This window comes from Amblyomma mixtum, chromosome 3, assembly GCF_055824585.1.
Source record: "Amblyomma mixtum isolate Tamu chromosome 3, ASM5582458v1, whole genome shotgun sequence".
NCBI classification, from domain to species: Eukaryota; Metazoa; Arthropoda; class Arachnida; order Ixodida; family Ixodidae; genus Amblyomma; species Amblyomma mixtum.
In genome coordinates this window covers 141,799,676-142,052,386 of record NC_143014.1, presented here as the reverse complement: position 1 = coordinate 142,052,386, position 252,711 = coordinate 141,799,676, and the positions used below count along the sequence as shown (strand labels likewise).

The window sequence follows — 252,711 nt, the reverse complement described above, 5'->3', positions numbered from 1 at the left end:
CGCGTTTTAGCTCGGCTACGTAGCGCTCGGCTTGTCCGTTTGTCGCTGGGTGGTAGGGGGCCGATGTAACTGATGAGATCCCGTTGCCGCGATAAAACTTGAGGATCTCCGCAGACACAAACGGTGTTCCATTGTCCGACACTACCTTGCGCGGCAGGCCGAACGTTGCAAATAGTGATCGGAGGTTGTCAATGACTGCTGCCGAAGTCGTCTGTCCCATTTGCCTTATCTCAAGCCACTTTGTGTAGGCATCTACGACCACAAGGAAAGTGCAGCCCTCAATTGGTCCTGCAAAATCAATGTGCAGTGTGTGCCATGGTGTGTCTGGCTTTTCCCATTCTGGGACAGGAGCTTTCGGCGGGGCGCTCCGGCTGCTCTGGCAAGGCTTGCATTCTCGCACCACTGTTTCGATGTCGTTGTCAATGCCAGGCCACCACATGTAGCTTCTGGCACACTTTTTCATTGCAACGATGCCCCGATGTCCGGCGTGGATGAGAGACATAGCTTGTGCGCGTAGTTCTCTCGGCATCACAACTCGGGACCCAAATATGATGCAGCCGCGATGGGTGCTCAACTCTGTAGCTCGCCTGCGGTAAGCGTCGAAGTTGTCCCCTTTGAGTTTATGCACGTTGCCTTGTTGAACAGCTGTGTAAACTAGCCGGAGAGCTGCGCACTTCTGCGTAGATGCTGCAACTGTGCCTGCTGTAAGCGGAGGTTCTGGCAGTGCTTCGAACATCAGAACGTCTCCTGGTGGAAATGGTTCGTCAACAGTTGCGTCTAGTGGCAGACGGCTTAGCGCATCGGCGTTTTGATGTTTACTCCCATTGCGGTAGACCAGAGCGTAGTCGTACGCTGAGAGTTTGATGCACCAACGTGTCATTCGCGGAGACAAAGTTGGTGGCATAGGCCTTTGTGGTCCCAGAATGCCCAATAGCGGTCGGTGATCGGTTATAAAGGTCACCTTCCGGCCGGCAATGTACTGGTGAAAATGTGTCGCCGCGTAGACGATGGCTAGCCCTTCTTTGTCAAGTTGCGCGTAGTTGCGTTCTGCTTGCGACAACGTACGTGAGGCGAAGGCGATGGGAGCTTCCCTTCCTTGCTCGTCAGTTTGCGATAGAACCGCGCCGACTCCGTACGGTGATGCGTCGCAAGCCAAAAGCAGAGGCTTCCTTTCGTCGTAGTGGCGGAGGACTGTACATCTTCGAATCAGGTCTTTCAGGGCATCGAATGACTGCTGATGGCGTGGCGACCATGTCCATGTCACATCTTTCCGAAGGAGTTGGTATAAGTCGTTGGCCACGGTAGCTCTTTGTTCCAAGAACCGGTCGTAGAACGTCAAGAGTCCGAGAAAAGCCTGTAGCTCCTGCTTGTTTGTTGGAGCTCGTGCTTCTGTGATCGCTCGCACTTTGTCCTCGGTAGGGTGAATGCCTTCCGCATCAATTCGGTGTCCCAGAAATTGCACCTCTGGCACCGCAAAACAGCACTTCGATTTGCTTATGCACAAATTAGCGTTTGCTAGCCTTTCGAGAACGAGCTCTAGGCGCACTGCATGCTCTTCAGTGGAAGTGCCACTGATGATGACATCGTCAAGGTAGACACAAACTCCTGGGATGCCCTGAAGCACTGTCTCCATGAATTTTTGAAATATGGCCGGGGCTGCAGCTACGCCAAAAGGCAGTCGCTTGACTTTGTACAAGCCTTTCAGTGTGTTAATTGCCAATAATTCAGCAGTTGACTCGCTCACCTTCAGCTGCTGATACGCCTGGGTGAGGTCCAATGTGCTGAAGACTCTTGCGCCACGTAGTACACTGAATACTTCTTCAGGTGTCGGTAGCGGGTAAGAGGACGCTTTAGTCGCAAGATTGACGGTGCTCCGGTAGTCTCCGCAGAGGCGTATGGTTCCGTTCTTCTTGCGAACTACGACAAGTGGTGTGGCCCATTCTGAATGCTGCGTCGGCTCGATGACACCTTGCTGCTCCAGTTTGTCCAACTCTTTTTCAACTGAATCTCGGAGAGCAAACGGCACCGGCCTGGCCTTCAGAAATTTGGGTTGCGCGTTGTCCAACAACTCCAGTGTGACCGGGGGCCCTTCGTTTCCTGGAATCTCTTCCGAGAATACTCTTTCGTATTTCTCTTGCAGTTGCTCAACCATGTTCTGGCTCGGCGTCTGGTGTATGCCGCATATCATCACGCCTAGTGGAGAAAACCAGTTTCTCCCTAGAAGGCTTGATCCTGTGCCCTTCACAACAAGCAGAGGTAGCGTATGTGTCTGGCCGTTGTAGTTAACCTGCACGTTGGCAGAGCCCAATAGTGGCAGATTCTGTCCTGACCACGTTCGCAGGTGCGTGTCGTCTTGTTGCAGGGCGGGTGCGTCAGATGGCCATGAAGTTCGGAACGTGTCCTCACTGATCAGAGTACAGGCTGCGCCGGAGTCCACCTCGAACTTAATCAGCTGGTGATGTACGCTTACTTCTGTAAAAATCTTCGGTCGCGTGCCGAGATTCATGGTGTTCAGGTCGTACAACACAGATGGTGTTGCTGATGTTGTTCCATGGAGATCAGATAGCGGCGTATTCTCTGAGGCGTTGACGCTGTGATTAGGCTGGGAAGGTGACTTTATCTTGGCAAGTCTCCGTTTCGTAATGCATGCTCTTTCGATATGCCCTCGCTTGTGGCAAAAATTACACGTGGCTGACTGGAATCGACATCCCTGGGGGTTGTGTTGGTCGTCACACCGCCAGCAGCGTTGTGCCTTTTTGACCGATTTAACAACAACAGAAGGCTTGCGCACCTGGTTGCTTGTCTGGTGTACCGGCTCGGTGTTCCGGCGAATCCCTCTCTGCTGGTGACCGGCGCTCTCCGCTCGAACGGCGATGTCGTAAGCTTTGCTGAATGTGAGGTCCTTCTCAGCGAACAGGCGCTGCTGCAGTGACTCGTCACTCAGTCCGCACACAAATCTGTCGCGTAACATCACGTCCAAGGGAAGCATGGTGGTGTTAGCAGAAGAAGCTGCGTCTCCCTCCTGCCCGGTAGCTGTTGTCGACAGCGTTCCAAAATTGCAGTCGGCAGCGAGCTTCTTGAGCGCGGCTACGTAGGCGCTCACAGTTTCTCCTCCCAGTTGATCTCGTCGTTGGAAGCGAGCCCGGCTGTAGACCTCGGATGGCCTTGGGTCGTAGTGCTTTTGCAGCGCTTTTACGATGTCGTCGTAAGACACTGCCGCTGGTGTGCTTGGCTGAATAAGGGCGCAGACAGTATCGTAGGTCTGCTCCCCGCACAGCGTCAGCAGGTTGGCCCTCTTCAAGGCTGGGTCTGTGATGTTGTTAGCTTCAAAGTAGAACTGAAGGCGTCCAACCCACGATGACCACGATGAGCCGTTGAACTCTGGTATCTGATTGGGAAACCCTCGCGTAGCCATGGCTTGTCAATAGCGTTGCGTAGCGCGGGTCGAATCCACTTTCTCGTCGCCACTGTCGTGTCCGGTCGCTGTGTTGAATGCAGCGAAAGACGCACACGGTACTTTAAGACTTCGTTTATTTAAAGCCGATGAGGGTGCGACCAGCGTCGACCGAGGCAGGAGCCGAACTGGCCGCCCGAAGAAAGGAGGGAGCGGAGAAGCGTCCACGGGAGGGAGTGGCTTCCCAAAGCAGGAGGAGGATGCGGGGGCGCACCATGGGGGGGGGGCATCTGGCGACAGCGTGCGACGAAGGGCAAGTGGTCGTTAGGAGGAGGATGCGAGTGGTCGTTAGGAGGAGGATGCGAGTGGTCGTTAGGAGGAGGGTGCGGGGGCGCACACACACAAAAGCAATAAGGGGACACAACAGGGTGTTCACACTTCCTCCTGCCCAGCCGAAGCCCGCACGGCTAGTTTGAACAGCGTCGCGTGAATTGTAGGGCTTCAAAGGGGCAACATGAGTCACTTAACGACGGCCGCTTGCTGTAAGATGCGCTATGCGGTAATTGAGCTCGCTGATTTGGTCAGTGATGACGTAGAATCTATCGTAGTGGCACAGCAGCTGCTTGCACAAAGCTCGTTTCCTGATAGGCCGCCACAGCAGGCCCAAGTCACCAGGACCGTAAGATACGTGACGGCGGTGCGCGTCATAGCGCACTGAGGAGCGATCTTGGGAGGCGAGAACGCCAAGGCGGGCAGAGCGGTGGGATTCTTCGACAAAACGGAGAGCATCGGCTATGGAGAAATCTTCATGAGGATCTGCAGAAAATGGAAGGATATGTTGCCCACGATACAACATATGGGGGCGACCGTAGAGGGAGAAGAATGTACTGAAGCCAGTGGTCCGGTGACGCGCTGTATTGAAAGCGTAGGTGATGAACTGAAGGTCGCTGTCCCAGTTCTTGTGATTTGAATCAGCGTACATTGACAGCAAGTTGGTTATCGCTCGGTTCGTGTGTTCAGCTTGACTGTTCGTTTGAGAATGGTAAGGCGATGAATGGCGAAAGTGTGAAGCGCAGGAAAGGAGTAGCTTCTCCATGACGTCGGCGGTGCACTGGCGACCAGGGTCGCTAATGATAACTTGTGGGAGCGCATGGCGGAGAACTATGGATCGGAGCGTAAAAGAGGACACACATGATACGTGGTAGCTGACGGTAGGGCTGCCGTCTCACAATACCGAGGAAAGTCAACGCAAACCAACGCAAAGGGCCCGAGGAGGTCAACGTCCTTTTACTCAAACGGGGCTCGCGGTGGCGCCGTAGCGTGAAGCTGACCCGACGGAACGCGTGTAGAACACTTATAACGTTGGCAGTGAGTGCAGCCGGCGACGTACCGCTCAGTTTCGGCCCGAATTTTCGGCCAATAGAAGCGTGCTTCGGCGCACATCCCAGATGTCCAGAAGTAGGGTCGTCGTGCATGGTCTGCAAGACGGAGGTGTGTAGACTCTTCGAAACAACCGGGAGGAAGATGTAGTCCGCATAAGATTAGGTTTTCTTTCTCAGCAGACCGTCACGCACAGAAAAGTGGTTTGCATGTGATGGGTCTTGAGCTGCTGTGCTGCACTGAGAGACTGCAGGGTCATTTCTCTTTGAAGTGGTGATGTCGGGAAAAGCCGGTGGCACTGACTTTGTCTTCTGCGTGTTCGGCATAACCTATTCACGGCCGTCACAGTATGTTGCGGTCGGTTCGAATGCCGAGCGCCGTCAGTTGCAATGCACATGGTTTATGCAAGTTACAGATGGCGAAACTTTTTTACATTCAGTACACAGATTGCACGTGACGTCACGGCAACGGGCTCACTGCTGCAGCGGTCATGATTATGAAACGCTTGGCTGCCGCGCGCGCTTCGAGACGCGAATAAAAAGGCGTGTTCCGCGCTGCGGTCGACACCTCTCAGCTTTTTGCGTAGAAATGCCTCCTCTTCTGAGTGCGCAGCCCTTCTAATAGTACTAAGCATAGCAGCTGATAGGACCAGCGCATGTTCGGTGCGAGGAAAATGTTCGGCAGTGCGAGAACGTCGGCCCCTCAAGATGCGTCGGGAACAAAGACATTACAGGGTAACATTGTCTGCTAGTGTTTGACCTCGAATGAAAGCGTGCAACTCTGTAACCGCGAATTTACTTCGCTAGTGCGTGCCTGAACAGTTTGTCAAGAACCTAGCTCGAAGGAGACGCAGGGCTCCTACTTGGTTGGGTCATGGCCAAACTTTTTCTTTACTTTTAAGCTCTTTGATCTCGTTGCACTCCGCCCAGTACTGTGACCACTGCTCGTTGCCCATATCGTCCACGTGTTGGGCGATATGGGCTCCGACTCTCCCGACTTGAGACGGCGACCCGGACCAGGGTCAGAAAATAAATGTTTCTCTTTGAGCTGGTTGAACTCGAGGTGTTAACGTAACACCCCTCGTAAGTGTTGGTCCCTTTTCAGCTTTCTGGACGCTAAAACACGGTTCACAGAAACGTTAATTTCTCCAGTCAGCTGCGGCAGCGGGATAAGGTCAGCACACAGCCGGACCGCTGTCCCTGTCGCGTCGGCACGCAGCTTCCGGGCCCCAGCTCACCTGTTATCGCTCGTCATTTTTCACTGCGCGCTGGCGCCATACGGAATCTTCATGTTTGGCGCTGTACCCAAACAGAAACGACGGGGCCCATTCGGGATTCGTCACCCCGAGTTGTTTTGTAAAAAGACGAAGCGCAAAAAAGGCAGCACATAACGAAGAGAGACGAGACACGCTCCTATAGCGGGTATTACTATAGGCACCCAGAGGTGGTCTCCATTTCAACGTAATCAGGTCACTCAGTGAAGGTTTCCTTTTTCCGCCTTTGTCACGCTGTCGACAGTCGTAATTGCGGATTTACCTGTTATTTAGTGCGCGTCACAGACTCGAAAGCTGCGGTTCTCGCGGTCGAAGTCGGCACGTGTAATGCGCGCCACACGCAAGCTCCGTATCTGTGTTGAGCGTGCCTTCGTTCGCTCGCACTGACACGGCCGCTCGATCGTGGCACTGGTCCTCTATGAACTGCCTTGCAGAAAGAAGTGTGCTCGTAGCAAGTTTCCTTCGGCGGCTATCGCTGCGCTTGGAGAGACCAAATATCGCGCACACAGCCATACCGAAACGTCGCGGCATGCAAGTTGCAGGAGATGGCAGTTCATAAACGTGGCGGAAGCATATCTCAGGATTCCTCTCAATGACGGCAGTGCAAGCTATGTATGTACAGCTGCAGCGGAAAAAGATTCGCGCTGGTGACGGACGAGCAGCTGGGCGGGAAAAAAAGACTTATCTGCGAGCGGTAGCTTTCTGCTGAACCTTCCGCAAGATAGAGGATTGGGGAAGGTATGCCATTCTTGTTCCTGGCGTTTCCGTGAACCGCAGCGCTGAATCGCAGCGTGAACCGCGGTGCCGCGCTGAGAGAGAGCCTGCGGGATCTTCCAATGCTTCGCTGGGCGAAAGCCGCCTGCACCATTGCTTCTGCAGTACAGAAGTTAGGAGCGAAATGCATATATCTCCTCGCCCGTTCCCACGGTCCGACTCAGGCAACGAACGACTCCGCCTGCTGGAACGTTGCTATGCCACTCTGTGCATTATTTCGTCTGCTGAAGAGCTGTGCTGTTGTGATCGGCTCCCGTCCTGCAGGGATGTACTCGGTGTTTGATTGGCCACAGCCCTGAGGGATGGGCTGGGTCGGACGGCATAAGGTGTCCGACGGCATAATGATGGCTCCAAGCTGACGACCGCTGCGGAGGTCCAGGGCGTGTTCCTAATGTGATACTAATCACGACCTCCACCATATATTACGGGGGTTAGCTCAGCAACAGATGCGACTGGCCGCAGTCAGAAGGCACACGAAAACCAAGACACCCCAAGCACTAACTGTATCTCGTCGTCCATTTACCTTTCGTGACGTTCGCGTACAATTCCACACGCCATGATACCACCGGATACTCCCCCTTCTACCTGCTCTTTGGCCTTCTACCGGCAGTTACTCTTGTGACGCCATTGCCCGTGCTGACGCCGTCCCCCAAATCGCTTGAGATATTCTCGACGCTTCTCAGCTCGCTCAAAAAATCTCTGCCTCTCCCGTAACCGAGAGTAGAGTAAGCATGAAATGTTTACGGGCATAACAGCGGCCGCATAATCATGGCGTTGTCGGCAGGGGCGAGGAGTCTTCTGCTGTGGCGTATCACTCGCAAAGCGATCGCTTTCCGCAAGACGCTTCCTACCTCTCCTTTCATCAGGCTCCATTGCTCGGCTTAAGCCGCTGTGACGGTGGCGGCATTGAAATGCAGGACGATGCAGAAGCGTACGCGGACACGACGAGACGCAGGCCTGATAAGAATATATATGCAGCGCGTTCGAATACTACGCGAGCGTGTATACATCTGCCTGCCAAAGGGGGAAACGTCATGAGCTGAAGGCCCAGCGGCCGGTCTTTTACATGCGTGAGTGTGGGACCGCAGCGCCATCCTTGGGGACGGCGCGGAAGCAGTTTTTCCGCCCAAAGGCCTTCTCGCCCTGGAGCTCCCCTCTTGCTCTAAGCGGCCCTCTCTCAAAGCCCCTAGCAGATCACGTATGATAACGAAGTGTATCGTGGCATGCATGTGCTTTTTGCACGCGTTATTATAGAAGTCGCAAATTATAATTCGGCGCATTATCAAATGCACAGCTCGAGTGATATCTCGATGAACATTGAGAAGACATTGGAAGCAGTCATTTGTTTGTAACTCGTTTGGAGAGCTACCGGCGCTTGTAGGCCGGTCCTGTAGGAGGGCTTAAGAGAGTCTCGTTAAATCGCGTACGGTGCCCGGATGCTCTCGTTTCAGCTCCCGGGTGTGTGGAATTCAGTGCCCGGATGTTGGGTCTCGGTCTCGGCGTGACGTCACCACACTGCCGACAACGGGAGCTAAAAGCATTTCATGCCTAAAACATCGTTGCGACCTTCATCACCGTGACGCTATCAAAAGTCGTGTGGCAGCATCCCACCGCTGCCACCAGTTATCATAAGTCGTGGTAGCAGCATCCCACCGCTGCCACCAGTTGTTACGGCGCACAGGCAAGCTCGAACCCGGGCTCCGTTTGGTAGCGTGTTGAGTCGTCGGGCTGAGGAAAGTCAGAAGCTTCGGAGATTGGGAAACGAAAAACAAGCGGGTTTAATTGCGCTTTTAAAAAACTTATTTACATACTGTACAAAAGAGCAAACGGTCAAGAATTAAGTTCATAACGACGAGCGTCTGGATGAGCCTTTTCGGCAAGGCCCGGAGCGTTCGTTCTCACTTAGGGCGCCGGTTATAAGGCTCCGCCCCTTCATCAGGTGGTGGCCAATTCGCCACGACGGCACAGTTCGGCACAGCACAGCAAGCGGAGGCACTCGTTGCAGAGTCCACGTGGGGGAACTGGCGAGGAGGAAACGCAAGTCCGCAGATTTTTCGCACTGTGGTGCAACATACGTGTCTTTCGAACAAACACAGGTGAGGCGCGCTGGCGCCGCGGGCCGCCACTGCGGCTGGCTCTCTCCGTTTCGAGCCGGCTCCTCTCCGACACGGTTAATCCCTTCTTCCCATGTCGTCTGTCCATCGTCGGTCGCTTCTCGTGGAGAACCAAAGGGAAGGTCGTTCGCACCGAGCCGAGCGTGGGAAGAACTCCGCAGGCTACTTCCCAGCTAGTCATCCTTTTTTTGGTGGGGTCATCGTGGAGTCAAACGACCTGTCGAAATTGCCGCTACTGCTGCCGCCACCGTGATCATCGCGAGTCGCAAGCTGAGTCATGACAACGCCCAATACCCTTCCGGCTCCCTCGTGCTCCTCTGGCTCCCTGCGCGCCGTGTTGGCCTGTGTGAGAAGCTACTGTCTCGTTACGTGGCTGCTTACCGCGTCTTGAGGCAACTGAGCAATGTGACCTACGAAATCATACCCCTGCACCCCCACACAGCTCGTGCACGTCGCCCGTCTTAGGCCCTACCATTCGAACCCACCACCTTAGGACGTCCAGGGACTGCTTCCTTCCGCGGGGCGGAGGGGGGTAGTGTAACGGTGCACAGTCGCGAGGCGAAGAGGACGCTGTTTTGACGCTGGGCAGTTGACGACGACGAGGACGCTGCAGTTAGTGCTTGGGGTGACTGTTTTCGCGTGCCTCCTGACTGCGGCCTGTCGCGCCTGCTGCTGAGCTAACCCTGACTTTGCTGAGCAAAGAATAAAAACAAAAAAAAGGTTGCGAGAAAACCAAACGTTCAGAGTGTGGAAAGGCTGATTGAGCGTTTTGCGTTGTCACTATTTATTTATTTATTTCAAAATACTGCAGGCCTATGTGGCCCAGGCAGGAACAAGGACGAAAAGGTGGCGGTAAGGATATTTACTCCAAGTATCGTGATTACGATTGTGTAGAACGAAATCGAATTCACCTGTTCGCCACTTTTTGTTCGCGCATGGCGCCACGGCTGCCTATAGTGTGCACGTCTGACACCAGAGTGTAGTGCTCCTTCGACAGAGCTTTGCTGCTTCGACTTCACCATTTCTGTTGAGGAAGCAAGCAAGGCCGCATGTACTATCGGCAGCAAAAGTTTACGGAACGCGGGTGTGTGGAAAACGATTTATTTCGGCGTAATGGCGAAAGGCAATCTACTGGTGCGTCCGCTGGTCCAGATGAGTGGGTCGCCAGGCGGCGCTATACACGAATTCTTTTTTTTTTTTGTAAACACGCACCCCGTAAACTTTTGCTGCCAAGCGAGCACAAGCAAGACGGGAACAGGTTCATATAGGCATGTTTTTCTGATGCATAAATAGCGAACGCTTTGTTGTCGTTTTTTGGTTTGTCCTGCTCGTTTTTTTTTTTATTAGAGTTTAACGTCCCGAAGCAACTCAGGCTATGAGGGACGCCGTACTGAAGGGCTGGAGAAATTTCGACCACCTGGGGTTTTTTAACGTGCACTGACATCGCACAGCACACGGGCGTCTAGAATTTCGCCTCCATCGAAATTCGGCCGCCGCGGCCGGGATCGAACCCGCGTCTTTCGGGCCAGCAGCCGAGCGCCGCAACCACTGAGCCACCGCGGCGGGGGTTTCTCCTGCTTGTCCCGAAACGGGCGGGTTTCGATCGAAGTGCCGGCGGGAGATCCGACAGCATGGATGCCCCTAACGCTCACGTTAACATGAATATTGCATGTCCAGCAGCTGCGTGCCACTGGACGATATCGGTACCCGCATGCGCAATGACGTCGCTTGCAATCATTATCTTCGTTCTGTCTCTCTTTACTGTCATTGATGAATGCATTAAGACGGCTTGCATACATTAAGAACTGTATCCATTAACGGCGGAGCCCCCGAGAGCAAGCTGTATTTTCAAATTCTCTTGCGATCTACAAGGAATATGTCCTGTACTCATGTGCACACAAATATACGAGTGTATACCGTCAAATACCGCAAAAGGTTTCCCCTCTCAGCCACGGTTCTCTCAGCTAGCTTTCGAGAGTAAACAACGAAAGCCCGAAGTCAGCGATGACGGAGTCGCAGTGACAGATGCCGCTAACAAGCAGCTGAAGGCATACATGCGTGCTTCGCATTCGATGTCTTGCTTTAGCGAAAACAAGACAAGGGTTTCTCCGAAACGAGGCGGCCTGTCCTCTCTCTGCCCGTGAAAACAGCGCAGCAGCGACATGCGTTGCGTGGCGCTGCTTCTGGAGCTCTCGAGCACGTTTCATTCCAGAAGAACCTAGAGCCAGCGACTTCGGTTCAGGTAGTTCAGGTGCGGCGGCTGTAAGGCTACTTTAGGGTGCATATATATATTTGTATGCAGCATGCTTAAAAACTAGTGTTTTGCGAATAGTATAGTTTTCAAAACGGAATTTAACACGAGTATTATAGCTTTGCTACCGAATCTAATGCGCATCGAATATTTTTTACGAGTATTGTCTACTTGTGCGAATACTCGTGCAAAATATTTCATCATGTGGAACAATGAACCGCTAGCGGCGGCGCTGCAGTACAGCGTTGTAAGTTATAACTTATGGCGTATGGAATCGTAGCTATAACGGTCAAAATGCACAACACTAACCTCCACTAAGGGTACGTCAGTGGGTATATTAACTATATGAACCTCATGTCCGTAAGTACAGGAAAACTACGGTTTGCTATCTGTCGTGTCCGGTCGCTGTGTTGAATGCAGCGAAAGACGCACACGGTACTTTAAGACTTCGTTTATTTAAAGCCGATGAGGGTGCGACCAGCGTCGACCGAGGCAGGAGCCGAACTGGCCGCCCGAAGAAAGGAGGGAGCGGAGAAGCGTCCACGGGAGGGAGTGGCTTCCCAAAACAGGAGGAGGATGCGGGGGCGCACCATGGGGGGGCATCTGGCGACAGCGTGCGACGAGGGGCAAGTGGTCGTTAGGAGGAGGATGCGAGTGGTCGTTAGGAGGAGGATGCGGGGGCGCACACACACAAAAGCAATAAGGGGACACAACAGGCACATATCCACTCTGGAGGATCCGCCAAGAATCGGGAGGTAAAGGTTGGTATTCACCTGTACGTAGTAAAGGTATAGTGCCTAGAATATATTCTAGGCACTATAGTAAAGGCAAAAGGAAAGCACACGGGAGAGGAACACCGGGGGAGTCTAAGTCTACCACAAGAAGGGCACGGAGAGGATGAAAAAATAAAAATAAAAAAACAAATAATAATCATAATTATAAATAATAATAATAATTATATATATATATATATATATATATATATATATATATATATATATATATATATATATATATATATATATATATATATATATATATATATATATAAAGGAACAGTGGTGGATGCCAAGGAGGTCCCTATACTTTTACGTCTTTCATCCGCTTCTCAAGACCATGTTGCAGTCTTGCGGAGAAATTTTTGGGTCTGACATTTTGGTTCTCTCCCCAGCGCTTTTTGAGAAGCAAGGCTGGGTTAGCCCAAGAATAGTCGGTCCTATAAGTGTTCTGTTTTTCCGGCATTTTGGCTGCCCCATACCTCGACACTCTGTAATGCTTTTCGAAAAAAAAAATTAGAGAGAGCATTTAAGACTACTTATGTGCTTCGAATACGAAAGCATGCACTTGAGGTGTTCGGGTGTGGCGGTGGCATACTATACTGTAGCACGGTGGACAGTGAAGCTGATCGGTTCGCACCGCCCAAATGAAAGTTCATGAAAACGATACACAAACCCAGCGCGAGATTCCTGGCCGATCCCCCAGCAGAATTGTGGACAGGACGCGGCAAACTCACAACTGAACTTTACTGGATGAAAGATGGCATACGTATATAGTGAACAAAAGCCACGCCCTCATGGAATTCCCTGCCGTCACAGCCTCGCGTCTAGCATCCAGCGCGAGAGACTGACAGTTTAGCGCGCGGGGTGTTGTGCTGCTGTGATATCGTAGTGCTCTTATGAAATGGCCCGAGAATCGGACCTGTTCGCGCTGGCCTGGGTTGGAAACCCACTTCGGAAGAAATTTTGTTTCTGCTTCTTTTCTGAAGATGAAGGCACCGCCGATGACGCCAAGGGGACACACGGGGTTTTCGGTCCATTTCTCGTAGACGGTCGGTCAATGCCAAATTTTCAGACTGGTGAGCCATTTATTAAAAATGCCCCGTCCCTGTACATTCATAACAGATCCGTTCCAAACGAGAAGTAATTTTTTGAAATATGGCTGCTTTGCCCGAAACGCAGATAGGGTGTACGCACATTAAACCTATAGTGTTCATAGATGATAGACACAGCTACTTTTCTCTGCATAAAACGGCCACTAAGCGCTCTATGCTTGTTACCGACCAAGGTTTTTTTCCGCCATTAGAAATGTAATGAAATCGCATGGGTTTCAGAGCTAGTATTTTTACTATTTGCAGTCCCAGTAAAAAAAAAATGGCTGAGGCTTAACTTGGTTAAGCCTGGAGAATGCGAAGCATCATCGTGTCGCGTAATTTGGAGGCACACAACCACAGCGACGGTGCGAGGTGGGCCCCCGTTTCTCCACTGTCGTGACGTCATCGTGCCACGTGATGTGACGTCATGTATCACGTGATTTGGAGGCGCACAACCACAGCGACGGTGCGAGGTGGGCCCCCGTTTCTCTACTGTCATCGTATCACGTGGTGTGACGTCATGTATCACGTGATTTGGAGGCGCATAACCACGGTGAAGGGCTGAAGTGGTAGCTAAAGTAGTATGCTTCGCATAAAAAAAAACCATTGGAACCAATTGGATTTCCAATGGGTTCCAATTGGACGAGTTCAGTTTCCAATTGGATGGTCCAAATGGGCTATCCAATTGGACCATTTGGGTTTCCAATTGGTGAGCCAATTGGTCCGCCCAACTGCACCCAATTTATCCAATGATTGTTTGCATGTTTGACAACAAAGGTAGAACTAATATGGTACTTACAATAAGAGCTATCAGCAGCTTAGCCTAATAAATTGTACTCATCAGCTACACCACCACTGGAGCTGAAATTAAATTAAATATCTGCGCTCAGTGGGCAAGCGCCACCGGCCCCAGCATGAGAGCCTAATAAATTGGGTATATCAGTTGGAGCAGAAGTGTGTTCTCTGGATGTACATACTGAGCTAATGTATGCTACTAGTGCCTGAATGTGCAGTGTTGCTTGTGTGTGATGCATGTGTGTCTGTTGGCTTTGATTTCCATAAAAGCATGTTAATTTCAATTCCGTAGAAAAATGTTGACTGGCACTAGGCAGAGTGTCTCCCTGCAGTCCTCATAAATCAGTTTTCCTTTTGCACATTACAATGTGTTAAGTTGTAGAAATATTCATCCAAGATCCTAGAGCATATTATTCAAACATTTAGCTACCTTTCTCAATGAACGTAACATATTTTGTGAATATTTTCTGGGTCAAATAACTGCCTGGCCTAATGGGTCCAATTGGCTAGTCCAGTTGGATCCAATTGGTCGGGAGCTAAAACACAACTGGAACCAAAAGGGAAATCCAATTGGAAGCAATGGGAATGTCCATTTAGTTCCAACTGGAATGTCCAATTGGTTCCAATGGTTTTTTTTGACTGGGGTGTTTTCCTATATAATTCGAACCTCACCCATTTTTCCTAATGTACCACCCGTGTGTGCTCGATCGGATTCTTATTTCTACAAGCAGCCTTTGGCAAAATCATCTCTGGCTAATTATCCAACATTCGCCTTCCGATTTACGGCTCACTCAGCCCAGCCTAGCTTCTTACTACTGGGCGTGTGAACAGACTTTAAAATATTTCATGCTACACACTGGAACTTTAAAGTCTTCAAATACTCCAAGACACTTAGCCTATCTGGAAAAAAAAAAGGGAGGGTTGGGGAGGGGGGGGGGGCACTATTAAAGGAAAACAACAAAAGCCGACAATATATACATGGTGTCCCAGCTAAATTTAGCGAGGGTTTAAAAATATGCCAAGGCATTCTAGGATGGTCTGACCAAATGCATTTCGTTTACGGGCGAAAGGGCCCGAACGGAGATGGCATGACGTCTTGTACAATTGGCGATTCAGGCCAGAATACTATATCAGGCCCAGTTCCAACGACTGGCGAGGAGGAAGTTGGCAGAGTTAGAAACAATAAATAGGAAAGCAATGCGCACCATCACGACCAGACCAAAATTTAGCCCCATCCCGATTCTCCAGGAATTTGCACTGCTGACTACACTGACAGAACAAAGTTATCAGCTAGTCCGCCGCGGTGGCTAAGTGGTTATGGCGCTCGGCTGCTGACCCCGAAGACGCGATCCTGGCCGTGGCGATGGAATTTCTATGGAGGCAAAATTACAGAGGTCCATGTTCTCAAGAGAGGTCCAGTGGTCGAAATTTCCGAAGTCCTTCACTACAGCGTCCCTCATAGCCTGAGTTGCTTCGGGACGTTAAACCCCATAAACCAAACCAAACCAAAGTTACCAGCTAGAGGCAACAATAAATCTAGAACGAAAATATGCGCCCTCATTAGCACCATGCTTCGCGAAAACTGTAGATATGCTGCTCGCTGTACTTTTGGTAATTCCTGAGCCCTTAAGTAAAGTGTTGGGAGCACCACATTACCTGTCACGTGGCGCTCAAATGACCAGATGTTGACGGTTTACTTGAAGCCCATCAACATCTGTGGGAAAGGTTCCAATAACAGCGTTCGCAGTAAAATATTGGCCAAAAAATAAATGTCTGTAACCACTGCTATGAAGGACCAGTTGCTTCATTAAAGTACATTTCGCGCTAATAAAGGCTAAATGTTCGTCACAGTGGTAGCCGACATAAGCCAAAGAGTCATTAGAGGAACACGACTTCGACGGATAGATTTTATTTCCTAGCGTCTAGGGCCAATTTTGCCAGATTTTATTCAACAGTACCCCGAGTAAATCCTTACTCAGAATTACCTCACCTATTCCAGGCTGCATGCAAAGACTGGGCGAAGATAAGTTTGGTTGCTACTTCACATCTTCATTGCGAGTGCACATGGGTACTACTTCACGGTGCTACCAAAGAAGTGCTATACTCTCACATTTCTTGTCACTGGGAATGGACTGACGACACAGGTTGTGGGAGAGCAACCATGTGAGTGCGCTAAACGCTCTCGGATTGCCTTCTTTTTTAGTGCTTTAACGATACCCTGATACTGTGTCAAGACAGCCAGGACGCGGCACTATTAGTCAACTATGGGACCCTAGAGGGAAATAACGAGCTAAGCAAGATTCTCTGCTATGCGTATGAATTACTGCTCAGGAACACCACCAGTTTTTTTTTTTTATGCTGTGAAACGTGGCTGCGTTGCTGAGTAAATCGCAAATTAAATTCTCCATATACGCCGAACCCAGATGAAGTTTGCGTCATTTTTACAACGTGTTCTTCAGACCTCTCTTGTCAATCAGATGTGCCACTTCCTAACGTGATTTCTTTCCTCATATTTCCAGGCTGCTTGGCCATTGACGGCAAGATAGTGTTTCACAACAAACCATTGAGCTAATCTTGGCCACTGAAGAATTTCCGCCACCAGGAGCACCTGCCCGAATCCGCGAGCGGCGGCGCCAAATGTACTGCAAATTTACGCAGTTTTCTGGCTTACCAGAGCCATAATTTTGGTAAACTTGCGTATTTGCTATACTATGAGGATTCTGTTTTAGTGCCCCTTTAGCGTGCCGAGATATCTCACAACACATGGGCACTTTTTCACTTCACTTCCATCTCCCATGGGACACCCCTATAAACGCCGATATAAATCTCATGATCATAATCAGCAGCCTGACTATTCTCACTGCAGGGCAAAGGCCTCTCCCATGTCTCTACAATTAACCCTGTCCTTTGCCAGCTGGGGCCAACATATCCCCGCAAATTTCATAATCTCCTCCGCCCACCTAACATTCTGCCGCTCCTTGCTGCGCTTTCCTTCTCATGGAATCCACTCCGTTGCCCTTAAGGATCACCGGTTATCCTGCCTTTGCATTACATGCCCTGCCCAAGCCCACTTCTTCCTCTTGATTTCGACTTTGAGGAGCATTCGCCGCGGTGTTCTGTAGTTGTATCCCACTGTAGAGTTCTGATTACACCACCCAGGATAAGCCTTCGAAGGATAAGCAGTCGTGTCAACATTTATCAACCGAAAGACGCCCTTAAATAAAAGCTGAAATGGTTTTTCGAGAATCTGAGTGACTCAGCGAAGCTTCTAGATGAAGCATGCATTGTAGTTATGCCCATTTATAATGGAGACGTAATCTCCGATGAAAACAGCGACGCTGTTCAGGCTCCTCTCCACTGCGTCAGAGATGAGTGGAAAAACATGCGAAGACGTCATGGTTGTCGAAATTTTAAACTTCGGCCGCCTTCGTACACATTAGAGTGGACGCATGCTGCCATGGGTCGTCCAAAGCCGCCAGACAACGCTTCGTGGGATTTACCTTTGGTGGCTTTGGTTTTCTTCCTTTGCTATTCGCTACAAACTTATTGCCATCGTACATCACGTCATCACTGCGTCCCTTCCCTGAGGTGTGCACTGCGGAGGAACAAGAATGCCTACGCAGCTTCATTAAGCGCTTATGCCACCATTTCAAATACTAGCACATAGACTTCCCATTCTTTACCTGCAGGTTTCACACATTCCATCTCTTTAAGCTCGCGGAAGACTAAAACCTGTTCAGTTGCACTTTTAATTGCTGGCACTTCTACACCTCTAATTTTCTCTCCCCACTCACCCCAGCTAACAATAAAGCACGCTTGTCTGACAGAATGCTGACAGCGACTCTTTACTCCATCTCAAGAGCTCCTTCCTGCACTACTAAGGCTGCAATGAGGGCAGAGGCGACGTTCTCATGCTGCAGAATATGGCACCAGCATAATATAGTAGCACATGGGGCAGCGTGATTTAAAGAGCACATGGACAAACGATATATTCCAAATCAGACTAATACATACTCTCTAGATACGTATGGGGTGCCTCGATGTGCAAAAAATTAGCCTTCTTTTTCGAGCAATGGTTCTGCTGCTCCTTGCCCCAGCCTCGGTTTGTTGATAAAAATGGTTCCCTTTCTAATGACTAGAAGGCGCCACTAGGCTGAAGATAAACAGCACATTATCCTACGCTGAGCTGGCCTCTCGCCTTTATGGCGCACCCCCCCCCCCCCCAAGCCCGTTTTGCTTTCTTTACTCTATTTTCATTTATTTCCTTTTTTTTTTCTTTGTGGATGGCTTAAGCACGTGTATACCCACTACCAAAGCTACGTCTCCGGTTGCACATATAAAGCAGCTTAACGACGTGAGTGGCCGTGAGAACAGCACAAGGATGCGGCTAGCTAATCCGCTCTGCCTCTTCATCCAGGTTACGTCATGGGCTCTGTTCAGCGCTGCGCCACCATCGCCATCTATCCGTGACATCAGTAAGCTGTTCTGCCACTGCAACGACACGTTTGATTCCTCATGGCCGCAAGACAGGCACATTTTCATCGCCTTTTTTCTTATCACATGAAAGATCCAGATCAACAGCTACATCACATGCTGCCTATATAAAGAGCTGGCAGGACCCCGGCGCCCTTAGTAGGCGTGAGAACAGCACCAGGATGCGGCTAGCTAATCCGCTCTGCTTCTTCATCCAGGTTAGTCCTATTATTTCCCTGTACGCTAAGAAATCCAATGGCATGTGCCTGTTGCTGTTCCCACGCCCGGGAGTCTTGCTTTCTGTGTTGAGTGAATGGTTTGATATTGCAAATCAACTGCTAGCGTTGTCCGGGGACGTCGAGCTCAACCCTGGGCCTAACACGAAGCACCAGCTGCAGTACTCTCTTCCTGACGTCCAGTCTAAACAGTTGGAAGACATGTATGCAATACTAGAAACTGTGAACACGTGAACTGCGATAATGCAACTGGACCAAAATGATTTTATAAAGTCTGTTGATGAACTTGAGAAGTCCCCGCTGAAATTGGAAGGAAATTTGATCAAAATGAAGAAAAGACTAACGGACGTTGAGCGCAAAACTGTTACCATTGATGTAGTCGAGCAGGAAGTACATTTTCAGCAGTTAGTTGACCAACTTTCAAGAGAAAACGCTCAACTGCGCACACGCCTGTCTGAGCTTGAAGAAAGGCAGCGACGCGATAGCCTTCTATTCTAAGGCATACCTGACACGCAATCAGAGTCCTGGGCTCAGTCAGAAGAAAAACCAGTCAATGTTCTTTCATCTTGCTGGGCAATTCCGTCCTCTCAAATTTTGATTGATAGAGCACACACACACTCGGTGGCTTCGCATCGGAAAAAGGGAGACCAATTATTGTCAAACTTTCAGCTTTCAAGAAAAAGCAGAAAATACTGCTTAAAAGTTCCAAGCTCGAGGATTAAAAATTACGTTTAGCGAAGATTATTCTTTTCCACTCGTCACACTAAAAAAAAAACTGGCCGAATTTGGCAAATCACAGCCGCTAACTTTCAAGCTTTGCTGCAATAAGCTTTTCATGGAAATAAATGTTACACCTGCAATCACTCTGATGATTCCGTTCATGAAATCCCAAACATATTCCCGTTACCGACCGACCGTTCTGAAGATTCTACGAATGATACCCACAGCGCCTCCGTGTCAACGACCGAACCTGCTATCGATTAGCACTGCGCAAGGGGCAGTGGGAAAAGTCCCCGGCCAAAACCCTACTTTCTTTTTTGTTCACAAATATTCGTAGCGTAATATCTGAACGCGATGATCTTTGTTCTGTTATTGATGCTTAGCTGCTGACATCGTATATCTGACTGAAACCTAGCTATCGGCGAAGATAAATAGCTGTGAACTTTTGCATGCTGCCACCGAGCATTGCTATTTTAGCACGACGGGCAAGCACCTTAATAGCTACTCGGCTGGGAGTTTGCTCTCAAACACGGCAAGCGTGCGGCAGGCCGGAAATTCGACGTGGCCGAGAAGTGCGGCAGTTGCGACTGCGGCGTGCCAAAATTCTTGTATGAGACTCCTATCACCAAGGTTTTCGTCGGCCAAAGTCGGGAAGGTTTCCGGCTTGAGATGAAGCTTTCCAAACAGACGTTTAAAGTGAGCATCCCTGAAAACTGTGTGCGGCTGTTCCACGCGATGTCGCTGTACGTGCTATGGGTCTTCAGCAGCTGCGACGGCAGCAGCTCTAGTGAGGACTAGTAGTCAGTTTAGCAAAAACTTTGTTAAAATAAAGATTGGGGGGGGGGGGAGAGGGGGGAGCGTCAGCTTGCAATCGTGTAAATACAGTATTGATCACAGTGCTAAGTTCGGGGTGCACCTATTGTGCGCGAAAATAAAAAAAATCTGATTTTTCGTGACCAAACCGGGGGTGCACCGATTATGCGAGTGCGCCTATTATGCGAGTAAATACGGTACTTATTACAAACAACATCTGCCACAACTTGGACTTTACTCTGCATAAGAACAAACTACAGACAATTTTTATTTTCTTTTGTACTGACATATTCATGGAACAAGTTGCCAAATAGCATTACGTCATCAATATCTTTCCACTTGTATAAAACCACCTTATAAAAAAAGGCTTTCATTTTACTTCAGGACCACAATAACCATCATATTTTAGTACTAGTAACCAATGTGTACTTTCTTTCACCAATGCCAATTATTCACCAAAATTTGTGTTCATTATATGCAAAAGCTGCATTTTTTTATTTCTGTGTGTTTTCTTAGTGTTTTGTATCGCTCGGACACAAAATATCTGGTCTAATCATGGGATCCCTTCCGCAACTCCGCTTAAGTTCTGAGGCCCCACTCGTATGAAAACATACATGTACAGTCAGGCCGGAATGAAACGCGAACACGCATATTTCATACATTTCTACTTTGCAGAGACATATTCCTTTACAACCTATTTATGATTATGCACCTCGGAGGACCCTTTATCCAGACACATGAATCAGGCTAGTTGTACACTACAGCTGAAAGTAGGCATGTAAAATATTTTGTTTTCTTGACATGCTCTGTTCGCGTTTGATTCCGGCCTGACTGTACATATTACTAGCTGTCAATAAATAATTATTGATGACTTATTCATTGAAGCCGCCAGTGGACAAGTTTGCAGTTGCAAGTGTGCACCTATAGCAACCAGCAGCATGAACTTGCCGTCATATGTGAGCAGTGTGACGTTGCAAGTAAAACATGACAACAGCTTGTGAAGCGAAGTTTGCGAACTTAGTCTGCAATGAGGGAGGGACGCCGCTCACGTCTCTTGTATGTATCCTTGGAACGCCCGAACAGTGGGTGGGCTATGGAACTCCACATGAGTTTTCCGCGAGCCATGATGTGCTTTATGCACACGTTTCAGTTTAGAAATGAGCCCATTAATGTTACCACATCCCAATGAGAATGACTGCAGCGAATCCTGGAGCATTTTTTATTTTCCCATTTATTCCAGACTGCAAATACATGTTTTGCACAGGCTGTCAAAGAATGATCTAAAAATTTCGGCACCAAATAAGGAAACCAGTACCGTTGTAAACAAGACTATTAAAAAAAAAAGAAGACTGAAAAATGGTCATTTGCTGCACTGAAATGAAATGACTAGCAATGTGCAGTTTTGTAGTGCAAAGATAATTGCTACGCAAATCATTTGGTTGCAAGCCTTCCACCATGCAATGTGAACAAGTGGAGTGAAAGTGTAGCCATTGGCCCCCTGTGCCAATGTTGTGCAATCCCTTTTCAGTTCCTTAACTCCAAATGCATAGATCTTAAAATCAGCCTTACACTCGTGCATTGTTGTGACCACCCTCTCTGGCAGCTACTTATATAGGCAACTACAGCAGACAAGTTTCTCACGTTTCTGAAATGTCATGCCATTTCTGTCATAGTTTGGTACACTCATTCAAGCTTGCACTCAAAACTGCAAGCAGAAGTGTGCGCGAGTGGAAGCAAGTGTGTACATGAGCACTGAAAAGTGTTAAGGAAATTGGGTGTAACTGTGAACAAGGGCTTGTAACAGTGCATGAGCAGCAATGGCAGTTCACAAAACAGTGAAACAAATGCTGCCACGCCATAGTTGGCTGCCAATCCTACTACTAGTCTAGCTAAAAAAGAAGGCTTTTAATAGCCTGTGCATATTGCTATGCCTGGCACTTTCATTCAGGAATGTAGCTGTCTACATGTTTATGCACTTTTTGAATACAGATAGGTGTTTGTTCACGAGGTCCTTCTGCTCTTTCTGTAACATTCAGAATTCTGTGTTGAATGTACTGCAAGTTGAAATAAAGATGATGATGCTGAAGTCTTCAGCAAGCATTTTGTAAGCTTTATAGAAACTGACTTTGCACTCTGATTACCACTGGTTTGATGCAAACTGCTGGCATGAAAGAACTGATGCTATCTGTACCAGCCACGATGTGCAAATGTGACAACAACCTACCATGAACCAGCCTGTGGTAGAAGCTATGAGGACTCTATCCATGGTTTCCTTCTGGCCATCTGACATTTAAGATATCCTTGAAGAAATTTGCGAAGGGAAGTCTGCCAATGAGTGCAGAGGTGCTGCTTTGATAAGAAGTATTCGTTAATGGCACCCTATAATTTGCCAAGTTGGTATAGGTTTACAATCATGTGAAGGGGGCTGAAGCTCAAAATGGTAATTAGTAATATTGTTTAGCATTCTCAACAAATGTATGCTGAGCAAACGTACTACTAGGACTACCACTACATGCAAGAAATTTCTCATGAAATGCTAATGAAGAACAGCAATGCTTATGTATATAATCACAAAAAGGCATATTCTGTTTTGGTTTATGGGGGTTTAATGTCCCAAAGCTACTACTTAGGCTATGAGGGTCGCCGTAGTGAAGGGCACGGGCACAGTACACAGGCCTCTAGAATTTCACCTCCATCGAAATTCGACCACCGCGTCAACGATTGAACCCATGTCTTTCGGGCCAGCAGCTGAGCGCCATAACCAATGAGCCACTACGGTGGTGCATATCATGTTTTGGTATCACACTTTCTGAGATATACAAAAGAGCAGGTAAAGAGGTTTTTAACATGAAATCACCAATTTTTTTTTTCTGCAACCAGAAAAACTATACAGAGTAAAATAAAAATGCACAAAAACTTGCATTTATGTGCTCAACAAGGGGTCTTATGAAATCTCTGCTTGGGAAATCTTTGATGTGTATCATATTGTGAAGAATGGCAACTAGCACATTAGCAAATTGTCTATGCATATCACTGCATCAAAGAATTTGAGTTCCTTAAGCAAGGTAAATGCAGTACTAAATGTAGGCATACATAATTTGTTTCTTCGTTTCTCAATTTATTTTAAAGGTGCACTAAAGAGGAATCTGAACTCGTGTTTTTACCGCGGGGCATTCGATCTACACATTCCGAGCATTCTTGGAAACTTCGAATTATTGTCCTATGCAGCCAAATTGGATTAAACATCCCGGCTCTCGCCTTTTTTTTAACTCACCGCTGAAAGCAGGGCGACTCAACTAAGGCGTGGAAGTGCCTTTCAGGCAGTCGCTTGGTGCCTTCGCTTTCATTTTTATTTTGTTTTTCAGGCTTCTGTGAATAAATACACCCACTTAGAGATTACACAGATGAAAATTAGGCCCACGGAAATAAAAATACGCGTGGACTCTTTGCTTTTGCCAATCACCACGTATCACTCCGCTGATGGCAGACTGGCAAGCCATCACAGGACTGGCTGAAAGATTGGTTGACTACTCCTACCCATCAGGAGTGAGTTCAAAAAAAAGGCAGGAGCTGGGAGTTTAATCCGATTTAAATTAGGGAGATTGGCCACACAGGACAATAATTCGAAATTTCTAAGAACGCTCGGAACATGTAGATCAAGTTCCCACGGTAAAAAGACGAGTTCAGATTCCTCTTTAGTGCACCTTTAATGTGTTTTGCTCAGGTCTTCCATACATCTTCTCAGATGTCAAACAAAATTTCAGCTACGAGTCATTGCTCCCATGTTTGCTGCCGCTCGATACAATGCTCCTTTATTAATCCGTCTGCTTTTCAGTACGAACCCTAAAAACACTACATGCTGAAAAAAGAATGGTAGATCATAATTAAATAACATACCACTATATTTCTTCATACATATGTATGTCCAGGAAAACTATTGTTCTGTGTACATGACGTGCTGGTAGCAGTCTAACACACCATAGCAGGCATACTGATGCCATCGAGGGCAGCCAAGATGTTTTGTGCAGTCAGAACAGCCATTGCAGTCCTGGTCTCTGTTGCTGCACTTCCAATGTGTGGCAGTATCACTACATTGAGAAAGAAAAAATGACAATCTCACCACAGTGCCAACACACAAGTTACATTGCACATGAATACTATGAATTTGGATGACAGATGCCAGTCATGAGCTTTTATTATAAAATGTACTCAAGGCAGACCACATAGGGCAGCTGATGCAAAAAATATGCATGAGGGAAGTGAAAAACAAATATTACTAGGAGAGAATATTCAATCAGACGATGATCACAAGTTTATGGTTTATGGGGGTTTAATGTCCCAAAGCGACTCAGGCTATGAGGGGTGCCATAGTGAAAGGCTCCGGAAATTTCGACCACCTGGGGTTCTTTAACTTGCACTGACACTGCACAGTACATGGGTCTCTAGCATTTTATCTCCATCGAAACGTGACCCTGCAGCTGGAATCAAACCTGCGCCTTCCAGGTCAGAAGCCGAGCGCCATAACCACTGAGCCATCGCTGCGGCTTAATGATGATTACAAGTGTTTGGCAACAATGTAAGGTGCATATAATTACATTACATGACATAATCATGCTCAGGACCCTGAAGTTAATGATCAATGAATGCACGTGTGGACGACACACAACATGACAATTCTAACACAAGGCCAAGACAGACCACTATGGCCAACAGAAAATTTTTGCCTCAGTATCAAAGCTACACTCTTTTTCCTAGAATTTATTCACCCACAAACTGGTCTCACAGGTCATAAGAGGGGTTCACTCTCTTACAGAAATGGTCCTTAACCATGAACCCTGTGGAATACAGGAAATGATTAAGGACCTGATGGGAAAGAAAGTAGTGGTGGTATTACATATTAAAGTCACAATCACGCAAATCACACTATCAAACATGTCACATGCACATGCACATGGTTCCGTGCGTTGATGGAGCAGCTGCACAAGGCCTCCGCCACTGACAATCCGTCAAAGGTTGAGGCTTCACACATATCTCGGGTTTTTCAGCTTTGCTAGTGAAGTGCTTTTGCACTAAAAAAAGTTATCTGCCACATAACATCTAATAGCTGTCATTCTTTACGTGCTTTCCTGCCCTCATTTCAGCTCAAATGCTGAGTACTCAAGTTGTTTGCAGCAATGAGTACTAATTAAATCTCCTGGACAGCTGACTGCTGTTGTCAAAGATGAACATCTTTCACCCATAAGGAGAAAAAAGTGCTGACAAAGGAAATTATGCTGTCTAGGTCCCTATTCTACACTGTACTGCAACTAATTAAAGTTCACACAAGTCATATGCTCACCGCAGTTTGGCAACTTCAAAAGTGGATGATCTACGGGAAGTGGCTCTGGTGTCATAACATCCAATCCAGCAGACCTGATTTTTCCACTACTCAAGGCTTCATAGAGTGCATCTTGATCTACAACTTGGCCCCTGAAAAAAAGAAAAAAAAAAGAGTTAATGCCAGGAGCCACACAATGAATACAGCATTAATTGAAGACACCTACTCCCTTCATCCCATCTTTCAATCTCTATAATTTAGAAGTTAAAAATGTCAACTTCCAAATCTTGCTTCCGATCATAATTCCAGTCTATTACACAAGAAAACACTACAGCAAGCTTTAAAAAATCATAAAATAAAAATAAAACCACTATGAATACCTGCCTTGCCTATGCTAAATTGTGGTAAACTACAAGTACAGTCACCAAAGTGATGCCTTCTGCAACATTTATAAAAACATATTTAGAAAAATATAACAACATCCCTTCTCTAAACTTAAACACTCATTGACTTTCAACAGCCCTCTAGTTTAAGAGTCAGGGACCTGGAAGAAAAAAAAAAACAATGGGTACTAAAGTTTGCACTAATACGTTTCACACTGTACTCCAAACTATGAAGAGGCTTGTGCTACACTCCACATTAAAGCACGCAACAGGTTTGCTGGGCAACTTTCGTTCAGTGCTTTATTACACACGCAGCATGAACGAACGTCACTTGCAAATGCCTGAAAGCTTATACAAACATGAACAGCGTCAGGACCTTCATAGCGGAGTGGCGAGTCAAATTTTAATGCGATAGTGTTAGGGTTTCGTTCAGTGGCAACCCTGGCGTCGTTGGTGTGTCGAGAAAAGCAGGTGTCCCACCTGCCACTTAGGTCACATGACCCTGAAACTTCATCATGACCTGTCCACTGTGGCAGGTGGCAAGCTGCCCACTGGATTGTGAGCAAACTGGCCAGGTAAAAGTTAAAGGGGCTTTAAAGGGGCTCCCAATAAAGTTGCGGTATGCCTAGGATGCTAAGGGACGCCGCTTCACAAATATCCTCCAGCAAGAATTTTCTTAATGTGTTTTGTGGAAGCTGAGTTATCTCCAGTCAAAATCTGAATTTACGTGTCTTCGCGCCTTTTTCTCTCCTCTCATCACTTTTTGCACTCTGACATATCGGCCCCCCCGCCAGCTGCCAACGAGGAGAGGGGGCGGCCGTGGCCATGGCAGCTGCGTGACGTCAGAAAGAGGCATCACAGCGAACCAATGGCAGCCCTTTGCTGGTGACGTAAAGGGCGCGGCATGAAGCGTTGCACGATGATTCCGGCACGGCAGATCGCCGCGAGGCGCGAATTTTTAAAACTATATTGTAAATGACCGGTTTGCTTTTGAGGTCTAGTAAGTGGCACGAACACTCGGTGGTCTGTACTGTACTCCACATAATGCTAGCGTATTATAGGCAACCTCGAACACCCTTTTCAGGGACCCTTTGAACTAATGGTTGGTCGCGAGAGGTTGATCCGGAAGAGCAACCTGGGTCTAACAAGCGCCACTAGTGGCTGCGTTTTAAAGGGGAACGCGGCTTTCGGAGGTGAAATATTTTTTGCCATAGAGCAATGAAATTTGGCATGCTTATTGGCAAGTGCACTGGATGAATAAATATAAATTTTAACTCATATATCTTCAGTAGTTTTGACATTATAAATTTTTACATGCTTCATTGCTATACCAAACTTGCAGAAAGCTTAGCGTGACAACAAAACATGGTAGGAGCCTAGAGCTGCTCTTATATTTTAGCCAAAAAAATGGTTTGTGCAGCATCATTCTCTAAATATTTTTATCAACCCGAGTTTTTTCTACACAGAGCATTACATCCATGCTTGCATGATGCACTCATTGGTGTCATGTAAGATTACCGACAGAATGAAAAAACAAGAAAGTAATTCAGAAGGAAAGCCACTGCATAGAAAACTTATCAAGGATCACAACGCAACAAACCGCAAGAAAATCCACGAAGCCATTGTCATGCTATGCTTTCTGCAAGCGCAGGGAGGTCAGGTCAAAAAACACTTTGGAGAAAACTGGCATTGCCAAGGGGATCTCAGCAAGTTTTTTGCTACCTACGGTCACAAAAAAACATTTTTTAAGGTCACTCCTGAGCTGCTTTCGGGGTGAATCTTTCAGGATACAATTAGAAAGACCATATGGATACAAAATATGGTGTTTTCTAAAATTCAATTTGTTTTCAACATCTTTGCGATTTAAAAGCAGTGTCTTCCCTTAAACAGCCACCTGCTGTGGCAGTGGCGTACCACTTTACTGCTGCAGCACTGTGCCAAGAGTGGTATGGGGATTCCCCGCAATCTATAAGTGTAAAGCAGAGAATGACCAATTCCGTGTATATGGGCATGCAGGCAGATTCTAGGCGACAGGGAAGGAGCACTTGAGTGGGAAGGTTTGGTTTTGTTTTGTGGGGTTTAACGTCCCAAAGCGACTCAGGCTATGAGGGACGCCGTAGTGGAGGGCTCCGGAAATTTCGACCACCTGGGGTTCTTTAACGTGCACTGACATCGCACAGTACACGGGTTGAGTGGGAAGGATCTCTAATGTTGTCGCACTATACTCTCAAAGGTGGGTTAAGTGTTGTGTGATGGTGAAAGAAAGAACAGTGTGCACGTGTGCAACGCGGCACACAAAAAGGAGCCCAGACAGCTGAAGGGACCCATTAATGCTACCAAGTCACACCCTTTAAGACGGAGCTCAAGTGTCCCCTCCAGTTTTTGGGGAGACATGATGCCACTGTGGCATTGCTGCTCAAAGAGATAAAAAATATAAAATGAACAAAATACAGCAGTGATAGCTTCACATACTCGCAACCGGCCAGAGGCCCTAATGTGGGCTGAAGGAAGCGCTGAGCAGTTTTTTATAAGGGCAGGCAAGTTTTTTTGGGGCGGCGGCCACCACACCTCACTTCCCCTAGGTGCTGTCACTGGTTTCAGTGAACAATGTGCAGTCCAGTTTTATTTCATATCATAAAACAAAAGCATGCAGTGAGCCTTCATGTCTTAAAAAGTGCAAGTCAGAAAAGAAATGACATCATTCAGGATATTTCACCAGCCTGGTCATCTCCCTCTTGGCACACTCATACCTCACTGCTTACTTTTGATGTTGTTGAAGATAATGAACCTTAGGACCAACCCAGCATTATAAAAATTCATCTTGCAGTGTGTAATGCTTTTGCCTTCACACCATATTGATTTCAACGCTCTCATACACAGAAAATCAGAATGTGTAATTTCCATCAGCAACTGGAGAGATACAGGGCATTAAAAAAATGAACTCAATGACCTCACAGTGATCAATACCAAGCAAAGGACAAGGAACTCGGTGGTGCAGATGCAGAATGATTTTAAAGTAAAGATTTTAAAGTTGAAGCAAAAATTCGGTACAACAAAAGGCAGCAGTGAGAAATGAGAAAATAAAGTACCTCTGACTGGACCTCAACACAGCACACAGTGTCAAACTTTTATTTCTGGCATACCTGCTTATGTTGATGAATGTGGCTGTGCTTTTCATCATGGTGAAGGCCTCCTTATTAAACAGTCCTTTTGTCTCAGGTGTGAGGGCACAGCAGGCTATCACAAAGTCCGACAGTTTTAGCAATTCATCCAGCCTTGTAAACTGAGCACCCAATGCTTCAGCTATATCAACAGAACAAAAAAAGAAAAAAAAAAGTTATTCAAAGCATAACGCAATGCAGGAGTTCCTAATTGCAATATGTCTCCCTTGGAAGCAGCTTATGATGTAACATCAAAATTAAGTAAACCTCTGACCTTATCACAGTGACTTGACCAATGTCTCTTTCCCTTACTTTATGTCATATAAAGTGCAAACTCACATAAAACTAATGACATAAACAGCATGAGAGAAAAACTCCTTAAAAAAAAAATACAAACACACTGTGTTAAACGCAGGTCTGCAAGCGAATGAAATTAATAAGATTTCGTGGTCACTTCCAAGCACATTGCATGTTTGGCATGCACCAGAATTAATGAGTCTGAATTTCATAAACTCTACAGTCTGATACAAAATAAAAGCTGCAAATGCCTCTCAGAGGAGACCCTTCAGCCAATAGCGTCGAGCAATTACTATAACCCTTGCACCTGCCAGTGTGACATCCCAGGGGGCAGGCAAAAGCAAGGGGATCAACGATGAATTAAGCAGACTAGCTAAGAGGCCATGACAGTTGGTCGACGCCACTGGCTGGAGGGCCTCCTTTGAGGGGCACCTGCCACTTCATTCTTGAGTTGTATCCAATTATAGTACATTTCAGGCATAGAGTTTCTTACTATTACCTAGAGGGAAAGCTGGCGGCGCTGCACTTCAGCCACCATGGACGCTCAAAGCATCATGGGGCGGTGAGCTACTTGTTGCGGAACAGTCGTAGTTTTTCGGGAACACAGAGTGGCACTACTAAGAAGTTTCATTCCGAAAACGTTGTTTGTGTGTGCGCAGACGACTTTCGCGCGAACGCAGTGTGCAAAAGTCATAGTAGTGAAAACGCTTAGACACACGACGCCAATAAAGGTTTTACTCTTCCGAAATGCCATTAAAAAACTTCTTAAAGTATCTAAGCAACAACATTTTTTTTGAAAACATATTTACTTTTAAAAATGCGCTTGTTAATTACGAAATATTAGTTTTTATAGTGTTCATTACTTGGCCAATAGGAGAGCGAGTCGCCTCTTATTTTGGGCAAACTTTGCACTTAAATGCTTTTCTGCTCGTTTGTAGCAATCACTAGACAAGATATTGAATGTTAGGACGTTTGTAGTTATTGAACAGCTTTATTTTTTTTTTATTTTTTGGCCAAAAGTTGCAGTTCCGCAACAAGTAGCTCACCGCCCCATGATGCTTTGAGCGCCCATGGTGGCTGAAGTGGTCTCGAGGGGTCGCCATGCAAACTCCCATAGGGGGGGTCGCCAGCTTTCCCTCTAGGTAATAGTAAGAAACTCTATGATTTCAGGGGTCTCAAACATGTGGCCTGCAGAGGGCCCTCAAATTTCATCTCTTTGTTCCGAAATCCCGTGCCAGCTTCACCACCAGACTTGTTTTCCAAATGAAATTGGCCAGAAAGGTACGTCCGTAGACAACAGTCATTCTCTGAAGACAGAAAACGAAGCAGGGACCCCTTAACCTACCTTACCTTCAGACAGATGTCAGCCTCCTTCAAGAGTGCACAAGGAGCGAGACGCCCGACAACCCTCCCTCTCTATCTCACTCTCCCCTAAATCGAACAACGAACCACTCCCCATGGCACAGGGACAAAAGCCCGCCTCCTTCAATTTCCTGCAAAGCCTTTGCTGCAGAGCCATAGAAAGCTGTCGCGGAGTGGACAATTTCCACACCAGAGTGGGAATCCCTAGTGTGGAAATCGAAAGCCAGTAAATGATTGTGAGTCATTAACTTTTCGCTTGTACCGAGGTGAAAGTATTGAGAAGGTAATAAAAGGTACGGACGATGCACTTCCCAGTAGCCACCACACAGGTAGTCGGTAAATTCACCCATTACCTGTCCTGTCCGTCTCCGGCAGCACTCTAGCAACAATGCAGTTTTGTTCATTCAGTGAAAGTGCATTCCGAAGACTAGATGGGCAGCTACAGGCAACTAATGAAAGATCTGAAGATGCTGAGGGCACATCTCAGATTGCACACAAAGCATGCCTATGTAAGTAGTCCAGAAGAGCAGCGCAATTTTTTTTTTGGTTGGGGAGGGGGGAGGGGAAGCGGTGCCTGCAGCCCTTGTTAAGTTCTCACCTCCTTACCGAAAAGAAGGACAAAAGAAGCCCACCTACCATTCATTTCTTTCCGTTCAGTCCCAGACCTCCTGACTGCCGGCAACCGTACAAAAGCTTTGTCCTCCCTCAGTCCTGAAACCTCGCTCTTACCTTCACTTACATTTCCCCGTTTTAAGCAGTTTAACAGCAAAATCAGAGCTCGAAATACCAGGACAACCACAGTGAGAAAGGCTACAAGTATGAAGGGCTGCGTGGTTAGCTGGTGGAGATTATCATATAAACGCGTGTAAGGGCCACACTTTTTTTTCCAGATTCAAGGGCCAGTTTTCGGGGTGTGGCCCATACACGCGATGTGCAAAAAAAAAAAATTTTTTTAAGCATTTATTCTACGTTCAATTGTCACTTGCGAAGTATTTCAACTCTGAGCTGGTGCTGTGCTCGGTGCATGCTCATCTCACAGGAAACTGCGCCACGTGCCCACTGTGGCACAGCGGAAAATGCGGAACAATGGTTCCGCATTTTCATCCCATAGTAGAGCAGTTCTTCCAGTTCAAGAAACTCGTACAGCTTGCCTCGGAAAGCGCGCTTTTTGCAACTTATGTTCCTCAATGCATCCTTTTGGTTGCGCCATCATCGGCAAACTTCTCGGCCATGTCAAATTTCATGCCCGCCGTATGCTTGCCGTGTTCGAGAGCTAACTCCCATCGTGCTAAAACCGCAACACTCGGCGGCAGCACGCAAAAGCCCCAATTACAGTGAACTAACATGCTAACACTACACAAAAAGCTGGAGTTGGCGATACTGATGCAGATGTGGACAGCGGAAGGTTGCGGCGGAGGAAAAAATTCATGATGATGATGATGACCCGCGGCCTCGGGCGCCATTTGTGGACGGCACTTGGAAGCTCCTGTGCGCACGCGCAGCCTCCGTGATCAAGCACACCGTTACTCGCAGCCAGAGCTGATCGCGGAGGCCACAGCGCATGCATTTAGAAGGCTATTCCAGCGTGGGTCATGGAAAGTTCGGGTGCAGCCCTTACACGGATATTTAACATTTCATTGGGAAAAATGGGGTGCGGCCCATACATGGGTGTGGCCCTTACACACGTTTATACGCTATCATCTAACAATTTTAGCTATTGAAGACTTCCAGAGCAGTGTTGAGGCACACAGAATGAAGACGAAATTAAGCTGGCCACCACCTTTGCTTGTTTTCTTCAGAGCATTCAGTGAGTACCAATAATTGTAGAGTTAATGCAAGCGTTCCTGCAAAGGCATACAGTTTGGGTTGAGGGGTCGCCCTCTTAGCCAGAGGTACTTGTTGCATGCCTCATAGCCCACTTGCCACTTGGAGACGTTGAAATCCATGTACCATATACTACACACACTTTCTTAAGGAGGGTTCTTCCTGTTTTTCTCACCCTTGGCAGCATTATTTGGGAAGCTGTAGTAAGCACGTCATCGTACCAAACACCACACGGCGATAGACCTAGATCGAACTTGCGGCGAAATTCTAGAGGCCCGTGTGCTGTGCGATGTCAGCGCACGTTAAAGAACCCCAGGTGGTCGAAATTTCCGGAGCCCTTCACTACGGCGTCCCTCATAGCCTAAGTTGCTTCGGGACGTTAAACCCCAATAAACCAAACCAAACTTCTGCCACATCTATTTCAATATTTTCTAAGTCCTTGCGGCTGTAAGAACATATGCTTTTTGTAGTGAAAGTTCAATGTTGGAAAATGTCACTGTCGAAGGCTCCAACAAACTGAAAAAATGAAGGTGAAAAGCGGTGTTTTTAACCTCATTGGGAACAGCCATATTCCTTCACCACTCACAGGACAAGGCAATGTGTTTAATCTGCTGTCGGACCATGTCTGTGCCAAAGGAGCCCAATGTGCGATGCCACTTCATGTCCTGTCACCACGACAAGTATGACGCATTAACTGGAAAGATGCATGATGATAAAGTGGATCAACTGAAGGCGTCACTCAGAAGACAGCAAGAATTTTTCCAAAAGCCTACGAAAACAGCGGAAGAAACAGTGAAATCAAGCTTCATTATTTCCCATCTAATTGCAAAATATGCAAAACCTTTCACCAATGGGTTTTTTGTGAAAAACTGCTTGCTTGAAGCTGCAGGCACTATCTGTCCTAGCAAGAAAAAGGAATTTGAAAAGGTAAGCCTTGCACCCAATACCGTTGCGGAGAGAATTACTGAGATAGGTCACTGTATTGAAAATGCCTTAATGAACCGATGTTGTCTACTTCAACGCGTTTTTTCTCATCACTGACGAAAGCATTGACATTACAGATAACGTCCAGTGTGCCACCTTCATTTGGGACGTAGAAAAAAATCTCAACATGGCAGCAGAACTACTCGACATTGTCCCGATGAAAGACACCACTACAGAAGCGGACACCATTTTGGTGGTTGAAGGAGTTGTTGAATGCACCAGCTTGAAGCAGGAGTGGATGGTGTGTGTGGCAACCGACGGTGCTCTATCAATGGTAGGAAGCAGGAGAGGTCTTGTATGTTTGCGAATGAAGCTTGAAGGGTTTGGAGTCACTGAACAGTTCGTGGTGGTGCACTGCATCTTACACCAAGAAGCACTATGCAGGAAAACATTAAATATGAAATCCGTAATGGGCACTGTGTTCGGAACAGTGAACTTCATTCATTCAAGAGCACTCAACCACTGTCAGTTCACCTCTCTGTTACAAGAAAAAATGCGATCATCAGCAGATCCTATACCATACAACATGCGCTGGTTGAGCTGCAGAAAAGTGAAGAGATTTTTTGACCTGATAGACAAAATCGACAGCTTCTTGGAAGAGAAAAAAATTGCCGAGCTGTCAAATGAGAAGTAACTTCGTTCTGTTGCATTTCTCACATACATATGGGATTACCCGAACATCTTGAACGTAGAACTTTAGAAAAACAAAAAAAAAACAAAAATAAGCGAGGACGTTCGTGCATTTAAGGCTGAATTACAACTCTGGCACCGCCAGATAAAAGCGAATAAGCTAGGCCACTTTCTAACTCTCAAGTCAGTAGGACACACTGCCCAAGAATCTTGTGATGTTTTCACAGATTTGCTTAGGAGTCTCGAGGAAGAATTCAAAATTCGGTTTCAAGACAGCCGCAACCTCTCCAAACAATTCGAAATTTTCTCTGTGCCCTTCGCTGTGCGAGTCGACGATACTGAGCCCAAGTTGCAAATGGAGCTTACTGAACTTCAAGCATCACATTACGACAGCAGTATGAAGACGTAGGTCTTCATACTCGGTGGCACCAAGCGACAAGGATCATTGCCATGTTCGGGAGCACATACCTGTGCAAGAACCTCTTCTCTTTATTGAAAGTGAACAAATCTGCTCTGTGTTCAAGGATGACAGACAACCAGCTCAGAGCCACCATGCAAACAGTCTCCGCACAAGACGTAACGCCTGAAATTGCACCCTTGTCTCTACTAAGCATTGTTTAAACCTCAAGCCAGCAGCATGCTTATAACTGAAGGGTAACTCCAGCAATTCAAAAATAAAACCTCTTGACAAGGCTAATTACCTTCATAGTTTATTTTATTTAACACACTGCAAGACTGATGCTCTTCACACACACACACACACACAAAAAAAAAAAACTGTGATTTACCCCCTCCCCTTCTCTTTATTATTCTCCAGCTTCTGGCCCGCAGGATATGAAATTTTCTGAATGTGTATCTTACACACAGCAATGCAAGTTTGAGACCCCTGGTATATCTGAACACTTACCTAATTTTGTAAAATGTTTAGAGCTCAATGAGTGAAGATGGATGAAAAGAGCTCGTAGGCCTGATTCAAAACGGAGTTCACAATTTAGGAGACCACCTCAGGCCTTGCAATGAATGTCGACACTGAAGCAAGCATGCCCAATAATTGGTATTACAATCTTGTTTACTTACCTGCTGGCTTGTGACCTCTTGAAAAATAAAGGAACTTTGATGCCTTAAATGCCTTTAGCCTTTCAAGAATTCCAAACCCTGAAATCATAATTATGACACTGCAATGACCAAAGTGACACAAGTGTAAGTTTACATCACTGTTCCCTGTTAGTATATCTTACTGTATTTCCTTATCTTTAGGTATGACTGATTTACTGCTCTGCATGTATCAAGACGACAACTTTCAAATGCCCTTCTAAAAGTGCTCGATAAAAAGATTTCCGTTAAGTGTCTGAGTGTTTGTATCTCTCATGGCCCTTGGTTGAAGCAACACAGCATTGTGCACTTGACCCTCGATAATATGAACTCTAAGAGGAGCCTTGTTGATGCAGACAGGACCAAAGCATCAGTGTGAATAAACCGGATGTTTTAATTAAGTCAGTTCAATTAACAATTAACACCATGAAATGGCCCACACGTTTACACAGGTAGCTTCTGGGCACCTTCACAGTTAGCAGAGGACACTTTCTTGGAATATACTGTTCATTAAAATAGTAACAAAAACACAAGAAGTCACGCCCAAAGAGCTAAATAACGTGATGAGCTAAATAACAACTCTTGCTATTAATGTTTTAGTACAGCTTTCATTCAAGAACAAATAAAATGGCAACGAAGGTTTTACCTTGAAGCGTCAGTTGAACACCTACCTGCTGATGCAGGTGGAAAGGGCACGCAAAGGTTTCATAGTGCAGAGGCACCAGCATGCAGTACAGGTGAATCGAGAATAATACTTGTGTCATTATTTTCCTCTGCCATCTACAGTTAATGACAACCCACTTTTCGAAAAATGTGCAGTGATCAAACAAATGATTGATTTGGAATTAATGGTGACATGAGACTTGCCAATATTGCCCATGCCGACAATTCCAACAGTGGATCCCCTGATCTCTGAGCCACACATCCATGTTGGGCTCCATGCTTGCTTGGCCCACTCTCCACTGAAATATTAAGGCAGAAAAAAAAGATTTCTTGAGCAAGGAGTGTGCTGATGTCAGCCAGTCACAAGTGCCGGAATGCTTTTTTGGCTGTGATAAGCAGATGGCTGCTATAGGAGTCAACGCCATATAATGTCTTTTAATTGTTAGGCAAGCCCCTTCTGACGTTGCCTACCTGGTAACAGCAGCCTTAAAAATGCTCACTTGAGGTGTCCCAAAAAACAGACTTGTAAATGAGAGGATACTAAAGCAGAACAGAACAGGGTTGAGCAAATTGCTATTTCATTCTCGATTTCAACACCACAGGGGAAGAAGAATGGCAGGAGGCAGACAAGAAAGGGCATGTCCTGCTCGTTTCCTGTTGTCCTTTGTCCCTGTACTTTTAACGTCAAGATAGGGTACATTTAATGCATTTCAAAGCAAAACACTGAAATAAACTTCTAGCCTGCTCCTCACTGCAAACCTAACATAAAATAAAATAGAGTAAAATAGAGAGTATTCTACACATAGCTTCTGTTTTTTTCCCGCATACAGAACAATTTTCAATTTATAACACAAGTTGGTATGTGTTCATTCTAGAATTACAGCACACCTGTAGAATGGGAACACTAAGAATGAATGTGATTTGTGGCATATTTTAAATGGTGATTCGGAGCGTCCCCTTAATCCCCCAAGGAGCACAATATCCATCGCGGTGCATTCAGGATCTGAATCCAAATCCCCACTGAAACAAAAATCTTTGGTTTTTCATAGAAAACTTGCTCTGGACTGTATGCTATAAGTCAGCGACTCAGTCAGTGCACAGCTTCCGAACCTATGTTGTTAAGGGTGATGATATCTCTTTATGTAACAGCTCTACGATGAAATTTTGTGGCAAGACATCATGCCAACCGCTTAGAGTGCAAAAGCACTTAATAAAGCTTGGCCACAAAGAAACAACTGCTAGCTCAGCCCTCATTTTGGTTACTTGCAAACGACTTGGATGAATACTAAACCATGAAACCAAACTGAATACCATATAATAAATCATATGACTATTATAAAATTCAGGTATAGCAATGAATTTTCGATTAAACTAATGTCTTCAGACAGCGAGCTATGTACTTTTTGTTTCTGTAAAGCTGTACAACAAATCACTAATGAATTAATGAAACCTGAATTAGTATCTAACATTCAGGTGCTATCTTACGCGACTAACTAGCTCATACACAGATATCACATAGCTGTGAAATTTCATGGCCTATATTTCATGCCACAACATTTGAAAACTGCACTCTTGTAACCAGTCCTCAGAATAGTAATGGTAAGACATGGCTGTGTTGCCATGGTTAACAATAGTCTTTCAGCTTCTCCCCCACAACCAATGCCAAATTACAGAATTGAATCTTGCGATGCATCAAATTATCAGCAAATCGGCATTTCTGCATTATACCTTTACTCAGATTATCAGAACTACGAACTTACACCGAGTAGCAGACCACAAAAAATTATTTAAAAAATGGAACACCGACCATTTTTGTTTGTTTGCTCAGTTTAGGAAGAATAAAGTTGCTGAACGTATTATCAAATATTTCTGCTTTCTTTAAAGCACGAATGACTGTGTGCTAAGTGGCCAATTTCTAGTTCACAAACATCATACATGATAGGCATGGCTGTACAAAACAGTAAAACAGAGGTAGCAATTTACTTTCTGCCAGTGTTTCCTCGCAAGCACTTATACGGTACGTATGAAAGAGTGAGTTGAATCAAGAAAATGTTTAGTTAATTACAAGGCAGTGACAGATCAAAGCAAGCAATTTCCAGCTCATGTGATGGACAGGATACGGGCCAGTAGACACTTCGTGACAGCTGCTTTAAATAGGTGTTATAGTATTCCTAGATTGGTATAGGCTTGCACACTTGAGCTGCCAGACTTTGTGAAGAACCAAGCAGGACTTCTTTGGACATACTGACGTCATAAGCCCCAACTACCATCGACAATTTTTTTTAGGACTAATATTTTAGTATTCAAATTAATAAAAAAATATATTTTGCAAATGCAACATCACATGCCACATATATTTATGTTTTCATTTGCTTAAGACAGGTTAAATGTGCTTTTCGACTTTTCAAACATCAAAATAAATAATGCAGAACTCAATTCAGCGACTCCGAATATTCTATAAGAATAACAAAGCCTGGCAGTGCCAGAAGAACGCAACATTGTACAAAGATATGAAGGAATTTCATTGTGAAGTGAAAAGAAAAGCATTAAACAAGAATTCCATAGTATGAGCCAGGAGTGCCATAATTAGGGCACTTTTCTCTTTTTTGATCTTTAATAGCAAGATTAGTCCCTATGTGCTTTCAGGGCATTCCTCAGGTAGTTTTGAGTTAATAAGGTTTAACTAGCTAAAACCTATTAAACCAAGCACACCATAGCAGAAGGCTCTGGTTTAATTTTGACCACCCTGGAGTTCTTTAATGTGCCCACTAATATCTCAGTACAGGAGTGTTTTTTGAATTTCACTTCTATCACAATGCATCCAACGCTGTCAGGATCGGAAACAAACTTTTGCTCACCAGCTGAATGCCACAGACACCTATTAACCCATTAGCGCCCAGCGTACTTTAAAAAGTACAGTTAATTTTTTTATGATGTCAACACGAAAGATTAAATTTTTCTTTTCAACTAGGTCATGCTTTTGTCACCAGGAGATTGGCCGACAGCCCTTAACTAAGAATTCGAGTTTTCTTTTTTCAGTATGTCATCTTTCCATGGTAAAAAATCACGATGTTTGTTTCCCGAGAACTGCACCGGTAGTCGCTCCCTTATATTTTTTTCACGGCCACGTTGATGTACATATCAGGATAGTTTTGAATATAGAGCAGCACAAAAGACGAAAGTAAACAATGGGTGCTTTAAATGTCCCGCACCTTTACTGTTTTTTGCGCTATGACGAATTATATGCTGCTGTACTTTCTATAGTACGCTGGGTCTTCCTGTGTGCACAAGGGATCCTATTTATTCCATGTCGTAGATCTCATACTTTCTTGCAATTCTTTAAAAAAAACACTTTGTCTGCTCAGCAAGGCCTCTGAGACTGCTGTACTTGTCGCTAGCTATCCTGAATATGACGATGGTGTGATTTTCATTGGTTATAGTAAAGTTTTGGTTATAAGAACTGGATGTTCTGCAGAGCAGACGGTTACTGTCATGCATCTCACACCTACTGTGGAAAGTCCTTGAGTACTGAAAAAAATTTTTGCAAGCACGCGTTGTCCTGTCGTTGCCTGAGGGTATTTCAGTACTTTTGACCATTTCATCTTTTTTGGCCATTTTTTTACCAGTCAAGCCATTCTGATAACGCTCCGCCGGTAGGAATTTCGGGCTACAGGAACCGTTCGCCAAAACGGGTTTAGGAAGTGCCCACTCGGCCAAAAGAATGGAACAGAATAGAAGCAGCCAGGAAAAATTGGTTCTTGCTTGAATAGTGTAGGTTACGTGCTTTTATTGTAGAAAGGACTACAGTGTTACCAGCATGGCCTGCACCAATAATAGCATTGAGTCTACATGTTTGCAAAGCAGTGGTGGCCTAGAGCGCACGAAAAACAGGACTTTTGTAAGCCAAACTCCTCCCCTTTTACAAAAGTGGTATGGAAGGTGTCCACCGATCGGATCAAGCCGTCAACTGCTATTACATCGGCACCAGGGAGAAAAAGTGGGAGCGGCTGTTGACACGAAAGCTCCACTTTGCAATTGTGAAGGCCTGAACAATTTACCGAATTGCTAGATACGAGCCCGCTGACTATTTTTACTTTGGTTAAAACTTTACTCGTCATTACCTACGCGTTCACAAACAGCAACCAGAAGTTAGCAGACGCTCTGGCTGAACCGTATATAATGCTTCTTTGAAAAGGAGAATGAATCCTGCGCAAATTAGAATAACTGGGTTGCCAGTATAGCCAGAAAAGATTCATGAGGGCATGTAATATCGCACCCTGTGTACAAATCACATATACAATATCAAAATTCACGCCACCAAGTATAGGAGTGGAGCGCAGTAGCACATGTGCTATGGGGAAGACCTAGTGTACTACAAAAAGTACACCTGCGTAACTTCGGAGCAAATGAAGCAATCGTAACGAAATTCAAGTAATTTGTTTTTCTTTATAAGAGAGCATTATGTGCTAAAAATGAAAGAAATCCCTGAGTTAGATTTTTCTTGGGCCCTAATGGGTTAAGTAAGTATGCTCAGGTGGATGTTAATAATAATTATTCTCGTTTGAAGACTCCTCTGCTTTAGAGAACTGTACTGAATACAATGGACAAACATCATTTCAGCTAGTTGTTGGTGGATTTGGCCTTGCCATGCTCACTGCAAGCTGTCCAGATCAGCTTAGTGGGAACACAAATACCCTGGAAAGGTGGTGGTTGCAGGTTTGACCTTCAGACCAGGCAGATTTTCTCTTCAACCGTAAATACTTGGAACAGTCACACAGCTTTCTTACTGTACATTAAACTCACGCTGAAGTTAAAAGTAATTATTTGCTTGGCTTCAAACGGTAGCTTGCTGTTTTATTCTTTCTTTTAAGCACACTGATTACAGATGCCATTCTCGGCTGTTGTTGAACGCCACTAAAGGATCAAAACAACTACTGTGATACTATTACTCTGACTGTAGCTTGACTGGTCTTTCAAAGAAAAAGCTAATTAAGTGGCTTTTGAATGCCTCATTGTTATAACATGCTTCTAACTCTTGGGCAATCCATTTCTTCAGGTCACAAAAATGAAGAGCAAAACTCACATGGTTGCTACTTTCTATCATAATGTAATTTGCATGGCGCTTTGAATTCTATTTGAAAAAAAAAAATACCCCAGTTAAGTTCATTCTACGCAGCTTTTCACAGCGCAACCTGTGAACTTCAGCAGCCATACATACACTTTAGTAGGACATGCTTGCAGGCTAGTTGGTTCATTTTCGAGGAAGGTTACAAACTGCTCAAAAGGACAAGGACAGGAGGTAAAGAAATGAACACGACACCACGGGTACAAACTGCAAACTGTTTATTCAAGGAAGTGAAAGCACAAAGCTATTTAAGGCAGGAACCCAAGGCAGCAACCACCTGTGCCACTCACACATGTACAGATAAACACAGGAAAGAGAAATCTATAAAAAAGCTACAAAAGAACTGGTAACAGTACTTGAGGCCAGGTGAGTAAGCAAGGAGATCTGAAATTGCAACACAAAGGAAATCTTGCACAAAAAATAAAAAAAAACTATTGAAACAAGGATGTAAAGATGGTATATTGTCTCTTAACAAACACCTGGACTAAAGGCAAAAAGTGACAAAATAAAAACATGTGCTATGGCAACCAAAATGGTAAGATGAATTCCTTGCAAACCATCTCTGAGCTTTTTATTCAGGTCGAAAGACAGATCCGAAAGGTGGTGGTGGTAGCATTTCAGATCATAAAAATGAAAGAGAAATGTGTCAGAACGCCGTCCCTTTTGCTTCTATTTGAATGCAATCGCTCTTCTTGAAGGCCACTTGTAATTTTTTTCAAAACCTTTTTACGTCCTGTTTATTCACCATCTCTGTCTTTACTAGTTCACAAGTTTTAGTCTACAGTTTTAATCTTTTACCTGTTTTTGTTTTTTGCCCATTCTATTGTTACCCTGCCTTCATGCCTGTTTTTGCATTTTCACATGACCTACCACGTTTTATGGCCTCACCTTCACCTTTACTTTGGTTGATTTTTGTTCTACATTCTCCCATCTACATTCTCCCATCTACGTACTCTTCTCGCAATTTATCGCCTCAACGTTTCCTTTACTCTTGCTAATTGTTGTTTTGCATTATACCACTTAGTTTGCCATAGCACATGTTTTTATTTTGTTACTTTTTGCCTTTACTCCAGTTATTTGTTAAGAGACAATATACCATCTTTACATCCTTGTTTTCATAGTTCTTTAGTAATTTGACAAGACCTATTGTGTGGTGCGATTTCAGATTTCCTTGCTGATTCACCTGGTCTCAAGTACTGTTACTAGTTCTTTTGCAGCTGTTTTGTAGATTTCTATCCCTTGTGTTTATCTGTACATGTGCTAGTGACATAGGCAGTCGCTGCCTTGAGTTCCCACCTTATACAGCTTGTGCTTTCGCTTTCTTGAATAAACAGTTGGCAGCGTTCGTTTCTTTACCTCCTGTCCTCGTCCTTCCGCGCAGTTTCTAACCTTCCCCATACATACACTACTGCAAAAAATCGTCTGGTTGCTCAAACAGAAAAAATCTTCGCTTCAAAGTGAAAAGTTACTTTTGCACATTCCTCACTAGAAGCCACGAGCGTACTACTATAAGCAAAAATATCAACAATGATATTTTTTAGTTACACTGAATCTCGCTAAAAAATACTGTGCATAACTATTTGTCTTTTGTTTTACTCTCAACTACGGAGGTTAATGCAATAAGCCAATATCAAAAACCTGCAGGTACTACTCTACAGAAAGAACATCATGAGAATTCACTACCTGCCTATTGCCTGATGAGCCTCGAAAAGACGACGAGCCGTTGCTAACAACAGAGCAATTCCTAGCTCTGCTGTTGCGTCCGTCAGCACATGAGGAGTATTACCCACTGCGACTCGTCTGCAAGAAAACATTTACTACTACATTTTGCTTCAGAAATAACGCACTACAAACAATACCATGGGATGTTACCTTTTTGTGCACTGTGAAATATCTATGTGGTCATAACCAACTGACATAGTGCCAATGACCTTCAATGAGGAGCCTGTGAGAGATGCAGCAAATTAGCGACCAAACCAAAATGAAATGGGAAAACAACAAATCTATCAAAGGACTGCGTTTTACCAGCTGCGTCCAACAACTCCGAGTCGACTTTCTCTGTTACCAAGCAAAAAAGCGCGTCCTTGCCGGCTATCTTTTGCAGGAGAGCTGTTCTGGAAATCGGCTTGTCTTCATTCCACACTTCAACATCACACCTGAAAGATATGAACACTGTCAGAGAATAAACTCAAGATTTCAAGGATCATAAAAAAAACCTCTCTTACTTGTCTGTGAGAAGGTCCAAAGCTTCCTTAGCTACGTCCTGTCGTGTGACCAGCACGGTCGGCCTCCGTGCAGGACCCATAGCTGATATCCCAGCTCGTTGCAGTACAGTGTCAGTTAGAGTCAAAGTATTGAAGGACAACAAGAAACGCCGCGCATTTATCAACGGTTGGCAGCGGTGCCACATTTGACGTCAAAAATGTCTCAAGGAAAGACGATAGCTCTCCATGTCACGAGAAACTGCGCGAGTCTGCAGACGCTCCGATATTTTTTTTCCATGAGTTAAATCTCACCGCCTGCCTCAATATACGCCGCGTTACTTTACACTGCGCGACATAAAATAGTTAAATGTGCTCCATGATGTAGGGCAACACAGCAATTGTACCGTGCTTTTGCACAAAAGAAAGGCAGTAACAAAAACTTAATTCAAGTAATTTTTTTCTCATAAATACATACATAAGCACTTTTAACGTCGCGTGTTTGATGATTATTTGACACCCGTATTACGCGCATGCATACAATCAATGGGATAGTGGTGGGTTTTACAGCATCACTGTCAGCACGGTTAAACGGTAGCACGGCGTAAGGCTAAATGGAGGAAGACGATCCTCATGTCACGTGACTTTTAATGACGTCATTACAAAATGGCGTTTGTTTAGGTACATTTCTGGGTACTTTTTGCTGCAAAATTAGGTAAAAATGGCGTCGCAAAATTTTGAAACGTCCCTAGCCATAGTTTCTAGGTCGCTGGCGTCTCCACGGTTGCCACGGTGACCATCGATCGCCAACGCCACGGTGGTTTGTTGACATTGCTGCGATGGCTGTTTACCGCGCGGTGCATTGACGTGTGGAGTAAGTGCTGCCGTGAAAGTCATCAAAGGTTGGTGCAATGGAACGTCCGGACTTGTACCCCAGTGCCCTAGTGTTGTCTTTATTATGCAAGTTTGCAGTGCGACCTGTTCCAGCCGTGGTATGATATCGGAAGCCCCTAGAGACGTTTTGCAAGGCGGTGCTTCAGTTCTCTTCGGCACCTTTCGGTATTGTATCTCGTGTTTGAACATTGCCTCCTCTAGAAGGAGGCAATGTTAGCGTACTTCAAAGGCTAGCGTACACGCTAGCCTTTGAAAGGACAACACATCTTCCGTCTTAATGTTTAATATGCCTGCAGTACGAAACTCTGCCCGACACCGTAGCGTTGCCCGCGAGAGACTTAATTCACGCAACGCGACGCATCGTGCCACATGAACTATGATCCGTACGCCGCTTTCTTCGCTGATAGGCGTTTAGCAAATGTCGTAGTATGGTCACACCACCGAACCTTTGAATATCTAGAAAGCTGCTTTTCTTTTATCTATTTGGTGAAGTGTTTTTATTCTCATTAAGTAGAACATGTGGTTCTTGGTGTATTTCTTGTAACGTTCAGCATTGGAATAAAGCCAGACAAGGCCGAAACTTGTTTTGCTTGCTCTGTCATTTTTGTAATGGTTTGTGATGAAGTGGGAGGCTTGACTTAGGCTTTCAGCATCCGCGTAGCCAGTGTGGCCCTTGGGTTTGTTTGGAGAGAAACACAGAGAGAAACGTAAACACTCCGGATGATCAGTTTCTTGCACTTTCTGTGTGTTACATTTTCTGAGCTTCAATTTCTAGACGCCATGAATGCATTCCAAATTTCACAGCTGTTTTTTTCCGCTGCAGTAGTTAGTAAAAACACAGACTGATGGGCAAGTTGGTATGACATAATAAGGCAAAAACAGCACACCTGCATAAGGAAGATGCTGCGTCTTGTCTCATCTTCCTTCATCCTTGTGCAGGGTGCACTGTTTTAGCCTTATTAGTAAAAGTATGTTGTACAGGGACGTTGGATGCCATGCGTGCTGTAATGCGCTGCATTAACTTTGTGCTAGCATTTGTAGCTAGAAGGGTTTCTTTTTGACATTAGCATTGTATAAGTGAATATAATTTGTGCGCATACATGAATAGCATGCTGGCTTGGCCTTATGTAGGCCACTGCATGCATCATTACGAAGTGTATGAGGTGTCACATTAATTGCACGCCTGCTTTTACTGCACATTGCCAGTTTTGAGTGGAAAATCTGTTTTGTGTGGAGTCAGCAGTGACTAGGCAAGCGACCTTTAAATGCAAATAAGCTTGCTCCATAGACGGCAGCTCTGTGGGGCAATGGACACACACACAAAAAAAAGAATAGCCATGACCTTTCAATATAAAGTGAAGAAGCAGCATAAACCAAACATCAACACGCCATGCATGTGACATGCTTCTGTGCATACAGTGAAGCGCTTAAAAATGCATGAAATGTAAACATGGCTTGTCTGCTTATATTTGGTTGTTCCTTTTAGAGGGAAGCATTTTGACAAATTTTTTCTGGTTTATGGCAAACGTCTAAAGGAGTGTGGGATTTCAATAAGGAAACATTTACAGTTGGCCACATAAGTTTGAAGTATTCAAATTAGAAGGTCTGAAAAAGCTGTGTGCCTTTTCTTTCTACCTGCATTCTAATTTTCATTCTTCGCTTGCCATGCTGCTGAATGGGTGGGTCTGCTGGTTCCTGAATTACTGTTTTTGTAATGTGCACAGTCAGAACATATGTATATCACGAATATGAGGCAACATATTTAAAAGCACAATGTGAAAAGAGCTTGTGGATACATTTTTGAAGGTTGGCAGCTCAGTTCGCTGATATGTATAGGTGCTTTTTATATTGTCAAGGCCCAGTAGGTATTAAAGGAGTAGAGACAACAAAATTTTAGTTGTTTCTTTCGGTTAGAATGATGCGCAGTACTTTAGAAAGACTAGACAGCTGCATGGATTGCGACAACAAGAGGCAATATATTTATAATTGCATTTTTTCTCTCGCACTCATTTAGCTTAAACAACCGAACGACGACTGTGATGTCAGGGATGTGTTCAGGTCATGTGAGGCATACAAAGACAGCAGTATTATTGCAGTTTTGTTCATTGTTATTTGCATCAACTCATGCACAAACCTGTCTAAGAGTTGGAGTCACATAAAGTGAACAGGCAGCGATTATATCTCTTTTTGCGTGCCTCATGTGACCTGAAAATGTATCTGACTTCAGAGCAGTCATTCGGCTGTTAAAAACCGAAACCAGATGACACAAGAAAAAAAAATTAAATTGTAAATTATTTAGCTGACAAAGTTAAAATCCACATGGTGGCTTGTGTACAGCATTGCCTAGTGCATCAATGTAAAGAGAAATGTGTATCCAAAAATTTGGTTTCTCTACTCCATTAAAGATGTAGCCCATGACATGTTTGTGGCAGACCTTTGAGTTCATCATTCTTTTATGAGAGTTGTGAAACTGGCTCACTAGAGCGTAGCATATCAGGATTCAGTGTGTTACTGGAGTACTCTGACCTCATGGTGATTAAAATAGAAGAAAACTAGTTGAGTCCACAAAGAATGAGGTGCTCCTTTCAGAAGCAGAGCTGCTGTGAAGAATGTTGTATGAAAAGACAACCATCAGCTCTTTGCTACATTTCAGTTTATTATTTTCTTGAAGACCTAGTAACGGGTATTACAGAAATGATGAGAGGTACGTTACAGAAATAATTGGTACCTGCATATTAGCACGATAAGGGGTGACTAATAAAATTTTTGTAGGGGTCTATAGAATTTTGCCTCCGTCGAAATGCGACCGCCACAGCCGGGATCGAACCCACGTCTTTCGGGTCAACAGCCAAGCACCATAACCTCTGAGGCACCGCGGCGGCCAGTGATATTCTATTACTGTTCCTCGGTACGGTGGGTTCACGGTTTTGCGGTAGAAATGTTATTGGTGTATGCCTGTTGTGCATATATTGGCTGAATATTTTTGTTCAAAGTAGTGCTAAATTTGAGTTCTTTTTTCTCTTAGAATCTACAATTCATACTGTGGCAGCTGTTACACTTGTATGGCACCTTGATAAAACTAGCCAAAAATTATAAGCTCAAGTGTGTAGCAAACGAAGAAGGGCATGGGACAATTATAGTAATTTAGATGGAGCGGGGAAGTTGTCTATCGTTAATTTTTAGATTGCAGATATAGTAAAAGTAGAAGATACCTAGGCAACATGTAAGACATAAAGCAGAGACCTGGACTTTTGGTTGCTTATAATGTGGTCAGCCGTCGCCCCGCCGCAATGGCCGAGTGGTTAGGGTGCCCGCTGCTGTTCCCAAGGACGGGTTCGATCCCAGTTGCGGCAGCTGCCTATCAGTGGAGGCGAAATGCTAGGCGCCTGTGTACTGAGTGACATCAGTGCTCGATAAAGAGCCCCATGTGGTCAAAATTAATCCGTAGTGCTGCACTATGGCGTTCCTCATAACCCATGTTGCCTTCGGACGCTAAACCCCATATTCTATACCATACCATAACTTTGACGTGTTCTGTGTGCTTGACCATTTAAGCTGCAGTAATTGCTGAGCACTTGTTGAGTTTTCATGAGCGTTTTAATGTGCAAATGCACAATGTGTGCCGGGGTGCATATTGACAATTACTAATGCATGGCACTCATGCTAAGACTGGCGTGCATGTGAATATTTGTGTCCATCGTGTAAATAAACGGAAGTTGCATAAATAGTGAACTAAATGTAGTGTCAAAATGTCTGTGAAGAAAAAATTCTCATGTTTGCATGTGCTGTTGAGTCATTTTGATTGTAATGGCAAGCGTGGTTACGTTCAAGATTGCAGCAATATCTCGGCACATTATGATTTTGAATGGTAAAATTTTGTCTGTCTTGCATATGTTGCAGTTTCAAGTAAGGTGGACGCACACAGTTTCAACATTGCTGCCAACATGATTTGTGTAAATGGCTTTATTGCACACTGTTGGGAGTAAGGCTTCTAGTCCATCCGAAGTGCTCTGATGAAAAATACCTTTTATAATGGTACTTGTGGTTCTTTCATGTCATTAAAACTAAACTCAAATAATAAATAATGTGAGTTTGAGCTGCATAAGTTAAAGTTATGTGACCGGTTTGTTCATGACAGTACATTTGGTTCGGTTCAATCCGCTACAACGATAGAAGACCATTCTGCTTTGAAACAGCAAATTGACATGCATTCAAGCTTGGGATGAGCAACAAGAGAGAAAGCGTGCATATTGTGACGATGCAATGTTGACCCTTAAGTGCCCCTGTTACGTTTTCAGTTTTCTTGCCTTAATTTTCTTATGGTCGCACTGGGCGACCCGATTTAGAAAACTGCCAAAAAATAGTCGCACGTCCTAGCTTTAGTCAAAACCAAGGAGAAGAAAACATGCATATTTATATTTTTGTTTTATTTTTATGAATCAATTTTATTGGCGTTTCCTTTGAATGAGTGTGTTGATTTTCGTCAACTGCATAAATGACTTTCTTATTTATGTTGCAATTTTTAACGTTTAATGCTTTTTTTCTAGTTTATTGCTGGTTTGGGCTATTTGTATTTACTTTTCTTTGAGGGAACGCGCGATGATGATGATGCTAGCGCTCTTACAGCGCCCCCTATAGTCAGTTAGCAAAGAAGAAAAAAAAACAACATGGCGGTTGTTTACGTACGTTCGAATCGCGGTCGGCGGCTGTTGCGAGTGAAGTATTCGTCGGTGTCTCGTCTTTGTGGCGTGTGTAGTTCTTTAAATTTGCCCCTTTTTTGTTTGTGACCAGTAGACCGCCTATGGAATGCGTGTTTACCTCCCATGCGTCCCTAAAGGTGAGTGAGCAGGACGCAAGCCCGCGCCGTCCAGTACTGGCGTCCCTGATCTGGGTGTTTCCAGCTCGTTCTGGAAAATATCTGTGCATATAACTCTTGTTATAATCATCACGATGCAGTGCGTGGGCTGTGATATGTCGTCGCATTGACTTTCTTGTGATGCAAGGGTTGGAGAACATTGCAGCATGTCGTTTCCAGCCCGCCTTCGATCCTTCAAGACACTGATCTGGACACCGAATGGCGACAGTACCAGTTGACGACTGTTGCGGGTGCGAGGTGGCGTAGATCTGCTAGATCACAGAGAGAAAGAGAGAAGCAATTGCCGGCAGAATAATCGCAAGACTAACCCACCTGTGGCTCGCAACCACCTCAGTGGACTGAAAAATGCTCGGGACAGAGCGAAGCAATAAAGCTGCACGGTGCGAACGCTATAGATACGTTGCTTACGTCTCATGTAGTACCTATCTGAATTAAATGTCCTGGAATGCACTGGCAGTGTGTACTTCTGCTCTTGAGACCGAGTCGTCCTTCATGGCGCAGAAAGAGTGCACTGAACGCATGTGCATACGCTGGGCGGCGCACCTTAAAAATAAAATTGTTTCCATGTTCACTGCATGTTTTCAAAGGCACATGAGTTCTAAGGTAATCCTCTGAGTTCTCGTTCTGCTGGTATAGTCATATTTGGTCTGTGCAATCAATGACTCTGTGCCCACATACTGTCAAAAAGCAAGATTTCTCAGATCTTTGTCAGCCAGAGATGTGCTGGCATGCATAAATTGATATATAGCATCGTAATAGTGTTACACTGAACACTTTATTAAGATGTAATAGCAAGTAATTTCGATGTTTGTGTAAGCCAGTGTATTTGCCTTCATTGAAAAAGATATTCAAGAAAGTGTTCTGGTGTTCGTATGAGGCGGGACAGAACTTGTCTATACAAAGTATGTGGTAGCCAAGTGCTCAGGGCCAAATGTCACCTATCACTGCCTCTCGCTGGGGCAGGTGGCTCTCTGGAATTCTTTACTTCAGCATACTGCAAAACTAAAATATGTGAAGAGCTGCGCTCAAATTTCGCTTTACCGACTGTAGTTATTGGCTGTTGATTTTTTTTTTTTGCACGTGGTTTACTGCTGATACAATAACACACATGGCTCAGTCTGTGCATTGTAATGCGTGCTACTTACTGCATGCAATGCTTCAAAAGCAAGGGTTCGGGCAAGTTGTTTGTTCTAGTTAAGGTTGGTCGCCGAACAGAAAGGGACGACACGGGAACCAGACACACAGCACCGACTGTCGAGATTTCTGTCAGTGCTGTGTGTCCGGTTCTCATGTTCATGCTGTCTTTATTTCTTTGCAATGTGACCAACCTTAGCTTCAAAAGCAGTCTTCGCACTATGTATAGGGAGGGTGCACAGAGAGGGCCTGGTAATAAGCGTGTTCATTTTGTGCTCGTGTCTGTGTACAGCACCTGGTGCTAACTGCTCGCTATACTGCACATTTCAATTTAGGTGCCAAATGTACTTCCTTGTGATGCAGTGTGTGCACACCAGGGAATGATCTCGCATTTTGCATGGTACAGCGAGTACTCTTTTCCTTAACATGTAACAAACTGTAGCTGTCTTTCAAAAATATCATTTTAGTGCATCAGCATCAGAACCCCCCATGTTGGAATAATCCGTCGGTCTGAAGCCTCAGGTGACAGAGTGGAGGGAGTGAAATCCACCTTCACGAAATTGCAGGGAAGAGGGAAGAAGAGAGGGCGGGAGGAGGCGGTTGGCAAGCGGTTGCAAATCTGAGTCGAAGGGTGGAGTGGATGTGTCACTGATGGATGGGATTTCATCGGGTGAGTGGAGTGGGGGTGTCACGTAGTGATTGATGGTACCCATTCCTACAGTCTTACCCTGTCAGTGGCTGCTCGGTCCGGCAGGAACATAATGCTAACTTTGGCTTACGAGGTTTAACGTCCCAAAGCGACTCAGGCTATGAGGGACGCCACAGTGGAGGGATCCAGTAATTTCGACCAACAGTGGCCCTTAACGTGCTCCGACATCGCACAGCATCTGGGCCTGTTGTGTGTCACCATCGGAATACAACTGCCGCAGGCGGGGTCATACCAGCGTCTAATGGAATTTGTTTAATTTTGTCGTTACACTCACAGTAAGATTAGTCTTTCCCAAGTACAAGTTGTATTTAATGTCAGAGTCCAAGGAAGGGCAGCTTTCCAAAGCCACAGCTGGGCTTGTACAGCGTAATTAAGCAGCATTAACATCCTTTAGAATCTATTAACGTGTTTGTACTATGATTACACAATGGACACAGTATTTATCAAGGCAAACAATGGCAGCGTATATATGCCTGCAAATGTTTAAATCAAGAATAGTATCTGCTAGCTTATTAAAAATATATCATTTATAAAATGACCGTCCAACTTCTCAGAAGTACCAAATCTGTGGAGAAATACAAATTGCAGATTGCCAGTATGCCTAGGAAAATACATTTTGACTGTCAAAAAAGGATTAGGAGCACTTTATTATTAACTACGCGAGGATTGTGGAAAGATGGGTCGGGTCACACCCAATAGTGCAAAACATGAACCCTTGGAAAAGATGAGAAGTTGTGGCGCCTATGCACTCATATGCTGTGCATAATGGGCTGCCTTGCATTACCATAACCTGTCCAGGTAGACTGCCACAAGTCAATAAAAATCTCCGATATATACAACCACAGTTTTCAGTTAGGTAGACATTTTATTTGTGACATTCTTAATCTAGCTGGCAGGCTATCAACAGCCCGAGGTGAATGTGACGTGCAGGATGAAACGGGTGCCATATGTGGATACTGGAGTAAATGTGATGTGATGAGCCTTGGGAGCATTCCTCTTCACATGGCGCCAGGCAGTCTTGCGGCCACATAATACAGCTGACAGTGCTTCATTCTGTAACCTGTAATACTGCAGTTACTTGCATCATGGATGCAGTTTCTTGTGGGAAAAAATTAGAATGGTAAGTTTGGTGCATTTATTACATGGTGTAAAACATGGTGTGGTCAGTTGAACTTTCCCCAGATTTTGATGATTGATGTAGGGAAAGCATTTATTATGCAAATGCATCCATTATTTAAGTAAATATGGTGTACAAAAACCTGGAATGGAAACAGAAATCAGCATCTGCAGGATTGAAACAAATTCCTAACAACTTTGGCGCAGCACCATACCCATGACTGCCAAGCCACATTTTAGCCCCTAGCCTTTCACTCTACACTGTCCTTAATCTGTTCATTCCCAATGGGCCAGACATGAGGCCGTATGGCACTCGGGTATCCGTATCTGCCTATATGGACATGCCACGTTGTCTACTACACAGCTTTTTAAACACTTGTAGCAACAGTGTCAGTTTTCTCAGAAGCATGAAACTTTGTTACGATTAGTTTTATGACACACCCAGCACATTAACAGGCATTCTAGCCAAATTATAATTTCGTTGCAGTTGGGCTTTGAAGCATTTTTCATTAATGAGTAAAAAGGAAATGACATTAACTGGGCACTATATGTTTCATCTAAGCTGCCTTCTCGACAAATAGGGGCATTTTAGAATTTCTAGGCAACAAAGTTGGCACAGTGTTCCCATCACACAACAGAAGGCTCATTGCTTGGAAGGCTGGTGGAGAGACACTGTGTAAGAGCCAAGCAAGTTCATTTATGAAGTGCTTTATCATGTGAGGGAAGGCTATTCACGGCTGTTTCTACCATGGCAATATAAGTTCGTGTCACAAATTGCACCAGCAATGTTCTGAAAAATGAGTAATACTGTTTTTCTGTTGCAGCAGTATTCTCTTTGCAAAATAAGATGAATAGTAGTTTTGCGCTGCAGCTTTCAGTGTGCAAGATGACAGCTACGGCTTAGCCTTTTGTCAAGAATACTTTTTCTCATATGCATTGCAGAACTGTGGAACCACATATTGTCAACTGTCCTAAAAGGCAAGGTGTGTTGCTGGGCGAGTTGGTTGGGGTACATCTTGAGAAAAACAGCACTTGCAGACAAAGGAAACGAGAAGGACACACAACTGCGCTGTTTTTTTTGTGTGTGTCCTTGTTCTGGTCCTTTGTCTGCAAGCGCTGTTTTTCTCAAGATGTCCTAAAAGGGCGGTGCACTGTGACAGCACGACGCAACAAAGAGGAATGCAGCATGGAGCGACACTTCATACTAATTTTATTGAAGAGCGCATGCCTCTATGAGTGCATCACATGCAGACAAAATGAAATCAAGCAGGGATGACGAAGAAATAAAATTATAGTGAATGCAAGGCAGGTATGAACAAGAAAATGAGTGCACTAATTTCCCAAAGATGAAAAATGTTTGCCAATTGTCAGAAGTTCTCTGTTGAGCAGTGCCAGAGAGGGCGTACTCACACAAGCAGATTCTGAGTAGGGAATGAGGGGCCTGAAATATCTCAATTTCTTAATTGTCGGGTTTAACATTCGGGAGCGGCACATGGGCTATGAGGGACACCATAATGGAGGTCTCTGGATTAATTTACACCACCTGGGGCCCTTTAATGCACGCTGACTTTGCACAGCACATGGCCATCTTTGTATTTTGCCTCCACTGAAATGTGGCCGCTATGGCCGGATCAAACCCACAGCCTTCGTGTAAGCAGTCTAAGAACGCCAGAGCCACTGAGGCGCCGTGGCGGGATGAGTTCTCCATTCCTAGGAGGAAAGTTTCGGGAAAAAGGAATGACTAGAAAAGAAATACCAGAGGCCTGTAGTGTACCGTCAATGGTGCTGCTTGATATGGGATATGATGGCGCACCTTTCTCATGACCATGTGGGCTTCAAGAAAATTAGCAAATGGCACTCCTCTTCCCTGCTGTGTCTTGAGCTTGCTATGCTAAAGCACTTTGTCAGAATAGCCTGCCAACTAGCTCATAACATAATCCTAATCCCTCACCTCAAATCTGCCATCTTCAGCTGGCAGGGCCTACAAATGCCAGCACAGTCAAATGCTACTTTCTGGCTGCTCTGCATCTGACACAAGTGTAGCTCCATTATAGCAACAGCATGCATGTGCTTGCACATGTGCACATGCGTTGCATGGTCAACACGTACTTGTGTACATGTTGTGGCAAGCCTCGCACTGCTCACAATGAAGCTCACAGCCACTGCACGATTTGCTAGTTCTTTCCACTGTGTGCTTGAAGTTCACCAAACTTTGTGACTTTACATGCCACTGGCCATCTCCCACTCTCTCAGTACTGGACTTAGAAAGCTCAATCCCCACTTTATGCTTCCTAAATAGGGCAGATTTGCGGTGGTCTGCTCCTCCTTTGACACCTGTTGTAAAGTTTTTCGGATGTGAAATTGAAGAGTACTTTGATCCAATCACCCATTTACCTTGCCACCAAAGTGAGAGTACTTCAGTGCCTTGACTCCAAGTGATTATTTGTTGTTAATCCAATGTACTGCCGATAGCAGTAAGCCCACTGACATGCCCTCTTTGCGTATGTTTTCTCAAAATTTCTGACAAAGCCAAAGGCAATTAAGCTGATGCTCTTTGGAGTGGATACCAAGAAGTGCAGGGAGCAACTGTTGAGACTCAGTCTCATCTGTCCACTTCATCAGAGTGTGCAGCATGTCCCTTGTTGTACTCCTGCAGTCCTTGTTTGTGACTGTATTCAGGTGCATGCTCCAGTTGTGTAGCACCTGCCAGCTGCAAAGCAGTCGACTCCTCAAGGGACCCATCACCTGCTCCCATGCACTGCCATAAACAGGGGCATCATCAGACATAAATGCCTGACATGGTATTGTGTTTTTTTCTTTGATGGCCTCAAAAAACCTCACCACAGTGCCCGTGTTCACCCTTTTTGAAATCAAGTAGGCACACGGGATACCAAAGGCATCTTGAGAAATTGTGAGCAGGGTTGTCAGTTGGAGTTAGTACTTATTTATGCCATGGGTGGAGTCAGTGCACAGTTTCGCTGCCCCCAATTCATAAAGGAGCTCTCGTTGTGGGAACGTCATTAATGCTAGCTCAAAGTCACCATCATGACTGTTGGGGTCACCCTTCTTCCTGTAATACAACAGTGGCGACTCATTTTTTGCCCCCATTTCTTCGACCCATAATTCAACACTCTTAAAATCGTCTGGATCTCTCTGCTCTGTTTTTCCAATCCTAAACTTATCTGCAATGTTACGGAGGTCCTTAGTGGTCACAAGTTGCATCCGTGGGCTTGATCCACTTGTACCTGCTCGGATGTTTGTGCACGATGGTTTTTTCTGGCATTCCTTCTGCTCACCGGCCTGAAAATGGTACAGAAAAAAACTGTTAACATCTCTGGTTCATCTGCCTACAGCCATGTAATAAAGTGACAAATACTTCTGGTCGGATTCCTTCGTCTTCCACTTTGTTCCTTTTCGCAGGTGACACACAGTTCATCTTACTTTCATTTCACTTTTGTGGCACTGCAAAGCACACAACAAAATGGTTGTTTCAAAGCCAGATGGACTTTATTTTTATGAGCTTGAGTGTTTAAACTTGCATACTGCAATGCAAAACAGGGAAGTTATATACAGCGTGTTATAAATGCGGAATATAACAGCACTGAAAATGTGGACAAGAAAAGAATAAGGACATGTGCTTCTCATCCTGTCCCATTTCATTCTGCATATTCAAAAAATGCACCGATTCGCCTGACAGCAACCTTTAAAGGAGTAGAGACACCAAATTTTTGAACGCGAACTTTGTTTCTTTGGACTTGTGCACAAGACAATAGTGTGCACGAGTCACAATGTAGAATTCACTTACGCCAGGTGAATAATTTCTAAGTGAATATTTTTCTCATGCTGTTTCAGTTTCAACACCTGAATGACTGCTGCTAAGTCAAGAGACAATTGGAGGGCATGCCAGTCATACATAAACTGAAATATAAATGCTGCTTGTTCATTTTTTTTTTTTTTTTGCGATTTCAACTTTTGTGCAGGCTTGTGTTTTATGTTAGTGGTTTTTGAGGAAAGGAAATGGTGCAGTAACTGCCTCAACCATGCCATGAAGGAAAGAAGGAGTGAAAGAAGCAAGAGAGAAAGGTGCTGTAGTGGAGGGCTCCGTAATAATTTCGACCGCCTGAGGATCTTTGGGCACTGGCACTGCGCAGCACGTGGGCATCTCTTGCCTCCAACGAAACTCAGCTGCCGCAGCCGGGTTCTAACCCGGGTACTCCAGCATAGTAGCTGAACACTCAAACCACAGCCGTTCCTGCGAGCGTTACTGATGAAGTGCCAAAACAGCCAAATAATTCTAATTAATGAAAGTTCACTGCAGACGATCTGTCTTATGAGAAAAAACATGGCCCTTATACAGCCATTAGACTGGTGGCGTTGCTTTGATCAGCAACAAAATGCCTACGCTTTTGACAGGCAGCCAAAAAAAAGAGGCTAGCATCAAGTGCAACTGTCAGTCATTCAAGACACGTTTCATGGAGCTCAAGCCGACTTCTTACGGATGAAGTTCAACGTCAGCCAATTGAGCGACAGACCTAGGATAGTCAATGAAACCAGCAGAAAAACAAAAGAACAGACATTGGAGTAGTTCAGTGCTAGACGACATTCCTAATTATGTTCAGTTTGAAAGACTGGACCCCTTCCACAAAGCATCTCTAAACTAAACGGCATGAAGTTCGTACAGACTGTGCTGTGCATGCAATGTGCCATGGATCAATTGTTTTTCACCCTTCGATGCGACCAAGTAGGCTCAAGTGAATTGCACTACAGTCAAATACAACTTGAGAACGAAGTGGCAGATGGCCCTTAAAGAAGACCCCCCCAGTCAATGGCGTCAGCTGATTTTCATCAGTTAACCCAATTAAAGCCATAACTAATCCCCTTTCATCTGCCACCCTCCTGCAGTGCTACCCCCTAGGATTAACCATGACATCATGAGAATCGGTCGACGCCATTGGATGGCAGGCTTCCTTTGAGGGGCATTGGCCATTGGGTTCTTAAGCTGTGCCCTACTATAACTTCTTCCGCCCCCTCGTTTTGTGGGACATGCCTTCTCCCACTTTACAATAGGCATTTTCGTGTTGTCCCACCTCTTTTGTGCCATAGATGCATCGCAGAAGAATAAAAATCATTGAAATGATCACTCGAGTTAATGAGCAATATCTTCCCCCTAAAATACATTTCTATTGCACTTTCGTCTCCCATTTATGAAAGGTTGGTGGAGTGTAGCTTCTAAACGTTTTCACATTCCGGTACAGTCAACACAGCATGCACAAATGCTTTGTACAAGAGGAGTGGCTAACCTGCAAGCCCTCTGGCATCATCCTGGGACAGCCTTTGGTGGCAGGCCTCATTGAAGTGTCCGTAGTGTTTCTTTTGAAACACTACATATACCTTGCCCTCTTTCTCCATGACCTCTAGAGTAGCAAAGCAGTGTTTGCCAATTTTGGAGCTTCCTTGCCCCTTTTCCTGCCTTTGGCGCTGTTCTATAGGAAGCTCTTCGTACAAGCCGGAATGGTGGCAGCGCAGGTAGCGTTTAAAAACCCTTGGTGCACATTCCTTCTTTCCTGTAGAAGCTATAAAATGGCAGCAAGTTTTGCTTTCTTCTCCGTCTTTCCAGGCGCAAAATCCTGAAACAGAAAGATTGTAAACATAAGTAAGCACTCCACATAGTATTAGTTAATTATTAGTGTGAAAGCACAATTCCGAACGGTAAACCCCGAGCAAGATCCTGCGATGTGTATGTGGGTTTGTGCCAAGAGCATAGCAACGGCGACATAGCAACCACAGCCTCACAGCAGCATTGCAACATAGTTATGACACGATGCCAACATATGATGTTAAGTCCATGACCACTCATGACTAAAAAGAAATTTTTAAAAATTGAGGCGTGAACAAAGGTGGGCTCCATTTTGATAAAAACGTGTACACAATGATAGCACATGAATAACGGCATAAGGCATCCTTAGAAAGCCAACAGTAAAGTAACAAGACAAGGCAATGTTCATGAAATTCTGCTTTTGCACGTTTATAAAATTTCGGCAAAACTTCTCTGTCAATTTTTTGTGTATCACACTATTTTCATTTTTTGAAAAGCAAGGCCAAATTAAAGTTTGTACTTTTTACATACACTAATGAAAAATGCATGTGCTATGGAGTGGGCACATATGCAGTACTCTCGCACTACTACTGGCGCTCTGCCTCTGCCAAGTGCGCATGACAATCACAGATTTAGCTTCACATTTTTAGCCTTTTGCCTGCAGTGCAGAACTGCATTTCCCAGCTTTTTTATTGTTAAAAATTTATCAGTCATTCGCTTACTGTTTTTTCCTGCTATAGCGCATGGGGAACAATTTTTGGAGAAAATTATTAAGTTCAGGTTAAGTTATTACACGGACTGTTACATGGAAGTATTTCAATTTTACTACACCCTGCAAAAACTCATTCCTGCACAGCAACCTTTTACATGGCCCTGTCCTTTGACCACAAATTCAGGTCAGCGCTGTTGACTTCTAAAGGCAGAACAATGCTGGGCATTCTTCCTACACACTTCTGCATGTTGCGATTGCCATGGCTCCAGCGCTGCTAAGCCAGTGCATGCCGCGACAATGTTGTGTGTCCTGTCGAGACATTGCAGATGCCTGCAACAAAGCATAAGCAAGGCCTGTAGCAGCGAGTCTGCTGCAAGGACCAGTTTTTTTCCTGCAGTGGCCACTTTAAATATGAAAGAGAGTGCACTGCTTGTCACTTTGCTTATGGAAGAGCTAGGACACCAAAAAAAAATTCTGCAGACACACATAAGACTGCTTACCAGCGAGAATGCCAAAGCATTAAAGTGCACAGTCATGCTATGTTGCAGAATGACGAGTCATGAGTGCAAGGCATGACTACGCAACTTTGTACAAACTCTGCACACCTTATGTTACTAGTAAAGTGCTGAGTCATGCTACACTTCAGAATGATTAGGAGTCAAAACTATGACTACCTAAACTTTGTACAAACTATACACCTTACATTACAAATAAGTGCAAAATGACTATGACAAGTCATGGCTTTCAAAGGTTATAGTACGTTACGTTTCACATTTCACTCGAATGCCCGCAAAGGCTACCTCTGCAGATCTGTCGCACTAGACCAAGCCCATTGAAATCTTCATGGTTCCTTTAAAAACGTGCATGTCATCGCTAAGTTTTCGTGCACAAAACCACATGCAAGTTTCCCCAGGTGAGTGTAAGCCCGTAAATAAAAAAAAAGAACGCGCTTTGTGTTTACAAACTTAAAATGCGCGCACTCGAAAAGTCAATAAACTGCAACTTTTCAATCGGTAATCTAAGCGCGCGACTGCATCCCGCTTTGGCCCTTTATTGCTTTAATCACAAAGTGCGTGCATGCAGACTTCGTTTCTTACCTTTATTAGAGTCGAAGACTAGATTCTCCACCTCTTCCTCGAAGTCGTGGTGCCGTCGCAGGTCACGAAGGGCGACAAAATGCTTCGGACGTAAGTCGCACAAGAACGGCCGTGCCTTACTACATGTTGTTGTTGTGACTGGGAGAAGGATGCATGGGCCTGCCTACTGGCTGGAGCCGAGCCACCACCGCTGCCGCGTGCAGATAGAGGAGAGATCAGAGGAAAGAGAAAAAGAAAAGATGCGTCGCAGCAACAACCGCGTCCTTCCCCATGAATATCCTTGATGGGTGTTTTTAAATTACTAGTATTGAAGAACGCCTTGTCGCAAACCGCTGAAGCAACGCCATCGCAACGCCATGCTCAAGGCAAAAAAATAAAAAAAAAACAAGCGAGCAAGAAATGCACCTTGGGATACCTTGGGATATTGAGCAAGGATTTTCAAGAAGAGTTGAGATTTTCCCTGTCGGTTGAAGCGCAGTGTTCCCCAAAAGTCCCCACAGAGTGACGTAGAGTAGAGCAGTGACGTCTGTTCTCGGTTGGCCAATCGCAACGAGGATCACCTTCCTCTGAATACGCCCTCCGGGTAGCACGGTGGTCGGAAGCTTTAGCAGGAAGCTCCGGTACTCCGGAAGCTGACGCTAAACCACTCGTCAAAACAAACGCCGTGTTTAGGAGGCTGTGTGTCGCTCGCCAGTTGTGTGCGGAACCCTTTCTGTTGTCAATCGAATATGAGATTCAGGCCTTTCTGGTTGCTGCACTGAGCTGCTCATCATGAACAAGTCATCGTTCTATCAGGCGATGTCGTCTGAACTGGCTTCCGAAAGGTAAATGCTGGCTCCTCACTGTCAAACTGCATGACGGCTTGCTGTTGCGAGTGCATGCTGCTCGTAGATTTAGTCTGAAAGGTGAACTTGATTTCTTTTTTCACAGCACCATGCTGGAGTTCAAGCTTCAAAAAATTGACCTGGGGAGGTCTCAGCATAGCTTGACGGAGCGACCTCCGTACAGAAACCAACATCATACTCAGAAGGCGTTCGAGACCATGAATATATTAAGGAAGTAAGTGAAATTGAATCCAGTTTTCCTGTTGCAGCCCCATTTCCCTTCTTTCTTAGTATTCGCGCGTAACAGCTCACATAAACTGACTTATTCAAAACTACTCACTCGATCGACCTAAAATACAAGCAGTAATCTGAAGCATCCGCGGGCACAGTGCTTTGATTTTGTCTTCTTGTTCAGTAAAGTTCCTGCCAACCGTTGGAATTGTCCGCGTTAATCGCGTCTGGCTACGAAAACAAAGCAGTGAGGTCTTTTAATGAAGCGAATAGCAACTCGCGCGTACCACGCTGCAGTGAAAACAAAATTAAACGTGAAGAATGTTGCAAGGGCAAGGTTTTCAATTTAAGATCTGAAATAGGTCTCAGCTCACCTGAAAGTGTGACCTGCACATGTCAAACTTGGTGTGTGTTTCAGTGAAGACATTGGTAACCTTTTCACTGAACTTAGGTTAGGTTGTACTGAATGCTGTGTTACTCATAGGGTGGTGTATAAATACTTTGCCTGGTGAAACTGCTTGCTCATTTTGTCTGAGATCTCTCACGGAGCCGGCATTTTGTTTGCAGGTTTTTTTAACATCACATTGAGGTGCTGCTTGTCTTTTTGATCTGAAATAAACATATGTAGTACATTGTGTGCAGTGATTCCAGGCCAGGTATGAATTTTACAGCAGAGGGAACACTGGCACTATCTCACTGTGAAAGGGTTTCTTGTAGTGGCATCATCTGTCACTTTGCAGGAGAAGAAAACCCTTCAAGCGACAAGTGGTGGCTATGTTCCCTTTCCTGCAAAATTGTGCTTCTTGTGAGGCATTACTGCAAACAAAACGTGCTTAGATTTATTTTGGGAAGAGCAGACAAGTACTGCCCCCAAACATAGCATTAAATACAACGCCTTGGCAGGTGCCACCTCTGTGAAATGGGAACATAGGTGCACACAGATGGCGGGGCAAAGGGGGCAGTGGTTCCCCTGAAAGGCGGGGGGGAAGGGGGCACACATTTTATCTTTATGTCCCAAAGACACAAACAAGTGCTACCATGAACTTTGACCCCCCTCTTATGGAGAAGCCTGTGTACGTTATGAATTCGAACGTAAGCAAGGTAGTGTTTTAACTTGGAGAGGCATTTTTTCCCATGTCCGTTTCCCGAGTTATGCAACATTCATTATGTATCTGGAGTTTCATTATGCCTCTCCAACCATGTGTTAGGAATTTTAACATAGTGGGCACTGGGAATTATGACTGCATGCAAGGCAGAGAAACGACAGGGTGTATTGCTGTCCAGTGTAAAGCCCTGCAGGTCCCATTATATGATCTGAGATACTCCAGGTTTAAAAAGAGCCAGGGTGGGGACAATTTTCAGAAGTGGAAACAGTTGAGTCAAGTTTACAAGGTTTTTTCCTACTGCTGCTGGTAATTTTCAGGGAAGCTTTTCTTGAACTGAAGTTTTAGGTTGGAGGAGCAATTTTGACAAGTGTTGTCTCTGCTTCAGCTAACAGCCCACGTGGAAGTATAGCCGTGGCAGATACTCCAGCTGACATCCTGGACTGAGGATGTCTTACTCAAATGAAGCTTATTTGTTCTCTTCCTCTCTCTGCTCATTATCTGTCTTTTCTTGTTAATCTGATCTTTCCTTCATGCCTTTCCATTCCACACTGTTCCCAGGCAAAATCTGCTGTGCGACGTAACTCTTGTGGCTGGTGCTACTGAAGTGTCTGCCCACAAGACGGTGCTGGCATCATGTAGCCCCTACTTCTATGCTATGTTTACGGGCTTCACTGAGAGTCGAGCCAACAAAATCACTCTTCAAGGTCTTGATGGGGCTGCGCTTGCTCTTCTTATTGATTATGTCTACTCTGCTGAGATACAGGTGTCCGAAGAGAATGTGCAGGTGAGACTTTTCTGCCAGCTGCAGTTGAACTCTGGTAATGTGTGTTCATTTTTGATTAGTTTGTGTCAGGCCTGAATAACTCCTGACATTGGCCTGTGATAAATACTCAAAAAGTTTACGTCTGTGCCATCATATGATACTGTCTAGCTTTTCTTATCAGTTTCCATTATGGTTTATTGATCATGAATGTGGTGCAGCTGCTGTTTTGTGAGTGTTATATTGAACTTTGTGATGCATTAAGCACTTAGTCATCATGCCTAAAGTAATGTACAGTGTTAGGAATGCTGCACCAATGGACTGATTTCATAAATGGGAAATTGTACCAGCTCTGCATGTGAACACATTCCAATGGGAGTTGGCCTATGCCTAGTAGCAGAGGTTCTGCTTGATACAGGGGACGTGATGCCCATGGTCATTTTCTTTCTTTGATGAAAAGAATGATAGGGATGGCTGACTGAATCCATTCCAACCTTACTTTCACTCACTTTTCCACCTGCTGTTGGTGTATGCATTTCATATTTTTGCGCCAGCGGTATGGCCATTACCATAGCCAATGTTATCTCATTCCTACACTCTGTATAATATATGTACCCATATAAACAGTCAGGGTTGGGGCAGTTTTCAGAAAATGGCAACTATTGAGTGAAGTTTGCAATGGCCATGGGACCCATAGGAGTGCATTCTAAAGGGACATAATCCAACAGCTTTCATATACATGGCACTCTTCCTGTTATGATGCATGCCACACCTGGTGTGCTTTTGGGGCATGTCGTGGTCTCGCTTTTGCCTTCCATCATTGCTGGTGGTCCCCCCATTCTGGTTTCACTTGTGGCATCTTGCTGTTCAACAGTATAAATTCATGTTTGCCTCATTTTGCGAAGTCAGGCTACTGCGACAAAACATGAAAAAGCTACTCCAAATTCATACTTTTCGTGCCATGAACCCCTCTTCAAAATGCTTGTGGGTTATTCCCACAGCTGAATATATGGAAATTAATTGAAAAAGTGTTGTTTAACATAGAATTTACTCCAGAACACAACACCTCCAGAGATCAATTGTTTGTTTTTTACCATTGAATATGCTGGCTGCCTAACGTTCATGCTACTGTAGGCAATGGCAAGTATTTAATTTTCATATTTCCAAGCAAGCAAGAGTAGACATCACAGCTGTTTTCGTGGCATTCAGTGACACACTGTAATAAAGCAAACAAAGAAGAAACAAGCAGAGCTGATTTGTGTGAACTGTTCATGTTAGTATCTGCTACTTCACAATGAAGTGATAAGTTTCATTCAGTTGCATGTATTACCAAAAGCTATGTAGGTAAAATGGGTCATCGTCCAAGCGATGGGTTATGTGTGTATAACCTTTTGAGGACCACTTAGCAGGGCTTCGTCTCTTGAGGCAGCTACTCATGACTATTGCATACATGGGGTGTAATAAAAGGTACTGTGCATGACATATGCAGACCAAAACATGGTTTACATTCAGTACATCTTATAATTTTTGTGGTATTCAGACAGTATGCCAATGCAATTGGTGTTCGTTCAGTGCTTCCAGCTCTTGCTCTTTGCTTTTGTTCACTTTGCACTGTGTTTCTTTCAGTGATCATTGCGTGATCAAGGATTACCTTGTAGCACAATTTAATGCCATCCCACAGTGAAAATAAGTTTATGCTGAAGGTTTTAATTGGAAAGAACAGCTTCCCTAGTTCACGTTTATGCAGTTTAATTTGTGTCCCTGAAGTTAGCTCATAGGATTGACTTCTTTTATATGCAGTGAGCATGGATTTTTTTTTTTCTGTTTGTAATGGTAGCCTGGGAAAACGTATGCATCTCTGCATGCGCCTGTTTTGGTAATCTGTGGAAGTATGTGTGAAACTTCATTTCACTTTGAAGTTCCCTTGCACTGTATGCATGTTCGTCTGCTCTGTTCACAGGACTCATCTAAGCGTGTTGTTAGATTTTGGTGGAAATTAAAAGATGTGGCCTTATATTAAAGGAATCAGACATGTGGATCCTGACAAAACAAAGATTTGTAATTTTTACTTGGAATTGAAGATCACATAAAAGAAGCTGAAGAACCGTTGTGCAGTGCAACTTTTGTACTATTGGTGTATACCATAGCCCAGTAAAATATGACCTACGTGTTGCTAAATTCTTTTGCATTTTCTTCATTTTAATGTTTTCATTATATTTTAATGTGGTTTACACTCACTTCAATGTGTCTGTGGATGTAAAAAAGAAAAGCAGAGCTCTCTTCGTACTGCTGAGTTGAAGCGCTTTAAGTTGTTACCAGATGGTGCTTTTCATTTGTTGATGTCTGCAGCGCTTTTCGTTGTGGCGTTTGCAATGTGCTGCAACAGGGTTGCATGCTGGAATGTCAGTTCATGCTGCGCTATGCTGGAACTGTCTGATCACTGTCTGGCCGCTGGGTGTATCAGTTTTTGGTTCCTCACTTTAGCCACCATGCAATTGCTGTCGCACTCACTGACCATGGTTTCCATCTTTGGGATACATAAAAGTGCACACATCCACCGAGCAAAGAATGATTTGTAAATATCTTCCAGGAGATCTCTTACTAATCCATTGCAGAATTGGGTACCTTTGACACTAACATTTCGCTGAGGCAAAAAAATTAAAGGTTCTTAAAGTTGACTTATCCGTTTCTATAATTGTGTGGAAGGTTGGGAGATTAACATGATAAAATTAAAGTGTGAGTGATAGATGTGACAAAACATTTTTCTTCGGCAGACGCTGCTACCTGCGGCCAATCTGCTACAGCTGAGTGACGTCCAAGAAGCGTGCTGTGAGTTTCTCCAGGCTCAGCTTCACCCCTCCAACTGCCTTGGCATACGAGCTTTTGCTGACCTCCATGGCTGCCTTGACCTGCTGTCACACTGCGATACTTACATTGAGCAGCACTTTGTGTAAGATATGAAAATATCTGTTGAAAACATGCAGATTGTCTTAACATCCTGGTATGTAAAATAACTGCTTACAGTATACCACTCGGTCATTGTTCTCTAGTTAGGCATATCATTTTGGTTTAGCAAGCAAGCATCATGAGGTTTTAATGGTCCAGGTACTTTTTGGGACATTAATTGAAAAACTATGCAAGGTACATGCGTTGTTACAAGCGTTGCATTGTGTAAAAATGTCGCCAAAACGTGAAAAAGTCACAACATACCTCTCTCCTTAGAGCAGTAAGTTTTTGGTAGAAACACCTATTTCAAAGAACATAAAATAGTGCATAATAATAAGACAAGGTAATGGTTACAGAGCAGCTTCAATGCAAAATGCAGCACAAAACAAATGGTAATTCAACACAAATGGGGTGCACAAGAAATTTCAGTGTATCTGTATAAAGGAGCATAGACCTAAGACTAAAGGCGTGTGAAAGCATCAGAGTCTGAACGAAATCTGCTAAGTTTAAAAAGAAGTGGCGGCGATACTACAGTTAAGTAGGGAGTTCAGCTGTGTGACTGCTTGTGTAATATGCTGCTTGGTAGATCCTACCTTGTATTAAAAACTGTTCTGTGTGAACTTTATTGTAGCAGCAAGTCACACATGAAGATCCGCAACTTGGGTTCCTGAAGTAATGTAGACATTGCCACTAAAATGGCTGAGTTCGTGCTCTAAACAGCTGGGGATCTTTGAATGTACACCTGTAGGCATGCTTAAAGGAAATGAGGCTGTTGTAGCAATGGAGACCTTTCTTGACAGCTGGTGTGAGGAGTAACAATATGAAGCACATCACGTGCTAGCAGAACTTGCCAAGTGCCCTGGGGCCCCTAAGTATTTAAAATCATGCGTAGAGCTGACTGGGTTGTAACTACAGTATGCTTGTATTTATCGCCATGAATGGGTTATCATCATCAGCCTGACCGCACCCACTGTAGGGCAAAGCCCTCTTCCATATCTCTCCAGTCAATCCTGTCCTGTGCTAGCTGTGGCCCCCTATCCCCACTAACTTCTTATTCTCATCCGGCCTTCTAATTTTCTGCCTCCACCTGCTACGCTTCCCTTCTCTTGGAATCTAGTCCGTTACCCTTAAACCCCATAAACCAACCACCTTAAGCACCATTGGTTATCTTGCCTTTGCATTTCATGCCCTGCCCAAACCCGTTTCTCCTCTTCATTTCGGCTTGGATGTCATTGACCCACGATTGTCACCTGACCCACTCTGCCCACTACCTGGTTTGGTTTATTGGGGTTTAACGTCCCGTACCAACTCAGGCTATGAGGGACGCCGTGAAGGGCTCCGGAAATTTCGACCACCTGGGGTTCTTTAACGTGCGCTGACATCGCACAGCACACGGGCCTCTAGAATTTCGCCTTCATCGAAATTTGGCTGCCGCGGCTGGGATTGAACCCGCATCTTTCGGGTCAGCAGCTGAGCGCCGTAACCACTGAGCCACTGCGGCGGGGCTCTGCCCACTACCTGTCTCTTAAAGTTGCACCTATCACTTTTCTTTCCATAGCTCGCTGCATTTTCCTTAACAAGTTGAACCCTTTTCGCTAGCCTCCACATTTCTGTCCCATAGGTGAGTACCAGTAAGATGCAGCTGCTGTATACTTTTCCCTTGGGGATATTGGTAAACTGCCATTCATGATCTTGGAGAAGCGGCCAAATTCACTCCACCCCATTCTTATTCTCCTAGTTATTTAACTCTCGTGATCGAGATTCGGATCTCGTGATCGTTATCCGTTATGAGTTAGCATCGATTTAACGAGGTCGGTAAAGTCGTCAGGTTATATTGTAACACTTAAATTTCACTACATCGTAATTAGCCTCCTAGCATGCTAAGAATCCGCCACAAACACACTGCGGGTAACTCACCGGAAAAACTTTTATTTGCGATTTAAGTGGTCCTTCACTTCTGCCCTTCCTTCGCCAGCAGCAACGGCATTAGCGTGTCTTGCTTAGGTATGTTACGAGCTCGTGAGCTGCCTCAGCACATCTGTCGCATGCCCGATGCACTCGTCTCGAGTTTTGGTTTGCTGTCACCATCATCCTCTTGTAAGTGCCCTGAGCACACTGCCGACACGACGATGCGCTACGCCGCTGCCACCACTGCGACCTCGTGACCGGGGGTGGCGGCGGCGGCCTCGTCGCAGGCCTTGCCATCTGCTCCCCTCCCGCTCCCCCTACCCTTCCCCCTTACACTCCTTTCTTTCTCCATGTCAGCGAGAGTGCAAAGTGTCTTGGTGTCCTCCAGTCACCAACCAAAGAAATGAAATCAGGCCCACCCCGCTCCTCACATGCCACCGTAAGCGCGAGTGTGTCTTTTTTGCACATACGCACGTCGTCTGTGTGAGAAGCGAGGTTGTCAGGTATGTAGCGCGTGACGGGCTTCACAGCTGACGAGTGTGCCAACGGCACTGACCCTTCCTTTTACTAAACTTTTTGGCATCTGTATATGCGATAACCGCAGTGCTCGAGGGCTGGCCTGGCAGGCCGCCAAGGTTACGCAGACGCTCATGCCAGCCTCTCCCATACTAAGCCGGATGGCGTGGCCAGCGACGCGTTCCCCAGTGTGATTGTCGTCGTATCTGCGTCTGCCTGCGCTTTGTATATGAAAGCCGGGAGGCGCCCGTATTACATACGCACTCCGATGCGTGCTTTGGCACACGCTGCGCTCAAAACACTCGCGCCCGTGATAGTTTTTTCTTAGGTGGTTTGTTTCCAGCCAGCAATTAAATTTTATTACATTGAAAGTGTGGCAAAATCTACTTCATTATATTGAAGCTAAAAATACATGGTGTTCTATGGACGCGAAGTCCTGAAAACTGGAATACTTCGTTACATCAAGGATTTCGCTACACTGAAGTTCATTACATCGAGGTTTAACTTCGGCATGCAACAACTACATTCTTTTTTATCTTGCAGGGAAGTTACTGAGAATGAAGAATTCCTTGCACTTCCCGCAAACCAGGTGGCACATCTCATTTCTAGCGACAGGCTGTCAGTTCCCTCAGAGGAGCAGGTAGGTGGTAACATACAATATTTGAGCCTTACTCTAAGCTTACCTTCTGTTAATATTTGTGAAATTCTTTGAGGTGATGTTTATTTTTGTACAGAATATTTTAGTGTTTTTGACTGTTGTTTCCTGAGATTGGTTTGTGTGGTGTTGCTTTGTTTGAACTGGGGATTTTTAGTGAATGTGTTTGGCAAGGCTTTGGTGTTATGTTTTGAAATCGCAGAAGTATTGAAGGCAGCAGTTTCAGTAACAGCGGGTTACATTCATTTATTCACTCATGGCATGTAGAGAAGCATGGATGCGTGCTGAGGCTGCTGGAGTCTCTGGGTGTTAATACACGAATTTCGCGACCACTAAATCTTGTTTTAGACAGGTCCTTGCTCAGGTTCTGTAGTGAGTGTGTGCCATTGGGTGGCATAGTGATGCTGCAATATGATGCTTGAGTGTCTTGCACATTTCTGTTGATGATACTAGTACCATGCAGAAAGGTGTATAGCTTGCTGCTTCTGTATTTTGTTAGCATTGTTTTTATAAGAAATGACTTCCTTATAAATCTGCTTGATTGATTGGTGCTAATCGTTATTGTTGCTAGTTATTAACCACAGATGAATAAACTAAAATGACAGATAAGTGATGCCATTTGCTTATAAAGGATTTCACTACTGCCCTTTTTTCTTGCGACGATTTAGAAGGCTGAATGTGTGGCACTGTCCTGAAATTACATGGCATTGCAAAGTGGACACACTGTATGTAGCATCTCAGCACACTGGTGCATCTGGCCATATAGCGTGGCAGTGTGATATCACAGCAGCAGCTATTAACTTACGCATTGATCACTCTTTTGGCAAATTACCTTGCTCTTAGTTATGCGCAAAGGTTTGAATTATATTTGCTGAGAGTTTGTTTTACTTTGAGTAGAGAGTGTGGGGATACACATGAATCCCCTGCCCCATTGTAACGGCCGCGCGTAATTATCACGCGATGCTATGCGCGCGCCGTTCGGGAGGTTTTGCGAGGGAGGGCACTCTCGCTACCCCCGCTTCCTTTCGCTCCCCGCCGCGGAGACTTTCCCTCTTTCCCCTCTTACAACGGAGAGACCTCCTCTCCACAGCCCGGGAGGAGACGCGATTCTCCCGAGGCTCGCTCGTCTTCTGGCGGGAGCCGTGCACACGCACGGATCAGAGATCTGCCACGGAGACCGCTGCCCTTATCGCCCGGCCACCGTGTGTGACTTGACCGCCGCGGGCCGTGAGCGAGGAACCACGCGAGGTGAGCGGAACCCTCTTCCCCCACATTTTTGCGTGCGTTCTTTCCTTTGTGTTTTTCACCCTCGTACGCGAGCGGAACCCTCTCCATCGTTACGGCGGTTGTATTGTTGCTGCTGCACTGTATTGCTCGGGAGCAATAAACGCTCCTCCGAGTAGCATACTCGTGTTTGTCCCCTCTGGCCCGAGCCCACCGTGGTTGCGACTCACCGCACCGCGGGTTGGGGGTCACAGCTCTGACTGCTAGGGCTGGCACGCTGGTGCTAGAGAGCGACAACTGCTTCTAGCCCTTTGAGCGTTACTACAAGAATAGACCCCCATATTCTTGGCGCCCAACGTGAGGCCAGAGGTGTGACAAACCGAGTGTCTGTGTGACCGACTGCCGACATACAGACTAGCCATGGCGGCGAGCGGGATTGACATCCAGTCCCTGCTGTGGTTGTCCAATACGGCTTCTCAGCAGCAACATCCTGGTCACGGCACTCACTTGGCTGAGACGCCTAGGCGAGCCGTCCGGACGCCTAGCGCGATGGGCGCTACCCCTCCAGCGTTACGACTTTACCGTGCGCTACAGGAGGGGCAAGAACAACGTGGTGGCGGACGCACTTTCGCCCGCGCCCGTTGACGGCTTGGGAAGTAACAACACTGCCCACTCCGCCGCGCCCGACAGCCAGAGCAGCGCGACTGCCGCGCAGCTCACACAACGCCCCGAGGGAAGGGACACCCCGCCTTCCCAGGGCGAAAGCGTGAACCACTTGGAAGGCGTCAGTTCCGTGGTGAGCGTTTTCAGCAGAAGGGAGCTATTGGAGGCACAGCGGGAGGATCCATTTTGCCGAAAAGTGTTCGACGGGCTCAGGGAGCCGGGCGGCGCGGCTGCGGCGCACATGGAGGCAACTGGTATTGTTGTCCGTGCGGGGCGCTCGAACACAGCTGGTAATGCTGTGAGCGCGATGGATTCCTATCTGCTCGACTCCGATGGCATCCTGCTGAGATATATCCCCTCCGAGAAGGATACACACGAGTCCTTCAAGGTGGTGATTCCACGCACGTTGAGAGGAGCACTTTTACGCTACTTTCATGACACGTGCATCGCTGGGCATGCGAGTGGCCCTAAGACTTACCTCAAGTTGTGCCGCCTCGCTACCTGGCCTGGCATGAAGCGGGATGCGATACGCTACGCCCGCTCGTGCGACGTGTGCCAGAGGGAACGAGTGGCCTGTGGAGAACACCCTCCCCCGCCAACAGGCAGCCGCACCGAGACGCAAGGCTCGACAACAGAGCCCGGCGCCTCGTTACAACTTGCGCCCACGGCAGAAACAACTCTGACCAACGCGCAGGGAGTAATTTCTCCTGCTTAATATGGACGGAACACCCCTTCCATATTTCGCAGCACGGCTTCCGGAGCAAGCACACGCTTTCTCGTCGGAAAAGACCGAGCGGGGTTAGACTAGCTCAAAAAAAAAAAAAATGTGTAAATTGGTAATGTAACTAAAAAGAAAAGATAGCCTTGCAGCCGCAGGCCAGCCTTCACAGCGTGCCCGGAGGAGAGCCAGCGGACGCCGCAGCGACCGTTGCTGCTTCGAACACCGAGAGCCAGGCCGTTTGGAAGGCGGCCGCATTCCGGAGCCAAGAGCCCGCTGTCGCCACCAAGTTGCGCAGAAGAAGAACAGCTTCCGGTCGGCCGCGGGACGAGCGAACGAGAATTCGGAGAAACCGGGGCCTGTGTCTACCATGGCGAAAACTGCAGCAGAGAGGCCGCCTTGGAGTCCCCCTGTCCCCGCGGCAGCGGCTTCGCCCGCAAGAGAAGCTTGGTGCCCCGCTGGGCCCGCCTCGCAAGTCCTCTGCGGCAGAGGGAAAATGGGTCGGCGCGCCTTTGTCGCCCCCCAACGAGAGGAAAAGAGGGCGAGCCAAGAGCAAGCGGTTCATCCAGCTGAGTGGGGGCCTGCCGTACGCTACGACACGGTGCGTAATTGCCCTGAGCCTGCCTGCCGCCCGCGCGTCCCGGCAAAGCTGCCCTGGCCGACTCACTGGACCTGCGGTCATCGACCCCCTTCAACCCTGGGCTCCACGGTCGTCCATGGCGGTCGTCTACACTGCCTTCCTGCCCTGGCGTCCACGGCCTTCGACGGCGGCACTGCTGGCTGTGAGCTGAATCTGTTCTTAATTCGTTTTAAAGTTAAACGGCGTTTCGCCGGCCCCACTCGGTATACCCTTTTGTGTGAACGCGGTCACTTTTCAGCCGTAGGGCAGTTTTAAGGAGGGGGGGATGTGGGGATACACATGAATCCCCTGCCCCATTGTAACGGCCGCGCGTAATTATCACGCGATGCTATGCGCGCGCCGTTCGGGAGGTTTTGCGAGGGAGGGCACTCTCGCCACCCCCGCTTCCTTTCGCTCCCCGCCGCGGAGACTTCCCCTCTTTCCCCTCTTACAACGGAGAGACCTCCTCTCCACAGCCCGGGAGGAGACGCGATTCTCCCGAGGCTCGCGCTCGTCTTCTGGCGGGAGCCGTGCATACGCACGGGTCAGAGATCTGCCACGGAGACCGCTGCCCTTATCGCCCGGCCACCGTGTGTGACTTGACCGCCGCGGGCCGTGAGCGAGGAACCACGCGAGGTGAGCGGAACCTTCTTCCCCCACATTTTTGCGTGCGTTCTTTCCTTTGTCTTTTTCACCCCCGTACGCGAGCGGAACACTCGCCCTCGTTACGGCGGTTGTATTGTTGCTGCTGCATTGTATTGCTCGGGAGCAATAAACGCTCCTCCGAGTAGCATACTCGTGTTTGTCCCCTCTGGCCCGAACCCGCCGTGGTTGCGACTCACCGCACCGCGGGTTGGGGGTCACAGCTCTGACTGCTAGGGCTGGCACGCTGGTGCTAGAGAGCGACAACTGCTTCTAGCCCTTTGAGCGTTACTACAAGAATAGACCCCCATAAGAGAAGTAAAGCTACTATAGATATGTGCTCCTGTTGGGGATGGTAGTAGAGAGCAACATGCAACCCTTGAAGATTTCACAGCACTGATGCCTCATTCACTGGTTGCGTCCCTTTGCATGCATACTCTTTCTGCGATTGCAGGTCTTTGAAGCAGTGATGAACTGGGTGAACCAAGACTTGGCCAACCGGGAGTCACAGCTAGGCTCCTTGATGGAGCATGTGCGGCTGCCGCTGCTTTCCCAGGAGTACCTGGTGCAGCGTGTGGAGGAGGAACCCTTGCTTAAAGGGAACCTCCCCTGCAAGGACTTCCTCATTGAGGCCATGAAGTACCACCTGTTGCGTGCCGATCAGAAAGCCCTCTATGCCACGCCACGAACCAAGCCTCGAACACCGGTCGGACGCCCCAAGGTTTGCTACCGCACGTTCATGTTTCTTGTTGGGCCTGATGCTGTGAATACTGTGCGTTAGCTTGCACTCTATGCTCTAAGAAGCCACCAGGTGCAAGGGAGGGTATTTTTTTTCTTTTTTGCAGAAAATTTAGAAATTTCTTGGAGCACCTGCCTGTGAAGGCAAATACTGGAAGACATCTATTATTGCTGCACAGCTACCATAGTCCTCTATAAAAGTAGCAATAAAATTCCAATAAAGAAGGGTGTTAGGCAAGGAGGTACGATGTCGCCAATGCTGTTCACACCTGTTTGCAGGAGGTATTCCGGGGACTGGAATGGGAACAGTTGGGGATAAGAGTTAATGAGGAATACCTCAGTAATCTGCGATACACTGACGACATTGCCTTGCCAAGTCACTCAGGTGAACTGTAAAGTATGATCAATGAGATAGACGGGCAGAGCAGAAAGGTGGGCCTAAAAATTAATATACAGAAAACCAAAGTAATGTTCAACAGTCTCGCAAGGGAACAGCAGTTCACAATTGGTAGTGAGGTGATGGAAGTGGTAAGGGAATGCGTCTACTTAGGGCAAGTAGTGACCCCAGGCCCGAATCATGGGAGTAAAATAACTAGAATGGGGTGGAGCGCATTTGGCAAGTTCTCTCTGATGATGAATAGCAGTTTACCAATATCTCTCCAGAGAAAAGCACATAACAGCTGTATCTTGCCAGTACTCAGGTATGGGGCAGAAACGTGGAGGCTAACGAAATGGGTTCAACTTAATTTGAAGACAGCACAGCAAGCTATGGAAAGGAAAGTGATAGGTGTAACGTTAAGAGACAGGAAGAGGGCAGAGTGGGTGAGGGAACAAAAGCAGGTTAAGGACATCCTAGTCCGTATCAAGAGGAAGAAATGGGCTTGGGCAGGGCATGTAATGCAAAGGCAAGATAATCGATGGTTCTTAAGAGTAGCAGGCTGGATTCCAAGAGAAGGCAGGGGGCAGCAGAAATTTAGTTGGGTGGATGAGATTTAAGAAGTTTGCAGGGATAAGGTGGCTGCAGCTGGTACAGGACAGGGTTAATTGGAGAGATATGGGAGAGGCCTTTGCCCTTTGGTGGGCATTGTCAGGCTGATGATGGTGCTGATGAATGGGTAGAGATAACTGCAGCAACGCGCACACCGCAGCGCATCTTTCTTTTAAAAATTCAGAGGTCATAACAAGCAATGTACCATATATTGACACATATAAGATTATTATTTTTACAAAAACGGCCGTTCTAAATTTGGGGGTCGACTTTTATGTGGCACCGACTTGTATGCAGGGTATAACATAGTTTCGCCTGAGCCATGGGTAGTGCATGCCCCACGCCGATGCCCATGCTCGGCTGGATACATGGAACTCCATATGTAAAAAAAAAAAAAGTTGTTGAATTCATTTGTAAATTGCTTCCGGTAAAAAAAAAAAAAAAAAAGAAAAATATTCAGAGGTCATTTAAGACTGCTCAAGTGCTGTGAAGGCGAAAGCATTAGGGTGTCATCGTGAATGCTCGACCTCGATGCAGTGTTCTCACTGAAAAATAAAATGTAGACGCGCCTCCAAACACTGATTCCACAAACACTGAATCCACAAAGGTCCAAGTGAAACACTCGAACACTCAGTTCGAATACTTGTCATGAGCTATCCTCCAACCTGACTAAGAGATGTATACTACTATATGCAGTGAGAAATCATATGACACCACCAGCTACAGTGTACAATTAATGGTTGCATTGCAGTTTTGATAAATTGGTTTTTGAGGAAAGGAAATAACGCAGTAACTGTCTCACATCTTGGTGGACACCTCAACCGCACCTTAAGGGAAGAGGTAAAGAGTCTGGGAAGGTGTACAGTTGAAGGCGCATATGTCGTAGGTTCGAATCCCTGTCGCAAGCTAACTTGGCTAACGCATGTAAGCTATAGACCAACACCATGTTTACAAACAAAACGGGGGTTTGCGGCTGGCAGTTCCATCTGAGGGTGAAAAGTAGGCTTAGCTTCTGTAGGAATACATGGAAGGAAAAGTTTTCAAAGCAGTTTTCTCATTTTGCAGCGCACCCATGTTGTAGTCCCTTCATAAAGAACAACCAAATTCATCATAGAACAGGCTCTGAAAGTATCAAGTGTCATTTCGAAGGGAAATTATGTTTATTTGAAACACCGTGAAACATGTACTATCAGCAACGAATGAAACGCGAACAAGAAAACTGAGGTGGCAACACAAAAACAACAACATATTAGCTCCTGGATTAGAAATGCAAGCGAGGTTGAATAACACATCTAAAGAAGAGTCTTCGCGCCTTCAAAATTGATATAGTACGAGCTAGTATAGAGCTCACCCCGGTGAAGAGCCGCGTATTTTGCAGTCCGTGGTTCGGTTGTCTTGTTCGTGTTTCATTTCTTGCTGATAGTGCATGAGAGTCAACCCCGGCTGGGGGAACGGAACGGGAGTGTGACCCATAGAAACACATGTGAGCGAAACTATCCAGAATATGTTTCTCTTCCTGGAGTGCCTGGCCATTTGTTAGCCATTTGTTAACATTTGGCAAGTGCTTCGAAGAGTACGACAAATTATACTGCATCATTTTAAAGCTATCGCTTTAAAATGCCACAGTGAATGTGTACTAAGCTAGCATACCCCCATAAAGCGCTGTTATCCGCTGGATGTTTCCCAGAACCACGCAAGCGTCACATGTAGTCTGGCATGCTACCTCGTGCGCTACGTGTTCTTGCAAGTACTACCGTTCAAACGATAGCAAGGTTTACTTTGAAAACAGTCCTCAGAAAGATAAATGAACTGTTTGCTGCATTGTAACGGACGACTAACACCGTGATTACACACGTAGGTGGCTCCGGCGTAGCTGTCATCAGTCAGGGTGTGTTTCATTGCATCACATGTAACATCAGGAATTGCACCACTCTGGAGAGAAGTACATATATTCGTTCATTCAGTTGCAAGTTTCTGGGCCAAAAAAGCAGCTTTGCATGCTGAACAAATGGGGAAGCGATTGTAACAGGTGTCATTATTTGACTTCACTACAGAAATAAAATGCTTGGGAATTGAGTTTGTAGTCCCTTCAGTGTGTGTTAGTTGAAAAATTAATGATTGTGGTGGGTTCCTCATGCCCTCAGATGTACTTTCATGCGGTGCAAAAAAGCAGGTGCAAATCAAGCTCTTGAAGAAGCACGACTTATTACTGCCAGGTGTCTCATCTGTTAGTGGTGTAGGGCAGGCTTCATTATTATTTGCCTGTGCAGAAGTTATGAAAACCTTGTCCAGCAGAATGTTTTCATCTCTGTGTCACTGCCCGTGACACAACGATGAGCTTTCGCATTTGTTGCACATTGTTGTCGAATTGATGCAGTGAAAGGCTGTTGTAGGCAAGCATGCCAGAGTAGTGAGAAATGCTATCTGCTGGTAGTTGACTGGGCAGGTACGACCTTTAAACACATTGCGAGGTATCAGCTGCTTTTAGGGCACTATGCACTGTACAATGTTGCCAATGGCAACAAAATGTACAGCAAGTCTGATTCCTTGTTTTATCATTTCAATTCTACGAGTATGGTTCTTAGCATGTCATAACGCCATGCTTCCATGAAATTTCAGTGCACTTCCACACTGCCACCCTGTGTTGAAAGCACTTGCCATAGTGTGGATGTTGGTGGTCAGGCTTCCTAACAAATGCTAAAATGTGCTGAAATTACGTGTCGATTGGTGCCAAGCACAACTAAGTATAACCCACCCCAGCAGATAATTCCCACCAAGACACTGCACTTCCAGCATCTTGGCAGGTCTCAAGGTCATTCGAGGTTGCATGTGCTACTTCTGCCTGTAGATTTCCTATCCCAATGAGCTATTTCCTTTCAGCCATATGTCATGCTTCTGATAGTGATCTGATCCACTGTAGGGGGAAGCCTTCCATCCATGTTTTGCCTGCTGTGCTGGCCATCTTATCGTATTTGCATTCAAAGGCGCACATCTAACTTTGGATTTCTGAACTAGCCTGGCCTTTGGGTGCTCTTTGCAGATGCTGCTGGTAGTAGGGGGCCAAGCACCCAAGGCCATTCGCAGTGTGGAGTGCCTGGACCTGCAGCGCGAGCGCTGGCTGCAGCTGGCTGAACTTCCCAGTCGGCGATGCCGTGCTGGTCTTGCCCTTCTTGATGGACGGGTTTTCACTGTGGGTGGCTTCAATGGCTCACTACGTGTGCGCACTGTTGACATCTATGATCCTGTGAGGGATCAGGTGAGGATTTTCCTCTTCTTCTTCAACAGAGCTGTTTACCAACAAAAAGGAAAAAATGTTTTTTACTGAATTCTATATCTCCTTCATGTTCGTAAAGTGAAATAGAGCTTGCACAAATTTGTAGCAACCTTTTTGGTATCATACCATGGCAACCATGGTATGATTCCAAGGTGACAGGATTGAATCCTGGCCATGGTGGCTGCATTTTGATGAAGGTAAAATGCAAAATGCCCGTGTACTGTGCGATGTCAGCCCACGGTGAAGAATCCCAGGTGGTCCAAATTAATCCAGAGCCCTCCACTACAGTATCTCTCATAGCCCATGTGTCACTTCGGGATGCTACACCCTGCATACCACATACCACACAGTATGGGGTGATGTGTCACAGCCAGCTGATAGGTAAAGAATCCACTTGGCTCTTGGTCCATGTCGATTCTATCACATGCCTGTTGTGATGCCAGAAGTGCGCAGTACCACCATGGAGAGAAGAACAGAAGGTTAGGATGAAGGATAGAGGATATGCCAGCACTGTCGTTCCATCTTTGAGTGCTGTTTCGTCACCATAAAAGTTTAAGGATTAAGCATCCAAAGAAGCACAAGAGTGCAAAATTCATTAGCTTTTAGCTATATCTGTTTAAATGCATATAATCACCTTAATTCGAAGCCTGTAGGACTGCGTAAAATATTCAAATCAAGTAGGTTTTCGAATTCTCTGAAATCAAAGCATAGCGAAAAAGGAAAGCGTGAAATGTTGTTCAGCTGCTTGTAGCGCTTCAGAATTGCTACCATTGCACTCAACAATGCCATGGTGCCGCGTTACTGTCGGTTACCTGAAATTTTGTCACACTGGTTTCAATGCCCACAGGGCAATGCTCATCACCGTTCGCCAGCGCTTTTATACTCCGATGTTCCTGGCGTGTGCGAGGGCGGTGGCCAAGGTCAATACGTCAGGTTACTGGCATGACGGAGCTCTGAGGCACACGTGCAGATGTAAGTTTAAGAGTAGCAACGAGAAAAGAGCGCACGTGGTCTATCTGGCGAGTCCGGGCGTAGCACGGTGTGCTGTAAAAGCTCATGAATTTTAACTTCAACGGACCTGAAAAACATTCGAATTACTATCTGGAATTTAGAATTATCAGATAACCCCCCCCCCCCCCCCCCCCAAAAGAAAGTGAAAAGCTATTCGCATTACAGCAAATTTATTGAACTGCACTGCAACGACAACCTTCTGCAGTTTCATCAAATACTTTACTGCGTGCACACTGTTGGGAATGTCGAAGCAAAATTGCTCAAAAATGGTAGGGGGTTCCATGACATCTTTCACGATGTGATTCGGTAGCAGTACAGCCTCCTCACGAGTGGCGCCGCCGCTTGTGAGGTGGCTCCACTGCACCAGTAGCGAACAGCATGGGATGAAAGTGAAGTTTCGGCACGCTGAGTGAACAGAACTACGTGGACGGTAACAAACACATCGCCTCCAGTCGGGCGTGACGTCTTTTAGTAAAAAATTAGACCTGTGGCGAGTGTCAGTCAGCACCTGGCTGGCCGATGCGCGGCGGGGGCTATTTTTCGGAGATGGGGCCCTCTGATCGTTGTCACGCCTGCCGTTTGTGCGCTTGTCAGAAGAGTACGGGCGGCACTGTAGCTTGCAGTTTAGTCTTGAGGAAGGCTATTTGGACCATTGCTTGTTGCTGTGTCGGTCATACCTCGACATGTCTCTCCCTCTGGAGCCTGTCCAAATTAACCAGTGCGAGCCTGGCTGCATCTGAATTAACAAGCCTTTGAAGCCATTAGCTAGGACCACGCGAGCAGTCCGAGTTGACTGCTTAATTAATTAGGTTTTAATGCATTTTTAATCGACCAGTTCGGCACAGCGTGCGGGAAAAAACTTTTCTTTGTGTCGTAGAGCAGTATGAGCAGGGCTGTGCTCCCAAATCTCGATCGGGTGCCGGTGAACTATACAGGGATGCTTTGGCCTGCGTGTTGTTGCTGAGGCGCATGCCGAGTCATGAGTGCTGGCACATGGCAGCCCAGGTCTTCGAATTAACCGAGCTGGAGCAAGCTAATGGCTGGAATTATGCGGTAAAATTTACATCGCATATTACGGGACCACATAAATTGTGCCAATTATCCAAGTTGTACCAATTATCCGAGATTTGAATTAACCGATACCGAATTATCAAAGCTTTTGTGTATGGTGGATGGAAGTCTGTCAGGGCAGACACTGGTGCTGTATCCTCCATTTTGCAGCTTGTGTATTTTCTCTCCGTGTGTAACTACAAGATGGGGCTTGCCGTGCAGTACCTGAAGGGAGCAGCACCATGAAGTCAGTGTGTTGTTTATTTTTCATGAACAGTGTGTACTGTGGTAGAAGGTCATATATTGCGGTAGAACCTGTCGGCAGTATTGGCATGTGGTTAAACAGACCGGCAGCCGAATTTTAAGGATCCCAATTTTTTTTTTTTTAGTACAACTGAGAGCTTATTGTAGAAATTCTGCAGAATATTTTCGAAGGTAATTTTTTTAGTCAGCAGACATGCTTGTTCTTAAGTTTCCCAATACTGGAAATCATCATAAGCGAGCCGGATAGTGATTGCATGTAGGAAAACTGGGGAACCAGAGACTGATATGGACCAAGCTGCCAGGCAGTGATTAGATTTGTAGCTTAGCGTAGTTTCCCCAAGTCGCGTGACCACAACTCACTTGAATCTCACAACTCACAGCACGCTCACATACATCTCATTGAGAACAGTTTGATTGGTCTGACAAAGCCAAAACACTGTGGCACTACCTAGTAAGGTCAACTGAAAGCACTTAATGCGGTGATACAGTTTGAGCGCAGCCTTTTAACCTGTACTTTTTTTGTATCAAAAGATGCATCAAACAGTATAAGTCATTATAAACCAAAACACACTTTTTAAAACATTATGCATTATTTAAGATAAAATCATATTTTTCTTAGATGTGGTCGCATGGCGGGGTACAACAACAATACCAGTGTTTTACCGCAGAGTATTGCTTTATCTTGTTTATGCTATTTTTAAGGCCAACATAATAGAGGCTTAGCTGAAATGTATTAATGCAGACATATATACCAATTTGGAGGACGCAGGCTGCGCACGTGCAGTGCCCCTGCCTGGTCGCGCCCCTACCACTGTGCAGCATGTGCAGCTGGTGTCCGGTAAACCGATTTATGTCTACGCTAATGCATCTCTGCTATGCTGAAAGCCTCTAATAATATAAGTCCTAGTAATCCGCCATGATGGCTCAGTGGTTATGGCGCTCGGCTGCCGACCTGAAATACGCGGGTTCAATCCTGGCCGCGGTGGTCGAATTTCGATGGAGGCGAAGTTCTAGAGGCCCATGTGCTGTGCGATGTCAGTGCACGTTAAAGAGCCCCAGGTGGTCGAAATTTCCGGAGCCCTTCACTACGGCGTCCCTCATAGCCTGAGTCGCTTTGGGACATTAAACCCCAATAAACCAAACCTATAAGTCCTAGTTCCATCACTATCAGAACACCCGATTCTGTTAGTATGAGCAAAGGTGTTTTCATTTCCGACAACTTATTTATCAACATATTTTGATAAACAAATAATGTCTTTTGACTGGGGCAGGCTCATATGTACTGATCATTTGTAATGCTATGAGTTACCGATACAGAGTTTTTCTGGTATATACCGCAACTCCCAAAGGAAAATAAAGCGAAAACTTAGAAACCCCCGCAGCCTCTGGATTGACAAAGAAATTCTTGAACTCTGCTACATTAAAAGCAAGCTTCAGAAAAGCTGCTGGAAAAGCCCGTTGTTAAAGGGACACTGAGGAGAAATTGAAGTTGACTTGCATCGACAGAATACCAGCTCCTGATTACAAAAACGCCATTCATACTGACAACAAAGCTCCTGTAACATAGAAAAGAGCAAGAACCAAAATACAGGTATCGCCGCCACAGGCCAAACTCGCAAGTACAAGCTTCATGGCGTCATAGAACAAAACAGTGTTGCTAGAACGAATGGTTCTAGCAACACCAGGAACCGAGAAACCATGCATCACTGAGGCGCAGCCAATGCATGCGCAAATCTCCTTGACGTCACCAGGTGGCGCCACGTACCCGATAGCTACGCGCGCTCCTGCAGCGCCGGGACCAATCAGCGCTTGTTCTCAGCGGTATGGGGGCTCCCGGTATTCCGCTAACGGTAACAAGGTACACGGTATGCTAAAGGCGTCTATTTGCGAGAACTTCGTTGACGACTTCGAGAACGGGATCCATTGTAACGCTGGCAAAACGCCAGTGCAAATGTAAACGAAGCGACGGCCGCAATAGCCGATAGATGCCTTCAACGTGCGGCCGGCGGTAGCTTTCTTTTCGGCTGCTGCTGGGCCGCACTGCTGGCCGCCAGAAATCACGGAGTCTGCGTTACGTCATGTGAATGTCATGTTTCACGTCACTTAGTTCTGTGTCGTCATAGCAGAATCCCAAGTTTGAATCAGAGCGGCGGGAAAAACTATTTCAACTTCGAATCCAAATTTCTTAGAAATAAATGCATCTTTCGCTGCCGGCCAAGTGGCAACAAAGCCATGAAATGCCGAACTATCGGATTTTGCTATAAAAAAAATATTAATAGAGCTCTCCTCAGTGTCCCTTTAAGACTACATATGAAGAATTCAGACAAATAAGAAATAAACTAATGGTGAAAATAAGAGTAGCTAAAAAACGTTATCACGTACAGAAATTTTCTGCCTCCCGCTGCGGTTCCGGAACAACCTGGAGTATAGTGAACACGGTTCTAGGAAGATCACTTAGGCGTACAACTGATGATACAATAAAGCAAGCTTTGCCAAACTTTGAAAGCAAGGAACTGGCTGAAGATTTTAATAAGCACTTCAATGCCTCTGTGATGAAGTTACGCCTAATACTTTGTGTTTTGCACGCAGCAAAGCAAAAAACTCAAACATTCATTCTGCTTACCTGTCTTCTATCTCAGAAACTGAACTCTGGAATATAGCAAAAAAAAAAAAACCCTAAATAGCCTGGTTACGACGGCATTAGAATAAAGGATATTGTTGTGCATTTTGATAAACTGAAAGCAGTGTTGCTTCGCATCATTAGTGAAACCCTAAAAACAGGCCATATTCATAAGAAATTGAAAACCAGCGTAGTAAGACTCTTTTTAAAAAAAAAGATCACAAAGTGTTTACGATAACTACAGACCAATAACTATCCTTTCATCTATTGCCTGCATCTTTGAAAGGTTGTTCATGCTGGTATGGTGTCATTCTGTCAAAAATATGGTTTACTAAGCCAAGCTCCATATGGTTTTTTTCCTGGAATACAACACAACTGGGGCCGCCGCGGTGGCTCAGTGGCTATGGTGCTCGGCTGCTGGCCCGAAAGACGTGCGTTCGATCCCGGCCGCGGCGGTTGAATTTCCTTGGAGGAGACATTCTAGAGGATGTCAGTGCACGTTAAAGAACCCCAGGTGGTCGAAATTTCCGGAGCCCTCCACTACGGCGTCTCTCATAGCCTTAGCCGCTTTGGGACGTTAAACCCCATAAACCAACCAACAACACAACTGGCCTTTTAGAAGACTTCATTGACATTATTTGCTCTGAAATTGACCAGAACCATATTGTTCTAACACTTTTTCATGACCTTCAGAAAGCATTCAGTACAATTAACCATCAACTTCTACTACATAAAATAGGTAATTTTGGCTTCAGGGGGCCATACCAGTCATTATTTTATAATTACTTCAAAGAACGACAACAGTGTGTAAAAATAGGAGGCTGTTACAGTAAGTTGTTAGATGTTAACTGAGGAGTACCTCAAGGGTCAGTCCTAGGAGCCCTCTTATTCAATATTTACATTAACGATCAAGCCAGTTTACCGCTGCAAACCAAGCTATATTTGCCCTTGCCTGGAACATCTTGTAACGAACTTGGAGGTATACTTCAAACAGATATAGAACACGTGCTCTCTTGGTTTTCACTGCATGCAGTAGTCGCTAACAAAGCCAAACCAAATCTTGTATGTTTCCACAATCCACATAAAAGTCGTAATAAATTCCGAGCCAATTTACTTGCAGTAACACTTGCTCTGGGAATTCATTTGTCCCAGTGGAACTGGTAACAGTGCAGAATACCTAGAAATGACATTCGACAACACACTGTCTCGGAATATATTCATATCGCGGTAGTTGCAAAGAAGCTAAGAACGGTTTGTGCATATCTATTCTCCCTGAGATCATTATGTGTACAAGAGCTTAGGCGAATCAGTACTAAGATATGGTCTTTCCTTTTATGGTTTCGCGTCTGCATGAAAATTAAATGTAATAAATAGTATTCCAAGAAAAATTGCCTCTAGCCTGTCATACAGAACACAGTTTCATAATGAACATGTATCACTCAGCATGAATCATTTTGATACGTTATTCATAGAGAAGCAGTTCTTATTTGATATTTTATATAAACATGACTTCTCTGGTTGCTTCAAATTGAAAAACATAAAAACACGGCCCTTGCGCCACACAGAGAAATTTATTATTCCTCATGTGTACACCAACTACGGAAAGAGAACCCGCACATTTCATGTACCTTCAAGTTCAACAAATTTACCATACTCACCTCTGTTCGAAAAATTATGCAATTTATACGGTAATTTGTGCAGTCAAATGAATGAAACCGTATGCTTTTCCTATGCTGCCCAATTGATAAAATATTCATCGGTAAAGTGCTCTTGTTTTATACTAGTGTTAAAAAGATAATTCACGTGTGAAAGTGCCCTCTCCTGTTTTTTATGTATAATGTTGAAAATGTACTGTTGTTCATATACTCTATGTCACTGTGTCATAATACCTTGTTTTGAGTCTCGCTGCTTCGTGACACGCAAGTGTTCTACTTCTTCATAATCTGTGCTTATCTCTGTTTTGAATGCTGTGTGCTTCCATTGTTATGTTTATTTTGTACATGGCTCTGCCCTAATGCAATAATGATGTACTGCCCAGCCACGCTGACAAGCATTATTGCTTGAAAACTGCCCGCTTACTCTTTTTTTGTTCCTGATAGAAAGCTTAAGGGGGGATGAGGGTCTTGAAAACTTTTTTGTTATTTGTTAACATACGTTTTTGAAACTTAGCACCTGGGTGTATCATTGAATGCTGATTTCGAATATGCATTTAGATTTCAAATATCTCAGCTGGAAGGAAATATATGCCAAAATAAAATATCCTAATTAGGTCATTTCTTACGGGCCTTTTAAGTAATTTATCAGTTAAATAAACATTTTTAAAGAATAAGCAGACATTTGCAAAGGCCCAAAGCACATCCTAAAGCTAACAGAATGTCTACAAACTAATTTTGTTGGTCATAAATAAACAACAAAGTTGGAAAGAAAAAATGACATGGCGGCAATTAGCCCACACTTCGCCTAATTGCTCATATATCATGTTTAAAGGAAAAAAAAAACTTTAGCATGTGCTTTGGGCCTTTGCAAATGTCTACTTATTCTTAAAAAATCATTCTTTAACTGATAAATTACTATAAAGGCCCGTAAGAAATTGCCTAATTTGAATGTTATTTTGCGATAAATTTTCTTCCAGGTGAGATATATGAAATCTAAATGCATATTTGAAATCAGCATTCTATGATACACCTGCATGCTAAGTTTCAACAAGTTATGTTGAAAAATAAAAAACAAGTTTTCAAGACCCTCATCCCCCCTTAAGTTGTGTTCTACAGTCTGGGAAGGAAACAGTTTATGATTGGCAGTGAGGTATTGGAAGTGGTAAGGGAATACACCTATCAGGGGCAAGTAGTGAGTGGTGGAGATATGGACCATGACAGTGAAGTAGTTTGGGAAATAAAATTGGTGTGAGGAGCATTTGGTAGGAGGTACTCTCAGTTTGTGAATAGCAGCTTAGCAATAGCCCTTAAGAGAAAAGTATATTAGTAATAGCTGTATGTTGCCAGTGCTCACCTATGGGGAGGAAACTTGGAGGCTAATGCTCCAAGTAATGCTCCGTGGCCTTGTGGTAGAGCATCCGCCTCGCATTCGGGAGGTGCTGGGTTCGATCCCCAGTGCCGCCGGATACCCACCGGTTTCTTTAATGGGTACAAGATTTCCCCTGGCCTGGTGCTCGGCTCTTCTAGGGTGAAATGCTTGGGAAAAGGGTCTTAGACCAAACAGTTGGCTTGGCTTGAAGCTGAATTCTGGACAGCACACCGAGCCATGGAACGGAAAACAGTGGAAAATTGGTAAGAAATAGGAGGGAAGTAGATTTGGTTTGGCAACAAACACAAGTTGATGATGGCTGAAATCAAGAGGAGGAAATGCACATGAGCTGGGAATGTAATGCAAAGAACAAGTAATCTGTGATCCCTTCGGGTTACAGAGTGGATTCCAGAGTAGGTTAGTGTAGGGGCAGCAGAGAGTCAGGTGGGCAGATGAGTAAGGAAGTTTGCAGGGATAGGGTGGTCACAGTAGCTGGCACAGGACAAGCTTTATTGGAAGTTTTAAGAGAGAGACCTTTGTCTTGCAGTGGGCATAGCTGGACTGTTGTACAGTGCTCGTGCAGCCATTGCTTTGGTGTTGACAATCCGTACACTGTTTGGCAGTGATGGAGGCGTGTAGCTGCTTACGTCGAGCTTAGTTCAGCTTGATGCATTTCATTGCAGAGTTAGGTGGTGTGTATCTAGTTATACGCCAGTACTAGTTTGCAGGCACAATGCTATAGTGTGCTAAGGTGCAATTGTGTTTGGCTTTGTTCATATGTTGAGTGCCTGACAGATTCACAGCAGTTGCCGCCTACTTCAGCTTATTGAAAAGATAACAGCATGTTCATGGAAACTAGTTAGGCTTGGAGCAATTACTGCTGTCTTTGAGCGTCCTATATTGTTCCTGTCTTTTTTTCTCGTCCGTGCAACGTCCGCGCAGCGTTATAGCCAAGCCCACTTATAACGGCCACAGTACTATTACGAACTTGGCGGTGCTACCATTGAAATCTGTATTAGAGCAATGGCACTGGGTCTGAGATGCAATGAACATCTTCACAATTTAAAACAACTCGGGCCATTGAATGTGAAAGCAGAAAGGTATTGGCTGTGTTTAAAAATGTGATGAGCCCCCTTCACCTCACACACGAACTCCCTGTCAATGGCCAGGTTAGGTTTTTAGATATCCAGCTTCATTTAAAAGGTGGTTGTGTCAACTGGTGCTGTGATCCGTGCACCAACAAACCACTTCTGCCTTTCAACTCTGCCCTTTGTAAAAAAAGCTCATTAAATGAGCTACTGCCATGTAGTGCCTAAAGAAAGTTCTCGGCAAATCTTGCCCGTACCTTATCCGAGATGCGTCAGCCATCAAGTCGCTGCTGAATGCTGCATATCCTCAGCATTCCTCATTTTGGTTGCAGAGGGCCTTCTCAAAAAGATGCATACAAAGCCACAGACGTGTGGAGCCCGCGCACTGTATAGGCCGAAGGTATCTGCGATACCTTACATCCACACGTTATCGCATAATCTGAAAAAGGTGGCCCAGCTTTATGACGTGAAAGTTGTGTTCTCTGCACCTCACAAGTTGTCAGAGCTCTGCAGAATGACTGACCCGGACGCAACCCAGCAACGTGGCTGCGGCAAGAAGCACAGGGGCTCTTTTGTTGAATGGGCAGAAGGCGTAATATATCATATTCCCTTAAGGTGTGAAAAAGTGTTCGTTGGCCATACTGGGAGGTGTGTTAACGGTAGGTTAAGGGAGCACGTAAAGAACATAAAAAATGTGTGTGAAGGATAAGATTTTGAAGGTTTTCTGTCAAGTCATTGTCTGTCTTGCAAGGGCTGTTCATCCAGCTTAAAAATTCCGTTATTAAAAGAGCAAAAATAAGGGAGGGCACTTAAGACTGCTTGCATGCTTTGAATACGAAAGTATTGTTTACTTATTATTATTATTATTATTATTATTATTTGTTTATTCATTTTTAAATTTATTTCTCTTCCTTTCTAATGGCGCACCTTCTTATTAGCATACAGTCGCAGGGCAACGCATATTCTAGATTCACCTTTGTTCGCCAAAAAGCAACGCTGTTTTGTGGCCTATGGGTTGCATGCTTGCCTCGCAGTTTTGAAAAGTCTTGGGTTGAATTCGCCGCACCTTCGGAAGAAATTTTATTTTTCTTTGATACCACGGTGAGATCATCTGGGATTTTTGGGATCACTGCTGCTGGATTTCGTTGCCGATGAGCCATGTAATGCTTTCGCATTAAAACGCTTGTCACACAGGAAATCGTAGAATTTGAACGGATTTCTAGACTTGGGGAGGGCAGCGTCAGCATGGCCTCCATCACCCTTTTATACACAGAGCTGGCATAGTTGTGCATGCGCAGACAATTACCCCTGGCACGGACAGCATGTATATATTTGTGAATCGTTGTCAACAAAAGTTGCTGGAAGTTCAGCGCCCGTGCTTGTCTACTTCCACATGCCATCATGAATCCAATCGGATCATTTCACAAAGCAGGCAGGAAAGCTTACTACATTGCATTAAAGTGGTGCCGTGGCTTTGTGCAGTGCTGTTGGTGATTATGGGGCAGTGGCACACTTGTTCATCAAAGAAGAAGCAAGGGTTGCAGTGCCGTATACCATCCACCAGGGCAGATGGAATAGCTTTGTTCTGGTGTGACGTGGTGTTCTTGGTTGCGGTGCCTCAGCATTTGCAGTAATGCTTGCACAGTGTTGCATTGTTATTTGGGGGCTTACATGCATCTCAGCTAGTTACTTTGAGTTCTTTAGTGCGCATTATCGCTGTTCATCTTGTGTTTACAGTGGAGCCAGGCACCGAGTATGGAGGCTCGGAGGAGCACTTTAGGTGTGGCTGTTCTAAACAACCAGATCTACGCTGTTGGTGGATTCGATGGCTCTACTGGGCTGAACAGTGCCGAGAGATATGATCCACACACTGAAGAATGGACAGCTATTGCATCTATGAGCACCCGTCGGAGCAGTGTTGGTGTAGGCGTTCTGAATGGTATGTGCGCTTATCTTCATTAATTGGAGTGCTTTTGCTTGCCCTTTTGCACTTTCATTTTGCACTTTCATTTTGCGTTTGAAAAGGATGCTCACCGGAGCATGTTGTCAAAAGTCATTGTGTATGTGTACATGGTTGCGCAATTAGCAGTATTCCGTGTGTATGCATGCATGTGTGTGTGCGCTGATCAGGAATGCTTTCCTGGGTATACTTTAGGCATGTAGATGAGATACATGTTGGAACGTTGGAGCATGGTGTTACATGCACTTTCGCGATGTACTTCTGGTGGCTGCCATAGGTATTTTATTTTTTATAGAGGGTCTGTTAAAAGCACATTGGCTTGAAACCAAATTACCTTAACTGGCCTGATGGATGCACTCACATAATGAATGCACCCATTAGATATTGGTCCTGCACCCTCTAGATTTTAATTTTTTTTTTTTTTTCAGAAAAAGTGTGTTATGTAGATAAATATGATATGCATGCACCAATCCTTATAACACTCATAAGCAGTCAGAAACAGTGGTGAATAAAAGCAGCACACTCCGGGAATTGTGCATAACAACTTTTGTGAGATTTTTTTTATCATTCATAGCACTAGGTGCTTAGACTTTAATAAGACGTCAATGATATTTTTGCCATAGTGTGTTACTGCAGACCTCCAGACTGACTTGAACATGCTCGACTGAAATCAAAGCTGTCTGCATTTGTGCATGTTTATGATGCCCTTGCTTTGGTTTGCGATACAGGCCTTCTGTACGCTGTTGGTGGGTACGATGGTGCGTCAAGGCAGTGCCTGAGCTCGGTGGAGCGCTACGACCCCAAAGAAGAAGAGTGGTCCCTTGTAGCTGATATGTCTGCAAGGCGCAGCGGTGCTGGTGTTGGAGTCCTGGATGGAGTGCTGTATGCTGTCGGAGGCCATGATGGGCCCCTGGTTCGCAAAAGCGTCGAGTGCTACCACCCCGAGTCAAACTCTTGGTCCCATGTGCCAGACATGGCCCTGGCTAGGCGCAACGCAGGTCAGTGCACCTTTCTCGTGGGTGAGGTTTCGTGCTCGTAGCTGATTTTATGAGGGCTTAAAAGTACAGTTGTATGTGCTCAGTTAGGTTGGACGGGAAGAGCGTGAAAATATGGTGAAAATGCGTGGCTTCTGCTTTCCTGCGTGAATGTGGCTTTCACTTTTTTTTTTTTCTTTTAGAATTCAGACAGCTGTCTTCACATGCACTTTTGTCAAGCTAATGTTCCGTTGCTTTGGTGTTACTTTGCACATGTTCAAAAGACGGAATGTTCATAAATTCATCCACTTGCGACAGGATATATGGTTATGGCTGCATGTGCTAAAATCTATTACCATATAAAGTCGAACCTCATTGTAACGAAACGGTTTATAATGCAATAATGAATATAATGAAGGAACGAAGATTCCCCTTGATAGCTCGGCCAACACAGGCTATAATGAAGCTACGGCTATAAAGAAGTAATCGCCAGACCCCTTCAACTTCATTATAATGAGGTTCAACTGTACTACGCATCGCATGAGCATACCTGTGTGCAGCAAAAAATTCAAGCCGAGAAGACTTTGTTAATGAAACCTGTTCAGGTTGCTATGTGTGCTACGACTGTCTGTTGCCCTTTGTTTATGGAAACACCAACTACTGCACTCTAGCTGTGGCGCCTGATGGCCTTGTACAATGGCATTTTGTTCTTGCAATCACAAGCTATCACAAGTTCAATTCAAAGCATGTTGAAGTTCCCCTCAGTTGATTTCATGTTTAACTTACCTTGACTCTTGCAGTCAAAACACTAATTCCAGTGTCTAGGCCAGTGGTTGCCAAATGGGGCCTATGACTATTCAGGAGCCTAATTGACCCCCTCCCCCTGCATCCTTGGCTTTACCAGATGAAGTTTTGTGTGTTTATTAATGTTCACCTGAGTTGAGCCATGCCTCTTCAGGGAATTGCATATTTCACAAGAGTATACTAAAAGTTCAGTGCTGCACTGTGCCAGCATAGTGCATAGATGAATGCACTGCTCTTTCAGTCTTTTGTCATAGTGCTAGCTCAATTGTTTGTAAAGTTGCATCAGCTGCACCTTTTATAATACTGCTTCTATCCCTTTTCCATGGGTGCTGCTATCGCCTTCACTGATGCATTCATCGCAGAGAACCACAGACCTCATCATTAGAGTTCACTGTCTTGCACATTGAAATTCATATTAAAAAGAGAAGTGTTTTACTGCTTGACGATTTAGTTTGCAGGATGTTAGCTTCATTACTAAAACGCCTGAAGCAAGTGCTGGACTTGCCTAAAGTTTGCCTTCTGTCTCTAGTACATTGCATTTTAAATGTCAGCTTATTCCACGACAGTCCAAAATGCATGGATTGCCAAATGCACTGTTATATAAACATTAGGCTAATACAATTAGCAAAGTCGAAAAGTTCTTATCAAGGGAATAGTGTTCTTCCCACGAGAGACAAACATGCTGCTTCATTTTTGCTCAACTGTCCTGCTCTACTAGGTGTCGTGGCTATGGATGGCCTGCTGTATGTTGTTGGCGGCGATGATGGGTCATCCAACCTTTCATCTGTGGAAGTTTACAATCCCAAGACCAAATCCTGGAACATCCTGAGCACTTTCATGACCATTGGTCGTAGCTACGCAGGGGTGACAATCATTGACAGGCCACTTTAAGAGGCTGCTCAAAGATTGCAGCTTGACCTGAAGGCGTGTGTGCAGCTTTTTACTGCAGCGCCTTTCAGTGTGTGGGAAAAAATGCTTCTTCGTGAAATCACCTCTGTTTCCACTTTGTTCACAGCAAGTGGCATCAGGTCAAGCATCTCTAACGGAGCCATTCATTGTGGTATGACTTTACCTTTCCATCTCAGCAGCACAGAAATTAAACACAAACGAGAATACGCGCATAATTTTTTGTCACCTCGGAAACAAGTCACCTGCCAGCTGCAGTGTAGTCTTTCAAGACACGTTTTAATGCAAGAGTGTTAAGGGAAACCAGCGTAGTCCATCGCTGTGTAGAGAAACTCTGGATTGGTTGAAAAAGGTGGCTACGTCACACTTAGAGCGGCGGAATTGAAAAGTGATTAAAACTGCTGATCATAAGGTCGCAGCATTACTCAAACATTGTAGGACATATAAGTATATAAAGTAAGTGAATTGTGCTGAAAAGAAAATTGGTGTATAATTAGTCGGGAATTGAGCCCGTTACCCTTGGGTTGTGAGTCAGACACACTAGCCCTCGGTAATATGTACGTCATGTGGTTTTTCACATAATGATTGTGATTGTTGAAGAAGAAATAGTGTCTGTGTCTATGTGGACAAGAGGAGCCGATGACGAGACCTATTAATGCTATCGCGCAGTGCTTCAAAGACGGAGCTTAAGAGTTCCCATTTTTACAGGCACACACAAAGATTAGCTAAGAGAGATGTTGCGTTTTGAAGTTACATTCCAGTTGCATTCCAGATGGTGATTCCTGAAACCTGATGCCCGTAGTTCCCCATGCAATTTTATGGGTCACATCTTGTGACATGCTGCTAGAATTGTGAGCCAGCATACACCAGTCTAAGCCCATGATGCACAGGACATGAGCAGATCAAAGTGATATGAATGTGCCAATTTTGCATTGTGTAGCTTTGGCTTGTGAAATGCAAAATGAGATTGCCACAATGGCATTTTAAAGTGTACTGCACGAACCACCACACATAGCATAAGCGAGTACTGTGTCTGCATGCATGACTGCTTGCTATGGCTACAGGTGCCGATATATTTAGCTGTGAAATGGAGACAACCTTAGGGCACATAGTGCACTTTTGTGCATCGACTGTTCAAAAGACAATTTCCAGCATGTCTGTGCATGTCTTTTAATGTTCATTGTGTGGACCTGAAAAAAGGAAAATGATGCGTAGCATGGAAAATAAGGAATTTGGTACAACGCATGGCCAGTGGGATTTTCTGGAATGTGTTAAACATGACCCAGAGATAAACATATTCAGGCTATTTGGTTGCACAGATTGCATAGCAGACCAACCAGACACATTATGACGGTTGCTCATTTATACACAAGTGTAGCGCTTTATCTCCGAGAGGTTTAACTGCAAATTTGTATATGTCAGCCTTGTGCTTTCATGTGTATAGCAAGTTATATGTATATATGTGTATGTATGGTTTGATATAAAGATGGTTGCTGGTTGAAAGTGTGTGCTGTCCCATTTTGTTTCCAGCGATTGTGACAACATGCTGGAGCTCACTAGATTGTTGCTAAAGCCTCTAGACTCTGGCAAACTTTTGGCATACAAGTCTTCATTGAATCAGCATGTGGCAGTTTGCTTAGGGGAACTGTAAACCCCAATGTGAAGTCAGCCAACAATGATAGATTACCTCTCAAGGGTATCATATTGTTCACAGTTCACCAAAAAATAGTGCACTACAGAAGAATAGTGTAGATATCAAATGCCTGTGGCAACACGACATACTTTTCCGAGCTACAACTCTCAAGAAATGAGAATGAGTGCATTGATTGCCTAGCAGACGGAGAAATCTGTGCATAATGAAAATTACATGCCCTGTTGCCAAGAGTATGCATCGGCATGAAATGCTTACAGAACCTATGTAGCATATTCTAGAAGTCTTGTGCTAGATGCTATCTTTGATTCAATCCTGGCCAAGTCACACATGCCTTTAGGATGGAATTGGGCTGCCTAGGATGCTTTCACATGCAGCTGCATAAAATTGCTGTTGCTTTCAGCATTTCAGATGTGTAAATTTCATGAATTTGTTGACTGGCTCATAAACTAAGGGCTCCGGTAATAAAAAAAAAATAAGGCTTTTCATGGCCTTGGGATCATCCAGTTCCATCAACTAGTTGCAGCACTACTAGCACACATGATGACAATGATTCATACCCTTCCACTTTGTGTCCGTGCAATCTGCGCACTCTTAAATGTTTGGTTTATTGGGGTTTAACGTCCCAAAGCAACTCTGGCTATGAGGGACGCCGTAGTGAAGGGCTCTGGAAATGTCAACCACCTGGGGTTCTTTAATGTGCACTGACATCGCACAGCACATGGGCCTCTAGAATTTCGCCTTCATCAAAATTCGGCCACCACGGCCGGGATCGAACCTGCGTCTTTCGGGTCAGCAGCCGAGCGCCGTAACCACTCGGCCACCGCGGCAGGGCACTCACTCCTAAAGGGACAAAGCAGACAACTCTATCTTGTAAAGTTTTGTTCCTGGTAAGAATCAATTCTATGGCTTTTTTTAGCCACACTGATGTTTGTCCAGCGGCTAAAGATGCATTTACTGCTGAGAAAATTAAATTTAAAACATTTCGTGCCACTTGATTCAAACTCATGTCAAGAATGAAGGGGACGGTGTGATCAGTGTTTTAAAAAGTGAATGATGGTGTAGCCTAGTCTCACGAAGATCCGCACCAAAAAAATCATCTCGACACACTGCAGATTGCTAGCGAAAAAAGCCGGTGGCAATACCTGTGGTTCACTTTTTGACCCTTACTAGCTTTCTAAAGCTCCTTTTCAGTGGAGGTAGACTCTTGTCATATGAAAGTAATCAACAAGACAAGTACAAGGCAATAAAAAATATTTTTATTTGTTTTTCTTCATCTGTTATATTTACATGGCTATATACAAGGAATTATTCACAAGTAATGTAAAAGCTCTTGTGCAACACACGAGGTTACTTTGTGCGTCAATTGATGCACTTTCCAGTAAACTGGTTTTGTGTGCATGTGTGGAAAGATGGTTCCTTTTATTCACTTTTTTTTTTTTGCCTTTACATTAGGCGTTCAAGGTGTGCCGAGTGTAGTAAGAGTATGTGCTTTCTCCCAATGGAGGCAGACACACTGCTCATCTATGCAGCTTGTTGAAGGCTTGCCGTAGTTGAATAACAGTAGCTGTCTTGCACTGTTCCTGAGCTCCGTGGCAATATGCACCTGGCCTAGTGAGAATGGTGACAAACATACGAGGGAACACAAGCATAGCCAAAAAAGGTGGCAAAAAATAACCTTTCAGCCAACAGCAACATCAAAGAAAACTTCAAACAGTCCAAAGATGCTTGTTTATCACTTGACAAAAGGGGAAAAGTGCAGCACTGACATAATCAACAGTGCCAGCACAACAGCTAAAGGCTGGTGTGCTTGGCATGCACACACACTGATGCATGAATAAAATGTGCAGGATGATCATGGGACTCACTGACTAGAGAACAGTGTCATGGCCTTTCACAGCACAACATGGGAAATGAAAATCGCAAGTGCGTTTTGCACAGAATATATATATATATATATATATATATATATATATATATATATATATATATATATATATATATATAATCATCAACGCATCAAAGAAGGACATATATCATATATACAGCAAAAAAAGAGGCTCCCAAAAACCACATCTTTAAAAAACATACAAGGAAAAAAAAAAGCACCCCGCCTTATATACTATGCAGGCTGTAACAGTGCAACCGAAAGAAACCTTCGAGCTTGCATTACATAACTGAAAAATGTTAATTTACAAATAACACATGCAAAAACTAACATACTAATTCTCAATACATGCATAAACAATGCACTATTTCTTTCACACATGCACTTTTTCAGATAGACCTAAGCAAGATGGTAGCAGCATTTCACCAAAAAAATGTTGGTACAATATTACTGAACAAACAAGTAGCATGCTTTCTAAGAATGCTGCTCCACATCTACAAATGTGAACGAACATGTGACGCTGCTGTCAACTAGGCTGCTAAGCATGCTGAAAAATACGCTTTAATTAAACTTTAATTCTGGTGGCAGATTTTTAAAGCTCTGGCTTTAAAAGTGCTGCTTTGTATCCACCTCATAGCTTTCCTCCCATGCATGGGTTCAAGCAAAGAAATCGGAGCAGAGTTCTTGTAAAACTGCATAAACCCAGCATGAAATTAGCTACCAAAACAGTTCGTACCCTTGCGCCATCAAATGCTATCTTGTACATATAATTAACAAAACAAAAGGATTACCATTATAAAAGCTGTGTCTACAAAACCCTTGTGCCCCCTAGTTGATAGCTTTCTTCACCTACAACAAAAAAAAAAAAAAACAGCAGCCATATGTGGCTTGAGATAAATTACATGTTCAAAAGAAGGCCTGCTGGCAGAGATGCCAGTGTTGTATACGATTGAAAGCTTGGCAGATGTGTTACCTGACACTAAAACTGCACACGGCAACTGATCAAAACATGAAACCAGCGCCGGAGAAAGGAACCCAAAATATAAAGCAAGAAAAGTTCAAAAGCAATATTCAAAAGGAAAGCAGCAGCTTCCCAGTGCAATTGCTGAAAAGTTATGTTCAGCCTATAACCTAAGAACCTAGCACATAACTGTTCTAGGATTTCGCACACATTACAAAAGAAGCCTCTTAATTAACATGGCCTCACTGGAAGCTGAAGTTAGCCAGGCCCACCAAGTACATTTAACAATCAGGGCTAAAATGCACATCTGCAACTTCAAACAGATGAAGCAACAATTCTCAAGGACACCAGCTTGTAAAAAGCAGATGAGAAAGCAGTGCAAAAAAAAAAAAAAACATACGAAGCAACAGTTCTCAAGGACACCAGCTTGTAAAAAGCAGATGAGAAAGCAGTGAAAAAAACAAAAACAAAAAAGATAACAATGCAATGTCAACAAAACTTAACAATAGGTGCAAAAGCCTCACACATAGTGCACACATATACGCAAAGCCAAAAGTTACGAAAAGGAAACTGGTGCCTGTACATAAAAATTCTCTCTTATTGTGAAGTTCAAAAAATGCCAAGAGTGAAAAAGTTGTAAACATTACACAGAAACTAGTGTAAACTACATAGCAAAAAGAAGCCTGCTCAACCAAAGTTTGCAACCAATTGGGAAAAGGAAATTGGTACATGTAGAAAAATTTTTTCACTTATTGTGAAGTTCAAAAAATGCCAAGAGTGAAAAAGTTGTAAACATTACGCAGAAACTAGTGTAAACTACATAGCAAAAAGAAGCCTGCTCAACCAAAGTTTGCAATCAATCGGGAAAAGGAAATTGATACATGTAAAAAAAAAAAATTTTCTCTTATTGTGAAGTTCAAAAAATACCAAGAGTGAAAAAGTTGTAAAAATTACGCAGGAACTAGCTAGTGTAAACTACACAGCAAAAAAGAAGCCTGCTGAACCAAAGTTTGCAATCAATCGGGCTGTTCTTAACAATGTAGTCAATGCATTAGGGAAAATATACCTTGGATTGTAAGATGCACATTAGATAAAAACTTTCTTACAAGTTCAAAAAAGAAAAAGGGTCATTCCATTATCAGCAAACAGCTAACTGTAAACTACGAAAAGTATATGTATACTACACACCAAAGCGGCACTACACAGAAAAGAGTCTAGTGGAGTTACTATAGAAACAGGCCACCATTAATTACAAGACTTGCACATATTACCAAATAGTGCGGCTACCTACTATACATATTTTGCCTTAACTTGAAAAAAAGAAAGAAAAAAGACGCACAATGTTTTCGCAGCAGCAAGTGCATGCACATTGGAATGCCTAGCATAAAGCTACGGCACAAACCATTTTTCTGTGCTACGAATTGTAAGTAGCACTGCCAACATGACATCAGATCTCCACCACAATTACCTAAAACAAAAGCTAAGCATTTTAATAAGCAACAATAGCAACAAGCACACAATCCAGTACAAAGAGTAGCCAAAAAAGCTTCTTCCACTTCAAAATTTACAAAAAATTCAAGCCGTAGCACTGTGTACCATAGATTGTAAAGGCATGCAAAAAGAGAAGAAAAAAATTCATTTAGGGCTGCTCTGCTGGGCATCTCTCACACTGACTGCACAATGAATTGATGCACTTATAATACACACAGAATGAAATCACTGCCATATCAGACCAAACACTGACTGCTTCATACAGTACAATGAGAAAAGAAATGTCAGAGTCCAAGCAGGTAGCCACAGTGTATGTTCGTCAGAGTCAGTTTCAGCTCAGGATTTGTTTCACATCACACAACAGTGCAAGATGAGTCATTGCGGAGTTGAGTCACACCTCTTAAGTACTTTATTCGGCGACACACAACCTGCTGTGAGAAAAAGATGCCATCAAGAATGCTGTTTTCCAATATGCACTTCCTCTTTCCCTGGTGAAGCACTGAACAACCAGCAGCACAAAACACACAAAATAAAAGGTGAACACATACTCACAAAAGGCACACTGTAGACTGGCATGCCAAGCTTGTGTAAAAAAATCACATAAAAGCAAAGATGGTGCACTTTGTAAAGAAGTGGCCAGTATGGTAAATAACTCTCAAGCATTACTCTCCTTAAAAGAATAAGCTATATTTGTTCCAAGTAGTTGAACTTCTCAGATGGGTATCTCCAAAAGTTCACGACGACAACTGGAGGAAACAAAATGCACATAAAACACACCATGGCTAAGGCCCCTAATTTTTTAAGCAGAAAATTTAAAATTGCATGAATTCATAGCAAAAAGCCAGCAATACTTCATGGGGAACATAACGCACATAAATATGCAACTTTATTAATGACTCAAGCCTTGCATAATTCTAATGTATCCTCATTGAAATAAAATGTAGCTATTGCAATTCAGTATCAGTTAAGAGTTTGGTTAGTGCAGTTGCTGACTGGAAATTCAAACCCCTGGTTATTCGGACGTGTTAGATTATCTGGGCATTTTTGCGGCACCATGACATGCCCCACAGAGCCAATGTATAACAGCTCCTGAAATTTCAGACACACTGCAAATGATTGCTTAATTTTTCAGACCTCATTTGCACTCGCTGCAGCACTGCCGCCAATAACCAAGCCACCATATAATGTGTATAATGGAACCTTGTTAAATCACACTTAATGGGGGGTCGAAAACTTGACCGAATAAAGCGGAATTCAAGCTAAATGGTAGCCTCTTTCCTTAGCAAGTTCGCACGTCGCACACGTGTGCTTGTGATCACATTGTTCTCAGACGCCACTTGCCACTCAAACTGGAACCGCAGTCAAAGTTTGCAGAATTCATCTGTACTGGGTCCTTTCATCCCAGACAGGCAAAATGGCAGCACCGAAGCACATGGGAATGGTTTCACAGACACGATGAGCAGAAGAAAATTGCGGTGCTTAATTTCAAAGCGAGGAGCTCGTATTCACAATGAAACACACTGCAGCTCCAACAGTTCTATCCTGCATTTCAATGACAAGACAAAATGCTGCTCATTATACACAAGCCACCGTAGAGGGCATACAATAATGTGCTGCTGGTTCAGAAATTGGCTTTCGGCTGTAGCCACCGGGCAATGCCCACAGAGCACTTGATTCTGCTGTTTGTTGGCTCTTCACTGCCTTTTAAGGGGAGACACAGGTCTTGAAATGAATATGTTTTTTTTAACCAAAGATATCGTAATGAAATAAGGTGTGTATATGTGTTTCTTCTTCCTGTTTTTAAAAATGTAATTAGTTTCCATGTAATTAGATTTCATATTATAGAAAAATAACTGAAGCCTAATTAGTAAAATTCTTGTGGGTTGTTAAGACACTTTCTACATTTTTTGGTTTTGATTGAAATGGGGCTGTAGCCAAAGACCTGCCATCAGGAGCTACACTAATTGTATTGTTGTTCAGGTACACCATCATATAAAAATGTTAAACGCTTCCCAAGCACCATTATCATGAAGTACAGTTAAGTGACATTATGGTTCACAAAATTTGAAATGTTTGCTCAGCCAAACAAAATCAGCATAGCTGCACAGTTTAGTTCTTTCTGAATTCAATGGCACAAGATTAATTCAAATTTAACCATAAAAACTTCCGTAAGGCTAGTCATAATAGCAAAAAACACGATGCTGAGAAAATCGCATTTGAAATGCACGTGCCAGCCATTCGCAGGTCAGTGTGGAAGCCTCAAACAACAGTGGAATGCAAACATTCCAAAAATATTTCACAGCAGTCAGTAATACCAGATAGTGGGTAAGGGGCCCAGCTTTCAAACAAAACCAAGATGACGACCATCAGGAACGTGGTTGTGGGAAGCGACAGGCACGAAGTTCTGCAACATTTCGCTTCAAAATCAGAAATGTAGGCGAGAAATATATAAACTTTTTAGTAGTTGGAGGTCGAATTTAGACCTTGAAACTTTTTAGCCAGGAACTTGAGTGTACTGATCCCAAAATGCCATTATTGCTAAATCAAAATTTTTTGCATTTTCCCATCATTTCAAGACCCGCGTCTCCCCTCAATGCGAAAGCACTAAAAAGAAAAATAAAATTTCTACCGAAGGTGTGAGGAATTGAACCCAGGACCACGGCCACTCGATGCAAAGCGCACAGCGAGGTGCGGCCAGCCACGTCGCGTTGCCGACAATGGGCGAGCGCGTTCTCGCGGAGTTTACAGTCGCGGCCGCTATTTTCGGTGAGGGCGCCACTGTTCGGGGACAACTTTCCCCCGGCTTCCTGGCCTCCTCAAGCGCTGAAGCTCGCCTTGCTTCGTTGTGTCGTAGCACGTGCGCCTCATGCTGCTTGTTTTTGCAGTGCTTTCTCTGGACTTTTTCGTGTGCGCGTGAATGACCACATTTGCCTCGATCGTCTCTGCAATGCTGGATTTGAAACTTTTTCTGTGCGCGTGAGTGAGAGCGTTTGACTCGTGTCTGCCGCATACGCTTTGGGGTGTTTGTGCACGTGTGTGTGGCAGTCAGTGCCGTGTATGGGGCGCGATGCCGCACAACTGCTGTGTGCCACTCTGCGTCACAAACGCAAGAAAGGACCCCACTGTGAAGTATCACGAGTTCCCCTGCGAGCCACAACGTCGAGAAGTGTGGCTAAAAAATATATCTCGCCAAGGACTTTCAGGGAAAAGAAGCAAGTGGGAGCCAAGCGACAGGTCTCTGGTATGTTCGCTCCATTTTAGAGAGAATGACTACAAAAAGAACACTAAGGTGAGGTTTCTGCTTCCAACTGCAGTCCCGACCATGTTTGAAAAATATCCTCAATACATGCAAAAGGAGAATTTCGACCCGAGAAAACGCCAGCGCAGAAACAGTGGTTGGAGTAGGCCATGAAAGTGGCAACTCAGGAGAAAGCGCCAACGTGAGTGAAAGTCTTGTGCACTCTCCCAGCGACGAGGTAGAATCGCTCCATCCAGTGGCTGCAATAGAACCGTGCAGTTCTCCGGATGATCAGGCCTGCCAAACTTCTTTGGACTTTGTGCATGTGTTGCAAGAGGCGAAGAAAGCGGAGAACCGGCTGAAAAGAAAGGCTGCACGTCAAGGCAACCAGCTACAAAAATTACAAACTGACCTCGACGACACAAAAGAGCGCCTCCAAGTCTACATAGACAGCAAAAAAATTCAGGCCTTTGTACAGGTGTTGAAAGAGGCGGAAAAAGGAGACAAAGCTGCAGTTTTTATCCGCAACCAAGCAACCAAGTTGCCAGTTTCAGTAAGAAAAAGCCTTCCTACAATGAAGAAATACTGCGGGAATGTATTTTATGGAAAGTGTGCTCTAACAAAGGGTACGAACACGTTCGAAGCAGAGGGCTTTTGAAGCTCCCATGTCGTGCTACGCTCCAAAATTACGTAGGACATTCAACCGGGGAAGTTGGAGTGACTTCATTGATAAGAGAGAGGCTGCGTGTGGAGCATGAAGGGCTAGGTGTGGAGCAGGAAGCATACTGTTCGCTCATTGTCGATGAGATGTCTATTGCTCAAAAAGTTGTGTACGACCGACAGGTGGACAAGATACAGTAAAACCTCATTAATACGTACCCGCTTACCAAGTAGTTGCGGTTAAAATGTAGTTGTGTGAATTCCCCGGCGCAGCCACCATTGAAACCAATGTATTGGCTGACCGCTTAAAACATAGTAGCCCATGAACTGACTACCGCTTAATGCGTACTTGCCGTCGCGATTTGGCTGGCGCCATGCTATTACGCAAAACGTTTTCCGCCTTTCCGAAGAGCATTGTCAACGTGCAAACCGCTGGCGATTCAACACTGCGGCCATTTCGGCCATGTCCCGACGAGCGCAGCGATGTCCATGTCAATGGGGAGCCCGAGAAGCGTCGGCCGCTTCTGCGTTCTTGCGCGCGAATGCATCGTCGCCAGCCCTATCGCAGTAACCATCACCGTCACCCCCCACTCTACCCATGTCATGTGATCTCGCTACACCTCGAGGAAACCTCGCAGCGCGCGTGACGTGTTGTGGATGTGTTGCAGTTAGGCAAAGCGCGTCTTTGTTCCGTGTGCACGCGAACGGTGGGCACCATGCCGAAGCCTACGCGACCGAAGTATCGCGTGCTAACAGTTAAGGAGAAGTTGGACATTATTCGTTCAATTGAAAATGGAGCTACGAAAAGTGCACAAGCGCGTGCGTGGGACTTGCCGTTAACAACGGTCTGCGGCATTTGGAATGCTCGGGAGAAGTTGAAAAGCGGGGCCCTGTCGAATATGAAGAGGTGCCGCTTAAGGGGATCAGCTTTTCCGGAAGTGGAAGAAGCTTTAGTGCTGTGGTTGAAAAAAGCAAGGTCAGAAAACCTGCCTGTCACTGGACCTCTCCTCGCCGAAAAAGCGGAAGTGTTTGCGGCCCAGCTCAACTGCAAAGACTTTTCGTGCAGTAACGGTTGGTTGGCCCGTTTTAAAGCACGCTACAGCATAAGTTCGAGGGTGGTGTGCGGAGAGGCAGCACACGCGGACAAAGAGGGTGCCGAAGAATGGCAGAATGGGTTACTTCAACAAGAGCTGACCAGCTACGCCGCAGAAGACGTTTTCAACTTGGACGAGTCGGCGCTTTTTTACCGATTTCTGCCCAACAGGACGCTGGCGTTCAAGGGGGAACACTGCACCGGTGGCAAGCTTTCGAAAGAAAGAGTATCAGTTGCTTTTGCGGTCAACATGACCGGGAGCCAAAAGCTGCCACTCCTCGTCATTGGAAGATACGCCAATCCAAGGTGCTTCAAAGGCGGTCGATTGCCCTCGGGGGTTATTTACAGGAGCAACCAGAAAGCCTGGATGACTGCCAAGCTTTTTGAAGAGTACATCCGGCTTTTGGATCGGCGTTTCATGGCAGAAAAAAGAAAAATCCTGCTTGTGCTTGACAACGCGTCCTGCCATTCGGAGTTAACAAACTTGGGCGCAATCAAGCTCTTCTTCTTGCCACCCAACACCACGGCACTTGCGCAGCCTCTCGACCAAGGCATCATTCGTTCGGCCAAGCACCACTACAGGAAGAACCTCCTACGCAGAATGCTCCTGGCGATGGAAAGCGGGAAGACGTACTTAATTGATCTGCTAGGTGCGGTGCACCTCCTAGCGTTCTCGTGGCAGCAGGTTGATCCTGTAACAATACAGAACTGCTTCGCGCGCGCAAAATTCATAGTAAGCGCAAGCGATTCCGAAGTCTGCGATCCCGCCGATGACTGCGACACCCTACTAACGGAGGTGTTGGAACGACAGGGTGGTGCGGAGGCTGTGAACTTCGAAATGTTCTGTGAGGTCGACAGCGACGTTGCAACCACTCCAGGCTGGTCGGACAGCGAGATTGTCGCCGCAGTTGCACCACCCCAAGGCGGTGAGGAAGACGCTGAGAATGAGGACAGCGGCGACGAATTGCCAACCAAAGATTTTAGCCCCACTGTAGCGGAAGCTTCGCAAGCATTGGCGGTAATGAGGGTGTTCGCCGAGAAGAGGGGCCTCATGGAAAAGCTTGCCCCCAGTCTCTCCAATTTTGAGACTGCTGTTGTCGCCGCACGGCCGCCACGGCGGCAACTGAAGATGACCGATTTCTGGTCTGCGGCACAAGGATAAAGTGCACGTACGTACGTGTATTTGTTGGATATTTACTGTGCCTGAATTTCTTCTCTTTTGGGGCGTGAATAATGGCAAATTTTTATTAGTTGGTTAAGGTGTACTACCGGATAGTGCGTACTATTCCCGCGTTCCCGCGAACTACGTATTAACGGGGTTTTACTGTATTTGGTCTTGTTGACATGGGCCCCGAGGATCAAGCAAGTACAGCCCCTCGAGTGGCAAACCGCTTGTTGTGCTTTGTTTTACGAGGACTATCGACAGCCTATATCATACCGGTTGGCTATTTCTTCACGCGGTGCCTCAAGAACGACAAGCTCGCCACAATGACAATGGAAGTCATGAAGGCAGTTGAAGATGTGGGTTTTCGCGTACTAAGAATCGTCACCGACAACCACCAAACAAACGTGGCTCTTTTCAAAGGCCTCTCAGAAGATGGCTCGCTTGCGCATGCCGTGCCTCACCCTCTCCGGACAGGCCACCCACTGTTCTTGTCCTTTGACCCTAATCACCTTATAAAGAATCTTCGCACTAACCTTCTTGAGCGAGAAATGACAGATGGCGATTCACTCATCCAAGGTGGTTTCTACTTAAAGAAGCTCCTTGAAATTCAGTCACAGCTGCTGGTTAAGCCAGTCAGGTTCCTTACCCGTGCACACGTTCAACCCAACAACTTGGAAAAAATGAATGTGTGCAGGGCCACTCAAATATTTTCTGAGCCAACAATAGCAACACTCCAGTTTCTTCAGGAGAACCCAAACTGTCATCCTGATGCAGGCCAATTCAAGGACAGCTCGGCCACAATCAGTTTCATGAGGATGATTGCGAAATGGTATGCCCTTCATGATATCGGTGCAGTGAAGGTACGGAGGGGAAAGCATGAGGAACCGTTCTTCGTCACAGATGATGAACGACTCTCCTGGCTGGAACTAGATTTCATTTGTTACCTTGAAGATCTCCAAATGAATGGCGGCCGATCGAAGCGAATGACCAAAGAGACCTACGAAGCGACGCTTCTCACAACAAGGTCAACGGTGGCATTGATTGAATATCTCCTTGACCACTTAAAGTAGGTTACTTTTCTTCGGCTCTACTTTTCGTTATTTACATCAATGTGTTATAGAATTAATTTTATTAATTGCAGCTTTCGTTACGTCTTGACACGTGGCCTAAACAGCGACCCTGTAGAATCGCTGTTTAGCTGCCTTCGACAGTTTAATGTCGGCAACGACAGAGTGGATGCCAGGACTGCAGTTTTTACAGCGGAGAAACTGCTAAAGGTATTGTTAAAAATTTTAAAAATATCTAAAATATATTTGACTCTTGTCACTTTTTTTTCAGGTTGGTATCCTTCAAGCCGCAAAAAGTGGCAATGCACCCACTTCTTTTGAAATGAAGGCACCTCTGAGGCTGGAAATTCCGGATGCCGAAACATCTGCCCTGCCAGCTGCCGTTGAATTTGCTACCAGGGAAGTCCAGTGAGCTCGGATTCTTAACGCTAAGCTCCGAGACAGACCTTGAGATAGCACCAGTTGCTTTTCTGGCTGGCTACGTTGTGAGAGCATGCAAGGAAAAGGCATGAGCAGTTTTCTCTATGCGGACACAAACCGTGTAATTTGCCTAGTTTTAGTGGTCTTGGTAGAAAACCTGTGCATTATGCTTCGTGTAGCATAACTGTTTATATGCACTCTTATGATATTTTGAGCCGGAGCATTTTTTGTCACTGCCAAGTTGTTGCTTTATGGGATTTTGGCACTGGTTTTCAGGTGACATGCGAGTCATGCAAGACCCTGCTGCAGGCACCAGAGCCGACCGGACCAGCTTACGGGCTAATCAAAAACATGGACAGTGGAGGCTTGATGTACCCTAAAATGGAAGCGGTCAAGATTTGCCAACTCACGTGCATCTTTGTTAACCAAGTAATGAAGCTTCCAGAGGTCAGGTGAAGCAGTAAGTTGTGCAAGTTCTTGATGTCAGTACTGCTTCCACACTTTACACGGTGCCCGCAACTCATCTGTGAGAGCAACGACCTTGCTCACACTGAGGAGCTTTGCAAGATATTTTTAAGCAAGTTGCTGCGACCTCTGATAACTAACTGGGCTGGGAATGTTAATTCTACAGTGGAGCGACTTTTGAGGCTTTGTCACAAACCTCTCTCAAGGAAGGTTCTCCGTCTATGAATGGTTCCGTCCTTTTTTTTTATGTGACCGTGCAATAAAAGTGTCAAGCTGCTGGTTGAAGTACTTTCTGGTTTTCTCGGCTCCAGTTGAGCTTAGAAATACTCCATTCAGCTATTATGAATTTTTTTTGCTCTAAATTGCAGTAACTTACATAGATGGGCTCTGTGTAGGGCTGTGTGTGTCCATCTCGTTCACCGTCCTTATCCGCGACAACTGGAAGTCTACATGGGTTCGCGAGAAGTGAATAAAAGCATATTAAAAGCTTCAGGCGCATTAACGCAGCATCCTAGGCAGAGCCGCTCGCCCGGTTGTCCATCGTCCAAGCAGCTTTCATGGATCAAGATCAGGCATCCAGTAGAAGGGGGATTCCCACCTGCTGTGGTGATTTGTGGCATAATCGACGCTTTCAATGACTACTTAAAACTGTAGTTTCTAATGAGCAGCTAGAAAGCGCACTGTTTACGCCCTAAAACAGTGAGCAACGGGCGTACGAGGTAGCTGTCACGGCGGTTCCCTGCGAACTGTTGTCCTCGAGCAGTGGCGCCGCGGCGGGCGCGCCGGGAACTAGGCCCGAGACACCGTTTCTGTGCGACGTGGCGGGCCGCACCTTGCTTTGCGCTTTGCATCGAGCGGCCGTGCCAGGACTTTCAGACTGCGAGGCGAGCACCCAATTCAAAGGCCACAGAACTGTGTTGCTTCTTGGCGAATAAAGGTGCACCTAGTATATGCATTGCCTTACAATTGTATGCTAATGAGTACGTCTGTCATTACAAAGTAAAAGAAAAATAAAAGTAAAGTTATTTTGTAAAAATTGCTTTCGCAATCAAGGCACGCAAGTAGTCTTAAGTGCCCTCCGTAATTATTATTATTATTATTATTATTATTATTATTATTATTATTTATTTATTTATTTATTTGCCATTTCGTTTCATGCCCTCCGTACAGTGGGCACAGCGCAGTTCTGGCAGGGCAGGTTCGCTTCCACGTCAGTACAGCCATCAAACAGTGAGCTTGTGAGAGCAGTAAAGTCTGTGTAGACGACGTGCGGTGAGATTTAGAGTCGTGCAAAGCTTCAGAATGTGCAAAAAAAACTGCTGACCCTTTCCACTGCCATAGTGACTACTAGAAGTTGATGTAGAGCTATTATTACGGTGAAATTTGATTTTTTTTTTTTTCGGACATCTTAGCAGTCCCCAGCAAGTTAAAAAAAAGATCGGTCAATGACTGCAGACTGCCATTTGTTTAACCCTTTAGCCACCAATCTTGAGCTGTACTCGTCATGGGAGATTGTACCAAAATTTCCACTGGCAAGCCACGCTCGTCTGGCCTGATGTTGCATTGCTTCCACAGCAATGCAACATCACGAGTTACAGTCGGCAGCTGCATTGATTGCAGTTTTCAACACGAAAGGGTGGTAGCTGTCCACTTGTTTTGCGCCTTTAGCATCTTTTAATCCTGATAACGGTCACTTTCGGCAAAAATCACCAAAAATATCTGAAGGTTATGGTACGTTTTTCAAGAAATAATTTGCAGTTAAAGGTTTACTGCAATAACCCTCAGTGACTGAATTACCTGTCTGATGATGCTCAAGTCCACAATCCCACACCTGCTGTTGTGGCCACGTTTGCAAGTGGGATGCAGCCCAACAAAATTTTGGCCTCAAACTGCCGCTAACTTTAATTCCTGGAGTCTTGTACCACAAAAAGAGGAAGTCCCCAGAATGGATGCTAGTGTTACTCAAAACTAGAAACATTGTTTGCCGCTACTATTAATAGCCCTTTCGAAGTCCAGTATCGAGACTCTTTTCAGACAAAGGTGCAAATGTGCTGCTGCAGAGCCGCCACACTTGACACATTAGCTAGCTTGCTCGAGAGATTAGGGAGCAAACATGTCAAGGCATCAGCACAAACTTCATTTGTTACCAGATTCTAGACCTTTGTTCCAGATTCTAGAGTGTTCAGATGTTAAAGTAATCCTATTCCCATTGCTTTGTCATTCATACTGATGTCTGCAACAATAACATTAAAAAAGTGTTCGCACAATTCCGTGAAAAATGCTAAAATCTGCAATTTTTTCCGGAATCTCGGGTAACTAGGGGCCTTAACCATGATAGACACAGTGCATTTGCCTAGCCTTATTATATTCAGGCATTACTCTCACTCTGAAGCAGAGCAACAATCAAACTTTATCATCACTAAAAAAGTAGCTCGGCCACATCGAATGCAAATCACATAATATTTTGAAGCTTCTGCTGAGCGCATGCTTCACTAGAACCAACCATATAGGCACACAGTCCACAGTCCAGCCTGTGCTTTAATAATTGAACGCCAAAGATTTAACAAATGCTTGGCCCCGGTTGAAAGTGAACTGTGCCCAATTTTTCTTTTGGGATTCTGTTGCACAATGGACGCTGTATAGGGGCGCCAAAACTACTCTTGTTAAGACACTTTCTTGGCACTAAAATTCACAGTGCGCAATAGTGGCAGCAAAAAGAGAACAAAAAATAAAATGGAAGAAAGGGGGAGGATAGTGGGAACCAGGAGGCAACAGGCTCAGAAGAACAGAGCAAGTACAGTTTTGCCCTTAACACTATGCCACACGTGCAATCAACTAGAAACAACCCGTGCAGGAAGCAAGCAATGCACGGAGAGGGCACTTTACCTGCGTGAACACCTCTCCTTCCATGGGTGTCAGGGTGCGCCATCGCAGAGGGCCGATGGCATGCACTTGCGACGCCGACGCTGCTCAGGACCCAGCCAGGTGTGCCGCACATCTGAGTCGGGGCCTCTCCCCTTCGCATGTTTCCGCTTGGCACTGTATCCAGACGAGTCATGTGAAGATCGCTTTCGCTTGCTTTTTTTTTTTCTTGGCATCGAGGCTGTGCTGGAGTCACCCAGCCTTAAATGGACTGGCAACTTGCTGCTGCAGGCGATGCGGTCACTTGCATCACTGGACTCTTCACCTGTTGATGAAAAAGATGCACACGCCATTAATAGAAACAAAAACTAACAAAGCTCTAGCAGGACTAACCTGTGCAAATAATAAAATAAAGTCTTAGCAGGTTTCCTGAACAGCTTCTAACAAAACAGCATAAAATGCATTTGCCCACAGCAGACTAGGACAAAACAACGTTAACTTTGCATTGCGCACCCGCAGCAAACAAATTTCTGGGCACAATGCTGTGAATGTTCAGACAGTCACTTAAAAACACAAAACTCGGACATGTATGACACCTCAAGGCATTAGTAGCAATACTACACTGCCTCACTATAGCTGATTGCATTCTATAGTTTAGACTAACTTGGCTGTACTGCAGTCAAATAGAACATCAAAGTAAACAACAACCTGCCATCTGCCTCCAAGAAAGAGGCTGAACCATTTTTTCAGCAAGACGAACAATTAACTTTTATGGACTGTACATTACAGTGAAATAAGAGCTCACACCTTCTAATTCCAGTGATCTGATAATAAATGCTGCACGTCGGCAACAAGGTGTACTGGTTGCTGGTGTGTTGGTTTTTACGGTGCATAAACAGCTGAGGTTATCATGCGCCAAACACACAGCTGGAAAGATCTCACTGTTGTGATGTTGGACCAGTAGTTCTTAAAGGGATAGTGAACAAAAGTCTATATGATAGCAGTGGCACCGAGAGTGAGCAAAACAACACACTTATGAAATAGAAATGAGCAGAAAATAGATATTTTAATGAATATTTCTCAAACCGTCACCCCTAGCGTCCGCCTGTGAAAGCGCTCACAATATGGGATGCAACGTCAGCCTTACCCGTCGCAGGCTATTGCCAGCATGGACCGCATGAAAGTGAACATATTTGAAGTGCTTTTGCTTCATTGTACTATTCATTTCATTCAGCTTCCTCATGTCCATGCTTCAAGATTCTCTGCCTGCATCTCATGGTTACATACTTTGGGTGACTACTTGTCTGATTCGGTCAGAATTAATCGGAAATCCCAATCATCTGCGGCGATGGAAGACCAAAAAAACAACACTTTGTGGAGACAGTACCAGTAGCACCATCTCGCACCCACCAAAGGAATGAACAGGCAGGGATTCCTGAACTGCACACTGCCAAGCCAGCTCGCCTACGGTGCTACAGGGGTAGACGTGACGTTATGCCAGCCAGCTGGTAGGCAGGCGCTCGGATAGTGTGGCCCAGCGGCCGCTCACAAGACGCCCAAAATACAGCTATACGCTCAAAAATAACCGGAATGATATACATGAGTAACTGTACCTTACGAACTAAAATTTCTCAGTATTTCCATATTTTATTCAGTATCACTTTAAGGTGTTACGGTTTGTTGATAACATCTCCTTCTATAAGAATCTAACAGCCTGCATTAAGTATATTATTGCATTCTCTCTCAAGAATAAAATGGGGTGGAAAGAAACGTGTTTCGTTTAAAATACTGTGAAATTAATTTTAGAGCGCAGCTCTTCGGTGTCCATTCCAGAGTTCCATGTCATGGTGTTTCGCAGCAGAGCGAAATGCCACTTGCCGTGGCGAAAGCAGAGGAATGGGCAACCGGAAGGTGGCTGCCGTGGGAAGATCTCGGAGGGCAGCTAGCAGCATAACACGCCACCTGCCAGCGGTGGCAGGTAGTGTGTGAAGAGCTGCACTGAAATTTTGCATTACCGACTATCGTAATCATCTTTCAATTTTTTTTCCTTGCTTTTAGAGTTTTCTGCATGAAAAAAAAAAAAGAAAAACGGTTAGCTCTGACCACTTTGCCACATCGTTCACAAAGAGGATTTCCTTGTTTCATGATCATGAAGTCATGTGTAATAATACCCGTCACAGGGGCACCGCAAAGGCCTTTGAGAATCAGATCCTTATGTCCAAAGGCGTAAGGTGTGCAGCTACACAGCACAGATGTTGCACCTTTACTGCTAAGAGGCGAAGGCGCCAGTCAGAACCCTTTCTAGCCCAACAGCATAGCCTTGGAGAACCTGTGATCACAGTGCCACCCAATGTCAGAAAGTAAAAGCAAAGAAAACTTCTAAGCAGCTAACAATGTTCGAAAACATCTTATGAGCATAAGAAAAGTTCATCTGGTTTTGCTTTCTGGTCAGGAGTTCACATTTTATGCTCAGATTTCATTGCTGCAGCAACACGAGTGCCCCTTGTGGCGAAGGCAATAAACAAAACCCGCTGCTGCTGAGTAGCCGTTTAGTTCTTTTAAGGATTCAATAAGAATAAAAAAATGCCCAAGCTCAGCAAAGGAATAGAATGCCCCACTCTCACTTCAGCCACATCATGCACAGCAGCACATGCTAGGCCTCAATGACTGTTTCACCTTTAAGCTGCGCCGTGTAGCTGCATCCCTGCTCCTTTGTGCTTTCGCTCCTTTGGTGAAAGAGGTGCCTTTGCTGGAAAGGCCTTTAAGGAATGCCGTGTGACAGGGGTATAAGATGCATGTCCAATGCAAAGGCGACATAAGACGCCTTCAACGAAACGTACTTGGTGCTGACACGACTCCCACTTGCCGAGGATTGACTTTACCAGGTACAATTTGCTGTTTATTCCATTTGTAGTGTGCCAACTGTGACAGGTTCCGCTACCGCCATGCGTCGACACTACGCTACACCTGACGACGACGAAGTTATGCGCCGACACTACGCTGCGCCTGACGACGACGAAGTTGCCCCGCTCTCTTGGTGCTGGCTACGCCCGTCTACGCTGCCAGATCCTGCACGGCGGTTCCGTCTCTTGAGGACGCCTAATAAACGCACCCCTACAATTGGTGGAGGTGCTGGGTACGTCCCCTACCAACCTGCAACTCCGGAGCCGTACGCTGCCGCCTGTGTCAACCATGCCAGATGAGACTGCCCCAACACAGGCGGCCAGTTCAACCACCGTCATTTGTTCTGGCGCCATCCGGCAGCGTGACCCTGCCCTCTTCAGTGGCACTGCCGACCAAGATGTTGACGACTGGTTGTCATCGTATGAGCGAGTGAGCAGCTATAACAAGTGGGATGACACTATCAAGTTGAGTGACGTCATCTTTTATCTCACGGACGTGGCGAACCTCTGATTTCGAAACCATGAGGCGGACCTACCCACTTGACCCGTATTTAAGAAGAGTTTTGCGGAAGTGTTCGGCCGCCCTGCGGTGCACAAGCTCCGTGCCGAATAGCGCTTACGGGACCGCGCTCAACACTCCAACGAGACCTTCACAAGTTACATTGAGGACATCGTTGGCCTCTGCAAACGTGTCAACGCCGCCATGCCAGAAGCGGACAAGATCCACCACATCCTCACAGGCATCGCTGACGACGCATTGCAGATGCTCCTCGCGAAAAATCCCACCACCGTCAGTGAGGTTATTAAGCTTTGCCAGAGCTACGACGAGCTCCGCAAGCAGCGCGCTTCTACACGGCGTGCCGGTGTCTGTGACGAGGCCCTCTCCACACTGGCCCTGGGCGGTACTACTCCTGAGGACTCCCATCTTCTCAACCAAATCAAAGCCTTCGTTCGTGAAGAGGTCGCTTGCCAGCTGTCCCTCATATCACATTTTCAAGACCCCGCCCGCCAAGTTCCTGACTCGACCCCGTCTTTGGCTCCTACCATTCGCCGTGTCATGCAAGACCAAGCCGCTGATCTGCTACCGTCCAGCCCTGTGCCCGCGCCTGTGCCAGCACCCCTGACGTACGCCCAAGCGGTGGCCAGGCCACGACATACGCCGGCACCCGATTCCTACCAGGCCGCCCCTTCTTTCCGTCCTCCGCCGCCGTCTGAGCCCCCGTCTCAAGCTCCGTTCTCAAAAGTAGAGATAAGTGGAGTGTGTCTGACCCCATGACTCAATGCAATTAGAGGCAATGATGACTACAGCATTAGTTGCATAGGGGCTCACACCATCCTTAAATCAAGCACAAGCACCTATTTCTGCTTTCAAATGCTTTAACATGACCTTAGGTACCTAGAGGACAAGTTTGTTGACATTCGCTTCTGCAGCACAATTATCGATGCAATGGCAAGTGTTCAGCTGACAGAAAGAGGTGACATCAAGACGATGCAACAGGGAAAACAGGCCAGCTGTCATCCCGCAGCCAGCTAGTTAATTGGCTCAAACTGAAATTAGAAATGTCCACTTTGGAACACTTCCAGAACACGGGTCCCCGATCAGCCTAGTGTGACCTATGGACATCCTTCCATCAATTTGACTGCTTTATGAATCCTAGTGTTATGTTTCCCTATGTGGAGAATAGCTTACCTACCAGTTATCCAAGAATAAGTTGGCTTTCAATAAACTGGCTGGACATGTCTCCCAGCATAGCAGCCTCTGAGGAGAGGCTATGCATCAATAACTGCAAAACTTCCCAGGCTAACAAGCCTTAGGCAAGAGTGGGTGTGCACGTCTGTGTAGTTCTGCAATTGGTGCTCAGTACGGCATTAATTAGCACGAATACGAGAACGAACACCAAACTTTTTCCTCACCATATTTAAACTTGATGCCTCATAGATAGATAGATCAATAACTACTGGCATTCCCCTCCCCCTTTTTTGACAATAGTCCTCTAGGGAGTGTGAAAGCCATCCGTTTGCTACAGAGAAAGCAGGTGGAAAACAACGCTCATGGGTGCTGCTGAGGATGCCAGAGGCACTGTGCTTTGTGTTGTTGAAAACACAGCACACTGCAACGGGCATTGGGCCCAGATTCCCGCTCCGCCCACGTGTTTAACTAACAGAAAGTGGTTTGTTTTCAACCAATGGTGCATGGGAAAGGGTAGAGGAGAAGAGAGACATGCATGCACTGTGTGGTCATGTGAAAAAGATAAATAGCAAAAAGTGGCAGTAGTTTTAAGTTGTCATGCAGCATCGCATGGATTCCAATCATAGGTATGGTGACCTAGAAATTTTTGAGATAGCATATTTCGCATGCAACTACCATAAGCCACAGCACACTATGGTCTGAAACGCACTGTACAAAGTGAAAACATGCTCTTTAGCTGACTTAAAACAACATACCTCATGAAAAGCATATCTCTGTGTCAATGTTGGCGACATTTAGCACAGCACAAGTGTCAGAAATGGGGCTTTTATAAGAGTTCTTTTGTTGCAACACAGAAGAAAGCTACTGGACATGAAACAATATAGCATGCACTGTGGCATTATACACACTTCGAAACTAAACTGAAGCTGAATGTGGACTTATATCTAGGAATGACTCACATTTCTCACACTGCAAGTAACATTTAAAGACGCTTCAAAAGATTAGTCATAAAGCTCATAGTTTATGTATTCATACAGTGCACAAAATTGTGTTAAGCCTCTAAAATGACGAGAAATTTTGTAAAGTCACATTTTCCAAAGTACACCTTCACAACAAGAACAGATTTCAAAACCAAAACACAACAGTTCCAACATCTCAAGTGGGCATAATAAGATTCCAATGCTATTTTCTGATAAGGCACCATTTCCTACTGACAGATACATCCGGAGGTTTCAGGAAAGCTTGCCACTAAATTTTAAAAACAGGCTTGCTGATGGCAAGCTACAAATATGTAATTGCAAGCAGGTGTTTACTATACCAGTTAAAACATTTAACTTGAACAATTAGTTTACTAGCTGACATGATTCACTTGACTTCTAATGTTTATCAACACTGGTACGGAATGCTACAGAGGCTATCTTTAAACATCAAACAGCCAATTTTTAAAAATCAGGTGGGCTTCCCTGAAAATCTGATATACGAAATGCAAACAGGCCAACTGAAACCTAAACAAAATGAGGTTATAATCGAGAGATTCAGTACTGTAGCAGTTAATTTTCTGCTGAAGGTACAATATCCACTCTTCCCATGCAACAATGAAGCAACCCTAATATTCTGCTCGAATTTATATTTTCACACCTTTATGCTGGCACTTCAGCTGGCCAGTCTGCATTGTATGTGACATCACTTGTGCAAAATTGTGTGCACTGCATATTTTAGCAAACTTTTTTTTCTGTACTATTTAAGAATGGCCTTCTTATGGTATGAAGATGGTTTCTGTGGCATAATAGAGTCAGTGGCAACTAGTATTAGCTATTATGGTGGTTAAATTAATTCTAGAAATTCATAGCAGGCTTTTTATAAGAGTAACTAATTCTGGCCCTTCATACATGCCAAACCAAACCTGTGAGGCCAAGGAAAGCACGCAGCCACACCTATGGCCACACGTCACTCAGCCGTGTACATGTCGCATGGCCTTCCCCGTCTGTCTGCACTAGAACAGCAACAGCATGCAGTGGCCTGGGCGGAACCCACTACTACCCTCATTTAACTGGTGCACAGATAGTGAACGCCGTCACCCCTGACTGACCTGATTGCATTAAGCGTGATTTAAATGCAGACCTGACATTGCTACACTGCAGTTTAAACTGCAATAGAAGTCAAATCTGTCTGACATTAAGACAGTTTCCAAAGCACAAACAAGTTTTTTTTTTATTCAGACCAAGGGATGCTACTACTGCGCTTGGGAAACAATCGAATGAAATAAAATGTGCAGAAAAGTTTTCAATAATAAGTATGAAATTTTAAAATAACTTGATTATAGCTGATGTGGCTTGATTTGCACACAAAGCATGTATCATCGTGAGCAAACGTAGCCCCCATGTGTAGGGCCAGTGGTTGTATCTGCATGCATTTGCAATATAACTGCCGCAGCTACATCACAGCCACAGCTTTGGTCAACTCGTTGATCAGGACTAAGTTAACATGCAGCAGAATTGCTTGTCGAGTGCCTCAATTAGATAGAAAGTGCCTGGTTAGCGTGACAAGGGTACAAGAAATTGACAAGACATTTTACCAGTACCTGATGATTGGCTAAAGCTGGAAAGGTAGAATTAGTAACAATGCTACTTGTTAACAGTTCAGCACCAATGCCAGTTAGAAATGAGAGGAAGGTTAGCTTCAAAGAACTTTGCTGAAAGTTACAAGCGACACAAATTTGGTGTTTTCAGACCACCTCTCCATTGCTCATAGCTTCATCCAATTGCGGGCCATTCAATGGCAACAATACCAGGTCTTGCTCTTCCCAGCCACTTGGCACATACGGCAAAAGTGCCAGCAATTGCTTTCTCTCAAATACACTTTGACGGGATGCTTGTCTATGACAGGCCTGAGTGAAAAACATGAATCCAGTGGTGTCCAGGACGTGAAGTCCTGTTTACTTATGCAATGAAAATTACTGTTTGCTACGACTTCCTTCAGTCATGGATCATGAACTTAGCCATCAACTACAATGTTGTGCCTTCGAAGGTGAGCTGCTGCCACGTTAACAAAGGATTCATGAATCACATTGGTGTGCAACCACAAGACAGCAGTCCCAAAGGCTTTGTTTGCAAATGCTGGCATGGGTCACTGACATAGCATATGCAGTGATGCAAAAACTGGCGCCCCCTTGCATTGACCGCGCGCGCTGCCGCCATGTTGGGGGCTTCCGGATACCGCAGTATATGGCAGTACGGGAACAGCGACGCACACGTTGGCATTTATCGTCGTCCAAGATACCCAAATATTGCTCTGTACATTGCTGCACACAAGGAGGACTGAAGGATAACCAAGGAAACAAGATAAGAGTGCTGGCTTCGTGCACTTTTTTTTTATTTCTCGCCTGGAGCACGATGCGAGGCAGCGGGAAGCCTCTTGCGGGTGTCGGGTGCTTTTCGAGAGTTAATAATTAGATCGTAGACGAAGTCACAACACAAATAAAATTTTCAGAACTAAAAAGGCTAATAAGTGGGCTGTTTGCTTATCTTGTATTTGCCGAGGAACGCTCCTGCCTGCTAGCAGCTACAGTGCACTGCGTCGGTCAGCTAGTAGTTTCTCATGCGTGACTAGTTTTGCGTCTGCCGCTCGGCTTCATGTGCCCCCCCTTTTTTTTTATCCTGAACCTTCGGTTTGCTTTTATGCAAGTCTTATGCAATATTAAATTTGTGAAGTGTCACAGACGAACGAATCCGCAATGGACCTTCGCGCAGCCCGTGTCACTAACTAGCGTACGCAGTAGGCAGCGTAAATCGATCATTTACCGTTCATGGTCAGCTGTTCGATCGTCGCATATTTTGTGAAGATTGTATTTTCCAACCAATGGTGTGGCCCACAGTGCAGCGTCGGCAGTCATGATCGGGCCATCACTCTGCCGAATACCTAATATCGTAGGGCGCAGAAATGCGAGCAACACAGAAGTTCAGGTCGTTTTTTTTTTTATTTTAATGCGCCGAAGCCACATCTGGGCTATGAGGCGCGCAGTAGTGGAGGGCATCGGATTAATGTTGACTACCTGGGGATCTGTAACATGCGCCGTAGCCTCGATACACTGGCGTTTTTCACCTCCATCAGAAAAACGGCCGCTGCAGCCGGGATCAAACCCACGTCCTTCGGCTCAGTAGCACAACACCTTAGCCACTGCACCACCGCAACGGGTTGATCAGGTGGATATATGCTATATGCTATCACCAGGCATTTTAGGCTTTATGTAAATTTGAAAACAGCTCATAACGTCCCTAATGCTTGATTAATTGTTGTTCTGACTTATTTCAGATAACCTCACTGTAGCATGGTACATGAAGTTATCTTGCAATTGTGCATTAAGCAGCAGTTTTCAGAAGAATATAACTACAAAATCTCTTCTTAGTTACAATGTAAACAAGATGTTGAGCAAAGCATGCATTGAGCCAAATGCAGAAAAAATTATTTCCAGGTATACAGCATATTTTACTGTGCGTCTTTCTTTTGAAGATGTCTTTGCACTGCATCCCAGATAAGCCGAAGATGCGCAAAGCATGGCTAATCGCCATAAAGAGGGATCCCCCGTTCAACATTGGGACTTCCCGCATCTGCTCAAAGCATTTCACAGAGAATGACTTCCTGAGGAACATGGCTAGTGGGCGCAGGATGCTAACTGACACGGCTGTACCATCTGTGTTTGCATTCTCCAAGCCAAAGAAAATACGAAAGCCACCAAAAGCTCGCCCTTGTCCAGTCGTCCCGACCGCTGCCTCTCAGGAGCCAACGTCGGCAGGCTGACATATGACTCTGTCGTGAATCTGTAACTTCGCTGCCGGTGCCTTTACGACTGCGTCTTAGACGCATAATAGGTGTCTGCGAAGTTGCTCGGAAATGTGGGCAACCCAGAAAGGTCCACGGACCACACGTCGCTCATTATTTTTCTCTAAAACTTAAAATAAAGCGATTGCACACGGTCCGCACCTAGCAGCTACGTTGATTCCGTGACCACAAGCCCCCAACATGGCGTCGCTTGCTCGTTTCGATTTTCTTCCGGTAGATGGCAGCATTTTTGCATAAGGTCGATTCACTGCTGAATGTGTGTGTACACATCACAGTACGACAACAAAGAGCCATAACTTGGGATGGCTAATGGTCAGTTACCACAAACACAATGTTGCACCTCTGCTGTCCCACCCCGATTGCAGCTACCGCTCATTCTGGTTGAAGATACTGGATTCTTCAAGAATCTACGTTTTGTTTATTCCTTAGTTAGCATGTAGTTACTCTTTCCCTGTTGCTAACATTTCAGGTCTCCCTTCCTCTAAAAGAGTATTAGGTGCCTTTAGACTTCCAACATCCATTTAGGCAGCTTGTACCTTTGAAAAAATTTCTGGACTCATAAATTTTAACATGGGTTATGAGGGACACAATAGTGGCAGGCTATGGATTTATTTCTACAATCTGGGATTCTGAAGCTCATCAAAACCTTGATGAAAAGCATTCTTGCATTACACATGAAATTCAGTTTTTGTAGCCGAGTGTTAGTCCCACAATTATGCACTTAGCAGCAGAACACCTTAAGCGGTAGTCACATGGGGGACCTCGGCACAGAAGGACACGCAGGGTGTGTTGCCTTCCAGTGGCACTCCCTACCAGTGCCGCATTCACAACGGCAGCCGGAAGCTGAGGAAACACCACTATTACCATACAAACCACCGGCTAAAAAAGGCCAGTCACTGCGGATACCCTGCAGAAGATGGGGTGCGGACTTGCCAGACGAAATAAAAAAAGGAAAAAAAAAATCCAGTGGGAGAGAGATTTCTTCTGCCATCCAAGCAAACAGTTTGCCTCCACTGCCGGAGCAAAACCGGAAGCTGCATCACTGTGCAGCCTCACGTGACATGTGACGTGTGTGCAGCTGCCCTCAAGTAGGGAAGGATTTCATTGCCCGTGTGAATACTGCTTTAGCTGCTGAACCATCAAAATGGATGGGCCTGTAGCTTGTGAAGTTTATAGTCTTGAGACATCAAATTCTATTGCAGCAGATTAATTTTATATCCTGCCAACAGACACAAACAGACAGGACAAACTTACCAACACTGTGCGCAATGATCTCTGCTGTCCTGCCAGATCTGTGCTTCTTCTTGGGCTCAGCACATGCTGGTAAAAGTTCACTTGGCCCACGCTTGACTACACTCAACACGGAACGCAAGAATGGTGGACTTGTACTTCTGCTGCGTGACCTAGCCTGAGCACGTGGGGATGCAAGTGGCGAGCTTTCATGGCACGGACTCAGCTCATCAGTCTTGCCTTGACCCTTGAGCAGCACAATCTTGCCACCCACAGGCTTGACTGGAACAGTAGACTCAAACTTCCTGCGCCGGGCTTCAAACACGCTGCTTACTGCACGGTCTTGGCTGTCTACACTTCTTGTGCTCTTAGGTGTACCCTCTCGAGAACTGTTCCTCTCTCTCGACAGTGGTGCCAACCGATCTTCCCTCTGGTTATCAGGGGCAAGGTGCACTTTCTGAACATCAAGGGGTACACCATTAGTAAGCCTTGCCTCCCGTTTCTGTGGGCACTCTTCTATAGCTGGACTTTTTGTGGATGTGTGCCCCACAGGACTATCATTCCCACTGTGCGATCCACATAAGCCTGGGGAGCCGACAGGCAACCTCTGAACATTTTCATTTGGCACTGCACTATTCTTCAGTCCATCTCCGACACTTGGTTCCTGCCTGCTTACCAACCCTGAAGGTTCCTTTGCTGTGCAATCGTCCAAGTCTTCACCAGTTTCCGAGTCTTCACCACTTGCCTGGGATGGAGCATGAGCAATGCCACTGTCAATGCCATCACTGGAGCCGAGTCCTGAGGTATTCAAAGCACTGTACACATCACTGGACTTGCGTGCACAACCAGCAGTGCCGGTCTCTGGAGACATTTCATGCCATTGAGAAGACACCGGCAAGTCTGATGTAGACTCACTCAAACAACCATCCAGACTATCTCGTAAAGGTGACAAACAGGCAGAGTTCTGCTCATCATCTGAGCTGTGTCCACGACTGCCATCGCTTGGAGATGACATGGAACCAGACGGCAGCAGGTCATCGTCACTCTCCTCACTTTCAGAGCTAGACTCGAAGTGACTGAACTTGCCAGACGCTGAAAAAGAGATGATACGTACATCAGTGCACTTTCCTATAATATCTGCCAAGGCACCACTATGCAAGTGCAATGTGACAGAAATAATTTGGCCCCATAAGCACACTTGAAAGAATGTGCTTCAATGTACACGACACAAAGTTGCACAGAAACAAAGCCTTGAAACTGCAGTATTTCAAAGCACAGCGTAACCAAACAGCGAGAAAGATGCATGTAGGACACACAGGAGCTACATGTCCTACATGCGCCTCTCTCCTCCTCGTGATATGGCTAAGCATAGCATTCAATAATGATGTCATACTAACTTGCCCCACAGATTATGCTTCTTGGACCTGTCGCATCAGCCCAGAGTCTTCCCACAAAGTCAAAATAAAGACATTTGGTAAACTCTGCTTTCACTGTCAACGCCTCACAATGCTTGTAGCTTGCACTCCACAGAATATAAATTGTTAGATTACAACCACTTTGTGCTTTCTGATGACCTGTACACTGCCTTGCATTTTCATCTTGTTTTTTTACTGTGCTGCAACTCCATCATAGTTGCCTAAGCACGGTCCCTTAAAGGTGCACTGAAGAGGAATCTGAACTTGTCTTTTTTGCCGCGGGAACTCGATCTACACGTTCCGAGCTTTCTCAGAAACTTGGATTTATTGCCCTGTGTGGCCAATTTCCGTAATTAAATCGAATCAACGTCCGGCTCCCGCCTTTTTTTTTTTAATTCTCCCGCGTACAGTGGGCGGAGTCGACCAATGCATGGAGCACCTTTCACCCAGTCCCGTGGCGGCGCTTGCCGCTCTGCCATCGGCGGAGTAATACGTAGTAGTCCGTAGTAGCAAATAGTCTGCGCGTATTTTTATTTCTGCGGGCTTATTTTGCGGCTATATTATCTGCGAATTAAACTATTTATTCATGGAAACCTAAAAAACAAAATAAAGCGAAAGCAAAGCCTCCACGGAGCTGGCTGAAAGGCACTTCACACGTTGGTCGACTCCGCCCACCGTACGCGAAGAATTCAAAAAATAAAGGCGGGAGCCGGACGTTAATTCAATTTAATTAGGGAAATCGGCCACAGAGGGCAATAAGTCGCAGTTTCTAAGTATGCTAGGAACGTGAAGATCGAGTTCCCGCGGCAAAAAGACAAGTTCAGATTCCTCTTCAGTGCACCTTTAAGAAAGTGCATCCTAAATCCTCGGCTGACAAGTTGCCCCATCCTACACCGTTGTTGTGAAATTCATAATTCAGCAGAGTGCAATGCACAATGTGTTATTATGGTCCCTATATCCAGAGGACAAGTGTCAGCACACCTACCACTAAAAAAGTTGGGGAATATGAGAGATTTCCGATGCAGCTTCATGCCTCCCTCAATTGGGATGGAAAGCGGAACATAACACTCACAGAGGCTATCTGCACCAGAAAGCGAGAGAAGCTGCCTTTGAGACAGCACGAGTGAAAGAAGTGTGGCGAAACTGCTCAAGAGCTAAGCTACAATTATGCTACTACATATTCTTTCCACTTGTGAGAACATATTCTAGGACAATGCCTTGAACCTCTGGAGCATAATCCAATTTCACCAGAGGATGGTCAGAAGCCCTATAGCAATTTTGATAATACAGGATGAGAACTGGGGAACAGGATGAAAAATTGTTTATTCTGCACACCTCCCATAACCGAGGAGTTGCAAGAAAACATTTCAGTAGCAACATCTATGCCCAAATCATTCAGCCCAATCCGACAGCAACTATTTCAGGGGCACTGCAAGTTTCAGGGGCCCTGCACTTGCCCTAGCTATTGAAGGACCCTTGAACACACTCTCATTAAAAATTTGGCACAAACGCTCGTTAATTCGACTCCCCATTAGTTCAGAAATCCGGATAATTCAAACTGCCAGCGCAGTCCCAGGAAATGCCCATGAAAGTGTATGGAGTCAGACACTCGCTAATTCGGACACTACGAGCCTCACATTGGTTAATTAAAACAAGTTTGTGAAGGGAGGCCGCATCGAATGACCGGCATGGCAAGCGATGGTCAAAATATCTCTACTAAAACCTGAACTGCATGATGCAGTCTCACCCGTGCACCTCTCACATGCACACAATGGCAGGTGTGATGAAAAACAGATGGCCCCGTCTCCGATAATAGTCCAACTGCTTAGTTTCAGTTGCACTTTTCTGAGCTTCGTGCTAGCCCATGGCGAGGGCAGCTATTGCCTGCGCATCAGCCAGCAATCCGGACCCAACTATGCACCATTTCAGACGCTGATTGGCACTGTTGCGTGTTTCCCTCGCTTCCATCCGCGTGGTTTTATCATTCTTCAATTGCGCCGAATCTGCTCGCTCATCACGTACCGTTTCCTTTTAGTGCAGTAAAGCCTCCTCGCAAGGGACACAGCTGCTTGTGGGGGGGGCTTCACTACTACCGCATCACACTGTAAAGGATGCCAGGAAGCTCCTTAGCATTTTGGAGCAGTTCTGCTTCAACGTTCTCGAAAGTGGACACGTAATAAAGCACTGATGACAATAGGAAAATTATTTATTATTGTGCAGCTCTCACCTCAAAAGCAGGTGGCCACTGCCCAATTTTTCCCCAAATAAATTTGGCATGACACAAGCGGTTGTTTTCAGTTTTTTTTCTGGGGTTATTTGATAGTTCGAACTTTGGATAATACGAATAATTTTGCCAATCCCCTGAAGGTCGAATTAACGGGCTCGTTAATTCGAGCTTCAGGGGATCTGAAAAATTGTTCGTATTATCCAAAGTTCGAACTATCGAATGACCCCGAAAAAAAAAACCTGGAAGAACTGCTTACATAATGCAAATTTATTTGGGGAAAAATTGGTCAATGGCCACCTGCTTTTGGGGCGAGAGCTGCACAATAATATATATTTTTCCCCATTGTCATCAGTGCTTTATTACGTGTCCACTTTCGAGAACGTTGAAGCAGAACTGCTCCGAAATGTTAAGGGGCACCTTGGCGTCCTTCACAGTGTCATTCCAAAGTAGTAAAGCCAGATAATATTGTCCACAGGCCTGAATTGAATATTACATTTTCTCCCATGACCGCCCAATCTGCGTGCGAAGGAAGGCGTGTTGATGGTCACCAGGTACCCATCGATAGGCTGAGAGAGAGAGCCTGGAAGCATATTTTCGTTTTCGGAGTTTCGCCACCAGCCCGTGGGGACGGTGGCTACTGGCTGAGCATATTAGCGAGCAATCCAAGCTGCACACTGTCTGATACAAAGATCGCCTTGTTGCTGATATTTTTGTTTGTTTTTCGAAGGTGTCTTGCTGCTCCAGCCCAAATGCTTCTGCCTGCGTGGTATTTCTGTTCTTCCAGTGCGCTGAAACTCCGTCCTCATCACATGCTGTTTGCCGTTTGTGCAGTGAAGCCTACAGTTTTTGGACACTGAACGAAGCCGCGGAGACCTTACCATTGTGGAGTTCTGCTTCTACCACTCCCGATAGCATGCACGAATTAAGATATTTCATGAAACTGCAAGAAATTGCTGTTGCTGCGCAGTTTTCATCTTAAAAGAAAACAACAACTGCCCATGCTCCCACAAAATAAATTTCGTTTTTACACAAACAGTGTTTGGAAGTTTCGGGGGGCCATTCGATAATTCAACATTCGGATAATTCGGACATTTTTTACACTCCCCTGGTTCGAATTAACGAGGTTTCACTGTACTACTATGCCAAGGAGTCAAGCAAAAGCCAATGCATGAACACATGCTTGGTGGCCAAGGCACAGCACTGTAATCAAAAACTTAAATTGCCTACACCTTTCCTACTGGCAAAAAAAAAAAAGAACACACACACGCACACACACAAACAGTTTACTTCTGCAGAAAAAAGTCCTTTCAACAAAGCTTGTAAAACATGAAATAATGGCCTGCCACACATGTGAACGCTGAGATGCTGAAGAGCAATGCACTATTATGGCAGAAAACAGCACAAAAAACAAGAGACAGAAAAGGAACACGATAATGCCAGTGCACCTTATATTCGATTACTAGCCCATCCAGTATTCTATCCTTCTCAAGTACTGCCCACCAAGTTGAAGCAAAAACACAAAACATTTATAAGTATTTAGTCCAAGTAAAATAAGATGGTTCATCATACACAATGCAAAGCAAATAGAGTCGAACCTAGTTTTAACGAAACTGCTTATAATAAAATAATGGATATAACGAACGAATGACGATTCCCCCTGGAGGTTCTGTCAATACGGGCTTTAATGAAGTAATCAGCAAGCCCCTTCAACTTTTTTATAACAAGGTTAAAATGTAATACTTAGTTCAGAAATGTGCTCTTTTGTAAGAAAGCTTCAAAAGGAACACTCTCTTTGTTATATCCATCACTTCATTACAGACTAAGCTGCTTAGCCACAAAAAAAGTTTAGCAATATACGAAGAGCCTCAATGATACGGTCGTGGCTGATCCCCTTAAAGGTGCACTAAAGAGGAATCTGAACTCATCTTTTTACTGCGGGAACTCGATCTACGCGTTCCGAGCATTCTTAGAAACTTTGAATTATTGTCCTGTGCGGCCGATTTCCATAATTTAAATCGGATTAAAAGCGCCGGCTCCCGCCTTTTTTTGAACCCGCCGCTGAAGTTTGGAGGAGTCAACTAAAGCATGGAGTGCCTTTCAGGCAGTGTGCGTGGCGGCTTCGCTTTCTCTTTTGTTTTTTAGGCTTCCGTGAATAAATAGATCCAGTCAGAGACTACATAGCTGCAAATTAGGCCCATGGAAATAACAATATGCGTGGACTCTTTGCTTTCACCGATCACTACGTATCACTCTGCCAATTGGCAGAGCGGCAAGCCGCCACGGGGCTGGTTGAAAGGCTGGCTGACTCATCCTACCGTCAGCGACGAGTTAAAAAAAGGCGGGAGCCAGGATGTTTAATCCGATTTAAATTAGGGAAATCGGCTGCACAGGACAATAATTCGAATTTTCTAAGAATGTTCGGAATGTGTAGATCGTGTTTCCATGGCAAAAAGACGAGTTCAGAATCCTCTTTAGTGCACCTTTAAGCACTAAGCATGGCAGGCACATTGCCAATGTCGCAGTCACAAGTCTTGCGGTAAGCACTGCAAGCAGTGAGTGGTCACGCACAACTTGCACGTCACCAATGCCACAAGCGCCAGTCACACAGTACGCATCACGAGCAAACCTCGTCAGCCATAAGCAGATCTGCATGAATGCATTTTGTGTGCCTGTGCATACAGATTTTGTTTGTTTTAGATGATATAGTAGAACCTCGCTATTACGTTTTCCACAGCCCCACAGAAAAAATAAGTACCAGCTGGAAAACTTACACGAAAAAAAAAAAAAGTATCGTTGTCTGCACTTTTTTTTCCCCCTTTATTTTTACTTCCAGCAAGAGCAACATGTTTCCCTGGAATTTACAACGTTTTGCAGCCCTTCCGATCGTTCGTATGCACCGACCATACCAAACACCCTGCGATGGCTCTCCAACTGAGCACCTACTGGAGGAAGGGAGGCTGCATCGAAGACTGGGCGACGGAGCGAGAAAAGTTTGACCACACATGTGAGCTTCTGTGCTTTTTACAGCAGCTGCTTTAATCATATGGAATACTTGTCTATTAGAATCAAGAAATTGTGTTTATAAGCTGCAGTCAACATGAAAGACGCAGATCACAGAAACATAACCCACGCAACCGCATCTTGTACAGCGCTGCCCGAGCGGCGTTTGTCATGCATACCGTATTTACTTGCGCAATTTGTGCTTTTTAGACTTCCAAAAAGGAAGTGCACAAATCACACAAAGAATTCACGAACACATCCTAAAAAACAAAAAATTACAAAGGTCATAACGTGGAATGTATGCCCCATACAGTCAACAACCGAAAAATGGGTCCCTGAATTTCTGGACATCATTGATTATTCTGACTTTTTCGCAGCACCGCGACGTGGCCCATAGAGCCATTGTATACTGGTGCCTGAAATTTCGAACGCACCTCAACAAACTGCTCGATTTTTCGGACCTTGTTCGCACTCACCGCCACTGCCCTAGCCACCATATAATGTGTACAATGGAACTCTCTAATTAAAACTGCAAACGAGATCGAATACCTGATCAAATGAAACGAAATTCAAACTAAAAAGAGTCTCTTAAATGGTGCAGCTACTCTCCAAGAGTCAGGACGTTGCGCCTGTGTGGTTTCAAATTCATACCTTTGTTGGATGTCATCCACCACACAAACTTTAACAGTAGTCATAGTTTGCGAATTCATCTATCCAGAGTCTTTTGTCCCGACTATGGGAAGAGGTAGCAGTGAAGAGCGTGAAAGGCATATGCTTCACAGGACGGTGAGCATGGAAGAAAACGATGGTGCATTTCAAAGCGAGGTCGCTGTACCCGTGGCAAAACGCACGGCAACTCTGACTTTTTTAACGTCAAACCAACAACAACTGGCATTCTGATGACAGGCAAGTAGCCTAACATTATATGCAAGCCACCACAAAGTGCATATCGCTGGTTATGATGCTGATTTTGGCCCTAGTCGCTAGGCCCAATTACGAAGGCCAATGCTGATGGAGCACCTGCTTCAGACTATTTGTCAGTTCTTATCGTTTCGCTATTTTTACCTTCTTGTCATTCTGGACCTTTAGTACTGCGAGCACAGCGCAGTTCCCGCAGCATCGGGTCTGCTTTCACATCTAGACTTTGTCCCAATCTGCGAGTTCGTTGGCAACATGCCAAAGAAAGGCAGTACAGCCATCCGAATACGAAAATCTACTGACCTCCAGCATATTTGTTATAAAAGTGAATTTTTGGTGAAATTTGATTTTTTGGACTACCTGATTTTTTAGGACGCTTTCGCAGTTCCTAGAGTCCAAAAAATCAGTCATCAACTGTACTGCCACCTATACGTCAAATGCCCAACTCACACCCTTCGCTGGCCAAAAAAAAAAATTGATACAATTGCAAAGCCAGCAGCCAAGGCCAAATGAAGATCAAATGTGATAAAACAGCGCTCTCTTGCGTGGCCTAGCTGACTAGCGGCAGCGGAACAGCAAACTGTTGCGGAGCAGTCTGCTGGCAACCTCCGGTGCACCGGAGGTTACCAGCAGTTCGCTCTTGCAACTGTTTGTCCGGGAAAGTTGCCGCCGTCAGTGAGCCGGGTAAACAACGCGCAATTCGAATTTTTGAGGGCCCAGCATGGCAGCATCCCCTCGCCGATCTTTCCAAGCCTGCCTTGTGTGCACCCGTGTGCATGCTGATGGTATGGTGCAGCAGCAAGCGTAAAATATGCACGTAAAAGTTTTTTTTTCTCAATATAAACCTGGGTAATACATTAGGGGTGCATAAATTACGCGAGTAAATATGCTAGTTTCGTTTTCACACCTTCGGTCATTCGCACTCACACCGCAGTGGCAATGGATCTGTATCAATAGCCGCAACAAAATTCACACTGCCTGTTTGTGGGCTTGGTGTCGCTGTGGGTGCAACGTGCCGAAGGGCACAAAATACAGTGACAGCCATGTTCCATGTTCCACCTTGGCCCACATGCCATCGCCATTCCGCATGCGCTAAACTTGTGATGTCAATATGCTAGCATGGGGCAAACCTCTATTGTGAAGTGACAATCACGATGTAGCCTGCGGAAAAGCTGCCACAGGTGTGATGTAACATCAGAGTTCGTAGTACATGGGTTTCTATGAGAGCTTAGATGGGACTGGCTCACAAAAACATACCAGCTGGGAAAATGCAGCACCCAGGAAAGTAACAGCAGGTTTCTACTGTATGAATATTTTTTGGAATCGCGTGAGATTCGTATCATCGAAATTTGACTGAAAGCGAAGGCACAGCCATTCTTCTGTCAGGAAATGGAATTCTGGGTGCTTTCATATTTTTTTCGGGGGGGGGGGGGGGGGGCAAGGGGGGTTGCGATGGTAACTGAGGTGGTAACATAATGGAATAAAATAACGGACAGTAGCCTGATGCCCGAGCACCACAACTCAAAACTAAACTAAGTCAATCCGGTTATATATCCCTGTCTGGCAGGCGTCAAAGTCAGGCCGCTTAGTCCCGACATTCGTGTAAAATGTGTGGGCCAACTGCTTGCCACAGAATGTTCTGGATGGTGTCATGTGATTCAGCATTTCATGCAGCATGAACTTGCTAGTTAAGTCAGGGCCTAGCTCATGGCAGGGATTCAAACCGGCAACCTATGTACCCCCAATTCTACATCTTTACAAATCTTCATATGAACATCGCAGCTCAACATTTTGTCGCAGAGTGTTTGGGGTGGTGGCACACGATTTCACGTTTCAAACAGCATAAACTTACTAGTTAAGTTACAGTCTAGCTTGCGGCAGGGATCTGAACCAGTGACCTATGTTAGGTGTGTCAACGCTCGATATTCGATCGCTGCCTCAGTGCTGGCTCATTTTTTTGCTGCTCCCGCAATCGCCCCAAGCAGCTTCGAAATGGTGCTAAAATTACGGAAAAGGTCTCTACCAGTAGCCCCATTCTTTCACCAACTAAATTTAGCTTCTTCGTCAAAGGTTTTTGGTCCCATTTTATATTACAAATTTTGGCTATACCGAACTATTTTAAGATTTTTTTACCAGTTCGCTATAACGAGGTTTCACTATAGCTAACCAGACAAAGACAGAAAGGCTACCTGTTCTGCTACTCAGAGCAGCCTTTCTGTTTTGTAAACAGTGAAATGTGTTTCAAGCTTCACAGCACACATAAAGAATGCTAAAATTCACAATCACAAAACAAGTCCCTCCTTAATTAGCTTCAGCTGTGCGCACACCGAATAACTGTATATTTGGATAATGGCTTCATGTCCAGGTCACGTGAAATCTGTGCAAAAATAGAAAAGCATGACAAGAAACACTGATGGCACTGCAGAAGATGGTGGTCAGCACTTGTGATGTCATCACGTTTCTTCTTGCCATATTCATCCATTTCGCACTTTCATTCATACTGCCTATATTATATACCGCGCGTTCCGTACTGATCTGTCCAGTTTGTGAAAAATTCTCCTGCGCAAACTACTGGCCTATTTGGGCTCAACCACCGATACAACAAGGTAGCTTAACGGTAGCGTTTTTGGATGAATAATATGACATCAGAACTTGCCTGGATTGTCCAGAATCGGCAAAAAACTGCAGTCGACTGCAGTTTTTCGGCGCGGCAAGTAGAGCAGCCAATTTGAATGGCAGCATCTGGCGAGCTGCTCAGAGCTGGGGTGGGTCTCGCAGTTCTCCAGATGGCGCAGCCTGATAAATCGACTGTTCTCTTCACAGCAACAAAAATTCTGCTGGAGCCAACAGCAGTTTTCGTTGATTGCAAACAACCCAGGCAAGTTCCGACATTAAATTATCAGAAAATGCACAATACAATTAAGCTACCTTGTGGTCAGTGGTTCAAATAGGCCAGTAGTATGCACAGGAGAATTTTATACAACCCGGACAGATAAATACAGAACATGCAGTATATGTACACCTTTGCAGCAAGCAGTGTTTAGCCCGGCCACTTGTATTCGCAGATCTGATGACGATGATGATGGATTTTTATGGCGCAAGGGCATCTGTGGCCTAAGAACGCCATGGCACAAGGTATTTTCGTCTTCTCAAGGTGGAGTCAAAGACCCATTTCCCAAGCATTTCACCTTAGAAAAGCCGAGCACTAGGCCAGGGGAAACCTTGTACCCATTGTATCACCGGTGGGTACCCGGCGGCACTGGGGATCGAACCCCGCACCCCCCGCATGTGAGGCGGATGCTCAAACGACTAGGCCACCGCTGCGGTATATGCCCAGATCTCCCCTGCAAGAGAGATGGCTGCCATGAAAAGTAAAGCTATTTGACAATACTAAAAAAATGTAAGCACAACAGGAACAGGGAGAAATGACAAGGAACAATGTTCAGAGGCATTTACAAACATTATTCCTTGTCTTTTTCTCCTGCCTGTGTTACAATATATCTTTTCAGTGTGCTTTACCACCCTCACAATAATTTCACAAATGCCGTTACAAACAAGAAAATGCATGATGCACCATTCCAGGTGCGCACATGCATGCACAAACTGTACTGCAAGATACCCCACAGTGTCTGACAATGGCACCTGCACAGCAGTGATGGAATATACATTGCACTCAATCAGCATAACCAATGGATCAGCAAAACCACAAAGCTGCCTACCCCTGCGCTTAGATGGGCCACTGCTAGCTGAAGCTGGGCTATCCTGACCCCGGTGAGGACACCACCGGTCTTGTGGAAGCACCAGCTTCGACAAGGGTTGTGCAGTTTGGATGGAGGCTCTGTTGGATGGTGGTGCTGCCTCACTTCCTTCCAAGGGCACAGGCTGGATTACTATCAGGTTCGGGCGAGTGTGCTGGCTCCAGCTGAACAGAGGCTGCAAGTTTGTTGAGTCACAGGAGTATCAGCAGTGTTAACACCAGACAACATGGACAGCGCCCTACACCCCGATCTCCTTATTTCTCGCACAAATGAAAGCGACCTACCTACAACAGGTTGCCAACCGCCTAACAACTAATGCGCTTATCGCGAGGCAGTTTTGTCAGGCTTTACAAGCCGTAGTTTCAATTTCGAACAGTGACCACGCGGCAAACTTCCTCGCGTAACATGATTACTAGTGAATGTACTTGCGGAAACAACGAAAGTCATCTGCACACCACACACTTACTGAAGCCTACAATAATCGTGAGAATCATCACTGGCGCGACATCGTAAGCAAACCTTAGTAAACACATCGCTATCTCGCGAAATATGGTGTGCTAGAATACAAACTTCATAGGCTGAATATCTTCGGGATAGCGTAAAAACACTTTACCTTAAGACAAGCACATAACACATCGTGTTTTCGGCATTCAGCGCTTACCTTTCCTGACGTGGCTCTCTGGTTGGAATGGTGGTAGCGGCTGTAGCTTGAATATGGACCAGGCCGCTCGCGCGGTTCGGAATTTAACGAATTCTGAAATTTGAAACAGGATTTCTGCGTGTTAAAATGAAGAAAGGGTACCTGAAGAAAGCATACCATGAGTCTCGCATGAGTCGGAGATACTAACTGGTTTGTGTTTTTCTCTAGCCTTCATGGACATCAGAGCTGCTGTTCGCAACGCCTCCAGTTCGTCGTCGTCGTCATCCACCGCGGGTTTTGCAGTGGTATTGCTGGAATCGAATGACTTGAGGCCCGATGTCTGGGTGGGCACAAATAAAAAAAAAAAAGATGAAGCAGGAAAGTCAACGATATAAGCTAACGACGAACATTGCCGATAACTACAACGTCCGCTTTTGAAATCACAGACATTCAAATTGTAGCCATTTGTAACTACAACAGAACTAAAGATCACTGACGTTATTTATGACAGCTTGCACGCGATCGTAAGCAATACTTGGTTTTCTAAAGGCAGGAAGGACAAAATGGCGATGTAGCGCGCCGAGCGCGTTACCTAAGCTTGTTTACAAACATGATATAAACAAACACACGTAGAATACTTGTTAAGAGGAGGAGATTGTATTCATCTTTTACGTCATCAATGCTGCACGAACCACGCGCAAGCTATATAGCTCAATATAATGGGAAAAAGAAGAAGTGCCAAACCTCAGCTACAGCCGCCATGACACTCGCGTCTGTGTCTGACCCAGAATGCCATGCGGGATGTTGAAAACCAATGACAAAACAAGGTCGTCGTGACGCGCACCCAAGGGCCTCTGTTTATAACTTTAAACAACACTATAACATACTGTTAAAACCAAAAAATTGTTACTTTAATATTTTATCTTATGTATAATGTAAGAAAAATTGTTTTTAGTTTACATTTGAGAAAAAAAAAAAGATGTGGTTTATGCTTTATCCAGCAGGCGTACATCCGATTGTAGGACGTTGGTATTATGTCATTTCCGTTCTTTGAAGGCGTATTATTTTGAATCATTTTAAACTCGTTATCCTTATGTTGCCGCAGCAGTTTAAAAATATTTTATTCTCCTGCTCTTCTTAGCTCTACTGAGGCCTACTGTGAATGCTGTAATTTGTTTCTGTGCAATCTTCTGCGTTAAAAGCGAGTGTTTATTGCTTCACCGCCCGTCCAAGAAGACTGTTGCGCTAATCCCTGTCATCGAGACAATTCTTGAAGGGCTTTGATCCGTACAGCCATGCCAGAAAAGCCGTCTGTTGACGATTTAGATGAGCAGTATATTCTGCTCGAGACTATAGGAACAGGTACGTGACTTGTGGCTTTTACTTTTGTTACGGGTGAAATGGTTCGTGAGGTTTAACGTACACGCAGGACTGTGATCTCGCCAAATGTCTGCTCACGCGCATGCATTTCAGGTGGTTTTGCCAAGGTGAAGCTTGCCATCCACATTCTGACGGGCGAGAAAGTTGCTATTAAGATAATGGACAAGCGTTCTCTTGGGGTAAGTAAATTTTAAAGTGAAACAGTGTTCTGTGAGTACTAAAGTCTGTTCCCTTGTCTCTTTGCAGGAAGACTTGCCTCGAGTGAAGCTGGAGATTGCTGCATTGAAAGATCTCAGCCATCAAAACATCTGCAAACTGTACCAAGTAATCGAGACAGACACCAAGATATATCTTGTCCTTGAGGTAAGGCTACGAAGAAAATTGCACGTCTGTGTTGATCAGGGGGGAAGATGGGGGAAAAGAGCTTAGCGATAATGAACATATTCGGTGCAGCTAACCTACTTCGTATTTAAGGCGCTATCTGCTGCGGCCATGTTTCGGGCTTTTAGTAAGCGCAGCTAAGGTGTTAATAAAAATTTCAAGCTAATCAGTGCTGGTGTTAAGTGAGGTGATGATGCAGCACACATAGTCAAGGCTTTCTCTCGTTTGCGATATGCTTGAATCAAAACTGTTGAGGGAATGGGTAAATAGCACAAGCTTATGCTTTTTGCCCATGATCTATTGCCAGCAAAGACCCGCCGCTTTGCCCCCGTGGCCTTGTCGTTCGGCTGCCGACCCCAAGGTCGTGGGTTCGATCCCGGCTGCTGCGGCCGTATTTTGATTGAGGCGAAATACAAAAACGCCCGTGTGCTGTGTTGTAAGCGCACGTTAATGGTCCCCGGGTTGTCTAATATAATTTGACGCCTTCCACTATGGCGTCCCTCGTAGCCCATGTGTTGCTTCAGGACCACCATGTTACAGTTCAGCTCTGTTGCAAGCTAAATACCACAAACAGACAGGCCGCCTCCACTTCTCCATGACAGCGTTTTCAAACCAAAAAGTCTCGGTCACAGGCGGCGCTCTTACACACATTTTTTTTTAATGAAACTTTGGAGGTGATTCCAAACAGCTGTTGAAAGAGCGCAGTGGTTTTCCATCCCCTCTCAAGTGATCAGCACCTGCCTTTACCTTGTTTTCAATAAATAAAACAAGTAAAGTGGGCACAAGTTTCCCCTTATGTTTTTCAAAAAGATTGCAATGGAAGCATTGTTTCTTACACACTCCCTTTTGTGTGCAGTGCAAGTGTAGTGCAGACAGTCGGTGAATGAGAGTTTTTAGTTGAAAAACACCATTGGAGGGAAGACAGCTTGCAGAATTTTGCAAGTTGTCAATAACTCAACATTGGGTGCAGCATACTGCAAACAATTCAGACGGTTGTATGGGGAGTAGAGGTCAAACATTTGGTAGCAGTGGGCCAGGTTACTGGGAAACCTCTAGAGTGACTGGGTGGGGCTGTGCATGAGGTTGTAACATTATGTTACAATACGGTTCAAGGTGATATTTGTGCAATTCAGCATCATGGACACTGCCAAATGCAAAAGCTCTTTCTTTCAAGCCAAATTTCATGTCAGAGGTGCTGTGCACTTGCGAGGATACAAGATAGGGAGGGAAGGGGTGCGGGTGATTTGGTGGCTGCATGATGCTGCCCCACTGGCAGCGCTCTGCCAATAGACTTTTCTGCAAAATGGTCGAAAGCCTCCTGCTTTCCTCCTGATTTGCAGTAAAAACCTCTCACACATTCTTCGCACAGTCCAAAGACCACTGCAGTGATAATCATGAAAAGGTCTGTTGGCCGCAGGTCTCTGGTCGTTGACCTGGAGCTATTGGTTCGGAAACAGACTTTCATATACCCGTGCCACACGTGTACAAGAAATGGCAGTAAATGCTTAAGGTCTTAAGGTGGTTAATGCCATTGTTATTGAGTTGGTGCTACGCGTCCAGATTTAATGCCACTATACGAAAGTCACGATGATAACACCTGCAAGGCAGTCAAATTTTTTCAGAATATAAACAGTGCTTACGAGCACAACATCTCGGCAGGGTTGTTAAAATGAATATAGAAATTATTTTGCAGGCAATGCCGCTGTTCTTGCTTGACAAGTTGTAACAGCAGCCATAAACTCTCGTGTCAGCACATAAGCCGAAAGAGAGAGAGAATAAACATTTATTGTGTGAAAGGAGACAGGAACAGATTATGGGTGGGGTCCTCTGTCCAGGACTCCAGTAGCTTCCGCCAACACTTTGGCAGTGGCGACTAGCGCCTTTAGGTCTTCCAGGGTGCCGCTGGCCAGCGTCACCTCCCGCTGCTCCAGTGCCGCGTTGTGCGGCTTTCCCAGTGGCTGGGTTTTGCTGTGCATGTCCATGTTATGTGTATAAATGTTGAAATATAACCACACTAAGGACATGTTTCTGCGTATAATGTTGGGTGAATGTGGTGTGGGTGGCGGAGATTGGGTGTGTTTTTGGATGCACCTTAGGTGGCAGGAATCCGTAGGGGAAACTTGCTTATGTGGTGGGGTGGGGGGGGGGGGGGGGTAGAGATGCCTATTTAGGCGGAGCGTCTTAGGCGGGTTGAAAAAATGGGTTGAGAGGGGGTAGAAGGTGGAGTAAGTGTGCCCCACTTAGTAGGTGTAATCACAAGCTAGGGCATTGACCCTAATATTGCCATCGAGACCTGCACGTCCTGGGTCTCAGGTGATGACATGATCATGTTGGAGATGGCCGCCCATAATGCCGACAGCCGTGCACGGTACATGACCACTCATATATGCTCGGCAGGCAGCTTGGGAGTCTGTAAAAATGTGTGAGCCATGGTGTTGGGTGTTGCTCATTTTGATGGTGATAGCTATAGCGATGGCTTCTGCGGCCGGCAGGTCCGGTGCCGTGACGGACACTCCAAGATAGGGGGTGTTGGTGTGGTTGACAGCAGCGCAGGCATATCTATGGGGCTGTGAATACGAAGCCACATCCACATACATGGCCGTGGTGTCTTCACCATATTGCCCACGGAGGCTGCGAGGACTGGCCTGATAGTGGGCGGGGGGGAGGGCTTGTGAGTCATTCATATGACGAGTGACAGGGTCCATGTGAAGGCAGAAGCAGATAGTGAAGGGAGAGCATCTGTTGGAAGTGTTGGCAAAAATGGCGCCTTTCGCATCGAAAATGCAGTAGAGATGCCGCATCTCACTGAAAGTTATGAATTAACTGTTTGCTGCTGTTTAGGAAGTTGTTACTGACAAAGTTGCACACTTCTTTTGCATGTGGAGTGGGGCTCGGCCAAATGAGTTGTGGCAAACTCAGTAGGGCGCAAATGGTAGTGAGGCTAATGCCATTAAATTTATGCATGCGGCACCATAGAAATGCCATTAAACCTTAAGGCAGTAAGCCCCTAATGGCATTAGTTTGCCCGTTTGGCATGGGTAACAGCCTTCCACCTTGTCTGTTTTGCCTACAGACAAGGAATTCCACACAATAACAGCACCATTGCCACAGTGGATTTTGTCTTTTGTATATGTCGTGCCATGAGGAAGCTATTCATTGTTGCTGCTGTCGTTGTGAAGACATGTTTCAGTTAGGTTATAACTTGAGAGTCATGTGAATTCAGGTGGCTTCAAGCTCAGATGTTTTAACAGTGTTGTTAGCTTAGTACCCAGATGACAAAAGTGCCATGGGAAGCAGCAAGTGGCTTGGTTTCTACTGTCACGGGAAAAAAGCATGAAAAGATTTTCACGCTCACACGCACAGGCACTCACACATACGCTTCATCCGATATGGTGGCTCAGTGGCTGTGGAGTTGGGACGCTCAGCCCAAGGTCGCAGGGCCGAAGCTCAGCTATGGCCGTTACATTTCAGTTGTGGCAGAATTAAAATGAATCTGTGGGCTATGCGATGTCAGGACAGGTGTCAAAGTTAGTCCAGAGCCCTCCACTACAGCGTCTCGTAGCCCACATGCAGCTTCAGGAGGTTAAACCCCATGTGTCATCGCCATTGCACACATTCATCATGGCATACAGATGCATGTGATGCTTAGTGAGAACCTAAGAATGAAGGATCCTTTCTGTACCCCCTTTTTTTTTTTAGTTGCTATGACATGCATGCAGCTGATTATTTCAGCAAGTTGCACGGCCAAATTTGCAATAGTGGTTACGGCACTTTGCTGGTGAGCATCAAGTTGCATATGTAATTAATTCTTAGCTGCGGTGGTCGTTTGGAATGGAAACAATGCCATGATAACTATGTATTCACCAAAAACGCCAAAAAAATTGCGAGGACACATTGGCAACTTAAGTGTTGAGAGGCGAAAGCCGAGGACACTATGCCGTGGAGACTTCCGGTGGATGTGACGTCACACCGTTCCCGTGGCTACATCGATACCCAAATTATACATCTTTCGGGGATCTTAAGTGTTAATTACGCTTAATTACACATTTTTCCTGTCTAATTTGACACAAATCCGATGTTTTTCCAACCGCTCTGTGACAATTTTCACTATGCCGTGATGACTTCCGGTGGATGTGACGTCACCGTTTCCGTGGCTGTATCGACGCAATTTCGAAATTTTTGCCTATAATTAACTAATTATTCTACAGTCATCAAACTTGGCTTCTAGGTTCATTTTTTCCTCCTCTATCTGAAGCAACCATTCGTTTTCTCCTATCTTTTTTATTTCCCAAGTTAACAGAAGTTAAATGCTGCCAAAGGTGTGACACCCTCTGCTAACGGATGACAGTATGAGCCATTAAAGGCTTTCGCCTTAAAAATTAAAGCAGTGGAAATATGTCCGGAGTCTTGTATTGCAACAGCCGTGAAAGTCCTTGTGATTATAACAGTATAGGAGGCTTGCTAAAGAAGTGATTGGCAGCATTTTGGTGTACAGCCCAAAACTTAGCTGTGTAGGCAGGAGCAAGCAGTGATAAGCTGATTCAACATGCGCACAGCACCTTTTTTTAGTGCTACCTGTACACAAAAATGGCGGTTACTGTGGCTTGAGTGCTAGCTGCCTATAAAAATTGAGAGGGCACTTAAGACATAACGTACTGGGAAGGCGGAAGCGGTAGTGTGTCATCGTAAGCATTCGACCTCAACGCAGGCTGCGCACTGGGAAATGAAATGAAGACATCCCTCCGAATGTAGATTCCACAAACGCTGAATCCACAAAGGTCCGAATGAAACACTCTGTTTGAATACCTGTCATGAGCTAACCTCCAACCTGACTTGGAGACGTATGCTTTATGCAATGAGAAATCATATGACACCGCCCGCAGTGGTGTACGATGCAGTTGTATCAAAATTTTAATACGAAAATTGTTTTTTGAGGAAAGGAACTGGCACAGTAACTGTCTCACATCTCGGTGGACACCTCAACCGCGCCTTAAGAGGTAAAGAGTCTGGGAAGGAATACAATTGAAGGTGCATATGTTGGTTTGAATCTCAGTCACAGCTAGCTTCCAACTTGACTAGCACGTGTAAGCTATATGCAAAAAGAAATTGTATGGCACCACCCGGAACACTGTACGACAAATGATTGCTCACTATTTTGTTACAAATGTAGTTGGGAAAACTGGTGCCACGTTGAGGTCAGCCAATCAGGGGTATAAATAGGAGAATGACATGTATACCACTGTCTGAAATGACGGTGCTCGGCTTGCTGTGTGTGTCCTACGGCCACTTGATGATGTCATCCTATTTTTCTTGCCATCGCTGGGATTTTCTGTGCCATCTGTGAATACACACACTAACATACTAATGTATGCCACTGGCTTTTCTTGTAATGGAACTAGTAATGCTTTCCAAAATCTTTCCAGAGTCTCTTACTAGTAATGCAAAAGCATTATTAGTAAGAGACTCAAGACGTACAGAAAGAGGACACAGACAAGCGCTGACTCGCAACTGATTTTTTATTAGGAAAAAATTACACATCTTATACAACTCAGTCATGTGATAACACGTTGAGAGCACTTCCGCAGACACATTGCAAAGGCAAAAAATGTAATGTGCAAGTGCTGTCGACTTGTTATCGCATGACTGAGTTTATTTTATTTATTTATTTATTTATAAATACTGCGGTCTTGAACTACAAGACCATCGCAGGTGGGTACATGATTTGTGTAATACCCAAGGACAAAGAAAAGGAAATACAGCAGACAAGGCGTCACAGCAACGAAATTAGTACATCACACTGTACTGTATCAATTCACAACCTCAGAATATATATACTGCAGTCATAGAGCCAAGCATATAATTCAGTAAATCTAAACAAATTACTCATCAACCGAACATTCAAAATTTCTTCACTTGTTGCAGCATCTCCTCAAAATGGGACAAATTATTCTCTTCGACTATATGACCAGCAAGGTTGTTCCATTCGGTAATGGTTCTCGGAAAATAGGAATATTTGTAGCAGTTCGTTCTTGTGGATAAAGGTTTTACGGAAAGAGAATGTCTCAGGCGTGTTGCATAACCACTAGAGTAACTAACAATTTTCGAGATGTCAATGTTGTATTGCCCATGAATTAACTGGAAAAAGAATTTCAAACGACAGATACGGTTTCTATCAGTAACGGATGGTAAGCCACTCTTTTTAATAAGATTAGTGATAGAGGTGCGGCCATAGGAATTATAAATAAATCTTACTGCTTTCTTTTGAATCCTTTCTAATTTGTTAATGTTAATCTTGGTATATGGGTCCCAGATCATTACGGCATATTCTAAGATTGGCCGCACAATAGTGTTATACGCAAGGAAACGTGTTTCAGGAGTAGCGAACCGTAGTGCACGCCTCAAGAAGAATATTTTGTGCAGAGCATTTGCCGAGATGGTATCAATATGTTTGTTCCAGGAAAGATTATTGGAAATCCATAGGCCGAGATATTTGTAGCATATTACCTCTGAGAGTGCACTATCGGAAGTACCATACTGGTAGAGAAGAGGATTCCTTTTAAGCGTTATTCTCATATATACTGTTTTATCAAAATTCATCACCATTTGCCACCTATCACACCAGCGCATTACTTTCTGAAAGTCATTATTTAGCCTTATTTGATCTTCACTTGAGTTAATTCGTTCATAGAGGACACAATCATCAGCATATAACTTAACATTAACAGAGAGATCTTGGATGATATCGTTAATATAAATAATAAACAAAAGCGGTCCAAGCACAGATCCTTGGGGAACTCCCGATTCAACTGGAATGCAATGTGAGAGGGCACCATTTAGTGTAACAAACTGGCGCCTGTTTGTCAGGTAAGCCTTAATCCAGGTTATTAGTTTATCGTTTTTTATTACAGAACTCAATTTATATATTAGCTTGTTATGAGAAACCGTATCAAAGGCCTTGCGGAAATCTAAAAATATTACGTCAGTTTGTTTTCCTTCGTTTATGGCTTCTGCAAAATCATGAATTGTTTGTATTAGCTGTGTACATGTCGAATATCCTTTCCTGAAACCATGTTGAGCTTTCAATATTACGTTATGTTCTTCAAGAAAGGTGGATAAATGTTTATGAATAATGTGCTCAAGTATCTTACACGCTGTGGAAGTAAGTGAAATAGGGCGATAGTTTTGCACCTGTGTTTTGTCACCAGTTTTATGTAAAGGTTTAACTCTGGCAACTCGCCAGTCATCGGGTAGGGCGCCTTCCTCTATAGACCTTCTAAAAATGACACATAAATACTTGGCGCACCATTGCGCGTACTGCTTCAGAAAGGCATTTGGGATGTCGTCTGGGCCAAACGATTTCTTAACATCTAGATTTAGAAGTAAATTGAACACTCCACTTTCAGATATGGTAACATCAGGTATAGGGGGTAAAGACAGACTGAAAGATGGGAGATGACCATTGTCTGCAGTAAAAACAGTTTTAAAGTGGTTATTAAAGGCTACACAGGCTGCATTATCATCGCGAATACAATTTCCATCTATTACAAACATGTCGGCACTGCGGGAACTCGGGGTAATCGTCCTCCAGAATTTTTCAGATTTTTTAATAAATGATGGGAGTTGGACACCAAAATATCTTTCTTTGTCAAGTAAAGTCTGATCTTTTAATTGTTGTGACACCTCCTCAATAACACGGGCTATGGAAGGGGTGGCTGATCTCGCTCGCTTTTTAAGACGTTTTAGTCGACGCTGCAAGTGCAGCGTCTCTCTGCTGATCCAAGGGTTGCGGCTACAAGGCTGCTTAGATATCTTCGGCACAAAACACCGAATACATTCATGAACCATGTTCTTGAAGATGAGCCACAAGTCATTAATACTGCAAGGATTCGTTTGAAAATCGTCATAACGAAGGTCAAGAATGTCAATGATGGACTCATTATCTGCTCGTGAAAAATTTGGAAAGGAATGAAGAGCATCTTAATGCTTTAAAGAAACATCATTTAGTGACAATAAAACTGCCTTATGATCTGATATACCAGTAGCAACATCACAAGAGATGTTTTCCGTAATGGTGCCACTTAGAAAAAAGAGATCTAGGATGGACATCGAACCATGCTGTATTCTTGTAGGCTCATTTACAACTTGCAGCAGATCAAAGTTTAAGGCAAGGTCCAGCATTTCGTTTTCCATCAAATTACAGGACTGTGAAGAAAAAGTGCATCAATCAATATTCGGGAAATTGAAATCACCGGTCATAATTATTCTGTCTCCCGGTTTTCCATGACACTGGATATACTCTTTTAAATGGTGCAAGACAGTGACAGGAGAGTTAGGGGGCCTGTAAATGGCGCCTAGTAAATACTTGATGTTATCAGCATAAACTTTGCAGAATATGCCCTCGACTCCGGTGACATCAGGTAATCTTATAAGTTGTAGAGATGCTTTGTATAGTATCGCAACTCCCCCACCTCTTCTGTCACGATCTTTTCTAAAGACCTGGTAGTTATTTGGAACAAATTCACTGTCATATATATCTTCACTTAACCACGTCTCAGTCAGCACTACTACATCAGGGTCATGCGTAAGTAAAAGACCTTCCAACTCAACGACTTTATTAACAACACTGCGACAGTTAGTATTTAAAACCCGAAAACAACCTTTTTTAGTTTTGTTCTGTCAGGTGTGCTTGGTAATCCTGTAACGCTTGTTTTCAGTTTTGTCCCAGGCAAATAAAGTCCCGTTCACACTTAATTTATCGAAGAATAACTTGACCTTCGCACCGTTCGCCCTTTCCTCTGCAGAGCTTTCCCATAGTTGTATAAGATGTGTAATTTTTTCCTAATAAAAAAATTAGTTGCGAGTCAGTGCTTGTCTGTTTCCTCTTTCTATACATCTTGCATCTCTTTTGCGTTGTACCTTCCAATATGAACTAATTAAATAACACTAATTAGACATATTAATTACCATAATTGATCAATTGGTATGTATGTTGCTACAGCAACAGATAACTACAGCTTGACCTTTAAAAAGAATTTAGTGAAATGTAAGAATAACAATGGGTGAATGGATGACGTCATATACGGTAGCATGACATGAACTGGCATATTGAAAAGGCACCTACCAAGGCTGCTGTCGCTGCAGACGGCAACGACGTGGATGGGAATGAAGACGCAGTCGCTTCGATGAGCTCCGGTGCTGGTAGATATCTGGAACGCATTCAATGCTACAGACACCAAACCGCATCTAGTTGCCTAATGCACCAAAGCTTTCGCTGTCTAATTAGGTTTAACAATAGTTAAACCGCAGCAAATTTTTTCCTCTAAGTGTGAAACAGCTTATCAAGTGTACATTTCTGGAAAGAAGTGGAGGGATGACAGCATTCTGTTAGCTAGTGCGCTACTATTCATACCTAATTTGAATTTTTTGTGCTGTTTATTTACACAGTTGTCTGAGATAGCATAATGTGGTGTCTATGCGCATTTTATGATCAATATTGCTTTTGATCTGAGGACTTGCCAACCCTTGTGTGATCATCATCAGTACAGAAACGAAGGGGTGTACATGGAACCAAATTGATATAGTCAGTGCATCTGTTTGTTGAGTACGTTAAATCAGTCACTGCGGCAGTCTTTTCACACAAAGCACATATTGTTTCCTCATTTAGTATTGTCCTGGCGGTGAACTTTTTGACTACATCGTGGAAAAGGAACGGCTGAGTGAGGAGGAGGCTAGGCACTTCTTTCGACAGATAGTGTCTGCAGTGGCCTACATTCATTGCCAAGGATATGCACACCGAGATCTCAAACCGGTGAGTGTTTCCCTGAGTGGAGTCCTGAGCAAATTGTCACTGTGTTGCGTCGCTCGCCTCTTCTTGAGTCCCGTTTCTATGCACTGTTTCTTTCTCCAATTTGCTCAACTACACACTGCTGCTGTGTGCAGAAGACACCGTAATAGGAAAACAACGTGAGGTTGGTCCCTTTTCTGGGTATTTTGTGATTGTGGTTCCATTTACTATGTGCTGGTTAATCTGTTCTCACAGTGGGTGCTGTCCTGGTACTACTGTTGAGGGGCTTGTGATGCAGACTACTGCTCTTTTTTTCTTCCAAGGATTGCCCGTGATTTGCAAGGAATGGCATTGGGCTCAATGGCCTGAGATTATGTGCCTGATGGCATTTCCAGCTTGTATTGCACGTGCAGTTTCTGTATTGAATCCAAAGCTTTGATATCTGAGAGTCGTGTTTCATCATAGTCATTCCCATAAAAAATTTTATGCAATGGCCTCTCTGTTTTATGGGCTGCTTCCACTGTGCTATCATTGAATTTTATGCCTGTGTTGAATACTATTTAAAGTGACAAAGGGACTTTGGCCCCAAATTTTGATGCACCAACACTGGAGCAACCAGTGCAGCCAAGACAGTTCATCTTAGGATAAAGTGTTCGTATGCATCCAGCAGATATGTCTATTCTTAGTGAATATGTTTGGCCATTAGTATGATGTTCAGAGAACCATGTTTCAAAGTGGACATTCAAACTTTGAAGCCGCCGTGGTGGCTCAGTGGTTATGGTGCTCGGCTGCTGACCCGAAAAACACTGAGGTTGGATTTCAATGGAGGTGAAATGCTAAAAGCCTGTGTCCTATATGATGTCAGTGCACATTAAAAAACCCCAGGTGGTCGAAATTACCCGGAGCCCTCCACTACAGCGTCCCTCATAGCCTCAGACGCTTTGTGACCTTAAACCCCATAAAAGCCAAAATTAAATCATTCAAACTTGAAATCTTGCAACTGCAAGTATGCAAGATGCATCAGTGATTGTACCTTATAATTCAAGGCAGAGCATCTGTTTTGAAATTGTAAAGGATGAATGTGTTCAAAATGCTCTTGAGAGTTAATTGACAGCTATATAAAGCATTAATTTCTGCTCGGGGATTTGCAAAATTTTCAGTTTTCACGTTTTAGCAGCTTTAAAGCGTTTCTGGTAAACAGTTTTTAATTTCACGGCTGCAGCGTTTTCCTACAGCTGTAGAAAAGCATGAATAATATCTGGAGAAGAAATTGAGGGGCTCAAAGTCTGAGGGGCCTTTTGCAAAGGCGAAATTTATCTAATTTGGAGAAACTAATGTCTAGAGTAAAGCTCATCATTTTTCTCCTCTTTAGTTAGACATGTCAAAATATTGAAGTAGCATGGGAGAGTAGATCATGCAAATCTTGCAAAAAAAAATTGGAGGAGACACTTAAGCGTAATGGGTTAATTTTCATGTATACAGAAGGTTATTCTCTACTTTGTATTCATGGATCCCTGGGAGTCCTCGTACCCTTTTTGGCGCAGTGGTGCAGCGGTTAAAGGATGCGCCACTGCCCTGTGATGGCAGGGGCTCCCAGTGGTGGGCCTTGTGCGACCCAGGTTGCTCTTTCCGAGTGACAGTCATTAATTTAATTTAACTGCCATGGTGGGCAATTTGCTCACCGTCCGGTGGGCAGGTTGTGATTAAGCCGAAAAGTCACGTGGGGATCGCCTGCCAGAGCCATGCCCGCAATTTTTCGTTCAGAATGCCGACACCAGATTTTCTGGTGAACGGGGCTTTTAACACTATCGCGTAAAAAAAAACCTTGCTTTGGAAAAGAGATCACTTTGTGTTGTACAAGTCATCAAATTTGCAGAATTTTAAAATCTCAAAAATGCTTTACACAACCTCTGGTAGTTGTGATTTTGTTGCAACACAGCTTAAACAACCTTATTTTGACAATTTTTGCAGGCATTCTGCCAGTCAGGAATAATAAGCCCTGCAAAAAACTTTCGCTACAACGCCAATCGTATCTAGGCAATCCAAAGTGTCGCCTCATTTGGTGTCTGTCTATAGCTACTAAAAAACATATTCTGTGCTTCTTATGTCATGGCAACATATTTCCTATAGTTTGCATGTTTTAAAATTTATATATTTATTTATTTCACGATACTGACCCTTTTAGGAATTTTACCGGGAGTGGGTTTGATTGTACCTGCAGACATGCACTCCCAGTTGAAAGCGTACTAGAAGGGCACTAGAAAATATTGGGCCAATGTTATAACGCTTTGAAAAAGACATAAAAGGATAGCAAATAATCAGCATCACAGTTTCACAATGTATCAAGATATTGCAGAAGCCAGAATTGATGGTTATTGGAACAGTTTTCTTGCCACCTTCATACAGTGGGCACCGGAGAATGGCTTATTTCAATCTTTGCATGCCTCCTTATTCAAACACACCTTAATAAACCTTGCTGCTTGCATAGCCAAGCATCATTGCACTAGCAAGCCCCCGTGGTGGCTTAGTGGTCATGGTGCTCGGCTACTGACTCGAAAAATGTGGGTTCGATCCCGGTTGCAGGGGTCGAATTGCTATCGAGGTGAAATGCTAAAGGCCTGTGTCACGTATGATGTCAGTGCACATTAAAGAACCCCAGGTGGTCGAAATTTCTGGAGCCCTTCACTACAGCATCCCTCATAGCCGGAGTTGCTTTGGGACTTTAAACCCCATTAACTAAACTGAACTAATCATTGCACTGGCTTGTGAGCCTACCTTCGTACAGGTGCGTGTGTGTGTGTGTGTGTGTGTGTGTGTGTGTGTGTGCGCATGCGCGCACACATGCATGCACACACATTTACTGGGTGCCCAAGCTGCTATAAAAAATTGCCTCATGTTTCTGGAATAAAACAAAAGCATTGTTCTTTATAGTAGCATAGGGGAGCAGTATTCTTTACTCAATCTAATATAATGAAATAGGCAGAATTAGTAAATCACCTTTTCAACTATGAGCGAGGCAAAAGGTTTCAATCAGGAATTTGTAAAGTCTCAGGAAAAACCACAATTGTTGCAGCATTCAAAAAGGTGACTTTGTTCTGCAGATCTTTTCTATGCTCTGAAGGAAGTGCAAACAGTGCTAGAGAAACTCAAGATTTTAAAACCCTCATTCACGCTGATAGCAAGTGCATACGTATAGGCTTGGACATACTCTGTTCGTGGCTGATATGGTTGCATTTTCAGGTGCAAGATATTCATAACACACTTTTGTCGTGGACACTTCAACTTGCACACTAAGGACAAAATGTCTTTGAGTGAAGCATATTTAATACTCTGTTATTCTTGATACAGTAATATTCCTATCACGCAGCTTACTCCCCAGTCTCAAAGTGTCCTCTATAATGCTTCTTTTGTGATTATATTTGTTGCATAGCTGCATGCTGGCTATCACAATCTTTTTGTGTGCAGGAAAACCTCCTTTTGGATGAGAACCACAACCTGAAGCTCATCGATTTTGGCCTGTGTGCAAAGCCTAAGGTAAATGTCATACTTGCAGTGTTTGGGCTGAGCCAAGTTTGGCACCTTCCAAAGGACTGATATTTTTTTTTTTTTTGTCGCTCAAAACATGATTTATTATATACCTGCACTTGGTTGTTACACTATTTTTTTTTTTTGGTTCTTGTGAGAAAGAGCTCATCTCGTCCTTTTTGCCCTGAGGTGTCTGTACAAACAGGCTATACTACTTTAATACTCTAGCTTAGCCTTGTATCCCAACTGTATTTTTCAGTTGTAGTCTGAGCATGACCTCTGTCTGATTCATTTGCAGTTAACTTCTCGTAATCGGAGCACTCATTAAGGCAGATTCCTGCTTCTGAACCTTGCCACCTAGCCAATTTCAGAACAGGCAGCCAAAACCACACGGCTGTATCAGCATTGTTTATTTTGGCATGGTACTCTTTGTCGTTTTCGTTTCACACTTTCAGAGTTTCTGCATGCACTCTGTTTCCTGTCTTGTGAGGAAAAAGTTTGGGGAGCCTGTCTTTACATCGTAAAGCTTGTTTGGATGATGAGGCCTGCTTATTTGGGGTAGGGCCTGCAATAACATCACAGTACAGTACAGCTCCACCATGACGGTGTTTTTCAATTGGTAGTCAAGGAATTAGTATTAGGAGCATTAAAGCCAGGATTATTTGATGTTAAACTAATACTCTGTTAGATTTGACATGCAGTGACGTTCCGTGCCGTAACTGAAAATTGCCTCAATTAGGCCCAAAATTCTCTATTTAATGCCCTGTTTCCCTGCAGCAGCTTGAACACTCCGCCAGTTGAGAAAAGAGTGAGACGATTTCGGCTCTTAAAATTCTCTAAGACTATAAAAATTCCATTTTTGCCAAATTTTACTCCTCAGTTCTCTAAAAAGAGAAAGTTCCCTGAATGGAACATCACTGTTGACATTTCAGAAGGCTTCCTAACATGTCATGGGTGGGTATCCTAACTCTTGTCTGAACACTGTCACAGTTTTTTGCTTTGTTTGTTTGTTTGTTTGTTTGTTTCAGTGCACTATTATCAGGTAGTGAAAATTCCAATCTCTGTCTGTATTTATTGTGCTCAATACGATTGAGAAAGTGCTGTTCATGCCTACAAATATATGCAAACTTAATGGGGGACGCAGCTTTGAGACCCCCAAAGGCCAAAAAAAATGGATTTTTTGAAAATTATTGAATCCGCTTGTATGCCTCGTTTTTTATGCTGCCCTGACGTTTCATTGCTGAAATTGACCGGACAGGGCTCTGAAAAAATTGTTTCGTGATCCGTGGCGGATGCACAGTGGGGAAATGCTATAACAATGGGTGTTTTTCTACATTGCAGTTTTCTGCTTAGACACTCAATTTGCGGAGCAGATTTCTGCACGCTTCTTTTATCTATTTTTACCCCATTTGTTTTGTTGTGCTCAAGGACCATAGTGCAGATAGACAATTTTTGTTTTTAGAATTTGTGAATTTTAATGTTTTTGCATGAAAATTTCTTCTCACTCTTGATATGTCAACGGACACTGCATCGCAAAAAATTTGATAACAAAAAAAAATTATGCAGCATACCAGTAGGAACGCAATGAATGTTAAACCAGCCTTTCTAAAGTCTGCAGCTTTTTCGCAAGATTCATAGAAAAAATATATACAATTATAAAAAAATTTCGTGAAGACATAACAGTGAAATTTTATGAGAGTAGTCATAAAATTATTTTAATATTCGCATAGAACTGGTAAATAATTCACTATCTCTTCTTTCAGCTGTTTCGGTTTCAACAGCTGAGCAATGGCATGAAAAAAAAAAGTGATGTAATTGCTGCTTTGTTGTCTTAATTCACTTTTGGAAGTATTGGGGGACAGCCTTCCGCCCCACACTCTCACTCCACGGGTGCAGCGTTTCCACTCGCTAACTGCGGAGGGGTTCGGGCTCGAGGGAACAATGGGAGGGACGACAAAGCGTTAGCACTCATATGCTATTTATTACATGTGCAAATAATACACAGAGCGGGCCAGCTAGCTACAGAACATCAACGATGCATTCCTCAGAAATAGAAGGCTACGTAAGAAGGGCTTTCGACTTACCGGCTGCAGCAGGGGGCGACTTCGGAGGTATCGGCGGTGAACGTTTGTATGCGCCAACAGTGGCGGCCAGGTTTTTCCGTGCGCGCTGCATTCTTGGAGCAGAGCCATCCCCGAGCATTTGCTGGGGAAAGTGATGAGAGCGCGCGTTGGCTGCGTTCCCTTCGCTGCCTGGAACCAGAAGTCCAGCAGCAAGGCACGACAGATCCTCCATGCGCCTGTTGTGGAAGGTGACGAGACGGTGCGGCTGCAACCGCTCGCGACGCTAGCCAGATCCCGAAGAGACTCTCACCGGCTCCATGGAGTTCCGCGTAACCTTCGAGGTGGCATTCCTGTTGCTGCTTCCGCTTCCCCAATGAGGGAGATTTCCTCCTCACCCAGCAAGTGCTGTCCTGACGCACAATGATGAAGATAGTCGGCCGCGTCGAAACAGAGGGGGGAACAGGTTTTCTACACTATACAATGCTTAAGCCAGCCAGCCTCAAGAGCCGGAATCACAGTGAAGAAGCAGTGGTTATATTTTAATTTTTTTCATGCCTGTCGTCACCTACACTGACCTTCAACGTCATAGCCATTGCTTGGCTGTTGAAGCTGAAACCGAAACACGTTAGAGAAGGAATTCAAATATAAAATATGCAGAGGTCATAGGTTAATACCACACGTATTTTCATGTATAGTAGTGTCTTAAGCATCATTTCTACTAATGAGATGACAACACGAAGTTGTATTACTTTAAAAGATTTCTTAGCCAATGTACCCATCACACTGTGATGCAACATATATCCTCGAATAGTTGGCAGCTGTGTTATGGCTTTTATGGATGTGCGGTTGGTGGGATGATCGAATTTCTCAGTCGTGAGAGTCTCCTCTGCACAGCAGTCAATGCAAGCAAAAGTGTTGAAGCGAGCTCACTCGGTAGATAAAATGTCTCTTAATCACTAGGTATTGTGGCAGTGTCTGACAAGAAAGATTCTAATATAAGGGTCAGGTTATTCTGGTCTGCTTACATGGGTACATTTCTCAAAACATATGTCGGAATACTTAGTGAAGCAAGCTGGTTTTGCTTGGTGGACACCTGACTGCACAAACAGAGACAGTGGGGAAGACAGCTATGCATGCACTAATGTGTTTTATATTTGTTTTATATTTGCGTAATTGTGTGCCTTTGCTGCTTTCTTCATCTGTTTGTATAGTGACTTATCTGGCAGTATTTTGGCAGAAAAACATTGATTAAACTAAAAGATGAGCTTGTTCATCGAAATGGCTTGTTGTCATGCCTATTATTTTTTTAGGTGTAGGAACGTGTTCTGAGCTTTATGAGAAAAGAGTACCGCATGCACTCCCTTCTGTTTGTCCCAGGGAGGGATGACCACAAGCTTGGAGACATGCTGTGGAAGCCCCGCATATGCTGCCCCTGAATTGGTCACGGGGATGGAGTACATTGGATCCATGGTGAGAGGGTCCATTTGTTATAGTTACATGCGGTCCTTTGTTCCCTTTCCTTTTTTGCTGTAGAGGCCCCGGTATTTCAGCCAACAAGGTGCTTCCAGAATTTTCTATTTATTTTGTGTCTCAGAATGAATTTATTTTATCTGTGCCTGTATTATGATTTCATGGAATATGTAAGTGGGCTGGTTGCTTTATTCATTCGTTTGCTCTCTCATTCACTCTCTTGTTCCATTCACTGTGGCATTCGCTTGACTAGCCTATTGATTATTGCACCCCTTTTCTGGGAGGTTCAATTGGCAGAGGGTGTAAAAAATGTGCAGATGTTGTCAGGATTACTGCTGCATGCGAAAGGAAACATAGGTTGGTGTTGACTGGTGTGCACAACGAAAATAAGGCATCACATAGTCAAATCTAATGTAAATGTTTCAGATCCTGAGTCACAAGTTTCTGGTGTTTCTGATGTTTGCTCATGCTGATTGCAATTTGAAAGGCTGTCTAGATTTGCCATTCTCATCTCTTATATAAATAATAATTTTATTTCTACTGCCATTCTGTGCTGTTACTGCTTTGTTTCGGTCTACTCACACTTGCTTCTATGCTTTATTTAAGGTTGACATATGGAGTATGGGGGTCCTGCTCTATGCACTACTATGTGGTTGCCTCCCCTTTGATGATGAAAACATAGCAGTCCTGTACAGGAAAATTCAGGTGAAAAATTTTTATCATGGTGACTGTGTCTTTATTTTTTATTTTCATTGGAAGATGTCTTTAAGAAGTCTTTTTGCTGCAGATACATTTGGCATTGTTGTGGTTGCTAGAAGTCTTGTTATAGCAGCCTCTTCTAGTTTTTGATGTGCTGTGTTCGTTGTCTTGAGTACCACTGGGCCGGAATGAAATGTGAACACGGGACTGCATGGCTCTTCATGCTGCAAGCAATCTAGCAGCACCCACGGCAAGCTGCTGACATGTGCACTTGGCTCTTGGCTTCATTCCCAGCCACTCATGCGCGGCTCTTGTGTGACTTATCACAGTTTCGTCATCCCTGTCTAGCACTGGCTTGACACTAACTGCCTCAGGACGTGGTCGGAAAAAGGAGGAAGAGAAAACAGCAGCGCCATTCCACTCGGCCAACCCGCTGAATTGGCGAGTGTCAGAATGAAAGTGAGGTGGTTAGTGTCAAGCCTGCGCTACACCGGTATCACGAAACTGACAAGTCGAGCAACTCTATGTGACTAATTGTATAGGGAAACTTGGGACACGCGTCCTGTGTTCGCATTTGATTCCAGCCTTATAGTAAATCTCTTTAGTAGTACTTTATGGGATGTGTGAAGGATGCGTTGGGCAAAATCTCATCTGTCATGGCTTACAAGGCCTTCAAGAAGTGTGGAATTTGAAATGGCATGATAACAAAGATGAATGATGGCGATTCTGTCGGCCAGGGGAGGAAAGGACAGTGAGGTGGTTGTGCCATTTACTTCATCATGACAGTAGTGTGGTTGCAATAAAGGTTGGTTGTTCGAAGTGAAAAGAAGATTATTTTTTATTGAAGCATTAAAATTTGATGCGCATTGCAATCAAAGGCATTTCACTTTCTCTCGCTCCCTGGCTACCAAAGTGCTTCTTTCTAGGTTCGAATTTGTGGGCAGCGAGTCACCGTTGGAGGGCTTTACGACTCACTCCCTAGCTTTCATTGTTCATATTACTGTGAAGAACTTAAGCTGTTCAAACATAAAAAAACAAACTCTGGTTTTGAGGCATGGTAGTTGTCAGGGTAATAACGGAACTTAGCGCAGGTGCAAAGTGGGGCATCTGCGAATACAAGTGGCAGTAACCATTTCAGTCAGTCCAAGTAGTAAAGGAATGGGTTCCACTTTACCTTGACTTAATAGACCACTGGTTGCATTGATATTTCATGACTCTGAGAAATGGCTGAATGTTGGCACAGCAGGGTCAACTACCATGTGACAGAGCCAGTTCACTTCGAAGAACTGGAACTAGCCTTGCTGCTGTTCGGGAACATACGAGGAACTGGTGCTATCGCCAGAATAGAAACAAGTGTGAACAGATAAGCACCCCAGAAAGCCTAGCTGATCACTGCAGGACGTGCAAATGCAGCTTCCGCAGGGGTCTGCAAACAAGTCTTGGCACGTGGAAAATGTCAGTATGGCTAGGAAAGTTTGGGAAGCCTTGTACGTTGCCGACAAAAAAAGCATTGTCATATGCCTACCATCACTACCACTCATCTGGCGAGTAATCTCGTTCATCACAGGCGATCACAGGAAAATAAACGCAGCAGATAGACATGCGCATGCGCATCATCAGCATATTTCCTCGCAGGCTTCAAGTGAGCCTCAGAGAGGCTGGTGAAGTCGACCAAAGAAGTGCTGCTGCTGTACAATTGCTCGATACCGATAAAGATGCCCGGGTGGCGAGCAGCTCAATGACAATACCATTGTGAACACAATAGCAGATACAGGATATCAGAGGCCAATTCAACTAACACAGCATCATAGTCGAGAGTTGTGTCAGAACGAAGCCTGCAGCACAAGTGTCATAGCTCATAACGTGACTTGAGATACACCTGCAGTTTTCTGAACACAATGGCAACCACGGTAATGCACTTCAAATTGCGAAGCATTTGTCTAATGTTGACTTCACTGCATGCCACTATGTTCAGAAGCAGGTTTTAATCGGCAATTTTCTTTCAGAATTTTTTTTCATCACATATTCACTGTTACAGACAATTCAGTTTATGGATAGTTTTGATCTGGGAGCCATTATATCCATACTAACAAAGCACAACTGTATGACACTGAGTGACACCTCAGTGGAGCAAGCTGTACAGAATTTCTGCTTCACTCCCGGGGTTCAGAGCCAAGTTTCTGTTAAGCACGTTCGTTTTACTCTGTACCATCTGACGGCTCATGAATACCCCTGTCACATAATTATATTTCGATGTCTGCGATGACCCATGACTGCAATGCCAAAAGAGGAGCATGTGCTAACACAGAGGCAGGACAAAGGGCAGTACTAGTTCAGAGGAGCTTGAAACTAAAATTTTGATCTATGATTTAAAGTCATGTCTCAATTTGATTAGTTCTGTACGAAATATAGGACATGATGAAAGCATTTTGGCTGTGGGTGCTATTTTACTAAGGTCTGGTTGTGTGAGTAATGTGGTTAGTGTTGTCTGTTGCAAGGGCCATGACATGTATCTGAACATCATAAATTTACTTGCTGATTTTTACTGCTAGGATGTTTTTGTAGATCAGTTGCTGATTGCTGTTTTTCTATTAGGCTGCTGATATTCATTGATAGGGATAGCTTGTGTGTGCGAGAGAAGGCAGCTGACCCTCGCCTAAATTTGTTTGTCTACCATCACCTCTTTTTTTTGAAGGGGTGATGGGGATAAGCAGAAATATTGGCTTTTACAATAATACTTGGTTAGTATCTTGGCTCTCTCAGAAGAATGAAGATACCTAAGCTACATGTGAAATTCTTGATTTCATGCCTCCTGTCTGAGTCGGGTAATTGTGCTTTAACCTCAGCTTCACAGAAGTCGCGTTGTCATCCAAATAAGTGCAAATTTCCCAGTGCTGAGATGTCGGGGTAGCTGCTTTGGCAGCTTCCATTCATTGTGTTGACACATTGGACAGAAAAAAAAAAATTAACATTTTCTGACATGCTTGCAGCTTGGTGAATATGAGTGCCCTGAGTGGCTGTCTGACAGCAGCAGAGAACTGCTGTCCCAAATGATGACTGTCATCCCCGAGAGGCGCATTCCTGTCTCGCAGCTTGTCAGCCACCCATGGCTGGTCAAAGGCTATGCTTGCCCAGTCAGCATCAAGAGCACCTACCTAGTAAGGATCTGGTCCAATGTTTTTTCTTCTCTACCTTTGCAAGTAGCCATTGCAAGACATGCTAGTGCTGTAAAGGCATTTGCCTATCTTTTGTGTCTGTGTCTGGCGCAGAAACTGTGGACAAACTTGAACACAGTGCTGTCACTTCGTTAGCTTATCTCTGCTAGCAGTGTTTACCATTGCATTCATATTGTTGACAGACAGCCTTGTTGGACTTACTATTCTAGAGTGGCAACTTCAGAACCTTATAACTCGAGTCCTATGACAGGCAGGATGATAATTTTACCCTTACTGCATTCCTTGATGTCAATACATAAATGGCATGCATTTCAGCAAGTTCCCTGCAGCAAAATTTCTCACAATTTCTCTCCAAAATCTTGGTAACATATTACATAAGTGTAAAAGCACTATCTCTACATGAAATTAAGTGGCATATTTGGAATCTGCATGGAAAAACACATTCCCTGTAAATATTATAGCTGCGACTGTGATTAAAAAAATTTTTTCTAAGACCAGCATCCCCCCTTGAATGTTGAATGTAAGCCTTGTGCACTGTTTCAATCTTGAAAAACTTGTTTACTGAGCAGCAATTTTATTGTTGAAATCTTTGTTTTTAGCTCTCCATTCTCGACGACGAAGCAGTTACAGAACTGGCTGTTAGTTGTGGTCGCTCCAAGAGTTCTGTTGCTGCGGAGCTTTCTCAGGTGTGTACCTCTGAGCTGAATGGAGCAATGCGTGTCTAGTTGTTTGTGAAAAAAAGATAGGCGTACGGTGTTGTCTGCAGTGTTTTTTTATAAGCATGAGGGCATGTTGGCCACTTGTTGACTGGATGTTGATTAATCTCGTACAGTGGCATCCAAAGCCTAACCATGGCTCCATGCAGTGGCAAGAACATGAACTGGCCGTCGTGGTGGCTCATTGGTTATGGCGCTCGGCTGCTGACCCGAAAGATGCGGGTTCAATCCCGGCCGCGGCGGTCGAATTTCGATGGAGGCGAAATTTTAGAGGCCAGTGTACTGTGTGATGTCAGTGCACATTAAAGAACCCCAGGTTGTCGGAGACTTTCACTACGGCATCCCTCATAGCCTGAGTCGCTTTGGGTCGTTAAATCCCTATAAACTAAGACCATGAACTAATAATGGGATAACCACTGGCATGAGAGTGGTGTCTGTGCCATTTCAAGTGGAATAACCCTGAGGTGCTAACGCTTGCGAAACCACATTAGTAGAACTAAGCAACATGAGCAAAACAAAATTAAAATTAATGCAATAGTAAAAAGGGCTGAAAATTGGATTGTAGATATGATGCGACATGGTGCAACTGAAGCACACCCCTCGCCTCGTCTGAGACCAGTTACAGTGAAACCTCGTTAATTCGACCCCCGTTAATTCATAAATTCGTACTGCTGCTGGAGTTCCGCCAAATGCCCATGTAAGTCTATGGCATCAGAAGCTCGTTTATTCGGACGGCCTCCCGATGTGGCTCCTTGTAGAGGTGTGACCTGCTGACAATTGACAGGCCCCTGTCGATAGGCCAAGAGGGTCCGGCCGCATAGTCTCATTTGCGGAGCTTCACTGCAGGCTTTTAGAATGGAGATTGGCTTATCGCTGACTTTTTCCTTTTCGCTTTTTGTAGGCATCTTACTGTTGCAGCGCCAGTGCGCACTTCCCTCGGTTCCCGTCCGTGTCGTATTTCCGCTCTTTCTGCGCGCCAAAACTCCGCGCTCGTTATGTGCTGCTCGTTGTTTTGTACAGAGAACCCTCCTCTAGTATGACGCCACATGCAAAGAAGGTCCAGTGCTACCGCATCACACAGTGAAGCCGCGGAGACCCTTACTATTATGGAGTAGTTCTGCTTCCGACCCTCCGGACAGTGTGCAAGAAACTGCGAAAAATTGCCATTGTCACGTTGTTTCCATCTTAAGAAGAGATTTAGGTGACATAATTTATGGAGAAGAAAACGATGGCAAACTTTATCAAATGCTTTTGAGAAGTCTAAAAAAATGCGGTCAGTGACTGATGATCTGTTGTATATGATGTAAGCTATTGGTGAAAGAAATTAGTTGAATGTCACATGTGATCTGCGGAAACCGTGTTGAACAGATTAGAGACTAATTGCTCTCGAGAAAGTTGACAAGTGTGGTGCATATGATATGCTCAAGCAGTTTGCAACATGTACTAGTGATAGATATGGGACGATAATTAGTAGAAGTGTTCTCAAATTTGTGAAGTGGAACAATCTTCCCAATTTTTCATATTTCAGGTAGTGTGTCCATGTCCAGTGACTGTCGAAAGATATAAGTTAAAGTAACTGAACTATAGGCACAAGTCTGTTTTAAGAATTAACAAAATCGTATCCTGGTCTAGAATGATCTTTTAGAGTATTAATTAGTTGAGCAGCACCAGCTAGGTCAACAGTCGCTGGGGGCATCATCAAATAATCATGATGACATACTATATCAGGAAGTTGGGTATGGCTGTGTGACAAAAAATTAACAAAAGTATCTTTTAATACTGCAGCGCAGACATTATCAATTTATTCATCATGTGAGTTTACCAAAGCGGTAGGATTTCTAGCTATAGGATTGAAGACTTGGCAGAGTTTTCTAGGATTTGTTTGTATCATGTCCAGTAAGGCGTCAGATAGAAGATGGTCTTTGGCATTTTTTAGGGCCGTTATGCATGTTTTGGATACAGCTTTATGAGCAGCCCAGTGCGAGTTAGTTGAGGAAAGTTTTGCAGTGCGATAAAGTAGTTTTTTTATATGATCATTGTACCATGGCATATGTGAGTTAGAGACAATGCTGCGAAATGAAATGTATTTGTTTGTTAGACGGTCAACCTCAGCTGCAAAGATATCGCAGTGTGACTGAATGGAACGATGATAAAGTTCGAAAGAAAGATTTCATGAAAATGAACAGTTCGTTATTTATTGCCATGAAATCTGCTCGATTATAGTCGTATATTTTCTTTTTTGCCTTGGAAGGTTTGAGGGGTGTTGCATTGAGGTGAAAAGTAATAAATGAATGATCACTAATACTTGGCAATTGAGTGGTGTCGGATACAAAATCAAGCCTACTAGTTAGGATGAGGTCGAGTGTATGAGGCGTTGGGTGATATTCTAGTTGGTTCAGTGATCAGCTGTGTCAGTGAGAGTAGAGAGCGTAAGCTGATGAATTCATCGCCCTACACCGAGAAGGGAGACAGTGGGGGCATGGCAATATGGGCTATATATCTTTTTATTTGCTGTATCTTCTGTAGCTGCAACCATACATTTTTCCAGTTAACCATGTAGGTGCCTTAAACATCCATGGAAGGGAACATTTTGAGCATTGAGGACGTCTCTTGGAGGTCCGGAATTGTTCATATGGTGTTGAAATTATGTACTGTGGATAATTAAATTTCAGTCCAGATCATGTTGCTGGCATAATGTTTAGGCACCTAAATTAACACCTACTCAAAATCTAAAAGATACATGGCGTAGATTTACACCACAAAAAAAGCATTATTAGAATAGCATCATGTACCTGCCACACAGAACATGATTCATGCTTCAAGAGTGCACTAACGCCAAGCATCCAGCTGTATTACAACTCCACACACACCCTGCTGAGGTGGTAAATGAGTAGAAGCTACTCTTATGTGTGCGTTACTGTTTTTTATTTTGTGCTAGCTTTATTAGCGTAGTTCCCCTGGTTTCACCTTGTCATCATCCCATCCACATGTCCTTCAGCATAAGAATGCACCAGTGTAGCAGGACTACCCTTCGGCAAAGGCCAACTTGGAGAACTGAATTCGATACAGAGGCTCTAACCCACACTGTGATACAGAGCATATTTCCCCTCATCCATGAATCCACCCACTCATTCATAACTGCAGCTATTTGTGTTTATAGACCAGAATTTTGAGTCTTTCCCGGGCGCGGCCATTTTGCACCGACTGGCGCGCCGCGGTGCGGGCGTTTCTTTGGGGACTGCGGGGCTGCGGCAGTTCCGCGGCCGCGCCTGCATATAGCCGCGCTTCGGGCGCTAAAAAACATTGTGGAGCATACTTCCGCTGCGTGGCTGTGTTGCAGGAAGTATTTAAGTTATCAAAGCGATAATACTGACGCGTTTTAATGACATTTAGTTTGATATTCAGGTTAATTGTGCCGGCGCTTAGAACGCGCTCGTGCTTATATCGAATTCCGTCTTGGTGCTCCACCGCAAAGAAACTTTTTGTTCAATATCAAGCATTAGGTGTGCGGCTAGCATGCAGTTCCAATTCCCATGCACTCTTATTCCTTCCTGCCGGCCGGACATCAAGCCCCCCCCCCCTTCCACAAACAGGGCTTTCTTGTCGCCGCGCCCGTTTATCAACAAATTACCGCTGTGAGCCCACTGAGTCGCAGCGCCTACAGAAAAGAAATTTTGTCATGGTTTATGCAACCTGGTGCATAAAAACGTACTTTCGCTTAATTTATCAAAGCTTGAATAGATATGAGCAGCTAATCCAGCTTTCACTAATTCTGAGGTGTGAAGTCGCGTTATTTTATTCAGGAGCTCTCGCCGCGTGTGAGAGCGTTGCGTAGCCGTTTGGCTAAGTGTGAAAATGTAATCAAATCGCGCATAGTATTTTCCTATGAATAAAGTAGATACCGCACCGCTGCGGTGGCTCAGTGGTTACGGCTCTCGGCTCTGGCCCAAAAGACGCGGGTTCGATCCCGGCCGCGGCGGCCGAATTTCGATGGAGGTGAAATTCTAGAGGCCCGTGTACTGTGCGATGTCATCACCATCATCATCAGCCTGACTACGCCCACTGCAGGGCAAAGGCCTCTCCCATGTCTCTCCAATTAACCCTGTCCTGCGCCAGCCGATGCGTGCACTGACATGGCCTGCGCCTGTGCGATGTCAGTGCACGTTAAAGAACCCCAGGTGGTCAAAATTTCCGGAGCCCTTCACTACGGCGTCCCTCATAGCCTGAGTCGCTTTGGGACATAAAACCTTAATAAACCAAACCAAACTAGTGTAGATACCAACAGCAGAAAGATACTATAGATAAACCTTTACTCCCCAGATCCCTCTGACATGCGTGCGGAAAAAGCAGCTGAAATCGGTAGCGGTCGTTCTTACAATCTTGTGCATGAAATGTGTTTAATGGGAACAAGAGCAAGCTCAGCGCAAGGATGCCGAACACGTAGTTGTGATCGAAAACACGGGCTCCGTCGGGACAACCTTCAGTCTGCAGCTCCCCTATCCAGTTACTACTCCACTGAGTCAAATCAATAGATCTACATTCTGATGCATAAAATTATCATAGATGATATCGCACGTAAAAGGCGACAACAAACGACACGACAGCGCAGAAATTTGCTTAGAAGTGACGGTTTCCAGTCCGTACAGTACCTGGTCGACTACCCTCGTAGGTCACGTTAACGAGTAACTGCGCACAAGATAACCGCAGTACTGTCTGGAAGAGGGAAAATGTGAGTAGTGACGCACAGCACACACCCTCATACGTTAGCTGATGGAGCACAACAACGGCAGAAGCGAGCACGTAAACATGCGTTTTACGCGCGGCGCCGGCGCGACCCGCAGTCCCTCGGGCCGCGCGCGCCGACAGATGGCGACTGGTGTCGAGAGTAGGAGCGCGCCCGCAGCCTGCGTGTGAGGGTAAAAAAAATCTGGTCTATATGGTCTAGTTTAGTGGGACTCATTGTAACCCTCTCATAACATGAACACAATTGTCATAACTTTGTGTGCAGCATCGTCGTGTTAATCATTTCGCAAACTAGCTAGTGTTGATCACTTGTCATACCCTGCGAATAAACTCCTTTACCTCTGTTATATAGTAGCCTGCTCTAAAAAAGTCGGCTTTCAATTTTTTTCCATGGCTGAACACGTCTTCAAGAAGGTATCTTACCTATACAGTTTATAAAGGTGTTTTCAAGTTCAGTACGAAAATTTTACTGAAATATTATCTTCTACGTATCTGGAAAAAAAAAGCTCTCATAATCAAACCAGCTGGTAGGTTGGAAGGCTTGGAGCTAAACATGAAAGTGAACATTTTCTCTTAGTCAGCTTGCTATGAGCTATATTGGAAACGTTGCTATAGTTGCACATAGAGTGCCCAGACAGACCATGAGGAGATATTTCATGGACCTTCCTATGTAGAATGTCACAACTTGAATCGTCTATGGCATATCCTTAGAAAGTGCACTGTGGAATTATATTTATTGTGAGATCTCTCGGCATCCATAGGACTTCGTGTTTTCATTGCGTAGGTATGGTTTTGCAAGTCATACCATGGTACCATTGGGAAACTACTTTCAAGTTTTCTGGCTACATTGGATGCTGCATTTCTCTTCACTTGTCTGTTTTGAAAAATGTTTTTTTTTTTTTTTTTTTTTTTTTTGCAGTGGAGATATGACTACATGACTGCCACTTACCTGTTGCTTGTTCTGAAGAAGAGTAAAGGCAAGATCATGAGGCTTGCATTTCCAGATTTCTACCCCAGAGAAAGAGTATGTACCCATAATAACCAATTCTTTATTTAAAAGTGCATTTTTAGTACAAATGCACAAGTAGTGCGTGTTCAATTTGCGTTAATTAGGCAGTGCACTTTTTGACGAAGAGGACGGAAAAAATATACAGGACCACTATAACATCTCACCTGTATTCATTCATCTTTGTGCCCACCACCATAATAATTACTGGAATATGGCACAGCGTTTTATTTGAAGCAGCGAGTCTTGCTGGAAGCTTGAACTTGCTGGAAGATCTTTTTTATATCTGGTGAGTGGGTCAGGGAACAAACGCGGGTTAATGACATCCTAATTGAAATCAAGAAGGATTGGATTTGGGCAGGGTATGTAATGCAAAGGAAGATGACTGATGTTTGGTTTGGTTTGGTTTATGGGGTTTAACGTCCCAAAGCGACTAAGGCTATGAGAGACGCCGTAGTGGAGGGCTCCGGAAATTTCGACCACCTGGGGTTCTTTAACGTGCACTGACATCGCACAGTACACGGGCCTCTAGAATTTCTCCTCCAAAGAAATTCTAGCGTAATGGACTGAATACCATAGGAGGGCAAGCGTAGCAGGGGATGGCAGAAAGGTAGGTGGGCGGATGAGATTAAGAAGTTTGTAGGAATAAGGTGGCCATAGCTGGCACAGGACAGGGTCAGTTGGAGAGATATGGAAGAGGCGTTTGTCCTGCAGTGGGCACAGTCATGCTGATGATGGTGATGAGATGCTATGCAAACCAACATATTTTGTCTTACTATCAACCAGACTGTTCGTGCTTGCCTTTGAAACTGTTGCCTAATATTTTGTGGAGTGCAGATAGTTTATGAACTAAGGCGAAGTTATCAACTAAGGCGCTGTTGCCTAGCTGTTGCTAGGCAACAGCAACTCAGGGTCATTTGGTAGTGACACCACCACGAGCATACGCGATGAGCTGAGCAACAAAAATTATTTGCTTTACAAATTTAATTGCACTTGCACATGTATGCATCTTCACACCACAGATGTCGTGCTCTCGCAAACTGGCTCTGGAGGAACCTGCCACAGTGACGTCGCCTACATCTCCCCTGCGCAACTCCCTCGAAAATGGTCTGGACAATGCCCAGCTCCTGATGCTGGGCAGCCCACTCAAGGATGCTGCCAACAGCAGTTATACTCCTGACTTGGTGCCATCAGCCAGAAAGGAGGAACCCACACCAGCCCTCACCCCAGACATTAATGGCAGTGACAAAGAAAACTTTGCCCAGCCTCGGGTCCCAACCCCAAGGCGCAAAACTCACAAGGCCGTCCAGGAGGCAGCAGGTATGCATTTTATTTTTTTCTGCAGCCTTTCTTTCTGCACTGTCGAGACCACTTTTAGTGAACCTGACATTCACACGGATTTTGTTTGTTGTATTCGAAACTCGTAACAAGGGAGCTTTTCATATAAGAGGCAAAAATTGGAAGTCAAACAAAAGTGGCATTTAATTTAATTATTTGAAAGGTCCATTATGCTTGTCTGAGCAGACCCTGTTGCGGTGCTTTCAAAGCTCTCCAGCATGGTCATGTGCTTGTTGCAACAGACCCTTGCTGCTGATGAGCTGCTTTAGGACACGATGTAACCATTCGCGGTTGACGTGCCGACAACTGATGGCAGTAGTTTGGCCTTCTCGAAGAGGTGTCACTATCACCAGCAGCACCCTGTGTGGTGCCCAATGCATCACATGAAGAATAGTCTTTCAGTCCAAGGAGAATGTTGCTCTTTTTATTATTATGTTGTTGGTTTGAGACTGGACTTATATTTGTGTTATTATTTTAGATAGGCTGTGAAACTACATACAGTTAATATAACTTGGCGTCCATAGAACACCGTGTATTTTTAGCTTAAATGCAGCGAAGTACATTTTGCCGCCTTTTCAATGTAACGAAATTTCATTGCCTGCTGGAAGCGAGCCTGAGGAAAAGTTGTATTGCGGGCATGAGCGGTTGGGTGGAGCGCGTGCCAAAGCACGCATCGGACCGTGTGCCTAATATGGGCGCCGCCCGGCTTCCACATACAGAGCGCATACGCAGATGAAAATACGACGACGATCATAGCGGAGTAGTACGAGCAAGGCTGGCACGAGCACCTGCGCAGCCTTGGCAGCCTGCCAGGTCAGCCCACGGCTCTAGCTACCTCGCCCAAAATCGGCGCCGTACGCTGCCTGTGCATAAAAGCAGTGTGCCGCGTTTATCGTGTTTAGAGATGTCCAAGGTTTGGTAAAAGGACTGGAGGGTCAGTGCCATTGGCACATCCGTCAGCTGTGAAGCCCATTGCACGCTTTACACCTGACAACTTCGCTTCTCTCTCGGATGATGGGATGATGCACGTATGTGTGAAAAGACACACGCTCGCATTTACGGCGTAAAACACGAGGAGTCGGGCGGGCCTGATTTCATTTCATTGGTTAATGATCGGAGGACACTTCTCGCTCTCACCGACATAGAGCAAGAGAGGAGTGTGGGGTGGGGGGGATGCAGGTAGTGTAGCCCGCCACGAGGCTGCCGCCGCCGGCCACAAGGTCGTAGCGGTGGCAGCGGCGGAACACGGTATCGTGTAGGCTCAGGGCACTTTACAAGAGGATGATGGTGACAGCAAACCAAAACTCGACGAGTGTATTGTGCCCGTCACCCACGAGGTGGTTGACACGACAGACGTGTAAGGCGGCTCGCGAGCTCACAACATAAGCAAGATACGCATAACGTTGTTGCTGCTGGCGAAGAAAGGGCAGAAGTGAAGGACCACTTAAGTCGCAAATAAAAGTTTTTCCGGTGAGTTATCCGCAGCGCGTTTGTGGCTGATTCTTAGCATGATTTTAAGTGTTACGAAATAAACTGCTGATTTTACCGACTTGTTTGCTTGTCTGATGGAAGGCATGGCAGTAGTCCTTGAGCTCTTTTTGAAAAGATGTGTAGGAGAGCTTGTACTATAATGAAATTCTGCTGAAATGCCATTAACGCTGCCATTAATGACGTTAATCCCATTAACGCTTGACATTTTTATAAACCCTGACCTAAGTGCCCAAGTAACACTGTGCTGCACATTCTCTGCATTCTACCAATGCTTACTGCGTACACTTTCACTGGTACCTTGAACAAGCTGCATACCAGTGTGAGCAGCAGTCACAGAATTTCTGAAATGCTGCTTTTATGCCAGTTGCACAATGAATGCACGTCACTTATTCCAAACCTAGAGCACACCCCTCCCCCCATGTCTATTGTATACACCCTGTCTCCCCACCAATTGGTTGCGGTCTCCATGCTGATAGTAGTAGCTTATTAAATATTCATCCTTAATCTTTTCACTGCCATGTTCATGTCCTGAAATTATCTTGGGAGAACCCTAAAAATATTTTAAATTTTTTCATCTGGAGAATTGGGAATGGGTAGAAATGCTCAAAAGTTAGGCTGCAAGTCAGATCAGTAACAAAAAAAAAGGGGTCTGTATGAATAATTAGCTGACATCTTTTGAAGAAAATCGTCATCCTAAGTATATAACATCCACAAATGCTAAATTGACAGTTTGATCTTGGCCAAAACCACTACTTTGGCTTTTGATGAACCTGCCACGTCAAGAATATTTTATAGCTGTTAGAAGGGGTTTTGCTGAACTGAATGCATAGAATTCAAATTTTGTACTTACCGTTGAATGCACTAATATGCAGATGGTGGCACACCATCCATCCACCAGCCACCAAACTTGTGATTGTCCAGAAAGGGACAGTGCAACGTCAGCCATTAAATGGCGAGAAGGCGGCATTATTCCAGCACTCCTTGTATACAATCCCATGCTTTGAGCGCTGTCACAAAGCAGAATAGTTGGGTTTATTTGCGGAAATTTATTATGGTGTGAATGATCGCCTTGTGCATTTCCCTGGAAGTTTTAGGGACTGCTCGGCAGTTGTATTCAATTATTTTAATTTTCACGCGTGGAGGCGCAGTGTAAATAATATTGTCATTGAGGCTCGTTTTGCTATGGTTACGCGGTCCTTGTCATGTTTTATAAGCATTGAGAGGCATAGTTTGTAGCTCAGAGCCCCAAAGTTCAAGGACCATTTGGCACTGTTTTTGGCCAGAAGCTCTAGCTGCTGGCAGAAGCATTTGTCAATATCTTGCAAACATCTTTTACAGGACTGCAGAATGAATTTGAACATTGCAAATGCACACACCCATGCAATGCATGGAGCATACGGTCATGTCATCCTGGTCAGTTGTTACTCTAACAAGGTACCCATGTGGGCTAGTTGGTGTACATCAGACATAACTTCACCAGCGAAAGTACGAGACACCAGGAAAAGAAGTGTTGTCCTGTGTTCTTCTTTTCCTGGTATCTCGTACTTTCGCTGGTGAAGTTATGTCCCAGTTGTTACTAAACTGCACTTTCATTAGTGAGGAAACCAGAAGTACAGATGAGAGGTTGTGCATGATGTCCGGCACTTACCCGGATGGTGACATCGATAGCAGTTAGCTACATCACTGGTGTTAGTGGGTTGTGCTGGTTGCAAGAAACTTCCGCTTTAGAGGCTGGTGGACACAGCACATAGAACTGTTGCACCTGGAAGTGGTGGAAAAGTACATCTCATGGCAGGCACAAGTTTTTAAGTCTATTTCCTCATGAATATTATGTGTAACATACAGTGCTTTGTGGACAAGGCATGCTTGGACATGTCAGTGTAGACTGCCATAGCTCTACAGGGCTCACAGAGCTTCGCTGGACAGCTGTGTGCGGCTGGGTGCTCGTAGGCTTGTGGATTGGTTAAAGAGCTGCTTTCGAGTTTGGTATTGTGCCGGTATGGATAAAGAGATGTTCTTGGGCTGTATGATCAGAGCATTACCCCACACCTGCACCAACAATGGAACCCCCGTTTATGTGACGACCTGCATTTTACGACGAATTAACGCTGGCCCAGAGAATCCCGTGTACAGATAATACATTAAAAACCTCGATTGTACGACAGAGAAGTATACACGCCCCGCTTCGCACGATGATCGGCAGGAACCGTCTGGAATGAAAGAGGCTAGCGGAGAACTTTAGTGGCAGACGTTAGGTCACCCCAGAGTACTCCAAATCGAAATTAAGTTTGATACATATGCTCACTATGAGGTGGTTCGCGCATGACTTCCTGCAATGACAGTTTTTTCAACGGCTCGAACTCCACGTGTCCAACTTGTGGCCGTCTGTGTGAGGCAGCTCTCGCCTGGCCCGCTTTTCCGCTCTCTTGAATGACGAAGGCATTACACAAACCAGTTGTGCGTTCATTTCAATGTGATCTTATTTTGTCGGAGACTAGACAGTTCTGTGTTTGGTGATGGGTAGTTTGAAAGTGCTTTCCATTGCAGCTTCAGTGCGGAACACGTTACGTCTAGTGACACCGCACGAGCAGCGTGCTGTCACCCGATGGGCTGCACATTGTTGCAGGAAGCGTGCCGCCAGTGTGGGTGCACTCTGGTCCCGCATTCCTGCCGCTAGCGAACATTGTGATTGCGTTGTTTTTTTTTTTTCTTTCATGATGCGAATGCCTATACAGGCACTGCTGCCTAAACGGATGAGTGACGTCGGCCCTAAACGGAGTCTGAACAGAAAGACATATGTCGCTGGCATAGCCGTACCATGCGCCACAAAGCCTCTTTGAAGAGTCGAAGCAGCCGCATTTTTGGCGTGTCGTTTAATTCATCCGTTTTCAAGACGCATTTGACGCCTACTTACTGCACAGTGACGGGAGCGCACGTGCACCTAACTAATGCCGAAAGGCCTCCTGGCCGCATGGTCTCAGAACTAATTTTCGAAGAACGAAAGCAGGAGTGGAGAAAATAAATATAATTAATTTTGACAGCCATAGTAGCGGGTGCATTAATTACGTGAATGCGTCAAATGCACGATATTTCCAAATATACAATGGTTTTGCGCGGTCCCCTGAGAGATGTATAATTGGGGTTCTACTGTGTTTACAAAAGGGGCAGGAATATTTGCAGGGGAAGAAACAGGCACAAGGGCAACTGAGAAGCTTGGAGCAAGCAACGCTTTCATTCTTTGAATAAAAGGTCGCAGACACTAAGTAATCATACTAACTAGATACTTGTCGCACAGGCCACTACCTTCTTAGTAACCAGAGGTAGTAAGAGTAGAACTGTTGAAAGTTTCTACCTCAAGAAGCTAGTCACAGCTACTACCAAAAAGGTAGTAGTGTTTACTGAGAAAATGCACAGGAACTCTCTTCGCATATGTTGCTAGGCTGTTAGTGGGGTGTGTTGGCGTGGCTTGGGAAATTTATGTACACTGAAAAAATGAAAAGCTATATGTTAAATGTGATGAGTTCCTGGTACAAATGAGAGCTACCAGGAGTGTGCTGTCCCTTAATTACACACTTAGGCCGGACATGGTGGGCATTACCTGTACAAATCATGCGAGGAAGTGGCATCAAACAGCCCTGCTGAACACACACAAAGGTTCAGGATGCAAGAAAACCCCAAATCGGAAAGTCGCCTTAAGAGTGAAATATGATAGCATTCGATTTCGCATTTGCCGCAGCATCTGTTCTATGTGTGTCTGCATCAGTTTCTTGGCAATTTTCACTCCCTCAACCACCACATTCAGACTGCTAGGTGCAGTAACAGGTATCTGCTATGCTGTGATGGTGCCAACATCTGCATATCTCGTATTTTGATTCTTTATCTAGGTTGCTGTCTAGAAACTGGGTTGCTCACAACCCAGTGGGCAGGCTGGGATGACTTCACAAGGTCACGTGACCTCTCTTGGTCAGTGAGCCAATCTCGTCTCGGACATCAGCAGGGCTTTGGTGTGACGGCAACTCTCATGCTAGCACATTAAAGAGTATTGCGTTTTCAGTAGAAAAGCATGAATCAGTCTGACACAACACTTCGACATGTCGATATCTCTCTGTGGGCTTTCAGAGGCAGGTAGTGGTGGGGAGATGGCAGGCATCAAGTTCGGGAAGGGGATAACTGCGAGCAGTCAGCAAATGTGAACAGTTTCAAATGCCAGCAACTCCACTTTTGTTTCAGGCTGTGGCTAAAGGTATGTTGGACGGACCTGGTACATTTTTTTTTTTCTGGAATACGGGAGACAGATCCGATCGTGTGTTTTAAATTTCGATGTATCTCACAAAATTTCGTACGTTCGGTACCATAGGTACAACAGTATATATCAAGTACGACTGTGCCGTCATACTTTGTATCATACGATGGGTACGACACTAAGTATGAGTCGCTGGCATGGAGCTGGCGATTTATTAATTGTTAAAAACTGTGATTTTGAAAATTCGTGGGCCTGTTCATCAACGCGTAGTGACGATTTTTGGAACTATTTTTTCGCAAATGCGTACGTCGCAAGTACCACCGGTGATGCCATGGTAAGCGACAGGAGCCGGCGCTGCCATTCGCTGCAGGCATGTCATCACGGCTGCACTTCCGATAGGGGAACAAAAATTAGAATTTGCTGAGAAAAAGGACTAGAAGTAAAGTCACTCGGCCCGCACCGCCAGAGGCACAACGAGTTGAAAAACAGCGAGTGAGATTCGGACCCACGGCGGCGTGAACAGAACTGCTTTGCTGGCCGCTGTATTTGACCACTACGCCATCGCCGGAGGAAAAAAAAAACACCGCCTTGCCCCAGGCCGCTGTATTAGACCACAACGCCATCGACGCAGCCTAAAAAAATTGGCAGTGGTTTAGCTCAGGTTAAGCCGGGTAAATTGTGTTAGCAATGGTGCGCGCGCTCTTCTGCACGTTGCCTTCGCCTGGTAGCATTGCGGCGTTCCTTAACAGTCAGGTGTCATCGGTCACGTCATCGGTGACCGATGACGTGGAACCACTCTGCGAGGTGGAACGTTGTCGCCGAGCTGCATCCTTAGCACGACACTTTGCAAGACGTTCTTCACGCTGTTCTGGCGTCTCTTGTGCACATTGTCGCTTTCTCTTTCTTCCTGTCGCTGCCACTTCTCCTTAGAGGACTGCATAGCAAAGCATTCACGCCAAGGCAAGCGCGCATTTATAGACGCTTTACAGGCGCAGCCATATTTGGTCACGTGACCATTCCGCCACGATGCCAGGGAGTCCACAGAACGCCGTCGCCCGTTCGCCTGTACGCCTTGCGCGTCGATAAATTGGTTTTTGAGGAAAGGAAATGTATCTGTCTCGCATATCTCGGTGGACACCGGAACCTCGCCGTAACGGGAAGGGAGGAAGATGGGAGTGAACGAAGACACCGTGTCTTCGAAAGGTGTGTCAAGTATTCACTTGACACACCTTTGTTCATTCCAAACCATCTAGCTGGCATGGCGGAGTGGTTAGCGTGCTCGTCTCGCACTCCGGAGACCCTGGTTTGATTCCCCAACTCGACCAATTTCCTTATTTATGTAGTCTGACTAGAAATTAGACTAATTGCTTAACCGATATCATTGGATTGCCATCGATGCACTGTGCGCCAATGCTGCTAACGCCAGCTTCGAAGGCCAGAAGTGGCGGGCCTCCTGGTGGCGCCATCTGTCGCAGACAGAGCAAACTGCTTGGCGCCGCTGCCATCTGTCGCAGCGCGGCTGAAGCAACACTGTTCAAGGTCATCCGTCCCTACCGACCGGGGCTGCGCGACGAAGCGATACCTACAGTAGTATTGCTAACGCAATAAAAAACCACCGCCTTCCTCAAGGCGGTCTGGTGTTTGAAAGCGGCCAGCGTGAAAGCGGAGCAGCAGACGGTCGAGGCACGCTTAGGAAATAATTTAAAACGATGACCCTTGTGCAACGGGTGAATGACAAAACTAGAAGCGTTTTTTTTTTTGCGTTTAGCATTCCACGTAAGCAGAACCGAGCGATTGCCAAACATGCTTGCACAGAAAACGAGCTGTAAAAGCTCGCCATACGCTGTCGCTTGAGTTTAGCTTACAAACCTGCGGCCTTTGGTGTTTCCTTGTGCTCATAAATTATATAGCCACGTGCTGCTTTAAATATGGATGTAGATTTCTAATCGCGTGTACAGGCGGAAGACGAGGAAAACAAGGTCGTCTTTTCTCGGAGCAATTAACTGCACCCTGTGCTCTGAATGTCTTCGTTATAGCAGTGCATGGAAGGTATTTAAAGAATGTAAGGCCACTGTGATAGATTTCTGTTCGGTCGATTCTATTTTATTCTTACCTTCCGCCCATCTGATTCACTGGTATATGTATATTGCCACGTATCATTGTAGTGTTTCTTCGTTCACTGTCAAGGCTGCAGGAAAGGGTTGTTATCACTTTTGTTCGTGACGCGAGAAGCGACCGGACTAATCTCGATTGTTCACAGCCATGAACACCTGCATCTACTTGTTTCTAGATTACTCTAGATGATCTCGACCTTTTATCTCGAAGTTTCCTTGCCGGCTTTAAATTGAACGATGCCGCGAGCAGCGGGCATTCGTAGTTCGACGATTGACGAGCACGCTTGTTGCTTACGTCGCCACCGAGTGAGTCAGTTCTTTTGCGGGCGCAAGTCAGCCCAAATAAAGAGCTTCGTTTGCAAGTATTTCTGGTGTCTTCCTGACCGCTGGACTGCCGTCACTACAACGTGACATCTGGTGGAGGTGCTGGGTAGCCTTTCATGTTCCGGACACCCCCTACAAGCCGTGACGCCAGCCCTCTGAGTCATCAACCGCAGGACCTGAGTCCAGTCCACCGCGCTAGCCGACGCCTGCAAGGGGACGCACCAGAGTTCGGGAATCTGCCGGACCCTACCCGGAAGCGGAAGCCAGCAGCAACGTCCACCATGAGCTTGCCCCAGACGACGACTCCAATCATTCTGCAGCAGCCCCGGGTGCCACCAACCTTCAACGCTTCGCCTGGCGCCGACCCCGAAGAATGGCTGGAGCAGTTCGACCGAGTGGCTGTCTTTAACAACTGGGACGATGCCATGAAATTTAGGTACGTCTTCTTTGCCCTGGAAGGACCAGCAAGAGTCTGGTTTGAGAATGAGGAAGCCAGCCTCGCGAATTGGGCAACCTTCAAAGAGCAGCTTCTCAAGACTTTCACAAACGTCGTGAGAAAGGAGAGAGCCCAGCAGCTGCTACAGTCTCGCATACAACACCCAAACGAGACCGTTGCAGTGTACACTGAGGAGATGAAGCGTCTCTTCCGGCGTGCCGACTCGAACATGAAGGAAGAAGAAAAGGTCAAGCTGCTTATGCGAGGAGTTAAAGAACAACTCTTTGCCGGCCTCGTACGGAACCCACCGAAAACCGTGGCGGAATTCATAGAAGAGGCCTCCACGATGGAAAAAACACTTGACGCCCGAGCCCGCCAATATGAGCGCCAGCAGCGCGTTTTTTCAGCAAACTGCCTGGACACCGCTAACAGCAATGACCTGCGGGAGGTTATACGCCAAGTAGTACGAGAAGAGCTCCGACGATTGCTGCCAAATGGAACGCAGCCGCAGGTTTCACCACTTACTGAAGTAATCCGGGACGAAGTTCAACAGGCCTTGGGTGTGACGCCGACACCCACGCAGCCTCTGCAGCCCCCAGCCATGACTTACGCCGCAGCTGTGCGCCGTCCTCCACCTCGACGACGGGACCCAAGCCCCTATCGCCCTCAGCCAGCTGCGTTGGACCGCCGCCCACTCGCCCCAACCCGCCCGTCCTACGAGCGACGCGCGCAACCGAGGAAATGCGACGAGTGGAGAACTCCCGACCAGCGCCGCCCACTATGCTTCCACTGTGGAGAAGCCGGTCACGTCCTCCGGCACTGCCCATACAGAAGACTGGGCATCCGAGGGTTCTCTTACGACGCTCCACGACCCCGACCCGGCCAGCGACCAGCCGAAATCGAGGAGTTTTTACGTCGGGAAGAATACTCATCGCCGAGCCGCCTATCACGTTCCCCGTCGCCATCGTCCCAGCGCTTTGTATCTCCTAGCCGAGGTTACGCCGTGCGTGGACGCTCCCCCAGCCCCCGAAGGTTAAACTAAATAAAGCAGCCTCTGGAGGTGAGGTTGCTTCTAAGCGCAATGATAAAGATCCTCCATCGACGAGTACTCAAGACCATGCCTCAACTACGACGACGACATCGACGACGACAACACCGACGACGACAACACCGACGACACCGACGACGACGACGACGCGGCCAGACCTGAAGCTTTTACCGCTGCCCAGTGAAGTAACGTCGGAGTACGCCGACCACAGCCTCACTACTCGACGAAGCCGAGATCGTACACCGAAGACAACGTGCAATGCGAAAACGCGGACAAGTGACCTTGAAGTTATGATCGACGATCACGCGGTTACTGCCTTGGTGGACACCGGAGCTGACTACTCCGTCATGAGTGGGCCACTCGCTGTCCGACTCAGGAAGGTAACAACAACTTGGGATGGCCCGCTGATCCGCACCGCAGGTGGCAACCTGATTACGCCGTCAGGACGCTGCACCGCGAGAGTTACTGTAAACGGGAGAACCTATGCGACAACCTTTCTGATCCTACAGCAGTGCTCGCGAGACGTGATTTTGGGAATGGACTTCCTGAATGAACATCGAGCGATCATCGACCTTCGATCTAAGTCGATCAAACTTTCCACGGAAAAAGCCATACCTGTTGCGACGAGCGCGACTCATCGCGTTGCCTTAAACGTCCTCGACGAAGCATTGAGCGTGCCGCCCCGATCAAGTGTCCTCGCCTGCATAGGTACTGGAGACATCGAAAATGCCGAAGGCGTCATCGAGGGGAACACCCAGTTACTCCTGGATCGAGGATTGGGCGTCGCAAGGGGAGTCGCCGAAATCCGACATGGCCAAGCCCAGGTGTTGGTAACCAACTTCACCGAAGAATACCGGCATCTAAACAAAGGTACGACGATCGCTTTCCTCGACGAGCTGGCAGACATCAGAGACATATTTGCCCTACCCGACCAACCCGTAGAACCATCTGACCAAGGCCATCAACCAACGTTTGATATCAACCCAGCATTAACCCGGAGCAGACAAGACCAAATACGCAGCCTTCTTCAAAAGTACAGCGACTGCTTCTCATCAGCATCGAATGTGCGACGAACCAGCCTTGCCAAGCACCGCATTGTCACAGACGAACACGCCCGACCACTGCGGCAGAGCCCCTACCGCGTATCGCCGCTAGAACGCCAAGCTATCCGCAAGCAAGTTGAGGAAATGCTTCGTGACGACGTCATCCAACCATCGAGGAGCCCCTGGGCAGCACCAGTCGTCCTAGTGAAAAAGAAAGACGGCACCCTTCGCTTTTGCGTCGATTACCGCCGCCTGAACAGCATTACGAAGAAGGATGTCTACCCCCTCCCCCGCATCGACGATACATTGGATCGGCTGTGCAACGCTAAGTACTTCTCATCGATGGACCTGAAGAGCGGCTACTGGCAAATTGAAGTCGACGAAAGAGATCGCGAGAAGACTGCGTTCATCACACCAGACGGACTCTTCGAGTTCAAGGTGATGCCATTCGGCCTCTGCTCTGCCCCAGCGACGTTCCAGCGAGTAATGGATACGGTGCTCGCAGGTTTGAAGTGGCAAATTTGTCTAGTCTACTTAGATGACGTCGTTGTCTTCTCCTCAAGCTTTGAAGACCATCTCAGAAGGCTTCGGATAGTGCTGGAAACAATCAAGACTTCAGGACTAACACTGAAACCAGAGAAGTGCCACTTCGCCTACGAGGAGCTGCTGTTCCTTGGTCACGTCGTAAGCAAAGATGGAGTTCGCCCAGACCCTCAGAAGACGGCTGCGATCGCAGAGTTTCCACAGCCTAATGACAAGAAAGCTATACACAGATTCCTTGGATTGTGCGCTTATTACCGGCGATTCGTCAAGAACTTTTCGCGCATCGCTGAACCTTTGACCCAACTTACCAAGGCTGACGTGCCTTTTAAATGGGAAAGGCCGCAAGAGGAAGCTTTCAACGAGCTGAAGCGCCGCTTACAGTCCCCTCCTGTGCTCGGGCACTTTGATGAAAACGCCGAAACCGAAGTTCATACCGATGCAAGCAGCGTGGGCTTAGGAGCTGTCCTCGTTCAGAAAAATGGCAGACAAGAAAAAGTTATCGCGTACGCTAGCCGTTCACTGTCGAGAGCCGAAGCCGACTATTCGACGACAGAGAAAGAATGCCTCGCCATTATTTGGGCCACGTCCAAATTTCGCCCCTACCTATACGGACGACCATTCAAGGTTGTGAGTGATCACCATGCTCTGTGCTGGCTGGCCAATTTGAAAGATCCCTCCGGCCGCCTTGCTCGTTGGAGCCTGCGTCTTCAAGAATTCGACATAACTGTAGTCTACAAATCTGGCCGCAAGCATTCCGATGCAGACTGCTTGTCACGAGCTCCTGTCGACGCAGCACCCGAAGAGGAAGACGACGACGCTTTCTTAGGACCGGTAAGCGCCAGCAGTTTCGCGCAGCAGCAGCACTCGGATCCTGACTTGCAAAGCCTAGTTGATTATCTGAAAGGCAAGACCGCATCGCCTCCCCGAGGGTTCAAGCGGCAACTGTCGTCCTTCGTCCTTCACAATAATGTCCTCCTGAAGAAGAACTTCGCGCCGAACAGGACAGTGCATCTTCTTGTCGTGCCCAAAAATCTGAGGCAAGAAATTATGCAGGCATGTCATGATGAGCCGACTGCAGGACATCTCGGGATTGCTCGCACGTTGCACCGCATCCAGGAGAAGTACTATTGGCCACGGCTAGCTACCGACGTTTCCCATTACGTGAAAACGTGCCGTGAGTGTCAGCGACGCAAAACGCCTCCGACTAGACCAGCCGGACTCCTGAACCCCATACCACCGCCAACTAAGCCCTTTCAGCAAATAGGGATGGACCTCCTCGGCCCCTTTCCGACCTCTTCATCAGGAAACAAGTGGATCATCGTGGCCACCGACTACATGACCCGCTACGCCGAAGCAAAAGCGTTGCCTAGTGGTACTGCAACAGAAGTCGCAAAATTTTTTGTCGAACAAATTCTCCTGCGACACGGCGCCCCGGAAGTGCTCATCACAGACAGAGGAACGGCGTTTACAGCGGAGCTCACGCAAGCCATTTTAAACTACAGCCAGACAAGCCATCGGAGGACCACTGCCTATCATCCGCAAACCAACGGACTCACAGAGCGTCTCAACAAGGCTATCGCAGACATGCTCTCCATGTACATCGACGCCGAACACAAGACATGGGACACCATTCTGCCGTACGTGATCTTTGCTTATAACACTGCCGTCCAGGAGACTACCAGGTTTACCCCATTCCAGCTTGTCTACGGCAGGAAGCCCACGACAACACTCGACGCAATGCTCCCGCACGTTTCAGACGAAGACAACCACGACGTCGCCGCCTACCTTGATCGCGCCGAGGAAGCCCGAAGACTTGCGCGGCTTCGCATTAAAGACCAGCAGCACGCCGACGCCCGACGCTACAATCTGCGCCGACGAGACACGAATTACAAGCCAGGTGATCGTGTTTGGATATGGACGCCAATTCGCCGCCGTGGATTGAGTGAAAAGTTGCTTCGACGCTACTTTGGCCCGTACAGGGTTCTCCGTCGCATCGGTGACCTCGACTATGAAGTCATCCCCGACGGCACTACAGCATCTCAAGGACGACGCACACGCCCGGAAGTCGTACATGTCGTACGCCTTAAACCTTACTATGAACGCTAATGGACTCGATGTTTACATTGCCCGTATTTATTTTTCATTTTTTAAGCGTCGAGGCGACGCTTCTTTGGAAGGGGGGTAATGCCACGTATCATTGTAGTGTTTCTTCGTTCACTGTCAAGGCTGCAGGAAAGGGTTGTTATCACTTTTGTTCGTGACGCGAGAAGCGACCGGACTAATCTCGATTGTTCACAGCCATGAACACCTGCATCTACTTGTTTCTAGATTACTCTAGATGATCTCGACCTTTTATCTCGAAGTTTCCTTGCCGGCTTTAAATTGAACGATGCCGCGAGCAGCGGGCATTCGTAGTTCGACGATTGACGAGCACGCTTGTTGCTTACGCCGCCACCGAGTGAGTCAGTTCTTTTGCGGGCGCAAGTCAGCCCAAATAAAGAGCTTCGTTTGCAAGTATTTCTGGTGTCTTCCTGACCGCTGGACTGCCGTCACTACAACGTGACAATATCGAGGGCATATAGCCGCCGCGGTGGCTCAGTGGCTATGGTGCTCGGCTGCTGACCCAAAAGACGCGGGTTCGATCCCGGCCGCGGCGGCTAGAATTTCTTTGGAGGAGAAATTCTAGAGGCCCGTGTACTGTGCGATGTCAGTGCACGTTAAAGAACCCCAGGTGGTCGGAATTTCCGGAGCCCTCCACTACGGCGTCTCTCATAGCCTTAGTCGCTTTGGGACGTTAAACCCCATAAACCAAACCAAACCAATATCGAGGGCATGGTACAGTAGCAAAGTGCATAAAAAATAAGAATGAGATTTAATGCGAGTAAAATCATATCACCTCAAACTCTTTGTGGATAACAAAACATCACATCAGCATGCGCCCATACCATAATAAGGCCTGTTATTTACAGAGACATTCAGGCACTAAACTCTTCGCTCTTACAATGTGCCCGCTGGCCGTGTGGGCTCAGCAATGTTTGTTAATAGCGCCTCGTATTTATATAGGTTCTTCTAGTCCAGGCAGAGCATATCTTTAGAAATATAGGCTGTGCGTAATAAAAAACTGCGCCGTCATGATCCTGCACACCACAGCGTGGAAACTTCCTGTTCCCAAGCTCGCTCGCACTGCTGGCACCAGAAAAGTAACGCACTGACAGCGACTCTCGTTAGCGAGCAAACGTCCACATAGCAGTTCTCCTAAGATATATATTTACTGGCAAACTGCGTCAACGTCTTAATGTGTCGACGAAGCACTCGCGCAACAGGGCAAATGATGTGGTTCCGCACGCGCGCACGCCGATCCTTCTTGCACTAGTTCGTGACAACGCCGCCGTGTGGCATCGATTTCGCGCCACTGAAAGCCACCTAGCGGTCGCTTTCGAAAGTTTGCTCGGGGCGCTTGTTACCGCCGTCCATCCATCGCTACGAGGATGACCGAAGTTTGCGGCTGCGATTATTCGCTTTTTTTTTCGGCTTCCCGCCGATTCCACGCGGTATAGCATGCAGAAGTGCACCTTTGTGTAAAAGTAAGCATGCTCATGGCGTTGCAGCCATTTCGGAGCTCAGCTAGTGCGTATTCATTGCATTGCTAGGGCAGACTGCAGCGTGGGGAAACCAACTTTACGAATGATAAAGAGTAAAAAAAAGGAAAACGTTTACCAGCTTGTTTACCTTGCTGCTGCAACGCATTGTCAACAATTAGCGATTCTAGCTGAGCTCCTTTAATCGAAATTTCAGTTTTAGAAGTTCACGGAGTAGTGTAAACAGAAAGGCCTATCTGCAAACGCTCCAGAAGTTGAAGACCGCGACGTGTGGGTTGCAGTGGCGGAAATGCGCTATTGGTCACTGTTCGCCGAAACTCTCGTGTCGCAGTAGCGTTGCAGGAAGACGACACTTCTGAATCACGCGAAAAAATCATAGGACGCCGCGTACCCTCTAGTGCACGGATGTTGTCATAAACCAGCGGCACGCGAAAAGAGGCGGCGATCGAACTACCCGAGCGAATCTTTTTTTTTTTTCTTGTCGCCCTCAGTTACCAGAATAGCGGCCCCAAATGTTGCCTGTGGAAATCGGATAAACGTGCTGATTTAACCGGTTACACGTTGTCGCCCTCGCATGCTTTCTGGAATTCACTGACCACGGTCCCCTCCCCCACACCGCCCCATGTTCTCGTTCCCTTGCTCCTGGGTGTTCACATCGCCTTCCTTGGGCAGTAGCAGCAGGCTTCAGTGTGTACGCCGGCTCTCAGGAGCTGCGGCGGCAGGTCGAGCCTGGTATTCCATTTTGAATTCTTACTGTACGTTGGTGCGTCATGGGCGAAGGGTCTCGTACAGTGGAGGGGTAGCCTCGATGTTGACCTATGTAGTCACAGCCATACGCTATCATACAGCTGTCTGCAATATCAGCCCCGTTGACGTTTTCCGGTATTATCGGGCTGATGTGCGCTGCTTTTGCGGACATGTGCAGCAATCTTTCGTCCGTTATATCAAGAGCCAGGCGTACACGGTCACAAGTGGCGCTTCATTTTGCACGTTACGCGAGGCTTTTCGCCTCATTTACGTAATTGAGGACTCACGTGGGCGAGACGCAATGAACACAGCTGCTTCTAGATATCGAGGCTGGAGAGAATGGGGCTTCGGAGTTTTCGGTCACGCGCGTAACGGCAACGCTGCCACAGCTCCCAGCAACCGTATAGCTGTAAATAAAGCTGCTTCTCGCTTGCGACAGAGGCTGTGCATCGCAGTGATTCCAACACGTGGGTGCAGGCAGACCGCGCGTCTTAGTTCCTAGAAGAAGATTGAGAGCTTTGCAACGGCTACGCCTACTCTCGCGAGAGTGCACGCTGCCCGAGATGACGGGCGCTGAATCGGGCGCGATTGGTGCTCAGAATTACGACTGCTGCTAAGGCAGCGATAAAAATTACGTAGAGCTGCCGCCTAAAACAGCGCGTTTCGACGTGAGCAGCACACCCGCTGTGTTGATTCAGCGAATTTTCAAGCGCGTTATATTTTCTATCTTACCCTCCGACGTTCCTTTGGGCCATCATCATCATCAGCCTTACTACACCCACTGCAGGGCAAAGGCCTCTCCCATGTCTCTCCAATTAACCCAGTCCTTTGTCAGTTGCCGCCACTGTATCCCCGCAAACTTCTTAATCTCATCCGCCCACCTAACTTTCTGCCGTCCCCTGCTACGTTTGCCTTCTCTTGGAATCCACTCCGTTACCCTTAAGGACCAGCGGTTATCTTGCCTTCGCATTACGTGCCCTGGCCAAGCCCATTTCTTCCTCTTGATTTCAACTAAAATGTCATTAACCCGCGTTTGTTCCCTCACCCACTCTGCCCTCTTCCGATCTCTTAACGTTACACCTATCATTTTCCTTTCCATAGCTCGCTGCGTTGTTCTTAACTTAAGCTGAACCCTTTTTGTTAGCCTCCACGTTTCTGCCCCATAGGTGAGTACCGGTAGGATACAGCTGTTGTATACTTTTCTCTTCAGGGATATTGGTAAGCTACCATTCATGATCTGAGAGAACCTGCCATATGCGCTCCACCCCATTCTTTTTCTTCTAGTTATTTCTCTCTCATGATCCGGATCTGCGGTCACTACCTGCCCTGACGATGATCGGCCCAAAGGGCCGATCATCGTCACTATTATCATCGTCACCATTATCGTCACTTGATCGGCCCAAAGGGCCGGTCATCGTCAAACTAACTGCATAGCTAACTGCGTCCACTGCAGAAGGAAGGCCCCTCCCGTCGACCTTCAATTAACCCTGTCCTGTCCCGTCTACGGCCATCTTATCTACGCAAATTCATGATCTCCTCCGCGAAACCTGACTGTCTTGCCGCCCCGTCTACCCCTCTGGCCCGATACCCCTTTCGAAACGCGTGAGGCGGCTTCGAGCTGGTCTCTTGTCAACATCGGCGCAATACGCCCCGCCTGGGTAAAAAACCAGTGCGCACTAATGGCTCCAAGCAAATATTCGTTTTTTCTAAGCCAGTTCGTTCAGACCTTGCTGTGAATCTGCAGCATGTAATTTAACGCGTCACCTGTTGCCCGTCTTTTGATCGACGGCTCGTGGAGGGAGGCAACTGCACTGCTTAGTGTCAGGCGGCCGCAGCAACAACGTGCACAGATTGTCAGTACTCTGCAGTTTTCATTCAGTAGGCTGGTATTCATTCATTAATTCAATATTGACGATCTTAAACGATCAAGTCAGGGGGGGGGGGGGGGGGGGGGATAAAAAGCGCCAGAGGACGAAACGTACAGCAAAATAGCACTCAGCATAATGGAGCATCACTGGTGCACTCCGCTACGATAACAGGAAATGGTTCCACTCCGCCATCGTGTCCGGAAAGAATTGATGCGTGAACACATCTCTTCTCGCGAAGTAAGGTTAATGAGTCCGGGTGATGGTGCCGATCAGTGTGGCGCGTTACAGGCGGTGATAGGGTAGTGCAGTATCAATTGCTAGTTCAGCCGCCGCGGTGGCTCAGCGGTTATGGTGCTCGGCTGCTGACCCGAAAGACGCGGGTTCGATCCCGGCCGCGGCGGCTAGAATTTCTTTGGAGGAGAAATTCTAGAGGCCCGTGTACTGTGCGATGTCAGTGCACGTTAAAGAACCCCAGGTGGTCGAAATTTCCGGAGCCCTCCACTACGGCGTCTCTCATAGCCATAGTCGCTTTGGGACGTTAAACCCCATAAAACCAAAACTAAAACCAATTGCTAGTTCATGGTTAAGAACCGAGCAAAGAAATTCTGCCAACTTCCAGCGGTTCAGTTTTATTAGCTTTAATCAGTTCAGTTTGGGGAATCCTGACGATGAGTGTTTAGAATAAATAAATCTCACTGTTTTCCTCTGAATTTGTTCAAGGTGATTTATATTAATTTTAATGCAAGCGTCCCACGCAATGCAGCCGTACTCGAGTTTCGGCCAGGTTAATGTTAGGTAAGCTAGTACTCTAACGCTGCTCGGTGTTTTTTGAAGCTTATTCCTAAGGAAGCAAAGTTTACGTAACGTGGATGAACAACTATTCTCGATATGAAGGGTCCAAGGTAAATTATTAGTGGGTATCACTCTTAAATACTTGTAATTAGGTACTTCTGTATGGGTACTGGGCCAAAATGGCATCTGTAATAGAGTGGAATCCTTCTGTGAGTAATGCGAAGGAAGTTAAATTTCTCGAGAGTTCAGAGCCGTCCCCCGGTCACTGCACCATCTGAATATGTCATTTAATGATACAGTAAGGTCACCTTGATTACTGGGAGAAGTGATTTGTCTTTACGAATTAGTTATCAGCAAACAGCCTTCATAGAAAGTGTTAGTATTATTAATGCAAATGAAAAAATAACGGAGCGAGGACATTGCACTGCGGTATACGTTGGAAGTGACAGGAAGAGTCCGAGTTCTGATTAGTCGCTTACATAAATATATGTCTGGAAGTTTGGTATATTTAAGCTTTTGAATAAGTTTGTCATTGCTTTCGAATGAGCGTGTCTAAGTCCTTCATCGTTCGGTTGTTATTATGTATGCATTGGAACGACACTGGTCCGTGATGGCATTCCGGCACGGGGTCTGACTTCATGGGTTCGCTTTACAGACTAGTGCTCTTGCATCGCGGGTAGCCGGTCTCTGGCGATCTGTACTCAGGCACATACTGTGCTTGACTCGCATACGCACGCGCGTATTATCGCGCTCATTACGGCGTACGACACGCAGTACGTGGTCAGTGCTGACTTCACGAGGCAGTGTGACCCCGGTGAATCCTGAAAGTTATCCGTTTAGGCGCGAATGTAAGCTTATCCACAGGGTTCCCCAGCAGCGTTTCCGCGCGATTCGTGTTCCGGGCATCGTGGCGTACCCATTCGCTGTTAACCGCGAGCTGCTGTGCTGTCAGGGTATATTATAGGTCGTACTGAATGCGATTTGTAGTCTCTGAGAAAATTTTGCTGGGTAGGGGTTCGCGGGGGGGGGGGGGGGGGGGGGGGGGAGTCTTCGCGCGGTCAGGTAACCGAGTTTAATGAAAAGCCTTTAAAGGGGCCCAGAAACACAATCTTAGTTACCTGTTTTGCCTGTTGATTGCATACAGTGAGTTATAATGGTGCTATTAGCGTCGGTAATACCGCGTATATTCCGTTTTTTAATATTTTAATGTCCTCCCAAAAACAACTTCATGGCTCTCATGGTGTCGCCACACAGTAGCGGGTTTTTAGCAGCGGATATGACATCACTTGGCGCGAGCTTGGTGATCGGACAAACAGTAAATATACTGCAAATTGTGTGAATAAATAGAGACACATTTTGTCACCTGTCTGCGTTTTATATTAGATCAACAAAAACAACTTGTTTGTCTTAGATAAGAGCCGTACAAAGCAAGTAAAATAAAAATACACCACCAGGGGCGCTCTTGCATGGAAACGACGCTGCCAGTCTCAGCAAGAACGAGTTACAGAGAGCAGGCAACCATGGAGTACAAACTTCCGCGACGTGCTCTGGCTCGCTGTTTTGATTGGTTGCGCCAGGTGCCGTCATTGGGAGAGCGAAATAGGAGTGGGAAGCCCCGCCAAAATCGAGTTGAGGGCAGCGTTTTGTTTGCTTGTATTTTGAAATTTCTTCACTGAATAACTCCCGTTCCTGTGCATCGATTCCTGTAATTCTTTTTAGGTCAGCATCTGTGTGACATAAAGAACCCACCTGAAGTATAGCCGGTATCCCCCCAAGTAGTGTTTCGCAGCCCCTTTAAGCGTGAGGAAGCATGCATGCTCCATGTGCTGGAATCAATATCAGTTACTTGGTAGCCGGGCAACACTAAGGCAGCGCTATAGCCACCGTAGCATTGCAGCAATACATGTGGGTTTTTTTTCGCGCGCCCTCATATTGTAAATTCACTCTTCGACGGCAAGTTTCCACGAGGGAAGGAAATACTCTCTTTAGTTCTGGGACGTCTAATCTCCTGCTACGGCTGCTGCTGGTGCCTCGCGATACATTCGAACACTCGTGCACGTCGCCATGATGGCCTTAATGAAGAAATGATTCGCGCAGGTGTCGCATACTACTCGCACGTGTCCCCATCTTCACTGGGACGTGGCGTCGCCCATTTTCATCTAACAACTTTCGAGGTTACACTTGAGGAGCCTGACATTCTGTCGCCACCCTTAGGATGAAGCGCTGCTCTGATGCAAACGTCGCGTTTGTGTATTTGCAATAAGCGCCGGCGCGACGTAGCGCTTCACCAAGTTCTCTTCGCAGTATTCGTTCGCGCGGGGTAGCAGCCTCTGTTCCGCTACTTCCATCCCAACACTCGTTTGCATTCACTTTTTTTTTTCTTCTCCAACCGCGATCGTTAGTGCGCAGCCGAGGACCGCAGCCGATGCTAATTGAACAAACTCGGCCGCGCACTCTCGCTCGGAGGAGCGACGGCAAGCGAGCGAAAGGGGCGCCGAAGAGTGGTCCGGCGCTGAAGGGCAAAGCGCGCCCTCGGAATCAGCAGCAGCAGCAGTACAGAGCGCAGAGCGGCGGAAAAGGGCAGCAGCAGCCGCAGCATCCAGCATGCGCAGCGAGTGATTTCCCTATCCCGGAGAGGCCGTTGTTGGGCTAAGTGGCTGCCGAGCTAACGAGCCATGGTCTCTCTCTCCTCCAAGGAGGCCCGCGGGATGCGCTGCAACAAACACGCGATGCGGCCGGGGAACGGCGCATTGTTTGCTTCGGCGCCGGCCCGGGCCTCGCCAAGGAGCCGCGCATATCGCACCCGACGCCATCCATTCGGCTTCTCGGAGAGAACCGCGTTTGTGTACCACACGCGCTCGCCCCCTCTTGATCCTCCTCATCGTGGCGTGGTCTTTCTCCGCGCGCTTTGTACGTGAGCAATCGGCGGTTAGCAGCGTGGGGCGAGTTGTGTCCGCTTCTAGAGTTGGCCGCGGCCTCTTGCACTTTGCGTAGGCGCGTCGTAAGCTGTAGACGTGATACCTATGGTGATGGTCCCGTAGGCGTCATCAGTATTGGTTGGTGTGTTGGAATCTATGTACGGAGTTACAGCAGCGGTTGTTTTAGAAGCTCCGAAGAACCATTTCGATGTCGCGCGGTTGGTTGGCTTCAAATAAAAATCTCGCGCGGCCAGTGTCTCGCTGGACACCTTGTCCGCTTCTTCGTTGCTGCGAGCCTGCTTGCGCACTGATTCTTGCGCTGTTATGCAGCTGATTAGTGCGTATGCTGTTCGGCCGCGGAATCGAATGTCATGGCTTTTCTTTTGCACGCCCCGTTGTCATCGAACGCGATGCTCCTCATTGCGTCAGTATTGTAGGTTGCTTTTTTTTTTTTAATGTACGGGTTCTTTCTTGCCATGCAGAGGGCGTGTCACGCAAGTAAATTACATCCGAGTACATGTGACCGACTGTCAGCTTTTGGACGGTGTTGAAGGACTGGTCAGGTTTATCCACTGTCGTATGTGTGTTGCACATCTTCCCTGCGGGTGAGCTGTATCGATTGTAAACCCTATTCTCCGTTTTACGTCGTCGTCGTCCTGTAATGTCACACACTCAGTTTATCTACCACAGCTGCTTCTGCGCGTGCCACACGTGTCGATGCTGACGCTGCTTTTTGCGTATTGTGCGCGCCGGCGGCGTCGTTCGCGGCTCTTTGTGTCTGCGAACGCGCGGGCTGAACGCGGGCCCCTTTGATGACCGTTAGCCGCACGGTATTCCGCGACGCGCGTCCAACTTCTTGGGCGAAAAACAGCCACCGCAGGCCGCGAAAGACAGACGAATGGGGAAAACGAACGAAGAAAGAGAAGGAAGAAAAATTCCGGCCCAAACGGCGAAAAGAAGGGCTTGTTTGCGCTGGTCGTGGGTTGTTGGCCTGGCGCTGGTTTGCGCGCGCGCGCGCGCCTGAACTCGTTGAGAAATGGTTCCTTGGAGTCACGCGTAATTCGGGCGCTATTAATAACCTGTGTATACGCGCTGCTGCTCGTGTACGGATGCCCCCGTCTCGTCTCGTTTCTGCTTCTCCTTCCTGCTCCTTTACTTCTTTCGCATTTTTCCCCTCTCCGCGCCTTTGCTTTGGGCGCAGCCGCTTGAGGCCCCGAGGCGCCGGCGTCTTTCTCTCCCGACGCTCTTGTTTTTGTGCTCCCTTCATTGTCTCGAGAGTGATTGAAGCGATCAGGATTGTTGTTGTTGTTGTTGTGTTCGTCGTTTCGCCTCGAAAGAAACGAGAGGAAAACTAAGAGGAAACGGGGTAAGGAGCCAGAGGCCCGTTTCTTTCCCCCCCCCCTCTCTCTCTCTCTCTCTCTCTCTCTCTCTCTCTCTCTCTCTCTCTCCTTTTCGTTTTGCTTCGTGCTGCCAAGACCAGATTTAATGCGCCCTTTCGGTTGCATTTTCTTGGGCCTCCCTTGCTGATTAATTCTCTTCGCCTCTACCTTTGTTGCTGTTGTCATCGCCGCATTTTTTTTTCTGTTTTTCCTTTTCTCCCGGCGAGTTTTATCGTCGGTTTCAGTCATTGTTGTCGGTGTACGCACTGCCGAGAGCTCTGGCGCTTCGATGAGTGTTCTTTCGAAGTGCTCGCGCGCGCATCTCGGAAGTCATTGGCTCGGAACGTTCAGTGAATAAACTCGTCGGGCGTCTGACAAGCCTCTCTCGGCGCTTCGCAGTTGTCAGCTTTCGCCCGAGTATTATTGTAGCCTGCTTTTTGAGCCCGCCTCCGGCGTTGTCATTGTGCAGCCGCTCAAGCGCCGGTCCGGCTCCAGCCATGCAGATACTTTTTGTGTGCTGCTTTTCGCTATGAGGGAGGAAGCCTTGGTCCGCCGGTTGTGTTTGCCGAGTGTACGAAGCCTGGAGCTGCCGTGGATTCGCGCGGAGAGTGCGCTCGATTTGAATAAAAGCGAAGGGCGTTTACGATGTCGGTCACTGAAAGGACGAGCGCTTCAGGCGAGCCGCTCAAGCTGTGAGGAAGCCGCTGGGGGGGTGCCACATGCTCCGAGCGGCTTAATGTTTTATGTATTTGCAGAAGATTTATTTAGAGTAATTTCGACTAGTAATCAGGATTCGAGGAACCCTCTAGACGCGACCAACGCTCTGGGTTGTGCGAGATAGACAAACGCGAGTCACGACTTCTAGCGTTGGTTGAAACGCTTGCATTGTTTACTGGTGCCTTTTGCGCTTTGTCCTAAATTCACCTTGGAACTAGTCACCTCTCGCTTATGTAAGTTTGCGTACCTGGCGAGTAATGCGACGCCTGTGTGTTGCGCGTACGCTCATGAAAGCATAAAAGCATATCGTAGATATCGTAGAAGTGCGTTTATCCTCAGTTCTCGCTGCAGTGGCTAACTCATGGTGTTCGTTCTCTGTTTCCACAGTGCTGGCCTCGCAGAATGCTGCCAACCTCTCTGACCAGGACACGCCGGTCAAGAAGGGGTAAGTACCGGCCGTTCCCGTACCTTGTCGGCGCTAACGGTGCATGCGTGCCGCCTTCTGCGTCGCTCGCAGTTTTTTATCAGTCGAGCCCCCGGCGCGTGTCCCCATCCCCCTCTCTCCTTATCGCTATTTTTCGCCCTTACAGGCCGTGGCGCTGCGGTGGTGTGTGTGTAGTATTTCCCGTTGAGCGGTGGGCCCTGTTTGTATGCTAGCGTGTGTACGCGAAGAGCCTTTCCGCTAATTGCACTGGGTCACTGAGCCCGTGCTGAGAATGGTGATTAATGTGCAGCCTTTGATGGGAAAAACACGTATTCTTTCATTGCACCTTCTTTTTAACGCCTGACCGGTTAAAAAAAAAAACGGTCTCCGCGGTTTCGGTCAAAATTCAATTTGTCCCCTTGGCCCGAATACACGCGCCTCGCTTTCCCCGTTGTCTTCCCGTGGCGGTAGAAGACTAAGTGATGACCGAATGGAGGGAACGGAGAAGCCGAGGAGGAGGACTTGTGTGCCGGGCATTTTTCGAAATTTTCGCCTATCAGCGCCTTCGTTCCCTCTCGTTTTCGCGTACGTGTATACCCTTCCGGGACCTGTGCAGTTTTAATATGGGAGAGAAACGCGTGGCTCATGCGTTCGTGCGTTGGGAAGTACGCATCCGTTTCTAGTGACTCTGGCTTGACGAGAGCCTGCTTGGTCAGTGCTGTAAGTCCGGACAGGATGTTACGAAGTGGATGACCCGAACACGAAGTCTGCGAGTGTTAGGTATCCCCCTCCCCCCTCCTCCTGACTGCGACACATGAACCGTCATGGAAACAGGAGGTGAGATAGCCATTGAAGACAGCGGAAATGAACGAAGAGCGGGTCTGAACAAAACTCTGCACCGCACTGATCGGTCGAAGTGTTGGAAAAGGAGGATGTTATGCGACATCACAAAGAGTGAAGGTCTGCTTTGTGAGGAAAGGAGGCGACGCACTAAGCACAGGAACGCTGGGAGCTGAATTCTCGGCTCGTCTTGACCCCAGGTTTGACCAAAGCGAGGAAGAGGTGTACCACGCTGTGGTGAAATTCCGTCATCACCAGCCAATACCCACGTTTCGCAGCAGAAACCACGCAAGCCGAGAACTTGGCAGACTAGCCAAAATGTGGCAGTTATTTGAGAGAGGCAATGCCCAAAGTCGTATTTTTCTTCTTTTTTTTTCCTTCATTCGGCCCGGCTGAGAGTAGTGATCGCCCGTTGCGAAGGGTGAGGCCCACAATGCTGTCATCCTCACCGCCATCTCTCCACGTATACAAGTCGAATAATTTGTGGTCAGTGAAACTTGTCGTCGCAGGCTCTCTCCGAGGACCAGTTACAGCTCGCACGCTTTCTTGTCCGGTCACTCCATTCCGGCTGCCCTTCAGATGTTTCACGGAGGCGCCTGGGAAAGAGCCTACGAAAACAGTATTATAGTTAGTAGGACTCTGAAGCATAGAAGGGCATGTGGGCGCGTTGGCTTGTGACCTGACACAAGCAGTAATATTGAGGTGTGTTAGCCAATTCCACCCTGAAATGCCTGTGCTAGAACAACTGCTAGAAGTGAACAAAGGTATAGTCCCTTGCGCTGGAAATGTTTTCATTTTCCTCAGGCGGGCTTGTCAGACTCAAGCGCTCTTGCGACTTGTGTATGCTGAGAAAACTATGTCGCTGGCAAGCTCTGCGTCCGGAGGCGTTATTACGTCGTATACTCTGTGCTATCAAGTCAAGCCTTGTTTTTCTGAAAGGCTGCCCTCCCCCCCCCCCCCCCCCCCCCTTTTTTTTTTCTGTGGTCAGTTGCGAGCTAAAACCCATCTTAGAAGGCTAGAGTATACCACCCTGGCGATTGTCCTTATGACACCGACAGGTCTTATCGAGGCTTTAGACCGACGCGAAATGTGTGCGCGCGTTAAAAGAAGGGAATATTGGCGTTCCTCGTTTTCGTCTTGCTGTGTTGCGTGCTTCTTAGCGTATGTGACGTGACGAACGAAGGCGTGCCCCGAGCAGAGACGTCAAAAGCAGAGTGCGCAAGCGCTTGCGCGATTACTTGGCTCTGGGCGCGGCGCAGAACTGTTTTTTTTTTTTTTTGCTACTGTAGCGACCCCTGTCTGAGGCGTGTCCTAACGCCACGTAGTAAAGTGGCAGGGAAGACGCTTCAGAAGGAATATTTCTATAGGGAGCGAACTTTTTCCTGAAATCATTCATGGTACCCGTTCTTCACGGCTGTTTATTGTGCCTTTAATGTGCACGACAGCACACGAATTGACAGGGCCACATCAAAGGGCGTGTGGGCACTGATCGTTGTCTTCAGCAGTCCCGTTCCGTCTTTGAAGTACTGCCACCTTTTTGCGACGACTCCGGGCGTCCTGACGCGTGCACGCAGAGTTCCGGGAGGCAGCGCGCTGCGGCGCTGTCGTCAACGCGCCCCCCTTGCTCGTTTTCGTTTCCGCCGCGTGTGTACTTAACTCTTTCCTTAACCGTGAGAAAACAGGTGATTGCAAGGTGATGTGCGTAAAAATTTAATCACCCGTGAAATAAAACAATTTCGCTTTATTGCAGCGCGTCAGAGTGTAGCTAAAAGAGCTCTCTTTGATGACAAAGAAAAAAAAAACAGGATGCGTATTGTGTACGAAGGAAAAAAAATTCTGATTGGCAAAATTGAGGGACTCGTGCAAAAAATCACGATACTAAATATATTTGCTTTTAATGACAAATGTCTTCCCTGAATTTCTTATGTATTTCCTTACCTTTTGTACTTTCTTTTTGTGATCGTGCAGTGCACGTTAAAGACCTCAGGTGGTCGAAATTTCTGTAGCCCTTCACTACTGCGTCCCTCATAGCCGGAGTCGCTTTGGGACGTTAAACCTCCATACACTAAACTGAATTAAACTAAACTTTTTGTGATGGCAGTTTTTCTTGCATCTCATACTTCTGCAAGTCACTTCATATAAAAAAAAGGGTGTTAGAAAGCGAGTGTTTCAAAAGTAGATCTCTGTCTAGTCTGTACAGCTACATTGTCAGAGTGATTGGTCACTCTGTATGTCATGACTTTATTTATTTATTTTTATCATTTTCTTGAATGTTGAACTTCTGTTCAGTGTCACAAACTGCGACATTGCTGCCGCCCCCCCCCCTCCCCCAACTGATATTTGCAACCGGAGCGCGGTTCCCGTCGAACCGACGATTTGGTTTGTTTGTTTGTTTGTTTTTGTTTTGTTTTTTTAGCCCCGCTCCCAGGACCGTGATGTGGTGCTGAATAAATGAGCTGCTCTCTTCGCCACGCTCTCTTCGCGCTGGCACGTTTCGCAGGGAGTTTAAAAATACTCCCTCACACGACTTAACAAAAAACCGAATCCGAATCTGCAGTACAGTTCTTTCGCAACATGCCGGTTGGCGTTGCTTGTCCAGAAGCGGCCCAGGTCGCTCAGAATAGGCCATTTTGCGCCATATCGTTCAAATTGAACGATTTGAATAGGCGTGTTAAGGAAAGAGCTAATGGGACAGTTGGATACCCTCTGCGATGATTGGGTGGTTGCGGCGGCGAAATGCGAAAACGCCCGTGTACACCGAGATTCTGATGCCGTTTAGATGGGCGCGTGTTTTGTGCGCCGAGCGTTCCACGGGGCCTGTGAGTGTCAACCTGTCGCCCGTGGAACTTCAGCAGCTTCTGCTCACGTCCGGACCTCCGGCTGAGCGATTGCTCAGTTAGGTTTGCGCATCGGGAATGGGACGTGTGTGAGGTTTGGCGTCTTTAGTTTTTCAATACTTTGAGTCCCGGCATTTAAGCTGCAATCGCTGCTGGGGGGGTATAAAGTTGGAAGGAAAAAAAAGCGGCTCAATAAATGTTTCCCCAAAATTCTGAGGCTTTGCGGCGGGCAAACAATCCCTCCTGAGTGGGGCGATGGGAGGACCGGCGGGAGGCATGGCGGAAGGAGGGGGCTGTGTAGCCCTCCCCGCCCCACTCCTGTGGCCGCGCCACGGTTTTGGGACTGCTGCACGCAATTGGCGCGGTGCCGTTTTGGAAGCGGGTCGTACCGGCGCGTTGGTGTCACATCCGCTTAGGCTTTTCGCGCGTGTGTGCCGCGGTTGCTAACCTCTAGGCGCCACCATTCTTTTTCGCCCGCCTTCGCTCGTGGCTGCGTGAGCTTACGTGGTCGTACGACCGGGAGCCCGCTTCCGTTCTTATCTTTGTTTTTTCCCTTCCATCCGCGGTTGCTCTTCGAGCAGGGAGGAAATTTCTTCCCCTCGGGTGCGTTTAATTTCTCAGGCCGGTGGTCGCGCAGATTGAGGCTGCCGCTTCGTCGGCTCCGGTTTTTTCCGATTGGTCAACGTCGCCGCCTCTCCGGGGCGCGCGAGCACCTTCAGGAACCGCGAAAAACCTTTCGCGGTGTGTCTTGCGGGGGTCCTGCGGCGTGCGGGCTTTAACGCTTTCCGCTCGCGGTTAGCTCTCAGCTTAAACCACTTTATTTTTTCTTTTTCTTTCGATTTACCGGCGTTTTTTCTTCTTTTTTTTTTACAAATTCTTTCCCCATCGCGAGGGCTTCCGAGACGTACCCATCCACCCATCTCTGTATTCTCTTTCGGGTATTTTGCGTAGAAACGCTTTTGTTGCGTGTCCGCTCGGCTGGTTTGCAGTTTTCGCGTTCACACCGAGGCTCCGCGCGATTCCGATCCTATAAGGCGCCCGGTGCGCGCTGTTTAAAGCCGGATTCGAATGGCCGAGGTCTGTGCGGCGCCCTTCGTTCGGCGTAGGCTGCGAAGTGTTCTTCGAGAGGATAAACCCCCTGGTGTCGCGGCAGGGGGCTTCGCCTTGTTTTTTTTTTTTTTTTTACTCCATGTAAGCGGCGTGAGGCCTTTGTTGCCCTCCGGCGTTTGTAGCGATCTTCGCACCGTGCGCAGCGCGCGAGAAATCGGCACTGGCAAGCTAAACAAGCCACCACGAAGGGTGCTCAATAAGTTTTCCCTCCTGAGCTGTAACTCTGCCATCGAGTGATGGAAGTGAGAGACGTTGCATTGAAATGGGAAGTCGGATTTCCTTTTACTTCGGAACCACGTCACTTTTTGGTATAGTATACCCACTAGCGGCGACGCACTTCCACCTGACACGAGAGGTGCTCTACACCTTGCAACCTGGGTGTCGCGCCGTCGGCTGCTTCCCAAGGCGAAGGAAGAGGTTTAAACTACGTGCGTCGCGTGCTCCCGCGAATTATGGCTTTCCAGACTTTCATTCGAATGTAATATCTTTCAAATTCGCCAGTCAATAAAAATTCAAGAAGCCAAAACTTATTGAACGCTGCTCGTAAAACGAATCGTGGCTTAATTGTTTGGCTTGTGCGGAAAATATCTATATTTTTACGTTTCAACTGCCGGCGTAGCTATTTCTGCTTTTTCTTTTTTTCTCTGCTGCGAGGCGGCTTCGTTCTTATATTTCGGGCGTAAACTGCGGGACAACATTGAAATTGCTACGTTGCTTGGGACGTTCTTCAGTGTCTGGCGGCTCGTGTTTGAGGATGTGATTATCGTGAATCAATGTGGGCTCACCTCAGGCGAGGAGGGCAAAACAATAGTTTAAATGCGTGTAGTAAAAAGGTGAGCAGAGAGGGAGCGAAAATGCAACTGACTCTTCAAGTTGAACTTTCGCGTGGAGAAAGCGTTATTGCTTTTTCGTACCCACATGCATAGCTAAATGGATGAGCGAATGTTATGTGGCCGGAAAAAGATTTGCGTCTCCAGCGCAAATGGTGAAAATGAGATCTGAAATGCATGTGCAGTTCAGGTGATGGAAAGGATCTGACAGTTCTATGACGAGACAAAAGGGAACTAGACACACACTTGCGCTAGGTAGCAACCAAGTGATGTGAGACAGCATATGAAGGAAATGCGGCGAGTGAAGAATACAGTAACAAGGAAAGACCAGACGGCCACACACATAGGGAGGAATTGTTCATCATCACTGATTAAGGAACTAGTCTAAACCTAACCATGCAAAAGAATGAACGAGGAAGAAAGAAAAAAAACTGTCAGAAAAAGCACTAGAAGTTTGTTGACCGTGGCGTTGGCGTAGCATAAAAGATTCCGACGTCATGCGGCCATTTTTACATCGGTAAGACGGGACGCTGCATCAGTGCTGGACTACGTGAGCATGCCAAAGATAGAGAGCAAGTCACGCAGAAACCATCTAGCCATACACTGCTGAGTGCGAAAATTGTGAAGCGGCTTTGAATCCGAGCGCTATCATCGCCAGGTGTAAAGACGAGACCTCGAGGCTCGTTTCCGAGACCTGAAATGCACACAAAACAAATTACACGTACAGTCCCCATCAAAAGTATACAGCCCAAGGGGTCTGCTTTTAAGCTGTTTAGCGTGGCTCCCTAGCAAATCAAGCAGTCCAAACCTTGGGAGAATTGAGGACGTGAAATTATTCCTCTTTAGAGAGATTTGGATCGCTGAGGATGCATAACGAGGCACATTGCAAGCCTCACAAGCAAACCCCCTGGGCTGTATACTTTTTACGGGGGGTGTACATCACCGGCCCGTCGATAGCTCTCTTCCCACAAGAATTTGCATTTCTTAAAGAATCATTGATACTGAATAATTCCCCTCAGCTGTGTGGTTCCCCCCTCCCCTTTTTTTGTTCTCATCATGTTTCCTTCATATGCGGCCTCACATGTCGCAATTAATCATATGTTTGCTAGTCAGCGCATGTGTGTGTCTCGTTCCCTTTTGGATCGCGTTAACGCTGTTTCGTAATTTACGTAAACACGTACAGTCTTTGTCAGCAGTAACCAGGCTGCACGTTTTTCTTCTCAGTCGTATATGAAAGCTATCATGCCAGCCCTCAAGCTCTAAATCTCTGTGTGGTAAGAAGAACTCCTGTTCTCACCTTCAAAGAACTTTTTTTATCTTTAGGGAAGCCGCGAGGGCTCTGTTATACGAATGAGAAGCAAACCATGGAGCCTGCTTTCTTTTGACAAAGACTGTACCAACCAGCCCGTATCAGCCCTCTTCTTCATTGAGATTACTCATATCAGTGTGACTTCGGTTTGTGAAAATTTGAACTTTTCCTCTTGCTGACTTGAAAGACGCGGGTTCTATAACGATCCGGGCCGCAGCGGTCGCATTTCGGTGGAGGCGAAATGCCAGAGGCCCATGTGCTGTGCGATGTCAGTGCACGTTAAAGGGCAACTGCAGCACTTTTTTGAGAATTTCGCGACATTCAAGGATACAGATCTTTATAGGCTGCAGGTAAAGCATGCCAAGTGTTTTTTCACTAGCATTTAAAATAGTGACGTAATCGACGATTGAATTTTGCGCTTCTCCTCAATGCACCGGAGAAGTGCAGGGAAACTCAGCGTGACGTCATGGAAGGTATGATTTCAAATTACCGCTGTCGTCAGCCACACCCTGCCCTGACGCGTTAGACGCTGCCAAACAACTCTCGGCAGGGTTCGCCTTCGGTGGCGTTGGTTTTTTTCCTTCAAAGCACGCGTTTGTGCGTTGGAGATGTACCCATACCTTCGATGACGTCATCATGCGCCCCCCACTTGGCGTTGTGCGCTGCGGAGAAGCTGGAATGGCGTCCGGATTTTAATCGGCGATTACTTCACTATTTCAAGTGCTAGCCCAAAAAGACTTCGCATGCTTTACCTGCAGGTTTCACACATTCGACCCTCTTAATCGTTGATTTCTAAAACCTATGCAGTTTCCCTTTAAAGAAGCCCAAGCGGTCGAAATTATACGGAGCCCTCGACTACGACGTCCCTCATAGCCTGAGGCGCTTTGAGAAGTTAAACCCCGTTAAAAAAAAGAAAGAAAAAACGTTTCTCTTCAGTGCTCTAGGTTCGCATTCACAGTGCTTAAGATCTGCACACACACATAACATCTCGCATTCACGGGTCTCTTACGAACTCGGCTGCTGGTCGATACACCTCGAAGCAGGCAACACTATTTCCATATACCGTGCCCTGTGTGCTGCGTAGAGGTGCTGCCAACTTGGACTGGAACGTTCGAACCGCGTCAAAAGGCGGCAAACGGTGCTTATCCCGCTCCCACTTTATGCGGGTCCTATTCCCGGGCGCGCTGCTTGCACAAAAAAAAAAAAAAAAAAGTCACGCGTTCACATCGTCCGTATGCATGCTTACGTGCTGTGCTGGCTAGAGCCCAATTTGTACAGCCGAGAGCAGCTGAGCTCCTGTCTTCACTTTCGCTTCGATAATTTTCTTGGTGCGTGCGGTTTGGTCAAAGTGGCGAATTAAATCGACGCTGCTCCGTGCCTCCGTCTCACCGATGGACGACTCTGTCTCCCCGGTATTTAGTTCTTTTCGTTTTCCTCTTCGAAGCAGTGTCAACATCAACTGCCACTGCTGGTGATAAGCATGCAGCTACGGGGCGTATCTCCTTCTGTATTGGCCGCCGCGGTGGCTCAGTGGCTAAGGTGCTCGGCTGCTGACCCAAAAGACGCGGGTTCGATCCCGGCCTCGGCGGCTAGAATTTCTTTGGAGGAGAAATTCTAGGGGCCCGTGTACTGTGCGATGTCAGTGCACGTTAAAGAACCCCAGGTGGTCGAAATTTCCGGAGCCCTCCACTACGGCGTCTCTCATAGCCTTAGTCGCTTTGGGACGTTAAACCCCCCAAAACCAAAACCAAAACCATCCTTCTGTATTGCCCCGTCACTTCGCCCAGCACTGTGCGCTATTTTTCTCTCGCCGGCTGCCGTACATTGTGAAGTGAGTTATAGTGACACCCGTAGCTGCTCTCACTCATGCAAGCTGTTGTCTTGTACGGCCATAGCTGCGGCAGTCTCAGCATGGCTGAAGCGCAGTGGCGCCTCTTCCTTTGGCGCGACTCGCGTCAAGCTTTAGTGTTACTTCGCGCTCCCTGGGTGTTTATACTTTCATTCAATGGAGCATTTATTGCATTTTTTTTTTCTTGAATGCCGCTTCGCCACTGCGCGCAGCCGCGCACGCGTAAAAACGCCGGTGATTTGCGTCCGGCCATCGCGAAAACGCGTCGAATGTGCTCGCTATGGCGCCCGTGCGTGGTTGTCGATTTCTGGCGTCGCTGGCCTGGCACTCTTTCTTTTCTGCCTCGTATACGCTCTCTCCGGTACACGTGTCGCTATTTTTCGGCACTTTCGCTCTCGAGGCTCGCGAACTGCTTGCTTTTTTTCTTCCTCTCTTTCTGTCTCTTTCTTCTTTCAAGTTTGTTTCGGCGGCCTACGAGTTGGGAAAGCAAATGCGCTGGGAAGTTTTGCAGCGTGTACATGTCGCTGTGCTTGCGCGTTGTGGCTGCACAGTTTTCAACGAATATGGGACTCAGGAAGTCCGAACATAACCGGAGGAACATACCGCGTCGGCCCTATACCGTATTTCCTTTCCATTTTTTTTTTTTCTTTTCAGTTTCTGAGCTGGTAGGCACGGTCATTCCTCTTCGGCGTGTTTATTGAAGCGCGCACCGTCCGCGAGCTTGTCTGGGCAACGCGTGAACTTGGCGGGTGTCGTTCGAAAATTGTCGCGTCGGCAGCAGTGCGCGCTTACGTGGCTTCGTCCCACGTATTCCCCGAAGTTGGCGATAATATAACCGAACGCGAAAGAGAAAAGGAAAATGAAGGGAGAAAAAAAAAAGGAGAGAGGAGCGGAGATATGGCATTGGCGGATGCCTAGTGAGCCGCGTCCGAACGCATTGCACGCGTGGCGCCTGCGTGCCCACTGTCGCAATCCCGTCGCTGTGTCCTCCTCCGAGCGTACTGTACTGCGTATGTATACCGTGCCGTGGTTCGCCGAAGATGCCGCCGGATGAGATGGCAAGGCAGAGCGGAGATCGTTCATGTGACGGCGCCTGCGGTGCGCGAAGGTGGTCGTGCCTGTGGTCTTTCCTTTTTTTAATATTATTTTCGCCCCCTTTTTCTTCCAGGCGTGCGCCCACGCAGTTTCTCGTTCGATGACCGTTAGTGGCGGCAGCTTGCATACGCATAGGGAGAGGCTGGGGGAGGGGGGGTCTCGCGGCTGTCGTCCTCGAAGGAAAAGTTCCGAGCAACGGATGAAGCCGACTGGCGTATGTTGTAGCTTTACTTTCGCTTCTGTTGTTGCGTGTGTGCGTTACTGCGGGAAAGTGCAGGGTCCAGAGCTTGCGAGTGAGTTGGCCAGGGCGTGGACGTATGTGGCTGCACGCTGCAGCGAGTGAGCATAAAAGAAGTGTGCGCTGCGCGAATAGCACGTAAAGGCAAATTCATCTGAAAAATATGGGATGAGGGCACCCTAGAAAGGAGGTAAGATAAATAGATCAATAAGAGAATGCTACGCACGGTGAAGTGCGACTTGAAAATTATGGGTTTTAACGTACCATAACTGCTGGTGCGCGCACTGTCAGACGCGCCGTAGTGACAACGCTCTGGATTAGTTTCGACCGACGCGCGGTTCTTTGTGCCGTGCACCCAAATTCCTGCACACACGGGTGTTCTTGCGCTTCGCCTCTCTGTGGGCACGTCGCGGCCTATGAAGTGGAACTTGAACCATAGTGCAAGAATATATTTAGGTGTTGACACTCCGCCCGTCGGCGCTACCAGGTCTTGTTCGGCGCTCCTCGTGCTTCTTATGAACGCGGACAGACGGCGCCACGCGATATAGGCTTGTCAAGTCGCCGAGCTGCAGCGGGTGTACTGCACGTTCGGATCGTTCGGTGCCGCGACGTGTCGTTGTTTGAGGGCCATAAGGTACAGAGGGATTGAAACTCCTGTCGACACCGAGTTATTTTACGCTACTTTGGGTTCTACTTGCTGGGTCTGCATGAATGGGCTCAACAACAGCGAGGACGTAGCCCTGTGGCTCTTCGGAGCTCGTTATCGAAATACATTCATTGCAAGGTTTCATTCATGCATGACTGCTGAGAATATGGTGAGCTATATCGTTTATAAATATAAACTGTCGGCCACAACGCGCACGCACCCACATTTGGGCCAAAGAGCCTACGCGCACATCCAAACATTGCTGGAGCAGTGTATTGAGCCAACGCTATGACGAGACCCGAAAGACGCGGGTTCGATCCCTGTCGCGGCGGTCGAATTTGGATGGAGGCGAAATTCTAGCGGCCAGTGCACTGTGCGATGTCAGTGCACCCCAGGTGGTCGAAATTTCCGGAGCCCTTCACTACGGCGTCCCTCATAGCCTGAGTCGCTTTGGAGCGTTAAACCGCCCTAAACTAAACTAAACCTTTAACGCTGTCACGTCAAACTCTTAAGGTGAACCTAAGTGCCCCCCAAGTCTTCGGCGTTCGTGTGGCAGCCAGTGCGCTCAGAGGGTGCGCATATTCTGTCAAAAATGTGCGGGTCACCGGTTTTCCTTTTGAGCTGCGCATTGGGGCTCTTGTAGAACAGGGTCTCTAAAGCTCCGAAGGGGTGAAGACAGTTCCCCTCCGCTCCGAGAGAATTCGGACGCTGGTGATGCAAAACGAGCTGTCATGACGTCGGGAATGATGTCGGAAACTGCCAGAGAGAGGCACGGGTCGCGAGGCGTCCAGAATAATTGGTGCCGCCGGCTGAACTGAAATATGAGAGGCTTTCGTGGACGTGAATTTGCTGGAGGGCAGCTTATCAGGCATCTGACGGAAAACTTGAGATGAAAGAAAGGCGCTGGTTGTCCGGTTCTCTTTCGAGACAGTATTTACATACACCCCGTTCAAAGCGAGGGAAGGCAGCGCGTCGAGAGGCACGATGTCGCGACAGAGTGGAAGCTCACGAAGCATTGCACTCGTCTGTACGAGAGCTAACAAAGCGGGAGATAAAGCGTCGCTCATAATGCACCGTAATGCGCAGTACCTACATGTGTCTTGTGTATACATCGCGCCGTTCGACATAACTCGGGCGCGCCACTTTGGTTTCGTTTTTGTTTTGATCCTCCTCCTCCTCCGTTGGGGCCGAATGCGTGTCGCTGCGCTGGAAAAGAATGTCGCGTGTCGCCTACACGAGAGGGAGGATGCTCGTCGACCCCACGATGCAAATCGAGCGCACGTCCGCGCGTGTACGCGCGCACGCGTCGGTCTTCTCCGGCGGCCATTTGCATGGCCGGCCCGGCAGAGCGTGCTTTGGCATGCAAATGCGGCGCCTGCCGCCGCAGGCGAGCGCCGTTCGGCCGCCGGGGTTGACTGTCGCCCTCGAGGGCAGCCGCCGCCGACGCGCGCCCACGGCTCGGCCGAGGAAGTGGCGCTCGGCTCTCGAACGGCGCTTCTCTTGGCGCTGCGACGGCCGGCATGTATGATGCATGCACACACGATCGACCCGCGTCCGGTTCTCGCTATGCTTGCTGTGCGGCCGAATCTTAGTCCAGTGCAAGCTTGGGCTGCACGAGCGTGTCTGCGTGTGAGCTGAAGGTTCATTTTGATGGAAAGGGGGGGTTAATCGTTGGAAGCAAAAAAAAAAACAAAACAAATGGATGTACTATTTTAAAAACGCTTTTTTTGTTGTAGTTGTTTCGCTGTCTGCGGAAAATCAGTCGGAGTCGTGTGCTGTCCCCCGCGTTTTTTGGACCCAGAATTCGCGCCAGTTAAGTTCATTCAGTTGATTGCAGTGGTTGTACGGTGGAGTGTGTTAATTCTTGTTTTTTTTTGTTTTTTTTTTTTTTGTTTTTGAACGGGAGCTGTTTATGTGGCACCCTTCGTCACTTGCCACGCGTAGCTCTTCCCCACGATCAGGCGGCCACCCCGCGTATGCCGCCCGTGCTTCACGCCTGGTGCAGCTTTCGGTGTCATTGGCTGGGACGCGGGGCCGTAAGACGCCACCAAACTGTTCGAACGTTGTTCCCGTTGCATCCGTTTCAGAAATCTCTAGGGCGTCCTGTTCGTTCGCCACGCGCCGTGCATGGGTGCAGGTTCTGGAAAACCGTGCAGTCTGACTGCGAACACTTGGCGTTGATCGGCTCTCTGGTCAGGGGTGTCCAAATCCATTTCGTATGCCCTCATGCAGTTCAGCCTGCGCTAGTCTCAGGAAAAAAGGGCCAGTGAGCAAAAATATCGTGTTCCCGCGCATATTCTCATTCCCTCAGTGAGAAGCTATGAATACCGGCGATCCCAGCAACGCGTCCAGGGTCTGGTGTGCGTGGACGTCGACACTGCTTTGCGTAGCAACGCGACTGCAGTGAGTTCCGCGAGCCGTGGGTGTGGTGTGTCCTGCAGTTCGGCAAGCCATAGTCGTGACGTATGCGCCCGCTGTGCAGAGGTGCGGCGCGTGTGTTGGCAATTAATCCGGCCTATCCTGGCGGTGATCTATCTCCATTTGCCAGCGACTGGGAAGAGCGGCTCGTTTCTTTGAGCGGCCAGTTTGCGGAGAGAGGGGTGGCGGCGGTAGCCGGGCTATGCTGCGCGCGGCATTGGCGCGAGCTCGCATCGCGGCGCAATATGCGCCGGCTTTCATATCGCCCTCGAAGACAAGCGACCTCGGTGGCGACGCTGGGAAAGCCCCCCCCCCTCCCCTCCGGGATCGCTGCTCCTCTCGGCCCGGCGGGGGTCAAGAGGTGGCTGGCGATCTCATTTCACGGTCCGCCGGCTCCCTGGAAAGAACTGATCGGCACCGCGCTGGTGGCCGTACACCCATGGGTCGCCATTGTTGTGGCCACTTCGCTCCCCCCTCTGTGTCTCTCTCGCCGGCCGCGCCTTGAAACAACGGGGTCGGCGCCGATCGGGCGCGGAGAAGTCGCGGGAAGCCCGGCTCTTCCTCGAGAAAGTAACGGACCTCTTCCCACTCGAATATGCCGCGTATCATCCCTTGCTCCGTACGCTGCCGTCCATGATGTTATCATGACACAGTAATCAGGCCTATAGAGCACGGGGCACATTTGCTAACCTGGCAGCGCCTACGAACAAGAAAAAAAACAACGGAATACTAGTTCGACAGTAGGTGTTAATGCGCTACAAACGTTCGGCATCAAAGAATGGAGCACCTGGAGCAAACAGCGAGAGCTGTTCATTCTGTAAACTAAGAAAAGGTTGCGGTGCTCACCGAAAAAAGGCTAGAAACTGCTTGACACATGCTGACACATGTTTGACACAGTTTGACACATGTTACTACAGGTAATAACCGTTGGAACAGTTACTGGCACGATCAAAAACGTTTTAGAAGGAACTAACCTCTAGGTTAGTTGTTGGGCATGTTTGCATTTTCGGGGTATGCATGTTACACATGCTGTTATTTTTGGCATAATCGGAAGTAAAAATAAAAATGGCATACATTCAGTGTGATCAGGCCTGGGGAACAGCGTCAGCCTTCGGCAGTTTAGTAGCCACAACACCAATTCTCAGGCTGAGACACGGTAAAGGTTTGGCGTACAAATCACACGAGGCGATAGAGACGTTTAGCATAGCGCATGCCGCTATACCGCGCACCGCCAGGTTGCACGCGCTGATTGTACCCGACGGGTCAGGCGTGCGCGCAGCTGGCCGGCACCTGGTGTCATCTATCATCCTTAAGGCGATCTGCGGTAGTGGTATTGGCTATGCTAAAAGTTTTTAACTGCGAGATTTAGCATAGCGTGAACTGGTTTCGCGAGGCGCCAACTGCGCATGCGCAAATGGTCGCTAGGGGCCATTACGGGCGCGCCTCTGCCAGTGTGCAGACGCAGTTGAGTCCCAGCGAAAGCGGATCACGGCAGCGGATCACGGCAGCGGATCACGCCTAGAGTGACGGAAACAGTTACACCTGGTTATACTAACATTTTGGTAACGAGCAGTCAGGGTTAGGAAACGTTAGCAAGTGTAACTTTTCTATTACAACTCTGCTTTAAGAACATAGTAGTAAAAATTAGTTTAGTTTGTGGGGGTTTAACGTCCAAAAGTGACTCAGGCTATGAGGTACGCCGTAGGGAAGGGCTCCAGAAATTTCGACCACTTGGGCAACTACACGCATAGCTAAGTAAGCAGCTACACTGAACTTTTCACTAACGTTTTTTTTTTTTTTTTCAGAGTATTCGTTCTGCATTGACGTGTAGACCATGCGTTTTTTTTTTTACATTCGTTTTTCTTTCGTTACGTACATATTTTTCTTGGTAGTGCTTCGGACAGTAAGCGCGCTCAGCAGGTGGTACTAAATTTTATTATTTCTTTTTTCTGTAACTTCACTTTTGACTCCTACTCTGTGTAATTTTTTATGCCCTTTCAGACGGGCCCTTTCAGACGGGCCCTTTTGCGCGGCTTAGTTAGCGGTTCCTTTTTGTCGTGCTGTTTTCTATTCCGTAGCCTCACTCCTACCGTGCAGCCATTGCGCGATGGTTGGCTGTGTCTCTCGGCTGGTAAGCACGAGTTCGCGGGTTCGATGCCGACCGTACGTGACAGCTGTGTTCGGACGGGGTCAAATGCGTCAATGCCTGTGTACCTATGTTTCGCTGCTGGTTAGAAAAAAAAAAAGAAAAACCACGGATGGACGAAATTAACCCGCAGCCCTGCACTACACCGTGCCACGTACTCGTATACCGTGTGGCTTTTGCGCGCAGAACTCCATTAATTAATGGTGGCAACACCTTTTCGACTGTTCTAACGTGTTAGGCCATTACCTATTTCGCCTTGGTGAGAGAACGAGCGTGTAAAAGTGTACGGTCGCATGCTTGGTCATAGTCCGGCTGGTGTCCCGTTTCGGATGTGGCTGACGGTGAGCCTGGGTGCTCCGTGTTTCTTGTTGTTCCAGCGCTCGGCCGCAGTCGGCGGACGCCGAGTTCCGGCAGAGCCCGCTGCGCACTCCCGACAGAAAGACGGTGGCGTCCTTCTCGCTCAGCCGTGGCAGCTCGGCCAAGCGCGTGTTCGGCTCCATCGAGAAAGGCCTGGACCGTGTGCGCCTGATGCTGACGCCCCGCCGGAAAGGCAGCACCAGTTCCGTTGCTCAGGACGCGCCCAGGAAGGTCAAGGTGAGCGACGCATTCGCTGCTGTGCTGTCTCTGCGCTGGCCAGGAACATGGCCCCGCTGCCAGACTTGAGTGTCTATGCACTGGACGGCCTGTGGCCCTACGAGCGTGTACAGAGTGTAAAGCCAGGGTACTGGTCCGGCAACTTGCCTGGAAAGAGCATGTTGTAAAGAGGAACTATTGCGACCGACTCTGTCGCGGTTCGCCTTGTCATGCACCAGTCGTGTCAAAAGTAAAGGAGACTCGGTCAGGGGTATAGAAACTTCCCATGTACGCCATTATCCAGCCAATCCAGGCGTCAGCGCCAATTCCTCCCCTAGCGACCGGAAGAAAGCCAAACGGAGCGCCTTATCGTTGCCATGGCAATGGTATCCAGTAGAACTGAATTCACCCCGTGCGGGATTGTAACGACCGCCGACGAAAACAGAGCAGCTTCGTTTCCCGATGCCTCAGACTATTCAGCCGTCGCCGCAGCCTCTCGCGCTGCGTGCATTTGTGAATTATTCACGTTTAAATATCAGTTATCATCCAGTCGTCAGATACGCTGACAAATCGATGTCAAAAATAAACTTCACTTCACTTCACTTCACGCTGCAATGGTTGAAACCGGAGCTAACTAGAGTTCCGTACCTCTCACTCGGTCTACCGATTTGAGGGCGCTAGTGCCCGGGCTGTTGGAAATTTGCGGGCGTAGTTTACGCTCACGCATCGCACTGACGTGCACACATGTAGGCACCTGCTGGATTTGAACAGGTCATGCGTTGGTGCAGGCTTATGCGAGAGCCGTTCACTTCTAACAGTGCTTGTACGGGTATCCGTCCATGTGCTACAACGCTCGTTTGACGTGTTCCGTATTGCGGCAGTGACACCTGCCTTTGACTTTTGGCGCACTCCAGTCGGCGATCCGAAGCAGCTCTCCGAAGCCGCGAAGAAGTAAGATATCCGTCGCGGCCCGACCAGAACGCGGGACGTGAATGCAAATCCCGATTGAAACACGCTCTTGCTCCTTATCCCCAATAGGAAAACACCGTTAATTTTTCTGGCCTCTCTGAGCGCGTGCGCTAGTGTGCTGACATGACAGAAACGCTTCCCGCTGGTTGCCGGTCGCTGCTCCGGTTGCTCTCCGTTCGTTGCTGGAGGCCTTCATTTCTGAGACGTGCAGAACCCGTAAAGCTGAGTGTCGTCGCTTCTGCCGTTGGGGCAGTGTTTTCCTTCTGTGTCAGCGCAGAAAATTCTTCGATTTTGGTAATGCAGCGATATTCTTTCTCGAAATTTGTAAATAAATCGTAGGCTGCTCTTGACTCCAGCAAGTCATGGGTCGAAGGCTGAGGCTGTTCTCACATTAGATCGTCCCGTGAGCCACTGCCGAGGCGGCGGGCGCGAGCCAGTCGCGAATTGTTCTTGCGGACGAGCTGCTTTTACAGCTGGGCCCATGATTCGCTGTCGCCCACTGTATACCTTCTTTTTACTTCAGCGCCGACAAATTGCGAGGCAGAGCGTTGTTATCGCAGGTGGACTTTTCAAAGGAGTAGGCGCCGTAACTTGAGCAAGCGCACTTCCAGTGGGGATCCAGCATGGCAAAAACTCGAAAAGCGCGAAGTTGGTCCCGACCGCCCTTCAAAAGTGCCTGCGATTTATATATTTTTTTTAAGTACCACCGTGCGCCAGTTTCTGCCTCCGCATTACACGATTAATTTGGAAATCACGGGCTCCGTCAGTTCCAAATTATTAGGCGAATCTTTGCCAGTTGGATTCGGAGTGATGCGCGTTGTGCAGACCGTTACCGGGGAGCATTTCTAGCGGCTGGTCGCGATGGTGCCATATCAGCGGGAATGTCTCACTAGCCTCGGGGTCGCTCGCGGAGTGAAGAACGACGAAAAAAAAAAATAAAGGTAGCTAGTGAAGCGAGCAGAAAATGATAAATAAAGGGGCAAAACTGTTCGTTGGTGCCGCGAAGTAAGGTTTAATCTCTCGCCTGCCCGCTCGTCGTCCCGCCACAGCAAGAGACATTGTTCGCGCGAGCTCTCCTCTCTTATATGCGCGGCCCAAATCCGATTAGCGTTTCAAAGACGTCGACGACCTTTTTCACCGAGTCCCGGTGGCGGTCGCGTTCTTCCTCCTTTCGGGGAGAGAAGCTTCAACAAAACAGCCCTTGTCCGGGGTAAATAAAGAGCCCGTCTCGCGGCGAGGCAGCTAGTTAAACGCTAACCCGATTACGCTGCGCGCCGATTGGGCGCCCGGCGGGGTCGCATTGCGCATGTGCCGGTGTAATTGTTCCCTAATTGCGTCAGGGAGCCCGCCTTTTTGTAAAAGAGCGCGACTGCGAACCGCCGGGATTCTCTCATCGCCGAGCCATCTCCGCCTCCTTGCGCCGTGTAATGAAAACTAAGTGACGCCTCCGTGCGCTGCCTGTGCGTGCCTGTATGCATGGCCGTGGACGATGCCCACACCCTCTCTCGCTCCCTGCAAGCGCGCGGCTTTTGTGCGCCGCGCGTGGGCGAAGCGCGGAAGCCTGGCGGCGATCCTGCGCGTTCGGGCTGCAGCTTTCCCGTCGAGCTCTGTCGCGCTGCGCCGGAGCTCGCTTGGGGGGCTGTGGCCATACGTTTCCGCACTTTTGATTTTACAAACAGAGAAATAAAGTGAGAAGGGAGAAATTAGAAGTTGCGCTGCATACTTCACTTTAAAAAAGGCTCAGTAGCCGAAAAGAGAGCATTTCAGATGCTCATAAGTAAGCGTTTGATGAGGGAAGAACAGTGGAGACAAAGGAAACATGGTGTCTTAAACGGGATCAATTTAGCTCTTCCTTTCTTTTTTTTTTACTGGTGGTAAGAAAGTACTAGAGGTTGCATGGTGCCGTATTGAATGCCCCTTCCAAAACGGTGGCGCACAACGTTCCTGTTCGCGCTGGTTTCGCTAGGCGCTGACCGACTGCCTCTTAACGCCTGAAGCGTCGGGCCTATAGGTGCTTCAAGAGGCGGTGTTGTTCTGCTGCCGTCAAACCACGCACGTATTTTAGTATAGGCGCCGCTTAGGAAAAGGGGAATAGTTTCGTAAAATTTTCTTTGCGATGCATGGGGCGCGATGCGATGAAGAGGGCCCAAGTATTTTTCTCTCAGTGAGCCCTTTGGCAGAGAGAAGGAATGCTGACCTATCGCCAACAGCACAGGGATTCATGTGTTATGGCGTCTATACGCACGTTTAGTCTACTTTCACCTGAGAAGCTGGACGCGACCTTAAAAAAAAAAATGAATGAATGGTTATGCGTCAATATTTCATGGCAGGTTGAGAACCCGCACGATTTATATCAATAGAAAGTTTTAGCATCGCCTTTACCGCCAACGCTACCGCTTACCGCGAGCCGCCAGTGCACGCGCACAGGTGACCGCGGCGTGGCAGGTACGTTGGCGATAGGCGCTATCTAAAGCTCTCAGTTATGTTTAAGTCCGCGTAACCACAGGTGCTGCCTTGGCGAAGGCGCCAACAAGAAGGTCCCGGCTGCAGTTTTTTTACCTTGTCCCATACAAAGTACTAACTAAAATTTGAATATGAATAATGTTTGTGTTACAAAAAAAGGGGGGGAAGAAACGTGAGGTGAAATGGAAACTGCGATTTTTGCACGAAGGGTAGGCTTTCAATGCAATCCTGAGTATTTTTTGTGTGAAAGAGCCGTCAAAGAGAGCGTTTCTGAATATCTGAAGTGCGGATTCGGTTTCTTACTAAAATGGAGATCGCCTTGATTTTCAAAATAAGCATCGTTAGGATCTTTCTTGTCCTAATTCAGTATCACGAGTTGGAAACGTGCGCGTTCCTCTTGTGTCTTGCTGTTGAAACGTGCTTTGTCTGAGCCGCCCCAAAAATCAGCGCAGAAAGGAGCATGCCTGCGCTTTTATTACGCCTAACTGCCATTTTTAAAGGAGGCCACTGATGGAATCTTTTTCTAGTCTGTGGATACTGCATAGGCTGTGCAAACCACCTGGCGCCGCTTTCGTAGGGTTTCAGTTGGTGGTAGTGCTCAACGATCAGAAAATAGGTGAGTAGCATGTCGGCGCGCTCATGTTGGTTGAGGCATGCCTTGAAGTCGCCGTGAATTCTGCCATGTTCGCCCATTTTGATCTTTCCTAAATAACTTTAAGTGGCATTGTTCTCTTTTCTGATCCCTTCAAGTTTCTTTTGAAGGGAGTCTACTGTACACCTGAGCAAGCACTCCCCGTTTGTCGGCCAACCCTCTATCCACCGATGTTTCCTCAACAACACCTGCAAGCAGCCCTGCACGTTCTTGTTTTCCCAGGTGATGCAGAACGTCTCCACCATGCCCGCCGTGCTGACTCCCGACCAAGTTCTCGATTCCCTGCGAACAGCCCTGCTTCGCAAGGGCATCATCTGCAAGCAGAAAAGGTAAGCGGGCCTGCTTTTCCGCTCGCTTCGCTGCCCAACGCTTAGCGCAAATCAGCCATATGTTCATTCTAGCGTGAGGTTATTGCGTGGTGGTAAACTGGTAGCAAGGTTAAATGTTTTATGATAAGCGGTGACTAGATTCAAAAACACCTTCTCTGCGGCCTCGATGAGAGGTCCTCTAGACCTGGCGACACTGGGTGAGCGGCGCGATAGGAGAGTCGTCGCAAGGAAGCACGCCGCTAGCTTTGGTATGCACTATGACTGATTTTCCGCAGCAGGAGAGCGTTCCGACTTTTCTGGTGCAAACGGCAAGCGCACAAGACGAGTTAGCAGCGCTGAAGGACCGTGTAATCGCGGTTCAAGGCGAAGGCCGGCGCGCGTGTAACAAGTCGTCAAAGTGCTCATCCTGTGTGTCACTGGCAGTTGGCGCCATCTGTTAGCTCTTAGCGGAACGTGTCGCCCAGGCAAAATTATGCACAAATGGAGCAAATTTTGACTGCCTCTCTTTTGTTTCGAATTACTGGCTTCCAAGTTGGGGATGCGGCCCTTACACGAGTATATACGGTGATCAAGCGAATCCCTTTCGGCGACCACAATCCAGTCGGAGCCTCTTGCCGGAGCTCTAAACAAAGGTGTCACCTTACGCAGAGGGCAGGCCACAAATGTCTTCATTACAGGGTCTTCATTACTCGTCGGCGGCAAGGCAGCTCAGAGTACGGAGCTCGACACTTTCTCGAAAAACACGGCTTCGCTCACTGCCGAACAGCCCCCCGCCTCCTCGAAGCCAGCCCTTGTCCTTTTCAGTGGCAACCAGATAGAATTTACATGTATACTCGGTGAGAGGCAGGTAATAGACATGAAACGGTGCCTAAGTTTTAAAAGTCTGTTTTCACTGCACGATGGTATTTGCGTTCCGGAACGCGCTGCACTGCCTTTGTTTTAGTAGTACGACACCACAGGTGCCACGTCTGAGACAGCATGATGCGTTAGCCGGACCAGAAATGCACCTTACAGCAGGAAAAAAATTGCCAAGACTGAGAACTGCTGCTTCACTGGTTAAAAGGGCGTGGATTTCCTTTAGAAAGGGAAGCGAGCACGCGTGCAAAAAAAAAAAAGAGGGCACGAAGATCACTCAGCGCTCTACACGACGTTGTCATTTCGCTCCTAGAAATCCAGACCAAGATAACAGCAAAAAAAATACTGAAGGAAAAAAAATGGCTTAATTTGAGGTAACGCCAACAGTGTTCGGCCCCAGCGAGCGAAGTGGTCGCGGTATGGTCTGGTGATGCATGAAGTCCAGAAGGTACCAACGAGGCGCTTGACGCGACGACGGCCTCCCGACCGGCCACCTATGGGGCTTCCTTCAGAACACTTCAGGCTAAGTGTAGGGTCTCATAATTCCCTTTGCCGTTTCGTGCGATGGACGACAGCCGGTGAAAGCAGCGATGCGTACCCATAAGCGTTCACTAGGACGTGCACCCAACACGCGTCACCTCCTTCACATGTTAATGGAACCGAAGCGCGTCCGTGCGTGCCAAAAACAAATGCGAAAGTGAGGACACAGGTGTGCCCTGTACGTAACCCATCTCTGGCAGTAAAATACTACGGTTGTAATCACCGCGTATGCGTCATTTCCGTGAGCCTTAGCCGTTCGCGCTGCGTCAAGTTTTCGTTCCCACGCAAGGCGGCGAAGCCCACCTCACACCGACGGCCGCTGTTTGCACGCATGGAGCGCCGTTCGGAACCTTTAGCCGAGCCGAGCGCCGGATATTGGATCTTAATACCTTAGGGTGGCGTAGCGTCTGCCAGTAGTTTTGCGGCGGTAGTCGGCTGCGCGTTGTACCATACGTGAAGCATTCCCCGCAACCGCGCTAATTCGGTATAAAAATTCGTGTCGCCGCATGGAATGAGGACGCGTAAGTGGGGCTCCACTGTTGTCTGAAATTTTTAAATAGAAAATGTCGGTCCCGTGTAAGGGCCGCACCCCGTCAGAATCGCGAAGTGCGGCCCAAGTATCGACGACTGTAGGTGCTAGTAAGTAAATCTACTACTGAAGCTATCATTGGGTCCTTCCAACCTTGTTAAGACGAATTAGCGAAGTATACTTGTTTCAAAACTGTCCGGCATGAGGCGAATTAAGTCACCAACTAGCGTTTGGCAGTGGCTGACTTCACTGATATTCTTCAGAAGAAAAAGAAGATACTTACAATGTGTCTCAAGCAACGTGAGCCGTAGGTTTAAGAAATTCTGACTCTATCAGCGTCCGTATATCATGCCGCATGACCTCCGACAGTGCAAACTGACTACAGTGTCGATGATCTCGGAGGCGCACCAGTTCTGGAACAATCGCTTGGGACGTCGAAACAGTTGAGATGTAACCCCACTTGCTTAGCAGCCGCAATCAAGAGCAACGGTCACACATTTGATTAGCTTTACTAATGAGCAAAATGATATTTGCAGACTTATTTTGCCAGGATAAGTATTTTATTGGTACTTAAAATATTGTTTTCCAAGTGCTTTGCGCTCTTAGTTATAAAAAGATGTTTCCCAAACGGCGGCGGCTTTTTAACGACGGAGACGATGCGACTTCACTTTTCGTCGCAACTGAGAGCCATAACAGCTTCCGCTACTTAGACCAATCGGTGTGCGTTTTATGTCTCCCTAGAGACCGAAGTTAGGGGCCTGCTGTACGGGCCGCTCTGGTCACGTAGTGTTGAGTTTAAATTTAGTGTTGAAAAACTGGTCCTCGCAAGGGGGCGCGCTGTTGTGACGCAAAGTTTCAATTGCTTGCTAGACAGACACCGCAGCTCCGATTCTCACGACCCATTCATTGGAATGCAGCGCAGAGCGCTCAGGCGGATGAAGAAAAAAAAATGCGAGAAGCAAGGCAAGCGCACACGCTCTGCCGACATCCTCGTTAGCTCGTGTATGACGACGCTCGACGCTGTCGGTGTGTTGGCCGTGGCAGTGTCGATCGACGGGCAGCAGCAGCAGCACCGAAGTCGATTGTTGGGGCGGCGGGTGGGGGCCAAGAAGAGGGGCCCCGACGGAGGAGGGGTGGCAGTGTTCCTCCTGCGCGGAAGGAGGCCCCAGGCGGAAGCGGAAATAGCACGGCTGTCCGGATATGGACGCATCGGAAACGGAGGGACAGCCGCCGGACGGCGAGCCGGACCCCGGCCTAATGGTTCCACATCGACCCAATCCGTGCGCCGGGTCGACCAACGAGCCTACGCGCTCGCTCCCCCGCATCGCTTTTTGCGCTGGTGTCCGCTGGGCAGCGGCTGAATTCGCAGCCGAGTTATTGGGAATAACTGGGGAGGGGTCTCTCGGCGTTGGCATTAAACCTACGAGGGTTCGGCGAAAGTGCGGTCTGGATGTCTGATGCCTCCCTCTCATTTTTTTTTTTTTCTTTTAGCTTCATCTGCGGAAGCGCTCGCGTAATTTAAAAAGCGGAGGACACCTCGATTTCGTTTTCACTTCGACGCGTAATATTAAGCGAGGCACCGGAAAGGACCCGGCTTTCAGAATGGCCTCTGTGTTCGGTTTTCTTGTCCGCTATTTTTTGGCGAAACATCCCCGGGTGGCCGTGTGGTAGGGTGGCGTTTGACTTGATCTTGGCACACTTCTCTTTCCTAGCCTGTAAAAAAAGGAACAAGAAAATGGACTTGTGCGGCGGCAACAGCGGCGCCTTCTACAGTTTAGGTTGCAGCTCGTGCTTGTATTCCTTCGTTATTTATTTTGTTTTGTGCTGTAGTTGCATTTATTTATCTTCAATGAGTTCGCATCACTTTCCTTTCGCATATGTTTTCGCAAGAGTGTTCTTTGAAGACGAAATATTTGGTGGCAGAATTACCACCATTAACATTCACTGTAGTACACTGGATATTAATTGTTTTTCCCTCGTCAGATACCTACTCCACCTTGGGGGGACCCCTCTGAACGCATCGGACAAGACATCTCAATTCTGAGGTTGAATTCCTGTCCGATGCATACGACACAGCTTTGGGCTTCGTTGAACATAATTATTCGGTGTGTGTCGTTTATTGGCGAAGCAGTCTTGGAATTTAGGCAAAAGCATTGAACCTGGAAACTATCGCTCCGATATTTGTGCAGTCCCCCCCACCCTGTCTACCTCCGCCTTTTTTCTTCTTTTTTTTTTCAAGGAGAAAAATTTTTCGAAAAGAGTTCCATCTTCGGTTTTGAGCACTTACTGTTATGCGTGTCTCGTCGCACAAGCCTCCGCCGAATTTTTATTTGACTGAAATATGGAAAGCTGCGCCAGTCGGGGCAGTTTTCTAACGCAAAGTTAGTCGCAAAACGGACGCGATGAGGTAACAAAAAAAGACGCAAGACTAGTCCCTATTCTGCGTCTTAACTTGTCCTGGCCTTGCGTCAGTTTTTGCGCTGGAGCTTTTCCGGGCTCTTGCAATACTCGTATCAAAGGCTGCAGCTGTCACTATGAGTGCTCCTTTAGTGATTACTCCGTGAAAAAAAGTGCGCGAGTTCCAATGCGACGGTACGCCTTCAGGAACCCGAAAAGGGCGCAAGTATAGTGGCCCCTTTCCTGTGCGGGGTTCGGGTGTGCTCTGGGTAGGAAGACGACGTTAATTCGTTTACCTGCACCCGCAACACAGCGTCTCGCTCGACACAGCGACACAGCGTCTCGCTCGGCGAGAATTTTGGCTTCAGACTTAGGGCCAATTTTAGTTGGAAGTAGTTTTTCAACCACGTGGTATATAACTGATCAGCTTTGTCACGCGGGGCTCACAACGATAGGGGATCAAACACTCAAACGAGTGAGCGGAGGAGGCCAACTGTGAGCGACAGCTATGAACGGCCAGCCGAGCTGTCAGCGAACGTCGAGTGCTCTGTAAATTTCGCCACTATACTTCGTGGCGTGAAAGAACGGTTTCATGGCAACAGAGTTTGAGCCAGGATTCCTTTGCTTCTTTCGGTCGCTCTCGTGTACTGCTGCTTCTGTCTGCTACAGTCAGGCTACGCAGTCAAACCCGTAAACTGGGGCGCAGACGTCTCTAGACCACGGGTGTCGCCTAAGAACTGCATATTCTGTCGTCCTGGGTGCGCTGCCTACAGTTCAGTGGAGAAGTACGGTGCCCGCACAACCGAGTGTGGGCCGTCCATTCCAATGTCGGGGATAGCGCTTGTGCCCCAAGCTTAATCAATTTATTTCGCAACACCGATGGTCCATAATGTTTAGTCCGCGCCTGTACAGAAGGCAAAACGCATGTCTAGAACAGGTTCTGGGCGGGCTTCAGTCTGAACATGCGATATCTAGCAACAGCATTTGGCTAAAAATGGTCTGGATGTAAGCATGTGCAGCTGAACTCATAGGATTTCATCTTTATTTCCTGCGTTCCTGGTCGCGGCGGCTTTGAGATTTGCGGAACACACAGTTCGGTCGTTCTAGATATGTGTTTTGGCCTCTCTACATTCCGCGGTATGCTTACTTTGCAAACATGCAATCGAAAATTTAACGCAGGTCAGCAGACTAAGTTCGGGTATTTGGCCGTCCACGTTGAGACAGCAGCTGCGCGTTTTTGGGACGCAGCTAATCACAGCGACGGGCCGAGTGAGCTGAACGGCATCTTCGGAGTCGTTCAGGGGGGTCACGTTGCGCTGCCCATTGCGATGTCACGCTGCCAGGTGCAAGGCGCTTAACCACGACATCGTGGGGACCAGTCGACGTCACTGACTGCAGGGCCTCCTTTGAGGAGCATCAACGTCTTGCGAACAGTCACCGCGATTTCTGAAACCTTGGAAAGCGTTCCCGTTGTGCGATGAGAGCTGCATGTGTTCATAATCGCGCATTAAGGGTGGTGCCCTCGCGGCAGGGCCTCTGCAGTCAGTCCGTTGGCCCGAAGGGGAACGCGCCCGACTTTTCTCAGCCCCAACACGTGGCGGCTTGTGTTCGGCGCGTCTCGGGGCCGGGCCGTGTGTGCATCCGGCCGCGTGTTTCCGCATGCGAAGCGGCGGCTCACTACAGGCGCGATGCCCGCGCGAGTCCGACCGACGCAAAGAGGGGGAGGGACACTTCCGAAGCCTGCATTGTGACTGCGCGGCCCACAAAAGGCTGCCTCCGAGCAGCGGCGGCCGCCGCTGATGCGGGGGTGACGACTTCATCGCCGCTGTCGGGGGAGCGGGCCCCGCGCTGTTGTGCCGCGTTCGCGTCGCTGCAGTGTTGGGAGGGCCGCCGTCGGAAGACGGATTCATCCCGGTCGCTTTCTCGACTCCGCGCCGGCGCGGCTCGTGGATGGGGCGGATGGTGGTCGGCGCGGCGTGCCTGTCAACCTTTCCTCCCCCCCTTTTTTTTTTTCTGTCGCTCCACTCGTGGCTGCAGTGACCGGCGGTCCATTCGTTGTTTACTGGCCGACACCGCTGCCGAATGTTTGTTTGATTGCGCCCCTCTATGGGCTGCCGACTGACGCCTCTCGGCTGCCCTTTGTGGGCCGTGTTGGCCGCGTCGCGGAGTGTGGCTGTGAAAGAACGGTTGCGGTCGCCAGTGTACGGCTCGCCGCTCGCGATGGGTCCGGTCCTTTCCGTTTCGCTGGCTGCCCGTCTTCTCATCTCCTTTCGCTTCTTTATCGTGCTGCGTGCGCCGGGCCTCCGGTTGCCTGTCGGAGCGGGTTTTGTTTTGCGTGCGCGTCAACCGATACGTGGGTGTGAACCGCGCCTATGTGTTTGTCGACGTGACACGCCTCGTCCCCTATGCTGTGTGCCGATTTCGTTCGGAGCCGAGAAGCCTATGTCGCCTGGTAGTGTGGCGTGTCGCATGCTGGTCGGTTTGACGCGCACTTTTGTTGCGCCTGCATGGACAACAAGCTGGCGTGTGACACGCCACGACTATCGTTGTTTTTTTTTTATCCTGATTTTTTTGTCGCTGTGGTGCACTATCTGATGTCTGGCACTTACGGTCGAGTTGTCGTTCATGTACGATATGAACAGGCGAGAAAAAGAAAAAGGTTTAGGGCGAGCGTGAGATACGTTGATGCGTTAAGTGAGGGATATTTTTTTTTTCTCCCTCTTTTGTGGTCCGAGCAATGTAGCGTACTAACAGAAGTTTTTTCGGAGTCAATTACGCGTTATTAAGCTCCGATGTGTCGCCGCTAATCGTGCATGACTGTGGGAATTCGTTCGGGATCGCGGTTCTCTCGGCAGCCCTGCTTGCTCGATTAAAACGTATCTCACTGACGAAGAATGAATTGACCGCATATGTAAAGGCGGTCGCATTGGATGCATTGGCCCATCGGTCACAGCAGCTATTGGGGGCCGCTGTTGCGCGTATGGGACACCGGCGCGCTGTTCAGTCGCGGTTACGGTCAATAATTTAGAACGACCTCACGTACGTAACATTTTCGAGTTCGCAAAGCGCCTTGCAAATTGTTTTGTATTGCCCAAATCTGATGCCTCGGCGCTTCAAGAGTCGCCGTTGGTATTCTTTCTGACTTGCCTATTACGAATTGTAGAGTTTTCAACTGGTGTCGTGTGTTCGGGGCTAAATAAATGTCGACATTGCAACTGAATTCTTTCCTAAATTACTGAGTTTGCATTGTCTGTCGTCAAGAAAAAGAGGTGCAGCATAGTTTTATCATCTAAAATTTCTCGCTTGGGTAGGGGCCGACTCCCCCCATTCCTTATAGAACCCACCCCTGCGCTGGACATTGGCATGCATGTATCACAACGGGGAATTCGCCTGTGCGTTGTAAATAATTCCTAATTGAATTTCTTCCCTCATGTTGCCTCACTCGAACTGCAGCTTTGAGGTGAAAGTTCAGTCCAGGTGCGTGAGGCTTAAAAAACGAAACAGCGACGTTTCGCTGCGTTGTCGTTTTGAATCACTACTACCTTTACGCGAGCCTGCTACAAGAGCTGGGAGGACAATGAATGAAGGAGCAACTGTAATGCTGCTATTTTTGTGTGCTTCACGGCACCTGCACTGATATTTCACGGCATAGCCACCGTTCGATTGTTGAAACCGAAACAACGTGAGAAAAGAAATTTAGCGATAAATTATTTACCGGAGGTGGGCGAATTTTTCGTGGCGATTTATGTTTATTAATGGGTCTCGTATCATTACAAGGGATGGATAGAAACCAAATTTTGGTTTCTGTGTTCCTTCAAGTTGGAGCTCAAAAAAGCATACGGGCATGTATACATAGCGCTGTGTTCAATCTCCTGTGAACCGTCTTTGCATTGTTTTCTTGTGAAGACAATTTTTTTCATTCATTGACGCGAAAACTGACGTCGGCAGCTTAGTTTCTTGCATTGCCCGAGGCCCGTGTCCCTCGACGTTTATATCTGCTGAACCGCGGAGCACCACCGCGGTAGAGGAGGCAGAGCAGGGCTATCCGCTATAGCCTGCTTAGCGTGTACGTATCGGATACATTGAACCCGAGTGACGCTGTGGCGTTCTCTTCACTGTGTCAGCCGTCACACCTTTCATTTCGTGTCCTGTTGCACCGCCTTCTCCGTTTGCTGTTTGCGCGCTCTCGTGTTGGCCGAGGTCCTGTGCCGATCGGCGAGAATGACGTTCTCGCTGTTTCCGCTAAACGTGTGCGCCACGCGACTTAGCCGCATGTCCTCTTCCGGCAACGGCGCGCGTGGTACTTCGTTGGCCATGCGAAAGCCACAAACGAACCGGGAGGCGGACACTTCAGCGCAGCGCTTGCGCGGGGCTGTGCTCCGGGATCCCAAGGCGGCGAGGCTCTTCCTCGGTTGTTCCCGATATTGGCTTCCCGCGCATCGTGCGGTGGCCCTCCCAAGTGCCCCCGCGGGAGCGAGCGGCCGCCGCGCGATGGCGAGTCTTGTCTACTATGCTGCCACCAGCACCACCGTTGGCCGAGAGATGAAGTGTTGTAAGCGTTATCCGGCTCGGCCAGATGGGCCTCCCCTGCCGTTCCCGGCCGGAAAGGGGTCGCCGTTTCAGCCGCCCCCCGAGGGGGTTGTTGCTGCCTCTAATCAGGGCCTCTTGCGGGACCCGTTGTCCCTGGACTGCACTCAACCGACCTTGCCCGCCCTCGTTTGTGTTGAGTATCGCCCGCGCTACGAGGGCAGTTTTGCTGTGATTGGCAGTGTGCGCGACCTTTGTGCGCGTGATGACGGGCGTTCCCCTTTCCCTGTCGCCGCCGACTGCTCCCGCTGGGAAACGGCACTCGTGGGCCGAAATTGGGGATCATCGCGGCGGAGGGAGGCAGTACTCAGGAAGCCCCAGTTATTGTGGATTGCCCAGTGTCGTCCCCTTACTGCTGGAGGCGTCTTGGAGGATGCTCGTACAGCGCGGCGATTTTGCGTGTAATTGTTGACCTGTGTGGCTGAAATGCTGAAATGTGCGGATGCATGCGAGTGTGGCTGTTCGGGTCTTTGTTGCTCTGACGGACTCCTACCGGTTCGGTCGTTGCATTATGGGGAACTGCACTGTCCCAAGCACAGACTCCTACTTGTTCGTGATGGCATTTCTTGTTACGAGTACGACCACCCGTCCTGTTCCCGCTTTGGCCCTGCCTCGTTTTCTTTCTTTCTTTTTCCTTGCTTGATTGCTCTTCACTCACTGTTCAATAACGTACAGACTCACCGAACACCTATAATCAATAAAGCCAACACACGTGCTCTGCTAAAACCGTATGACCGTGTTTGTCAGAACAGTTTCGTGGTCTCCTGCGGCACTGCGATGTCTGGCTGCGTGATTACTCCGCCTTCTCTCGCTCGAAATAATGCAGTACCACCTTGTGGTCGGTTTATCTCCTTATACCGTCATCTGATAGTCGTTACTCGCTGCGGTGAAGTGGATAAAAAGTTATTCTTTTTAATTTTCCCGACATCGCGATTTCTGCTGCGGGTCGTCAGAGGTACATCTTTAAAATTTCACCAGCGCTGCGACTAGGAACAAGAAACAGAGAAGGAAGACAAGGACAAGCGCTTCCTTCCTTCCTTCTCCTTCTCTGTTTCTTCCTTCTCTGTTTCTTGTTCCTAGTCGCAGCGCTGGTGAAATTTTAAAGATGTACCAACTAGCTCAAACCACCATTTTGCTCCAGGTCGTCAGAGGTGCGTCTGGATGAAGGTCAACCGCAAGAGCGGCCCTGTACTGTGGTCTCAGTGTGCCGACTGTCTGAAACTACGAATGCTTTATATCAAGTCGGAATGCTGAGCTTCTGAATACATGATGACATTTTGGTTTTGTTGTCCGCGGACTTCGAGAGAATGGGAAAAACAATGGTCCATCCTCAGCCGCTCTGTATCTTGTCTGTCTTCCCTGGAAAAGCGAATAACTCACAGGCTCCACCTTTTCCGAGCCGTCAACGCAACCAGTTTAATACGCTTAGTTATGTTTCTCTCGGTGCTGTTTTGTCTGATTGATGTTGGCCTGATGCGTTTAGGAGAATCCTCAATATGGATAAGGTATCAGTCAAGGGAGATTGAAACTCGGACCAAGACGACTTTTTCTTCAGCTTTCTGAGTTTCTTAGAGAGCTGCATAGCTTTCCTTTGCAGCTCCGTGACTGCGTTCAGGCAGATGCTAATGAGCAATAGCTACCCTTTCGGGTTCTTCCGGACTAGCAATGTCAGCGGTAACGCGCTGATAAATATAGCAGTTGCCCGTCAACACAGTGTGTGACACGCACGCACGCACGCTCGCATAGATGCGAAGGAGTCGATGACAACGAAAAACGCGTGTGGCCCTCGTTCGCGCACGCAATGAAGGTCATGCTTCTTGGGATGTATCTCTCTTCCTGAAGCCGTGACCCTGAACGAGTGTTGTGCAAGGGAATGAACTGCAAACTACAGATTTCGCTGCAGGTCCCTGTACCCTGAGTCAGCTGGTGGTCGCTTTCCGCGCCACGCGAGTCTGGGAAGAAGGCGTGCCACACGATCGCTCGAGTTCATCCGCCGTTAACTCAGATTCATGGCATGTACACTTGCGCATGCACGCTTGGCGCCTCGACTGCGACCTGCTGCTGCCCCGGAGCGCTGACTCATTCGGAGGTCGCGCCCTCGGCATGTTTCCCGTCGCATCGACAACGTTCTGGTTCGGGGCGAAATTCGGCAACGATTCGCGATGAGACACCTCTTGGTGTGCCTCGTTAGAGGGCAGGGAACCCGCATTCATGCCAACGACCGCTGCCAACGACCGCAGCGCGTCGCGGGTTTTTTATCGGTGGGTTTTCGATTTTCCGCCGTTCATTTTTTGAGCGATAGTAAACCGGCATTTGTTTATTCTTTTAACGACTAACTTCGGTGAGCCGTGGAAATCCTAAATGTGACGATTACCGGTGGAGGAGGCGTGCTGAATTGGAAGCCGCATACGTGTCCTGTGCTTAATTGTTTTCTGCGCTTGCTTGTTTTGCAGTTGCAATAGGCAAGCATTATTAACGAAGTGCAGACGCAAAGCTTTTGAGGGTCTTTTTTTTTTTTTTTTTGCCTGTAAAGAGGTTTCTGTCGTGCAGCAGACGTAACTGGGCTGATGAGTTCGGTGGGTCACAATAAATTAAGTAGAGTTGACTATTCTGACAAAATTCGCCGGTCGGTTTCATTCGGGAATTATTTCGTGCTGGGTGAGTTCTCCGACTTTTCGCAGCTGTGACCTCGAGAACATTGGTTAATAAACGGAGGCTGAGGACAACCCAATACAGTTTTTGTTTTTAGCAAAAAAGAATAAAAAATTTTTCGCCCATCCAGGCTATGCTGAAGCTTGTCCGGCAGCAAAAGGCGCACTTATTGCTGAGTCAATCATGTTAAAATTTTAGCTTTCTCCTTCCCCTCGCCCCGCCGCTCAATTCAAACTCGGGACGCCAAGACTGGAAAGGGCTCCGTGATCACCTATTGGAAATGGTGTCGCTAGCCTCGAGGATCCGTGAGAAAAAGAACTCTGTCGATGCACCGTAGTTTACTTGTGGAAACGGCCGGTGCATGGTTGGCGATTCCTGTATTTCCTCTTTCGACCTTTTCCACTTCATGAAAGCTATATTTTCAGGACCGGAAGCCTCTGTCATTAAAACGCGGTGGCATATCGACGCAGACCAACTTCGATGTGACCTCCCTTTAAGCTATGAGGTACACAACGTGTATGTATTGTTTTTTCTAAAGGAGCGTGTGCATGCACAGCTTCTTACCCGACTGATTCGGAATGAGCGGGTTAAAGAAGCTTTCCTTACCTGTCTTTACTGGGAGAAATTTGTGGGAAAGAATACCTGCACAAAATTAGTTGGGCTGAATGAATCGGGCTACCTTCTGGCGCACGAAAACGCGGTGGCCTGTGCCCTATGTTAGGGTTGCTGTGAAACAATTAGCCATGATCGCGTTCCTGTGGCTTTGCCCTGTGAGATACGAATAACCAGTTCGCAGCTGAATAACTTCGCGCGTCTCTATGGGGCATTATTTCCCGCGACCCTCCTGTTCTGGGCACAGATTATTCCAACAACAAAACAAGGGGGGTTTGGAAGGGGAGAGAGAACATTCCAGAATGAATCTGAGGAGTTTTTTCTGAGTTTCCAGTTATTGACTGTCCACCAACTTGCAGTCGCTTTCGGGCCGCCTAATACCCGTGTTACACGGGCGTTTTCAACGGCAGTTCAGTTAACCCTCAGTTGGGTATCTCAACTGTCGTTGAACTCAACTGGATTCGCTTGCTGTTACACGAGCACTTTGCGTTCAGTTCAGTTAGCATACTAACCACGTGATGTTTCATCTAGAGCGGAGTGAAAATAAAGAAAAACAGAGTATACATATTTTTTATGTGTGTAGTAAATGATTGTCTTGTAGATATTCTTTTCTATAGCAAATTTTGTGTATTTTTTTGCTTTTGGGCGAAAATTTGCGTGACGATGTCGGTTCGTAGCCAAGGCTATCCGATGTGGATCGGGTCGCTGGTAGTCGTCGTTTTTCTGTTTCCTCGCTTCGACTGCTCGACGCACGCGCTATGTCTACCTGTGTTTACAGCGTCTCCAGTTTTATTTGGAGTGTTTTCTCAGTCTGCTGCTTTGCGCATGCCGCAGTACACTGAGCCAAGGCAATCCACTACGGGAAATTTTGTTATCCGTTGGACGCCATCTTGTCAGTTGGCCGTTCAACTGGGACCCCCGATCTCAGTCGAAGTCAACTGCCGTTGAGATTTGAACGGCAGTTAGCGCTGCCGTGTAACACTGCTAACTGCCATTCAGTTGAACTGACGGTCAACTGAACTGCCGTTGAAAACGCCCGTGTAACAGGGGTATTAGTGTGCTAACGAAGACTGTGTCAGTTTTGTTAAATAATTTAGTTCACTAATTACAGCTCATCGCGGAATTTCTGGCGCGCTCCCACGTTGTCCCGAAAGGTCTGCTTTTGCGCGTAACCTCGCTGCTTGTAAACAATTCTTAGCCGTCGCCTAAGCGCCCTCCATTGCCTCTTCAATTTGCGAATCGTGGCGTGCAATGAGCGCAGGTGCCAGTCATGTCCGGTCCATTCAAACGTCGGCGAAGCGCGCAGAATGGCCGCTCCAGTCGTCTCTCCTTCGCAGCCGGGCGATGTTTAGCGCTGTTCCCGAGCGAGTCTGACGTTAAGAGACCGAAAGAGATACGCGGCCACTTTCTTTTTTTATACGCACTTTCTGCGCGTCGCTGGGGCAACCCAATAAAGTCCCGAGCGGGGAGCGGAAAGCGGCATGGGAGGGGGACCTGCTCGACGCCGCAACGAGCCCCTCGTCCGTCGGCGCGCCACTACTGTCATTTCTCTCGGCGGCGCGTCGTTTCTCGTGTGCGCCGACGGCGAATGATCGCAAACTCGCGCTCGCACGCGCGCGGGCGCTCGCTCCTCGCGGGTGGGCGCGCGCCGCCTTTTGGCTTTGTTTGCTTGTTTGTTTTTCTTTCTTTTTTTTTGTTCCTCGGCTTCTTTTGCGGCGCCGCGTCCCCTCCATCTTTCTTGGACGGAGGAAAACCCGGGGCTCGCGGTGGGAGTTTTTTTGTTTTCATTCCCCGCGCTGAGAACGCCGCTGCTTTCCTCTCTTGGCGGCGCAGCAGGGAGGGAAACGAAGATGAGGACCGAGGCGCCCCGGCGGCAACGCAAACAAGGACCATCGCTTCCTCTTTTTTCTTTTCGCTCAGCGAGGAAGCCACCGGAAACACGGCTGCACGAACACGGCTTGAGAGCGCGGCCCACATGACATTGCGTTCAGCCAGGTACTTACCAGTTGTGCGGCGGCGAACGTGTGTGTGTGTCTGCCCGCATCGCATGCATGGGCCTGCGCGTCTTGGCGGTCCGAATGCCTATTATTCGGCGGCGCACCGCCCCCGGCCGCCGCTGCCACCCTTGGCTGTCGCTCTCTTTTCCGTCACCGTTTTTTATTGGGCACCTCGTGCGGCGGCCAATGGAGCGCCGTTGTCTTAGCGGTGCGGTCGCCGGAGGCGGCGAGGACTGCGGGCTCGCGATGCGCCTCTGTACGTATTGCGTTCGTCCCCCTGTCTCGTTGTCTCGAGGTTTTCGAAGCTTGAGTGCGACAGTTCCCCTCCCTTCTCAGACGCGGGCTTGTCCTGAGGAGCGCGCGCCAGCTGCTTCGGAATGCGCGTGTCGGAAGCTTTTGATCCGCGGTCTCCTCGCGAGACAATTGTCGGTTTGGTTGTTGTCGCCGAGATTCCTTGGTGCTTCCTGTTCGACTGTCGCGTATGTGGTCCTCCTGTATGTATATATTTTTTCCCCAGTCTGTGGTCCTTTCTAATGTCTGCCCCGGCACATGCGCCCTGGGTTTTTGTCTTGCTTCCTGTTTTCGTTTTTAACAAATCATTCCTTAAATTCGTTTGCCTCGGAAAGCGGCACACTTTTAGTCGCTTCTCAGAATTTCGTTTTTGATATTTCGTTTTGTATGGAACGAGCTCCGGTAATGTAGCATCAAGGAATCTAGTAGGAAGTGGGGCGGATCGAAATATTTAAGCGTATGTGCAAAGCTGTGTTAGCCCGCCCGCTTTCCCGCGCGTGTGCGCGCGCTCGTGCCGTCTTGGTACCTCGGGACGTTTTCCGTTCCAGGCTTGATTCCGCAGTTTGAGCGGTCACTGGGCTTGTGTCTGTGCGCTGCAATTGTGTTCTCTCTTTCTTTATTTCTTTTTTTTTTCGTTTCTGTGTTTTGTTTAGCTCGAACAAACTAACAGTGCAAGAGAAAGTATTTCAAAAAATTGGTTTCTCATGCTTGACGTTTGATGGTTGTTCAAGCAAGCAATAGCTTCCTACGTTCATTTTTTTTTCCCCACTCTTGATTTCTTGTGCACATAGTGAGCATGAGATTTCAGAATTTCGTGGCGATAGCTTACTGCCTTCCTGCTTATAGCGGTTACTAGCAGTTTACGCACACAGCATGCATAGTTTATGAGAGATATTGTGAAGGGGTATGGCTGCATGGGGGACAGGACGAGGGCGTTTCGGTGTTTCCGCCCTTGAGAACGTCATCGTGTCCTTGTATAAACTGTAGCTTGTCGAGACAAGCCGTTCGTTCTGCAAAAGTTGGCGCATGGTAAATAACGGAACACGCGGTGGGAGCACAGTGGCGTCTTGTGTGCCGTCTTCGCTTAGTCTGAGTGCGCTCCAACTGATTTCGTTCCACATCTGTAATATTAATTGGCTCTCTCACCCTCTCTCGAGTGACCACAGTTCCCTACCTGCATATGCATCCGTGCAAAGGAACACGCTCAACATCCAGCGCGTGCGCGCCTGCTATGTCTTGTCCCACGTCCGTTTTCGCTGGTTCCATCTTCTGTGCATGTACCTGGCGGTGTTACGCGCCGAACCGAATTTTTCTCTTTTTGCTCTTTATACCGAGTGACAGAGGTCACAGCTGCATGTCTGACGATGATTCGCTTGAACGTACGACATGATATTGGAAGCACAGGTGACAGGACATTGTGGCTAATGTCCATGTGGGCTTACTGTGCTTCACGTGAGCAGCAGGAGAATAAGTTACGGCGCACCAGCGGAGGATCGTTTCACATAATTAATGCCATGATAATAATATATCAAGTTGTTTCAGGTGGTGCGTTCTGTTTTGGTAAAGGAGTAAAGAGGGTTTTGAGATTAGTCAAATCTATATTCAAGCGTGGATGGCACGTGCCTACTACGCGAAGTAATTTTGAGTTTAAAAATTATTCTGCTAAAGATCAGTGTAAAGAGAAGCTAAAAACCAATTACAGCGAAAAAAAACATACAAAATAGAAGCACGCGCATGGGGAACGAGTGGTCAAGGTGTCCGATTTTTCTCAAACAGGATCACTGTTATCAAACAGGAGCATACACATATGCTGGTTCTTTCTTGTGTATGGTGAAGGCTTTCCGCATCTGAGCACACGCTGGTCGTAAGTGTTCTTGTAATGCGCATTCGATTAAAGAGGGCGGGTTGCATGCGCACGTGCTGCACCGAATAGCGAGGTTAGAGCCTGCTGTTTCTTTCGGTAGATTGACCTGAGCACGCGCAGCCTGTCATTAATGTACCTTCCGCTTTATTTTACCTTTCTTCTGCCACTGTTTGCGGCATCTCGTAGAGGACACTCTTCTTGCCTTCATCATAGTGCTGCCAGTGTTTCTTGTCAACGCGCTTTGCACGGGGCTGCTAGTTTGTTTGGTGCGATTTAGAGCACGGCTAAATCTGGGACTGTGTTCTGTAACATCTCGCAGACCTCTATCGCAGACCTCTATCGCAGACCTCTATCGCAGACCTCTATCGCTGCCTTTAGGGAATTTTGTGCCTTACCGTTGCCTTTTGTGGAACTGGATAACTTCTGCGGCTTTCTTAACCGGATGTTTCAAATCATTCGATGCAGATTTTTTTTCTTTCTAAAAGCCGTGAAATATACATTGGTGTTCAAGGTAGAAATTATTTGTGTGATGAAGTGCAAATAAGAGACAGTTAATTAACTAGTCAGTTCTATAATTTTTGGTTTAAGGGCTCAAGATTGCACTGTGAAATTCTGTCAACATCGAAGGCGAGCTCAAGTTATAAAATGCCGGAATAATCATTGCGTTTCCAAATAACTAGCGTGAAAAACGTGCTTTTCAAAATTCGTTAGGTCGGTTTTCTCACCAATTGGCACTGCTTGAATTTTTAATGCAGGAAATACTTATCCAGTTCGCGTGTTCTGTCACGCAGATGTAACCGTTGTTTCATTTGACAACACCGCGTTCTACGTACAGCCACGCCATTTCATGGATGTAAGGGGAAACGTGGATTTAATGTGTTCGAAGAGATTTTTTTCATGTTCTTTATCTCGAACCACGTTCCCTGTTCTGAAATTTAAAAAAATAAAAATGGGCTCATTTTCGACTTTCAATTTCGCAGTGTAATCTTTTTGCTCTAAATCCCAAAATAGAGAAGTGCGTTGCTTATTTTAGTTGATTAATAGTCTCTTATTGTCGTGTCTCATATAAATAATCTCCACCTTGCCGTGCGATCTAGATCCATAGAAACCATCAGCTTATCTTTCACGGCTTTTAAAAGAAAGCTCAGTATTGACTATATTAAGACATCCGGTGTATTCTCATTATTGGATCGGGGAACTATACATTGCTTCGCGCAATGTATAGTTTAGAAGACTATTGAAGAAATCATTACTCCAAGGCATTCGCCTGAGCACAGCCATGCAGCGTATGATCAGCTGAGTTGGTGTACTGCGACTGTCTCGGGCAGGCGGTGTAACGGCTCCGAGCTCCGGACCAGGACGAATTTTTCTTACACCGAAATTTCTGCGAAAGCTGTTCGGCTTTCTTTTGTAGCCTTGTGGATGCGCTGAGGTGGCCGCTGAAGAGTTATATCACTCGCTTAATTGAAATCTACTCCACATGGGACAGTTCTCCTAAATACATTCGACTCTACGCTGCGGCCATGCTTGCTTGGTACGGAGGAACACGAGTGTAGAAGCCGAGCTCTGTTTAACCAGTACGAACGAACGGTTGACTACCGCCCAATAGCCGGTAGCTGTCTTCGGAGGGTGGCACGTTTACGTGAAAACAATGCACAGCGTTTTGTTCAGACTGACACTGTGGTGACTAGTGTGAAATTGATGGGACTGTGGGTGCCGGTGGAAGAAGACGTCTGGCAGATGCTCAGGGCACGGCTGTATATCGAGTGGTGTCTTTTAGCAATTGAGTTTTAGGTTGCGGCTAGGTTTGGCTTAAAAAAAAATTAGAAGGCGTTAGCTGGTTTGCACAGTGCCTCAATTTATTGCGGCTTGGTTTCGTTGTCGTACTTCACTCAAGCGTTGCGATTGCTTGTGTATGGTCTGAGAAATGCATCGTGACGTTGTTAATTGTATTCGCACTGCACCGCTTGCTGAACGCGAGGTCGATGCACGTGTTGGTAGCGTTTTCAGGTCCGTACCCGGGAAAGCGAATGCGAGCATTGGAAAGTTTCTACCTTGTAGCGGGGCTGGATTACGCTGAAACCGTAGTCTGTCGCACACCGAACACGCAAACCTGAATGGATTTTCACTGAGCTATCGGTGGAACCTCCGCGTTGCACTCGCGTGGTCCTGGAGTTGTCGAAGCCTAGCGGCCTCCCTGGCGCGCACTGCCGGGTCCTGCCGGCTGTCGCTTGTCTGAGCAGCTTCCGAACCCGCACTTCTGCAGGGTCGTGTCTCTGCTTCCAAGCCGGCACCTCCCGACGTCTCTCGCGTTATCGCACTGCGTCCCGATCCCACACTCCGCGTCGTGTTCCTCTCTCGAGACGGTCCCTCTTCCTCTTGGACTGCAAGGCGTTTTCGCACTCGGGACTGTGCACGACGTCATTCGTTCTATAGCCGCAACTGCCTTTCCACCTCATGAAGACAACGAGGCAGGGGCTGTGTGCACGGGGTGGTCACGTGATCGAGGGCTAGCGTGCCCCACCCGACGGCGACGAAGCGGACGACAGCTGGACGCGGACATAGGCGCCTACTCGAAAGCCGAGCTGGCTACATTGCTAGCGCTGTGAAAGAAAGCTCAGGAAAGAAAATTGGGCACGTGTTCTACGGAGGATGAGTCGCGACCTCCAACAGCTGTGGTCGCTTGTAATGTGAGTGGAAGAGTCCGATTTGCAGTACCTTTACATTCACGAGCCGCTGCGGTGGCTGTTCGACCATGGCTTTCCCCGCTTCTATGCACGAAGTCGCACGTTCGGTAGGCGGCCGTGGCTGCCGCTTTTCGATGGCGCCAAGTGCGAAATCGCTCAAGCGCTGAGGTCTTGGCGCATGTTCAGCAGTTCTGGGGCCTGGGTGATATGACGATTCTGTTTTACCCGCCGCGGTGGCTTAGTGGATATATGGCATTCAGATGCTGAGCCCAAGGACGCGGGATCGAAGCTTGGCCGTGGCAGCCGCATTTCGATGGAGCCAGAGCTCAGAAGCAAGCCTGTGTGCAGTAGGGCTTGAGTGCACCCCACCCGGGGGTCAGAGAACCCCAGGTGCTCGACATTAACCCGGAGCCACGTTTACGTAAATAACCGATGTCAGACGTTCGGCGTCATAGAAGGAATTTAATAGAATGGAAGGAAAATAACCGTGGTGTTGCACCAACTCAGGTTGTCGAAATAGAACGCTTTCTGAAATGGCGTTATTTATATCCCTCAGCCTACTTAACTCGGTGCCGCAAAAATTTGTTTTAATTTCCATCGTTATACTCTCACCCAAGATGTGTACCACGCTTGCGTGGAGCATACACCCTGTAGACGCGCAAAGGTCGCCACGTCTATCACTGATAGCGACCGCCTATAACACCAGGTCTGATGCCTGTGCTTACGACGTCATTCGATGCAGCTTATATCAAAGGCGGGGCTTGCCGAAGACACATTGGTCTCGGGTTGCACCAGGGCTTGTGATTTCCGCGTAACAAGAGACAGATTTTGGTTGGTTGGATTTGGTTAACGGTGATGCGTAGGGCACGAACTTTGCAGAAAGACCGGAGAGAGAGAAACAATGGAAACAGGACGCCGCCAGTCCTGTCTTTTCTTGCTTGGCCCTTCATAAAGTTCGCGCCACACGTATCACCATGAAGAGACACCTGTTCCGGCGCACGCGCGTGTTTCGCGGCGCGAAGTGGAGGGAGTGGAGAGTTGACACACGCACGCGCGCACAAATGAAGCCGGAGGTGCACGAGGCGGTTGTTAGCCTCTCTCCCTGCCCCGCTTTCAGCTACAAGCGCGCGCTCTCTCTTTCGTCACCTCCGAAGGGCCTTGCCCTGGGTGGCGGCGGTGTTGTTGTGATTTATGGATGCGCGTCGAGCAAAAGTGGCGAACGGGTGCACCGCATGTGCGCTGGCGTGCCCCTAATCAATATCGTCCCGCTGTTTCCCCTTCCTCGCGCGTGCAGCTTGCGCGAGTCTTTGTCGCTGATGCCGCCCGAGGAGACTGCCAATGGGCTGCTCGAATTCCCCCTCCGCTGCTCCGCTCCCGGCGCTCCCATTGGTAGATATGCACGCTCATCTGGCGCGTCGAGAGATTTTTCGCGCGTCGAGAGCCGAGCAGAAGAAGTGTGAGCTGTTCGCGCAGTTGCGGGCGTATGTACTGTACGGGCATTGTCGGGGCGTGCGATTCCGGAGCCCGAAGTGACGCTTCTCTGTGTGCCGGCGTGCATTCTCGATTTTGTACGCTAGTTGTGAGAGGCCGCATCCCCGTTTAGGGCTTCTTGCCTCGTTGCGGCCGCTCGCGATCGCGTTGGCACATTTGTACGTTCGTATGTGATCTCTCGTTGCGACGTGCCGTTGGCTTTAATTGAAGGAGTATAGACGCAAAATTTTGGTGGCATGTTTTCTTCTCTACAATGATGCAGAAGACACTACTATGCATGAATTACCGTGTGGTATTCGCCAACGACCGTTAAATATTCTATAATCGAATTTTTCTGCCGTGCTGTTTCGGTTTCAACAGCGGAACGATAGCTGTGACCTCAAAGTGGGGTTATATGTCACGTTAGGCATGGAAAACATCGATATAATCGCTGCTTCGTCGTTTCAGAGCCGGAATGACAACGAATGTAGAAGCAGTAATTATATTGTAGTTTTTTTCATGCCTCACGCCACCTATAACCATACTTTCACGTAACAGTCATCGTTTGGTTGTTGAAACCGAAACGGAAACAACATGAGAAAGAAATTCGATTATAAATTATTCAGCGGTCGTAGGAGAATACCACGTGGTGATTCATGTTAATAATGCCTTACGCATCACTACAAACAAGAAAACATGCACCTAAAAATTAGGTGTCTATACTCCTTTAACATCGGTGTAAAATCATTTCCGCGTGTCCGTGGGTGTTCCAAGATGGTGGTCACCTAGGGCGTTTGGGGCATATTTGCTCAAGAACATAAAACAGCGCGTAAAGACTGGGCAATCAAGTTAGCGTTCTCTCCTCTCCTCTTGCTTATCCCGCCTTTACTTACTGTTTTACATTCGTGGGTGTTTGTTCATGCATCGAGCGGAAGACAGTCGGTTCTCACTGTAATCAGATCTCCCTTGACGAAACTATTGCACAATATTTTAGCCGTTCGCGGCACGAAGGTAGGCCGTCAGTGTATTTGTGACAGCGTAACTTATCTCTTGAAGACCGCCTGTACATTTGCGCCTAAACGCTGATCGCTAGGTCATTCTTAAGTTGACGTTCTATGTGCGTGTGTTATGCCTTACATTCTTTTTTTTTTTGCCAAAATCCAACAAAAGTCAGAATTTAAGGAAGTATCTTTATTCAGTGTTAAGGGTGGCAGCACTTCAGCCATACCCTCTCAGCCCGGCAGCTTTAATTTAGCGAACGGCTCTTTTGTAAAAGGGCACTTCTACGGGCTAGTTGGGTCGATGATGGAAAGTAAGAGCGTGGAGACGGGACGATCAGGCAGCAGTGGAGTTAAAGGTTAAGCATTTACGCGCCGCTGTCACCGGGAAACAAAAGCTCCGCGGGAAAGCGTGTTCGTGCTCAGCGCGACAGCGTGAACGGGGTTGTTCAGTCTGTCGTCACTGGGATCGCCCATCCCGACACGAATAAATAACGCTTTTGGGGCACAGCTGAATCGTCATCCCTTCGATATATCCATTGTTTCGTTATTCACCGTTTCGTTATAACGAGGTTCGACTGTGGCGCCCACTGCCTTTCTCCCGTTCCGTCTTCACTGTCTGTCGAGCGAATTCAACAATGCCATTCGAGCAGAGGAACCGGCGCCTCCTCCGTGTCCACCGACACGGCGTTGTATATCCGACGACGGGATTGTGGCCCCGACGCCCACCCTTCTGCGCGGCTCGTTGGCGGTCGTCCGTGCCGCCAGCACCCTGCGCACCTTGGTCGTAAAAGCGTCGAATTTAGGAACAATCGCAAATCGAGTTTCAGTTGCCCTGGGAGCTCTCCGCTCCTCCCCTCCCTTCTCGTCCTTCCTCACGCGCTTGGCGAAGCTTTCGTTGGCCTGCCAACTGGGTCGTAAAAGCCGCACTGGCCGCGCGCAGGGAGCCACTTGGCAGCGCGGGGAACTTGCCTCGCATCGAGTCTTTCGAAGAAAGTGCAGGTGTATATATATATCTCAGGCGAGTCGCTCCCTTTTCTAACGGAATTTCGTTTTCTTTCTTCAAGTTTGATAACACTCGCAGATCGAACTGTGCGCTCGGCGCTAGTTTTCGGTCCGAGGATTTTGTCGGGAATCAGCGGCATTGTTCTTTCGACCGTCTATATTGCAGTCGCTTTCGCGAGGTCTCGATTGGGCCGAGTTTTACAGCGTCGAGTTTCGCGTGGGATTCGTGTCGCTGTCTGCGCTGTTTGCGCTTAGCCTCGGTAGCGTTTCTTGAGCGGCCTCCATGCGCGCTCAGACCTTAACGGGGCTGTACGCTGTGTTCATCACATTTTAGCCCCCCCCCCCCCCCCCCCCCTGTAAAAATAAAACAAAAAAAAGGAAAAAAATGTGCGTTAGATGGTGTAAACTATTAAACCCCTGATGAAAAGAGCGGCGAACGAAGAGGATAGTGTTACCGAATGGAGTAACGTATTCCGGGTAGGTTTCGAAGAGGCCCCAAGCCACCTCTCATTTAGTCTGCTGTTTCATTTATTTATCTTTTTCATCGAGGCTTTCGTTTTGAGAAACGCAGCTTTTATTACAACTGACGTCTTGTGGAAAGTCCTAATCCCCCAAGTCGCGTGCGGGCACTGGTAGAGTAAAGTGAGCTAGCGATTTGTCTGGTTTACCCACTTGGCGTTTACAAGGAAGTGTCTTAAAGCGCGCATGTTCGGTTTTCTCTCTTTTCTGTAGCGTACATTACCATCTGCATTTGCAGCCTTTCCGTGCCAATAGCGGCCTAGCGGGTGTGCTCGCGTTCTCGAACGGCAACGACATTCACTTGAAGTTGCAGCTGTACCATCTCAGAGCATTAGTGCAGCGCAAGCTAGTGTAGGATAGCGCTTGATACAGGAGCGGCATGTCGACACGACGCTAATGTCTCTTTTCGAGGCACTCTTTTATCGAGTACTATATTAATCCGCCCCTAACTGCAGCAACTCCTTGGTTACTAGGCGTAGAATATGTCCATAATCACTATCAATTCACTGGGATCTTTATATACCGATTAGAATGGCTGGCGACTTACGTGGTTTTCGTTCAGTTGTTTGCTGTAGGAAGTGCACCCTGTCGATTACATTTTCAAGGTGGCCTTTTGGATATAAATTTGGTAAAATATTGAAATCTTAGGCCAAATTAGGATTTGTAATGAAAACTCGGGACCTCAAAAATCGGGGAATATCTGTTTTTCCAGAAAACGGAGAGCAATTCACACACTTTATCTCAGTATGAAAATTTGATTGGCGAATGCTCGCTGATTGTATCTTAAGCGTCACCTCTGGGCGCGTACGTTCTCAGAGAAGCTTTATATGGGCACTCAGGGCAAATTGACGTTGGCATGTATCGATAGATAACCGTAGTATAACGACAAAGGCGCTACTTTCACTGAAATGACGTTTCTGTAAGCGAGAAAAGGCCAAAGAATTAAATGCATGTGTCGGCGCAGTTTATTTGTTCGCGGATCCCAGAGGCTGGGCTACACCGACATTCACTTCAAAACGGTGATCACGGGGTCCTTTCCGGTGTAGACGCCAGGATTTTGAGTCGTGAGGCAGGAAAGTTTTTCAGTGACATTTTCTCACCTATAAATGCGTCTTTTGCTGCCTGCCGGACAAACGTAAATGTACCCAAAAACGGGCGTAGAATCGACTTCTTCTCAGACTCTTTTTAGCATAGCGGAGACGTACTCACCGGACACCGTCTACGCACGCGCAGTGACATGTGTGGGGCCAGGCGGTCTAGCCACAGACGGCTTGCTACGGGTTTGCCGTCCGGTTGGGATTCAATCGCAGCGTTGGTGTGCTCGCTCTGCAACTGACCAATGGGGAGCGCCGAACGGCGTGTGACGTGGGGTCACGTGGGAGCTGTTGCCGCGGCGTAAACAGAACTGTTTATTGTAACCAAGACATACGAAATATTGCCTTCCATCTAAAAACACGCTGGTCATAACACCATCAACACATTCCGTGCAGCTTTTCTGTCGCGTTTAATCATGGGTTGCCTATGCGAACATCGAGCAGCCTTGCGTGTCCCTCCGACCGAATTCGCTGGGTACGCGCTGCATGCGAAAGCGCTAACCGAAAACCGCACTGCGGCGTCACCGTCTATTTTCGTTCTAGTCGCAGCTTGTGAAATGGCCTGAGGCCAATTGCACCTCCGGGTGTGCATACACCGCGACGATATTTTGCAGGCCTTAATTGCTTCGCATAGCTGCGTTGGAATAAAAAAAAAATTGCACCGGAAACACTTTCGCGTTGTGAAACTGAGCATCTCAGGGCCGGCTATTCTCAAGATTTGAACGACTGGTTAAATTTCAATAAATTTTCTTCAGCGTTGACGTGTACTAAAAAGCAGAGACTAAGTTTCAAGAGCCTGCAGTTGAGATATTTTTCAACAAAAAAAAAATTCGTGGTTTGCTTCAGTATCACTTTGTCGTTCAAATTCAGCTTCTACACCATACATTTTTTTCGTGTGCAAGTGTGCAGGGGTCTCATTTTATTTGATACGAATAAATGAGCATAAACGACTTGTTCCATGAGGGTATTTACCCCCCAATGTTTCTGCCGAGCGCTGTAAGCGCTCTTGAAAAATACTTTGTACATTGGCAGTCCTTCGAAAACCCACAGGTTCTTGGATTGTTGCGGAACTGATTGAAGCATCTCCGAAATACGTTTATTGGTCCAAAATCCCGACTGTTATTGTCCCGCGCTCTCCTTAAGACTGTTTCGCGTCAGTATTCATTCATTCTGTCCTCTTGCGTTATTCACCAAAGAGCGTATCGGGGGCAAAAGTGGTGTACTGGCAGCACCCGCTGACCACTTTTGTCTAGAGGTATGCCACTGTGCTCATTTCGATCCGGGTCTCTTTCGCTTCGTTGAAACGCCGAAATCGTCGCAAAAGCAGCGAGTCACTCCAGAAGAGCGACTTCAGCCGATGCCACGCGTAGGCAGTTCCCATTGTTTCACCATGTGGTGTGCAGTACTGCGTAGCGAGTCTAAAACATGAGCGCGCACGTACTTCACTGCGAAGGGCACACAATGCATAAGTTGATCAACGGCGACATATTTATGAAATATTGCTTCATTCCTGGCACCTTCGCTCACTCTCTGGGACGTTCAGCCTGCACCTCTACGGCAGGCGTTGTCACCTTCGTTTCGACACGGGAGCGTCAGCCCATGTCCGCGTGGACAGCCGGCGCGAAGGAACCGGCGTCAGCTGTCTCAGCGCTGCGCGGCCGCGGCGTTGTGCAGAATCGAAATTCCCTCCGGTCGCGAACATCTCGGTGCACACCCTAGCGCTCGCGTCATCTTGCCACGGCTCCGCAGGTATAGCGGCTGCTTCGGAGCGTCGTCGCGTACGCGCTCGCTTCTCATGCCCCCTCAATTTTACCTTCGTGGTGCGTCTCTAAAAATGGACATTGGTTCGTCATTTGTGGCGTCTTCGGCATCCGGTCCCTAACTGTGCTTCTTATCTTAACAAGGGTCATTGCCCTTATTTTCGGCGGTTTATAATCTCAGCGATATATGCGTGCTGCTATTTCTGTCTTTATTGTGGAGAATTCCGTATCCCTCTGCTTCCCCTTTTATCTCTCTCCGTGCCCTCTTATTCGGATAGTTCGTATTTGTCTTCTGCCTCAGTCTCCGAGAACTGCGCCCGTTTCCAGACCGAGACGGAGAGTGTCTCCGGTATTCGCTCAGGGCGAGGGCGCAGTCAGTCAATCGCTCCTCGCCGCGTGTCGCGCCGGCTTGCCTCGGAAGCGCTGCCCGCGCCGCCGTCCCTGTTTACCTGCGGCGTTTCGTTCTCCGGAATGATTGGAAAACGCCAGGTCGCTCCCGGCGCTGCAGTGCGAGCGAGCGCTGCTGGCTGCATAAAAGCGAGCGCAGCCTTTGACGACGACGACGGCGGGGGAGGAACAAAGGCAGCCGCCGCAGGTGTTATAAATGAAACGCTTTTTTCCTCAAATGGGAGGCGGCCGGGGGTAGCTGCGGGCCCCGTAACGACGGCGCCGGTGGCGCGCGTCCCGCTTCGGAGGAGCTGTCTCTGGGCGCGACGCTGCATCGATCAGAGTCGCGCCTGACGGATGTGGCGTTACCTGGATCCCGACACCCGGGCTCCGAGGCAAATGATTTCCGCCCCCCCTACTCTCGGAAGCGCCGTCGACCGCGCCGCGCGTGAGAAAAAACGCCGCCGCCGCGCGCCCCCATTGTCTCAGAAATCGCGCGCCGCCGGCGCAGGCCGACTTTTGACTTGCCCGTACGGCTCGCCCTCGGGTCCGGAAGCGTGTTTGGCTTTATTGGGTACGCCTGGGCACTCGGGGTGTTTCGCCCTCGGAACCCCTTCTGGATTCTTTTCTGTACAAGACGGGCTCTTCTTGCGCACTCTTCGGCTGTGGCTCTTTGCAGCGGTTCATCCGTGACGCGGCTGCGCTGTCCCTGTCAGCGGCGTGTGTAGCTAGCGATGGCCAACGCAAACGGTTGGCATGCTTTCGTTTGCGTACATTTGTTTGCCTTTTCATTTTCTTTTTCATTGGACTCGACGTATACTGTCCGTTAGCGTGTTTTATTTTTTAACGCAATAACATTAAGGATGCCAATCAGCGGAAAACCCTGCGTCGTCGGCATGAGCAAAAAATCCCGAGAAGCAACCTAGATGGCAGATGGGCCACCCTGGTCACGTGACCTTGTGTCGTCATCACAACCTGCCTACGGTAGCAAGTGGCAGTTAACGATTGGTCGCGTGAGGTTGCTCGGGAGAGCAACCTGGGCCTCACAAGTCCCACCGGTGGCCGCACCTGCCATCGCAGGGCAGTGGCGCATCGCTTAACCGCTGCACCAGGAGTGGAATGAGGACTCCCATCGATCTATGGATGCGAAGTAGAGAATGATCAATTCCGCATAGGTATATAGGCATTGCCCCATTTGCGCTATCGCATCATACTCTTAAGGCGGAGCTTAAGTGTTCCCTGCACCTTTTTGTTTCCACCGAAGGTACTTTGCAAGCCTCTCTGTCTTGCAAAGTACGTTCCCCTCTGTTTGTGTCTGTCTCTAAAATGTGTCTACCCGAAAATTATTACTTCTACAGTATGGAAGCAACGACCGAACGCCGAAAAAAAATTATTAATATATGGGGCTTGGCTTTCAGTTCTGCCGTCATTTTTCTGTCTAGTTTCCTTGGCCAAAAAAGAAGACGGCCGTTTTGCTTCTGTTCATTTCTTTTTACTTGACGTTACTGTAGGTAGAAGACGGGACTTCAAAGCACCGGACGTCATTACAGGAAGTCATGGTGTGTTGTGGCGAAGAACAAAACATAATCTGTGACTGCTGCTGACCAGAACGTCGGTCGCCAAGTTTTCCTGCCACATAACGCAGGGGCAGCTAGGTTTATGGGGAGGAGTGCCCTCTTCTCCCCCAAGCGAGAAATTTTACATAAGAAAGCCATGCTGAACTCTATTTTATCGGCAAAAGAAAAAATTGGCACAGACACAAGACTGCTTACGTGTAGGAATGCGGAAGCATTACTGTCCCTGGGTGCATTGACACACACACACACACGCACGCGCGCGAGCGTATGACACCACCCGGAACGCTGTACGACGAACGGTTGCTTTACAATTTTGATACGAAGATTGACTTTTGAAGAAAGGAAAAGCGCAGTGACTGTCTCACATCTCGGTGGACACCTCAACCGCGCCTTAAGGGAAGGGGTAAAGAGTCTGGGAAGGCATACAATTGAAGGTGCATATGCCTTCGCTTCAAATCCCTGTCGCAAGCTAGCCTCCAACTTGACTAGCACATGCAAGCTACGGGCAGCGAGAAATCATACGACACCACCCGGAACGCTATGCGGCATACGGTCGTGTCACAATTTTGGTGCAAATAGTGTAGGGAAAACTGGCGCCACATGGAGGTCGGCTAGTGGTGAGTATGCTATATAACTGAACAACGTGTATAGGATAGTCTGAATTGGCGGTGCTCGGCTTTCTGTGGGCGTCATACGACCATTTGATGCCGTCACCCTATTTTTCTTCCCGTCGCTGGGACTTTTTGTACCACCTGCGAGAACACACACACACACACGCCGCCGCCTTTTCTTCGTATGGGGCTAGTAAAGCTTTCGGATTAAAAAGTCTGAAGAAACACGTGGTTCAAACCAGACCGCGCCCTCCAAGAGTGACCCGTAAATCCGGCCCTGAACCGACTCACGATCGCTTCTGCGAAGGCATATAAGACTTACACAAATGCTTTGAGTCCAGCCTGCGAACGCAACCTTTTGTTTTCTCTCTCTCACCGTATATTTCCCTTCCTTGTGTCTATTTTTTTCGCGTAGTCCTTGGATAGTGTCTTGCTGGCTGAACTGTTCGCCCGCTTCACGCTGCGGTCGCAAGGCTGTGGATAGGTTTTGTGTGTGCGTGTGCGTGTGTGTGCGTGCGTGCGCGGGGAAAGTGGGCATTTGCTGTCACTTGAGGAAAGCTATATGCTCCGCGACCATGTTCGGCAAAACAGTGCTGGCAGAAGCTCGTGCTTGCACTGCAATTTGGAGAACGCCGCAAATGTTAACGAACACCGAAAATGTGAAGTTGTGTCGGACAGGTTCGACAAGGGCCGGATGGACATATAAATATCTGTAGCAGCTGCTGCGTATAGCGATTAGTGAGGATCACGGTCGTACCTAGAACTGATGCCACATGGCTGGTCCGTGGCTATAGCGTTTCGTGATGAAACAGTGCCCTGTCGCTTTCGCGTCGAATGACGTCATCGCGCAGCTTGAGAGCGTGTAGCGCATGCAAAGTGCTCTCTTAGGGTTTGTAACAGTCGTTATATACCCTCGCTGCCGGTGATAAATGGGCGCTGTCCGAGGCCCGCTGTGGGCAGCGCGCTCGCAGGGGTGTCACGTGATGCGCGACTGATGCGACACTCGGTGGCGATTGGTGCGCCCGCGGCGGGCACCCTCCACGGCGCAGCACCCTGCCTCGCGGAGCGCGTCTGAATGCAAATGACCGCTGTGGGCCGGTCCCCGGGGAGGGATTCTACGGGGGCGCACTCTTCTGGCATCCCCGCCAGCCGACAATCAGGGCCACCTCATACACCGCTAGCTGGTGGCCGCTTAACAGTCGTCCGCGCTGGTCCTTGCCCACACCAGTGGTCCTTCCCCGTTGCTGCATGAAAATAATCCAGGTGCTCAGCCGACCTCGTAAAAGCTTCGTCTGCGGCAACAGCCTTCGATCTGATGGCCGTCGAAAGCCGGGCTGCAGCGGAAGCTAGGGGCAGCCCTCGCAAATCGAGGGGTTTCGGTTTGGCCTCGCTAAAGCATCGTCTCAGGTTGCGGTTTATGTAGAAAATGCGATCCTGGGTGTCGAAGATAGAATCGCGTGAGGTAGTCTGATGTGCAGGGTTGGCCGCGGCCACGCTCGTGCTCCTCTTCGATTGTGCTGGGCGGGGCGAGTAATGTAGGAGCGAGGGAGATGGGCCGGGTGAGAGAGTCACCGAGGCCTTGCTACTTTATTCAGCACCCCGAGGGCTAACTTCGCGCTCTTCAGGTGCGGAGGGATGGCGGGCACGAACCCTTGATCGCAGCCCGATTGTTCCACCATACGTGGAGCCATCGCGGCTCGAGAGACCGGGGGGCGAGTAGCGAAGGCAGAAATCATGGAGCCTTGCGAGGGCGATCCGCGCACGAACTGGGCCGGCCTACTTGAGAGCGCGCTACATGCCGGCGGAGCTGCGGCAGCGCGCGAGATACCGCTGCCCCAAACAAACCTTGCGGCAGTGGCTGATAACGCGGGGCCCTTGTTTCCCTCGCGGAGCAAATCTTGGCTGGCGGCCTCCTGCGCTGCGAGGGGGAGGCCCAGCGCGCGCGTACTTCTTGGAGCGTGTCGCCTTGATAATGGCACACGCGCGCCGCCGCCGCGTGGCGTTTGCCTGCGACTCCATCTGCCGCCGCCGCGCTGGATGGAGTCGATTCGCTAATGCGTGCTCTCCCCCTTCCCCCCTCCCACGTCCCTGTGTTCTTGAATTCGAGAGGAATTTGATGAAGCGCGCGTTCCCTCGCAGCCTGGTCTGTTTTGCTGGCCGCACGTTCTCCAGAAGGCCTTTTGTTAATGTGGTTTCCTTTTTACCTGCGCTTTGAGATGCCCGCGCGCGCACACACACCTGTCTTTGCCGATTTCGCGTATGCTGCGCGGAGGCTCGGCGCCTGTCGCTCTGATTAGGGGGCTGGCCAGCGGGAAAATGGGATTGGCGCTCGCGCGCACCTGCCCGCGGTCTAGGGTCCCTGGCCAGGCTCGGGCCATTCTTAAGTGGCGCAACAGAGCGCTCCTTCTCTGTAGCTCTTTTTTTTTTTTTTTTTTTGCTGCTGCTGCTGCTGCTGCTGCTGTCATAGCTTCTCGATTGTTGTTTTATGCAATTTCAGTTATCATTTTTACGTAAAGGCTGAAAAGCCAAATGCATGGATAAGAAACGAAGCTCGTGGCTTCGTGTTATGTCTATGGAAGTACCGGTAGACTTGCCAAATGTCGTCGCTCTTGAATCGAAACTGTGTCTATGCGTGTCGCTCGCTGTCAGCGGTTCTGTGCACCGCGACGCGTATACGCAGCCTCGAAGTTAATTGAAGAAATATAAGACGACGCCTTTCGACGCTGTAGTATGGGGTCATATGCATGAGATGTATATGCACCCGGACAGACAGCACCGATCACCCATACAGCTGGGCCATTTTTCAACTCTCCCAATGATAGCTACTGTGCAAACATGTGCGATAATATATGTCGTACAAGACGCATCTCTACCCACTAAACACCAGACCACTAACATCAGCATTTAGGCCGACTCTAGCAAAGCCATCCGCAGTATACAATGCCGACTACTGGAAACCCACCTACATTATATTTTAATGGAATTCTATAACCGTAATACGAAAATTACAATAACCTTGCGTTGGATACGTGGTCATGCTGGGATCGAGGGAAATGGTGTGTCTTTCTGGGCTTCCTTTTACGAATCCTTCATTACTTTAGTCTCCCCATTGGTATCACCACTGGTGTATACATGTCGAAGCAGTAGGAAAGGAAACGTTTTATTAGCGTGCAGTCAACGATCCCTCTCTAAGTGTCAAGGAAAATCCTACTCTCTGCCGTGTTGCTGATTGGTTTTGTTCAAGATGCATGCTCGTACCTCCACATTCTAAGTACTAGTCGTACGGAAAGCAAACAAATCACATTTTTGGCCTACTTCGCAATACGAAAGCGAGTTCTTGAGTTTGTGAATGCAAATTTGTTGCAAGGACTGTCGCGTGCGTGCGTGCGTCCGTGCGTGCGCTGTACATACGTTGCGTTATAACTACAAGCTTTTCGCGCACAGTGGCTGTAAGAATCGTAGTGAAACGCCGCATGCTTTATTTTGACCGTCCTCTAAGCCTTTAAACCTGGTCACGGATTACTGTAGTGAGCGTAGAACTAATGAATGAAAGCTTAGAAGTCCGCCTTACTAACCTCACTGGCCTGAAAAGCAAGCATTTGGGAACAGGCAAGTGGGAACAGAAAGGTAGAGGAATATGACGATGGATACTTACATTGATGGCATGATGTATTCTGCTTGTTTCCTTGTTTGTTTTATATTCATTTGTCTACTATATCGACCTCAGGAGAGGGTGAATTGGACATACATAGGAGAGGCCTTTGTCCTGCAGTGGGCGTAGTCAGGTTGATGATGATAGTGTGCCTTAGGCACTAACTACACCAGCGGTTCGTTCTGGTCGACTGGATGTAATACCACATCGGGTGTCGCCACTGGCATATATGGCCTTAAAAACGATGGGACTGTAAAATCGGTCTCTCTGGTGTACTTTTGGTGTTTCTATAGTATCCGTGTGTGTTCGTGCTGTCGACCGAGCCCAGAGTCACGGTTTCGCCACCGGCGGCGGCGACTGGCTTTCAGTATAGACGAAATGCTAAAACGGCCGTGCATGCTGAGGTTTCGGTGCGCACACAGTACTTTGGTTTGGGCTAGTTGGTTCGTAGCCATGTTTGAAGCAGAAAAAGGCGCGAATGGGACGAGGGCAAAGAGGGAAACGTAAAGCAACAGGACAGGCGCCAGTACTGTCCTGGCGCCTGTCCTGTTGCTTTACGTTTCCCTCTTTGCCCTCGTCCCATTCGCGCCTTTTTCTGCTTCAAAGCACGCACAGTGATCGACAAAAGTTTGCTTGCAGGGTGCGCATTCACGAAAAAAAAAAAAAAGATCATTTCTGCGTTGCCTCGCTGTCCAGACAGCTGGCATTTGTGTCAGTGGTTTGAACGTGCACGTGCCCTCATGCATCTATGCTTTTCACGCCAGACCGCGCAGAAGTCATTTCTTCTTTCTTTTCGTGAATCCGCTTGACTCAGCGTCGGAAAACTCCTGGGAGCCAAATTGGATCCCGAGCCGTCTGCTATACGGCGTGTCTCATAAGCCACTGTGCAGTTTTGTGATCGAAAAATCGCCTTCCTAAGCTTAAGAAGCTTGCTAGTAATAACTTGTTTTTGTTTTTCTTTATGCATGCATGTAATGTGTGCAGTTTTTTGTCTGTACGCTTACTTCGCATGCGCAGTGGAAGTTGGCCCGAGGCGTGCGCCGTATCTGACCTACGGGGCGTTCTCTTTCCTGTGCGCAGGTACATCCTTCGCGGCAAGGTTCGCGACGAGTGGGGCAAGGTGCAGCTGACCTTCGAGCTGGAGGTGGTGCAGGTGCCGCAGCCCGAGCTGCTGGGCATCCGCCGCAAGCGTCTCACCGGCGACGCCTGGCACTACAAGCGCGTCTGCGAGGAAGTGCTCAAGATCAGGGCCGCCTGAGCCCCGTCCGTGTCCGCCGTTGTTTCAGGGGCCTCCACGGACGGAAGCTGCGCGCAAGCCTCGGCGACATGGGGCGCGCAAGGGGCACATGCTGTTTCAGTCTCGTGCAAAGTGGCCAGCTGAGTGTGCTCCAGTTGGCGGCATTTGTGCCTTGAAAATATTATGTAAACACTGCCGTTCTGTCCAGTCATTCGTAAAGGGACCAGCTTTTTCACATTACGTCGCGCAGCTGTTTTATGTAGTTATGCAGGAGCCAATATATTAAGGTGTCCGCTGTGTGTTTTTTTTTTTTTTTTTCGTGACACCACAGTTGTTTTGTAGCTCTGACCGCGGAAGGTTATAGCGCGGCATTCGGGGGTAGGCAACCTCGACGAGCACATTTCGCCCCATGTCGCGCACCAAGCAGCGACCAGTTAAGCGAGCACGCTTAGAGGAATCTGTTCAAGAGGCCACGCTTCGCGTGAGTCACTTGAGTGCCGCACTCATGCTCAAAAAGATTTGCTTGGCCAGTTGAGAATGTGAACAGAGTGCAACGTAGGCGGATGCGAACAAACTGATTTAAATATGCCGTCGGACCGACGATAGCTAACTGCGGCATCGAGTGCGACCGCTTTGGAAAGAACCTTAATCACTGCGTGGCTACTTTCTTACGTGCTTTATAACAAAATGCGAGACTACCACTGCCGCTGCTCAAATCTGTTGGGAAGTGCGGCTTGTGCATATCGCTTCTAATCGACCGCGTTTGTTTTGCTACTTTTTTTTTCTCATCTTAGCCTTGGTGCACTACATATTAAAAACTGTTCCTGAGCCTTCTTCTCTGATATCTCATTTTTCTCCCGTCCCTTTACGCGGCATCGTGCGCATTCACGCCTTTAGATCCCTTACTTTGGGTTCTTTTTACTCTGCGTGACGCCAAGCGGCATGTTCTGTTTTTATGTTCTGATGCGTTTTCTACTGTATTTGTTTATGCTTCCGAAGGCCTTACTACCTGTACCTCTGCTCAGGCCCATATTCCCCAATATTTGTGCTGTACGGCAACTAAGCGGTTGCCAATCTTATACGAGTATCCATCTAAGCAATAATCGGTGTCGTCTGCCCGCAGTCGTGCCTGAAGGTCAAGTGGCTTGCTGTTTATAGGATATGTACTCACTGTATATCTACAACTGGCTAATTTTTCAGCAGCATCTCGCGAGCGTCGACCGGTCGTTGTGTCAGCGCCTCGCCGAGTGGCAGATCCCGGGAGAACAGGTGCGCACGCAGTGCAGTCATCACGCCAGTATAGGAGCCCTATGTCTGCCAGGCACCGCCGACACCTGCCGGTGTTGGACATTTTGCGAAATATAAATAGCGACGCGCGGGAAAAGCACACTACGAAAAAAGAATGTGCTACAACGGGTGTGAATCGGGCTCGCTTGCTTTTGATATCGCTTGTCCGTGTTGAAGGGTCTATAGCGCCAGCCTATAACACTACACTCGTGCTGGTGTGGGCATTCTTCGTACGTGCTTATTCTAGTAATAATTATAATAGTAGTACTTTATTTTGCATTCTCGCTTGTTTTGACGCTCCTCGCCGTGACAGGGCGGTGACATACCGATCGGCTGAATCTAGCGCGATACTGTTGAAAAAGTGGCCGGCTAACAGCGCGGGCTTTCTGTTTATGCTTGCATGTATATTTGCCTGTTTAGCGCAAGAGCCGTGTGTTTATGTAGCATAATTTTGTATTTGCACTGTATATTTTTCACACTGTGCCAGATGACGCCGAAGCGGTGCAACCGTGGCGCTTGTCAGCTGCCTTGTTCTTCAGTCTTTCGTGAATACTGTGCCTTGTGTGTGTCGCGGTGGCGTTGCCCCGCATCTCCACAAGGGCACGGTCCCTGTCGTTGCTTGAATATACCAGTTGTGCCACTTCTGGCGTACTAGCTGCGTTTACGGCCATTTTATTGTGCGAAGATTTTTTTCTTTTGCTTTGGCGTACACTGCCTTAGTGAAAGGCACTCGCTCATTGAAATGCTTTGGAAAAACGTATTTTTTGCCCCTTTCACGAAAGTTTTTTTTTTCTTTGCTCATTTGTATCGGTGTCAACGCACCCGAGCGAGTATTAATCCTAGTCTGCGACATAATTGCTGCATTTTTTCTTCTTTGCCTTGGTAGTGCCTGTTACAGCGCCATCGAATTTTATCTTCTTCTTGTTCGAATAAACGTTGTGCGTATTTTTATTCCATAGGTGTCTTTTTTTCTGCAACTATGGTTGCCTCTCGTGAGCTGCCGTCTGGCGCTAAAACAGTGACATTTTATGCCAGACTTGCGTTGCGCTGGTGGATTCCTTGACTTAGGTGTGGCACCAGAGAGGAGGCTGCCACTGAGCACGTGGACTTGGAGGGAGAGGAAGACGTCTACGCTGAGAAAGGAGGCAGTATAGTAAAAGGTATATGGGCGCTGGTAAAGAACTGCCAGGATTGGCACTGAATCGTCACTCAAAAGTTAATCAGAAATTGCTTCTCTGCTTGACATCGCAGCTCTTCAATGTTCGATTTGAAAGCAATATGCCTAGCACTGGTTTTGAGAACAAAGAAATGTTGGTTCGGAGGCCTTCCTTGACCCTTTTGTCCCTGGCGTCCTCAAAGGAGGATCGCCAAACTATCTTTTTTGAAGCCCTGTACTCGTGAAACTCACGAAAAACAAAACCGCAATTGTAAAAAGAAAAAAGCGTCCGAATTGATATGGGCTTCACTTTTCATACTCCGAGCTTTCTCTTGCGGTTGAAAATGACTCCGAAAATGGCGAACGACACCACCTAAGGTAGGCACGTTTTGACCTTTTATATTCCCCAAACTACTTGCTCGCGCGTGCTTAGAACTTTATCCATGTTTGAACTTAGCTGGACACTAAAGGTCCGACGTTATTAATCGATATAGTGTGTCATTGCTTACATGTCATCTGAGGTCGTCAGGACTTGGTGGTTAACCTGTCATGCAAAATCTAGCGGGCAGAGTGGGTGAGGAAACAAACGCGGGTTAATGACGTCCTAGTCGAAATCAAGAAGAAGAAAAGGGCTTGGGCAAAGCACGTAATGAGAAGGAAAGATAACCGCTGGTCTTTAAGGGTAACGGAGTGGATTCCAAGAGAAGGCAAGCGTAGTAGGGGACGGCAGAAAGTTAGGTGAGCGGATGAGATTACGAAGTTTGCGAGGATACGGTGGCCGCAGCTGCGAAAGGACAGGGTTAATTGGAGAGTAATGGGAGAGAGGCCTTAGTCCTGCAGTGGGCATAGTCAGGCTGATGATGATGATGGCCCAAATGAACGTCGGAGTGCACATCTTATACGCCGGCAACGACGATGCTGAGTGGTTGACCACCTTAAGCAAAGAATGGCGTGCACGCAGAGGTTAAAGTACTTACGCTGCTGTAAACTGGTCTTGGTGGTTGTCAGTTGAGCAGAATTGTAGTAGGCCTGCTAAAGTGACTATGTTGCCGTAGTAATGTCCTGCCACGAAATTCTCCACCGAGCATTCGAGAGTTGTACAACAATATGCGGCTGCATATTTGACATAATGCTTGGTCGGTTTATGGGTTTTAACGTCCCAAGGCGACCCAGGCTATGAGAGACGCCGTAGTGGAGGGCTCCGGAAATTTCGACCACCTGGAGTTATTTAACGTGCACTGACATCGCACAGTACACGGACCTCCAGAATTTCGCCTCCATCGAAATGCGACCTCCGCGGCCGGGGTCGAACCCGCGTCTTCCGGGTCAGCAGCCGAGCACCATAACCACTGATCCACTGGGGTGGCGCGCATATTTGATACAAAACACAGCCAGCAGATATAAACGTTGCCAGCAGAACCGTGTTTTATGACACCAAAATGTTCAACGGTGCAAACTGCTGGAGGCCATCAGACTGTGGACCGAAGTTAATTGCTGCCCTATCGTGCCATCTTCCTTGTAGTGTGTCTACATGGGTTGCTCAATGAAAATTGAAGAGCCATCTACATAGACAACGGAGGGTGCAGACAGCCAGTAGGGGCCGCAATTAATTTCGTTCGCTCACCTCCAGACTTTTGAACATCGGAATATGTCATGAACTGCGGCCTGAATGGCCATTCTGTGCAACAGGCAGATTCAGTAATCCAAGTGGCCTTGCTGATAGATATTATTCCGTGTATGGACAAGATTAGGTGCAAAAGACATTTAATCACAGCTTGAAAGGCTGTTGCCGTGTAGCCGGGCGCTCACACCGTGGCAGAAAATCTGGCAGTCACTACATCTGTCTACTTGGACGATTAATATGTAGCCTCCTCTGAAACACCCCTCCACTAAATGCAGAAGTCAGCTTGTAGACCCGCCTGGACTTCGTAGATGTGTCGCAACAACAATCAACATACCACAGCCACCTGGCGCAGAGGCCGCGCCGACCGTCGAAGGGCTAGACCCGCGCCACCACGGGAGCTTGTGCAGCGATCGCCGTGGTACGAAACCGAGACGCAAAAGCCTAGTTTTTAACAACACTGCGTTGTGGCCACCACAACGCAGAAACCGAGAAACTAACGTTCGCGCATTGAGATGCACTCTTGAAGCGCAAACCACAGACAAAAAAAAAAACGTCACCGAAAGACGTACTCGCCACTTCGCTGCGCCCGCCGCTCAGCAGCTGGTGGGGCCCCGTGCTGCAGCGCCCCCACATGGCCGCGGTTGGCGCATGTACTACAGTGAACACTTGTGCTCTCCGCCGGGCAGGGCGGTGAGAGTCGACACCTCAAAATTTTCTTACACCGGGAGCTGGAGTAAAAGGAGGCGAAAATTTAGAGATAACAGTAGTAGAAGAGGGGAATTACTGGAAAACTATGCTTGGTCACATTCTCCGCGCGTGTAGTGAACGCGTTGGCAGCACCCCGCAGGGACATCGGTAACATGCAGATGTTGATGAGTTGTGACACCACGGGTTCCTGAGCACATCTGGGCTCCGTCCACCCAAGTCTAGCTGTGCGTGGCGTTGGGCTCTGTCCGAGGAAAGGGTATCCTGGTGGTTGAGCCGATGCCAAATGATCGGATCTTTAAGGCCCTTCGGCGGAGGCAACACACCACTTTGGCCCTGCTTCCCGCAGACGGCACCTCCTGCCTGACCAGACCGGGGGATACCGGCAGTCGCCTTTTTTTCTCCTCCCCTGCACCTTTCAGTTTCTTATCTTCTTTCTAATAACTTTCCTGACTCCTCCTGTCTTTGGTTTTTCCATTTTTTCCTGGCGCTAGGGTTGCCTTTATTTGGTTATAGCAGTGGTGCATAGCTGGCGGGGGTAGGACTTGTTTCTAAGTTCCTGTCCTGTAGCCTTGTAGTGCTCCACGGTGGGCGGCTGGCACCGTGGCCGAAAAAAAAAACTCTTTCTATGGCTCCACCTAACCCACATCATTGTCGCTGTCGCAAAGGAGGGCGGACCGAAGCATCAGGAGAATTTTTCCAAAGAAAATAACAAACCTTTCCAAACTGCCATGTAATCCATGGCGAAATAGTAGAACAATCAGCAAGAAAAATGGCTCCTTTTGTAGTTTCCGAGAGTTTAACAGATGCCTTGGGCCTAGGTTACAAGGTGGCAGAACAGACAACTGGCGACCTATTACTTGAATTCAACGATAATGCCCAACATGCAGAACTCTCAAACATTGATTCCTTTGGGGACATTCCTGTCTTGATCAGTGCTTACAGGACATTGAATACATCCAGAAGAGTAATTTCTTAAAGTGATTTCATTAATCTACTGAACAATAAATGCTGGAAGGGCTGGCCGACCACAATGCTATAAATGGGCACATAATTAAAATCCCCAAAGTCAACAAAGAAATCTCGGCAAAGCACCTCGTACTCACATTCAACTCCTGTACCTTGCCTGAAACACTACAAGTAGAATGCCTCAAAATTCAAGTCCGTCCGTACGTCCCCAACTCCCGCATGTGTTTAAAATGCCAGGGGTATGGTCATGGCTCACAAAGCTGCCGCGGCCGTCAGAGTTTTGTGAAATGTGCCTCCAATGACAATCAATCCGACATCTGCGACACTAGGCAAACTGTGAGGGGTACCCACCTCTCTTACTCTAGATACTATCCTTCTTGGAAGAAAGAGAAAGAAATGATAACCATAAAAACTAAGGAAAATATAGATGCACAAAAGCGATTCACATAGGCATTCTTGTTTGGTTTGGTTTGGTTTGGTTTGGTTTATGGGGTTTAACGTCCCAAAGCGACTCAGGCTATGAGAGACGCCGTAGTGAAGGGCCCCGGAAATTTTGACCACCTGGGGCTCTTTAACGTGCACTGACATCGCACAGTACACGGGCCTCTAGAATTTCGCCTCCATAGAAATTCGACCGCCGCGGCCGGGGGCATTCTTGTTCACCACAAAAACAAATTCCACCGATGTGGTGCGTGGGTGCGGCACACCACACCGGAGTCCGGTCACTGCCCAGGCGAAGCATCAGATAGAGCCACCCGCACCCCCGGCAGACCGAGTATATAGGTGCCCTGCTACCTCTGAAAAAGGGCCCGCAGGCCCCGGAGTCGGCAGCCCGCAAGGCTTCACGCCATCGGAAGAAGCCTACCCGCGCCTCTTCCGCGGGCCTACAGCGTCTCTAGCGAGGCGATTGACACAACTCCAAGCATGCCCCGCTGCAGCGGCGGCACAGCTCTCTTGTGCGAAGCAAAAAAGAAAAAAAAACACGAATAATGGGCCCAAGCAATCCTCAGACTTGAGTTTTTAATCCTATCTTCAAAAGTCACTATAAACATGGCATTCTTTATACTCTGGAACTGTCGTGGACTTCAAGAATTACAGTGACATAAAATATATTTTGAGCTCACTCTCCCTTGTTGGTTTATGCTTACAGAAAACCGTTACAGCTCCTGTACACAAGAGCTTTTTAAAGAATTATAAAGTCGTTCGTTGTGATCGAGAGAAAGCTAGTAGGCTTTCTGGAGGTGTTGATCCTACTGGTGTTGCAACCCGCGAAATCAAGCTTAAAACCAAATATGAAGCTGTTGCAGTCATCGCCCGAGTTTTTAAAGCGATCACAATATGTTTTATGTACCATGAGCCACTCCTAACGTTACACTTCATGACTTTTTAAAAGCACTTTTAGAACAGATGCCAGGGTCATATCTGGTAGTTGGAGAATTTAGTTAATTCCCAATCTTCCTTTTGAGGAAGTGACTACACTGTCATTACAGGCCGTATTTTAGACTGTATTTTATTTAGTAATGTCTGCCACTTCAACACAGGTAAACACAAGTATTGTTCTCCAAGCTCGGGAAAAATAAGCTGTAGAGCTGTCTGTCTTTAACTGACCCCTTGTTTTTAATAGTTTTTATTGGGATGTTGTCGACAACCCTTACGGAAGCGATCACTTTCCTGTGAAAATCTGGCTATCATTCTCTCCATCAATCATCTCAAGCGAACAGTGCCGTTGGAAGCTCCACTTAGCTGACTCGTCACTGTTTCGAGAGAAGGCCAGTTTGTATGAAATATATTTCGATAATCTTAGCATCGATGAACTCGATGAAATATCTACAATCTGTATCATATTCGCCGCGCGCCTAGCGATTCCTCAGTCCTCGGGTGTGGTTCGACAAAACCACAAGTTTGGAATATGCGAGAAAGTAGAGAAACACAGAAGGAACAAAATAAAGACGAATTTTTTGGCCCGGGTTGGAACGCGACCGCGGCGGCCGCGTTTCGATGGAGGCGGAACGCAAAAGGCGCCCGTGTGCTGTGCGATGTCAGTACACGTTAAAGATCCCCAGGTGGTCGAAATTATTCCGGAGACCTCCACTGCTGCACCCCTTTCTTGCTTTCTTATTTCACTCCTACCTTCCTCCCTTCCCTTAGGGTGCGGTTCAGGTGTGCACCGAGATATGTGAGACAGATACTGCGCCATTTCCTTTCCTCAAAAAAACCAATTTACCAATTTTACCAATTTTTCTAAGATGCCCAACACTGGAAAATGTTAATAGTTCTAAAAAGGCTAGAGCAAAAACACGCAATATCTGTCGCAGTGCTGAGAGTGACAGAAATACAATTAGTCAGGCTGAGATCTGGGCGAGTTCCGTGGCACTTAGCAACAAGGAATTGGCTTACATTACTTCCCATGTGACATAAGTTTTGATTTTCACGGCCCTTTTCTTCTTACTTCTTTGTGTTATGTTTTTGTATATATACCCTTCCGTCCTTCAATAAACCCAGTTGATAGTCAGCGCTTGTCTTGTTGTTGTCCCGCCTTTTTTGCGCTGTTCACCAGTATGACAGAAATACAAACCATCCATAAACAGTATAATCACGTATAAAAAATGTGGGAGCAAGTTTGTAAACTTAATGACAGCTTCTCCTCTTTCGCAATTCATTTTCTGACACCCCCTGGTATACAATCAAGTATTGACGAACAGACAGGCATATACTAGGAGAACATTTCTCTGAGTGTACAGAAACCCATTCTTAAAATACAAAACACAGTATAAAAACAAAAACTTCCAACAGGAGGCCGCAAAAACGGCCCTTACATTGATATGATTGCACTTTAAGAGATCTATAGAGTACTGTCCACTGACAAACAGCCTGAACCTGGCCCTGATGAACTATGTTATCAAATGCTAGCCCATCTATCAGAACCTGCTCTGGAGACATGTTTAAAATGTTTAATAAAACATGGGCATCTGGAAAAATAACTTAGTACAGGAAAAAAGCCGTGATTGTATCTTTCTTGAAACCCGGAAAGCCGCCAACCTCCTTTGGTAGATACAGGCTCATATAGCTGACGAGTTGTCTCACCAGATCTTTGGAAAATGTGTTGAATTTTAGGTTAATATTTATCCTCGAATCCGTGAACATCTGGACGTCCAACAATGTGGATTTAAAAACCATGTTCAACAAACGGCCGGCCATCTCGTCCGCGTTGAAAACACAGTCCGAAAAGCGTTCATACACAAACAACACTGTCTTACAGTTTTCTCTGATATGTATAAGGCTGACGATACCACGTGGAAGATTGGGATCCTCCGCGACCTAGCAGAGCTATGTATCCGCGGTAGAATGCTGAACAGCTTGAAAGATTTCCTATCTGACCGTTCATTTCATGTATACCTGGGTTGCAGCACTTTCGGGAAATTTAGTTCAGGAGAATGGGGTAACGAAAGGGTGTATTTTAAGTACAGCACTGTGTGTCCTAAACATGAATTCTATAGCTAAAGTGATTCCAAAGTCCATTACGTATTCCTCGTATGTCAATGACCTTCAAACAGCATGCACATCCTCCAGCTTACAATCGTGATAGACAGATGCAACTCATATTAGGCATATTTAGTTGGGTGTACGCAGTGAGCTTACGTACGGAGCGACTCGACTCTGTGGGTAACGGCTGCGCATGCGCAGACCGCTACGTATCTCGTCGCGTCTTGCGGGCGTATGCTGATTGTTGTCGATTATTTTTCCAAGTATGTAGAGGTGCAACAGATGAGTATAACCACAACAAGTTCACTGATACACGTATTAAAGGAAACTTTTGCCAGGTTTGGCATTCCAACGACAATCATCTCAGACCAGGGAGCACCTTTCGACAGCGACGAGTTCAGAAAGTTTTTCCGCGACTATGGTGTGGCACACCAGCTATCTTCTTCTTTGCGCCCCCGCAGCAACGGTCACACGGAGAGAAGCATACAGACCATCAAGTGTCGATGATGACTAAAGCAACCAAGGAAGGCAGGGACCTAGCAGTAAGGTTTCTCAACTATATCTCCTCGCCAATATAGGGAGGAAAATCACCGGATGAACTTCTGATGGGTAGAAAGCTCCGCCCATTCCTATCAACTCTACTAAGTTCCTTGAAAACAAGTTTTCCAGCCGACCATCACCTAAATCATCTCTCACCTCTCTGATCATGAATGGTAGTTTATCAGTATGCCAGTCAAGAGAAAAGTATATAAGATGTGTATCTTACCGGTTCTTACCTATGGCGCAGAAACGTGGAGGCTATAGTATAAGGAAAGGGTTCAGCTTAAGTTAAGGACAACGAGCGAGTTATGGAAAGTAAGATGATAGGTGTAACGTTAAGAGACCGGATGCGGGCAGAGTAGGGGAGGGAACTAACGCGGGCTAATGACATCCTGGTCGAAATCAAGAGGAAGAAATAGGCTTGGGCAGGGCATGTCATGCGAAGGCAAGATAGCCGCTGGTCCTTAGGGGTATCGGAGTGGATTCCAAGAGAAGGCAAGCGTAACAGTGGGCGGCAGAAAGTTGGCGGATGAAATTAAGAAATTTAAGGGGATACGGTTGCCGCAGCTGGCAAAGGACAGGGTTGATTGGAGAGGCATGGGAGAGGCCTTGGCCTGCAGTGGGCGCAGTCAGGCTGATGATATTGATGATCACCTGAATCTCCTGCAAGCAAGGAAGAAGCAACATCATATGCACGCTGACCTGCTCACAAGAAACCTTCCCGTGTTTGTTCCTAGTCAACCCATATGGCTCCACAGCAGTAAACGTTGGCCCGGAGCCAAGAAGATACGCCGTCAAAATGGACGCCGGAGGCGTCTTCATAAGAGATCAGATTCACCTGCAATCCCGACCAGCCGAACGTCCTGCTGCCCAAACTTCGCCGGACGACTACAAGATAATCAGCCCAAGCCCTCCACAACAGAACCCAGAGTGCTCGCTACTTGCCCAGTGTTATGTTTTGCCGGGCTAGTAGCGTGTTCCACCAGGCATCGGGTCCAGGAGCACCGCCGCAGTGCCGAAGGAGGAAGGAACGTGGGCCGGAGACAGGGAGTAGGGGAAGTGAAGGAAAAACTGTATTCACATATTTACATGATTATTTACAAAAAGAGACAAACAGAGTAAAAGCTGAGAAGTCTCAGGGAAACATTGAAGGAATCGCTCAGGGAATCGCTCCGGGAATGGCTCTCGATGAACGTGTCGAGCGCTTTTTATAGACCCTCCCGAGATCTTCCCGCCTTTTCCGACCAATCGTAGGGACTTCGTCCGGGTGCTCCAAGGTCGTTGCCCGTTTCGTCGTTTTCCTCGGCTGAGGCACTTGGATACTCGGAAGTGTCCAGAAGAGCGTGTTGTCGGGCTAGTCGGATCCCATATCTTGTTTCAAGGAAACGCCCAAAGGCGAATACCTGCAGCGTCGTCACCCCGCTTCATCCGCTGAGGCACTTGGATACTCGGAAGTGTCCAGAAGAGCGTGTTGTCGGGCTAGTCGGATCCCATATCTTGTTTCAAGGAAACGCCCAAAGGCGAATACCTGCAGCGTTGTCACCCCGCTTCATCCGCTGAGGCACTTGGATACTCGGAAGTGTCCAGAAGAGCGTGTTGTCGGGCTAGTCGGATCCCATATCTTGTTTCAAGGAAACGTCCAAAGGCAAACACCTGCAGCGTCGTCACCTCGCTTCATCCGCTGAGGCACTTGGATACTCGGAAGTGTCCAGAAGAGCGTGTTGTCGGGCTAGTCGGATCCCATATCTTGTTTCAAGGAAACGTCCAAAGGCAAACACCTGCAGCGTCGTCACCTCGCTTCATCCGCTGAGGCACTTGGATACTCGGAAGTGTCCAGAAGAGCGTGTTGTCGGGCTAGTCGGATCCCATATCTTGTTTCAAGGAAACGTCCAAAGGCAAACACCTGCAGCGTCGTCACCTCGCTTCATCCGCTGAGGCACTTGGATACTCGGAAGTGTCCAGAAGAGCGTGTTGTCGGGCTAGTCGGATCCCATATCTTGTTTCAAGGAAACGTCCAAAGGCAAACACCTGCAGCGTCGTCACCTCGCTTCATCCGCTGAGGCACTTGGATACTCGGAAGTGTCCAGAAGAGCGTGTTGTCGGGCTAGTCGGATCCCATATCTTGTTTCAAGGAAACGTCCAAAGGCAAACACCTGCAGCGTCGTCACCTCGCTTCATCCGCTGAGGCACTTGGATACTCGGAAGTGTCCAGAAGAGCGTGTTGTCGGGCTAGTCGTTTCCGGCCAGGTGGATCCTATATCTTGTTTCAAGGAAATGCCCCAAAGGCGAACACCTGCTGTGGCGTCACCCCGCTGTTGACAAAACAGCCAGGCGCGGTTGAATGGCAGACGCTCGTCTCCGCACGTGACAGCAGGCGGTGAGTCATGTCACCCTGGCAGATGCACACACAAGTCGCAGGGTCAATACTGCTGCGTTGGGTGCCGTTTAAGGGGAACTCCGGGAAACACGTCGTGGCAGTTAGGCAGAAGTGGTGGTACGTGGAATCCAGGAGTCGAATGCGTCCCTCGTGTTCGGTTCCACCTGTCAGGAGGTTGCATGGGAGCGCGTGCATGAAGAAAGACCACTTTCGCAGAACCACACACTGCCTCTGGGAATGGCCTATGTGGATACAGGTGTGACGGGAACACACAAAGAGAGTTAGGGGGGGGGGGGGGGGGGGTAGAGACACAACAGCACGTCCGCCGCCCGAAGAGGTCTCGCAGTGGTTGCAGCCAACGCTGCTGCGCGCAGAGACCTGGAGTTGTGTCCATTCGGCTTTTGGTCACAGCTAGGCCCAAAGGTTCTTCTTGCTTCGTTGACAACTGTAACGGTCTCAACCAGCAAAGTCCAAAGCCCAACAAGCAGAAAGCGCCAAACCGACCTTAAGAACTGCCAAGCTGTTTTCGGTCAACAAAGCCTCTGTCGAGTAAATGAGCTGTCGCGTGAAATTTACGTCCTCCTCCGAAAGTTTCCAAGTTTGACCAAACCAGAATGCACAGAGCTTGTTTAGCCAAGAGGGAGGAAAAATTCTTAAGATTTTGGGGGGGTGCCGTAGCACGGTTTATGTCACAGAAAACCACATCCCGTGAGAGCATAAAGGGAAGGTGTAGCTGCTGAACACACATACAAACAGACAAAAAATGATTTCCGCTAAAGCAAAAAAAAATACAAATTTGCCAAGCGGATTAACGTCTGTGGAGTCAGGAAAGGGCATTACACGGGAAAGCTTCGGCTGAGGCCATGCAGCGCTGCCATTACCTCGCACTTTACTGCAACGCATGTAAACTGAGTCCCGCAATGCCAAGCTCCAAAATTTCGCTCTCATCTTTGTACATGAGAATTAAGTGAACAAAAAGAAACAAGCAATAAACTGAACAGGATTATTCCTCGAAACCGTCCAGAAACAGCGTTACGATTAGAGGAATTTACTGGTTCCTATTCTTCAGTCGCCCCCTGCGCGGCCGCGGTCCGATAGCTGCTCTAGGAGGTGCAAAATGACACAAGGCTAGGAACTTCAGCTTGGGACCCTGAACTGTTCCTCATCCAAGTCTCGCGGTTCTGAAGTTTGGCTGGCGCTTAGAAAGCAGAACGCGAGAAGGGAACGAACGAGTGAGAATGCCGTGCCAGCGTATCCCCCTCTCTCGGATTTGGTTCGCGCGTTGCGTCCTCGTAGCTTGAGTTCCTTTCATGTGGCGCGTGCGAACTCTTGAGCGCTGAGATGCCAAATTGGGGCGGTTACCCGGTTGTTCGGTTTTTCGTGCAGCAGTCAACATGAGCTGCACTTTCCCTTTCATTAACACTTCCCGTTTGGCCACCTCTGTGCGCTGCCGCTCTGTGGAAACCTTCGCTGTTGATTTGCCTGGCGCGTCACTAAGAATCGCGGAACCGTCACGGATTAAGTCGCCGGCGTCCGCCTCATCGTCAGTTTGTAGAAGTGCCTGCTCTAGCTCACCACCGTGAGAATTTATCAGGCTTACTGGGTCGTGTTTGCCCCCTCCAACTACGTGCTCTGCTGGCGCTGCGATTTCACGAGCCTTCGAAATGGTGAGGACCTGCGCAGCGTTATCTCGAAAACTAAGGCTCTTTTCTTTGGGCAGCATATCCGAGCGATTTGAGAAAATCAAGGGATGCTGCTTAGGCAGGTTTTGGGAGACGGCTGCCTCGGTCAGACGCACCCCGAGCGGGCTCTCGATCGCGACGCGGGCAATAAGTTGGTCGTGTTGGATACCCTTCCTATCCTTATACTGGCGGTATAGCAGGCCAGAACGGAGCTGGAAAGTTATGTTCTTCTGTGACACACCCATGTCACTATGGTGACTCAAGTTTCGTAGAGTTTGGTCTTTCTCTTGCTCAGCGGTGAACGTTTCTCTGTCCACACGAAGGAGTTCGAGAAAGCCATCCGAGTGGAGCAACACAAGATTGGTATTCAATTCCTCACCTAGCCCCAGCTCATCACTTGCGCCTGATTCGGAAGACTCACTATAGCCTGCACTACTATCGGTGCTATTTACCCCTGTGCTACAAGTGAGTAAGTACTGGGCTGGCTCGTCATTAGGTAACGCGGAGCCGTCACGGGTTAAGTCGCCGGCGTTCGTTTCATTGCCAGTCTCTATTAGAGCCGGCTCTGGCTCACCACTGTGAGAATTTATCATGCTTACAGGGTCATGTTTGCCTTCTTCACCCGCGTGCTTTGCTGGCGCTGCGAATTCTTGAGCCTTCGAACTGATGAGGACCTGCGCATAATTATCTTCAAAACTAACGCCTTTTTCTTTGAGCAGCACATCTGAGCGATTTGAGAAAATTGAGGGAGACTGCATAGGCAGGTTTTGAGAGACAGCTGCCTCGGTCAGAAGCACCCCGAGCGAGCTCTCGATTGCGACGAGGGCAATGGGCGAATATTCGCTGTTTTGATCTGCGATTTCAATTTTTCTTCGCGCCGAAACCTCCTGATTTGTCGAATTAATCTCAGCGCGCTTCGCCTCTAAAATTTGTTGC

The 252,711-nt window shown here is 47.1% G+C and overlaps 5 protein-coding genes, 2 long non-coding RNA genes and 1 pseudogene across 13 annotated transcripts; 4 read left to right on the top strand and 4 right to left on the bottom strand.

Annotated features, from left to right (window-relative positions):
• Window positions 1-18,142: 18,142 nt before the first annotated feature.
• On the top strand, window positions 18,143-20,062 carry LOC149352192 (uncharacterized; annotated as a pseudogene).
• Window positions 20,063-23,997: 3,935 nt separating this feature from the next.
• LOC149352191 (glyoxylate reductase/hydroxypyruvate reductase-like) lies at window positions 23,998-43,446 on the bottom strand. Its single transcript, XM_089581351.1, has 9 exons — window positions 43,157-43,446; window positions 42,957-43,087; window positions 42,804-42,876; window positions 42,615-42,731; window positions 36,011-36,105; window positions 35,129-35,206; window positions 28,937-29,096; window positions 25,432-25,562; window positions 23,998-24,181 (listed from the first exon to the last, which is right to left on the bottom strand). The coding sequence occupies exons 1-9, from the start codon at window positions 43,339-43,341 to the stop codon at window positions 24,063-24,065; spliced, it is 1,089 nt and encodes a 362-aa protein (XP_089437477.1). The 5' UTR covers window positions 43,342-43,446; the 3' UTR covers window positions 23,998-24,062.
• Window positions 43,447-48,164: 4,718 nt separating this feature from the next.
• LOC149352185 (maternal embryonic leucine zipper kinase-like) lies at window positions 48,165-240,195 on the top strand. Of its 3 annotated transcripts, none has more exons than XM_089581339.1 (15): window positions 48,165-48,863; window positions 131,834-131,919; window positions 131,987-132,103; window positions 141,786-141,929; window positions 145,371-145,439; window positions 148,871-148,963; window positions 149,570-149,668; window positions 152,653-152,820; window positions 153,438-153,524; window positions 159,217-159,321; window positions 160,326-160,623; window positions 184,291-184,348; window positions 200,023-200,239; window positions 204,525-204,631; window positions 237,796-240,195. In XM_089581339.1, the coding sequence occupies exons 1-15, from the start codon at window positions 48,833-48,835 to the stop codon at window positions 237,971-237,973; spliced, it is 1,857 nt and encodes a 618-aa protein (XP_089437465.1). In that variant the 5' UTR covers window positions 48,165-48,832; the 3' UTR covers window positions 237,974-240,195. The 3 variants fall into 3 exon arrangements, with proteins under 3 accessions (XP_089437465.1, XP_089437464.1, XP_089437466.1); XM_089581338.1 differs by lacking the exon at window positions 48,165-48,863 and adding an exon at window positions 131,319-131,722; XM_089581340.1 differs by lacking the exons at window positions 48,165-48,863; window positions 153,438-153,524 and adding an exon at window positions 131,319-131,722.
• LOC149352190 (uncharacterized) lies at window positions 51,591-59,844 on the bottom strand. 3 transcript variants are annotated; one of them, XR_016290701.1, is made up of 4 exons: window positions 59,267-59,844; window positions 57,162-57,488; window positions 55,238-55,323; window positions 51,591-55,161 (listed from the first exon to the last, which is right to left on the bottom strand). It is a non-coding gene; the product is annotated as an uncharacterized LOC149352190 (long non-coding RNA). The 3 variants fall into 3 exon arrangements; XR_016290700.1 differs by having other exon boundaries at window positions 51,591-55,323; XR_016290702.1 differs by lacking the exon at window positions 55,238-55,323.
• On the top strand, window positions 59,650-92,282 carry kel (kelch protein). Its single transcript, XM_089581344.1, has 10 exons — window positions 59,650-60,090; window positions 60,197-60,325; window positions 61,986-62,211; window positions 64,962-65,137; window positions 68,101-68,197; window positions 72,533-72,799; window positions 76,845-77,060; window positions 87,873-88,074; window positions 88,824-89,093; window positions 90,592-92,282. Exons 1-10 carry the CDS (start codon window positions 60,038-60,040, stop codon window positions 90,762-90,764), a joined length of 1,809 nt encoding a protein of 602 aa, XP_089437470.1. The 5' UTR covers window positions 59,650-60,037; the 3' UTR covers window positions 90,765-92,282.
• On the bottom strand, window positions 93,668-131,169 carry LOC149352186 (uncharacterized). Of its 3 annotated transcripts, none has more exons than XM_089581347.1 (7): window positions 131,105-131,169; window positions 130,569-130,700; window positions 130,382-130,474; window positions 129,682-129,895; window positions 118,427-119,494; window positions 107,765-108,065; window positions 93,668-97,201 (listed from the first exon to the last, which is right to left on the bottom strand). In XM_089581347.1, exons 1-6 carry the CDS (start codon window positions 131,120-131,122, stop codon window positions 107,794-107,796), a joined length of 1,797 nt encoding a protein of 598 aa, XP_089437473.1. In that variant the 5' UTR covers window positions 131,123-131,169; the 3' UTR covers window positions 93,668-97,201; window positions 107,765-107,793. The 3 variants fall into 3 exon arrangements, with proteins under 3 accessions (XP_089437473.1, XP_089437474.1, XP_089437472.1); XM_089581348.1 differs by having other exon boundaries at window positions 93,668-97,198; XM_089581346.1 differs by having other exon boundaries at window positions 93,668-108,065.
• Window positions 103,087-104,061, top strand: LOC149352188 (uncharacterized). Its single transcript, XM_089581352.1, has one exon. The coding sequence runs from the start codon at window positions 103,106-103,108 to the stop codon at window positions 103,994-103,996; it is 891 nt and encodes a 296-aa protein (XP_089437478.1). The 5' UTR covers window positions 103,087-103,105; the 3' UTR covers window positions 103,997-104,061.
• On the bottom strand, window positions 123,312-129,672 carry LOC149352187 (uncharacterized). The gene is made up of 2 exons (XR_016290703.1): window positions 126,610-129,672; window positions 123,312-126,568 (listed from the first exon to the last, which is right to left on the bottom strand). It is a non-coding gene; the product is annotated as an uncharacterized LOC149352187 (long non-coding RNA).
• Window positions 240,196-252,711: the final 12,516 nt, after the last annotated feature.

Excerpts from the sequence above, each read along its gene's own strand:
- LOC149352186 (XM_089581346.1), bottom strand. Across the intron at positions 129,896-130,381 it reads AGAGAGCCACGTCAGGAAAG|CCTCTGTTCAGCTGGAGCCA; the intron begins GTAAGCGCTGAA and ends ACAAACTTGCAG. Across the intron at positions 119,495-129,681 it reads TGGCCCATCTAAGCGCAGGG|CGTCTGGCAAGTTCAGTCAC; the intron begins GTAGGCAGCTTT and ends TCTCTTTTTCAG.
- LOC149352191 (XM_089581351.1), bottom strand. The coding sequence starts at position 43,341 with ATGTGGCACCGCTGCCAACCGTTGATAAATGCGCGGCGTTTCTTGTTG. Across the intron at positions 43,088-43,156 it reads TTGGACCTTCTCACAGACAA|GTGTGATGTTGAAGTGTGGA; the intron begins GTAAGAGAGGTT and ends CATATCTTTCAG. Across the intron at positions 36,106-42,614 it reads GCTCATCAGGCAATAGGCAG|TGGAGAGTGGGCCAAGCAAG; the intron begins GTAGTGAATTCT and ends TTAATATTTCAG.
- kel (XM_089581344.1), top strand. The coding sequence starts at position 60,038 with ATGAACAAGTCATCGTTCTATCAGGCGATGTCGTCTGAACTGGCTTCC. Across the intron at positions 60,326-61,985 it reads ACCATGAATATATTAAGGAA|GCAAAATCTGCTGTGCGACG; the intron begins GTAAGTGAAATT and ends CACTGTTCCCAG. Across the intron at positions 62,212-64,961 it reads TGTCCGAAGAGAATGTGCAG|ACGCTGCTACCTGCGGCCAA; the intron begins GTGAGACTTTTC and ends TTTCTTCGGCAG.
- LOC149352188 (XM_089581352.1), top strand. The coding sequence starts at position 103,106 with ATGGGCCCCGAGGATCAAGCAAGTACAGCCCCTCGAGTGGCAAACCGC.
- LOC149352185 (XM_089581338.1), top strand. The coding sequence starts at position 131,656 with ATGCCAGAAAAGCCGTCTGTTGACGATTTAGATGAGCAGTATATTCTG. Across the intron at positions 131,920-131,986 it reads TGGACAAGCGTTCTCTTGGG|GAAGACTTGCCTCGAGTGAA; the intron begins GTAAGTAAATTT and ends GTCTCTTTGCAG. Across the intron at positions 152,821-153,437 it reads GCATCAAGAGCACCTACCTA|CTCTCCATTCTCGACGACGA; the intron begins GTAAGGATCTGG and ends CTTTGTTTTTAG.